The following is a 234,562-nucleotide window of genomic DNA, read 5'->3' on the forward strand; positions in this document are numbered from 1 at the left end:
AAAATCGATACATCGAGTTCTTTAATTTTTGCCCTCTGTATTTAGGGATGCAATGGGGCAAAAAGCTAACTCAACTCTGTTGCATGAGGGGATTACTCCGAAAGCTACCCCTTTGGGGGAGACATTTGAGCACTAAAAATACACAACACACTTTAGTGGGATAGGTTTACTTTTTTTTTAACAAAGTATGGTCCAAATCTCAATGAAAATGGAGAATGAAAGAAAATATATATAATTTTTTTTTTCTTTTCATATTTGAACTTAAAATTCTATTTAAATTAAAATTGACTTGGATATCAGAATAGAACTTTTAAATATTATATGAAATTTGAGATAAATCTAATGAAAAAAATTGTCAAAGGACATTAACTATTTGTATCACTAATTTCATGGTGTATGATCTAAAATTGCAGCCAAAGTTATTTGAAACCAAACTTCTCTGTAAGAGAATGAATATGGAATCCACTCGAGTGATACTTGAGGTAGATCGAATGTTTACTGAGACGTGTATAACTTGTGGAGACAACTGGAGCTTTTATGTTCTACTTTAATGGTAAACCAAAATGGTCTAAGACATTTTTAGTAACCAAAATTTACAAGATAATCCAATGATATATAGGCCATTGAAGTAGTAATTATGAGGTTACTAATTGATGTTCTATATTGGGTGTTTCTCGGTGTATTTTGTAAAATTTCTTGAATCGTCTTTTTTTTTCTTTTCATATTTATGAATAAGGAGATACACCCATTTTCCTAATTTTTTTTTTCTTGAAGGTTATATATTATATGATAGCATTTATTATTTGCTTATTTACATTCTTGTTAATCTACATTCAATTCGAGGGAAAAAAAAGATAAATTCACCAACTTGTTTACAATACAATCATACTTAAGATAACCTGCAATTAGGAAATTGGACACATAACTATTTCTATAGAAATTAAAATATGATTGATTTGGTAATTTTGGAAAATTTATAATTGTTATAGTAATCATCTTTATTCTTACTTTTTATTTTACACCAAATTATTAAATATCGTTAGAAAGTAAGAATAATAAAATAATATATATATAACAAAACATAATGGTGGACTCCACTACCTTTATCCCCCTATATAAAGAAAGTTTGAGATTTAACATCCGTACAAATCTCAACGATAACTTTTAATTCTATTATCTTCCTTTTTCTAATCTATTCAAAGAATGTCTTTTCAATTTTTTCCTCTTTCCTCTCCTATCTCTCTTTCTAAGAAGAATCGTGCCTGGATTGAATCTCAATAAAAAAAACAATTATGGTGCCTACACACTTTCATGTCAAAATGTGTGATATGAGGTATAATCTTGAAGTCACTTCGATATTAATCTTTTAAGAATACCCTTTCAACTTTATCATCTTTTGTTTACTATTTTTTTTTTTTTATAATATCCTTTTAACTTTATTATCAGAACACATAATATATGAAGTGGGCCCGACTCTCGTGAGTTCTGGCTTTCTTCACATTTCCAGTCTGAGGTCACTCCAACACGTATGTCTTGATGAAAAGGGGTAAAGTTTGATGGTTTATTTTGTGGGCCCAACACACACAAGATTCTTTCCTTATTTAGCTTTAGTCACTTGCTTCTTTTATTGTAACACATAGAAGTAGTATAACATTCCACCATCTTCTAACGTTTGGGTTGGGTGCACTTTAGGTGGGGCATCCACAAGGTTGGCTCATGAGTGGGTCCGGACCCATGAACCGTGGCTTCAGGATTATGACACAAGCCTCCCGTTACCGGTCATATTATATGGCCGTTGGGCCACTTTTTTAATTTTCAAATTGTTGATACACCTCAACACTAACGCGGAAAGCAGATCCTGTTAATTAGTTATTAAAGCCCGAAATAGTAGTTGTTGAGATTCAATTAGAAAACTACTTTAACGCCATTTTAGGGGAATCAAAATAATTTTTTTTTAGTAGAAAAATATATAAAAGTCACAATATAAAATGACAAATTTGTCCGGTTCAAGTTCAACTGTTGATTTAAAAAAAACTGAACAGATGGGTTATAGTAAATTCTGGACATTATTATTATTATCTACTTGAGAATGCAAATCGCAAATATTAAGATTAACAATTCAACTCTACAGGAATTACATCATGGAAGGATCAATTGGTATCACTCATAATGTGATACATGTCACCCAAGGAGGGATTTACAATGAGGGCATTTGTCCCCCACAAAAAATTTCAAAACCTATGAAATAATGAATTATTACGACAGATAAAAAGATTCGTCACTATTGCCCCCACACGGGAAAAATCCTGACTCCCCCCCTAATGTCACCTCAAGAAATCAAATATGAGGTTGGGATTCTTGCAATTATCTTCAAAATCCAATAAGGGAGGAGTATGATGTCGGCACTCGAGCTTGTTCATTTCTTAGCCAGGAATATAAGTCCGAATAAGTAGTTATCTAGGAACATCGCTATTGACCATTACAAAGTATTGCCACCACTCATGTATAAGTAATAGTTAGATATGTGAGCAACAAAATGCCAGAATCATAAGAATTTGGGTGATGGTCACGGGAGTTATAGTCCGAAAAGCTGATAAAGTAAGAAACAAAAGTAACTCGAAAGAGTAAGAAAGATAGAGAACCTTAATTGTTATTTAACTTTGAGTACTATGGACATTGGAGTATTTTTGCTTGAATATTCTAAAACATTCTAAGAATTCAGATCAACCCGAAGAAAAGTAAATCAAAGCATCAACTCAAATCCCAAGGCACAATAAGTTTTTTTTCCTCTATATATATCTTTTTAAATTCTTACACTGAATCTCTAGCAAAATTAACTGCTGCACTACTTTGTTGGCTTCAATGCAAATCATGTTTTATAAAACTAAATTATTGATAAATAATTGTTGTAGGACCCATGATTGAGGAAATCAATTGATTTACTAACCTACTTGTTATGTTTGCATCAATGTAATAATTTGTGATACATAACAAAATATTACATTCTTTCCCTTGTTTTTTTTGGATGGAAAAGTTTTGTTTTTTAAATAATAACCATCCTTAGGGTTTGCTGGTAGTACAAAAATTTACAATAATTTGTGACCCATGAAGAGCAACTAAGCAAAAATTCAACACAAAAAATATGACTTGGGGGAGGGGTAAAAATCCCGATATCCTTTAGCCCTTCTTCCACAATCTCCCAACTAATAGTTCCCTCATGATGGTTTCCTATGAAACTCTCTAATAATCAAGTGTGTTGTAGTTTTAGTAAAGTAAGAGTACGAGTCTAAAAAATTACGTATCTTTACCTTAATTTGATCCTTATTTATAGATTTTCTTTCTTCAAAACTTTCTAAATCTGAGGTTATCCCCTAACTTTATAGTCTCCTTTTGAACCACAACTTTCTTCTTTCAAGAGATGTGGAGTTAACCAACGCCATATCAGCAATTATATTTTTTTAAATATTTTTCTTATGTGTGAAAGATCTCACCCTTGATTTCTATATACAATTACTTGATAGCCTAAACAATTAAGTACGCTCAGGATTGTTGATTTGGACATGTTGAAAGTCAAGGTGATTCTCTATCGAGAAGTCTGACGATATAATCTTATCTATACAAATATATTTTATCCTTTCCTTATAATGATAATTTCTGAAGAGACAATCAAAGTCAAAAAATAAAATAAAAAAATTGTGTGATCATTTTCGATGGTATGTGGTAGAGGGTAAGTTCTTCATTTCAACTTGTGAAAATTAAAATTCAAAGAATAATGTTGAAGTGACCTCAAGATTCTATCTCATATTGAACATCCTGAAGTGAAAGTGTGTAAGGATCATAGATACTTTCATCGATTTATAAGTCAAAAAGCATCTATGATTCCTAGACACTTTCACGTTACAATCTTGAGGTCACTCCAGCATAACTCAAATTCAAATGTTAGCCAAACAAGAACATGGTAATTGGGTGTTTTGAGGGATATTTTGGTCCTTATAAGTTTTACATGAATGACTTAAGAGTCTTGTTGGGGTGACGTAAGATTTATTGTGATTCTCACAATTCTTATGTGGAGGGGGGCACATAACCATAGATGATTTTTACTCGCATCATGAGGAAATACATCTACGGTGGGCTTAATTATTTAGTTTTTAAATCTTACTTTTCCTTAATGCTGGTGGAAAAGACACTCTTGTGGGCCAATAAGAAAATATCTCAAATGAATCGTGGGGTAAAACCGTAAAAGAACTTTCATTGACATGAGTAAGGAAACGCCCATCCTCTCTTCCTCCCAATCCCTTGTTTAAACCTCGAACCACTTCTTTTACATCCAACGGCCCAGATTAGATAATGAAACGCGTCCACAAACCTCTATATATCACCATCATTTGCTCACTGCACCACCTCAGCTTATAAGCTCTCTGCCTTCATCTGTCTCTCTTCCTCAACTTCTCGATCGATTTTTTGAATCTCGAAAAAATGGCGATTGTTACTCGCTCTCTGAAGGTTTTACTAATCTTGATCGGTGTTTTATCGATGGCGATGATTCTGAAGCTATCTGTTCCAGTGATTTTGGAGTTTATAGATTCTGAAGTTCCAGTGATTTGGAGTTCTCTGCAATCTTGGCTTACGCCACCATATCTCTATGTTGTTATCAACGGTATCATCATCACCATCGCTGCATCTTCAAGGTTTCAACAGAAACTTGACAAGAATCAGCCAGATTCGATGGCTCTCGGGAAGATTTCTGGTGACGTATTGTCAGATTTCGACGTCTCCACTTCGGGATACAAAGATGAAGTAGTGTTGAAGAATCCTGTAGACAAACTTTCGGAGTTCGAGGTTTTGGATCCGCAAGTGTACGGACAGTTGGAGACTATGGATTCGCAGGTGAAGACGATGCTGGTGGCATCAGAGGACGTTGAGGATGATTTTGTGATCTCTAAGTCGTCTTCGACGCTGATTCGAAGGGATTCTATGGAGAATTCGTTTTTAGATGAGAAACCTCTGGTTTCTGCTAGGTTTGGTAGCCGGAAAATCGTTAAAGCGACACCTGAAGGTAGTATTACATTCTCTCCTCCACCTTGTGTTCTGTTTTTTCATGCTTCTAACATGCGCAGGAATCTCGTAGCGCATGTTAGTAAAAAGTTTTTATTTATTTATGTGTAAAATTTGATTTTCCTTTAGTTTATGATGCATCGATAGTTCCTTATCCGTTAAATTCGGGAAATTTCCTCGCGAGAAAATCATAATATCGTCGTAACTACCACTAAATTGTGTCAGTCTGCAACTGACACGTAACCGAAATTCACGATTGGTATCGACTTGTCGCCTTTCCAAAACTGTTCATGCGAAAGACTGAAACAATTGAAAAGGACTTCTGATTTTTTCTCATCTTTAAAAAAAAAAAAAAAATCCCCAAAAGTTTTCACGAAAGGTGTAGAATGCCCCTGGCCTTTTTCCTAAAGATACCTCTGATGTGCACTTATGGAGGATGAAGAAGTTGGATGATTTCTTTAAAAGCTCAAGGGTAGAATAGTAATTCAAATATTTAATTTAATATTTTTATTTGTGTATAATTATTCAGCTGGCAAGGCATTGGGGGTTTCGAAACCGAAACGACACGATACGCTGGAGAGCACATGGAAGACGATAACGGACGGTCGAGCAATCCCACTAGCAAGACACCTGAAAAAATCTGACACGTGGGATACGCACGGTCGCCACCACAACAACGATGGAACTCAAGAACCATCCCCTCTTCAGAAGATGAAGAAGATGAAGAAAGCAGATACGTTCAAGGACATCAACAACTCGTACTCGTCTGTGACATCGTCTCCAGGTTCAGGTAAGCTTCTAAAAGAGGCGTCTCCGAGTCAGGACGAGTTGAATCGTCGAGTGGAAGAGTTCATAAAGAAATTCAACGAAGATATGAGGTTGCAAAGGCAAGAGTCCTTGAACCAATACAAGGAGATGGTTAACCGTGGAACTTATTAGGGGATACTTTTTTTTTTTTTTCAAAAAAAAAAAAAAACTTCATAATATTAACAATTAGGAGGTGTTAGACCGGGTTTTTTATTTTTTGGGTGGGCTGGGGTTGGGGGGTGGAGTTCTATAATATATGGTCTTAAATTTTAAATTACGCGTACATAAAGGATGTGTAAAGAAATTTGATTGATAAATCAAGGTGTGTTGCTTGTTTTGTTCTTTTGTAAAGTAGCGGATTCAGATGATGTATTGAACTTGAACACTTGGGCGCATTTTAAGACATAAAGTACCTTCGATTAAGATTTTGAGTAATTTAGATATAACTCCTGAGTATTTTGTCAATATTTGAGAAACACCCAGCACTTTTAAACTGGTGATGAACCTCCTTGACCATGCTCTTCAAAAAAGAGAAAAATAAAATGATGAACATGCCCACATCTCAACATAATAGAATTAAGCAGCAGTGGTGTTTTTGCCATGTTATCCCCTCCTGACTCCAGAGAGGACAACATGTCCAGCATATCCTCTTTCTTTTCTATGGAATGTTCGTGGACTTCCTCTGTAAGGCCAACCCAAAAGTGGCCCAGAGTTTAGAACGGTCGACATTGGTTGACACTTGCAAAATCAAATCAGCACACTTGGCGTAATGGGTGGAGCCCATTTTTCTAATACAGCTTGACTGGTATGGTTAAACTTAGTCAAGATAACCGGCAAGACTTGTTGTCTCTACTCTCTAGACCTAAATTTAGCTACCATCCACACAACCCTTGACAGAACGCAAAAATATATATATTTCATTTTGTTTTAAGATCATTACGGACCACAATTATAGTTTTGCAACTCGAAAACTCAACTCGACAACCGTCCCATTCGCTAAGTCAGCAACTCACGAGTTATCATGGATAACTAAAAAAAAAACATATTAAATTAAATATTCATTTTTTAATATTTATATTTGTTTTCAAAAAAACGTTGTATACTCAATCAACTAGATACACTTTCAAGTTGATTTATGAGTTAGTTAGTGTCATTGAGTTTCATGGCCGAGTTACCTTGAAATCTAAATTGAGTCACCACGGTCAACTTTTGAGTCAAAATTGACGATTTGTAAAACTTTGACCTCATCTAGACGGCATTATGCAACCTAGATGTTTCCATGAGTGCTCTTTTGCTTGACGGTCCAATAGTCATTTGACATATGGCACTAATGACACAAATAATAAGAGAGGAATTTTTTTTATCCTACTCAAGGTGGAAAATGGAAACTTCCATCACCTTATGTCATTCAAAAACATGATCCAATGTCATATGATTGTAGTGGATGAAGTTTTACTAGTTCTAAAAAATATGAAAAAATTATTTTATTTTTCATCATTGAATTTTAACTTTAAGTTTGGGTACTTAGTATCTCTTCATTTTCAATTCCATGGATCAAGCTTGAAAAATATTTTTTTTAATATGAGTTTTCCATAAAATATAAAAGTTTGTGGTGTTAGATTGACAATGTGATCATCCAAGTGAGTTGGATGACCCGTTTTAAGATTTTAGATCTTAAAATTAAAATTTGTGGGCAGAAGGAAAATTTCCTCTCAATTACTAATGTCATTTGTGTGATTTGAACTCAATACCTTATTTTCTCTTGAGTGTGGTGGGTGCATGATTTTTCTATTTTTAGTGAAATTTTTGTTAACATAATATTTTCCTTATTTGTGATAGTTGAAAAATCAAAGATTCTTTGATTTTCTTTCTCTTGAGAATTGTAGAGATAACTCTCTAAATATTTATTCCCTCAATGTCAATTAAGACTCAGACGTCTCCCTTTTTAATTTATTGAATCGTTGGGTTTTTTTGTACCGTTTGGACTTTAACTCTTATAAAAGAGAAGTGTATCATATAATTTTGTACGTAAAAACACATATTGCAAACAGAAACTTTTAATCTTCCTCTCTTATGTTCTTTTAATTCTCACTGCTCGTACACCGATTGATTCGATCAAATTTGTAGAAGGTTTGTTATTTACAAATATGTGGTTAATAAATTTGTCACTGTTGAATCTTATAAATCAATCGTCTGAGATTGACTACACTATAGATATCATCTTAAGTGGACGATATTGATTTTAAGAACATCAACTTCTTCATATTTCGATCATTCAAATCGATAAATTTATTCAAATTATTTTTATTATCTGATTTAATATAACATTTCTCTGATTCAGATCGTTTACATTATGTTTACCAAATTGTGCCACATGTCAAATGACTGTTGGGCTGTAAACAAAAAATCATTCATGATTCCATCCCTCTTTAACAAGTAACAACTAAATTGGTGACTAGTGATGGATCATGGATCGCATTCATTACTCATAGTGGGCATGTTGTAATTGGGATTGTATGACACGTAGTGGCACGTATGCTGATTGCTAATCTGTTCAATTAAGGGGCAGTGGCTTTTGATCTTATCAACATGGTTACCTATGCATTGTCCCTTACTGCTTCAATGATCTTGTCCATTTTAATGTTTATAAAAGAAAAGAAAAAAAATGAAGGCCTAACAGGTGTTAAATTTTGGAAGTTTAAAACTGTCCCAACATTTAAATTTAATCTAAATCATTATTGACGTCATTCTTGTTAAATGGAATAGATTACCCATCCCACGATATGAACTACGTTAATTAATTTTTTAAAATTATAAAAATATCATTTTTATTATTTTATATAGGAAAACATTATGTTTGGATTGAGAGAAATGGAGATAAGAGAAAATAAATAAGTTTCTCTCCATTTTTTTTGTTTGAATTATTAAATGGGAGAGAGAAAAGAAAAGAATTTGAAAAAAGATGAGAAAAAAAAAAGATGAGTTTTCTTTCTCTCAAAAAATAAAGAGAAATAGATAGAAATCATTTAAAAATATTTTATAATTCCAACTCTGCCCCTAAATCTCTTTTAAGAAATTTAAAATTTTCAAAAGTATCCCAAGTTCTCTCCGTCAATCCAAACATGATGGAAAGTTTCTCTTCTCTTTTCTTAATGAATTTATGTTCTCTCCACTTCTCTCAATCCATACAATCTTAGTAAAAATGTAACATTAAAAAAAGAGTCCTGCTAAAGTAACATTAAGATTGTACATCGCATTGCACTTTCTTGATGTGCAAGTTTGTTGAAATCATAGATATTTTTTCACTCATACATCCATGAAAAACATCTATGGCTCCTACATACATTCACGTTAGGAAGGTGTGAGTTTATCTCCATATTTTTTTGTTTGGATTATTAAGTGGGGAGAGAAAAGAAAAAAATTTGAAAAAAGATGAGAGAGAAAAAGGTGAGTTTTCTTTCTCTCAAAAAATAAAGAGAAATAGAGAGAAATCATTTTAAAATATTTTATAATTTCAACTTTGCCCCTAAATCTCTTTTAAGAAATTTAAAATTTTCAAAATTGTCTCAAGTTCTCTCCGTCAATCCAAACATGGTGGAGAGTTTCTTTTCTCTTCTCTTCTCTTGAATTTCTCTTCTCTTCTCTTCTCTTAATGAATTTCTCTTCTCTCCACTTCTCTCAATCTATACAATCTTAGTAAAAATTTAACATTAAAAAAAAAGTCATGTTGAAGTAACATTAAGATTGTACATCGCATTGCACTTTCTTGATGTGCAAGTTTGTTGAAATCATAGATATTTTTTCACTCATACATCCATGAAAAACATCTATGACTCCTACGTACATCCACGTTAGGAAGGTGTGATGTGAGGTACAATCTTGAGGTCACTTCAGTATTACTATTTAAAAAAAAATCTTATAAAAAAATTAAATGACATAAAATTAGATTTTATATTAAAATTTTTTGAATTAATTGTAAAAATTTAAATCATGTATAAATCCTAATGTTTTTATACAAGCACATTTGCACATGCCGCCTACTAATCTGTATAAAGGAAAAAAAAAGTTAGATAAATTTAGCAACACATGTAGAAGTTTCAACCCATCATTTAAATGAAATCCGACTTTACAGTGTGTTTTAAAAACTCATTTGAGACGAATGAATCAGGCGAGACGACTAGTTTTGAAAAGTGCTTAGACAATATAATCATATTGACACATCGAAGACCGAAAATTACACATCCAATATTTTGAAGATGAGGGTATTTAGATCATTTTCAAACCAATAAAAAAAAAAGACCAAGTTGACATACTAATATCATTAAATTGAAAATATGGGGATGTATCTCAAATATTAACCAAAATATCAGGACCTATGTCTAAATCACAATGCTTTTACACTGTAATACTTTAAAGACTAATATGATTAAATGATGTGCTAAACGTACACGGCTCACGTGGAAAGTGCACAAAACCGTAGATCTTTTTTCTTATATATCCTGAAGTAAAAGATTTGTGATTCTATACACTTACCACGTCAGTGGCATACAGACCGCATATGTTTTAGTACGTCATTTTATCATGACTACTTTAAATACCCTTGTCCCCACACTCTTACTAGAGGTGCATAATCGATATTTCATCTTATTATCTTTTTTGACCATTAAATTACAAAAAGCAACTTATCTTTACAATTATACAACGAGAGAAGGCGGAGTTGAAGTGATTTGACACCAAAATTTGAGTGGTTATAAATCCCTTCCCCGCCTTAACATTTAAATTTAATATAATTAGGATTATTTTAGTCAAAACCTAAGAAATTGCAATCCAACAATTCTAAAATCATTTTAATTAGTTAATTTTTAAATTATAAAAATATCTTTTTATTATGTAATCTTCAAAACCACCCTTTAGTAAATATTTTAAATTACAAATAAATATGCATTTGCACACTTCACAATTATAATTTATTAAAACCACAATTTCACCAATTTTGTAAATTGCTTGGAATGTGTATTATCCCAGTAAATAAGATCATTTCATAATCCTCCTTTATTATTTCTATAAAAATAAAAATTTCTAATTTAGCTTTTATCTATCCTCCTGATAATACTTAATTATAAATATTTAAATATAAATTTAATTTAAATCAAATTAAACTGTATGACTCGTCCAGAACAGAAAAAATAAACAAGTAAGATCAAAGCTTAAAATCTTTCTAAAAGAAAAGAACAATGTGTGGGTATGTGTGTGCGTGTGAGAGAGAGAGAGAGAAGAAGAAGAAGAAGAATCAAATGGGGTGGGTGTAGAGAAAACATAATAAAATAATTTCAATTAGGTACGTATAGAGAGAAATGCCAATTTTTAAGTGTGTACAACGAGGAAGTGGGCACACTGGCCATCTTAGGTGCGTAGAAATAGTGACTTTTTTCTGAAGGCGACTAGTACACAAAATTACACATAATATATGTTTAATTAGTCAAATTGGTTTATGATTAATAAGAAATCAATATCACATTTTCTTAAAAAATATTTACTTATAAACATCCAAGATCTGATTAACACTGTACATATTAAAAAATAAAACTATAATAATATGTAGAAATAGTACTTAATAATTTGTTCATTTATACATTTTTACACATTAATGTGGATGCATTTAGTATAATATTATTATTCTTATTTCCATGTATATTATAATTGTTTTTGTTGTCGAACTAGTGTTATTTTCACACTCCACATATTTTTCTTATCATAATTTAACATTTCTTGACTTAGTCTAATCTCTCCTGAATGTATTTTAATGTCTAGTTTAACATTCCATACATTTTCTGTGGAAATTCCCTTGATACTCTACTCATTCTCCTAATATTTTATTATTTCTATGAAAATTATATTAAATTTTACATTTATTGATTTTTTTTAGTGACCAAACTAAAAAATGAAATAGGATTGCTGATAATAAAGAAAAACAAGGAAAGACAATAAAATTTGAGAGATATTATTGAAGAGAAAAAACAATAATAAAGTTAAAGGGCATTCTTGAAAGAGTCGCGTTGAAGTGACGTCAAGATTGTATCTCATATCTCACTTTTTTAAGGTGGAAGTATGTAAGGAACCATAGATTCTTTTCACTCGTATTTCAATGAAAAGCATTTATGATTCCTACATACTTTTACATTGGGAAAGTGAGGTTTGAGTTGTAATCTGGGGTCACTTCAATATTCTTTTTCTTGATAAGAAGTAGAAGACAAAAAACAATAAAGTTAGGGGTATTTTTGAGAGTTGGGAGAAGAGAAAAAGATAAAAAATTATTTTTTATTTTTTTCTTTTCTTTACGAGGGATAAAGATTAAGACAATAGGAAGGGATAACTATTGTTTTTTATTATGAGAGTTGCATTGGGACCCCAACTTTTACTGATTACATCCCAAATTTTAAAATTATTTAGAGAGTTACCATTGGTACACCAACTTTTACTTACCACATCCCAATTATAAATATAAAAAAAGAGTGAATGGTTGAGAATAAATAAAAGTTGGGGTGCCAATGGAAGCTCTCTCATTTTTTTTTTTTTTACTAGATTTATATTTTTGGGGATTTAGTATTTTATATGAACTTAATCATGATCGTCAACAACAATTGAAATTATTTAAATGAGTGTTATAGTGTTTTGTACATTGAGATTATAATTTGAGCCAAACCTTTGTAATGTTTGAAGAACGTGTTTTAATCTGAAATTGGGATTTGATAAATAATTTAAGGAATTGGGGTAAAATAAGTAAAAGTTGGGGTGCCAATAACAACTCTTATTATTTATTACATCCCAATCAAAAATTAAAACAAACTCTTCAAACATTACAAAGATTATGCTAAAATTATAATCTCAACATTACAAAACATTATAATACTTATTCAAACAATTCTAGTATTTGTTTACTATTTTTATTATGCTCATATAAAATCTTAAATCCTAAAAAATAGAAATCTAGCAACAAAAAAAAAAAAAATGAAATTATAGGGATATTAATGAAAAGGGGTAGAATGGTATACACAATAAAGTTGGATGATATTATTGGAAAGGGGTAGAAGAGAAAATGCTATAAATAAATAAAAAATCATCGAGATACGTGTGAGATTAAATCTGGACCTTTATTTGTGGAGGATAAACATTGGGGGAAAACACGACGATTGTCTTCCCTCTTTTCCAACTATTTGTTTAGGGGATTAAAATACAAAGGTTATCTTCCATCAATGTTTATTCCTCATAAGAGCAATTCAAATTCAATCTCATAAGCATCTTGAAGAATGATGTCTGCTTTATTACATTTTCTCTCCTCCATTTCTAAGAGTACTCATTCAACCTTATTGTCTTTTATTTTTCATCATTTTCAATAATACACCATATAAAAAAGAGATTCTGATTCAATCCCATATGTATCTCGAGGAATAATTTGTTTTATTTCATTTTCTCTCCTCCCTTTTCAAGGGTACCCTTCATCTTTTTTACCTTTTCTCGTATCCCCCCTTCCTAATAATACCTTACCAATCTTATTGCCTTTACTCTTATACATATTTTTCAATAATACCCCTGTAAATTTATTATATTTTCTTTTTTATTCCTTAATCATAAGACTTAAAATGGGTCGGATTAAGTTCAAATCTAATTATATCCATATTCTAAACCAAATTCGCATCGAAATCCAACTCTGATCCTATTTGATAAATCACATCCTAGTCATTTTAATTTCATTTAATCCAGATTCAGATCCAACCTAACCAAAGTGCTTAATTCAAGTTTGATTGGGTCAGATAATTCTAAAGAGTTCAAATTTTTTTTTTCTATACTTGTTTGTCAATTGCTATGCTATTCTATTTTACCATTATAATCATTTTATTTTTTAAGAATTTATTTTCATATTAAAATAATAGAAAATGATATTTTGAAAAAATCTAAAAATATAATTTTGAAAGCAATGTATAATTTAGATCTAAGCGGTTATATGAATGGATCCGTATCAAAATCGGATCCAACTTAGGTCACAAGACATCAATTCGTATCTGAATCATTTTTTATTTGTATGTACTCCAAAGATCTCTGCTAAATTCGAGTTATGGATCACTCGGATTTCAAATAAATCCAACCCATTTTATGCCTACTTAACCTGAAAGAGGATGTGGCTATTTGTCACAGTCGTGCTCTTTTGAAACGTGGTTGTGTGACGCAAGGAGTGCTAATCCACTAGCAAGTTTGTAAAAATGATCATAAACCACAAATGTAGCAAGCAAATTAAATAACAAAACAACACAAAACAAAATTCGAAGGCAACTTTGTTGATATAATATTGATTACACAAGATAACACATTACAAAAGTAAATAGATGTGTTTCTATGCAACTGATGATCCTATGACACGTGGGACTTCCACGTACCTTGACGCAAGGACTCGAGTCAACGTGGGTGTAGGTCAGGGATTGGAAAGCACTAGACACCCTTCTTACAAAGAGCACGCTAAGTCTTTCCTAGGTTTCCAAAAAGAAACATCAAAAGTAGAAATCGGTCATACTCCCTTATTATTAAAATGTCATAATAGATATGCCCTGGCACGAGACTGATATGGTTTCACAGTGAGCCTTACATAATGTTACATGAGTGTTCCCGGATGACTCCGAGGCGAGCTGCACCTAAACTCTAAGTGTCAGAGTACATGGCCATTACGATATCGTAGGCTTGTAACTGTAGGGACGAGCAAACAAGTGTACGTATATATGTACCAAATGGAGTGAAATCTCAAAAAATTACCCTTCTATCTCTGTCTGTATATCTATCTCATACCGAGTTGCCGTGTGCGTACGCATACTGATCTCACGCAACCTATTTCCCACTCTGTTCTGTACAGTTTCTTCTTCTCTTTTCTTTCCTGCAACGGCCTCTGAACACTCAAAAGCTTCGTTTTCTTGATCTCTGTAAGTTCCCCACCTCACTCTTTCTTTCTGTCATTTTCTTTTTGATAATCTATATCTTTCTATTTTACAATGAGATCGAGACTTGTGAGTTTTTGAAGAAATTAGGGTTCTATATGGTTGTATATTGTTCATCTGAAATTAGGGATTTTTTTTTTTTTCAATATATATCTATAATCATACATAAACCTATTTATATAATTCCAAAGTTTGGATTTTTATGGGTTTTGTTTTTTATACCACCAATTAAAATTTTGATCTTTTTTTCTTCTTCTTACTGTTGTTCTCTTTGGTTAATTGTGTGCTCTTTTCTATTAATTTGAATGTCAATTATCTTGTTTTCTGAGATTTCTGCTTGATTCTTTTTCTTTTTGATAATTTTTAATCTTCTTTCTCTGATTATTCTTCAGTAATGAAGGCCCTTTGTGCGCGTGTCCCGTTCTCTTCTCCATTTGACCCCAGAAACAACAAATAGTAGTTTTTGAAAAGAAAAAAAAAATAGAAAGAAGAAATTAAAACCCTAATTGATTGGGAATCTATCCATAACTTACTCCAATGGAGGTGAATCCCTGGAGCGACAAACGTGAGCGAGAGATGTATGACAACTTCGCCAACCTCCACGCCATAATCAAAGCAACCGAGAAGCTCAAGAAGGCCTATGTTCGTGACATTATTTCTTCGGCTGAGTATGAGCCTGATTGCCTTAACCTCATTGCCCAATTCAAGACCTTGAGTTCTACCCTCAAAGACACTATCCCAAACATCAAACAATTCATAGACACTTACAAGATGGATTGCCTCATTGCCCTTAACCGCCTCGTAACTTCTGGTGTTCCCGCAACTTTTGAGCATTGGTTGGCTTCGGCTGAACCCACTACAATGTCTGCAGCAATTGTTGCCGAATGTGTGCAGCATTTCATTACTGCTATGGACACATTGAAGCTAAACATGGTTGTGGTTGATCAGGTCCATCCGGTGCTTGCCGACTTGTTAGCATCTCTCAACAAGCTTAACATATTGTTATTGGAATTTGAGGGAAGGATAAAGATGGAGGAGTGGATCGTGATGTTGTCTAAGATGGGGGCTGCGGACGAGCTTACAGAGCAGCAACCGAGGCAGCTTCACTTTGACCTTGAGTCATCGTATAACTTGTTCATGTCTGTCTTGCCCAATGCTGGCACGTGATCGATTTGAATGATCTTGTAAGTTGTAATAAATCAACTATAATTCATCTTTCTTGGTTTATTTGGTATTATATGTGGTATTTTCTAGGTGAACCTTTGTTGAATTTAGAAAGATATAATCGATTTTTGTAACAAATTATGGATATTTCAGCGAAGTGTCCAGATTGTGGTATCTGAAGTCTAAACCAATAGTTTGTTTCTGATCGTGAGGAATGTATTTTATGTATCATGTTTTGGAATGGGTCTTCATGCCTGTTCGATTATGTTTGTGCCCTCATAATGGATTATGGGAAATTGGCAATGGGCAACCCATGGGTGTAACGAATTTAGCTTGTTTATAGCTGCATGTACTGCTTTGTTTTTCACAGGATTTTTTTTAGGGTTGTTTTGAAGCATGTGTGTGTGTGTGAATCTTTTTATTCAATTTTCACCGATATGTAACAGTAATTAATTTCAGGAGAGCACTCCTTAGATAAGAAAAAGAAGTAGAATACTTAAACAATGAAGAGTTGTTTGCGAAGTACTGAATTTCCATGTACAAAAGAGTTGCGATCCAGAATGGTGTCTACATGGCACAATTTGGTTGGAGAATAAACACATTGGGCTGCATTAACGGCTTGTTTAAGAGCCCGGGGTGTTTTAATCTCCAACTAAAGTATGCCATGTAGACACCGTATTGGATCCTGAGTCTTTTGCAAATCCTTCCATTATTCATGTAGTCTTTTTGATAAGGGGGTTTGAAATTGTTCTTATTTGCTGCTAATGTGAAAAGTAAAGTAAAAATTGGCGAGGATACGTTTATTAGGTGCATTTGGAATGCAGGGGCCCCTATTCAATGAGATCATAGAATAATTTTCTTCTTTGGATTAGGCTTTTGCAATGGTTCAATCATTTGGAGAGGCTACAGGTTTTCATGAGACACTGAAGATGGTATTAAGCATTCAAAATCTTTGTTCATTCCACAAAAGCCATCTATAAATTGTTGCAGACTAATGCACCTACTTGGATGATTCAATACTAGTGCATTGGTAGTAAAATTCTTTTACTTGAATCAGTTTCTGTTGTTCTTTTTTGTAAATCCAATGAAACCTCTTGAGTCATGGACATTGTACTGTAATGGAGAATCTTAATTATCTATAAAAATGTTAAAAAAGAAAGGATGGTAATTAGAGGTTATCTAACATCTATTCACAAGGTATTTTGTTTGCAGATTGTCTGTATATATACATATATATATATATATAAAATTATAAACAATATTCATTTATCACTTTGTAATTAAGCAAATGTAGTTTAAGAATCCATTTTATAGACTACAGCAATTACTTGCAGTAAATTTGAATTCCGGTGTTTTAGAATTTAAAAAAAGAAAAGAAAAAGAAGGAACAAATTCCTTATGTTTGATTGCATGGAAAGTCACTTTCCATGGAATTTGAAATCCATGGGAAATTAGTTGTGGAAAATAAGTAGGGTTGGAAAATTAAATTCCGTTGTTTGATTTCACTTGGATAAAATCATGGAAAAAATATGAGAAAAAAGAAGAAGAGGAAAAGGAGGAAGAAGATGAGAGGAGGGGGAGAGGAAGAAGAAGATGACGAGGAAGAGGGAGGGGGGGAGGATGTGGTGATGGTGGCGACGAAGGTGGCGGCGGCAACAGCGACGGTGGCGGTGGCAACGATGGCAGCGACGGAGGTAAGTGAGGAAGATGGGGGGAGAACGTGGTGGTGGTGGTGGCAGAGGAGGTGAGGGATGGAGAAAAAGGAGAAAAAGAAGAAAAGAGAGAGAAGGTGGTCGGAGACGAAGCCAACGACGACGACGATGACAATGACGGCGAGATTAGTATAATGGTGGTGGTGGTGATAGGGAAGAATTGATGATGGAAAATATGGGTGCATTTCATTTTCCTACCCATATGGGTGGGAAAGTGAAATCCATGATTTAGTGGACTTTTTGAATGGGGTGGAAAATGAATTTCCATTTCCATGTGCAATCAAACACTTGAAAAATGTCATTTTTCATGGAATTTGATTTTCCACCCTATTTTCTATGTGCAATCAAACATACCTAATTGTGTGGTGAGACATCAGTAGCACCTCTCTTCTTCTAATAGATAAGCAAACTTTAAATCAAGGGTTTTAAAGATTTTAAGCACCAATTTTTTGTTTTAGGAACTCTCAGAATTTGCTCACCGGAGGGGAGAGAGAGTCCAAATTTTATTTTATTTTTTATGGATTAAAGATTTTATTTCAGTGGAGAAAAGGAAAGAAAGCAAAGGAAGAAGAGAAAAAAAAAACGTTTTTCACGCTTTTAGCACTCGAAAGTGTTATTCCGATCCAAATTATCCTTTGGTAGCCTGTTGAAAAGCACTTCTAACTTCTGCGGGCAGCTGAAAATGACCAGAAAAGAGAAGTACCTTAGAGATTTAGACCACTTACTACGTTGCAGGAATACGACAGAACTTAAAATATATGTAATTTTCAAAAAATAATACTTGTATGAGTTTTGAGTAATGATTGAAGTAACCCCACAATGCTTCTAAAATATTAAGTAAATGGCAAAAACATCTTACCAATATGTCTGAAGAGGTTATTTTCTAAAAAGCACCGATTTCCAAACGATAATTTTGCAACTATGGTTCCACTGCTTCGGCAATTCTTGGAAGCAGAAGCCCATGGTGAACCGAAACAGGCTCGAAGAATAAGGAGTCTGGGATGCAAGTTTGTTTAAAGGAGAGGTACCCAATGGCTCTGCTATTATTTCTGCTTCACCTCTGTACATTTTGGAATGTTGAATACAATCTCATTTCTTCTTTAATTTCACACCATAATGTACAACAATGTATAACTTAGTCTCTTTGACAACTACATGTGACATTGCAGGTGAACTGGTTATTGCTTGGATGTACAAAACGTGAGAAAACTCTATCAATTTCTCCTTTTTTATGTAAGCCAATCTCTCAAACTCTCAGTTCTTTTAGCATCAATTTATGCAACAACTCGTCCAAGTTTGTTGCACACAACTCACCACCGACAAAGAAAAACAAATCTTCCTATCTTCCTAGAAGAAAAAGAGAGAGAAAATTGATATGGGGCATTTCCCTTAACCTCACCTTTTTTCTGCCTAATGAAGAGGCCTAAAGGATACCAAGATTGGTACGACGAGGACAATAACAATGCCAGCACCAAGACAAATGGCGATACACGTCCACTTCCTCGAACTCTTCTGGTATTCTCTGGAGGCTTGAAGCTGATCAGTCCCTCGTCGAACAAATGAATTAGCATGCGCAACATGGCTTTCAATGTCGTTGAGTTGTTGGCCTTGTGCCTCCACCAATGCAGCCATGTCTAAGAACACCTGATGGAGCTCAATCAGATTCTTCTCAATCTCCTTCACCGAATCATAGCGTTCTTGAATTTCCGATATAGTATCCAAGATCTGTCCCCTACCTTGCTCTTGAATTGCCTTCTGTAGGAATGTTTCACTCTCCCCGCTTGATATCATATTCTCGATCGTTTGTTCGTCCGCCTTCTCCCCTGTGATAGTGAAGTACCTACGTTCAACCGTCTCCTTATACTCCGTCGTCATCTTGTCTCGCAATCCTTGGAAATCATCCATCATATCCTTGAGCTTCTTTCCCAACCCACCTACCACCGATGTCCTCGTACGATCAGCAGAGCTTCCAGGCCCACACCCAGGAAGATTCCGATGGGCAACATTGGAACGCTCAAGCGCCTCGAGCTTCCCCTTGATGATTTTCACCCTTTTCAATACCTGTTCGACATCAGTGTCCATCCGAGTTCGTAGCTCTTTCATGGTCTTTGCATTGTGGACGGTCTTGCTCTCCTCATTAGAGTCTTGTAATTTTCTGTAGAGTCTCTCGACACCGATCATGTCCTCCTTGACTTTTTCCACATCCTCAAAGAATCTGTCGAGGTTTACACTCTCCTTTCCGGCCTCTCCACTGGCTTCAATGTCGTCGAGGTGGGCCTGCCGCTTCAGGTCCGTGTACTTCTTGAATGAACTCGAGAAAAGATCGTTCATCCTGATCAACTAGCTCTATAAATTTTTTTTTTTTTTTCAATAGTCTTTATTTATGAGTTTGTGTGTATTAGAACTCAAAATGCAGTTAAATAAAAATACTACTCTCTATCCTCCTTGCACCCTTTTCTTTCTCCTCTTGTTATGTTTCCTGGTGAAGGGTAGGAAAGAGAGGAGGAGAAGAAAAAAAATTTAGACAAAAAGAGAAAAAAAAGCTTTCAACAACAAACAATGTTCTGTTGGCGGGGGACTTATTAGAGGCTTCAAGTCAATAAAAGATGAGGACCAACCAAATTATTTCTCAAATGATTAGGAGGGGAATTTTGGTTTGACTTGGTCTTCCATTACTCAAATCCCAACTATAATAACTACCTTAGCAACGGTTCTCAACTATAAATATATTGAGAGCTGCAATTGGCGCCCCAACTTTTACTTATTACACCCCAATTAAAAATAAAGAAAATAAGTAAAAAAGTTGGCTTGCTAATAGAAGTTCTCTCATTTTTTTTTTTTGTCTTCTTTTACTAGATTTTTTGGGTTTAAGATTTTATATGAGCCCAATGATAATTGTAAAATGTTTTGTAATGTTGAGATAATAATTTTAGCCCAACTTTTGTAATGTTTGAATGGTGTGTAATCTTTAATTGGTTGTGATAAATAATTTAAGAAATTGGGGATGTTATAAGTAAAATTTTGGGTGTCAATAGAAGCTTTCATATTTAAACATAATCCAGGAAGTAAAATAGTTGAAAGTTGAAACTATAGTTTTAAAACTAGTCGAGTCTACCAAAACTCAGCCGAGTCAAGTCAATTACATTAGATTTCAAGGTGACTTGGCCCCAAAACTAAGTTGGCACCAACTCACCAGGTCAACTAGGAAAATTATCAAGTTAACTCATCAGCTCGAACGAGTCAACTCAAAATGAACCTAGTTGGGTCAGAAAATGGATCAAGTTTCGGATTATATTTAATAATTTTGTGGAGAACAAAAAACAAGTATTGTTTATTTTATAAAATAATAAAAAGTAAAATCTGTTTTTAAATATTTATATAAATATAAATTTAATATATTTGTTTTGCTGTTTTGGTGATCGAGGCCGAGCTTGATCGTTTATCAAGCTCAACTCTAATCTATCTATATATCACTAATTAAATTATTATTATAAAGATTTACCTTGAGTAGGATTAATATGTATCTTCCAACATCAAGCTTTTCATATTAAAGGGAACAACCTATTCGTATTCCAAACATGAGTATCTTTAAACTAAACACAGTCAAATTTTTACTAATTTACTAACAAAAACTACTGAGAAGTGTGAATTTTGACCACTGAGGCCATTAACGACTCCCAAAAAAACTATGGGATGATAACTATTTTTGTTGGTTGTGATGCTTAGTTCCCGAACTTAGATGTTGGATGGAACATCAGAGATCAAACTTATCATGTAATTTTTTTTATAGACTGAGATCTTTAGCAGTAGTAGTAGTATTAGTAGTAGATGATGTTTGGAAAGAAATTCCAGAAACTCACCTTTGAGCAAGATCTGTCTACTCAAATCCGTTATTGCTCGCCCTAGGTCACAGGACACACCTGAGAATCCTTTTGAGAGATCAAGGTAAGAAAGATTGGTCTCCTGATATAAATTTTGGAAACTTGTTGCCAGAGAAGTAGTTTCTTGATAAAAGAAAATGTCCCACACAAACTAGACGATATTTTCTGCTTAAGCGCCATTTGTATTTGTTGGGTTTCCCTCATTCCTCATCAGGGTGGGTGGGTCCCACATTTGTTGTTAACCAACGTCTCTTTGCATTAGTGATGGTTGGTGAGAATTGAATGCTCACCTCTCTCTCCCTTTTCACTCTCCTACGTTATTCAGTAAGTAAAGGTCTTTGAATTTTATTTTTTTTCTTCAAAAATACACTACACAAGAAGAGTTAAAAAGATGTCGTAATTTCCAAGTTGGGTTCCTTAAAGATATGTCGCCTACAAATTAAAAGGTATATTACCAGAGCTTGTATGGATGTATTGCATAGATTCAAGAGATTCGTTGGCATCCCAAAAAGTGATCTTTTAAAAGCATTTATATTCTTACTAAAAACAAGTGTTTTCTTGTTCTTGTCGTTGGTATTCTCTAACTTGGATTAGAGAGAACTTTTGAAATCCCTTCATTTATATGATAAAAATTTTGTTCACTCCTAGAAATTGTAGCACTCCGTGTCTGATTTATTTGAAATGGGGCCCATGAATCACTCTTTTAAGCTTTCAAGTCTATATATACAAATGTGTAGAGAATACTCGTGTACCTGCATAAGTTGGGGTGACTCCTAGGATACTTGGGGTAAGGCTGACTTAAGCTAGATCGTAGGGATTAGCTTGAGTGCCTCACGGGCACTCGGTGACAAGGTGCTAGGTCCATGACACAGGTCAGGTCTAGTGCTTCGCATATTGCAATGCAACTTCAATGTCATGGGTTCATATCCAACACATCTAGAATGATCAAATAAAATAAAAAACCTTTCCATAAGCCAGTTATCTGTGTGGTGATAAATATTTTCAAGAAGAAAGGATCAGGGATTTGGAGATTTACTCCACTAGCAAGTCTTACCTCTAGAATAAAGCCGATAAGAAATATATTCTCAATCAACAAAGTTAATAAAAAAATTTCTCAACCACAAGTGCATCGAAAAAACTACCTTAAATCTTCATCTCTCACTGGAACAAAAGAAAAGGTATTATGAGACATACATCCTCCAACTCTTCTACGAGGGGCAGCAAGATCAGCATCGAAAAAAATATATAAGCTTCTTACCCGCTGCCCACTCTCTGTTGTAGACAGGGTGTGATATAGTTACATCATATTAATCAGCAAAAAAATATATAACAAAAATTAAAATAATGTCTTACCCATATTCTCCAACTCCTATCTCTTTCCTTTATGTACAAGGCCGGTCTGCTTACATGGTGGGGCAGTGATTAGTGCGAGAGAAATGATTTGGTCGAATGTACATAGAAGCCGCCATCAATATCATCATGACATCATGATGTTTAATGTTACATCGAAACAATAAGGGCAGGAGATCTATCCAGTTGTGGATGTGGAAGCCGGCACTGACGTAGACAAGATGATAGGGTGGTCCATGCTACCATCGATATGACCATTGCCATGTGGAATACCACTGTTGAGCTTCTCTCCTCCTGAAGCACCTCCACCTTCACTTGTCACTATCTGATTGGTGAGCTGATCTCTGTTGCTGACCGAACTGACCAGCCCCTGCTGCTTCAGATACATGTCAGTGGCCTCAGGAAGTAGCCTCATCATGCCACCGGAATCTGACACCGGTGATTGTTCATCCTCCCGCTCCGGCTGGATGTTGAGGTCAATCTGGCCTTTAAATGGTGACAAAGAAGGTTTCATCTTTTTAGGATCATCGTCTGAGCGTTCATTGATGACAGTTTTCTGTTTTGAATCAGGGTCGCTGGTGTTATTATTCATAGGTGGATAATCTTCTTGCTCTGGATCATCAGGAAGCTGGAGCAGCTGCAGCTTCTTCCGGGCAGATTCTGCTTCTTTCTCCGACTGACGCTTCTCACGCCGCAGCATAAGAGTGCGGAAGCGGCGCTTTACTGTTGAGCAGACATTGCATATGCAGGTATCCTTGTGCTTGGGTCCTTTCCCACTCGGGGGTTGGATGCAGACAATGCATGTGCAGCCGGCACGATGGCGAGGATGCCTTGTGGTGGCTTGGGCTGAAGGAGGGAGAGCCTCACCTTCTCCTAAGATGGCAAGGTTGGCAAGAGTATCGAGCCCTGCCGATGCTTCATCAGCATCACTCTCCTTTTTTACAGCCTTGGTTTTCTTTGAAGCACCTGACAAGGCGCACACACCCACAGCAATAAAAACCATTATTTTAGTGTTCTTTTAATGCTGCAGACAACCCCAATGATGATATAATAAAGAACAACTCTGATTATCCATGAAGTACTTCAGTGCATATATGGGTTGGTAGCAAATTAGAGAAAGGAAAAAAAAAACGAAAAAGAAAGATCCAAGTCATGTTTCAAGTAGTCCATACCAGTACTACTAGATAAGAGAATATCTTTAAGCTGTTCCGTGGTTACTTCCTGGGCTGATGAACACGAAGACCTAGTAGCACAAAGAGAGACAAAAATATCAAAAAAACTAAAACTCCCATGACACATGCACTCTGTCATGGACAGTAAGACTGGAAGTACATAAGAAACCTGGGGGAGAAAACAAGAATCTACATCCACAAAGTTGTTAAATAGTAGTAGTCACGTCCATAAAAGGTGGACCCCATGTTGCATGGATAGGGATAATGGGGTTAAGAGTGTATGGAGTTTGGATTCAGATTCGTGGACTCATTATATTTAAATTAGTTTAGAACAAAAAATAATTATTTTACATATGACCAAGGATAATAATAGATTAGGTGATGGAAGTAACTACCATCACATACTATATAGTCTAGTGTGATATTTTTCTGCAATAAAAATATCAATTAGAAAGGGTAGAACTCATCATGTACTATGAATGCAGGTAATATCTTGCAAAAAAGAAAGAAAAATTTGCAGTATTCTTCAAGATCCAAGAGTCTATTGAGTGTTAGAATCCAACAAGATTCTGGCATTGGTGTTACCGTTTTAGAAAAATCCGTGCAACCAGAGTGGACCAAACATCCATTAGTTTATAAGCCTGAATAGTGTGACTCATGGTGAATTTCTAAAATACTCAAACCATTACAAGAATGGTCCACAGCAAGGGAAAAAAATGATTCTTTGGGACCTTTTTTTCCTCTTTAATTGGTATGAATGCATGTACATATGTTGAACGCTTGCTAGAGAGGGCAACTTTTCATAGATAACAGAGAGTGCACCATCCCTCTTGAAGCTAAGAGACTGTTATCATGGATCATTTTTATATGGAATAGTAAGAAGAGAAATACAAGGAAATAAGTACTGAAAACCATTTAGCCCAAAAAATGAGGTATTGCAACATTCAAACAGGCTTCAAAAGCAGAGAGAGCATTACTGATTGTGGCACAAGCACAAACTCATGTTCTTCTGTCAAAGTTCGATGCCAATTATACCTTTTTGGATCCCATGAGTTATTGGAACAGGTCCACCTTGAGGGAAGAAGTGTATCAATAGGCAGTTTGCGCCACTTAGAACAGTCTTCACACTGAGCCCATTGAATGTTTACACTGGCACAAATGAAAAACAATATTGGCACTCACTTTGCAAATATATATGCACGTCCAACCAATATGACCAATCCATGTCCAAAACAATACAGCAAGACTCTACCAGCACTTCAATCTGGTTAATGACAGAAAAAATCGCACTGCACAAACTTGAGTGTCATAGTCAAACAATGTTGAAATGGAGAGCAAGCAAAATACGAAGGTTTTTGAGATGCCAAGTTAATAAAGGAAGTATCCATTCAAAATTTGGAGAATACCCTTTGATCTAGCATTTACCCCATGAGTTGTACTAAAACATTTGGGGATATTTCACCTAGATATCAACTAAAAGTAACCACCATTGATAGATGTGATTGATGTCAAGAAATACCGATCCTGAACGCATTAGTACATATAAAACCTCGTACTTCTAACAAATAGGTGAAATATTAGCTCTAGAGCATTTATAAAGTTGTAGTTACGATAACTATGAGTAGTGTCTTTTTATTTCACCCAAACAAATTATGCAATTCACATGGTAGAACAAGTAGGTCACTATAACAAGTGCATATATCTCACTGAAAAAAATGGTCTGTAAAGATATAAATTTAAAGCATGGGGAATCATAGAAATTGTTCAGTATGGAGAACCTAACCCACATTGAAACACACACCTAAAAATTCAAGAAGAAACTGCCACTGACAAAAAAATTGATCGAAGTTGTGAAATACAAGAGATTTACCCCACATTATTGATAGCGGAAATTGTAGGGTTCCCAAGTATTGGTGCTTCCTGTCAGAGAAAATAAAGTCAAGAGATCCAAGTCAGGCACATTCTTTGCTATACTGCAGATTCTTTCATTAAGGGTGAGGAAGAAACAAGAGTTAGCATCTACCAATGGATCATGGTATTATTCAAAAGATTAGGCAACAAAAGTAAATGTCTAAAAATACAAACTGAACATATGACATACACAAACCAATTCTAAAAGAGCAAGAAGTAGACCAAAAAAGTGTGGATTGAGGCAGTGCGAGCAGTATAGTTCTATTTGACAAAGGTACAAAATCTTGTCTCAAGACAATGTTTCAGTCAGGAGACAACCTGGAACTATCTCAACCGAAACATTCTGAGACATTCTGAAACATCCCTGAAACTTTCAATGTTTTGAGGTCAATGCTTCATTCCATTCTTGGACGACACTAGGACGAAACTTTGAACCACGCTTTCTATATACAACATTGGTGATCCCAAGACCGGATACAGGAGGGTTAGGTTGCAGCTGGTGTAAAACCTTCGCCATCTCTGAGCATGAACCTTGATCCTTCATTTCATTCAACCCATGATGATATCAGAAGATTGAATGAAGATTAAACTAATAGTAAAACAACCGATTATGAAAACGGTCTGACCCTGGATTTTAGCATTCACACAGTATTTTTTTTTCTAAGTAGCATTCATACAGTATTCATGTAGCCCACATGTTATAACAGACTTGCTGAGCAGAAAACAGTGAAATTCTATTATTTGAGGGAAAATTAACATAAGCATACATGGTGCCACCCTTTCACCTTTTTCTGTCTTTTGTTTTCATATCGATGTTATTTTATTATTTTCTTGTGTATGGGTGTAAGTGTGGGTGGGGAGGTAGGCTGATTTCGAATGCATCCCCAACATGACACCCACTTCAATAATTTTAGCTCAATAAAGATTGTATTGGTAGATATATCAAACAGAACTACCACACTAAGAAGAGAACACACTGTTTTTTAGAAGGACCTCTCAAGTTTTGAAGCAAGCAAAATGGTTGATGTTTGGAAATATGTACTGTTTGTCTGTTCCTACAACTAACAATCAAACAGATATACTGTTTATCTGTTCCTTTCTTTTCTGAAGGATGTATAGTTATAAACTCAGAAAGAAATAGTAAAACACATCATAAAATAATAAATAAATCATAAACAGCTTCTTCTTTTTTTTCAAAAACTGAACTAGCATAAACTGGCATACCTCATATTCCTCAAATTCATGGCCTTCAATTATCACAACACTGGGAACACTGTTAAGAGGTGGGCGGAGAAGCCCTTGAGCTTCATCCCATGTAAGCTTGAGCTTGGTTTGATCATCCTTTTCTATCTGCAGGCGTTTACTTTTTGAACGAAGGATGCTGCTTTTCCTCTTATTAGATAGGAGGTAAGAGTCACCCCCTGTCACTTCTTTTGCAATATAACCTGATTTATCAACTTTAGACCAAGTAACTGCTGGATCTGCTGAATTAACCTGATTGATTGATGAACAACTGGTTGATTATGCACTGCCCCTTAAAAGAATGATTAAGAATTGAAATAGGTGCAGAAGGTTTAGATTTTTTTATTATTAACCTCTGCATTTCTGGAGGCAGCCTTCCCAGCCTTGAGTGTTTGCTTATCCTGTCAACAGAAAAATGTTAAGTAAAAACAATAGAAATTTTAGGTTTGTTAAAAAAGCTTCCATTCTTTCACATTGTTTAATGCATAAACAACAGAAGTAACAAATTCTGGCAATTCATCTTCAACCCCACAACGATTATGCAGAAAGGAGTAAAATGGCTAGAATTTACAAACAAATGTACATAAATATGAGCTAAGACAGTAAATTTTCACTGAACTTGTCACACTTCAGGTGCTACGATGTTCTTAACAAGAAACGGAGATCTCCAATGAAAAATGATTATGCAGTTGAATTGCAAAAAAATTTGGGGGATAAAGATCATTGCATCAGCACCCCAATCTACATATAATTCAAAATTATGGACCGTGATCACATATGAGAAGAGCCATCTACCATCTCTTAGGCTAGCTATTGAGAAACAAAGAGAATGATCTATTTGTAACACCCCAGATTTTTAAACTCATATCTCGAGGAAATTCGTAGGTCAACAAATAGAAGAATTTTTTTGAAGTTGAAATTTTTCGAAACCGATTACACCATTAGATCGCAAAAATCAGAGTTCGGGACATAGAATTTTTAATTAAAACAAAACAAATTGAATAATGACCGTTACATCCTTTTAACACTATAAATATTAAAACTCACAAAAATTTCAGAATTAATCCTCTATTTCTCATATTCTCTTCTTCTAAAATAAAACCCTAGAGAAACCTTAGTCTCCCTCCATCATCAACATAGGTTTTCATCTACTTAGAGGACTTGTTAGGCTTCGACATAGAAGAGAAAATCGTTCAGTTCATCGCAAGCTTCGAAGGGAATCAAAGAACTAGAATTTCCAACCACATCCGATACGGAACCTTCGACCCAACTCAATTTTCTGTGATCTTCGAATATTTCTCGGCATAAATTTAAGAAAATCGAGAATGAGCAAAATGGAGAAGAAGGAATCGGATTTCATTAGCAGATTCCAACATTGATTAAATGCAGATTCTCATGACACATCTATTTATATATACGTAGTAAATAAAAATTAAATATATAGCATGGTTATGTGTTTCTTATATACTTACCAATGAATAATGTCATATATGAATGTTTGGTAGATTTTGGTGATAAATCCTTGGTTGTCGTGATAATGTTTATGTTGAAACTACATGAAATGTTCTTTTAGAAGATGAATGTGAAATTGCATAATCATGGACACGCTTTGGAATGATGAATTGAGCAAGTCAGGACTTAAGTCTTTGGGTGAAAGACCCTCAAGGAAGGTTCCGCATTTTGGAACAGAGAGTTTGACCAAGCTGATGAAAAAATCGATGATGATAGTTATGGCCAAGCCGATGGGAAAATTGGTCATCATTGCATGCATTGATTGTTTTGAAATGACTTGATTACCTTAGAATAACATGATCATATATTTCTTTTTATTTGTACGTATGTATGCATAGATGTTGGTGTAGTGTTGACTTTCATGCAAGCTTTAGTTTATCGACTCTGTCATAAAAACTTTTCAGATAATGAGCATTGAGATTGGAGTTGGGCGATGTAGAATCATCAACGAGGATAGTTTATTTTATTCAGTTAGTTGTTTAGTCTATTTAGGATTCAAATTTAGAACAATTTTATTTTATTTTACTCTATTTAATTTTAATGTAATAAGTTCCCAACAAGTATTACTACACTTGACGTTTTGATTGGATTCTAGGATGATACTTTCTATATTGATAAGAATTAATTTCTATTTATTGTAATTCTTTTTTTTTTTTAGATATTTAATTGATATGATTCAATGGTTCTTATTTCTTCTCATACCCTTAAATTAGGATCTTGAACCAGGTCATAGATCAGATCAAGGTTCGAAATTTTTAGGGTGAGACACTATCCACAACAGAAATCCTCAGCAAAAGTAGGTATGGTATACCTTTTTTGGAAACATGGAGACCTAGTAATCTAGTATTACATAATCTTAAACCTGTATCTCATGCACGAGCGAAGTAGGTAAACCTTTTTTTTTCTGTGTTTGAAGATGTTATGGAGCTTTTTCTTCAAAATATATGAGTTCCCAGCATTGTGTTTGTTTTTAGGTATCCAGATCACAAAATAACAATAGCAACTATGGCATGATAAACAACTATGGCAGATACTTATTAAGCATTTATGGCTGTAACATTGAATGGCAGCAAGAAGAATTTGCATACACCCTAGGTGAAGATGGTATTCGAATTCATACACACCCTGCATACAATCTAAAAATAAAATTAGGGAACTTGATTACTTTCTTATGCCAAACCTGATCAGAGGGTGGAACACTTGAAGCCTTTCTGAATCCCATGACCAGCTTTCCTTCCGGATCTATCCGACTAAATGTCACTGAAGAAACACCAGTTAACTCTCAATCTCAGGAAAAAGAATAGGCAGTTATCCATGAGATAACCACAGAAAGTGGAGATTGGGCTCAAAATGGAAAGCACAAATGCATGAAATGAGTGCATAGAAGAAATCAAATTAATTGGATAACATTTTCGGGTTGGTCAAAGATAAGAGGAAGAAAAAAGTTATGCTAGCAAAAGTAGATCTTTCAACAAAATGTAGAAATTAAGGACAAAAAAATTTGAAACTCAGCACTGGAACCTTGCCTGTAACATAACTCAAAGATGAGAGGATGTAGAACAGAAGCAATATGAAGGTCAGGTGTCTACAGGCACTATGTCGTGGAAGTCACTTGTACTTCCCCGGCCGTAGTTGTCTATCATGAACTTATCTCCAGTCAAGGTATGTCCATAATATTTAGTTTATGCAGAAGAGATTACACCACCAACCATGTTCCAAAGCTCATTTCTATAGGAAAATGTTAAAACAGATGATGACACTACCCTATGTGCTACGATGAGTGTCGGATTGTGTCAGTATGTCTGTGTCCTACAAAATTCGTATATAACATGCGAGCCTATAAAATAGGCCCCTAAGAATAACCATAGGTCATTTCCTAAAATGAACTCCAGCACAGCAAATAAATGACATGCGTACCAATACCTGAACAGATAAAACTCATCCACCAATAATAAAAAAATAAAAAGTGACCGGTAATCCCTCAACACTCTTTCCCACAGAAGTAGGTAAATTACCTGTATCACCTGCTTGCAATTGCATTGAATGAATGCAAGGTGTGACACCCTCTAAAACATACATTCTGCTGTTATTATTGGGCCAGAAGCGAAATTGAAATACCCACTCATTGCCTTTTGCATCCTGAACTTTTAGAGGTAATCCTTCTGGCTGAGAAATTGTAGGGAAATAAGCCTGTTTCATGATAAGTGCACATTAATGCAATAACAATTCCATCTAGACCAAAGAATATGTAGCATTTGAAGTTAGTATCTTCATCCAACTAGAGAAGAATATTCATGATGTAAACATATAGAAACAAGAAATAGATAGAAACAAGCCCAATACCATACAAAGCAGCATATACCACCAAACAGTTAATAAGATATTTTGATTCAAGTATCCTTCCTTTTATGTAGTTATACTGTAGAGAGCTGAATGTGGAACAGTCAAGAAACAACACGTTCATATAACGAGTGTGATCAACAAGGATGTTGAGAATGATGAGTGATAATATGTGAAAGGCAAATAAGAAATGAGCACAATTGCTATGGCGAGGAGTGCTCTAATGCTATTTAAAGGTTCTAAGAAGAAAAGACGCAAACCAGCATTGATAAAGGTGGTAAGAAAATATTTAAGACATGCCTTGATAGAAGATGGATGTCCAAATAGAGTTGAATGCCCAAACAGAATTCATGTTTCCAACCCAACATTCAGAACAAGACAGAGACGATGATGAAGTACCCAAATATCAGGAAAAACCAATGGGTTTACAAAATATAGCATATGATGCTAAAAAGCAACTAACCAAAGCAATATGGCATGAGAACATTCATAATTGAAACACAATGCTTGAACAGACATATTGCTCCTTATTGAACAAGAAAAAGAGCCATGAAATATTAAATAAGATAGGACCAACCAAAACAGTAACAAAGAAACAATATGGGAAGATGATCTATATTTCCTTTTGAGCTTAGCAAGCACATCTAAAAATTATATGTTCAGTACCTCAAAGAGTTGGGTGGGTGGGGGGGGGGGGGGGGGGGGGGGGGGGTGCTCACAAAAGTCACAATCCAACCTCAAGACAGGTTTTCATATTATGCCCAAACAACCAAGAAATATCGCTTGTAATGTGGTAACCTTACAAACACAAGAAAAACGAATAAACAAGTCAGAAAAAATTGTAAGAGCTCACCTCTGCACATTTTTTTGGCAGCACTAAACGTCCTATCCTGCCAGCATCACTAGCGCTTAACATCTTCTCAAACAAAGGTGTGATGACAGAATTTGAGCTTATATATGTCAAGGCTTATAACACTCAAAATTAGAATTAAAATGAGATCAAAGAAATACAAAGCAGTCCTAGCTTAGCCTACAAAGATCTTCTTTCATTTTTTTTTTTTATTTTTGAAAGGTACAAAGATCAAAATAGAACAAACTTAATGAAATAGTAAAACGATAAAGTAATCTAAATTCAGAACTACTAATTGCTTTAATTATTATAAAAATGAGTATTCTAATAAATATCTACACTAGTAAATTCCAAAATGTAAGAGATCCAAATAAATAATAATAATGGATACTTTCCAGAGATTTGTTGTAGCTCTTGATCAGTTATCTTAGGCCAATATCGTGAAAGTAACTGATTTCGTCCTCGGGCATCCCCTCGAGGTCTTCCATTGCGTATTTGAGTTTCAGCAGATGTTTCCACTCCACTGTGCTGCCTAGCATAGAATTGCTTGGCCAATGCAGGTGGAGGGGTTTGTAGATGTGACTGAGTTCCAGAAACAAAATGCGGAGTTGATGAATCATCTTTTGAAGTCGATGAATTTGGATGGACCTCATAGGTCATTCCCGAAACAGAAGAGTTCAAGCCAGGTTCCACAATCACTCCTTTTCTTGTATCTAGTGGATCATTGTCTGCTATAAGGTGGGGTGTACTTTGCAAGACATCTAGATTCCCTTCCTCCCTATGGAACATTTGAAATGCAGTCACTGTGTCCACACCAGCATTCCCATTTGCCAGTCTATCTAAAGCAGCAGGGTTGAGAGTGGTAGATATCACTCTTTCAGACGGATCAACAAGATTCTTACTTTCACTGTCGACTTCACAGGGCCTCCGTGGATGGGACTCAGCATGAGCTGAAGCGGTATTCCTCAAATTGATGAGTGGGTGCCGCCATTGTCCGGCAACTGCACTTGGTCCAGCATTCAAATTCCAGTTTTTCACTGAGAGGTCCTTAAGTCTCTCAGGTACAGGCAAAAACAAAGAGGATGGCCGTATCTGGTTTGAAGCCTGGAAACAATATACAGAGAGAGTGGTTAGCATATAAACTGGACAGCTGTCTGTTTTTGATAGGCTACGTTGGAAAGCATTCTGTCATGTGACCAAAGGGAGAACTATAAATTTAGGAGAGAGTTGAAGCCGCATGGAGTAACTATCTCAAGCAAAAAAACAAAAAATTGTGTTAATGAAGCTTTATGAACTGATGGAAGTTCAGTTGAATATATCATGAGCTCTAATCCTATTTTAGTAAATCAAATAATATTGGTAATTACTAGATTTGATATTTACTATTTTATCTAATAGGATTGTGTAGTGTTTGATTAGGATTCTTAGAGATTCGACTGAGGATGTAATTAATTACGATATCTTGACTTTCCTATCTTATCTCTGGGATGTGGATTATAAATAAGGGTTTAGGAATTTAGGTAGGGGTAAGAAGTGTGATCAGTCCCCTTTGAAATAGTTATATCAATAAAATAACTTGGTGATTGTAATTTTAAGTTTTAAATTTTTAGGTTCGTAGCAGAATCCTGCAAAATTAGCTGAGAATTTTTACCAAGTTCCAGAAATCAAACCCTAATTTGGTCCAAATAAAGAGTGAATCCTTCTTGTTTGAGCATTTGCATGGTCTTTTATCCATATTTTGTTCTAGGTTCAGACACGATTTTTCCCAATTGAACACAAGTATTTCCAGTTGGAATGTAGAGCAAATGGGACGAGGAAAATTGAAGAAAGACCAATTTTTGTACATTTATTACTAAATATAATGGTTCCAAGAGACAATAAGCCTCCTCTTCCTTTCCATGGTCCAATAGACTTGAAAGAGCACCAATGTCCATTATGTAGTCCTAATAGTCACTTTCATCTGGACCTCTATTCATTGCCCCCACTATATATAATGTTTGAAAGTTATGAGCATCTATCTCTTCATGGCCCCCCAACCAATTATAACCTCATCGCCAGAATCATTGGTCTATCTAAAAACTCAACTATCTATGCTGTTAGACCGTTAAGGTGAATGATAGAAGACAACAAAAGAGAATAATGACTCAGAGGTAACTTGGTGAAGGGTATAAGAAGACACAACAGAAAGCACTATTTTGGAATAGTAGTACTTTTGACTTTGACTCAACAAAAAAAGGCTGATGAAACTTGTGGGACAAGAAAAAAAATAAGAATCCTAATTGAGTAGATGATGACTTGTGAGACACTAAAAGGATGGTAGATTATAAAACAAAACCCAAATAAAAGAGAATAAGTGATTTTTGGGGAAACAACCACTTAAGAGAATTTGTAGTGAACACGTGGCAACAAAGTATTCAAATGGATGTTTTAAGAAGAAAAAAAATGAAATGACTCTAGTGGTAATAGTAAACTCAAACAAAAATTAAAGACACCAATAAATCATGAGAGACATACTTGAAGAAACTGAAAAATAATGATAACAAGTGATGGTGGCATAGTATGAAATACAAATGAAACCAAAATAAAATAATAGAATGATATGACTCCAAGAAATGACATAAAAATAAAATAAATGACTCAAATACACTCTCTCTCTCTCTCTCTCTCTCTTTAAGATTAAGTGTTTGAATAAGAAACAAACTAACAAAATAAATTAAAGGTGGTAATAAACACAAATAATTAAGTTGGTTGACTAGCAATGATAAACATAATAAAAGAATTGATTGTTACCTAGAGGTTGGGTAAGACAAGAACTGGTGACACATTAGGATGTTGGGTTGACTCAAAAAGTATTGTACAACAAAGTCAGGTGTTGTCCATTGGCTCTGATACCAAAGGGGGATAATATAAACTTAGGAAATGAACCATGCATGCTTCCTTTACAAGGTATGCTCCTTCTTTGTGAGGAAGAACTTCATTATCTTAACTATCAAAGTACTGCGGACAACAATAATACACTTTAGCTCTACCAGGATATTCGAGCTTCTAATCCTAACAAACAACTTAGTTCTTTAATGGAAAAGGATTACACTAAACATGCAAAGAGTCCTACACTGGGACATGATCCCATCTCTCACCTCAATTGTCTAACGGAGCAATCTCGAAATAGCGAGACCCTATCCCGTCAAGATCTTTAGGCTCAAATCAATAATGTCAAAGAACGAATGAAGATTCTCGATGTTTCCCTACCAACTCCAATTCACTTCAGATCTCTTAGCTCATGGAATATTCGGCTCACCTTGCGGTTAAGGGCATAACTTTGAGAATGTCTTAGATTTTATCGACATCGGTTCAAATTTAAGTTGTATAAGGAAAGATCTCATTCCTATACCATTATGGAGGAAATACGGAGAAAGAGTATATGAGCCCAAAAGATGTCTCACTTTGCATCAAAGAAGTACACATTTGCAGCCAACAAATTTTTCTTACATTAGATTTCATACTTCTAGACTGATTGGAGTACAATCTCTTGTTAGGTATACCATTCATAGCAAAGATACGTCCGCTCATGGGGTTTCTCCAAGAAACTCCCACCTAACTTCTAATAGTTAACAACTAAATCTCATACAAGATCCTAACAATCAAATCTAAGTCTTAACAAAGGAAGCATGCATCGTTCATCTCCCAAATTTATATTAGTCCCATTTGGTATCAGAGTCACTTAACAACACCAGACTTTATTGCATAATATCTTTTGAGTCAACCCAACATCTTAGTAAGTAACTCAGTCCTTGTCCAACCCAACCCATTCCATTATTGGATTTATTAATACTAGTCAACCAACCCAATTATTTATGTTTATCACCACCTTTAAGCCATTTTGTTAGTTTGTGTCTTTTTCAAACACCAAATCTCAAGGGGAGAGGAGTGTATTTGAGTCATTTATTTTATTTTTTGTCATTTTTGGTGTCATATCATTTATTATTTTATTTTGATATCATTTATATCATATACTATTCCACCACTACTTGCTATCATTATTTTTCATTTTCTTCAAATATGTCTCATTTGTACTTTAAGTATGTCCCTTATGAGTCATTTGTGTCTTTAGTCTTTGTTGAAGTATACCATACCACCCATTATAATCATTTCATTTTTTTCTTGAAAATCTATTAAAGCAATTTGTTGTCATATGTCCATTACAAATTCTTTTAAGTGCTTATTTCCGTCAAAATTATTTATTCGCGTCTTGTTTCATGACCTACTATTCTTTTAGTCTCCCACAAGTCAATATTTACTCAATTAAAATTCATATTCTTTTCTCATCCTACAAGTTTCATCAACCATTTTTGTTTTTGTTAAGTCATAGTCAAAAGTAATATTATTCCAAAATAATGCTTTATTCATATCAGATTTGGTATTCGACCAGCCCCTCATGGACAATCAACATTCACATTCCATAATCACCCCTGAGATGTCATGTGGATCCACAATGAAATGTGCAATTATTTCTCGTGTTTGACTAAGATATAGCTTGGCAGAATACTTCAACATTTCTTTCTTCCTTTTTATAGGTACACAGTCACCCCTGTTTCATTTGCTTAATCATGCCACAATGTGTGAACAAAGCTCATGGAATATAACAGTATCAGCCCTGCATGGATAATCAGCATTCACATCCCACAATCACCCCTAAGATGCCAAGAGGATCCAATATGATGTGTGAAATTATTTATCATGTTTGGCTAAGATATATCTTGGCAGAATACTTCAACATTTCTTTCTTCCTTTTTACAGGTACACAGCCGCCTCTGTTTCATATACTTGATCATGCCACAGAGTGTGAACAAACTTCACAGAATACAGCATCATTGCCAAAATGCCCCATTGGCTGTCCCAAACTGCTCCACAGCTTGGCTAACCATTTCTACTCTTGCTTGGAGCTTAGCGTCAATGGAAGAAATAATGTCCCAAAACTTGGTGTAATAGACCTCAAGTATGATGTACCCAAATAGTGACATTCAGTTTACTAGCTTCTTAAATTCTCTGCCCTAGTATCCCCATGTACACTTATTAACAAATAGCTTGATTGGTTTTGCAGATGCTAACTTTGACAACTCTTGCTACACTTAATTTCACTATGCATGTACTGGAACTGAAAGGACAGCCCATACATTATCAATAACCCATCTTTCAGTCTAATAAAAAACAAGGATCACCAATGATTATTCTGAATAAAAAGATCATAAAAAAGCATAGTACATAATGGAACCCAAATAACCCAAAGAGATGTTTGGATTCACTTCTCAAAGAGGTTAAATGGGAGAATGGGAATAAAAAGATGAAAAGATATGGTCAGAAACAAACAAGTCCCTTACCATACTGATATTTTTTCTAGCACATGCTATGCAATCGACTCCTCCAGTATCCAATAGGACAAGTGCATGAATTGAAACAATACATCCACAGTGCAACCTCTGCAAAGAGAGAAGGAACATTAGAAAATTCAGAGCATGGATGCCTGTAAAAATCCAAAAATAAAATTTGGGGGACAGAAATGATACATTGAATAAATATCTTCAATCAACAGTAAGTTTATGCATCTATGAACAAATTGACAGAGAAATGCTTTAAATAAATCACACATTTTCTGCTCACCTTTCCACAAGACTCACAACTCCTCCAACCAGCAGCATCTGAGTGAAATGTATCACAAAATCTCCCTTCCTCAAATGCAGAACTAGTATCACATTTTAAAGGAACTACTGAGATGAATTAGAAAATAAACAATATGTATCTTTAGTTGTCCCAGCAACATAGAATAAACAGCACAGCATAGAGTAAACAACACAAGAGAACATGTTTTTGGCCACCAAAATAAGCAAATGACTTTGTTGGGATAGATTTCGGATGCCACTGATTCCTCAAGATTACCCCCAATAAACAACCCTTCTCGTGTGGAAGCAATCATACACACACGCACTCACGAAAGCACACACACAAATCAATCAAACAAAGGGAGAAGAAAAGTACAGAACAATAAGGAGAGAAAGATACAAGATATGTTTACAGGGTTCATTGCGAATCCGGTAACTACATTCCTATGCTCCGGAGAGCCAATTCACTATCGTTATGAGTACTACAATCACAAGAAGAAGAGTAGAGAACAAGAGGGACAAAAGATGGAAGATTTGTTGATGGGGTTCATCGCTTATCCAGCCACCACATTCCCAGGCTTTTTTTTTTTTTTTTTTGATAAATAAAATTGATTTCATTTGGCGGCCGAGAAGACCGGCAAAGGAAACAAAACAAGGAAGGAAAAAGAGAGAAGGTCAAGGGGATTCAAGACAACAAATTTGATACCACCAAACTAGAAAATCTTCAAAGAAGACCCCTTAAAACTCCTTACACCAAAAAAATAGAAGACCTCTAACACCGATAGAATAATGCTGTCCCCCGCCTCGGACACACCTTCAAAAACCCGTCTATTACGTTCCCTCCAAAGCCCTCAGCAAACGGCGAAAGGGATAACGCTCCACAAAAGTCTCTTTGAGTAACTAAATGAGTGTTTGCAATCTTTTTGTTTATCATACATGGCACTTGCCCCCCCCCCCCCCCCCCCCCCTCTCTTTTTTTTCATTTTTCCCCTTGACCTCCTTTAATAGCTAAAAAGCCTATCAATCCCCATAAAGAAAGACACAAATCCCTCGTCCTAGAAATCTAACCACTAAATAAATATGGTAATTCCCCTATCAATTAGGGGGCTTAGGATAGGATTATTTTCAATCATATCCAGATATGATCCAAATCATGTTGATTGCCTTAGGATCTACATTTGTACGTGTCCAATATGCCCTAAAGACTCATTTTTTATGCCACATGTTTGATACAATGTTTTTCCCATATAATTAACCTCCTCTAGGGGTGGATATTAGGGTAATCAAAACCACATTCAAGAATAAGGATTTTCTTACAACCATTGACCATATAAAGAAAGCAAATTTGGAAGGAGCTTTTGGATCCCAAATTGCAATATCAGGAAAGAAGATTTGAGGAAGAGTTTGAAAAGCTTTGAAGAAAGACTGCAAAGAAAACACTTCATCCTGAGACACATTGCGTATCCTTTGGTCTTCTTCCATTGGATCAATGCAAGTGAGGGATAATCAATTAATGGGATTAATAATTTGATCAACCTCCCAATCATTAAAGTTTTTCTAGAATACAAGTTGGGTTCATTGCAAATCCAGGGCCTAGGCTCTGAAGAGAAGATTTACTATCTTTCCAAGTGTTACAATTTTTTTTCTTTATCAAACATGGCCCTTAGGTCTATCCCCCTCCCATGCACACAAACATTCCTCATTTAAGAGGTCTCCTCAAACAGCTAAAAACCTACTCGCACCAAAAGAAAGAAGTATATCCTCCCATTCTAAAAACACAACTTCCCAATAAATATGGTAACTCCCCTATTAATTAGGCGATTTTTTTCCTTCTTAGGGTAGGATTATTTTTCAAATCATCCAAATCATGTTGATCAACACCTTAGGATCTACAATGGATGAATCTTGAAATGTGTGTCGATCGTTACATTGAGAAATTTGTCAAATCTTCCCCAAGATTCATCAACAAGATACTCATTTTTTTGGAGCCAAATGTCTGATACAATTTTTTGCTCATACAAACTTTATTCCAAAATAGAGTTATTTGTGAATCTCTTGCTCTCCCTCCCTTCCTCTCTATTGGGGTTTTTTGAGATAGGACTGTAATTTTAATTAACTTACCAAAACAGACCATAAATAGGTCAAATGGAACCACATGAACTGGATCATCATCCCCAATAGGCTAACCTCAAATGAGGTAATAGTTAAAATGGGAGACTTGGTGCTTCTAGCAGGTTCTAAATAAGTGGGAGGTCAGAATACAACATGAATATGGACTAAAGAATCTGCTCATGTTCCTCATTTCTGGTGAAAACTGAGTCATAAAAGAAACACACAATCATCGACTAACATCGTTTGTTGTGATTCTCATCTATTTCTCAACTTAGACCATGATAGTTAATCACGACGAATATAAAGAACTGAAGCATTGAAACCAACTAGTTTAAGTTCTAAACGCATAACAGGTTCAAGTTAATCAATAGATGCCAACCACTAATTTTCGAAGGGCCTATTCTTCAAGTGAAACAACTACAGAGAAGAACAGAGTGACCAAGGCAATTCTTCGAGGACCAACTATTTCCAATAGAAAGAGTTGAAAAACATAATTTCACGAACACAGTCTGCACTCCACAGGAACCTATCCTTCTACAAAAAAATCTGGATTAGGAGACAAACGAAGATTTTTTTTTCTCAAAATCCTTCTTATAAACCACACTGACGCTTCAAACAAACCTAATAAGCAACAAATAGAACTTAAAACAGCAAACAAATTAACTGAATTAACATAAATCGAATTCTAAAATCTCCTGAACACGAATTAGAAGCACATAAAATCCAATTCACTAAGCTCCAAACACTATCAACCACAATAGATTACAATACAGATTCAAAGTTTCAGATAAGCTCAAACCATTCGAAGAAAAAAAAAAGAAATAAGAGGAACTACTAACCCGCATCGGTCGCATAGTTCAGCGAAATCTCCAGTTCGAAGCCACCATCCTCTCTTCCACCGCTCTGATTTTGTAGCTTTGCAGATTGGATTGAAGCAGATCTTTGTCTGTGAAGACATCGAAGCTCTGAACACGACTACCAAACGAAGAACCAAAGAGAAACCCTAGAGAGATTCTAGAAGAGGAGGAGAGAAGGGACGTTGGAGGTGCCGTGATCTGTAATCATGAAAGAGAGAGAGAGAGAGATAAACGCCTATAAGCAACGACGTGGTGTGCCTTATTTTTGGCGTCGTCGTTGCTCTCTCTCCTGCGGGGTGGAGTTCGATGCGAACTATGATATAAACATTGATACGAAGCATGCAATAACCTCCACGTCACTCTACTACGTCACTACAAGTTTAACTTTGCTGCTCTGCTGAACGTAAAAATTGATGTTACACCTGGCAACAGATCTCATAAAATATTGTTTATCAAAAAATATTTTTCTTATTAACTTAATAAGATTTTAAGACTTACCAATACATAAACATCAACAATCCAACATTTCATCCTTCTAAATTTTATTGAAAAACACATATCTAAATATATATATATAATAATTTCTTTTAAACTTGATCCAAGATTTTTTAAAATAATTTCTTTTACCAAACTTTCATCTCTCTCGAATTTAAAATTAAAATTTAAAGAAAATTACTTCTTCTTCTTTTTTTTAATGAATTCATAAAATTTCTCCTCTACAATCCTGAAGTGAATCATATATTTAGATGTTATAAGGTGAGTCCTAGAATTTTTAATAAGGGTGAAATCCTTATTTAGTAAAATTTGTTAAGCTCAATTATAATAATCCCATTCACACAAACAAAAAACGCTTTCATGGATGATTTCTGCTAGTTAAATTTGCTTTTTTTTCATAATTGATTTCTTAAATTTGGTATTTTTGATAGTCAAATCTAATATTTTAAAATCTATGTACTTAAAGATATAAAGTATTTTTTAAATATGACATCAAACTTTAAATTCTTTAAAACAACGAATTCTCTCTCCTAGTTAAACGGTGATTTTGCGCGCTTTCAACGAGTGTAATATACGAGGCAAAGCATCAAAGACTGTCTCAAACTTGGCATTGTTTTCTCGTTTCTCACGCACTCTCGTTTCTCTCTCTAATCCCAAGTGCCGCCGTCCTTGAAATGGACGTAAAATTGAATTTTTTATCTACTCACTTATTAATGTTGTATATTAGAAATGCCTCCTTATACTCTTCTTTAAAAATAGAATCATTCACATTGAAATTCGTTATTACCTTAAAAAGAGTCAAATTAAATTAATGGTAAAATAATCAAATTGACCCATACAAAAATAAAATCCTCACCCATTGACAAGTCTTTTTTTTTGTTCGATAGGAAATTACAAAGAAAATTCATTACAACACGATAAAATCCTATCAAATATTATCTGAACGGATTCTATTAAATTTACTTAAATAAACTTGATAGAAACCCACTAAGTGAGACATTGTAGGAATCAATCGAATCTTTTGAACTGATTCAGTAGAAATCTATCAAATTTCTACGGGAGAATTTTGTATTGACTCATCAAATAAAGCTTCATTTATTTTTATTTTTTTAGTTGTTGAGATTTATCAAGAACTCCTAAACTAATAATTATGGTTTTCATGGTCATTTATAATCTTTGTTGCAAGTTGTAAAGATATTACCACTTATATCATGAAATTCTCGGTAAAACCTTCTTTAATGAAAAAATAATAAGTTGGTACAAGGTTGTTGCAAAAAGAATTTCATAATTTTATCATGGCGTCAAGAATAAATGGGGTAAGTAAAACACCACTAACCTTGACATTATAGAAGATGGGGAATGCTAATGTCCAAGACTACATGGGGACGTTAGCATTGCCCAACACTTTTTTTTTAGTAATAGTTTTCTTCGTTTTATCTTTTAGTGAAAAAGATTAGGACATGTTAGTCTTTTACACAATAAATACATTTATTATGTTAGCATTGATTGTTAAAAAGAGATATTTATTACTACAAAAAAGATATATTTATTAGTTTTTTACACAATAAATACATTTAGTACTAGGGCTGTCAACGGATAGCTATCCGATCGGATACTGCTATATCCGAATTTGAATCCGAAAAAAAAAATACTATCCGAATTTGAATTCGAATCCGATCGGATATCCTAACAAACATTCGAATTCGAATTCGAAAAATATATCGGATATCCGATAATATTCGATCCGATCGGAGTTTGTATAGTCGAAATCCACAGATTTCATCTGAAAACTCCGGCGGGTTCAGATCGTAGAGAGAGAGAGAGAGAGAGAGAGAGAGAGAGAGAGAGAGAGAATATATACCTGGATGCTCGCCGGTCGGAGTAGACATGTCGGAGTTCGCATATTTGAAGTGAAACCCATCACGCCGATTGATTAGATCGGAGAGAGAGAGAGAGAGAGAGAATACCTGATGCTCGCCGGCCCGAAAAAACCGTAGTCACGGAGTTCGATCGAAACGGAAACCCACCATTAACGTCCTCTGTTGTTTGGGTTGAAGGTGGGTTCGTTTGAGAAGATAAAGATGTGAAAACAGGTTTTGTTATATGACACGAATATATAACACCATATATTTGTAGATATAAAGTTTTGTTATAAAACAGAAATACATAATATATGTATTATTTTCGGAGCGGATATTATCGAATCGGATATCGCAATATCCGAATTCGTATCCGAAACTCATTCGAATGTAAAAATGGCATCCGAATCCGATATCCGATATCCGAAAATTTCGGATAATATCCGATTTTTCGAATTCGAATTCGGATTCGGATTTCGGCTATCCATTGACACCCCTATTTAGTACTACAAAAAGAGATATTTAATTCAGAATACTTAAATACTCATGGTATTTATTATATAAACAAACATTTAGTGTGTAAAAGACCAATACACCCTGTCTTTTTCATTAAAAGACAAAATAAGGATGGTTATTATTGAAAAAAAAATGTTGAATAATGCTAACGTCCCCATGAAGTGTTGGACGTTAGCATTCCCCATAGAAGATAAATAAAGTTCCAATTAAAAAATTATCCAGTAAGGTCAACTCTATAAAGGGACGATGTACTTGCATCCATTAGTTTTGCTCACTATGTTTACTTATAAAATTTTGTTACTAGTATACCAAACAAATACTTTCCAAAAATATTATTAAAATCTTAGCCCATATTAAAAAATCATTTTTGGCTCACAACCTTAAAAAATGCATGCCGACTAGCCTAAAAAAGATAAATTCAATACAAAAAAAAAAAAAAAAAAAATTCATGTTAAAGACACACCAATTCTAAGTAAGAGCGCCCATACTATATACCAATGTTTTTATCTTATATGAGTTAATAGTTTTATAATGGACTGATTTTTGGCGAGGATGATCTCCTCACAAACTTTTGACCCCATCAAAATAAGTTGAAGAATCGTGGATTATTCATTTTTTGTGAATCACTATTGATTTTTAAAGAATCAATAATTTCAAATAGTATTTCAATATACATTGAGGTCCACAATATACAAATATTGAGCAAAATGTGGATATATATTTAAAGAGTTCAGCTAAACTTACCAAGTGAGTAAGGATATCACCCCTTATTAGGGGGATTTATGGTCACCTAGTGGCATCATAAAATATGATTCGATGCTTCAGGATTGTAAATGACAAAATTCTATGAACTTAAAAAAAAAAATCAAAATTTTTTTTTTCACCATTGAATTTTAATTGTAGGAGTTAGGTGAAAGTTCAGTAGTGTCCATTTTCAAAACATTGGATTGAGCTCAAAAGAAATTAAGTTTTGAATAAATATAGGGGGCGTTCAAGAGTCATATTCAAAACCAAACATCATGCTAAACATTTTTTAATATATGGGTTAGAAGTTCTAGAATGGACTGATTTTTTATGCAAATAATCTTTACAGTGAAGAGATCACTCACCAAAAACTATCCCATTTCGAAACTTCTAACCATGGTTTACAAGTTGAAGAATCGTGGATGGTCCAATTTTTGTAAAATGGCCCTTGAACCTGACCCTATATATATTTTATCTAAGTTTTTCAATGAAACTTAGAGTTAGAGGGTTGTGTTGTTGGATTGTTGATATAGTAATTCATTTGAGCAAAACGCTTGTCGTGTTAGGAAGGAAGGTGTTCATTATTTAAACAAAAGAGATTTACCTGGTAGACCTATTTATTGTAATTTTATTACAAAATTTCCCTTATTTTATGAAGTTTGTTAACCTTATTTTATGAGTCACGCTACTATGACTAACTTAGTAAGATTTCAAATATTATTAAGGGTTAAACTTGATCATAGGTGTTGAAAATGGATGGCTATTGAACTATCAAATTTAAAATTATAATTCATCGACAAAATTAATCTAGTTTTTCGAATTTGTTATTCTTTCAAATTCTTATAATTCTATCATTTATAAACCATATGAATCATGTTTTTATGCCACAAATTGATGGAATTAGAATCCACTCCTAGGTATGTTAAGTATCAAATTAATCGCATAAATTTAAATTTTATGACATAGATCCCACTTTGGGCCCGCTCGATAACAAACTTGATAAAGTGAGGTTTGGTGGGTAACAAACTTCATAAAGTTAGGTTTTCTTGGAGTTGTGAAAACTCCAAGGGAGTTTTTGTAATAAAAATACAACACTGGGGTCTGTCAGGTAAATCTCTCTTTAAATAACCCTTTATTTATAATTGAAAAGACTTGAATGTGGGGGTAAATAAAGATAACTAAATTTCTAAGGGGTCTTCTTAACGTGTGTGGGCCTGCACACGTTAAAGTGCAATAAATACCCTTTGAAAATTGAATTTTATACCGAAAATGACCTTTAAAAAATAGATATTGTTAACGTGTGCCCTTATTAAATACACTTTGAAAATTGGATTTTGTGCCGAAAATACCTTTAATTTTTTTAAAATCAAAATACCCTCAGATTCCAATTTTCACACATGTATTTATTGCACTTGACACGTTAACAAAATCCATAAGAATATTTAAATAAGCAGAGCTGTCGTCTTTAAGTCCATTAGATGGTCAAATCACGGAAATCTCTAGGAAAATATAACGGTCTCTACCTAAGGATGACGGTCCACCGAGATGATGATGTCATTTAAAAGAAAAATGAAACAGTCGTCCATATCAGGTCAACTTCATGTAGTTACGTAGCGGCCCTTTCTTTTGTTTCCTGACTTTCTCACGCAGATCACACACGCTTTCTTCTGTTTTTAGCTGTTTCCCCATTCGTTACTCAAAGTTGGGTTGGTCGGTAATGATAAAACCTTAACTGTTAAGTATAAAACACCCACAAAAAATAAATAAATAAGAGAAGGTGATTTAGAGTTTTAGACAAACACACCTTGACCTAGGACGACTTCAAAAGATTAATAGAAAAGGACCTCAATACCCTTGCTTTCATTGAGAAATAAAACTTGATTTTGTTTTTCTCGTAATAAATCTGCAATCTTCAAGTTTTTGGACTTTTATGATAAATTATTTTTGACATATTCAAGTTCATCTATGATCACTTGCCATAATTCCTTGATATTTTTTACTTTGGCAAGCTTCATATAAGTTGAGGCCTAAGGCTAAAACTCTGAAGAGAGACCCTTTTAATATTTTAATCCAAATAATATTAATTAGTTATCTACATAATAAAAAATTATTTTTCTTAATTTTTAATATGCAAATTATATTTAATAAATAACAAGGATAATTCACTTAAAAACATGAAAAAATCAAATGAATTTTGTAGACACCTCAATTTAAATGGGTCCCTCTCGAAAATGACTCAAAAAAAGTATATTTTTGTTAAAAAACCATCAACTAGCTTAAGAACTCAAATTTTCAAAATTAGATCATTTTTTATTCAAATCAAAAGTCTTAGGACTTCCAATAGCTCAATGGCTCACCATAGGACTAATTCAATATTTACACCCTACCACCTTCTCAAACCCTCACCACTCTAATCCTGAACTTACCATCAAATCTCGAATTCATTTTAAGCCTACCAATCCTCGATCACCTTAAGTTTCAATTTTGGCCTCATCTTAAAACAAACTTAACCCTAGCCATTACCTCAACCTAATTTAACCCTAAGTCAATTTTAATGTAACCCAACTTGGAAACCACAACCTAATCTAAGCCCAACATACAAAAACTCATTTTAATCAAACATACTCAAATCCAAATCCATGTTCCTATCCATACCGATATTCATGATCGTAATCAATCAAAGTCTAAGCAAGCCTTGATCATCAAAGGGGACACTTGTCACCACCACCACTCAACTCTCAAATTCTTCTACCCAACCTTGTCATCATCCTCAAAAAGCAAACTAACACACACCCATGTCATAACATAACCCCAATACTTGAACTCTCCCTTTCAAGTCATCTTTCTCAATCTCTCATCTCAAACCCTCCATAAATCTAAGCTCTAATCAACTCATCAATATACCCTTTATTCACTCCCTCTTTCACTCTCTTCTTAAAAGACAAAAAAAATGAATTTACATAAATATTTTCATCAAAGACTAAAAAATAAACAAATAATAAGAAGAATGACAAGTTTAATCTTCAAGGTGGGTATAGGAAATAAGTTCCCCCTCTCTCCTTTCTTCATCCCTTAATCTTCCCCTTTCACTTCTTCAATTTTTAGTTTTTTGGAGATCTACCCCCATAAAAATATAAGTGCTCGAGGCCTAGATGGTAATGGTGTCCCTCTCATAATGAGGTGACCCCATGATTTATACCCAAAATAAAATTCTTCTAAATTCGAAGATATTTTTCTTTTCTGTCGATTTTCTCTCTTAAAATTTATAAAAATGAAAAATGACTATTTTGAAAGGTTACCACCTATGATATAAGGAATATGATGCCTAACACTTTTTCTAACTCTTAACATAGACCCCTTACCTAGATCTTACGTAGCCTAATAACATTATCTGTACGAGAGTCACTACAAACAAAAATAAAATTTTAAAATTATTTTATGGGTGTCTCATTCACACATTTTTCTTAAAAATAGAAAGGTGATGACTCCAAATTCAAGTAGTAGAGATTTTCGGAAATGAAAATCTCATTTACAGATCCAAAATAGAATTAAAAAATGAGTTATGCTAGAGTGACCTAGAGATTATACCTCACGTTGCACTTTTCTGATGTGGAAGTGTGTAAGAACCATAGCTATTTTTTCACTCATATCTCAATGAAAAGCATTTATGGTTCCTACACACTTCCACGTCAGGAAAGTGCTATGTGAGGTACAATCTTGAGGTCACTTTAGTATTATTCTTTAAAAAACCCTTTTCACGAGCGAATAAAAAATAAATAATAAATTAATCATTTCTAGTGAGATTTAAATTAGAGATAAAGATTAATTGATATTTTAATTAATCAAAATATTAAATTTATCTTAATAAGAATGCCCTCCTTGTGCCTAGATGCTTCAAACTAAATTGAATCTTCAACTAATTTTTTTAATGTGTTTATAAAGAGAGATCACGTGTGCTAGAGAAAAAATGGAGATCATAGGGTGAGAGAGACGTGTTGAAAGAAATAAGAAATTAGATGACTATAATAAAATTATTTTATTTTATTTTTATAGACCTCTAACTAGGGGTGTCAACGGGTACCCATTTAACCAAATCGGAACTGAAAACTGAAAACCACGATTTCGATTCCCTTTTTATTGGGACCGATTAGAGCCAAGTCTAAAATAGAACCGAACTGATAAGAACAGAGCCGTTAGGTCCTACCAATGGATACCTGTGGATTCCCGGAATCGATTTATTTTGTCATTTCTTTTCATACTATAGATGATTTAAGATATTTTTTATTTCAAAATAAATGCATGTTATATAGAATTCTTCAATTTTTTATATAAATTATGGATTGGAGCTTAAAATGAGTTATCTTATAAAAACTTACTACTTTTAACTAAGATAAATTTTTATTTAAAAAAAAAAAAAATTTGTTTATTTAGTATAATAAATTACAACTAAGTTAATAATTTTGTTTGAGGAATTTTTTTATAATGATTTAAAATACTTTTCTCATTTGATTCTTGAGAATAAGAACCGATGGGGTACTCATGATTTTTGGCAGTTCCGATTCCAATTCTATCTATTTTGGAACCGGACCCGAAATCGACAAGAACTAGAATCGAATAAAAAGAATGGTTATAGTTCTAAGTTCCTTAGGAACTGAACCAGAATCGATTCATTCACACTTGTACCTCTAACATGGGTGAGATTTCTAATTTTTTTTTTCTTTTAATATACAAAAGGAGGGAGCAACCTTGAAGTTTCTACTTGGGTATGGATGGAAAATTTAGAGAGTTTGATTTTTAGAAACTACCAATTTTAACTAGATCTAAGGGTGGAAAAGGAAGGGGGGGGGGACTTTTCATCAACTTGGGACAAGGGTTTATTAAGAAATAAATATTATTTTATCAAGATTTCCACCGTAAAAATCGTAAAAATCTTAAGAATCAGGATCCAAAATAGTGTCTTGTTCCCATATAATAAGTCGCCTTATGGTTGAACCGATCTTAATTTTTACCAAAAAAATAATAATAGCTATATATATTTTTTCTTTTTTGCTTTTGCGGGCCACACATCCCATCCCACCCAGGATGTGTACATCATTAAATAGTCACATGTTTTGTGCAGGGGCATACAAATTTTCGAAAGCATGACCTAAGGAGCAATCTTAGTCAGCCTTCCCATAAATAATAGCTATGTTGTATCCTTAAAATTCATATCTTATTTGAACGTTGAAAGAGAGAATTTGATGGATGAAGATCAAAGAAAAAAAAAACAATTATGGTAAAAGTTTGAAAATGATTAATTTAGGGAGAAAAGATAAGAGGTTGAATAGGAATGCCCATAGTTCATATTCTAGTATTCTTTGAGGGGAATAAGGTCATGGAGGGTAAGTCATCAATTTGAAAATGTGGGAGCGTCTCAAATATTTTTCAAGACATTGAGGGGTATGTTTAAATTAAAAGAAAAATTATACTCTATTGATACAGGTTTCCTAGAGATCCATATCGTCCTAATAACGAGTGTCAATGGGTACCCATTTAACCCGAAATCGAAATAAAAAATCCCAGTTCCGAAACCCTTTTTATTGAAACAGATTAGAGCCAGATTTAAAATGGAATCAAATCGATAGGAACCGAAACCGTTAGGTCCTATCCAATGGGTTCCCAAAACCGGTTCATGTTGTCATTTCTTTCCATATTATAGATGGTTTAAGATATTTTTTATTTTAAGAATAAAGATATGTTATATAAAATTCATCAATTTTTCATATAAATTATCAATTGAAACTTAAAATGAGTTACTATTCTAAAAAATTATTATTTATAATAAAGAAAAATTTTTTATTTAAAAAATAATAATTAATTTGTATTTTTAGTATTTCAAAATATAATTAAATTAATAATTTTATCGATAATATATTAATTTTTTAAAATAAAATTTTTATTATAATATTTTAAAATATTTTTTTTTTCTCATTCAATTTTAGAGAATCGAAATCAATGGGCTCCCACGATTTTTGACAATTTCGATTTTGATTCCATTTATTTTGAAATCGGACCGAACCATTCTAAACATCATGGTTATGATTTAAATTCCTTAGGATCCGAACCGAAACAGACCCATAGACACCCCTAAATAACAAAGTGATTATGATGGCAAATGGGTCATGTGTCCCATCATAGAGTGACATTACCATTACACATCATGCCACGTGGTCTTTGCACGTGAATTGATTCTTGATGTATGGAATCGGTACCATACTATGAGACCTATTGCTGTCTCCGTAGTCCGTAATATCGAAGTAGTTGGGCGTACAGTAGTTGGTGAGCTTGGGAAAGATCAGGTATCCCTCTAGGATTTTGGGTCAATCAATGGGGGGTTCTTGATGATCGAGTCAAGTTGGTGTGATGTGAAGTGAGTTTTGTTTGGGAATATTGTATGGTAGCGTCACACGTTGACCTTAATTATGTATCAATCCTTCCACCGTTGATCTATGGGCCATTAAAATAAACAAACTGATTTTGATCTTGAGTCATACTTCCCAAATCACAAATGTTAAAGAGCAACTCCAATGCAAATAGCCATGAATGCTTGGTATTTTAACGTAGATAGTGATTTTGCCTATTCAAGAGGTCTTCACTCTATTGTACTAGTCAAAATAATTCTCTGAAAATTTAATTACAATAAATTATTTCACAAGTTTCATCATTTTCTATTATCACTAGGTATAGAGAGGGAAATTCACTTTTTTTTTATTATTTTTTCTCTCTCTAAAGAACCAGAGTTTGAGTGCATTGAAGTGCATTTGGAAGGTTTTGAATTTGAAAAATAACTGTTGGGAGAAGATACAAAGCCTAAGTCTTGATGTATTGGGGTGGTTCTAAATGTTTACTTTCACTTCATAGTGGTTTGAGTGATCATATTGGTCATGGAATTGAGTGATCATAAGGGTCATGGAAACCAGTCTTTCTCTATATAAATTTAGGAAGAATTCACTAAGACTATTTAGACTATTTCAATTTTTGAAATTTAGGTAAAAACCCATTTACAATTTTTGAAACTACTCTATGACATTTCGATAATACGTAATATTGCATACAATTATTTTGTGTTAGGCTGTTAGCAAAGATTACCATTATATACTTCTCTAAAATATCTTATATTTCTCTAGCACATTCATAAGCACCCCAACTATTTTAACTTGCTCAAAACCTAGTGAATTGGTTTGCAAAATGAGAATGTAGCACGTTCTTCTCACTTGATTGGATAAGTATCATTATTTTTCATCATCAACTCTCATTTCTATATGCTCTGTCTCCTTGGATCTTTCATGAATCGTGATGATCTGACTTACTCACTTGGCATACTCAATCGACACCTCTGACGTGACATGTTCAAGAATCATAGATTTGCAGTCCTCAAGATACAGAACTACATTTTTTTATGAGGAAGTGAAAGGTCCCTAGCCCAACTCGAAGTGTATGCCATGCATTCTTGATCTTGTCTAGCCAAATCATCGAGGTTTCCTTCGCCCTTACCTTACCCAATTGACCTAACCTTACTGTAAATTGTAATAATCTTATTGACAATATCATTGGACTATTCAAGTTGGATGCATAGGTCATTTGTCCTAATCCCAACTTGAGATATGTGTCATGCATCATTAGCCTAGTTGTCCCACCTCTTCACACATTTATTGTTCTCACTTGATCCAATCTACCCATTCACCTTACCTTCTTAGCCTTGGTGGCAATATTTTTTTGTCTCTTTTAGTGTATGTTAGGTATTTTTGTCGTTGTCATGTAGGCACCTCAAGTCTTCCTTGACCCCACCTTGCATGTTATCATCTACAGTAACATTTTCCTTAGTAAGATTTTAATCCTTACTAAGTATCGTTTTGCTCAAATGAATTATTAAATTGGCAATCCAACACTACAAAATTCTAGATTTCATGTAGAAATTCATATTAAAAAAATTTATTTTTGAACTTGATCCAAGTTTTTGAAATTGGATGATTACATAACTCCCAAATTTAAAATTAAAATTTCATGACAAATTTTTTTTTTTTTTGAAATTTCATTTTTTACTTTAAAGAATTTTGAGTACCCTCATGAGCATTCTTGAGTATTCTCTTGAATTTGAAAAAAGAAAGTGGTGTTAACCATGATTTGATTGAGGGGATATATAAAAATGATAACCATGATTTACTTGAGATAGGATGATGATATGATACAGTTATCATCTATTTGGAAGAACTACTTTTGTATCAATGAGGACAAATCTGAAGTTAAATAACAAAAAAATCTCTAAAAGCAATATAATAATTTATCTGGTCAAGAATCAGGATAAGCTTTTGAATGGTTTCTTACATGCCTATACTTGTAGTAGGGACACCACATGAGATCATAAAGATCTCAATAATAATAAAGAAATAAATAAAATTAATTGAATAAGAAAACAAGTGCTTATGTCAGACTTTCTGTTGAATATTAAACAAATACGCATGACGTTGGGTTTTATTTTAAAATGAATTCTTCAGTGTGCACGTATCCATGATGTGCTTGCCTCTTGGCGACACGTGCACCCTTAATTTGCGGTAGTGACAGGTTCTTCACAGATGTGGCACGTGACAACTTCGATTTACTTTCTGACAAAAACAACTGTCAGTCCAAACAAATTGACTTCTACCACGTTATTTTTTTGGACCGACAAGTTTACAAGTAATAAATTTAAAATGGAGTTCAAATATTTAATTTATATGATATTAGAATAATTTTATATTTTATATCTATATATTAATTTAAAAATATAAGATAACTTTCGATCATGTATGATTCTGTTTCTTTATCACGCCAACAGCGTAACCGACCACGTACCAAAACCGCCTGTATTCATCTCACCTCTTCTACATAATAAATAGAGTGTTGATAATAAGATACAATTTTGATGTACGCAGCTCAACAAACATTTGACATCAGTACTAGAGAGAGAACTTCTCTCTTGCTCGTTTTCCACATATTTATTTTTTTAAATTTTAAATCTTAAAAAAAATATGAGACTCACATTAATTATCATATTTATAATCATTAAAATTTAAAAAAATATATTTATATTAAAAAAAATTAATTAATTAAATAAATTCAAATTTGATCCAAGGTGTTGAAAATGAATGATCAACCAACAAGCACCCAAATTTAAAAATAAAATTCAACGATGAAAAATATATATATATATTTTTACTTCATATTTTAAAGTTCATATAATTTTTATACTCTACAACTCCATAATATTGGATCATGTTTTTTTTTTTTATTGTCACAAGGTGATTAGATAATAATTTTTATTTATTTTTAACCTTTATTATAGTAAGAGAGAGAAAAAGGCACTAGCAAAAAACTACTATCATATTATCAAAATTCAAAATAATAAAAAAAATGCTGAAGCGACTGTGCAGAGAATGTTGTCAAAGTATGCACTAAATCATTGATGCATTTTCTTGAGATACGAATGAAGAACATTTACAATTCTATACACGTTTATATATCATTAATAATAATAATAATAATAATAATAATAATAATAATAATGATAATGAGTGCTTGCACCACGCTGTTATAGTCCCTGAAAATTATCATACCCCTATGCTTTCACACTGATTACATGATTGAAGACTCATGCCCCCCTTATCGTGGTTTATTCTTACATAAACTAATGAAAAGTGACATGCTCTATTATCATTGTCATCATCATAATTATCACTCTATTGTCATCATCATTACCACTGTGCCTTCATCAACACACTACTACTACAACCATCATTATCATCACCATTGTTAACATCATCACAGTGTCATTATCATCTCATTTAAGAGGTTAAAAGATAAACTATTTTGGTAGAAAGAAAGAGTTCTTAGATCATTTTTCATTAGTCTTAAAAAAAAAAAAAAAAAAGATAAAAAAAATGCAAGGTCAAGGGTTATGTCACCAGTTTGAAAATTTAAGAAGGCATCTTAAATATGCAAAACCAAAAGATGAGGCACGCGACATTAAAAGAATGACAGGAGCGTGTGGTGCAGGTGCTAGTATTCCTCTATTAATGATAGGTTTTCTTAATGCTTACCATTCATTAGAGTTAGGAGAATGGTTCTATACGTCTCATCCCACCCCCCAACCATATCAAGTTGATTAATTGAAATCATGTAATTAAGATGAGAAAATTCATTTATCTCAATTTATAAGATATATTTTAATATATAAATGATTAAAATTCTTTTATACAACAAGGTGGATTAGAGATGATAAGGCCCTGGCCTGTTTGGTAGTCTTGTGAAACATCACAAATCGGCAAAAATGCAAAACTCATTCAAGAAAAAATTTGCATTTAAAAAAAAAAAAAATTAAGAAAAAGTTTACTGCCCTTGGTGCTCGAACAGCCAAACGATCTACATGTACATGTACTATCTTCCTCACCCATCCATCCATCTCTCTCTTTCTCTCAATCCTCTGCAACTCACGATTTCCTCTTTCTATGAAGCTACAAACCCACCCTTCTGAACCTCTCTGAAGATCAAACCCATCTCTAAAACCCCATTTTTTTTTTCTCTATTAAGCTTGAAATCCTCAAAAAAGCTTCAAACCTTAACACCCCCCCCCCCCCCTTTTCTCTCTCTCCAATACCATCAACCCCACGCCCTTTCCCTGCACTATCTCTTAAAAGAGATTTAAAACCATGGAAGGAGATCTTAATGAAGGGATAAAAGAGAGGGCCTAGAGCCAAGGTTTTAGAAGTGCTACAACTTCTTCCACCACCATCACCATTTTTAACATGAAACAAATCCCCCTCTTCTGACTTGTTTAGTCGGTAGAACAAGCTCATGGTGCCTTATTTCATTGTAGATTAGGCCACCTTAGACCCTAATCATCCATCAAACTATTAGAAAATTGATGTTCCTATTAAATACAACAGAAACTCAGTGTACTCCTAAATAGAGTAACACTGCCATTAAAAAAAGAAAGACTCGCCAAAGAAAAGAAAAAAACACTCATGTACTCCAAAATAGAGTACTCATCATACTGATATTGAAATTACAGATGGACCTGCTCTTCTTGCTAATGGATGAGATGGTTAAGAGGACTAAAACTCTAGTTATACAGAGTTTTTGCAGATTGATTTCTCAACGTTTTATTTTCGTTCTTCAAGATTTTCTCATCTGTCTTTTCACTTCTAGCTATAGCTTTCTTCATGGATTTGATCTTTCTAAGGTTTTTTGATCTCTTCATCTGTACTGCCTTGTTGATTTTTCTGTAACAGAAAAGTTTAAACAAAGAAAAGAAAGAAGAATCAATGAACATCTGAGCTTCCTTCTGTAAGCAAAAATCAATCATTTTGATTTGAATTCCATAATTTTGAATAGCTTCAAGCCCATTCAACAAATCAATTCATAAATGGATTTAAATAGGTCTTTCCCCACCAAAGATTCTTGTTTAGCCAAAAATCAACTCAAAAAATAATTCTGGAGCATCAAACAAAAATATGGGAATCAAGTTTTGCAAAAGTTAATTTATTCGATAGATAAGGTCATCGATCAAGCTCATTTTTTTACCAACAGATTTCTTAGGATGGGTCTAATGGGTGGTTAGTTCTTGTCATATCTTAAAGAATATGATAAAATTGATAGAATAATGCAATTCAGCCATATAGCATCTACCCATAATTGAGTACTATCATTCTTTCAATAAAATATAGCATATTACAAGACTTCACCCAATTTTTACAGTTCAATTTGATTTTTTGACATCTATTTAAGAGTTCTACATTTCAAATCAAATTTTAAAATGTTCATAGCTACAGAGAGAAATTCTCAGGGTTAGTTATGCTGACCTATTGAGGACACCATGAACTGGGTTTGGAGCTGTTGTCTCTGTTGTGTCCATTGCTGCAGATACAGGGAAATATTAAAAAAAAAAAAGTGTCATCACAGAGCACCAGATGGTAAAAACATATGGCTGATCATAATAAAACTCAAATGAACAGATTAGCCCTTTACAACATCTTTACTTCAGGATAGATGGAGGTCCCACTTTATACCTTAACCCTGGTTTGTAAAAATCACCTTAAACATGATTACATGAAATGAGTGGGGCCCACAATGCTCCCACTTAGGAGAGATCAATCTGGTTAAACCTGTGAATCTATGTATAATCATCCTTTGTGCCCTAATCTCTATGGTCACTAGTTGATCTACAATTCCAACAATATCTGGCTCTTCTTTCACTATAATTTTTTCTTCTCTATTTTTATTGTTTCTTTGCCAAACCCACTCATCCACCTCCTATAATCCTGAAGTGGCATTATACATTTTAGTTAAAGTGGTTGTTACACACAAAGTACTTTTTGTTTGAGGTCTGAAACTATGTAAATATTTCAATTTTATTTTAATACAAATGTCTGGAACTTGGTTTTGAATAGTGAACTATGGAAATGTGCACTTGTAAATTATCATAATTTTTTTTATATCTTCCTCTCATTCTCTCTTTTATTGGAAGTATTGCTACTTATTTGTATATTTAATTATTTAAAAATGCATTTCCAGGGGGCTAATATTTCAAGGCTTTGGCTAGTGAAATGACTTGCCTCACGGCTTAGCATTTAAAAACATTACAAAACAATGTGGTGCCAAAGATCTATTTGATCAAAGAACAAAGGACAAGTAACAGTTGTCTTCGAGTGGATGGTCCTGATGCACAAGATGTCAGCTACTATTATTGCCAGGACAATGTCGTCAAGGTCATTAAATACTCAATGACCCCACGACCCAAAAATATAAGATGACCAGATATAGATATGGTTAACAGACAGGAAATGAGATATGACAATTCATATCCAAAACTCTAGGATATGGGCATGGGTATCCAATCCAAAATGTCCATACACCATGCTTCAGTTTTCAATTTTCAAAGCCAGGTATTCTTTTATAGTTTCGATCATGCCAAATATAATACGGCAAAGATCTTTATTAGACATAACAGTTTCTTCATTCGTGTTGTAAACAAAAAATATATATGAATAACATATTGTCATAAATGCTTTAGATATAACCGAATGGAGGAACAAGGTTTGCGCAGCCAACCTCACATGTTTGGGATAAGGCTTTTAAGATGAGTCTAGTTTAGTTTTAAGTAATTTAGAAGTTGTTTAATTAGTTTTTATTTCAATTTTAGGAAATTTTTATTTTGTCTAGTTTCAAATTTGTTTAGGGTATTTTGATTGCATGGAAAGTCACTTTCCATGGAATTTGAAATCCATGGAAAATTAGTTGTGGAAAATAGGTAGGGTTGGAAAATCAAATTCCATTGTTTGATTTCACTTGGATAAAATCATGAAAAAAATATGAGAAAAAATAAGAAGAGGAGAAGGAGGATGTGGCGATGACGAGGGCGACGGTGGCGGCGACAACGACGGCGGTGGCAGTGGCTGCTACGACAACGATGGTGGAGGCGGTGGCGGCGACGACAACGACGGTGGCGACGGCGACGACGATGACGGTGGCGGCGGCAACGACGGTGGCGGCGGCGACGATGAAGGTAAGTGAGAAAAATGGGGGGAGAACTTGGTGGTGGTGGTGGCGGAGGAGGTGAGGGATGGAGAAGAAGAAAAAATAAGAAGAAGAGAGAGAGGAAGGTGGTCGGAGACGGAGCCGACGGCGACGACGATGGCGATTGTGACGACGGCGATGACGACGACGGCAAGGTTAGTATAATGGTGGTGGGTGGTGGTGGTGGTGGTGGTAGTGGTGGTGGTAGGGAATAATTTAGATGGAAAACATGGGTGGATTTCATTTTCCCACCCATATGGGTGGGAAGTGAAATCCATGATTTAGTGGACTTTTTGAATGGGGTGGAAAATGAATTCCATTTCCATGTGCAATCAAACACACTTGAAAAATGTCATTTCCCATGGAAATTGATTTTCCACCTTATTTTCCATGTGCAATCAAACATACCCTTAGTCTCTAATTTATTTTTAGGTTTCTATTTTTTTAAATTCGTTTTTATTCTTTAGGCTATAATTAGAAGTATTTCTAAGTGTCCAAATTGAGTTATAATATGTTTAGAAAATTACTATTATGTTATAGATAAATTAGGAAAGTCACTTTTTAGTAATTTTTTTTATAGGTCAAGATAATTTCATGAATCAAGAACGGAGGTCGAGTGGACCAGCCAAAAGAAAAGAAATACAAACCTACCAAAAGGCAAACAAGCCGCTGAAAAAGGACAAAGAGATTACCCCATATCTATATTACAAACCCTCTCCATCTAACTAAATAGTCTTCTAAGAAGATACCTCTAAACTCTTTAAAGACTTTTTAGTATTTTAGAAGATTTCTAAATTGTTATGATGAAGTAATCTATATAAGGATCTTCAAAAACGAAATTTAACAATTCAATACATAACAATTCATTCAATAAATTTCAAATTTAGCTATTTCTCTTGTTTCAATTTATTTCTCTGGTTTTCCCTTCTTTTCCAAGCTTGAATCTATACATCCAAACTGGTTATGTGTGTTCCATTGAACATAATCTCTCAATTCCTTTCGAATCTATTGATTCACGCAGTTCCGCTACATCATAGTCCCACCATTTGGTCGACCTACACACCTAAAATTCGCCAGATTGGTAATTTCTAGCCCTTGGATTGTCAATTTTATCAAGGGTTTCAAGCCCTAATGATTTTTACCCAAGGTCATGTTCTCTTCTAATGAAAAAAGCCCAAATCCAATGACTAGAAAACATCAATCACACTGATTTTTGGGGTGTAGGGCTGAAAAAGTTCATGAGCTACTATGTTATTTTTTTTTGTGGGGGGGGGGGGGGAATCATGAAAAATTATCCTTTTTAATAAAGTGCAAAATCAAAGTTGTTGTGAAGGGTTTGTGCAACAATATTTGCAAGTGATTGTAAAAAAGATAGACATGCAAATGTTGAAATGAACAATGTATAAGCTCCTTTTTTATAGGTCAATTGAACTTTGACTATTGTGAAGATTTTCTACTCTATACAAACAGATAAGAGGATTATCCATGGACACAATCATACAAGTTAGTCTGAGACTAGAGCCAGGTCACCATAAAATATACAGTTGTTTTACATTTTCTTTTATAAGTTATGCGTTGTTCTACTTTCCAGTCCATGAATAGTAGGATCCACTTAAAAGAATGATTGAGATGTTCTTATCAACCGTCATGTAGATAACAACCTAGTCCTTTGCAGATCTAGTTGACCTTCGGGATGGGTTGATGTCTTTAAATTGTCATGAATATATGCATTTTTGTTTGAAAGAGTTGCATGGTAGAATTGGAAATGGGACCACTATCTTCAGAGAAGAGAATAGGTAGGTCTTATCCCCACAATGAGCTCAATCATTTATCTTTGATTTCTAACTATTTTCATAATAACATTAATGATACCCATGTACCAATTGGTGCTAGAGTGTCTCAATCCCTTATTAGTGGTGACAATAACTCATTACTACAACTGGATATTGCTTGGATACTTTGACATTGCAATTTTCTCATTCCCTAGTGTACTGTTAGTTCTTTTCTTAGTTTGCAACATTTTTCTTGTTTTCCTGGTGAACAAAAGTGTAAACAATATTTGATAACAGTTGTTACTATGTAAATATACAGCAAGGTATCCTAAAGGGATTTATCTTGAGGACTTTGTGGGTAGATGGGAGTGGGCTTGTAATAGAGATAGGAGTCCTTGATTTTCTTTGTTTTCCTTTCCCTCTCTTTCTTTTGTATGGTTTGAATATGGTCACCTCAATCATGCTTTTTTACTAATTCTTTTTTCATTCATAAAAAAAAAAAAAATTTACAGCAAGGTATCAAGATATTTAACGAGATAAACATGCCCATATCCACTTTTTTATTTTCGAGAAACCAAGGAGTTGTATACTCATACCAGTGTCAATATCAGTACCAAACAATTTTAGCAAAACAAAGGAAAAAAGTGACCTATTTAAAGTTGGAACCATTTCATAGTTTTCAAACAACTTATTAAAAGAAGGGAAAATTATTAAAAAATAATATTTATTTATTTCTTAAAAAAATAACATTTTTTTAAAAAAAGGTAACAACCATGCACTAGAAGTGGATGTACGAAACCATCAAGTTGAATTGGATGTTTTTAAAAAAATAGCTAAATACCGAAAATATCCTCCCACACATGTCCAAACATACCTAGAAGTGGATGTTTTCAAAAAAAAAAAGTAAAATACCCCCATACCTACTCCTCCTACCATGGGACACCTGTTTTTATAAAGCATCCAGTTGAATTAGATGTTTTAAGAAGGATATGAAGGTTGTGCCAAAGATGAAGATGAGGGTAGGTGAAGCTAATGGTCTAGGCTTAAGATTTGGGTATGTCTTCCTAAGAAAACTAAGGTTCCTAAGGTCCTAGGGTTGGGAGAAGAAGAGTGTGTGCAAGTGGGGGTGGGGGGGTCAAAACTCTCCAAAAGGCTCAAGCAACTAGACACTAGAGCCAAGGTCTCTATCTAAAGAATTTTGGAAGTAATAGATAGTTTTCAGTTAACCAAGGTGTTTCTTCGACTAGCCTATGGCTCTAACGGATAGTTTAAACCACTTTTTCGGTTAACCGAAGCTCCAAAGAATCAATTTGGACTGCCCTTGGGAAACCAACCAAAGTTCTATTTGGTTAGCCGAGACATTTGAGACAAATTTGTATTGTCTTTGGAATTGAAACCAATGAACCTTCGGTTAGCCGAACATAATGAAAATTTATCGACTTAAATACATGAACCATGATAAACTAACTCAAAAAAAAAAGATACTCAACTGACATGGTCACTCGGATGGGTAGTCAAAGGATCACTCGGATGAGTGAAAACCTTAAAGTTCATAAGTCTGAGTAATCGAAGGATCAAAGGTTGATCATCCATTCAAGTCGTTTGCCTAGGGTTGATCTTGCCCATCTCGCTCAATATAAGGTTGAAAGTCCATTCCAGTCACTAAATTTACTATTGTTCTCACATTCCAAGGCTTGATAATTCCCATTTTGCTCGATCTAAGGTTCATCATCCATTGCAGTCGCTTGATCTATGGTTGACCTCGTGTTCTAGGGCTTGATCCAAGGTGAACAAGCTAATATCTAATTTTGATGTGTATAAAAAAATGGTTCATCACATCTTTATTTTAACACCTATTTACAATATTTAAGTATATATATATTACACATCTCGCACTTGCATAGACTCTTCTTCTTCAACCCTAAGACCTTAGGAACCCTAGTTTGCTTAGGAAAACCTACCCAAATTCTAAGTCTAGACCATTAGCTTCACCTACCTTCATCTTCATCCTTGGCACAACCTTCATATCCTTCTTAAAACATCCAATTTAACTAGATATTTTTATGAAAACAGGTTGTCCAACATGGTTGGGATAGGTATAGGGGTATTTTAGAGATTTTACTCCTTTTTTTAAACATCCACTTCTAATGCATGGTTGGACATGTATGGAGGACATTTTTGATATTTAGCTATTTTTTTCTTAAAACATCCAATTCAACCAGATGGTTTCGTAAACATTAACTTCTAGTGCATGGCTGTTACATTTTTTTTAAAATGTTAAAAATCGTTATTTTTTAATAAATTATTATTATTTTTTAATAATTTTCCCTAAAAAGATCCTATTTTTTAGAACAACCTATTAAACCCTAATACTCTCATAAGGCAATCCAACAATAATTATTTAATCAAGACCCACACACACAAAAAAAAAAAAAACCCAAGCCCTAATATTCTATTGTATCTTTTTTTTTGGTGTAAGGTGTTTATCAAATTTAGGGTGTCTTCTTTGGGGACTTTGTCACTCGGTGGGAGTGGGTTTGTTCCATTGCCTTTCCATAGTTGCTTGTATCTTTAGTTGGTCTTCTTAACCACTTTTTCAATAAATTTTGTTACTGATCAAAAAAATAAAAACATGTAACCCTAAGTATGAATAGCTCCTGCCTCCTTCAAAAAACCCATGTATTAAAGAGCTCAAATATACAAACTTTTAACAAACCTTTACATATTCCTAATGGCATCTTAAAATGGGTTGAGGTCATGGTTTTGAATCTTGTTTGAGACTGAGATGTCTCGGGCGAGCCATCTTGGTCTCGTTTGTGAACGATCCGGATTTCCAGTGTTATACAAACATCACAATAAATCGTTAGACAAACACAATATCTCGGACGAGATGAATCATTCTATATGAAAGATAACTGGATAAACACAAAGAGTCCAACTAGCCTTACTAAGTTAGTAAGGATTTCATCATCACTAAGGATCTTTGGGCTCACCTTGCAGCATCCAAAAAATGATCTGATTGTAGAGGACAAAATTTTATGAACTTTGAAAGGAAAAAAAGAGAGTAAATTTTCAGAGTTGAATATCTAAGTTTGGGATTTATGCAGAAGTTCGATAGCCATTCATTCTCAAAACCCAAGATCAAGCTGAAAAGAATTGTTTTTTGGATCTGAGTTTTTCAATGAAACTTAGCGGACTGTGGTGTTGGATTGCTGATGTGGTTATCCATTTAAGAAAAACAACCCTTAACGAGGCTTAAAATCTTACTAAGTTAGTAAGGAAAATGTTTCTCAAACACAGAAAATGTTTCTCAAACACAAAACGTACTCAACACTTTCTTCTCCATTTTTTTCTAGATCTAGATTCGTTTAAAATCTTGATTCCTACTTAGAAAACAAAACATACAGCAATCTATTGGTCAAGGAATGTTCTCAATTACAAATCAATGGCGAAAAGTCCTTGAGTTCCTTAGATTTAACTTGAAGAAAACCTTCAAATGATTTTCCTTTTTCAGATTTTTTTTTTCAAATTAAAGAGCATTAGACAAATGAATTTTCAAAAAAAAAAAAAAAATTTGAGATTGTGAAGAGTTTAGAGTTCTTTTCTTGTTGGTTGAGGAACATTCTCAATTTCAAATCAATAAGTTGTTACTTGTTCAAGGTTTTTTTTTTTCTGAAAAATAAAAAATAAAAATCGATTGTCTCATTGTAGATTGGGATGATTCATCCGAGACAAGATGACTCGTCCGAGACAACTTGGTCTTGTCCATGAATGAGATGAGACGAATTACCGAGATATGAAACCATGGTTGAGGGCGCTATTCAACCCACTAAATTGTGAAACACGGACATGAGTCATCACCATCCTCTCTTGAATTTCCACTAAGTCTAGTGCAATCTCAAAACCCTCCTCAATAACAAATTGAGCTTTAGAAATAATTGGCATCAAATTTGCAACTCCAAAAGCCTAAACGAGTTAAATTTTTTGATGCATTCATGCTAAAATTCTGATCTTGTCTTTAAACCTAGACATGAAACAACTAGCCAAAATGGCTCAGTTAATCAAAAAGTCTTATTTGGAAAGTCGTTGAAATTGAATATCAAATTCTAACAAAGACCAACGCTAAATCCTTTATTTGATCATCTAACTCTCTTAAAACCTTTAGACTTATCCATCTTTGTAAATCCATCAAGTTGGATCCTCTTCTCCAAACTTTGCGTCATTGTTCTAGTTTTCGTTCACGATTAAGCAAGACCAGTAAAGATTGTAAACTAGTGGAAGCTTTTCTAGATTCAAACCCTAGAGGGAGAATCTAATTTCAAGGAAGGGTGAATGATGCAGACTAATTATTAGCACATGTGGTTGGTCATTGTGTTAGTTTTCTCGAGATTATATTACAAATCAACTGGAACAAAAAAAAAATTTAATTCAAATAGGCAGAACGAGACAATCAAACCTTGAGGAAGGTCTCCCTCGGTCTGTGCAGAGATTTCCATTGCAGTGGCAGCGTTCCTCTTCTTCTTGTTTCTGTTCTTCGCCATGGTATCGCGAGTTGCTTTCAAGCTCGAAAACTAGTTAGGGTTTTTTTTTTTTTTTTCCTTCTTTCAAACTCGAAGAAGACTACAGGGGTTTTCTTGGTTAAATAGGGTAATTTAGAAATACACCCCTCGGTTTATAGTAAATATTTTAGATATCCATGTTTGAAACTAATGATACCCTTGACCACATCTTCTCATAGAGATTAGACACTTTGACTTAAATGCCCTCATCTTCAACTTCAGAGCCAATATTATCTTCTTCAAGACTTGAACAGCTAAGATACCCTCATCCTCATCATCTTTGAACACATTTCAACAGGTCCACACCAAATGGAATTTTAAAATTCGAGAGTTACATCACTTGTACCGGTTTATATACGTATTTTACGTAACTTTTCTTAAATCAAAGTATGTTTCTTTGAATCACTTCTCTAACAAGTGAAATCCATTAGAAAACACTTTTTCCGTTTAAAATATGATATGGGGCACTTCACAGTTTACACATTGTTATAGAAGTGATTTAAAAATCGCCTCTTTCTTTCTTTTTCTTTTATTTTTTTTTACTTTTTCCCAAAAAAAAATTCAATATTTTCTTTCCCTTTTAAATGTGGGATTTGATGCGTAATAAAATTTTATAAAATTTTGTAATTCATAAATGTAAAAAATATACGATCTGATGATAATAATTTTGATTTAATGACTTTACATTAGATATATATGTTATCATTTATTTTCCTAATTTTTTTCCTAGTTTTTTTTCCTAGTTTTTTTTCTCATTTTTAACATTTTTTACAAAGTTTTCCCTTGCCGATTAAAACCCAACTTTTAATCGTAAAGCAACTCCAACTTTATGACTATTTATGGGGGCACTTTACACATTGATTAAGAAAATGACATCTTTACCCTCCAAACCAAAACCCATAATTTGCCAAGACTGTTATCTCTAAACGGGGGAGGCCTTGGCACTTTTTCAAGAATGACAGAGAAGAAAGAAAGGAACAATGTTGATTTTCATGGGCTCAGACCCATAGCTCATTTGTTTCGACACATTGCAAAGCAACTCTGAGGTGTTGGGTTCAAGGCCACCTTACCCATCCAAATGTTGATTTCCAAGGAAGGATAAAGAAGACTGGAGCCCATGTCCCAATAAGTTGATTTTCTGCACAGTTACATCATGCTACCAATGTTTTCGAACATTGAGGAGTGAAGCGATGCGCTTGATTGGCTAGTGTCTCAAGACGTTAGACGTAGGTCTCACATACAATTTATTTTATTTTTTTAATTTTATATAGATAACATAATATATAAATAATTGATATTGACAAATAAAAGGTTAATCTTTTTCTACCAATTAAATTTTTTGTGCTGCAAGTGATTAAGCTTATTTTTAATGAGAGCAGTAACTCAGTGCAAACGGAAACTGAGCACGGGTCAATGGTAGCATCACCCAAAGACTTTACCAACCATGTTGGTTGGCACCATTGGAAAAACATTAGACACCACATATTTTCAAATTTTAAGTTTCCAAACCCACATAATCGAAAGGAAGTTTATATCAACAAGAAAGGACGTTTTATATTGAATAATTGAAAATTTCTTAGTAAATAATTATTGTATATTTGTTGCGAAAATATAGCAGAAAATATTATATTTTAACATTTTTCTTGGCATAGTTAACAGTGCGTGCCAACAACAACAATAACAACAACAAAGAAAGAAAAGAAGAGGCAGAAAACATAAAACACAGTTAATATAATATTTTAAAATGAAAATGGATTTAGTAGTATTTAAAGAGGAGAAACCAAACCATGGAACAAGCGTTCAAATAAATATGAGAAGGAAAATATATAAATATGTATATACATGGTACAGTTCTAAGAAAAGAAAACATTCCGTAAATTCGCATCTCACCAGTAACCTTACTTGGGTGTTCCCAAGGACAAATTTCCGATCCCATTAACGGGCAAGCTTGCAGTGAGAAAGATCAAACGTCCATCTGAAAATCAATGAACATTGCACATCTGCAACAGAGGATTAGAGTAGTCGACATACTTATTCCACAACGGCTTATACTTTTCCATCCCAATCTTCAACCATGGCTTTGAGTTCCCATTGAAATGCAAGACAGCTCCCTCATCTATAACCTGAGCATCAACATTAGTGTATCCCAATCCCAAGACATGCCACGTAGGATTCAACGGCTCTGTCAACCCATAGAAAGTCAGCAATCCAGGTGGCAGAGTCCCAAGCTTCCACAATGTCCTGTCAACGTTCCTTTCTTGCCAGTAGTGGTAGATGCCGGTAACATTCCTTCTTCTCCACTCAACCAAATCAAAAATATTCATCCCAAATGCCCACCCACACGCATCCGGATCAAAATGTGCACGGATTAAGGGGTGCGAGTAGTTCAAGTATTTGTGGTATCTGTGGAATGTTTCCATGCAAGTCTCGATAGCTCCATTCACGTTTCCATTCAGATCGATGGAGAACAGTGGTGACAGATCCTTCTGAACTACAACATCATCATCAAGAAATACGACCTTGTTCAATGCAGGGAAAACTTCTGGAATATAGAACCGAAGGTGATTAAGCATAGACAGATATTTTGGATTTCGGAACTTAATTGGAGTCCGGCCATTATCACTGTTGCCGGAGAAGTAATAATTCTGAGTCTCGGAATCTTGGAGCTGCTTAAGAACGGGTACATAAGAAGCATTGAGCCAGCTAAAGTCTTCAAACTTCTGAACCTCAACCATCACTCCTCGGAAACTATTCATAGAGAACCACGCCTTCATTGGTGCGTAGTTGACTTCATCGGTTACTAGGTGGAAAACAACCAAATCTGGATTATTGGAGTTCAAAGCAGTTGAGTTGACCACAACTGAAGTGGCAAGGATGTTGTCGGAGAAAACACAGAAATGGTAGAGATTGTTGTCTTTGAGTTTATGTGCAATTCGCTTCCCTTCAGTGAGTTTCCTCTGAATATTCGAATTTTTAAACCATTCGACTGTTAGCCTAACACCGAGGCAATATAGGCTTTTCGGGATTTCCTCGGCAGCTATTTGCCCGTACTTTGAGCTCTTTTCACTTACAGAATTTGCTTGTTCTTCAAGAGATTGGATCTTGACCTTCAGCTTCATTATCGTGGTGGCACTATCGTATTGGAGTTGTTGGGCTTGGTAGAGTAAAAGTGCCATATCACGAATTGCAGTTTCGGATTCTCGGGCTGTCAATGGAGCTCGCCTGATAGCAGCATTCGAGAGAAGGATCTGTGAGTTACGAATCTGGGCACTCATTTCCCACGCAAATTGGGGGTTGTTGCTTTCTTTTGCTATCACAACGAAGGATTTCGCGAGGGAAATTTGATCACCCAATTGTCTTGTGATCGAGTGTGGGCTCAGCATTTCTTCAGTAATGTTAAGGCCTTCCATTATTCGGTTGTGCCTGTAAGGTCTCTGTAGAATATCATGAAAAAATCATGTTTTCTTAGTGGTGCATATGGTTGACCAGAAAACAACATTAACATACTACAGAAGTAAAACAAACAAATATTTATGTCCATTTGCTTTGAGTACGTAGCTTTAACACCTCAATGGAAGCACAGATTAAACCCCAGTTCATAGAAGCGTCTGCTTCTTATGATAGTTCTAGATTTAACAACTTTACAAGACAAACCACTCTCTCCTTAGTTGCAAAATGTAGCATGCTTTCCACTTTTATGCAGTTGTCAGACATGCTTGATCAGTGAATACTTAACCAAGAAACAGCAGAATTTGCTGACTTCTTCCTTAATTGGGCAATTATCATGTCAGACCACCCCATTCTTTCCCAGCCCCAACCCAGCCAAGGCAACTCTGTCAAAGAAACTTAATTAAAACCATGTTTTAATAACTTGATATTCAACTAGGACTTGATAAAGGGCATACTTGATTTGAGTCAATAAGGTTTCTCAAAGAAAACAGTACAAGAAAATCTAATGGGATACTTCAACATCATTGAGCAGAGAGAGAGCTTGTCATGCCTCAATGTTGTCTCTAAAGTGACTTTTCCCAAGGTTATAACTTTAAAATACAAAAAGTTTCATCCAACTTCGTTTGGAGATTCACACTATGGGCAGCAGTTGATCTTCTAATTACTGAAATTGCAAGATATAATTGTGCCGACATCTTAGCTGTTAACCTCCTTCATTCTCTTTCCAATATAAACACCCCACACGTCCGCCATGACAGGGAGATTAAGCTGTGACAAATGCAGCCTGCATATGGTTTTGGCAGCTATGAAAAATCCAGTGGTGACCTAAAAACCGGTATGGGAAATGGTGATGTGACCTAATTCCGCAAAATCTAGGACACATGAGGGATGTACATTGCCTAGAACAATTGTTTCATGCATCACCCCTCCAAGGTTGCTAGCACTCTCTCACCTAGAAACCGGTATGGGAAATGGTGATGTGACTTTATTTCCCAAGAGCTAGGGCACATGGGGGATGTACTTTGTCTAGAACAATTGTTTCGCATCACTCCTCCAAGTTGCTAGCACTCTCTCTCCCATAGGTACAATGTTTGAATCAATAGAGAACCTTTTCTCTTGTATGAATCCATATTATGACATTCCGAATTCCTTCCCAATACCTCCCAAGTAAAATCCCGAAATAGATCCCAAATTGACGGGTTAGTGTGAGCTTATCCAAAAGACCATATCATAAACAAGAAACTCCTTTTTAACTATAGGACCAAGTCCCAAGAATGATTGATCCATGTTTATATCTTTTGATAGGTAAGCAGGTGAAGGCAGGGTTTTGATCCCAGGTTTGTTGTATAACCAATCATGAACTTTACCACCTCAGAGGTCACACCTTCATGAACCATGTTTATCCCATTGATGAATACAACAATGTTTTGCTTCCTAAATACTAAACACTAGCAAATGATATATTTTGATACCGTTTTGAATCTTCAATACATACACGACCTATAACAAGCTATTTCTCACGATCATCTCCATTAACCTCCAAATACCCTTACCAAACCCAAGTTTTTGTTGGTGAAAGTGAAGATCTCATATCAACAACATAAATTCTTTCATTCTTTTTTCTTGTTGGATTCTCTTTCCGTCCTCGCATCTTGTCAAAAATGAATCTGAAGCATTACCACTTTACCACCATAAAATTATGAAATTTTGCTACCAGAGACAAAATTTTCCTTCTCTAACCATAATTCACAGACTATTATGAAATTTGGTCATCATTTGATACTAAAAGCCTCTAACTCAGAAACACAAACTAAACACTTAAGTAACCAAACATCTCTATATTATCCCAATTTGGATCTACCATCTAAATTCTCAAATCAAAGCAATTTTTTTCATGATAGATGAAAATATCAACTTTAAAATAAAATAAAAATAAAAATAAAAAAAGAAACCAAATCTAAAACAACAATGAAATTGACTAAAAATAACAAAGAGTTCTTACCTGAGGCATTGCTGGTCTTGATATCGGCTTCTTTTCTCGGCTAAAAACCACAATAAACAGCAAAATCACCAAACCACATAATGTCAACCACCACACATTAGTGGAAAACCTCCTTCTCACTGGTCGTCGAAAATCCACAGCTCTTCGCCTCATTTTTCCTTCGAAGTAAACTAAATCGAATCGAATTTATAAAGAAACACGCTCCGAATACTTCTCACTCCAATTGTTTCAAAATCAAAAACTGAGATCAAATAGAGAGATTGTTGTTGTCTTGTGAGATCTCAAGATCGGTAGGATTGAAGGCGGAGCAGATATGGAAAGTCGGATGGAGATCTGAAACAAATGAGCTTTCTGTCCGAATTTCTGCAATGATGAATGGGGGTTTTCGGATCCATCTCTCTGGTTTCTTTAATGTTCTTGCAGAGGAGCTGTTATGTTAATGGAAAATTGGAGAAAGATCTGCCATTTTTGATGGTTCAGAATTTCATATAGCTCGAATGATGAAGGAACAGAGCTGCTGGATTGACCTTTATTTAGCGTCGCTCTATTTTCACACACCAAAATGGCTAATGGTACCCACTTGCTTGAGATAGACACCTTAATTTAAAAATATCTAATTGTACACACCTAGAGGAGGATTTTAGAAATTGATTCTTGCTTATGATCAGATTCTAAATTTCGATTGATCGTCAGATTCAGATTTTATAACTAATTCTTTTATAATCAGTACTGTGAATCACTAAAAATCAGAAACGATGGTCTCCCTATTTCTCACATTTTTTAAGGCTCGTTTGATAACGTTGTCAATTTTTGTTGTTGGATTCTACGACTGAAAACAATTGTAAAAAATTGGAACTCTGAAAAATGTGTTTGATAGGGCTTGTAAAAGTGTTGTGTTGTTTACAAAAATTTGATATTTGCTATTTAATATAGGTGTTGGATTCTATAGTATTTTTGTAAAATAATCCGAATGCCCTTAATGTTTAATAATGCACCTAAAAGGCATCAAATTAAGCAAAATGATCCCGACAAATATATAATTAATTAAAATATGTTAAATTAATAATTTTTTATTAAAAAATAATTAAATAACGTTAATTTAAATCGATTTTATAAATATTATAATTCTACCGAAATTTATGCAATATTTCTTTTAAAAATTTGACTTATGGACATTTACCTGATAAAGAAAAAATCTACATAATTTACATAACACATCCATATTGTATCCCATATAGTACAATTGATTCCAACATCATTTAAACATAATAATCATGATCAATAAAATTATGTTGAAATACTTACAAATCGTTTGAAGTGAATGATTAAATTGATTTGCAAGTATTATTTACTGTTGATTGTATCGTATTATCAATAAGAATATTGTTCCTTGTTCTTGAATGGTAACATATTGTTCTATCTTTAGTAGACCTCGTTCATCTAAAATAGTACACAAATTGATAAAAAAAATGTGTCTTTCCATTTTAAATAGTTGGTGACACATCACAAGATTGTTATTGAGTGTATCTCGCACAAAATCAATCCCCATGTACCAATCGTTATTATGCAGCTCCCTACATAAAAAGTTATCATAATAAAAGATGAAACCCATTCCCACCCTCATCATGGTTAAATTTAACATGTTTGGATCGAGGGAATTTGTTTCCTCGACTGAATCGATAGTATCATTAGTATCACCATTTGAATTCATGTAACATATATTTGAATCAATATTAAATCAAATATTGTACAACATATTTCATCAATCCACCACACATAATAGAAAACATATATAATAATATCAGTCCAACATAAAAAAGCATAGATAATAATATTCATCCAACGTAAAAATCATAGATAATGCAAAGCCTAATGAAACCATAGTATATTACACCCTATAGGTGCCAAACAAACTCAAAAGTTATATAGATACTTACGACGAATTATAAAAAATCTGCCCACCTAGAAAATCCACCATCTCACCATCCGACCACTCATGTTGAATAACTATTGATTTTAGCCCACATAAAACCTCCTTAAATTATCTGCTCTTCCTCAACATCTTCAACGCAAAGCGATGGAGACCACCATTAGGGGTGGTACATCGGTGAGTTCGTCCAAGAGGTCAATACAATATTGAATATTGGATATTTTAATTGGTTTATTTGTGGCAGACGTCTGTATGTGAACCAAATCAACTAGCCTATCTAGCGTCTGACAAAATCGAATATCAATAGTCATCTTCTGTTTATGAGCTTGTGGCTCTGTAGTAACTCCACTTGTATGACTAACAGATCCAATGGGTGTGGGTGCAGTAGGTGTAACATCATCCCCAATCTCGTCAACATCATCAGGAGTCAAATCTTCATCTTGGGGCTGGGTCTTGAGGAGATAATCTAGACCATCCTCACGAAATCTTGACGTACTTTTAGGTGACATGGTATTAATTGTAGGTGACCACATTCGACCACCATTAGCATATGTGCCTCCAAAGATGAAATCCAATTTCGTCACATACTTCAAAGAAACAAACTCAAATGATAATTGTTATTTCATGGACGGTTGAACGAAGATAAGTTACGCCTTATAGTAATTCTATCATGTTCATATTAATTCTTATTATTTCAATCTTCATTTTTTTATTTTTTTATTATCATTCATCAACTCTTTTTAAAATCTTCAATTTGCACATTTCTTTTAATTGAGAAAGTCTTGCACTACTTAAAAGTGTTGAGCATTTTGCTTAGTCATTATTCTTTCATTTGCAAGGACTTTCAATATTTTGCATGGTACCCCCGTTAAAAAAGCTAAATGCCTACAAAATACTTACATTTGAAAAGTTTTATTGCATAAATAGGCCATAGTGTTTCTTCATACTACATTGGTGGACCCAAATAGGCTTGAAGTTGATAAAAGGAGTACTAGGGCATATTGGCAATCATTGTAAACTCAATCTCTAATAATTTGATCTAATACTAACAGATGGTTGGGTGCATCACAATACACACCTTATTACTTTGCTTAGTACTTAATAGTCTAACATTTTCTCTTAAACTCGTGGTTTGCTTAAAGTATAATGTCCAAGAGCAGGATAGTCGAAGAAGAGTTGTCAATGCCAATTACATACTAGTGTAGTATGATGAAAATATGCGCTCCCAATGAGGTAAATTTAGCATAACAATTGCCCCCCTCCCCTCCCCTCCCCAAAAAAATAAAAATAAATAAATAACACGATGAATCATACACCCAATTGTGTAGAAGAGTAGGAGGAGTAAGTGCATCAACTCAAATGTTCCTCAATGAGACATAATCAGTTTATGCTAGATTGAAACTTGTTGAACTTTAATTGAAAATATAAGTGGACCTTTACGAGCCATGATGAGCTTGATATTTTCATCACAAAAGGATTGGAGTGCTTTTTCATTTTATTTTTTATTTTTGTTATTTGATCAAAATAACTTGATCTTAATGATTCAAAGTTTTTCTAGGCTAAGAAGAGCTATGGAATGCATAACAACTTTTTTTTCCACGAGGGTAGGAATTAAATTTGGTATTCGACCAACTATCAGTTGGGTTGAACTCAATTACTTGGTCTGATGGATTAAACTTTAGAAATTAGGTTTGTGCCATAATTTGAATGATGTGATGGGCAAGACCATTTGGTGAAATACACCAAATCAAATATCTATAAGAGTATTTCAAAATAGAATGTTTGGATTTTTAGTATACCATGGAGGCAAAAAAGATAATAAAGTGTAGTTGAAGAAGACTAAAAATAAATAAAAAATAAAAAGGGAAATTACTTAAAGGACCTGGTAGATGGATTTCTTTCTAATTAGTCCTTGAGTTTTGGGCGGTTGCTTGATAACCTCATCTTAGGTTATAATATTTTTTAAAATACCTAAACTACATTTTTTCATCTTCACATTCTTGGGTTTTCCCAAATATTTAGATGTATTTTTATTTTTCTATTTTGACGATTTAAAATAAAAAATGAAGAACGAAATTGAGATTCAAAAAAAAAAAAAAAATTGATAAGCTCACTACTTTTTATTTAGTATTGGATTCAATATTTTTGTTGTCGAGCTTACCAGTTTTATTTATTGTCGAGTTCACCAATTTTTATTCTTGAGTTTGATTTTTTTTTTTTTTTAAATGTCGAATTCAACAATAAAAATGTTGAACCCAAAAATAAAAAGTGGTGAGCTTGACACTGGTAAAACTCACTTGTTTTTCATTTTTCGAGTTTTTTCGACTAAAATACATGGAAAATCAACTAAAAACTTGACATAACAACTTGTGTAGACAATTCAAACTAAAAGAACCATCCTTGATCGATTTTCATCCAAAAACGAAGTAAAAAAAAATCCTAACTCTCTGTAGACACTCCAATTTAAATGGGCTCAACTTGAAAAGGGCTAAAAAAAATCGTATGTTTATAAAAAAAAAATATTAATGGGTTTAGGGGCCTAAATATTCAAAAGAAATGTTTATTTTATTTCAAATAATGGCCTCTGGCCTATTTGCTTGGCCCATGAGCTAAAATAGACCACCTCCCGCCATAAACTTACATCCTCACCACCTCACTTCTCAACCCAATTCAATCATACCTAATTAAATCTAACTCAACTTCTAAGGGACCTAAAACCCAACCCAAAACCATTATCCTAAACCCAAGTCTCAACCTAAGCCCAATAATCACAACCAATCACCAATGATCATCAAAATGGGACACATGTCATCATCTCGACTCACGCCCATGTCATAACCTACCCCCATCATTCTCTCCAAATCCCTTATCATAAGTCACTCATATACCCCTTCTTCCTAATTAACTCACCTAACACACACCCATATACCTTTGGGACACATATTACCATCTCCTCCACCCTCCCAAAAATATTAACAACCACCAGCTTACATTTTAATCAAAATCCACTCTATTCAACTCACGTAACACTTAACCCAAATGGGTTGAAATATCCAACTCATTTGGATTATAAGCAACCCACTTACATTTCTTTTCACAAATACCCTTTTCTTAGCTCTAAATTTCACACACCCTATTCATAAACCTCATGTCATTCCACCATTTTTACTCCATTCTACCCTTAAAAGTCATCCCCAAAATCCTATCCCTCTCAACAAAATCTCCCCCAAACCTTGAAATTTCTATCAAATGTCAACCCCCCAAGACTTGAACCCTCCATCAAGTTTTATAATTCTCTCAACCCTCTCTCAATTCTCTTTCTCACAAACCTCATACTTACATCCATTAACCACTAAAACCTCTACTCTACAAGGATATCAAGACCAATATCAAGTAGTTCATCTCGAAGGTGAAAAAGAATACACAAAGGAAATAAAGTCAAGAAAGGTGGAGTAAGAACTAAAGAAAAAAAAAGTAATTCCCCACTCTAACATTCCCTTCTTTTATTTCTCCCTTTCAACCTTTTTTATTATTCGATTTTCCATTTTTTTTTTAAATAACCTTATGATGTGATGCAAACCCTCATTTATTTTCAATAGATTAGGCTTCGACTCGGTCGAAAAGGTAATGGTTGAAAAATAAAAAATATGTCTTCTAAAAATTCCTACACTAATGCACCCATCACAAAAATATTTTCAAGACTATGTCATTGGGTCTCTTTCTTATGAAAGTGGGCCCTTGACCAAAGAATCTACACTGTTTTCAAATGTATTAAAAGATATGAATTATGATAGGGTTTTTTTTTTAATAAGGAAGCCCTCATTTGGTCAAATATAAATTAAAGTCCCTCACACTTGAGGGCACAAACCGAGTTTTTTTTTTTCGAGTTTTTCACTTTTCAAAAATTGTTCAAATTTGATGTTACCACCAATGGTGGATGGAATAGAGTGCCTAACACCTTCCTCGTTCCCTAATATGGACTCCCTTACCTAGATCTAGGATGAAACAATAGCCTTTATCCGTACGAAAGTTATTACAAACAAAATGATCCTTTAAAATTATTTTTTGGGTGTCTATTCACACATTTTTCTAAAAAAGAATGGTGGCAACTCCATATCCAAGTAGTAGAGAGCTTTGAATTTGAAAATATCATGTCTACACTCTCTACATACATCTTCAAAATATTTGAAAAACCCTTGAAAATGATTTTTTCTTATTTCTCAGATCTTTTTCATTGGAATGGAATTTTTGAAACTCAATTAGGATGCCAGAAATCCAATTTTTTTAGACACAAATGGTGAGTTCAAATGGTAAGGGTAGTTTTGACATTATGATTGTAAGAGATGTGTGGAGTGGGGTTCATGGACTGATTAGAATAAAAGTTTTATAAAATGGACTATTAAGACAAGCTCTAAAACTTACTAAGTAGAAAAAAATCCCTCCGCTAAGGTCTTTTAAGTAATTTTCCCTAAAACCAAGAGCAATTCAATTTTGAAAAGCTCTGTTTAAAGCTAGTCACAGGTAAATAGCAATGCCAATTCTAAAGACGCCTATTGTGGGTAAAATGATTTAGATATCCATGGACGAGATTAACATCAACAACTTCCTGAATTTGATTACTGTAGAATGCATTGGAACCAATGAAGAAGAATGCACATAAATTGAACAAGACATCCCTACAATAGGCCCAACCATAACTATCATAGGAGATTTCCAATAGAAATAATTTCTTATGAGGAATTGGGGCGTTAGACAATAAGCAAAGTCTCCAACTATTATCTAAACCCTTTCAAAAATAGTGATAAATGAGGAGGAATTGATCCCTGAAAAGAGACTAGAGTCTTAACAATGATAATTAAGAGATGTTGTGCGTAACCCTTTTTTTATACGAGTTGTTAGTGAAAGGTTTTATTAAAAATTTGATAGGAAAGTAAAACTAATAACAACATAAGAGTCGTGGATAAACCCATGTTAAAGGAAAAAAATCTTCATTGGACTTGATCCAAGGTGCTAAAAATGAATGACTTCCAAACTCCCAAACCTATATAATAAAACACAACGATTGTCTTCACCCAATGTTTATCCGTTATAAATAATGACCTAGATTCAATATGGCATGCATCTTAGGGATCAATATCTCATCCATTTTCAATAATACCCCTTCAACTTTATTGTATTTTCTCGTCTACCCCCTTTCTAATTATACCCCTCCAACTTTATTCTCTTTCTTCTTATTCCCATATTTTTAATAATACCCCCCAACTTTATTGTATAACTAGGAGTGCAACTTGGTTCAGTTTGAGGTCAAATTGGAACCAAACCAACATAGGTCGATTCCACTAAATAAGAACCATAATCAAACCAAACCAATCCAAACCGAATTAAAGTCAGTTTGGTTTGGTTTGGTTCAAAAGTCATTAGTTTATTCATAAAAGATCACTAATCTATGTCCTAACTCCAAAAATAATTCATAATAATAATTATATATATTGCATTGGGGTTTGGTTCTCGGTTTGATTCGGTTTTATACAAGCTGGATCTGAGAATCAAACCAAGTTGATTGGTTCTCCATTTTCGTAACCTGGAACTGAACTACAATTTGTTCCAAATTGAACCAAACCACCCAAAAACTATCGGTTTGAACCGAACCAAGTTGCACCCCTAACCTAAACCCTTTTAACTATCTTTGAGTAATACTCTTGCAACTTTATTGTTTCTCCACTTTTTTACCCTCTTAACTCTAAAGAGGACTAACGTGTTGTAGCTCGTAGACATGGGGAAACTCTAGTTTAAAATAAAAATCAATGGTGAAAAATAAATTTTCTGTTTTCTATTTATTTATTTTTTTTTTTTTGTTTTTGTTTTTAAGTTCTTAGAAATTTGTCCTATATACATCCATGTGGCATCGAATCATAGTTTTGAATGCCTGAGTTGACACGAACAAGAAACTTTCCTAAATAATAAGGAAGATGTAAGTAAGGAAAACATCTTTTTACATATAAAATATATCAAATACTAACCAAAGAAATTGCTCCAATAAGATATAAACTTAATATCAAAATATTTGATCTAATCCTAAAAAATGATTGGGTGCATCACAATACATCTTATTACATTACTACATAACTAATATTTTAACATATAAAATATAAATAAAATACATATATTTTGACAAACTAAATAATATATTTTTCTTACCTTTTTCATATTTTGTGGGATTCAGACATAGTCGATCCGAGATAGATTATCAAATTGGATTCTAATTCTCATCAAAACCCATATCTTAGACCCAGATCAAAATTCATTGGATTGTCACAATGAGATCTAAACTCTATCTCTAGAGATTTGATTTAATCTAAAAGATGATTGGATGATCACAATAAACCTTATTATCAAAATCCATATCTTAGATTTTTTGGATCATGAAAACCGTTTTTGGATGATCCGATCCATTAACAGCCTATAAAAACGTGGGACCTTTTCCCTCAATCACCGTTCACCATATTCTATAGATCAGCTACGAGCGAAAGAGGGGAAAATAAAAGCCAAAACGCGTTCATTTTCTTTACAAAAGCCATTCAATTGGACGGTGGACGGTTAAGATCATCTGTGGTTGATGGTCGATCATGGAGGCCTGTAGAACAATGGAACAGTTCCAGATCAAGCACCATATATAAGCAAGGAGTGTGATGGTAGGAAATTTAGTACTCAAAACTGCGTCTCGTTAACTTCTCACTCAGACAAAAGAAGTTATTAGGCTTCGATCAAAAGAGGTCACTCGTCCATGGTTTGCTCAATCAAAAGAGGCTCCTCATTGTCTCTAGGGTTTTTGATCCAGGAAGAACTAGGGTTTCTCGAACCAGGGTTTAAGGTTTCAGATAGATAGATCTAATCCCAGTAAAATCAGAAATCACAATTGCTAAAAGGTAATTTCTTTCCATGTTTCCTCCTTTTTTCTTCAGTTTTTGTTCTCGATTCATCCTTTCTCGACAAAAGACTCTCAATTTCTCTTTTTTCTGTTTTTTTTTTTAAAGTTTGTAATTGTTTCGATCAAGCTGCATGTTTTCGTGATTTTTTTGGGGCGAATTTTGATTCATCGATGACCACGACTGCTATGATTCTTAACATTTATTTGACGAAACTACCCTTCTAAGTCTTGCTTGATAAGAGTTCGATGTTTTCTTAGATTGTAGCGTACTTCTAACAGGGGAAAAAATATCATCCCCATCAGATAATTTCATCTGTGAAATCTCGAGAAAAGTGTATAATGGCAAATGGTTATAATCGAATCAACTTGATTTTTTTTTTGGTCAAAGAGCTCTCTTGCACGACTACTCACTACCACGCTAGCAAGCTCAAAGACTATTGACCCTTTGTACGATGTAGACTGGATCACTAGATACCAGTAAAAAGAAGGAATTAAATCGCGTTCCAAGGGTATTTTTGTCCACCCATAGTATTAAAATAGTATTGGAGTCTCGGATGAATCAAAAAGAGGGGGTGGAAAAAAAAAAAACAGTTCCTGTGTTTTCTTCCTCTATAATAACCGGTAGAGTAATTTAGTCGAGCTGTCATAGAGTGGCACAATTTCTCCATTATTATTTTTATGAATTATTTCTTTTTTATTTTATTTTATTTTCCTTAAGGTTTTTTTTTTATCTTTCATTTTTTTCATTAATTTTAAGGTTTCTTGTTAATTAGTCAATTATAAATAATGTAAATATGAAAAACTGATTTGGCTCGAATCAGATGAAGGCGGGTTTGGGTATGTGGTCATGTTGAAAATTGATTTAAATTCTTTGTTTGAGATGTCAACATGGGTATTAGAAGCCGAACATTGGCATTTACTTCAATTTTATTTCAATATGATGTAACCAGGAAGTGAGGATTGGCTTCACTAATAAATTCTCTTATTAGACCAAGGAGTGAAAATTTTTCTCTATGCAAGCAAACAATTTACCACCATATTCAAGTGGGTTTAAGAAGTTGAAGTCTTACGGTGCAAACAACGTCAATGATGGCAGAGACATTATCAGTTCTTTACATGATTCGGTTCTCCATCAGATCCTTGGTTGCTTAGACATGAAATATGTGGTACAAACCAGCATTTTGTCAAGAAGATGGAGAAATCTATGGAAGTCTCTTCCCTATTTAGACTTCAAACACATGTTGTTTTATGCACCCACGGTGATACAAGACGAGAGTAAGAATGGGTTTATGGATTTCGTAGAGTGGGTATTGCATCACCGTGATGGTGCTAAGATATGTACATTTCGTATCTCATGTGGCTGGTACTGCGATGCTCTTCGTGTCAGTAATTGGATCTTAGTTGCAATACATCATGGGCTTGAAGAGCTCTGTCTCAACATCTCTCTCACACAGACCCTTGAGTTACCTCAATGTCTCTTCACTTGTATATCATTGAGGGTCTTGAAGTTGGAAACTGATCGGAAACAGCTCACACTCAGAATTCCCGATAAAATTACTTTACCTAGACTCAAAACTCTGCATCTTATTAAAGTTTTTATGGATGAGAAATGGACCGAGAAACTCTTCTCTAGCTGCCCTGTCTTGGAAAATTTGATCATAGAGAATTGCCAACTTAAACATATAAAGATCCTCAATATTTCTTCCCTTCAACTCAAGGAATTGGCAATAAAACCTTCTGGGCGTCATGGTGGTTTGGATGATTGTAAAGTTGAGATATCTGCTCCGAACCTCAGATCATTCTCGTGTAGTGATTGCATAACTAGAGACTATTCGGTAGAGACCATATCTGCTCTAGTTAAAGCAGAAGTTGATTTGAGTATAGAAGAAGAGTATGAAATTGAAGAGTTGGAGCTTATTGATGAGAGGAAGAAAGAGTATGCTCAGCGAATGATAAGATGTCTTAACGGGCTTAAAAATGCAAAAGCTTTAACATTATCAGCTTGTTTTCTTGAGGTATGGTTTCTCTTTCTTTTGTTGAAAAATTAACATTAATGCTGATGAATGTTATCAAATTTTCTATTTTGTATCCTTTTATGTGTCCAGATCCTCTCAGAAGTTCCCAAGGCATTATATCATCTAGCCACTCCATTTAGTAATCTAAATCGTTTGAAGCTCGAGACATGGCTTTACAGAGACTGCATCCGTGCAATTACATACTTACTTCAGAACTCACCTAATATATATCTTCTTATGTTGGAAATAACCGAGGTACAAGCACACTTAGTATTTTTCTTTTTAATTCATTTTATTTCATTGACAGCTAAACTGCTTACACCAAGTCATTTTGTCTAACATTCTATTCTGTTGGTTTTCTAGAAAAACTGTTTATCGTATCAAAGTTACCGTTATTGGGATGAGGTAGTCATCAAGCACTTAGTGTTTTAAGCTATTACTTCTTTTTTTTTCCGGTGTTATAAAAGCCAAATTTTAGTAGTTAAATTAATATTCATCATTTCTGGTTATAATATGCTAGGCAATGTTTGATTCAGTGATCGAGGGAGAAGATTGGGTAGAAGAGTTGCCATTTCAATGCACATTACATCACCTAAAGTTTGTTGAGATTCAGCATCTCCTTGGATGTACTAATGAACTGAAGTTTCTGCAATTTTTATTGAAAAATGCAACAGTCCTACAGGAAATGCGCATCGTCACTTCAAAGAAACACTCAAACAGAACAAAGGAGAGGTTGGAAAAATTAAAGGAGAAGCTACAAACATTTCCGCGAGCCTCTCCAGATGTTAAAATAATATTCTCATAGGACTCAATTGCATTTTATGTTTGAACTTATGACAGCGTGTATCTACCCCAATGAGAGGTCGATGGTTCGTGCGGGTTTTGTTAGTGAAGTTGAATGAAATCACCTAATTCTAAAGGGTTAGTTTTGTCAGGCACTGCAAGCATTGCTCCATGTTCCAGTAAGTTCAGCTGATCAACCACCTTGACTATTGAAAAATATACATACATGAAAAATTCAATATTGGTATTTGTTATTAACCATTGATTGCACCATTAGAGTTCTTTTCTTATGCCCTTGCATTTGTTCGATTTGTGTTCAAGACTTTGTTGAGTCGGGCTAACCTGAAACATGTAATTTGTTGACCTATGTGCCTTAAGTTGCAGACCTATCCGCTGTGACTGGTCTGCTTCATGGTTTAAAGTTTAAACCTATGTTGGTTGGTCAGTTTGTGTCTGTTGAAGGAGCTCGATTTGTAGAGGCAGAAAAGTTTGGTTGGTTTGTAAGTGAAGTATTTAAGCAAGTTACAAGTGATCAAGTATGATCTAAGTTTCGCAGGAGCAAAATGTATGTAAAATGATTTACATTACAAACAGAAAAGCATATAAGCAATCATTAAAAATATAGTATATTAAAATAATAAAATAATAAAATGAAATTAAAATAGAAGCACTGAAAAAAGTGTATACCTATGACAGTGTGCACCCACTCCATGGAACAATCAGACACGATGCTTTCAAGTGCTCTAACTTTCTGATTCTAAATTTCCATTCAAATTGTCATATTTTTCATTTTTCTGGAGTCCGTGTGGTTGGATTGGACCCATAGTATCCAACGAACAACCGCTGTGATTGGACAGGGGATACAACTAATTTCGTTGTACGATATGCACTCAATTTTCCGGGAAAATTACTTAAAGACCCTTGTGAAGGGATTTCTTTTAAATAGTCCTTAAGTTTTCAAAATTCTAGAAAAATTATTTAAAAGACCCTTATGGAGGGATTTTTTTAAAAATAATCCCTAAATTGTCAGCTGTTGCATCGTTGGACATGTAGTAAACTTTTTCTTTCTAAATGGGCCTTAAACCTCATCTCCCACATGTATCATGATTTCATCCAAAAACGGAATTTTGGACATTTCAATCGAGTTTTGAAACTCTATTCGATTAGAAATAATTTAAGAAAAAAGAAGTCATTTTCAAACATTTTGAAGATGGGAAATGTTCAGCACCCTAAGTTTTACCACACACTTTAACAAACGTTTTTTGTCCTACATGGGTTAGAAGTTTTGGAATGGGCTGATTTTTGGTGAGGATGATCTCTATGATTAGAAGATCATCCTCCCCAAAAATCAGCCCATTCTGAAATGTGTAGCCCCATGTTTACACATTGAAAAATCGTGGACCGTCCATTTTTTGTAAATCATTTTTCATGGGGTTAGAAGTTTTGGAATGAGCTGATTTTTGGTGAGGATGATCTCCTCACTATAGAGATCATCCTCACAAAAAATCAGCCCATTCCAAAACTTCTAACCCATGTAAGACAAAACACGTTTGTTAAAGTGTGTGATAAAGCTTAGGGTGCTGAACGGGACCCTTTGAAGATATATATAAAAATTTAGGATTTTTTCATTTTTTTTTTCCCTTAGTTTTTGGATGAAAATCGATTAATAATAGTTCTTTTAGGTTGAAATCATTTAAACAAGTTGTTATCTCAAGTTTTTAGTCGAAAAAAAATTCAAAATTGAAAATTGGTGAATTTTACCAGTGTCGAGTTGATCACTTTTTATTTTTAAAAGCGGTGAACTCGACAATAATTAAAAAAGCGTTGAGTTCGATGATAAATAAAAAGTGGTGAACTCGACACTAAATTAAAAAGCGTTGACAAAAAAAAAAATCATGAACTCAATAGTACGAGGGACCATTAAGAAAAAAAAAAGTATTAAATGTCCTGTCGAGTTAACACGCAAAATTTATGGATTATTTAGAAATAAACCCTTCTGCAAGTGTCCTTTAAGTAATTTCTCCAAAATTTTCTCATTGTGGTATGATTTAAAAGTTGATTTTTCACATTTCGTCTCATCCATGCTCAATATCGAGTTGTCTTGGATGAGTCATCTTGTCTTGTTCAACAATGAGACAATGATTTTAAATCATTTAAAAAATCTAGAAAAATCTGATTTTTTTTTTTGAAATGGATGAGAGAAAGAAAAATATTACTTGATTTAAAGTAAGATGAAGCAAACCCTCTATGATTTTGTCTTCATTTAGAGGAGAGAGGTGAAATTTTATTACTAAATTTCTTTGTTCTTTAGTTCACTTGATTGAAAAGAATAGAAAAAATCGATTTGTAAGTGAAATATTAGGATTTACCGATGAAAACAAACGATATCTTACAAGATTCTACAAAATCCAAATACTTTGTCCGTCCTTCTCGTTGCTAGGCGATACCGAGACGATTCAAGCGATACGTCCCAGTCGCAGATGAGTTTTAAAATTGTGCAATGTGGTGACATTCGGAGTTTGGACCATGGTTTTAAAATTAGGTCTTGCGTCTTATCTCATTTCGACATTGAGACAATGGTTTTTAACCATTTAAAAAAGTTGAAAAATTTGATGAAGGTTTTCATCCCATTTGGATCTAAAACCTTTGTTCTCTGGTTCACTTGATTGAGTAGAGGGGTACAACTCAATTTGTGGGTGAAAATGACAAGGTTTCAATCAAGAAAACTGGTAAAACTTGTTCGTCTCAGTTATCTCGAAAGAGATTTTTTATATCTCATCTCAGACGTCTTGTTCATCTCGCGAGATTCTGCCGATAAAAACTAAAAAATGATTGTCTGTCTCATCCATGCCAGATACCGAGTTAATTCGGGCGACACGTCTCGGTGTCGAACGAGTTTTGAAACCATAGGTTGGACCCAATCCTAAGAAAAAGAAAAGACTTCGAAGCAAAACGGTCAATTAAAAAAATGAAGCAATCCACTCTGTATCACGACACGTATGCCCTAGTTCTTAATTATCAGCGTAGTGGCACACGTGTTGAGAAGAGAAGGGTTTCTTCAAATTTTCAGAAGCCTTGCGTCCGCTTCAAAGTCCGACTCATCTGTGACAGTCAGGAGGGAGAGAGTAAAAGCGGGAAGAACTAAGAAGGGCTCTCGTGAGTTCAAAAAATAAAATAAAAATGGGTGAAGAAACATCAGAAGAAGAAGAGAAACAATCTACTCTGGACAACGAAGAAAATGCCGAAACCACTGCTACTGTTGAAGATGGTAGGTGTTCGTGGCCTGTGATTAGGTTCGATGTTCCTCCCAATAGGACCTACCACTTTTATCACCAGTTCAGGAGCAGCTCAAACCCTAACAATTTTCTCAAAGGTGTCAAATGGTATTAATCTTTTAAATCTCTCTCTCTCTCGCTCTCTTTTAATAATGAAATTCTGATTCTTCTTCGACCACTTACGTTGATTTTCTTGTTGTAGGTCTCCAGATGGTTCGTGTTTTCTTACTAATTCTGAGGATAACACCCTTCGCGTATTTGATTTGTAAGTTCTTCGAAGTTACGAATTTGTTTCCATTTATTTGACTTTGTGGCTTTGTTTGTAAATTTTCATTGTAACCTTCAATCTCCATTAATTGCAAAAGAAGAAAAATACCAGACTAGAGGACAGTAGGACACTAGTTCGTGTAGTTTTAATTTAATTTAATTTAATTTTTTTTACAATGGGGTTTTGCTACAAACATTTCCGCAAACCGATGAAGATGGTCTGTCTCTTGTACATCCAAAGCTCTTCAAAGCCCGTTCCAAACCACTTCTCAGAAGTGAACAACTACGGAGGACTTCACCTTTCTCTTTTAAAGAATGGCCTTTACAATGCCCTATGCCGATGCCCACTTTCATTCTTTTGCCACAAGACTTCCTAGGTATATGATGGAATTATTATACTATAGTATAGTAAATAAGCTGTTTTCAATGGGCTTAGCCAATCTCTTCCTGTTAAAAGCAGTGGAATATTCTCATGATATTTATAAAATTTTATACTTATCAAAATATATATATATATGTATGTATATATTCCCATGATATAGTCGCTCAGTCATTTGTGCATTCCTTTCTTGATTCCAGGATATCAGAAATAATATCCAGAAAGAGTAGCCGGAACCGATGCTACACCAAAGCATGGGGTTTTTCTTTCTCAATTGATTTTGAATTAAATGACTGGGAAACTTCCTTTCATCGGTGAAATGATGGAATCCATAAAAATTATTCAACAAGCTTTGGAAGGAATTCCAGGGGGGCCCTATGAAAATTTAGAAGTCCGACGCTTCGATAGAGCAAGGGATTCCGAATGGAATGATTTTGAATACCGATTCATTAGTAAAAAAACCTCGCCCGCTTTTGAATTATCGAAACAAGAACTTTACGTGAGAGTGGAAGCCCCAAAAGGGGAATTGGGAATTTTTATGATAGGAGATCAGAGTGTTTTTCCCTGGAGATGGAAAATTCTTTTTTCCTTTCCGCAGGGACCAAGAGATTGGATCTCGCCATAATGAGAATGCTTGCTATAAACAACTTGCTTCTTGGACACGGTGATGTAGGACATCTACAATTCTAGTTAGAGTCTTAGTAGGATTTCTAGTTCTAGTAGGATTTCAATTTCATAATCATGTCAGGAATACAATTTCTTGTTAGTTTCTAATTTGTTTTAAAATTCGTTTTTATTATTTAGACTCTAATTAGAAGTTCTTAGAAGTATCCAAATTGAGTTGCAATTGGATTAGAAAGTTGCTATTATATTATAGATAAATTAGGAATGCTAATTTTTAGTATTTTAGTAGGATTCTAAGTTGTTATGATGGAGTTATCTATATAAAGAGCTCCAAATCCGAAAATTGAAAGTGATAAATGTATAATTTCGGAATTTTTTCAAAAGGTTTCAGACCTTTTCCTTTTGTGGATTCCAGTAATCCTACCGGCTGAAGATGGTGATCTTCTTCCTTGTTCATAATCGTGATTAACTTCACGCTCTGCTACATCACACTGCCCCTCCGAAGAGTACGATGTTTGGCTTGTTGCTTTCCCATACACAAAAAGCGTTGAAAAAGCGATTCCCACTGTTTCGGAATCTTACTCTTCATAGGTGGTGCTACTAAAAGTTGGGGAAGCCTCTTAATGTGCAACCTTACTTTGCTCAGCTAGTGCTACTCTTTCTTTTGGCCGGATCTCGTAAAGAAAGGAAGGCTCATGAATGACCAATCCCTGGAGAAAGACTATGATTCTGCTTCTGTCTGATCGTACTAGGCCATTAAAGTCTCACTACTTACTATGTTATTGTATCCCCAATGAAATCCCATGCATTGAGATAGCAGGTTGGATCATCATCAAACACAGGAATGGGTGCTCACTCAATCAATGGAATGTTTGCTTTTAGATCTCTTCCAGTGCTTATCAAATAAAAATATCAGGTTGAGGTCGAGACAAGGGATCAACCTGTGGACATGTTGCGCTGAACCTCTCCTCTCTTCCTACCGCTAGGAGTGAAATACATTGCGTGGCTGCCTGATCATGACGTAGTCCGAGATAGAAGATTGAGAAAAGCAGGGCAAGTGGGAGATGTTCCACGAGCTACTTGTTTGAAGTCTTTTTCCATATTTAGGTAAGAGAAAGACAGGAGAGGCTTTCGAAACATGGGTGTTTGATTGATGGAATGCTTGCTGTCAGCATTTGTTACTGAACATCTTGCTTGAAGCTCTATTCCCATGTCGGTGTGAGCTCTTCGCTTTTAGCTCTCTTCAGATTTTATTAGCAAGATGAAAGATATGTCCTGCAAAACATATTCCTCCCCTTACGAACAAGAATAGAGCTTCGAGCACTCACTTTAACAAGAGGGAGATTAGGGCTTACACCTATAGTTTGTCTGACAAAGTTGGTCCTCGAACCTATCTTTATACTCTCATTGGACCTTCAAATGCCAATCTTGCACTTGACTTTAAATATGCACTCGAATTCGAACGTACTGTCTCAGAAATCATGCATTGGCCTTATTGAAGGAATGTGATAACTGCATTTTCTATGGAAGGAGCATTTCATTCATGACGTTATCATGAGTATTCTCAGATTCATGTTCTTTTGGTGCAAGCAATTTGAAGACTTTTTAATTTTTTTTTTTTTTTTTTTTTTAAAGTTTTTATTTTCAGTTGGGAGCTTATTTGTAGCAAGGGATCTTAGGTTTGGGGCTTGGGTTCTGTTATATGTGCTAATAGACTCACTTATTTTCTCTGTTCTGTTCTCTTTCTTGTGTGGGGGTAGGTCTTCTAAACTTCCTTTATTCTTGGTTTGATAATACCTCCTTTCTCTCTCTCTTTGTGTGTGTGTGTATTTGTGTGCGTGTCTATTTGTTTGATGCACTGTTCGAGATTTATGACATGACTTCAATCCTAGATTCTTATTCATTATTTTATTTTGATCAGACAACATAATGTTGGTGTCACTCATGCGGATTATTGTTTTTCGGCTGCTGATGAAGGTATATTTGATACTTATACAGTAACTCATTAGAAATGAGCGCGATATGGGTTGTAAATATGTTGTGGCTCTATTGAACCATTTTCAAATTCACAATAAACTGGAGAAAATTTGAAATGGAGCAGGTTTTGTGTCAAATAGTTTTGGAGCCACTGAAAAAGATAATATTCCATTTTTGATAGTAAGCACTTAGGGTATGTTTGATTGCACATGGAAAACAGGGTGGAAAATCAATTTCCATGGAAAATGACATTTTTCAAGTGTTTGATTGCACATGGAAATGGAAATTCATTTTCCACCTCATTCAAAAAGTCTACTAAATCATGGATTTCACTTTCCCACTCACATGGGTGGAAAAATGAAATCCACCTATATTTTCCATCCTCAATTCTTCCCTACCACCACCACCACCACCACCACCACCACCACCATTACACTAACCTCGCCGTCGTCGTCATTGCCATCGCCGTCACCGTCACCGTCGCTGTCGGCTCCGGCTCCGTCTCCGACCACCTTCTCTCTCTCTCTCTCTCTCTTCTTTTTCTTCTTCTCCATCCCTCACCTCCTCTGCCACCACCACCACCACCACCACCACCACCACCACGTTTTCCCCCCATCTTTCTCACTTACCTCCGTCGCCGCCGCCACCACCTTCGCCGTCACCGTCACCACATCCTCCCCCTTTCCTCTTCCTCGTCATCTTCTTCTTCCTCTCCCCCTCCTCTCATCTTCTTCTTTTTTCTCATATTTTTTCCATGATTTTATCCAAGTGAAATCAAACAATGGAATTTGATTTTCCAACCCTACCTATTTTCCACTACTAATTTTCCATGGATTTCAAATTCCATGGAAAGTGACTTTCCATGCAATCAAACATACCCTTAGAAAATTTCTGATCATACAAAGGATAAAATCAGTTAAGAGTTGATTCAGAGCGAATATCCAAACTTTATGATTGAAGTGAATATTTTTTTTATTAAATGAAGTGAAAATAGGGAAGGTTTTGTTTTTTCTTTTTCTGATCCCATTTGTTTCTTTAACTGCAGATCCATATGTAGCAAACCTCATTGTGAGGGAGGGAGAGTCAGTGTATGACTATTGTTGGTACCCATACATGTCAGCTTCAGGTGAATCTGTGATTTTGTTTGGATGAGAAGGCAATAGGTTTATATAATTCATCTGTTGCACCTATGTTGTGGAGTTGGTTAGTGACTGAGTTTTATTTTGTTTTTCATTTCAAATGATTTGCATTTCAGATCCAACTACCTGTGTATTTGCCAGTACCACCCGTGACCATCCTGTTCATCTTTGGGATGCCACTTCCGGTCAGGTGCTGAAGGATTACATAAATACTTGCTTTATAAATGTTTCGAGACATAATGCAACATCTGGCAAACTTTAAGGACGGTCTAACAATGGCATCACGATACTTGGGATGCACATGAGAGGGAGTGGGGATGCCATTGCATGGGTATCGCGTGAGAGATATCTCAGAAATTGTCACAATCTGATGATTGTCGCCAGCCATTCTGTTTCATTCTTTTGGGTTATTGTTCACTTTGTAGGGCTCATTGACCCCTTGAAGTTTGACCAACTCATGAAAAATCAGCCTGTCAATGATTTCTAGCTGTTGGATATGAGCATTTTCACTATGAACCTGGACCATGTGTAACAAAACATTAGGGTTTCAACTCTTTTGAAAAAAGTGTTCAATTGCCAATTACCATCAGCCTGGCTAATTTTTGGCATGTAGGTCCACAAAGGCGGATCAAACATTCATGGATCAGTGTTCCCAAAAGAGTATGCTACACGACACCTATAGTTTGGGGGGTTATGGCAGGCAGCATTGTCCAAAAAAATAATATAGCCTAGAAACATTCATGGATCAGTGGGCCCAGAAGAGAGTGCCACATGGCACCTTTTGTTTGTGGGGTCATGAATCATGACAGCATTGTCCAAGAAAATGATGATAGCCTTGAAAAAAGGCAGTTGATCACATTGGTTATATTCAATCTACTGTGTCAAGTTTTGGCATAGTTGATCTACATATCTTGAATGGTGTTCCTGTCAATATACAATATATCATCTGTATTCCATGAACTTTTTATTTCTTATATCTAACATGTTCCATCCCCTTCATGCACCCACATGTGCAGTTAGATCATTGTTCTTAGGTTTAGTCAGCGTCTGCCTTAGATGTTATCAAATGCATGTTATGGTTTGTGGTTGTTAGTGGTTTATGTATCACCTTATTGGTTTCATCACTGAATATTTCTATTCATTACAGCTGCGTTGCACCTACCGAGCCTATGACGCCATGGATGAAATCACTGCCGCATTTTCAGTTGCTTTCAATCCTGCTGGAACTAAGTAATTAAATCCACCTGAATGTTTCAACTGTTTTCTCATGTTGCTATTGTATCTTTGTGTAAAGAAAATATCATTTTTTAGGCAAAGAAAATATCATTTTTTAAATATGATGAGAATGAATAAACATAAATCGTTTAGATACCATAACAGGTTCTAAATTTTTGTCTCATAAATTTAATCTATTTTCAATCTAAAACAGTAAGACATGACCAATCTTAAAGAAGTTTTTTTTTAAAATAAATAAATATGATGAGCATGAGAAAATAAATAGTTCGTATAAGAAATTTAATTTCTTTTCATTCTAAAACATGGTTAGTCTTAAAAGAAATTTCTACTATTTGTTTGTTGTTGTTGATAAGTATAAAGATATATTAAAATAGCTTTGTCTCGCTCATACCCAAACATCTAGTACAAAGTAAGCTTGTCTCACTGCTTGCTTGAGTAAAAGTTTGAAGATTGCTTTCCTTCCAACTAGCTAGTTACTGCTTTCCTGTCTTTCTCGCAATTCTAGGGCTTTTATTTTCCATACCTTGCTAAAGTGAGTACGACTGTCAAGTAAGAGCAGTTCTACCACAAAAAAAACTATCCACCACTAAGGGAATTCCATCTAAAGACGAAATCCTCAAAAGAAACCCCCAATAAATCATTATTAAGAGTCAACCAAAAATAGAGCAAGTTCAAAATCTCCAAGAACACAGTTTCAGGCAAACCTTGCTTCCCTTGGAAGACTGTTGTTTCTCTTAACACAAAGTCCCCAAACAATGGTGGAAGGGAGAATAGTAAAAAGATGTCTGTTTTTAAGAGAAAATATATTGAAAGCCCAACCCTCCAAAAGAGAAAAGAAAGTAAGAGGTAAGAGGTAAGAGTTAAGACCCAATCCACGTGAGAACAAGTTAGAAAGTGCATCCAAATGCCTTGGGAAAGTGGGCAATGGATCAAAGTAATATTAATAGATTCCCCATCTATCATACACAGGGGACACAAATTAGGAGTAATCTAACCTCGTAGGCTCAAATTATCCAAGGTGGAAGCTAGCCACACAAAGAATGATACTTTAGAAGGAACAAGAGCAGACCAAACGATGGATTCAGTAAAAGAGTGATCAAACTCGGGTAACATGGACTTGTAAAATTAGCGGACTGAGAATCTCTTGTCCTTTGCTTTGAACCATTCTCTCTTATCTTGACCGTTCTCCCTCAATTAGATAGAATTCAAAAGATCAAGAAGAGATCTATTATTTTGTAGATCCCGATGCTTCATTACCATAATTTAATCTACTTACTTTGGGATAGAAGAAAATATTAGATTTGATCCCCTATTTTGGGGTAGGTTGAAACACGGTCACATCCGTGGTTAGGATATTTGTTGAGGTGTGTCTATAATTGATATTATTTGATACATGTTCAACAAGACAAAGAACCTAAACTTCTTCCGTCCTTGTACATAGGTTAGTACTTATGTTGGCATGTGTGTAGTACTTTTGTGTAGGCTACCCATATACTTATATTTACGGAGCAAACTAGTATCAACACAATACTTTGCCCATACGGATACTTAATATGACATGTATACTTGTAGGGCACTGTCCAATTGCAATGTATTTTATTAGACTTTGTAATGGTTCAAGTACAATTATGCTACCATTTGCTGCCTGGACGATTTGACTAGAACCCATAAATCAGTTTTGAATATCTAAAAATTTAATGTTTCCTTTTTTATTATAATTTTATATTTGTTATGTTGTTGACACTCTCGAGATTCTGCAAATTATATTAAACTTTTCATGGTTGAAATGCTAAAAAGTAATACACAACTTTATTTATCAAAATAGAAAAGAAAAGTAGTGCTCTCAGTATCACTATAGTTTAATGGAATGGTATCAAACTATTGAATGGCTTACAAAACCCATGTCCTGGGTTTTTGAAATGGCGAAAGCCATATTCCCACATTGTATCCTCTGCTAATGAGTGCATTCAAAAGCATTAAACCTTGTCCTAGGCCAAAGGGGTCCCTTTAGGCAAGGCAATAACTATCTGAAGCCTAAGCAAAGAATAAGCAGTATCTTTCATAAAGATATAATAGACATAATTTAGCAAAAGAGGTTTTGATTATTTATTTTCTTTAAACTTTTGGAAGGAATACAACCTAAAATTTTATTGAGAGACTTTGGACATTGAATCGAACTTGTAAACCTTTTTTAACTTGCTAAGCTGAAGTGCTAAATCAAGATGTCTACTATCAAAATAAAAAAAAGGTTTAGCAAATGAAAAAGGCTAGGGTCATCACAGACATCTACTGAAAAAACAGATAAAGAAAATTATGATGATAATGCTGTTCTTTCTTTTAGGAAGGTAAATAATGCTCTTCACTGTCACAAAAAGAAGAAAAAAAAAACAATAGTGATGATAAAAAAAAAAAAAAAAAACAGATAGATAGCTGGGTGTCCAATACATCTTTCATACTACAAATCCCACAGCAGTCTCTGGCTTCTTTTTAAGAAATTCTCTTAAACCATTTTATGATAAAGCAGTTGAAAAAGACATAAAGATCAATACTGTGCAAAGATTTTCAGGCAGCAAAATAAAAAAGCATTAAACAGTATTGTTTCAATCTATGTGTTGTTATTTATGACTTTCTGTTATCATTCAGCCATCTCTTCATTTCTCCAAATCCATCATCACACTTGTTCAGTCACTCAGGGTTCATAGTTTCATGTAAAATAGGATGAGTTGCCCTATTTGCTTCGGTGGAACATCGTGTTATTCTTTTCCGAGTAGGCTTAAATCATTTTTGTTCGTAGGTTATTTGCCGGATATAACAAATCTCTAAGAATATTTGACATACATCGCCCTGGTCGAGATTTCGAACAACATTCGACACTTCAAGGCAATAAAGAAGGGCAGTCAGGTATTTATTTGCAAATTGTTCACTTAGGTGCTGTGCAGAGCTTTGATTGTCATTGTCATCATCAACAATGCCATATGCTTTATTCCACCTTTTGTGCAGATCTTTGATGAATTACATGTATTGTTCATCGTATGAACTGTTGTTTCTAGAGTGTAATATGGCACCAATTTTTTTTCCATACAAGATACTAGTTTTTCTAAAGATTGGGTTGTTTTTACCCTGAAAAACATGAAATCTGGAAAGCTCAACTACTATGGATAGAAAAAATAAAAATAAATAAATAGGAAGGAAAATAATTTCAGTATATACCGGGTTCCTACTCTGAAATATATCATTAGAACAGTCTTGCATTTGTAGATGCAAGACCCATTTGCAGATAATGGTTTTTGATGTCTAATATTTGGGATCCTCTAGCTTCAGTTGAGATTCAAGAGTAAGAATATATCTTCCTTGTGTACTAAACATCTAGTGATTCATAAGAGAACAAGTGTAGCTCTTTACATTGCTTATTGTTTGCTAAATCGTTAATCTAACAAGTGGTAATTATTTTTATACATTAACTTGGGCTGTTTAGCATGATGCTTAATGATGAGTCGTTAACCCCCTGAAAGGGCTGTGGGGAAGCATCTTTAACATAGAGACCAAGGAACCCATGCAATACTTGCGATTTTCATTTAATTGGGGAAATAAGTTCTATTTCTCCTTAAGGGGGAGTAGAAATCTTGAATTTAACCGCCCATTGGTTCTCTTAAAGAGAAAAATCACCATCTTAGTGCTCATAGGATGTAGTTACCAGTACCAAAGGGTTGTGAGTAAGCTTCTGCGGGTATCATCACTAGACTTGGCATTTTGTAGATGTTAGACTTGGAAGTCAATTTTATGCAATCAGTATGGGTACCTCTGGACGTGCTTCACTGGATTTTAAAATTATTGAATCCTCGTCTGTGGAAGGCATCTTGTACTGGAGGCACGGTCGTTTGTATTTATCATCCTACATCGCTGATGTCTGGGCCAGATTATACATCAACTGATGTTTCAAATTGTGGTGCTATACATTTTTTATAGTGATAGTCTCAACATGTGGATACAAAAGACACAGTTGGATTTACTGTATTTCAGTGTCAAAGTAAAGTATTGTGCTGTGGTATTTAGAGCATGTGAATTGACATGGGAGTTGGGCTCCTAGGTGGAATCAATTGTGAAATTTCTTTTTTACAGTAAAGTGATCTTTCATCTCTCTTGAAATCTGTCCATCAAGTTGACTAATATTGAGGTGGATTCTTCGTAACTGAGAATCATTCCTCCTTTCATTATGTTTCATTTTAATTCCATTCGTCAACAAACATTTTTTTTAAGAAGGTTTTAACAAGAAATTAGCCAAACTTTGTGGGCCGGTAGAAGGGTCAATATGCTCGTACCATAATTTACCTTCCTTTTGTGTTACTCTGAGCTCTCTTCTACCCCCCCCAAATCAATGTCAACCTCTAACTGGGTTTCTATTGAATCAATAAAGATTGCTTTCACGGGTTAGTCTGAAGGGGTTATCATTTCATTTGCTTGTGAGAATTCTCCTTTTTTTCTTTTCTTTTCTAGACCTGCATTCTGAAGCATATCCTATTGAAAAGATGGTATCAGATTGGCTGATGGTCCAAATTTAATAATTAATTGAAGCTTGTTTTTATCAGTTAACAGAAAGTTTATTGGAAGGCAAAGAAAAAAATACAAAGAAAATAACTATGACCAGAGAGGATCTCAGTAGAACCTTGATAGGTTACAAACTTTTATTTTCATAAGATCCGCTACAGTGCTCTGATAACAAAAGAACTTCAATTAGATCCATATAACTGAGCGAATGAGCTTAGAAAGCATTGGGGTCTCAGTAGAACCTTGATAGGTTATAAATTTTTATTTTCATAAGATCCGCTACAGTGCTCCGATAACAAAAGAACTTCAATTAGATCCATATAACTGAGTGAATGAGCTTAGAAAGCACTGGGGTTTCGAACACTATGAATTCATAACTGAGTGAATGAGCTTAGAAAGTACTGGGGTTTCGAACACTATGAATTCATATATTTGGGCTTGGATAATGGTTTGAAGTTTGATTAGATTCCTGGTTACCAATTTCGTATCTGCAACAATACACCGCATATCACCACTGTTTACGAGATTATTTTCATTATTTTATATGATCTGTCAGTGAGAGTAAACATCTTCCTTCTTAGAGCTCATGTATGTGTAAGAGTTGCAATTGAGACCTCTTCTTATCATGTTAGACAATGAACATTTTAAAATCTGTTTCCAGTTTCCCATCAATGAATGTGAATGCGAACAGCTTGCTATAGAATCACAGATTCGTTGTTGATCTTTCTCATATGAAGTTCACTTATTTTCCTTCTACAATAGTCTACGTGAATTACCTAATAACCATGTGCTTGTTTATTGATTGGTTCCAGGTATCATATCTTCTATTGCCTTTTGTCCTACACATTCAGGGATGCTTGCTACAGGTTCTTATAGTCAGACTACTGCAATCTATAGTGAAGATAATATGGAGCTTTTATATCTCTTGCATGGCCAAGAAGGTGGGATTACTCATGTAAGTTTGTAATGTGTTGTGATTCTGATATCTGTATCAAGTGGTGAATTTTTCAGGTAAAACTTGCCTTTTGACCTTTATTCGCAGGTTCAATTCTCTAGAGATGGGAACTATTTATATACTGGAGGCCGAAAGGTAACTTTTAATACCCATTCCTCTTTTATGTCCTGTGTAGATTTTGGGACTTTCCAAACCTGAAGCCTAAGAAGATTTGATGAACATTATAGAATAACATCTGGGTTCATACTGATTATTTAGAAGCTGTCTATGACCATCTGAATCAAACACTGTTATAAAATTTTGTTTTTGTTTGTTTATTCCTTGTAATACATTTTTTATTTATTTATTTTTGATCATCATCAAAGCTTCGGCTAGTCGAATTCTGTTCCTCCATGCCACTGTACAGAGTCACATCTCTTGTTATTGAAAGTCTATTCATATCCACTTTCACCATCTGAATCCAATTCTTTTGGCTCTTCCTCTTGCTCTTTTAGAACTGTCAACTTAATATTTCTTCTAACTGGGGGATGTAGCTTTCAAGAAGACCGAACGACAAATTTTTTATGCTAGAACATACCGCATTTCTAATGAAGGTGGTTGCATGACCACCAAATACCAAGATTGATTTCTCTTGAAGGATCTCAGACAATAATTTGAAGGATTTTAAACAATTCCTTGGGATCGGGAAGTATGAATTTACTATAGGGCAGTGAAGGTTCAACTTTAGGGTTTTGTCCACTGCATTGGACGTCTGTGACTACTGTCACCTGGTTGTTGGGTACAGGTATGATTCCAAGTGTCAGACTTAGTTGACCCCCAAATCTTAGGGTACTTGACATGGCTATACATATTTTTTTGATCGATACATGGCTATAAATATTTAATACCATCATATTCTATATTACTACAATTCTACAATATTTTTTATTATTTTCTCTTATTATTAGTGAATTTCTATTTCTTTTTATATGTTGTCTAATTATAAAATATTTGGGTACAATGAATCCTTATGTGATACATATCCATCACTGTACCTAATACCTATCCATACATGGGGATACTCGGGTGTTTTCTAGGCTATGGGTAATGGTGACATTCTTTTGGTGCAAGGTCTTGAAGGAGTTTAGGGGCATGTCCTTTGAAGACTTTGTGGTTAGATGGGACCAAGTTTGTAACATCGAGAATATTTTACTTTAGAGTCTCTTGTATTGTTTCTTTTCGTCGGTCTTCTCGACTGCCTTAATGAAATGACTTTTACCGATAAAAAAAAAAGGCTATGGGTATTATCCAACCTTGTTTTTGACATGGCAATATCATGTACTACTATATAATTGTGATATTCTTGGTTGTAGACTGGACCATTTTATCCATGTAGACTCTTATTAGTTGCATTTTGTTGGACATCAGTTTTAATTTCTTATTATCAATTGTTCTTTGTTTTTCATATCTGATGAATTGTGGGTTTTTGTGCATCTTTTGTCTCGTATGTTCGGTTGACACAATGTTTGAATTCCTTGAAGGATCCCTATATTCTGTGCTGGGACATACGCAATACCATGAGCATCGTGTACAAGTGAGTAGAATTCTCTTGTTTGACATGTAAAAAAAAATCCTGTTTTTACCGGACATCATCCTCTGAGGAATAAATTTAGTGAAAAAAAGAAGTTAGTATTTAAAGATATTTATCTATTGCTTCGCTTCAAAGTTTCTTTGAATATTAGCAACTGCATTCTTGTGGCAACTTTGATAAATATTTTGTTCTTCAGCCTACGAATGTGCTTAGATATATGATATAGCGAAAAAAAGTCATAAGGATGATGATTAACTGCAGATTTTTTAAACTTTTGACAATGATGCATGTGAATGGGATAGAATACAAGTGAAACATAGAATATGGTGGACGATGAAATAATAAATGAGATGTTCTGATTGCAAGGATCTAGTGAAGAGTTCATTATTAACATTTATAATAATCAAAGGAATTTTAGTCACTGCAGGGTTGTATTTTATCGCAAGGATTACTCTTCGAATAACTTTCTCCAGCCTGAGGAATATTTTCTTGTTTCAGTTTACAGGAATGTGGAGGTGTAGATTGAATCTTCTCCTAAAGCTGCATTTGCACCATTTTTTGTTTTCTTCACTAGTGGATGCTTTTTTTAATAAAAGATAAGACCTATGGTCTAACAGACTAACTTGTAATTCTACAGATTGAAAATCAAATGAAGTAGCTATTTTTATGGGTGAAAGATCATTCCTGGAAACATTCCTTTTGAAAACACTGATCATGTTCTTCATTCCTCTAAGTTGGTATTCAAGTTGGCAATGTAGTGCCAATCTATTATATCTATGTTGTGATCTAATACATGATTCCCATCTCATTAATATCTGCACCACCTGCAAGAAACCTTGATCACCCAAAATGAGTTGGTTAGTTTACAAATTGTACCATAATTTAACTCACTGAATATTTATTGAACTGAAGACGATCACAGGCATCTTCTGAATGATCTTCTGTTTACAACATTGTTTGAACATTTTTGTAGCAACAATTGTTTCCTTGCATGTTCAATTATATCCTGTTAATTTTCAGGGCCGTGGCTTTATAGTTTACTCTTTGGATGATGCAAGTTTGATTTTAGCAAAGCAGAATTAAGTTGGTCCAAAGTCCAAACAACTTTTAAATGTCTGCCATTTTTTATTTATTTTTTTCATTTGGGGTCCTGGAATTAGGTTATACAGATCATCAGAGTATACAAACCAGCGGATATTATTTGATATTGAACCTTGTGGTCGACATCTTGGTACAGGCGGGCAGGTATTTTTAATCCTAATTGCCTTTGTTGTATGTTGGGTATCATGTCATAACAAAATCTAAACTCTGGCACATTCTTTACCAGGATGGTCAAGTTCACATTTATGACCTTCAAACTGGGCAGTGGGCTGCAAGCTTTCGAGCTGCATCTGGTATGATTGTTTTGTTTTGTTTTTCTTTTTAATCAGAAACATAAAAACATTCAATGTTTTAATTGGCTTTATAGCCTTCCTACTAACTTGTTCATTTGTCTTTTGTATAGATACTGTGAATGGTTTCTCTTTCCATCCATTTTTGCCGATGTCAGCTTCGTCTTCTGGGCACCGGAGATTTGCCACACCTGATGGTTCTGACGAGGAGTTAAGCCTGACTGGTATATCATTAATACCTTATATTCTTACTAATTACAATAACCTCTCAAGTCATCACCGGTGTTTATTCCAAGACATGTCTTTGCATCTCAAAAAATCTAGGGAAATTGCTGAAAAGGATAATTTATCGAAAGCAGCCCACCTAGTGTAGTGGGCTGAAAACATGGTAACTAAGGATTGCCTCCACAAATAATTGGCATCATGTCCTTTTCCCCCTTAAATCCAGCTTTTGGTTCTTACTTTCCCCTTTTTATTTAAACAATTTTAATAACAAAACATGGGTTGAGATCCAAATCTTTGGGATAAGGCTTCGTTGTTTTTTGAAAAATAGAACATCATTTAAGAAATTAGATACACCAGAAGTACAAACAAAACCCATATTACAAAATTGTGTACAAAACAACAATGAATTTTTCGATACAAATTAATTTGGTTTTTTTTACAAAATCCCATGCTTTACCTTTTGACAATCAGTTATGTCTGACAAAAATATTACTGAGTCATTTGTGTGATGGAAATTCTTAGTTGCTATGTTTTCTTACTAATGATTTCCGAATTCCTGTTACAGAGCTTTGTCATGTAGCCCACTCTATTTCTTTCATGCCACACGTGACCAACTTTCTTAAAAAAAATGAAAACCATTGAGTAATTGAACGATGGATCAAATGTATGACTTTGCATGATTATGTTTGTATCCATAAACTACTTTCTACGATAATTTAGTTTGTTTCCTTCTGCTCTAAGTAGGTGAGGAGAACTGTGTTTGTGTATGGAGCTTCTGTTATGCGTCAATGGCAGAGAATGCTTCTGACATCAACTTGGGAGATCCGAACACTCAAATTGAAGGTGAAGACATTCAACAGGATTCTTGATTCATATAAACCACTTTGCCAAGCTGCATTATGTATATATTGTTCCATTTTTATTATAAGCTTCCTTTAGGAAGATTGTGATGGGAAATATTTCTATATCCAAGACCCGATTTGCGATTCCTGTTGCAAATCTTTAACGGCATCTCTCATCTCTCCACTTACCGTGGATTGTGATTTTCAAGTTGGTCTTAGACCAGATGTCGAACACATTTATGGCACTTTATTTTACATCTTGTCAAATACTGTCATGGGCATTAGTATGGGCTTACCTAAAGAGAAATTGAGATATATGGTTCTAAGTCTTGGCCTGTCATCATCTTCTCCTTACTGCCTTATGCAATCAGTTTCTTGGATTTCTGATCTTGGCCCTTGAATCACAAAGCTTACAAATTATCAGTTTCCAATTGGATCTAGAAATTGTTTTCCAAATCAATTGGATCGGATCCTTATTGGATCCAAAAATCTGTATACATACCCAAAGCTAACTGATTGGATCAGAAATTGGGTTGACCTGATCCATTTGACAATCCTAATTTACAAAGTTTGTATACACGTGTGATAAAAAGACACATTTAAAGGGAACTGCAGATTCCGGTCAAACAAATCTCAGCAGTGTGAATTTCACAGCCGCGTTCACGCAGGAGATTGAGGAACGTCAATCTATGGTCAAAGCCTTCTAAGTTTTGACTGTCGGCCATCGTTATTGACTGACTTTTAAAGTAAGGACAGGGAACAATATCACGCCAGATGCAAAATCAAACCAAAAGAAAAAAAAACTTACAAAAATTGCAAAATTAATAGTGGGTCTCATTACACCCACTTTTTTGGTCTTAGTAGTCTGCCTGAAAGAGCTAAATTAAAAGAATTTTTTTATTCATCAAATTATCAAATTGATGATCCGAACAACAAATATATATATATATATATAATATATATATATATATTATATATATATATTATATATATATATATATATATATATATATATATATATATGGGTCACGTTATTACGACCCCCTTTTGGACCCCCTTTGCGACACACCTTTTTGTCTTATATGGGCAAAAATGTTTGGAATGGGCTGATTTTTTGTGAGGATGATCTCTATGGTGAGGGAATCATCCTGGCAAAAAATCATCCCATTCCAAAACTTCTAACCCCATCAAAATTGATTTACAAAAATTGGACGGTCTATAATTTTTCAACAAAAATCGGACGGTCTAGAAGTTTTGGAATGGGATGATTTTTTGCCAGGATGATCCCCTCACCATAGAGATCATCCTCACAAAAAATCAGCCCATTCCAAACATTTTTGCCCATATAAGACAAAAAGGTGTGTCGCAAAGGGGGTCCAAAAGGGGGTCGTAATAACGTGACCCTATATATATATATATATATATATATTTACACGTATATATGTCAAATTTTCTATTTGATAGTAAGTAGTTGAAAATTCTCGGTGTGACTGCGTAGAATCTTAACGAATTTGCTTATATTGACTCATGTTGGCCTATTAAAGGAAGATTTATTTATTAAATCATGATAATCTGATTATCCCATGTGGCAAACTCAATCGACTAACCTGACATGATAAATTTGGTAATCGTAGATCTGCGCTCCTTGGGATATATGACTGCACTTTCCCATAAAAAAATGTATCTTGAGGGAATCATGTATCCTGAGAAGTGCAGATCTATGGTTCTTCGAACTTGTCACGTCAAGAAATTGATTGAATTTGTCACGTGGGGTAGTCAGATTATCACGACTTATTTATTATTATTATTATTTTAACCATGTTGTTAATTCAAGCAACCCTTTGACCAATTATTAGTTAAAATAGTTAGAAAAAGTGACCTTACTTTTAAATCTTGTACAAGTATCGTACAAAATCCCTGTTAGTGCATTTGTAGATGTTGCAAGGAAGAAAAAGAGAATGGTGATCCAAGAAGGAGATGGTGTGACTTGTGAGATCGAAATCCTTGTATGAAAAATCCTCGTTTAAATTGTGTGAGAATGTGCTACCAATTAATTTTGATTTATGAAGGAGGAATGATTTCTTTAATGAATAAGAACAGGTGGATTCATTAGTGTTGAGAGAATTCAATATTTCTAGGTGGTGCATATGGTAAGTTGGTGTACTAAGATTAAAAGATAAACACCTCTAGAACGTTTCAAATTAGAAATTGAATAAAATGTAAAAGAAAAAAAAATTGCGTTTAATAACAAATTATTCAATCATAATATATATATTTTACGAAAAATGCTAATGTTCAAGAGCTCATGAGAATATTAATATTTTCTAATACTTTTGTCCATTTTAATTTTTAGTTATTTTTTACATAATAAATGTATTTATTATATTTTTAATAAATATATTTATTATGTTGATATTAATTGTAAACAAAATATTTAAATCTAAAGACTTAAATATCTTTAACATTTATCATGTAAATAAATATTTATTACGTAAAAGATCAAGATGCTCATACTTTTTTTACTAAAAGACAAAATTAACAGGGGTATTTTTGAACAATGAAAGTGTTAAAGAATGCTACATCCCCATAAGGTCATGGATGTTAGCATTTCTCTTTTTTTTATTTGTGCGACTATATTATTTATTTTTGTCAAAAATGAAAGATTTACATATGATAGGCTAATAATTTGTTACTTATTAAGTAAGATCAATGCAACTTATTAAGCCAAAATTAACTCTATTTCCAAAAATGCTCAAAATCTTAAACATTTTTTTATGGAGGACTGAAAGAACTTTGTTGGTTATTGTCAATCAGAATTTTTAGTTAATAAAAAATATATCCTAATTTGGATTTGGAGATTAATCATTTAATAGTAGGTGGTTAATTCGTTTGTATATTTCAAAGAGTTTTAGATATTTCATTACTTATCAAGATTAATAGTGAAAGAAAAAAAGAAAATAATTTACTTCTAAAAATGTATATTTTTAAATTATTTATAAGGAGATGGATAAACAATACTCACCTTTCCTCTTATAATAGTATAGATATAGATGTAGATAACTTCATATCTCCAACTTTCCATAAATGACAAAGATAGGGTAAATCAATAGGGGGTGGCATTGGATACCATCGAGATTAGCAATCTTTATCTAGTACTGCAAGGAATAGGTTTACAACCAGCCTAGTCTTGGAATCCAACCATACAAAATAAAAAAACGCCTGATTATGATTTAAAATCACCAATCATTGTTGAATTTTGATGTTGGCCAAATGACAGACTTTAAACGTGGCACAAAAAGAGATGTGGACCAGGGGATACAAGGAAACTTCAGTTGTACAGGAACCATTCCCGATGGCTCAATCCTCTAAAGCACGAGGCGTGCTGCTTTATGCTACTGACTTGGCCTACCAAGGCTGAATCGAAACCTAATGTTAATCGACACGTGTCTTCTTAACGTTCATTTCTCCTAGTAGGCACCACGTGTATACATTTTATTGCTTGCCACATGGCATAGACTCATTGGCTAAACAAGGATCCAGAACTCTCGCGGCGCAGACACGGCGACACATATGGTTGTAGAACTGAGGTGGACAACCGAGATCTTTCGAGGAGAACGCGTAGAAATTTCAATTTACTTTTTAAAAAAAAAAAAAAAAAAGTGGGAAAGCTTAGGACTTTGGACGGTTTTATTTTTAACAGAAGAGGTTAGAATGTTGGATAGGTGAGGTGGTTCTGTTTTTCGGGCTTATCGGCACACCGTGTGAGAGAATTTTACGGGGTTTGTGGGCTGGAGTGGACTTACGTGTTTATCTCAACTTCGACAACAAACAAATATTAGGGTTTATTCGTTTGTTCATAGAGAATTTCCCGTGTTTATCAGGTTTGATTGAACAAATCTCTTTTCTTCCTTCTTCTTCTTATTGTTTTTAGAATTTTAGAATTTAGATTAGATATGTTCTGAAGAAATGGAGATGAAACCAGGTGGATTTTCAATTATTTTGGTAAATTTCGGATTTTCTTTCTTTGATTTGATTTAAATCTTCGATTTTAGCATCTCTATTGTTTGCTATAAGATTTCGTTCGTTTTGTATCTGTTCTGTCGATCATATCAGGCTTTTCTATTCGATTTTCTTGAAAAGTACGAAATTATTGTGGATCTTTTGATATTTTGGAATGTTTTGGCGTTTAGAATTCTCTTATTTGAGTGTTAAAGCTTAAAAAATGAGATCTTATCTTCAATTGATCTGATACTGTTGTTCCGTGAATTTCTCCATTAGTTTCGAAGGTTTAACTAGTTAAAATTTCAGTTTAGATTTTTTTATTTAAATTTGATTTTGTTGATTGGATTTGTTGGAATTCTTCGTGTTTTTGCAGAGCAGAGAAGTTCCAACAACAATACAAGAATGGCGTTAAGGAAGAACTTCAATTCTGGATTGAAGCGTAATAGGTTAAACTCTTCGAGCATCGACGGATCAGATGAAAGATTTGAGTTTGTTTACTGTACACGAGCGATAAGAAGGAAAAGAGTTGCAGTTGCAAACCAAATGGAAGAATCACAACTTAACTCTCCTTCCACAACACCATCAAAGAAACAATTATATTCAAGTTTGATCTTAGAAGAATCACAACTTAATTCTCCACCCACAACACCATCAAAGAAACGATTAGATTCAAGTTTGATCTTAGAAAATCCGAATCTCGAGGCCTTACCTCAAGACATTCTGGTAAAATAAACAATCCACACAGTTAATAATACTCTGCAATTCTGGAATCAACAATAAATGATGAATTCGTGTGGATTTTTGCAGTTTAGGATATTACGCTGTGTAGATCACGATGATCTGAAACAGCTTTTCCACGTATCAAAGACGATCAGAGAAGCTGTAAGTTCATTTATTGTGTAAATTCTTGTAAAACTTTTAATGTCCACATCTTTTAATTTTAATTTTGTTTTCATAACAGACTCTGATTGCAAGGCAACAACATTTTGCATTTAGCACTCCAACTTCGAAAAGTGCTGTTTTAAGACCTTTTAGTGATTTAGAAGATGGAAGAATGATTGATAATGATGCACCGAATGCTCCGAAACAGCGGAGATGGTATTGCAAGGCTCGAATTAGTCAAAAGAATCTTGTGGACATTGCTGTTGCATTGTTCCATTCTCCGAAAGAAAAAGAATGGAGAGATGACGAAGCGGAGATTTGAGCTTTTGTGGATTCTGAAGCTCTGCTTGTGTTGTTGTATTAGTAGTAGTAATTGTCTTTGGTGCTCAAATTCATTGGGGGTGAGTGATGTGTTTTATTCTTCAATTCTTTTAGTTGGAGTTGGGGACTGACGGTTTAAATGTTTCCAAACATTGAGACAGTCGTGTTTGAAGGGCACTCGCTTTCCACCATTTGATAAAGAGTAGTGCTGGGTGACACAAATTCGTGACGACAAAAACTCGTGGTGACGTGCACATTACCATAGATGCTTTTCTACGAGATACGAGTAAAAAACATCTACGGTTATGTGCGCACCACCACATCATATTTTTTTTATCACCTTTGTGCCTTGTCCTTTGATAAATGGTAGAATGTGAAGTTAGTGATTTTTTTGAAAATTCCTCACCCTATTTTGGGGTAATTCGCTTGTCACTTGTTTAATTCTTTGTCTTTGTTTTTCTCTTATGGTGAGGAGTGTGTTAAGACTTGGGGGGAGAAAAATGATGCAATTTGGCATTTTCCTTGGATGAGCTGAGCTGACACTCATTTAGTGAATATTTTTTCTTCTTTTTTTTTTTAGATTTTACATAATCTCGAATCAATTAATCACATGAACCCGCAAGTTTATTAAGGGTATCCCGGGCATCTCAATTTACAAAACCATCCTCAGGCTTTGGAGTATGTGAAATCTTCTCAATTTACAAAACCATCCTCAGGCTTTGGAGTATGTGAAATCTTGGATTAAATTTTTTGTGACCAAAATATCTCTCATCATGGGTGGTCCTAGTGGGGAAAATCTGTTGATGGGTGATTATGTTGTTGATTTCCTTTGGGTTTTCGGCATGTCCATTAGATTATTTTTATTTATTTTTAAGTGTTAAGAGTAGGTTCACCTCTGTAAGAAGTGAAAATGTTCAGAATTTCCTTTTGATCAGGTAGAAATTATTCTAAGATCATTGCTTTGTGATGTGAGAGTAGAGAATGTACTATTTAAAAAAAAGTTCCCCCTCCGCCGAGGTACTAAAAGTAATTTTTCCTTTTTTAATAAAAAAATGTCACATTTTATTGATATTGCAGCCAATATGCATTAACCTTAGAAATAAAGACTTTACTTTCACATTTTCTCAAGAATAAAGTAAAGGGTCCGACAAGCCTTACTACCATAAAAAAAACTTCGAGATTCGTGACAAATCTTGAGGCCTTTCTGACAGTAGTCTTAGCAACGCCTTTTTCCTCATTGTGCCGGTAAGGAAAGGATTTCTCTATGTAAAGTAAAAAGAAAAAGTACTTTACATTCACATTTTCTCATGAATAAAATTTTATTGCACGTGTGCTACGGCTACTTAGTCTAATAATAAAATATTGTATAAATTTATGGCGTGATTTAGACATCCCCTTTGGCGAATGATGAGACACCGTGTGTTTTGAAACCGTGACATGCCTCCCTCGACCTCAGTCTTCCTAATAGATTAACGGGAAAGACACAGATTTCCTCATGTTCGACCTTTAGTCAAAAACACTTCTTTCTCTTCTCTAAACCAATCATCTTCTATTCAACCTTTAGTCAAAAACACTTCTTTCACTTCTCTAAACCAATCATCTTCTAGTTATTCAATCACTATGTTTTTTTTTTTTTTTTTTTATATATATTCCACTCGAGCTTCACTTCAGACCTGTTATTTGACACTATGTAAAAAATCTTAAGGGTGTACGTGGAATTGGGAGTTGGAATTGGTGGATTTTATTGCAATTCCTAAAATAAACTTTCACATTTGATTGTTTGTGAAAATTCAGTTAAGGAATTGTACACAATTCCAACTATGGTGTTTGGACAACCAACACCCAACTTGTACATTGGAGTTGATAAAATAATTTATTTTTGAATAAATAATCTAGATTTTAACCACTAGTTTAAAATTACATTATAGTATGTCAGTCAACTCAGCTATGAATTAAATTTAAGAGAGTAACTCATGTACAGGGACGGAGCCAGAATTTCTATGGTTAGTTGTATAGTTGAAGAAGTTGAAGACGAATGATTTTAGAGAGAAATTCAGAAATTTTTAATTAGAAGTTGAAGAAAATGATATTTATATCATTTCCAATTAATGCCAACCTGCAATGTCATCATCAGCCAAAAAAAAAAAAAAAAAAAAATATTCAGTGGGAGAAGGGGAGGGATATAATTAGTTAAAAATACAGGGGTGTCAAAGTTCAGCGGCGGCAACTTGGGTAGCCATCCAATTCAAATTTTCCTTCATAGATAAAATAAAAAAAACTAGATTACCACCTAGGAGATCTGTATACCAAACGTTAATATTTGTATAGCCATGAGTGACACCTACACTTCGCACGCAGAATCATGTCAAGGTAACCCTATTTATTTATTTTTCCTTTGGTTTATATGCTAATCTTTTTGTCTCAGGGTCCTATTAAGTTTTGTGGAAATTTTGGATTTCATATCCCTGAATAAAATTGTGATTATTAATTTTTTTTTGTTCTTTTTATGCTTGTAGCAAACCCGAATATGTCATATACAAGCTGAAGTAGATGGGGAAGATATTCGAGAAAGACATCCTCCATATTTGCCATCAATTTGAAGGCTATAGATGCGGACAATTGTGGAAAGATAACTCTTGCTGATCTCATGGAAAATCATCACTGATTTATCTCATGATAAGGAACATAGAAGGAAAAGAAACAGTATCCATATAGTATCTAGTAAGAACTATTATAAATTCAGAAGAAAACCATTAAATGGAATTTCAAATTGTGATAATAAAAAACCGAACAGAGACCACAATTACCCAATTCATTAAAAGCACAAATATTCATAGCTTTTCGTGGATTTTAAGCAAAACCATCTCAAATCCGTAAGTAAAACTGAACATAAACAAGTTTCAAGGTAAATCCACAAGAGAGAACCAATATCCACCAACAATCCAAGTAAAGAATCTAACAAAAAAGAAATTAAAAAACAAGTGAAAAAAAATACATAGCACTCAATGGAAACAAAACATTATAACCTAAACCCATCTCAAATCCATAACTAAAACATAAAATAAACAAGTTTCTACCAAACCCCATGAGAGAAAACAAATATCTACCAACAACCCAAGTTCAGATTCTAACAAAAATTTGAAAAACAGGCCAAAAAATTCATTATCCACCAAAGATGAGAGACAATGTAAAAAAGGTATCAAAGATGGATTTGAAAACGTACCAAGATTGATTTCTATGCAGGGAAAGTTCGATAAAAAATACATTTTTGAGATGAACCTCCAAAATCCTTTCGAACAGCAATCAACCTGTGAGATGAGCTCTTATGGATTACAAACCCCTAGAACTGAAGAGCTGGAGAGCTGGGTAGAATGAACTCGTAACTTATTTTTTGTTTAATTTCACAACATTAAATATTATGTTCCGTTTATATTATGATGACATTTTTATTTGTCAAATTTGATAATTAAAACTATATTCTGTATTTCTGAAAATAAATTGAATTTTTTTAAACACCACTAGAACCAAATTGACTATATGAACTCAAGTTGGACCAGTGCAGCTGCGCAGGTCAATTTTGAAACTCATAGGCACCTCTACAAACAAGGGAAGTTTCATTTGGGCCCAAGACTAGATCATAGATCAGATCATTAGCATGCACTCTATTGTGATTGAGCGAGATATTAGCAACAACTACAAAGCCTTATCCCAAAGATTTGGGGTCAGCTAAACAAATCCTCTTCTTCTACTCCATTCAATCCAAAGCCAAGTCTTCTATGCAGAAAGATCATAAATAAGGTTATCCATCTAATATATAACTAGCAAACACAAAACAACATTCATGTGGCAGCATCTCTAGTGCAGAATTGACAATTTCAAGCATCATCTATGAAATATATAAGAAGTTCTCCAAGTTTGAACAGGTTCTAATTCAAAGGCTCATAACCAGAACACATTATTATTTACTAGTAGTAGTAGTAGCAGCAGCATGTCGTAAGCACAGCACCACCAATCCTCAACATAAGCAAAATAAAGGGCCAGGGACTCCCCTGAAGCTAAACAATAGTAGTAGTAAACTCACCATAGGCTACTGTACTTAAAACTAACTTATTGCGATCTTTATGCATCTACTAGGTCTTGATCCAATCGATACCCATGTATCCAGAAGAAATTACAAGCAAGCTTTGTTATATCCTCTTCAAGCCAAAAGAAGAAAGCTTGTGAACTTATCCAGCAGATCCATCATGTGAAATGACAATTGTGTGCTCCTCTGTTTCACAAAGTTAAAGAAAGAGCATTAAAAAACTAAAAAAAAACTACCTGTTAGAAGCCATTTAACAAGAAAAAAAAAATTTAGTTGTAATTTCAAATTAAATACCTTAGTTAATTCTTCGTGAAAGAGCTTGTGTAGCAACTCCAGAGCAGCGCCGAGCGCAGCCCTGATCATTGCTGGTGCAGGCTTCAAGCCCCACCTCCTGCACCAGCTCTTGAATATGGCTGATTGATTGCTATTCAGAATCTTCATAAACTTCTTCTTCAGAATTTTCATCAAACGACCTCATATCAACCTGGTAACGTAGGATACCCCCAATGCCACCAAACCCTCTGCAGAACTGGGAACCCTCTTGGGATTTATTGGTGACAAACTCAAGATTGCAGCCAAACTTGCAGTACTCATTGGCAAACCACTCGAGCAGTGACATTTTCTCTTGAACTTCCAAATCTCCTGAGGTGGCAGGATCCCGGAAGTTGCTTTGATTGGTTTCTTGATCTTTGTTCAGGTGTTTTATTATTGTTTCACTCGTAACACTGTTCTTCAACACATACTTGTTAATATCAAGATTTTCCCACACAATGAGAGTCTCCACGGCACCCATTTCAAGTGCCTTCAACGTGTCATCCACACCGAAGACATACTTCCCCGTGTCCTGGCTGATTTCCTCAAAGTATTTCCCAATTAAGCGTTTCTCTTGGACGAACTTCACATTGGATAAAATATCCGAGGAAAGCTCGATAGCCTGATTGAAACCACTTTCACCTCCATAAGAAATGTCAACTACATTCAGTAACTTGGCCTGGAGACGAGGATCAAACATATCAGATTGGCTCAACTCTGTCTTGAAGTCGGCAGACCCAGCAAGGATTAACCCTGACACATTGGGCTGGCTAGTGTTAGGGTTGATGTAAAATTGTGTAGCGAGCTCAGCTGTCTTCCTTACATAGTTATGACGCTTCTCCATTCGAAGTCGAGCAAACCGAAGAGCCGACTGTCCACCTCTTCCATGTTTCTTTGGGAGATCAACACTGAACTTATGGAGGACTTCACGTGTGTTACCGCTTAATGTCCCAAACAGTGTTCCATTCCCATCCATTATTATAAAGCCAAACTTGGAATCAGATTCCAAAAGTTCATTCAGAGCCTCTGTGTGGAACTTGTTATCACAAAGGTATAATGAGGCATTTATGGGCTTGAAGGGCTCAAAGTCGATAGTAACCTTCTTTTCTTTCCCATCTTCGGTCACAATGGTTCCAGTGTATAGCACCAACCCATTGGTAGGAACCTTATTGTAAAGCTTCAGCCTCTGTTGAGCAGATGTAATGGCCCCCAACACCGACTGACGATTAACCCTACTTTTGATGTTTGAAGCGGTGCCGAATTCATCACCCAACATCTTAGTGACCCGAGCAACCTGATCACGTGGAGGCATGATCAGAGAAATCATGCTAGTTCCATTGCCTCTAGCAGCTTCAAGACCTTTGATCAATTTTTTGATCTTCCATATCTCTATGTTTTTATCAGTTTCGTGCCCATCTGCCATTGCAAGAGAAGTGATAGCAAGCACAAGGAGAAAAGTAATCCACCAACCTACAACAAAACGTATAAAATTAATCCACATTATGCATGTTAAAAGCCTTGAACTTCAAATGAGAATAAGTTGGCAAAATATAAACAAAACAGAGATACATTAAAATATATCACAAGATCACAAAGACAACCTAGAATCACCATTTGATGCAAAATATCAAGCCTATGTAACTGTGACAACCTCTGACCAGAATATATTATTTTAGATAAAAAAGAAAAAAAAAAACATAGAATTTACAACTATTATCGTCATCCTCAATGAATTTTACAAAGGTTACTAGGGAAAGCAAAAGACTTCAAAAAAAAAAAAAAAAATCCCTAACGGAATTATCAAAAGTAGTTAAATACATCTGCTGATTTATTTGCCTCTCCAAGTGTGTTAGCTTTACCATTCTTCAATATCAGCCCAAGATATACTATCCCTTGTGCTCTCCAAATTGACTTGTGGGAATCATTGAGAACAACATTTGTTGAATCCATATAACTTTAAAAAAGAGTACTTAAATCGATTGAACCTCATACTTTCGACAAAAAGCAACAATGGGGAGCTTATTTACACTCTAATCAATCCTCCATCTTCATCACAAAAACAGACCCATCCTTGCTCAAAAGGAAATAGATGGAGCAACCAAACTTCCCCACTTCAATATATTATTTTGGTAATAAACAATAAAATCAACATTATTTTGGTACTTTTCCCAACAATGTTTCAAGAACAATGAAACATCTTTGATTGTTTTAAAACCATTATTTTTCAAGAATAACAAACACAAGCCAAATTAATTAATTAATTAACATATTAAAGTAAAGTACAAACACCAAAACAGAGAAGAACTAGCAAACAAAAATATATCGAAACAACTACTTTTTTTTTTATTAACAATAATTAGAAACTATGTGACAAGGACAAGGCACTTTTAGGATTTTGTTGTATCAGACACTAATATACACAGGCACACCCAACACATAAAATAGAGACTCACTAATTTTAATGGTTTTCTACAAAAATGAAAGGAAAAAAGGGTTAGTGTAATCAATCCTCCATGTACTAATTTAGTAAGATGTTAAACAAGACCATGGTTCAATATTAGACATCTACTTTTATTAATTTATGGTCTTTATACATACTTCCTTTTACTTCTCATATATTTCTTTCTCTATTTTATTTAGAAAACACTTCTGAATTAAATATATCATAAACATTATATTACAATACATGTGTACATAGTGTCTCAAAGAAATGCTTCTACAACTCGTATCCATCTTGACCATAAGAACACATGCCCATGTCTTTGGTACATATCTTAGAAACTATAATAAGCCAATGCCAAACACTTCCTTCTTTCCAAATTTTACCTGTCCCAAATCTACAATATCCATGAGCATATAAAATCATCCAAATAAACAACACAACCACAATAAGCTAAAAGCAAGAGAAACTTAAGAAATCGGGGAAGTTGTGGTCCTATATTCCTTTTAGTTAATTAATAATTTAGAATTCGTAGGTTGGTTGTAGGTTCAGCTAATTAATTGGTTTGTTTAGGGTTTATTTGGAATACAAATAATATAACTACATATTTTAATAGAAATAGAAAATTAATAATTTAGCTTTGCCTTACGAGGTAGATCTGCCTCAAAGTGGCCTTGGTAGTCCCGTTTCCCTTCGAATGAATCTGTTTTATTATATTATATTATATTCGACCTTTGCAAATAATCCAATAAAAAAAAAAAACTCAAATTAATATTCACTGCATGACACCTCATCTCATGGAACCCTACAAACGAAACAATCAACCATTTAAATAACAAAAAAAAAAAAAAAAAAACCCTAAAAACGCAGCAGAACGAACAATATTGTATTTTTCAACATCAACATCGACCCGAAAAGTATAATCCCTCTCAGAAAATTTATAGGAACTCATGAATTAAAAACAATATTGAAACGATTTACAAGCAAAATCCACACTTCCAGAATCCAGATTCGATCTGAAGCGGATGCAAAAAATAAAAATTATGAATCTAAAAAATAAGAGATAACCCTAAACCCATTACAGGAGAATAATAAGAAACTTAATTTATAGATTGAGATTGAGAGATTATATAAGTATAAAATAAATCTAGGGTTTAATTACAAAATTGAAATGTAGAGTTGAAAGAAATGGAAAACAAACCTCGAAATTTTGGAGAGATCGTGGTTCTTTTCATTCAAGTACTAGGGTTTATATCTGTAAGAGTCTGAGAAAGTCTTTTATAGAGGAATGTTACGTGAACAACCATCTTACCTTCTTTTCTATTAATAGGTGAGACATCCTCCACGATGTGAAGTAGTTTAATTAAAATAGGAAGGAAGCATTGAATCTTTTTTTAGGTTAAGCGGCAGAAGTGGCAGATTGTACATGGAACGTTGGTAGCTTAATAGTTTGGAGTTGGACCATGGTTTTTAAACGCGTCTCCTCACGTCTCGTTAGATATTTGAGATGATGAAAAAATTCTTATTAAAAAATAAAATAAAAAAAATATATAATTAAAATAAAATTATAATATATTTATCAAAATAAATAAATTAAATATTTATATTATTATATATATTTTATTTTCATTGTTACATATGTTTCATCTTCTTTATCCGATTTCGTTTTAAATCGAATAAAGAAGAGGAAATTTTCTCCTAAAATCTTATCTTTTCATTCACTTGATTGAAAAGATGAAAAAAAATCAATTTGGATGAAAGAATATAAGATTGAGAATATTTAACTCAGACGAAATTTTGAAAATCTCGTCCGATTTATATTGTTTGTCTTGCGATTTATTTATTAATATTAGGTATCATTTCTCTCGAACGAGATTTTACAAAATCTCGTTCGAGATGTCTTGTTTATCTCACGATACGTGGACGTCTCAAATAAATTTGTGAGTTGATCTTATTCAATCTCGATACCGAATTAACTCGAACAATACGTCCCAGTCTCAACGATTTTTAAAATCATGGTTTGGACTTGAAGAATTAATTCTTAATTAATTGGAGATTAAGTTGAAATGGGTGACTTGGATTTTTATTATTTAGGATAAATTATATTTTGACCCTTTGTAATTTATTATAATTTCATATTAACCCCCTAGTATTTTAACAATTGCACTTACCTCCCCTTTCACATACAGTGTAGAAATTCAGACACTATTTTACCTTCTCATTTTATTTATATTTTTATAATAAAAATTTGAAAATTAAAATTATAAAAATGTTCCTGTCTAAACATTCACAAATCATTAGGGAATTCATTTTTTTTACAAAGATTTTTTTGTTTATTAAAAAGAATAACATTTTAAAAAGAGAAAAATAGTCTTTATAAAAAAAAGAAAAAAAAATTCAATTTCTTACTGTTTGATTGACGGCAAGTAGATGGAAAGGGGTATAAAAACCCATTAGATAATTATAGGAGAGGTAAGTGCAATTGTCAAAAAGTTAGGGGGTCAAAATAGAATTATACCAAACTATAAGAGGTGAATTTTCGCAGGTAATTTTAACTAATAATAATTCCACATGTAAAGAATTTGAGAAACTAAAGACGTTTTCAAAGTATATAGTTAAAAGGGCGGTTTGCTATAATATTGTTTTTTTTTTAAATACAAAAATACCCTTCTTCTAATACTTACCCATGTCTCTCACCTCTCTCTCTCTTTCAAAGACTTCTCTTTCGTGCTGTAGTCACAAACAAAACTCTTCTTCTCTTCTCTCTCTTATAGTCGACAAATCATACACAGTTAAAATATTGTCTCTTTCTCTTACACAACACGTAGCTCTTCGCTTTGGGACAAAGCTTTGACTATGATTATTGTTTGAAGAAGACTATTCAAAGGGGGAGGAACAACTGGATTTTGAGAGCGAGGAATGAAGATTAAAGCATGCATTTATATTGCTATAAATTAAAGGGTTTTAATGATTTTGTAACATGTGATACATGATAGTCAAAAGATCGAAACATTGCTCTTAAACCCATGGTTATCAGATTCCTGCATAATATACATATAATTTGTGAATTTGCCAACAATGTTCCAACTTTATCAACTCCAAGTATTAGAGATCTCAAAAATTAAGATTCCAATTATTCTCGTGGAGGGGAGGTGGCCAAATGGCAATCAAATGCAGTTGGATCAGGAATAAACCATGATAACTAAATCCACACATTACAATTATAAATCAAAATGAGATTACAAATATTGGTCCTAAGCCATTCATGATTGTGTATATTTAAATAGTCAAGCATAATTTAAAACTAAGGGTATGTTTAATAACATTTCTCTAGTCTGAAGTTTGAAGTCTAATTTTTATTTTCTGAAATCTGGTTATGGAAAAGTTGTTTGTTTGTTATTTTGAAGAGCTTCTGGTTATAAACAAAATTTTAAAATATAATGGTCATATTGACAATATTATCCTTTTGTAATTCTAATAAATTGCTAATCGAAAAACATAACATGTTATGGATAATGAAATCATCCACACATTTAATTTCGATTTCTAATAAATTGAACACCACAAAAGTATTATTTTCAAATTAAATTCATACTTGAGAAATTATATTCCAATAAGGTAATATTCAAATAATAAATAATCATGCATTTTTTAATTGATTTGCAATCTGATTACGTAAAGTGGTTATATCATGTGCTTGCGATGAGAATATTTTATTATAACATGATGAATCTTCTAACGGTTCGGAGTCTATTAAAGAATTGCTCGTTTCGTCGACATCAACTTCATATTGTCGAAATAACTTACTTACCTATGGTTAAAAATATAAACGACATTCAAAAATAGTTTTTGATATGCAAGCACTACCAAATTGGATTGAAATGTGAGCTACCTAATCACCTCTTCATCATCCATGGAAAATATAATTCTGAGCTATTCCTAGAATAGATACTAGTATTCTATGATTTTAAAAATCGTCAAAGATCAAGATGATTACCCTAATAATCTCAATCGTTTTTTCTTGAAACACCAAAATTAACAAAACCTAAACCCCATACACTCAAAAAATCCTAGAGATTTTTAAATTATAAGCATATAATCGAAATTACATATATAAAATTTATGATGTTAAAAGAAAAAAAGATGTTCATTAATGGATGAAAATGGAAGATCAAAGATAGAAAGAGATCTTACTGTGTTAATTTCAGAATGAAAAATATAGGATTTTTGAACGTGAAACAAGAGAAAGGAGAGAGACCTGGATAACATTGTTATAGAAGAAAGATATGTAGAAGAGAAATGTGAAGTATAACATTTAAAAATAAGGCTTTTATGATTTGTATAAAGAAGGGATAAGTGATAGAAATTAGTGTTTTTAGAAGGGTATTTTAGGAATAAAAAATAAATTCAAAATTCGTAAGTTTCATCTAGCGTCTCCCATCGCTAAACCAAAACTTTTGAATTTTGGTTTTTAATTTTGAAATTTGAATCGAAACAAACGATAATAGCGTTTCTAAAGTCTGAATTTTAAAGGTGCACCACCTCCATTCAGACTTCAAAAGTGTTACCAAACACATACTAATACTCTTTTTAACATACACACACACACACACACATATAGAGACGAGATGGAATGAGAAGATTTTGGGTATCGTGGGTAAACCTCATTATGAGATGAAGAGGTGATTTCGAAGAGAAAGAGGAGATCAAGGTTAGGATTTTTCGAAGGTTCTATCAAGTGAGAGGGAGAGGAAATTTCGAAGAACTAGGTTCCGTCATAGGTGAAAGAGAAGGATGAAAGATGGAAGTTCCGTTTGTTTTTTTCTTTGTAGGTGAGATGGAAGCTTTGTTCATTTTTTCCGATTGAGTGACAAAAAAAGATGAGACTTGAGAAAGAAGAAAACTAATTCATGTGAGAGAGACTCACTTGTAAGTTGTAAGGGTGATCTATTAATAAAACAGGTTCTAATTGAAATTTATAAGTCTCTAAGTTTGAACAGATTCTAAATCAAAGGCTAACAATTAGAATACATTATTATTTACTACCAGTAGTAGTAGTAGTACCATATCATAAGTAATAAATTTTTAGAAGAGTAACTCATTTTAAGCTCCAATAGACAATTTATATGAAAAATTGAAGAATTTTATATAACATGCATTTATTTTGAAATTAAAAAAATACCTTAAATCATTTATAGCATGGAAAGAAATGATAAAATAAATTTGTTTCAGGTACTTGCGAGTATCCATTGGATAGAACCTGATGGTTCCGATTCCTATTGATTTAGTTACATTTTAGACTCTACTCTAATCGATTCCAATAAAAGGAAACTGAAATCAAGGTTTTTGATTCTGATTCGATTTAATGGGTACCCATTGACCCTAATGTGGAGATCCAAAGTATTGGATTACTCTCAAGTTGAAAATGATGAAAACATGATTAGAACCCAATCATTTACACTTGATATCGAAGAGAAAAGCTTCAAAGGAGTTGGGGTTTCATCTTCCTTTCGTTTCAACAACAAAAAATAGTAAAGAAGAAGAGGAAAATTATAATAAAATAAATAAATAAATAAAAAAGTAACAATTTTATGAAAATTATCAAAATAAACCTATTTCGGCCCTTAAAGGGCTGAAATATTTTTTTTATTTAATTTTTTATAAAAGAAGAAGTCAACAATTGTGACTGTTAGTTTTTTTTAACTTTTTATTTTTTAATTTTTTCCCTGTACATTTAGGAACTGTCTAAAACCGTTCCTAACTAATTATTTTTTTTTATTTTTATTTTTTAATTTTACAATTTTTTTTGGGTATGATTTCCCCTTTGTTTAACCACGCGCTTGACCCACACGTAGACGACAAACTGATGGGATAAAATTTACATTTTGACCGTTGATCTCGCAATCTAATCCAACGACCCTTTTTGAGTTGTCACTATTTATTGATTGAGTTAAAACTAATTTTCTTTAATGAAAACTTGTCTTGATCCCTTTCATCAGTGATGAGTAGTGTGCAACAAATCGATCCTTTTTATTATATGATGTGATTTTATAATAAAATCATTTCGAACCTTATTCATAAGATAATGGAGTCGTAACTCATAACATCACAACCCTATTTTAAATTACAAAAAAACTTTTATAATATATTAACGTATAAAGTTTGGTATAAGATTAGCTTATCTTACCGATTTGAAAATTTTGCAATAATTTTTTAAATAATTATAAAAAAATTTAATCACACGTAACCCTTATTTTTATAGTGCACATGCGTTGACATAAATGGACATGCCACCTACCAATTCACTTAATAAAAAGACTAAACTGGGAGATGATATGTATAGGCTTTAGTTGATCAAATGGTGGAAGTATGACACGTGTACATTTGTTGGTGCCCATAATCAAATTATAGGCACGTGGAAATGTTAGTAGTACCAACTATCATTAATAATGCTGAAACCACATACAACCAATCAAGGATCCACATTTCAGTTAAAAATTAGTTATTACATTGAAATTAAAACCAAGACGCATTTGAGTCCTTTTGCGGTAATAAATGTCCTTTTGAATCAATAATCAACAGTCGAAATGTAAATTTTATCTTGTCATTTTGTCGTCTACGTGTGATTAACCAAATCGGGGGAAAAAAAATTTAATAAAAAAATATTTTGTAAAAATTAAAATAATTTTTGACTTAAGAATGATTTTTGACAATTCCTAAATATAATAAAAAAATAAAAAAAAATAACGACCCCAATTGTTGATTTTTTTTTTTTATAAAAAAATAAATAAACAAATATTTCAACTCTTAAAGGATTGAAAATTTTAATTTTACAATAATAAAAAAATTCAATCTTTTAAGAGTCGAAATTTTTAATTTTTTAATTAAAAAAATTTTAACCCTTAAAAGATCGAAATAAGTTCATTTTGATCATTTTCACAAAATTATTATTTTTTTGAGAATTATTATTATTATTTAATTATTTTTTGATAATTTCTTTAGAAGAAGATTAATGAGATAATTAATCAATGAAACCCTTAAGTAAGGGTGTTTTTGTTATTTTATATATTTGAGGGTATTTTGGATTTTTAACGATCTTGGTGGCCCTAATTTATCCTATTTCGCAAGCGGTTAATACAAATTTACCTTTTTTAAAAATAAAAATGCAACCCTTAGTTTTGTCGGATAAATATCTCAACTATTAATATAGTCTGCCAAAGTGTGCCACGTGGTTACACGAAGGCTCATGTGACGGCTCTACCATTTGATTGGAACCGACTCGCATCCGTTAATTTATACGTGCTAATCTCCCAAGACGAAGGAGAACAGACACGTGTCTTGTTGTTTCAGAGGCTCTCTCAAACATAAAATAAGTTTGCTCTGTCTCGCAAGTTCTAACGAGAGAAGGTCTGAAATCTCTGCGAATCTTCTCTGGTTTGTAGTCAGATCTGAATCGCAAAGTTACTAGTGAAGATGCGAGTTTTTTCCTTCTACGTGAGAGCTTCTCGAGCTTTCCAAGACTATCCTTCACTTTCCAAGCTTATTGTTCTCTTCACTGTCAGGTCCATTGTTAATCTTCTCTGTTTCAATTTATCTATACTTCCTTGATTTTTTTTCGTGTTGATGAATAGTAGTTTGAGTTAATTTAGATGGAAAATGTTTATTTTTCATTATAATTACATTTGTTGACTTCTTCTTGTTGTTTAATATAAATGTGTGTTTTTGATTAATGGAATCCGATAGTATTGGTTCCAACATTCGGTGTGAAAATGCACTACAACGCGATTTTGTTTCAAATTGATGAAATCTATTGATTAGAATTGCTAGAGATGTAGAATTTCTAACTTTAATTTCGATCTATAAGTTAAGCTTCTGAGGATGTAGAGTTAATAGGAAACATTCTAACTTGTAGTTGAGTTCCCTAATCAGATCTGATGTGCTCAAGATGAATTCGATCCGATGAACATAACAATCCAGTCTATTTCATTATTTTGGATGATTACAGATGGATTGTGTAGAACTGAAGTCTATTGATTGGTTGGTTACGTTCATCTGATTAGGTCGTCTTCAGAGATATCCTTGATGGTTCTCAGCTTCTCGTGACTTATGTATATGCAAGAAGCAGGGAGGATACGGCCTCGCTTCAACTTTTATATTTCTACTAATCTTAGTTTTTCATGGCTTTATGTTCCGTATTCAGTCTTTTCATTTTTGTTAATGATGCATAATTTAATTTTTGAAAATGGTATGATTTACAATCAGATGTTAGGAATGATCATATGTGACTTAGAAAGAGAAGGAGCCTATTTATTGCATTGCTATTAATATTGTTTCCTGTTACGGTTCTTGGCTCTTTAAGTAGGAATATGATGAACGCAAATTAGAACACGTGGGGATGGGCTATGTTGCATTGACATATGAGTGTTATAACATGCATCAAGTGTGGTGAAGCCAAAAAAATTGGAATCTCGATTCAGCGATATATTGGAATTGTTAGTGTTCTTATTTCATGTTAGAAGATTAGGGTTAAGGAGAAGAGAAATGAGTAGGTCACTCCCAATAGGGTTCGGACTCTCTTTTATATTAAAAAAATGTGGTTGGTCATGTGGGCTTAAGTATTGGGTCCACACAACATTAAATAAGTACTCTAATTGGAATATTCTAGATGAAATGTTGAATTCATCTTGAAATTATTTCCCGGGTGCTTATAGGTGAATCTTGAAAATGGAAAGACATTCTTTCATTTTCTTCTTTTTTTGTTTGGTCATTTATTTGTAACAAATCTAGATGTACTATCTGCCACCCCTCACTACGTGCCTGCTTTACATGTGTCTGATTAGAATATATTTTGAGTGTGTAATAGTTTGATGTATCTTGTCATTCATTTTCTCATGTCTATCTCCTTCTCCAATTTGCACTCATTCTGTTGGTTATTGCAGTAGTGGGGGTCTTGTGGCATATTCTGAATCAAACTCATACCATGATCTGAATACTGCTGATTCTTCTGAAGTAGATATAAAAAAAAAGAGGGTGGTGGTGCTTGGAACTGGGTGGGCTGGCACAACTTTCTTGAGAAATGTGGACAGTTCCAAGTATGATATTCAGGTGGTCTCACCTCGTAATTATTTTGCATTTACTCCTTTACTACCAAGTGTCACATGTGGGACAGTGGAAGCACGCAGCATTGTTGAACCAATTCGAAAAATTGTTATGAAGGTAATTAAAAGGAGTTGCATCAATACAAGTGATATAATTATAGTCCATTAAAACATTATCTATCTTTTTCTTATTCATTCGATGTAATTTTATCTGTTTAGCCTATTTTCTTTATTCTTCAAAAATAGAAAGTTTTCCGTTTGAGAAATGTTTTAGTCTGGGGTTCTGGGTACTTGATATGAAATTGATGGAGAAAACTTTAAGGCAATGTATGGAAACTTAGAAAAAAACTTAGAGAATACTGAATTTACTGACTGAAGTTTTCTACTGAGGAAATAGAAAAACTATAAATAAAAGAAAATCCGTTTAATGAGTCATAGTACAACACTGCTTTGTTTCGTTGGACTTCTGTTTGATTTGTTTTTTGATAGTTATTATAGTTACTGAGGTGATTCCTTGGTTCTTCTGTGGCAGAAAAGTGGACAGATTGAATATTGGGAAGCCGAATGTGTCAAGATTGATGCAAAAAACAAGAAAGTTCACTGTCGGTCGACCCAAGGTGTGAACTTAGAAGGGAAAGAAGAGTTTATAGTTGACTATGAGTACTTGGTGATAGCCTTGGGAGGCCGTGTCAATACATTCAACACACCTGGTGTCGAGGAACATTGCAATTTTTTGAAGGTAATTTCCTTTGTTAACTTGCACTTACATGCTCTTACAGCATCTTGTCATAGATAGTCTATAGGTGGGTTTCTACATGATCATATGGGAAACAGCACTTGGCATCCATGTTTGGGCAAGTGTTGTTGATAGGATTTTTTTTTTCCTTTCATGTTTGGGCAAGTGTTTGTTCTATTGTTTCTTCAATCAAGAAAAGAACTTCACTTCTTCATGTAGGAAGTAGAGGATGCTCAGAATATCCGTAGGAGTGTGATTGACTGCTTCGAAAGGGCCAGCCTCCCCAACCTGAATGAGGAAGAGAGGAAGAGAAATCTCCATTTTGTTGTTGTTGGTGGTGGGCCAAGTGGTGTGGAGTTTGCTGCGGAACTTCATGACTTTATTAGTGAAGATTTAGTGAAACTTTATTCTTCCGTTAAAGATTTAGTGAAAATAACACTTCTTGAGGCAGGAGATCATATTTTGAACATGTAAGGAAGAATTTGATATTTCTAATTTGTTCTTTGTTTCTTAGTAGTGATTCTTTTTGGAATGATTATTCATTAAAAAAAAAAAAAATTCTTTTTGGAATGACATGTAATCTCATAGAGCCTATTATACATCATATTTGTTGCGAGATTCATTTTTGTATTTAAAAAATCAGGCATTGATCTGCGTGGATTTCTGATACTTTATTTTTATTTTTTTATTAATGATTCTTGATGTTCACTTGATATATGTTGGAGAATTGCAGAGCCTTACATACTTTGCTAAAATCCCTAATATAAATTGCAGTTCCAAAAGAATCCTTACCTTAGCAATGATGAATCCCCTTTTAAAAGACACAAGCTTTGTGAACATTCTTATGCCTTCAGTTAGAACATATACAGCCGTGAATCTTTGTGCCCAAAGTACAAGGAGAGAAAGAAGAGGACAAAAATGCGTTTTCAGTTTTGAGCTACTTCTTTATTTTTCAACTTGTTCTCATGCTTTTAGAGCTGTTTTTTGCAGGTTTGACAAAAGAATCACTGCTTTTGCTGAAGATAAATTTCGGAGAGATGGTATCAACCTGAAAACTGGTTCCATGGTTATAGAAGTAACTGATAAAGCCATTTCTACAAAAGAAAGATCTAGTGGAGAAATTTTTTCTATACCATATGGAATGGTTGTTTGGTCAACTGGTATTGGGACCCGCCCTGTCATAATGGATTTCATGCAGCAAATTGGTCAGGTCATTTGATCTAGGCCTTTCCACTTGTCTTATTTTCCCTTTTCTAATCTGATTTTAACTCAAGTCTGAAAATTGGGGCCATTTTTTATCACTAGTTATAATTTAGGTTTTTCCTTTTTATGTATGTGGAGATGTATCTTTTTATTGGTGGGGGGTTGTTATAGTTTCTATAGTTGAATTGAATAACATTTTTTTTTTGTGAGGATAGACTAATAGGCGTGTTTTAGCAACTGACGAATGGCTGCGAGTTGAGGGATGTGATAACGTATATGCACTTGGTGATTGTGCCACAATTAATCAACGTAAAGTTATGGTATGTGCAGCCATAAGTTGTTTTTTTTTCCTTTCAGTTATGTACTCAAGAAATGGAGTACTTGTTGGATTTCTGTGAACTTGTTTTGTGTACCATTCACTTTTTTTAGTTTGTTATCTCTATTGTTTAATAGCTGTTAATAATCTATTTGAAGCATTCCTTGCATTAAACTTTTTTGCATCTTCTATTGATTGCATGTCATAATCATATTTCATAGACTCAGAAGAGTAACAGATATAGAGCTACTATATCTCCCTCTGAGAACTTGAATCTGTAATTTGATTAGTGTTGACATAAAGCTCATGGGCTTAGACCCATAGCTCAGTTGGTTTGACACATGCAAAGCAACTCTGAGGTCATGGGTTCAAGTCCAGCTTACCCATAAAAAAAATAAATCTCATAACTTTTAAAGAATTAATCAACAATCACCTTGATAACAACTTCTGTGATCTCTTTTGTTGGTCAGGAGGAGCTCTTTAAAGGATAGACAGATGAGTGAACTACTTTATCTATGCAAAATGAAACTTCATAAACCTTTTTTTTTGGTGCAAAATAACCTATCTTCCAACCACAGTTTATTTAATCTATTATGCTAATTATATTTTTATATTTTTATTTCTGAAATGTTCTTAGGAAGATATCTCGGTGATATTTAGTAAGGCAGACAAGGACAATTCTGGCACTCTAACTGTTAAAGAATTCCAAGATGTTATTAACGACATCTGTGAGAGGTACCCTCAAATGGAGATTTACTTGAAGAATAATCAGATGAAAAATATTGTAGATCTTTTGAAGAATGCCAAAGGAAATGATTACAAAGAGTCCATTGAATTGAATATCGAGGAGTTCAAATCAGCACTTTCCCAAGTGGACTCACAGATGAAGAATCTACCTGCAACAGCTCAGGTTATTTTCATACAACTCGCATGTTAAGATTTGTTTTTCTAGTGGTGAAACTTGAACTTATACCTTAACATCACTACACATTACCTTTCTTATGTTTTGTTGCTATGTCAGGTAGCTGCGCAACAAGGAAAGTACCTCGCGAGGTGTTTTAATCGTATGGAAGAGTGTGAAAAGAATCCAGAAGGACCACTCAGGTTCAGAGGGGAGGGACACCATCGATTTCATCCCTTTAGGTACAAGTTTAACATTCCTCGTTTGTTTTTACCCTTAAGTAGCGATATGTTAGGCCACATCCACCAGTGATCTATGATTTCTATGAACTTTTTAAAAGTCATAATATATGATCAAATGCTTTGATATTACAAGAAAATGTCATATCCCGACCGTATTGGCCCTGTATCCTTACCATATCTGTTATAGTTGATGAATTTCGATATTCAGTTTTGGAACTGTGGCCCACGATCTTATTCTCGTTTAAATGAAAGTGAAAGCTGTGAAGTTAATACATTACCATTTTGTCTAATTAGATATCATGTCGGTGGATAGTAGATACATATGTTGTAATGTTAACTACTTCAAGATTTTGAAATACAAAGTGGTTTTAGCTATTTTGGTTATAAAGTGGTATACTCTTAGCTTTTATCTATTTTAATGTTATCAAATACAAAAGTAACATTTTACTTGTTTAACTATATCGGGTATATCCAACACACAAGTGCTGAGTGTTCAACTTATTCTTTAAAACATTTAGTCCCACATCGACTATGAGAAAGATTAGCTATGTCTTTATATACTATCTTGCTTGACTTGTGTGGTAAGGTTAGAAAAGATAGGAGGCCCACGTGTGCATAGGAGCCCAACAGGAAAACCCAAGGTTCCAATTGGAATTTGGATCCGTTGATCCGAAAACCTTAATGCGTGTGCACACAAGGGGGGGTGTAAATCCTCGCTTTCTAGCCTCGTGTTTGTGCGCGGGATTGGCTCATTTTTGCAATTAGAACGTTTTAATCTAGCCATTAATCTTCTTTTAATTAATGGGGTGGTCAAACCCTTGGTCTATTAAAACGAATTTTTTCTAACCCAATAGACAGAGAGAAACTTTCTGCCCTAAAGGAGCAATCTGAGCTATTCAACTTTCTCAGCCATTGTGAGTGCACGCTTGGTTTGGGATTCCGATTGTTGTACCTTGGAGGGTATTCCACTACTCCAATTGGGGCGCGATATACTCTTAAGGGCGGTGATTTATCATGCCTCAATCGTTCTTGCAATTGATTTTCTGTCTTGCTAGTTGCATCAACACTTTTCCAACAACATATTTTAGTCGGGTCACGATAATATGATTCCCCCCTCTGACACCCACCCCCATAACAGAACAGTAGATCATTTGCCTCAAGATACACAAGAAAAAGATTTATGCGTATCCCGAGGCAAATGATCTACAGTTCTGTGATGGGGGGTGTGTATCAGAGGGCGTGTTAGAAAATCATTACACATTTTAGTACTATGAGCAAGTGGTATAGTTTGTTAACCCATATCAATTTTAGTGGCAGTATGTTTATACTTCGTCCATTATATTTTTGCTTAGTATTTCTTTACAGGGATACATTATTGTTTGAAGTTCGATTTGAATTTATGTATGCTACCACTATGTACTTTTTCATTGATGACCCATGGTTCATAATAGCTGTGCGAGTTGGTGACCCTATTGAACCCAGAACACTGCATTTTTTGCGGTAGTGTTTTGGATAAATGCTTAAGATATTTTCCCCAAATGCTCATATATAAACAAAACACAATTGTTTATCATTCTGATATATTTTTTTCATTCATTTAAAGGTACAAGCATTTGGGGCAGTTTGCTCCATTGGGGGGAGAGCAAGCAGCAGCACAGCTTCCAGGCGATTGGGTTTCAATTGGTCACAGCTCACAGTGGCTCTGGTATTCTGTATATGCAAGGTAACATTTTGATTCTGGTCTTTATAAGCATTAGAGCATACGTGTTTATATTAGTAGATGATCACTCTTATTGCTTTCTTTCTACATCCAGCAAGCAAGTCAGCTGGCACACAAGGGTATTAGTGATGATGGACTGGACAAAGCGATTTATTTTTGGGAGGGACTCGAGTCGCATTTGAGGCAAGTGGGGGCTTTTGTAAACAATCTGAGATTATAGGTCTGAGTTATGATCATACCTCTTATGTCTGTATGCTTACCCTTTTTTTCTTTTCTTTTTAATTGCATAATGCATGATCAATGTAGATGTTTTATTTTTTTATTTATTTCTTAATTAGATTTATTTGATTCTTCATTTATCTTTTAAGTGATTTTATGGGTGGGGGTTGCCGGTTGCATGGTTCTAGCACATGCCACATCAGGAGAGTATTTTGAGTATGCCGCGTGGGGGAGTCAGAAAATCATTAATGATGAAATTTATGTTTCCATTTTGCTTTGTGAGTAACAAAAGCATATGTTGGGACCTTTGTCAAGGAAGTAACGTTACTCAGCAAGTTTCAAAGGTGTTTGGGTACAAGGTTGGATCCAGGTGGTTGGCTCAAAACAAGCCACGTTTGATAGATCGGAGGTTGAAAGTAAAGGGAGTTGGGATACCCCTGTTAACATTCTCCTGACCTAGGTCTTTTCTTAGTTCTTAGAAATTAATAAAAAAAATAATCTAAAATCCCTTTTCTCACCTCCCTCTCCCACAACCGCATTTTATTTTTCACCATTATACATCTAATCTAGTCTAGGTCATGAACTCTAAAAAGTTTAATTGTCATTTGGGCCAATGCTGTCCAGGGCTCCAGGTTCTGTATGATGGCTTGGAACATAATGTAACTTTTTGTGTCATTTGGACAAATCATGTGCCTCAAGTGAGGGCCTTGGTCGTATGCGGTCCTTTGGTTCATATAACCTTACATATAAATTATATAGAGATTTATGTATAAAGAGTACACCAAAGATAATGGTTGGGATAATGCACATATCCCATGAATTTTTCTTGTATCTCTAGAATGCATCTTGACCATTAGGGTATGTGTTATAATGGTCAAGATTGTGATTTCATACACGAGTCTCCTTTTATGAGGCCTGGTCCGCCCGGATCCCTACTTTCTACATATAAGACTATAGTAGGGGCATTTGCAAACGCACATGGATTATAAGGAGATTTGTTTATTTTTTATTTTTTGTAATTTAAATATTAGTTAAGAATGATAAAGATAATAAAAGAAAATAGGGAATTAGCGATAAATAAAATGCTGACTGATAATAAAAGAACCGACACCATGTATAAAACATGAGAGGTCTGTACATGGTTTTGACATGGCAAGTGCATAGAACCACAGATCTTTTTTTTATGGATAAACAAGGAAAAATATATATGATTTTGTGCACTTGCTACATCAATCATGTACGTTTTAGCACGTCATTTTGTCATTAGCTTATATAAAAATTACAAAAAGATCATGATAAATTGATTAAAAAAAACACTCAAAATTTACTCAATTGGTTTTGTGTATCACGAGGAATTCTATGATTCTTTGCACATGTCACATCAATTGAGTGAATTTTGAGTGTCTTTTTTTTAAGTTAGTTTATCACGACTCTTCTACCGTATATATGCTTGCACGTGGTGCACACATGCACAATTCTTTATCTCACATACATACTCTCTCTCTCTCTCTCCCAAAAGCAGGCTCTTTCTATTTTTTTCCTGTTGGGATAACTTTCTCATTCATTTACAGTATATCAACATGACATGTTATAAGTGTACCATTTATCTTCAAAGCCGAAGGCATTCTGTTCCTTTTCTTCCATCTTTATAGAACTTTCCTTCTTCCCTACTCAATGTTTTTTCTCCCTTGCTTCATCACACAATCTACCTTTTCCCTACCTCACCTTTAAATCTTTTTCCACCTTTTTTATGAACATTGGACCACATAAACTTGAAAAAATCGACACCACATTTCTTCGTTAAACGAGGATTATAGCAAGCTAAAAACAAGTACTAAAGTTAAAAAAGGATGAGAGAGTCTAATTAAAGTCACATGATCCTATAAATCCTGTGGCCCCAGGTTTATCAGACATAAAAAATGCAACAATTGATTGGTTAAATGGTATGTGGTGGTCCCCAGTAGATCAATGCCATGTGCCAATCCAATCATAGAATCTCTGTTTGATGGAAAAAAAAACTCTTGATGGAGTCATTTGACAAGCACGCATGCCCACGAGGCCCTACAAAAAGAAAATTCCGAGCATAAGACGTCAAAATCCTCAATTAACAAGCTTTTTAAGAAAAAAAATAAAATGTCACTACACTACATATAGTCAAGAACAAACCATATTACTAAAACTTTGGTTTATGGAATCATGAGGATCATTAACACGTGTTGCTCAACTAATATGGAACTTTTTAAAGATTAATGATGAAATTATACCACCCTTTTGATTTCTTCAGTGGCCCCTTTGCTTTAGTTAATGATGGAAATGGGAAGGTTAGATAAGGGTCCAACTTAACCCTGTTTAAAAAAAAAAAATTCAAATATTTCCTTAAAGCTTGTCCACTATTCTATGTGCATGGTAAATACCCTTTATGGTTTCTTTTGGTTTGTTTTGACATGGGTGGCTTTTGGCTTTTGGCTTTTGGCTTTTGCTGCTCATTACACAATCTACGCTTAATAAAGGTTTGGAAAGAGAACACTTTTCTTTCTCTCGAGTGAAGATTTTTCTCCCTTACTCAACAAAAGTGACCCCAATCTCAAGGCATCCAACGAAAAGGGTTCACATGGGAGTGGTACTGTGTCATCTCCCTGCATCTTCACATGGGATGGTACAATGTCATCTCCTTATTATGACTCTTGAAAAGAAATCTTTTTCCCTTCTTTTTTTTCTTAACAACCCATTTGGGTTTGGGTTTGAATTTGGATTTGGATTTGGAGAGTGGAGAGCTCTTGTGGACTTTAAAGACATTCTGGTGTGAAATTATCCTTCAGGAGAGTTTTGGATTTTGCTTCCTGGCAAATCAAAAATATAAAACGATCAGAATGTTAAGTTGCCTAGATCAACTTTTTTGCTTCCAAAGTTTGTGTATGATGTGATGGAACTTAAATTTGGGGTATTTTTAGATGAAAATACCCTTGTTATTATTTTATTAGTGATTAAAATACCTACTCAATGTTATCTGATATATATAAATCTGAAAATACCCTTGTTATTATTTTATTAGTGATTAAAATACCTACTCAATGTTATCTGATATATATAAAGGGCCGGACTATTGGTACCCACTTTTTTGCTTGTAACACCCACTTTCTCATTTTACCCACTGTTCTTGTGGGTTTATGCGACAAATAGTTATGTACTAGTGTTGAGTTTAGTCCCACATTAGATGCTTATTGTCTTGTCTCTCTCTTTATAAGATCTTGGGCCTCTTCACTCATTGTCAATTGATTTTGAGTTGGAACTCCAAATTTATCATGGTATCAAAGCGGGTCTTTCTTTTTTTTATATCACCCATTTCATATTCCATGTGTTTTGCCCCAGTCCGACTCACATGTGCCCCCCTATTGCCTTGTCTCTCTCCTTATAAGTTCTTGGGCCTCTCCACTCATTACCAATTGATTTTGAATTGAATCCCAAATTTATCGACTAGTTTGACCCATCGATTTTTTTAAAACTTAATAGTAAACTAATGAACCTTGCAACAATTTTTAGTAATTACATACCGAATATTTTCAAAAAGGTTCGGTAATAACATATTGAATGTTTTTCACTTGGGATCTTGTGCAAGAAACTGTTTGATATGTAACTATCGATCTAAAAACAATAAATTCAATAGAAATATATTAAAAAAATATACCATCATACGGTAAGTACATACTGAAAAGTTCTTTACATGGAGATCCCATGCGAAAAAATGTGTTTGATATGTACCTATCGAAATAGTGCTGATAAGTTCGATCCTGACTTACTGAAAGTAGTGGGAATTTCATATCTTGAGAACGTGCCAAACATGTTCTTGATGGGTTGGAAACTAAAAGCTACCCTCAAATTCTACCTAAATGTAACCATAGTGGGTCCTTCATTGAACCCAAAATCTTAAATGAGTTCGTGTGTGAGAGAGATTATAAATTTTCCTTAAAATGAGATTTACATTTTTCTTGGAACACTCAAAACAGTAGAAATTTCTTTTTTAAGGAAATATTTTTTGAGGAATGTTTCCAAATAGTTTCTTATAAATTCATTTATTAGTCATCAGAAGAAATAAATCTCCACCTCTTCCCTTCCATCCCTTATCACAAGATTCACAACCCTTCCCTTCTCACCATCCATCCCATAAATGAAATATCTCTCTCTGACCAAACTACCCTTTATCCTCACAGTGACCAAACAAACTTTACCACCGAAACATTAACCCCTCAACCGTTATTTTGTCCTCTCAAAGGTCAATGCAGTAAATGTCAACTAAATTCCAATTCAGTTTCATATACAGAGTTGCAGACATGAAAGATAAGTAGCAAGCGTAGGTTACTATGCTTTGATATCATCAGTTTGATTCCTCTCATCTTCCATAATTCCATTACTCAAAAGGAATTTTCTTGTAAATTTGGCACCAATTGTCCGACCCAATTCGTGGAAATATGAGTTTACGTTTGAATCGATGAAAAAAGATATGGGTGAAGAGAAGCTAGGTAAAGAAGAAGAATATCAAAACTTGCTGACGTTACTCACCGAAGAATCCAATCTTCTTCGATCGATTGAGCTTATATCTTCGGTAATATCTCTGTCTTATTCGATCAAAGTTTTTCAAGTAAAATGGCTTTTAATCCGAAACAAGCTTGAGGAGTTGAATTCAGGACTTATAGCAGCCAAGAATGGCCATTTGGGAGAGAATTTAGCCTTGGCAGACTTAATTCCAGCTATATTAGTGACGGTTAGTGACTGTTATGATCTTGCACGTCGTTGTGTCGACCTTTCCTTTGGTGGGAAGCTTCATATGCAGAGCAACCTCGATATAGTCTTAGTGAAGATCGAGGTTCATCTCACAAGTCTAACAGAAATTTACAATGCTGGAATTCTAACTCGCTGTTCTGCGATCGTGGTGTTGAAGCCTAATGTTGGAGCTACTCGGGATGATATGAAATTCTATGTCAGGGATTTGTCAACAAGGCTGAAGATTGGAGGGTCAGAAATGAAAAAGCAAGCCTTGGTGGCCTTGAATGAGATTGTAATGGAAGATGAAAAATATGTGAGTATGGTTGTTGAGAATGGCAAAATTATTGCACTTTTGGTCAATTTTCTTGAATTTGAAGAGATGGGTATTCAAGAAGAGTCTGTGAAAGTGATTTTGGCGATTGCGGGAATCGATTCTTATAAAGGAGTTCTTGTTGGGGCTGGGATTATTGCAGCCTTGATACGGGTGTTGGAGTCTGGAAGTGAATTAGGGAAAGAAAGAGCGGCGAGGTCTCTGCAGAAACTGACAGAGAATTCGGAAAATGTTTGGTCGATTTCTGCTCATGGAGGAGTAACGACTTTATTAAAGATCTGCACTAGTGGTGATGACAAAAGAGAGTCAATTGGTCCGGTTTGTGGGGTTCTAAAGAATCTAGCAGGAGTGGAAGAGATCAAGAGATTCATGGTTGAAGAAGGCATAATCTCAGCCTTCATCAAGCTTTTGAGATCGAAAGACGAAGCCTTGCAAATGAAAGCCATGGAGTTCCTTGAAATCATGGCTTCGGGGGATGAACCTATTTGTCAAATGATCATTAAAGAAGGGGGGATTCAACCACTTGTTTGTGTATTGGATCCACAATTGTTGTTCTCATCAAAAGCCCAACAAATGGCACTTGGAGCAATTGAGAGCTTTTGTTTCTCCTCCTCGAGTTCTCTAAACATCCTGATGGGTTACGGGTTTCTTGAGCAACTCTTGTTCTTTATTCGTAAAGGTGAAGTTTCACTTCAAGAATTGGCAGTGAAGGCAGCATTTCGACTCTGTGGAGCATTGGATGAGGCGAAGAAAGCAATGGGGGATATAGGGTTTATGCCAGAGCTCTTGAGATTGCTTGATTCGAAATCTTTTGAAGTTCGTGAAATGGCAGCCAAGACACTCTCTAGCATGATTTGGGTCCCGAGGAATAGGAGGATATTCTTGAAGGAAGATCGTAATGTCAATAGAATTCTTCAATTGCTTGACCCAGATGAGGGAAAATCAGGTAACAAGATGCTTTTGCTCTCCACCTTAATGTCGTTAACTAGTTGCAATGGGGGTCGAAGAAAGATTGTGAATTCTAGTTATCTGAAAAACTTAGAAAGACTTGCGGAAGCTGATGTTATGGATGCAAAGAGAATCATCAAAAAGTTATCCGCAAATAGATTTCAAAGCATATTTAACGAAATATGGTACAAATGAATGTATTTTTCTTTTAATGTGTAAGTGTTGAAATAATAAATAGAATGTATCTCGATTCGCTGCCATTGCTTGGTGAGCAAAACAGTTGAAACACTAGATTAAGACCTGGTTTAGGATACTATTATGTTTTCTCTTGCATGGAAATATGCAGAGTAGAAAGGGTTCCATCTCATACGTTAGCAGTTTGGGCATAATGGGAACCTTTTTAGTTTTATTTTTACTGTTATCGTTTCTTTTGTACATGAAACCTGCAAGTCAGGAAGAGTTGAACCTCGTGCCTTGGTGCCTCGACCTTTCACAGTTCTCGTCTTCTCTTTTATCTTTTTCTCACATTCACAACGTTGTCCGTGTTGATTTCTGTTTTAATTAGAAGAACATGTGGACCACGGAAACCCATCCTGACAGGTTGGCTGGTTCTATGAATGAGACATGGAACCCCATTTGTTCTCCATCCCTCTCCTTCATTCACTTATCAATTGCAGTCCCTCCCCCCCACCCACCCACACCTCCCCCACTACTCTCACCTACCCACCCACCCACACACACCCCATTATGTCTCATACACATTGTTTTGTAGATTAGCTTGATTGACTGATGGATTGAGTTTCTTAAGTGAAGTTTCAAATAGAGTTAGTTGGGCCACCAAATGACCATGCCACAGTAGTCAAAAATACCAAGTCAGTGAGAACAAAAACTTCCACCTTGAACGTCAAGCCTCATCATCGAGGCCTTATCCCAAACCATCCTCCCTTCATTTGGGTTTGTGGCTAGCAAAGTAGTATAAAAGAAACACTGTACAGGTGGAAGTTTGGATCTTTAATCACCTACTAAAACAAAATGTAACCAAAAGAAGAGTCTTGTGTGCTAGAATTAGCCATTTGATCTGGGTGTTCTATGCTCACAAAAAAGATATGTCCAATACTCTTATTAAAGAGCCCGATGGATCAAATTGGTTGGGGTTCATCAAATTAAAGCGTTTTTTCCCTCTAAAAGCTAACAAGTGCCTATCATTGACAATTGGGACCGCTGGCACATGCACACATAGCGAAAGAAAGGCGATCAACGTAGAATTACTTTTCACAACTAAGAAAATCAATGTTATCAAGAGAAATGAACAGAAGTCTAATTATCCTTTATCATTGAAGACCATAGCCATTAAACTACATTTAGGTGGCAAGAGAAGGATTATCCAAAAAATGATAATGAGAAACTAACTACCCATTTGAATAGGAAAGCACACCAAAGCGCTTACCGAATTCCAAACATTACAATTGGTGTTAAAAACCAAAAAAAATAAAAATGATTCCAATCACTCATCTTCTTCAAAGCTCAAAGCCTGACAAACTGAACTCCCCACACCCCTTTTATGGCCGATGAAATGTGTTTTTCTTCCAATTGATTCAAACACTCTCTTAGCTGGTCCCGAATCCCGGGGAGTCTCATTAGTATGTCGAACAGTCCTAATCCTAGGAAGCAAATCAGCCAAGTTTGAAACAGACGGCAATGGATTATCCTCCAAATTCTCGTGAATTACTATCTCACTTGGAATTTCCCACCTCTTTTTTCCTCTGCTTTCAGTTACCCAATTCAGGTTGCATTCCTGCAGAAACCCATTTGATTTTCCAACCAAAGAAGTGTGTTTCTTATCACACCTCGTAATGTCCTCCTTTTCATTTTCGGGTAACGACCTCTTACGATGTTCTATGGATCTATGGTTTCCAGTAATCTGGGCAGGAGACTGATTGTAACGACTCGCTACAATCCTTCCATTTCTAACTGGTTTTTTAATGGAAACAGATTTTTCTCCTTCTTTGAAGAGTTTCTTTGGTTGAATGACACTTGATAGAACTCCATTGACCTTCTTTAAGGATTTCTTTGATCCAATAGTTGTGAATCCTTGTTTCGAAGATTGAATCTTTGAAAGGGGTAGCCGTGATTTGGGGCTTAGACTCAAACATCTTCCTCCCCTTTGCTTTGTGACCTTATCTTCATTGATTTCAGGAAGTTTCCAAAAGCAAGACTTTTGACGATTCTGTGTCAATTGAATGGGGGTTGTGGTGCTTTCAGGCTTTACTGTTGGTTGAGATCTGACACCCGCGATGATTTCCGACGGACCCAAACTGACTCCTCTGCGGCAGAACTTTGTGCTTGAATTTTCCACAGGAGTTTCTTCCATCTTTTTCTGGGCAATTGAATTCTTTGATCTCTGTCTTTGCTCCATGATTTTATTTAAATTCTTCTCTTCCTTTTCAAGACGAAGAGCCTTTAATTTCGATGCCAACTGACTGATCTCCATCTCGATCTCTTTGATTTCCAAATCAATCTTCCTGTCATCACCAACAATTTCGCTTCCATTCTCGGAAACAGTCGGAGAGGAGGGGCAAAGAAGACCCTGTTTGAAGAGGAGCTTTAATGGCTTATCTTTCAAGTTTGCAGTTGCGCCATTCGGATTCAGTGGCTTGATGGGTATGGGAGATTTAACAGAAACAGATGATTTACAGAAGACAGGACTCTGATTTTCTTTGCCAGACTGCGAATCGAGGGTTTCAGACCGATTGGCGAAGACGGGTTGCAAAGAACACCAAGAATCTTTAGTGAGTGATGAGTCTCCATTATCAAAAGCTGCATTGTTCCATACTTGAAGATCTGAAGCGTTAATGGCGTCTGGGTATTGGAGTAAACTCATGTTCTCGTAATGGTAAAAGGAGATTCTTGAAGAAAAGATGTTGAAGATCAAACTTCTATTGGTTTTGTGGAGAAGAGACGAGAAAGAGAGAAGATGAATTAGTTCTTTGTTTTTTGGGGATTTCTTGAAGATGGTAAGAGGGAACGAATGGAGAGATACTTGAGGGAGTTTTTGAGTAATTTGGATTTTTCGACCGTTAGCAAAAAAGTAGACGTTGGGGGTTCGCCGTTTCCCGCTCGTTGGATGCAAAACAGTTCCTCCAGATGTATTTTGAAGCTTAATCAAGAGATCTTATATCGCCACTCCAACATATTTTTATAGCACACAGTTTGATGAAAGTGTATATTCTACATTAAACAAGGACATTGAAAAAAAATTATTTAATACAACCTAATATAAGGGTTTTTGTTGTTGTTAAATATCCCCTAATTTTTGGATGAGTACTTAATAAATCAATGGGAAGTGCTGGAGTAACATTGAAATGTACATTATGGGGGACATTTTTGACATGAATGTTTGTCAGAATCATAGATGCTATTCATTGAGATACGAGTGATATCTCGATGAAAGCATCTATGGTTTTGACAACCATCCACATTAGAAATATCTCCCATGATGTACATTTTAATGTTACTTCAACATTTTGCTAAATCAATAGTAAACTTTTTTCAGTTAAATGCCCTTACTTAAAAAAAAGAAAAAAATGTAAACTACTTAAATATCCTTGAATAATACTGAAGTGACCTTAGATTGAAACCTTTTATCGTACTTCTTAATGTGAAAGTGCATGGGAACCTTAGATGCTTTTCGTCGAGATACGAGTGAAAAACATATATCATATCCACTTTCACGTTCAGAATTATGATATGAGGTTCAAGCTTGACGTCACTTTTGCACGTCTCAATATCCTTTGAATATACAAAGTTAATTTACTTTTCCACGATTGATTCTCTTAACTTATCTAAGATTTTAATAAAGAGTATTTTTTCCCTAAAAGTTTATCATATTCCCCCTAATGTTCACAAAATTCAAAATGAATTGCTAAGCAACAATTACTTTGTTGTGGATGAAAAACTCCAATGCTTGTATAGATTTTCTTTTTAGTCCATTGTTGTACTTTCACATCAATTAATTAATGGTCTTAAGTAAACAATCAAAAGATTTAAAAATCTTATCTTCTCTAGTGTTTACAACAAACAATATTTATCCCAAAGGTTTGGTGTCATTTAACCGAATCATGTTCCTTCAATCCACTTTGCTTAGAGTGAAATCTTTTGTCATTAAAAATAAGTTCATGTAATTGTGTGTCCTTTTATTCTCTCCATTGTTGTCTTTGATCCTCTTTCCTAGCAATGGTATTGGTACTTCTCATCGCATGGCAATGCCTGTGAAAACACTTTGAATTTCAAATCTCTTAAAGTTTTAGTTTAAATAATAGAGATTATACTTTTGCCTTAGAAAGTTATCAAATGTAAGTCTTGGGGGTCCTTGGTTGTAGCTCATGTCACTTGACTATATTAATTGTGAGTTGGTGACACATGTTAGAATAAAATTTTCTTTTTTCGTAAGTAAAATGTCAGGTACCGTACACCTTCATCTAGCATATAATACTGGTGCGGACTCTTGTCTGTAAGGTATCAAGTTGCATGAATTCAACAAATTATGGCACGTGAGAGAAGGGGTTAATTTATTTATGTTTTGAAAACATGTCATCAACTTTGTACTTGGAACTCCATGTGTTTCATCCACTTTTAAGATGCAATCGTTTGATTTGTGTTTGTTTATATGAATGAACATGTCTACGTACCTTAGGATTCATAAAATTGGTTTCACTAGTTTTTTTTTTTTTTTCTTTAAAATAAAAAAATAAAAAATAAAATTCAAATAAAAACTATAGAATTAGTTGAGGCTTGTGTTAAACACAATGTCTTTAAGACAAATTTCTTCCCTCTACTGGTGCCAACGGTTTTGTAAATAAGTGTCTCATAGGATATAATGATCTCAATCGTATAAAGGTAGCACTTCAATCTATATGCCTAATGAATCAAATACTTTTGCTTTTGTACATTCATAAAATGCACACAAAAATCAAGAATGCAAGGGAAAATTGAATGAATAAAACCAAGGTCAAAATGACCTATTTAAAGAAAATGAAGAGACATGGAATCTCTTGGAAAAAAATCCAGTGAAAAGAGATGGTGTCTCTAAGAGACAACTGAAAGAATAGAGAGGTGTCTTTTAAAGACAACTAATTTGGATGGATAGATACCAAGAAAAAACACGATAGGAATTTAGGGGTGAGTCCCTTGCGAGGCTAGCAAAATGAGGCCTTTTGCTCACAGCCATGCGAAGCCAAATGGTGTGTGTATTGTATGTGAGCACACACACTAAAGTTTTCTGGATCATGGGGTACAAATTCTTTTTGAGTCCATGGGCCCTTGTGTAGGTATGGGCTTACCCATGTTTCTCTCATATCTACTTAAGTGATAAGAGAAGTTTCGTATAAGAAGTAGAAGTCTTTCTTCTACCTTTTCGATGTGAGACTAAATAAAATTCATCACATTACATACAAATTTTCATATTCAAGTAGGGGCCTATTTGAATCAATTTTTCACTCACTCATTAACGATTATAGGCAACTAAATACACAACATTATCCTTCTCAATGGAGAGAATAGATTTCCATGTGCTCTCATCCTAAAACATGTTTGGATCCTACATAAATTTAAGCTCAAAGAGACCCAAATGAACATGATTAAAAATGTGATTTTACATCACATTTTCCAATACGAACTTGTATGTAAACATTGTCTAACGTACTTGGTGTAATTTTTCCAAACTCCCACAATATTTTATTGGAAAGTGATGGACTGCTTGCGAATATTGCATTCAACATTGAGTTGAACTGTCCAACCATTGATTTTTAACTTGTATCTCAAAGAAAACAAATCTATGGTGATCTGTGCATTGCCACATCAACTCAATGTTGAACGTAGTGTCCAGTGCAAATAGTGTTGCACAACTCTATTTTATTGTCTCGATCAATTTTCTGAATCTTCCTATTGCACTTTTAAAACTTTCAATGTAAATATTTGTTGCAAGAACTTTCCTAGCTTCAACTTCATTAACCAAACGGTTAAGATAAGAGAAAAAAACACAGATTTCATGTAAGAATAATGATGAATGTACACAGTCGTGATACGCGACTGACGTGGCAAGGGCACAAAATTGCACATCTTTTCCCTGTGTGTCCTGATGAAAATGATCTATGATTATGTGCATTTGCCAGGTCAACCATATACCAAGACCACATGCATTAATCACGACTCTTCATGTACTTCCTACAGATCAGTATTATCTTTCTAGGGATTGGTACTACTTTTTAAGGAGTTATTTTTCTGGGAAATATCAAGAATAATCTCAACCGTCAGTTCGAAGGTCAGCGTCAACGGTAGATTGAAGCTAAATATTTTCCTTCTTGGCCAATGGTGGTGGTTAAGATCTTGCCATCATTGAGGCTCTTGGATTGTGGGCCATCACAGATTGGATCTGATCATGAACTCATGATTCTTAACCTAAGCCTTTAGTTTAGGGGTGGACCCCTATCGACAGCAAATCCAACCAAACCAACAAGCAAAGTGTCACCGACAGGTCCGTGTCGGTAACGGCACCTCCCAACCATACAACACCTAACAACGTGCACCGCTAACCAATTGAGTATATTATTTTTGATACATTCAATGAGACTGCAAAGTTATATACTCCACTCCCCATAAAATGCCACGTGCAAACAGATCGATGAAAGCCCATAAAAGACTTTTAAGATGTTAGGTTCGAACATTTTTAGCCGTAGTAAGGCTACATGGGGTGGGCCCATGATCCATCGATCAGGCTATTTTTGTTATGTAGATCACGATCCGACAAAATAAGGTTCCACATGGCATTTTTTACTGGAAGAAGGCTTTCTCTAATCCTTAAACCGACAGAAGAACAGAAATATATAAAAAAGCTTATAATAGCTGTGTTCTCCGTCTACTACGCCACCTTTCTCTACACACCAGCCACCACCCAAAACCCCAAAAAACAAATCTTTTCCTTTCCTCTCCTCCCACAATCTCTCATTAATTATCTGACGCCTTTTCCCCTGATCTGACCCACCACCGTAATTCCTTACCGACGGGATGGCGCCCCGTCTCTTCTCATGCTTCGGACGAGGCTCCTCATCTTCTTCATCAAGAAAGGACCAATCGTCTTCAGAGAACGCAACAGCAGACCAAGCATCAGAAGAGCAGAGAAGGGGCGGAGCCGTGGTGGTGGAAGTATTCTCTTCACAGGGATGTGCCACGTCATCAGAGGCGGAGTTGTTGATCTCGAGGTTGGGAAGGGGAGACTTTGAGCTGGATGTACCCGTGATCGTATTGGACTTCCACGTGGACTATTGGGATTATAAAGGTTGGAAGGATCCGTTGGGGTCGAGCATGTGGACCGTGAGACAGAAGGCTTACGTGGAAGCGTTGAATCTTGACACGATGTTTACGCCACAAGTGGTGGTTCAGGGTAAGGTCCAGTGCGTGGGAACCGATCAAGATTCTTTGCTCTCTAACATCAAATCTGCTGTTCGATATCCTGCTCCAACATTACAGGTATGTAACAAACGATCCGAAAAATAAAATAAATCCAAGGAACAGCTGAGATGGGAACAGAAATTTATCTTACTATCTCAACCGTTCGTCTCCAACGATGTTCCAACATGGAAACGAATATCTGAAAAAGGACTTTTTTAGCCTCAACCAACAGTTGAGGCTTTCCATCAAATAAACGGTTGAGATAAGATTATAAATTTCTTAGAATCCCAAGCATCTCAACCGTCTGTTTGATTGAGTTAGTTGATGTTCTGGTAATCCAAGAAGAATGAATCACTAGGAAATCTGTGGATGTTTCCTATCTCAGCTTTACGTTTTACGCTGAGGCTCAAACCTTGTTTGAGGTTAGAAAATCCGTTATTTCGTAAACGTGCGTTGGCTCTATTGCCACACCAGCTTTTGCTAACCACTCCCACTCAAAAAAAAAAAAAAAAAAAAAAAAATCTTGGTGCGGTAAGCGAAGCTCTCTAAAATAACTTAGAAGATGGCATAAAGGGCTTATTTGTAATTTAAAGTATTGATTAAACAGTTTCTGAAGATTACAAGATTATATATTTGAAAATGATATTTGTGTGGATCATTTTAAATGTAAAGCTACGGGCATTTGTGAGATCCAAATTTTTTTGCGTGGATGAACCTCCACTCCGCCTTCTCTCGTTATAATAATACATTGAAATATATCATCATAAAAGTATTTTATTATTACAAATGAAACCCCCTCTCACTCACGCCTCCATCACAGAATCGTAGATCTATGGTTCTGTGGGGGCGTCAGAAAATCATTATACTATTATAAATTACTTTACATATTTATCAATAAGGTACATTCAATGTACCTTGTTAACTGTTACATGTTATTCTCAATAATTAGATCTATAAACATTAATCAAGAAAAATCCTTTTTTTTTATAGTTATTTTTTAAGACTACATGGATATGTGCTAAATTTGCATAGTTTATTTATTTTATAATTTTTTTAATTATATAAATTTTATAAAGGAGGAGTAAATCTGATCATCAAAGTCTAGAGTAATAGATTCAAGGTTTGATGAGTTTTCTTGTAAAGGCTTGATATGACGAGTGAGGAGTGTTGGAAATACTTTGTCTCATTTTTGTTGAAATTTCAATACATGTTTTTCTATTATCTTCAAATATTTCAAATAAAGAGCAGAAAAATGTATATAGGATTTGGTGATAAACTGATAATGATAATGTTCAAAATATAGGGTGAAAAAGAATTGTTTAAGAGGGTATGAGAGTGGGTTAGTTGTGAGCTCGAAGCTTTGAAGTCGGTGACAACTAAGTATGATACGAATTAGGTGGGTATGGCCCTGCCATGGATCCGGCAAAGGAAGATGTTGACAAACTAACAACAAAATAAAATAGCTATTTTTTAAAATGAAATTTGAATGATTTAGACATACCCTTTGAGGTATCGGTGAATGAATATTTGAGATAAGAGTTGCGCTGGAGTGACCTCAAGATAGTACCTCATAACGCACATCTTGACATGAAATTGTGTAGGAACCATAGATACTTTTTGACTTGTATCTTGATGAAAATCATCTGTGCTTCCTACACAATTTCATGTGAGAATGTGTGATATGAGGTGCAATCTTGAGGTCACTTCAGCATTATTCTTTGAGATACCTTGCATTCAAGGAGACGATCCAAATGCCCTCATCTTCAACTTATAAACAAAGGCACTTGATCTTCTCCCCAAGAATCATTCAGTTTATTCGGCCTCGTCTTCAATGTTAAATTCCCATCTCTTGCAGCATTCAAATGTCAAGAGTATGATAGAACTTTCGGGAAGTAGAAAATGCTAGAATTTTTAGATTAAAAATATAAAGTAAAGGCATTAGGTCATCTTAGATTAGTCTTTTTAGTGTAGACTGGTATCAACATTTTTGAAAACATGGTGATACTTCAAATATTCACCAAAACCTTGGAGGGATAAAAGGTAGGAACTTTATAGTATAAGAAGAAACATAAATTTTGTGTTGTAGGACAAGGTCAACAAACAGGCTAATGTTGTCACGGGTAAGTTAAGCTTGGTTTTAGGGAAGAGTGATTTCTACCGAAACAACAAAATTTAAATTGGATTTGAAGAAAGGGTGTGAAGTCCAAATCCAACTTTGCTTACCAATAAAGAGTTTGGTAAGCTAAGCTAGATTAGGCAATGGTGACTCTTACCAAAATTTCTAAGTTATTGAAACGTAATTAGGGGTCACTTCCCATATTTTGAGCTTCTATAAAACATTTTAGGATTTTGAATTTAGGTTTGGTAAAGAGTCGGTTTTCAGTTTTCTTGAATTTGTATATTTGTGAGAATCTGACAAATGTCATATTTTCAATTAGTGAATAAAATACCTGTATTTAGGATATTAATTAAATCAATCTCTGATCATTCTACATTGTCATTCTCAAAACAGGCAACGTTCCAAAGGCCATCACCAGACTCCTTACAAGTATCCCTAACAGGAGCTCTAAGGACAAAGGTGGATGGTCGTGGTGCCAACGTAATGGTGGCACTATACGAGAATGGAATAGTAACCGACTGCCCGATGGGTGAGAACAAAGGTCGTGTTCTCTCGAACGATTTTGCCGTCCGAAAACTCGAGAAGCTCTGCACAGTTAAAGACATCTCTGCAAAGAAAACGATCAATGGAACAGTAAATTTCACACTGTGGGAAGGTTTCAATAGCAGCAAGTGTGGTGTCGCCGTCTTTGTTCAAAACAGTTCTTTCCACATTTTCAGCTCGCAGAATTTCCAATTGCCGGAAAATATTTGAGAAACTTGGTTTTTGTCTGATCCATTTCTGTACAGAGTTGTGCTTTGGGATTATGGGTGTCTGTGTTGCTGCTTTTGCTTGCCTGTATTTTTTCAAATTTGTTTTTATAAGATTTTTAGGAGAGGAAGGGAGATTAATCCCTTTTCAGATTTGCTTTGTATTTCTATTTGGATGTGGGAATGAGGAGATTAACACATTATGTTCTTATTTATATATTTTTAAATTTTCTTGACATTTACACTTTCTCCTATCCATGGTAGATTGTATCTCAAGGTGGTGGTTTTCAAAAATTCAAATTAATAGGAGTTTATCTTAAGGTGATAGTTTTTGAAATTTCAAATGAAAGGAGTTTTAAAGCAAGCCGTAGTGCGTCAGTAGTAAGTTCCAAGCCCCTAGAGCATCATGGGGGACGAAGATTGAAGAACCATGAATGCCAAACCTGATTGCCAGTATGAAGGGGTAAAGAGAGAAAACATATGAAAGACACAAGGATTCACGTGGTTCTCTAGTGTGCCTACCTCCATGAATTAAAACAAATTTTCTTCACTAAAAAATTAAAAGAAAATTGTAAACAAAAATACATAATGTTTTAATCTCAAACTTAAGCCCTAAAATCGTTGTACACCTTTCTCTCTTTCTCTCTCAAATCCTAGAATAAGAAAACCTTCGAAAATTTACAACACTAGAGACCTTTATCTAAAAACTTAGGAGTTACTAAACCCGTTCGGCCGCCCAAAAAATAGAAAAAAGGGACAATTATCAAAAAAATACAAAAAAAAAAGTATTTATCAAAACAAATCCAATTTTTAAAATATTTCAAAAAAGATACAAAACCGGTCTTTCAAAGACCGGTTTTTCTCTCTCCTCAAATTTTCTCAACACATTCTCTCTCCTCTAATATTTAAAAAAAATGATTTTTTTTTTAAAACCGGTCTTTCAAAGACCGGTTTTTCTCTCTATTCATTCATTTCTCTCACTCTTTTCTCTCTCCTTAAAAAAATGAATTTTTTTTTTTTAAAGTTTTTTTCTCTCTTCATTCATTTCTCTCACTCTTTTCTCTCTTCTTAAAAAAAATGAATTTTTTTTTTAAAATTTTTTTCTCTCTCTTCATTCATTTCTCTTACTCCTTTCTCTCTCCTATTATTTAAAAAAAAAAACGAATCTATTTTAAAATTTTTTATTTTTTTAAATAATAGGAGAAAGAAAGGGGTGAGAAAATGAATGAAGAGAGAGAAAATTTAAAAAAAAATTAGTTTTTTTTTTTAAATAATAGGAGAGAGAAAGGGGTGAGAGAAATGAATGAAGAGAGAGAGAGAATTTTAAAAAAAAAATTCATTTTTTTTTAAAGAGAGAGAAATGAATGAAGAGAGAGAAAAACCGGTCTTTGAAAGACCGGTTTTAAAAAAAAATTTAATTTTTTTTTTAAATATTAGAGAAGAGAGAATGTGTTGAGAAAAATTGAGGAGAGAGAAAAACTGGTCTTTGAAAGACCGATTTTGTTTTTTTTTTGAAATATTTTAAAAATTGAATTAGTTTTGATAAATATTTTTTTTTTTGTTGTATTTTTTTGATAATTGTCCCTAGAAAAAATCCAAAAGAAAATATTATATAATTCTCATTTTTGTAACAATAAGAAATTACTTAGAGACCATTGGTTTGCACAACCATAATCCAAAAACGCTATGGTTAGAGATCATAGGGGTAGGAAGTAGATTTTAGAGAACATAGAGTTGTGATCCCTAATTTTTCTACGGTAACTTGATGATCCATTTATTTAACTTTTCCTTCTTAATGACTCTTGATACCCTTTCAATTGGTGAGACGATTATTCAAATTGTTCAATTTGACAATTCAAATCATTGATATCAACCTTTGATCCAATCGTCAAGATCAACCTTTTACAACCCTCCAGATCAAATATTGTAAATTGTTAATCTTGACATTTGAACATGAATCATCGTCAACATATAAGTTGTCGATATGGAATATTTAAATGATTGATCTCAACATTCAAAATTGTTAATAATAACAATTTGATTTCTTCATTTTATCGGGTTGAAGGGGTATTATATAAAGAAAGATATTACCAACTTTTAACTCCGAGGGGTTGGCTCAATGGAAATTTCAGACTGATAAGTGGTTAATGCCCATTGGTCATGAGTTTGATACCCAATATGAGTATTAATTTCTCGAGGATCACCCGCAATGGCGCACCCTCATTTACTTGGTGCGTGTTATGTGTAGACGTTGCACATACCACAAGACTAGTCCTTGGACAAGCCATGGTCTATGAACATGATAAAGCCCAAATATGTGTTAAGAAAATAGGTGCAATTGAAAAAAAAAAAATGAATCGAAAAACAATCACAAGACAAGATGCAATCACATAAAGAGACACAAATTTTGCATCATTCCCTAAAGATTAAGGTACGTCTGCAGGTCACATCAATTTCACTATTAAGAGAAAATTAATAGTTACAAATTACACTCTTTTACCAAAAATGAGAAATATAAATATACCAAAAAAAATTTACTATGATTTTATATAATATTAACTTGATTGACATGAAGGCATGGCTTGATTTGCAATATCTCATTATTGATTAGTGTTATCAAGCTCCACAAACCACAACAATACAGCCTGATCCCTCCATAAGGGTACCAGGTTTAAAAAAATATAAATAACTTTTTTTACTAACTTAATTGTTAAGATACTATCTTAAAGAGCCTTGATAATATGACTCCTTAGGTGGTATACTCAAATGACTCCATGACATTGACAAGTTTAGGAACCGTAGATTTGTATGTCTCGGGATACATTTGTTTCTAGGGAAGTGCAATCATGTATCCTGAGGCATTCAGATCTATAGTACCCAAACTTTTCATGTAATGGAGTCATTTGAGTATGCCACCTGGCGATTCATATTATCACGACTCTATCACAAAACTTGCATTTAGAAATGGACTTTTCTAGCTTTGATCAACTCAGGGTGGACGTTCTCCATCAACACGACCGTTATCATTTGAGGGAAAACACAGATATCCTAGAGACCAGTTTTTATTTTCCATAAATTCACACTTTTTCTTAGGGATACAATGGTCTTGACGGTAGAAAGGTCCTTTTACTTCGTACTGACATATGGATTCGCGCATGTTTCTTCTTAGTGGACCAGTTCAGTTGCCTGATTGATGATTCTATTTTGCATGTATGCCACGTGTACATAGCTCATTTACTGCCACTTGTATATCTCGAATAGCTCACTTACTAGGCATTCGTGTAAGTGTAATCTCGTCGCCATTGGAGGAGCCCACGTGAACTCTAATGGGAGCCCATGTGCCCAAATGTGGGAATTATAATCGAATTTAAAGTATTTTACATTTCGATCATTTACGTACTTTTTAATTCTTAATTTTAAGCAATCGCTCAATTCTCAAAACGCGTGCTAAGATTAAGAAAAAAAAAAAAAAAAGAAAGATTTTATTACAGAAAATAAAAACTATTCAAGAACTTTACATTCAAGAAATATAAAGAAAAAAACAAATCACCAAAACCAAATTACCAATTTTTACATTTTACATCCAGAAGATTTGATCTCTAGTTTAGTTTAGTTTAGCTAGCTATGTCCCCAGCAACTGAGGTACATAACCTTGTGAAGGGAGTCTTCAACCTGTACTTTACGCTTCTCTTCTCCACAACTACTAGTAATACCGCTCGCGAGAAGAAACTCAAAATTGGAGCGTAGTAAGCCGAAGAAAGGCTTGAATCCATCTGAATTGCCCACAGAAGAGAACAATTTGTTCTTGCTTTGAAGATATCTCACAAAAGAGTTCCATTCGAAGCCCTCATCTGTGTGGCCTTGAACTACAGCAACGCTTGCTGCCATCCACACTCTGCCCAGATAACAACTCATTTTGGTGGTGGAGGTTCTCAGATCCTAACCTCTCGATGCTATTTATAGTTCTCTTTAGCTAGTTTTATGTTTCTTATGTACTCGTTAGTAAGAGTAACATGAGGGAGGGGGCCTTTATAATTTAGTATGAGGAGGAAGTTGGCAAGTCTGTTTTAAAATTTTAAAACTAAACTCTACAGGGTAATTACTGTTTGCAATGTCGCTGGACACAAATTCATCCAGCACAAATAAATTTGTGCCACATGTTTCCAAAATCCTGCGAACCTAGGGTTGTGGACTGGCCTGAATTCAACTAAGGCTCAACCCAATTGATGGGCGAGTGTGGGCCAAGTTATGTAAAAGATGAGTTGAGCTTGGATTAAAATCTCATCCCTATTTCAAATTCGTGATGGGGATGGGACAATTTAACTCAACTTGAACCAAATGTTATATATTAATATATAAATATTTTTAATTTTTAATAATATCTTTTTACATATATTTTTATCATCTAAGGATTTTTTTGTTGTCGACTGTTCTTTCTATTTATGTCTATTTCTATATATATTTATGAGTGATTTTTTTTATTTTCTTCTTACAACACAATATTCTCTTGACACATGACACAAATGCTGTAAGTAATAAGAGAGAATTTCTCTCTTCAACCCTAAGTGAGAAAAAGAAAATTTCCTACTTTGATCACCTTGTGACACTAAAAAAACATGATCCAATGACATGGGATTATAGATCACAAAATTCTATGAATTTTAAAAAAAATTATATTTTTCATTAATTTGGGCACTGGGTAATTGTCCATTTTCAACATTTTAGATCAAATTTGAAAAACCTTTTTTTTTTTTCAATATTTTTTTAATATGATTTTTTTCATAAAATCTTGTGTTATTAGATTGCCAAAATTGTAATTCATGTGGGCTGAAAGATCCTTTTTAAGATTTGAAATCTCAACAAATAAAATTTGTGGGTAGGTGAGAGAATTTTCTCTCTATGCCCACTTCATATGTGCCACATGTCAAATGACGATTGTGCTGTGAGCAAAAATTCACTTATATAATGTACACTTTTTATTTTTTTATTTTTAAGAAGAAGAGTCATTTTTCAGGAGAGAAAAAAAATAATAAATCAAGAAAAATCAAAACTCATATGGTCACAACTTACGACTACATGCAAAAATTTTATTCACTCTTTTTATTTATTTATTTTTCTCTACGCATTCTTCCTTTCCATTATTTTTCTACTCTTGTAGAATCTACAATCAACAATTGGATGTTACTGATGTGGGATTTGATTTAATATTTATTTGTCTAAATATTCTTTTAAGGATAGATTTGAAAGTTATATGCAATTTTATTTACTTGTGATTTTGTATCTGATGTTATATTTCTATCTTAAGATATAAAACTCATTAGTTGAGCAAAAGGAAATTAGAATTGTTCAACGAGCCCAATCCACCCAAAATTAATTCAAGTTAGTTCAAACTCAACCCGATTTTAGAATCTCAGGCTCGGATTAAACTTGGGCTAATGAGTTTCAGTTCCAGTTGAGTTGAACTCGGCTTGTGTGTTCTATCAAATGGGTTGAGCATGGGTTTCCACTCCAATCCGCCCAGGTTCTGTTGCAGTCCTAAAGTTGGCTCTGCTTCTTTCTCTCTTTTTTTTGTTTTTTTTTTTCTTTTTGACGCAAAAACGTCCAACGACATGACACTGTAGAATAATCCTAAACCGCTCTTACGTGGTTTTAGCCTTTAAGGTTTAGGATGCCTCGGCGTGGCGACATGGCAAAAAGGCCAAAAGCAGTGTCCTTATCGATAATAGCCAGAAGAGAAGAGTTCTATTAAATCTCAATTTCAATTTCTCCGAAGTATAAGAGAAGTATCCCTTGTTCGATACTCAACATCCAAACTAAAGGATGTCAATGGGTTACTCCACCTATCCGACATGCATTAGTGCTCATCATCATTGAGAATGAGGAGGCTTTATAATTTTAGGGTCCCGTTTAGCAACAAATATTTTGGCAAAACATTTTTCAAAACATGAGTTAAAGGTTTAGGAATGGGTTGATTTTTGGTGAGGATGATCTCTACGGTGAGGAGATCATCATCACCAAAAATCCGCCCATTCCAAAACTTCTAGTCCCAGTTTACACGTTGAAAAATTGTGGACCGTCCATTTTTTGTAAATCATTTTTGATGGAGTTAGAAGTTTCGGAATGGGCTGATTTTTGGTGATGATGATCTCCTCACCGTAGAGATCATCCTCACCAAAAATCAGCCCATTCCAAAACCTCTAACCCATGTTTTGAAAAATATTTTGCCAAAATGTTTGTCAAAATGTTTGTTTCTGAACATTTCCCATAATTTTAATATTATTTTACACAAATATCCAAATATGTTTTCTATTCACTCTAAATCTCAACTACAATCAAAGACTCCTAATTTCTAATTTGTTATTTATTTTTATTTTTTTAAATTTAATTTGTTCAACTTTGTATTTTCTTTTATAACGGTTGTGTCCAAACTTATGTCCAACTAGGAGGATCAAAAGAGCCAAGGCATATAGGCCCCTCCCCCTAACACATGCAATGCCTGCACATCACATGCATCGGATAATTGTTCAACATTATTGATATTAGTTATCAAATTTGGAATCACAAGTTAATTTTAATTTATTTAAACAAAATTATATAATTTATCTAAATGTTTTATTTTAATTTAAATTATAGGTACCTATAAATGGATATGAATTGAAATCGATTCGTCAAACAACTTTTGACCACGGGATCTGGGAACCATAATCTCCAAATTCCTTAATGTACACTCGAAGAATTATTAGGATCATTCCAACGACTTATAGATTAGGCCTTAGAATATAAAATAACAATAAAAACACCTAATTAGCATGTGACATGATGAATAAATAAATCACGACATCACACAACATGAAATCAACATTTAAGATACAGTTTTTAGAAAACTTGAAAATGGACAAATATCATAATTTCTAAGTATGTTATGGGAAAGATGACATGTGATACTGTGAATATTTAAAACAAAATTGTATAAATCACTATGATCATGATAAAGTATGAAAATAAAAAATTTATGATCACAAGAAAAAAGAAAATTTCTCGTTTGATCATTGAATTATAATTGCAGGTTAAAGAAAAAGTTCAAGATCAAAATAATAAATCAGGCAATTGGACAATATTTATCACCCACATAATTCATGTACAATAAACCTATTTGATTATTTCGAGAGGCCACATAGGATGGGTAGATCCTGATAGTGGCAAATCGCAGTAGTGCACAAGGTTGTCATTTGACATCAGAGAGTTTCTATTAACACTTCAACTTTTACTTATAACACACCAACATTATGTATAAAACAAGGATTGGTGTGATACAAGTAAAAGATGGTGTGCCAATAGAAACTCTCTAAAATAAGCAAACCAGACAACTGGCCCACAATAAATCAGCAATGGGCCCCTCTTGGTTTGTCGCGTTCATAGTATATGGACGATATCTTCTTGCTTTGTATATCTCGTGGTAAAATGAAAAAGACGACAGCATATATATATGATATGACCCAAGAAAGGTTCATGTAGAATAATATTTGAGAGACACATGGCGGCCTCATCTGAAAGTAAGACTGTCACGTGATGGGGAATGGGAGCCCAATAGATCATTATTCACACTGTCTGTTTCATTATTGTCCTTTTCATAATAAAAATATTATTGTTTACAATTCTGTCGTACGTGCTAAGTATATGACACGTTAGCGGATAAGGATATAACAAATGACTCGGGTGAATAAAAATAGAATAATTCCCCTGTGACCAACTCCCCCACTTATCTATGTATATAATAATAATTTTTTCCTTTGATACACGACTCCACATGTTTATGGAGATGTGCAATTGCATATCCTTGGAAAAAAATCTACCATTCTATGCATAACCATGTGGGGGAGAGTTTGGGGTGAGGGGTAGAAAATCTCTCATAAAAATGTCCATTGTTTTATGAGTTGATTTTCTAACTCTCGCCCTCCTTCGGGGTAGTTCTATAACTCAATCGATTTGAGAGATTACAAAACAACTTTGAAGTCATGGGTTCTATTAAAAAAAAAATAAAAGAAGGGTTACATTCTATCTTTCTTTACCTTCCACTCCTTCCTTCACCCGTAACTAAATTAATGACACTTATTTGACTTTTACAAATTTTCGGGCCAGATGAGCAAACATACTTTTTCTACGAGCGTTATCCTTGAGTCCTAATACTGACTAACAGAAAGATGGATTTTCTTTCAAGTCGTCCGTGGCGAATGATTGAGTACTCTAATAACTAGTGGACTTACACAGGGAGCTGTACTAATAGCTAGTTTACTAGTGAGGGTGACTATACTTGCATAGCTAGACTAAGGAATAGATACAAGATTGGAAAAAAGCAAGCATATGATCAGATCTATTTACGAGATAGGGGTTCAGCTAAACATCTTTTTCCAAGTGATTGTTTGCTTACATACCAACATCGTTTTGACACATGTGGCACTGATGATATAAGCAATAATAAAAGAATTTTTCTCTTTCTTGAATTTGGTAAAAAATCGAAATTTCCTTATAAGATCATCTTATCACATTCCAAAATATGGTTCAATACAGAAGTGTTGTAGAGGATGAAATTTTATAAATTTCAAAAACATAAAAAGTTATTTTTCACCATTGTATCTTTATTTTAAATTTGGGTGCTTGGTAGCCATTCATTTTCAACATCATTGATCAAGTTTAATTTTTTATTTTTTATTTACCATGAGGTTTTTCATAAAATCTAGAAGGTTGTGGTGTTCGATTGCTAATATGATAATCCATGTGAATCCCATAATACTTTTTAAGATTTGAAATATAAAAATAAAGATTTCTGGGTAGTGGATATCCGAGTAGGAGAGATAAATTTTCTTCTTATTGTTTAGGTCATCAATGTCACATGTCAAAACGGTGTTGGTATGTGAGCAAACAATCACTCATCTTTTTTCCTCTGTGTTGGGTCAGATTGAATGGCAGCTCTGAACAACATGATATTTTGATTGATAGAGAGAGTATAGCTCTATAAGAACAAGGGTATTTTCTCTTATTTTTTTTCTTTTTACTCGAAACCTGTCCCTCAAAAACAGTGAAATCTCTTTACCTACATGCTCTAATGTTCGTGATCAAGCATATCCATAGATCAAGTAGTAAACTTAAAAAAGAGGTTTAAAACTATCTTTATAATTGCGATATCAAGCGTGGAACTTGATCTCGGAGTCTGAAGGACCTTTTGAACTAATCACTTGTACTTTGTTTGTGCTCTAGATTGGGTTTGAAAAAAAAAGAAGCAATTTTTGGCATTAGATCTTGAGTTAAAAAATGAACAGTCATTGAACTCCTAAATTTAAAATTTAAATCCAATAAAGAAAAATTTTCTTTTTTCAATTCTGTTTTTTTTTTTTTTTTTGAGTTCATAAAATTTATTCTCTACATACATGCTGCATCTGATGGTGTATTTGGATACCACATTGACAATTGATCCATAGAGATAGATGGTCATTCGAATATGAAATATCTAACCCCATCTCTATTTGAAAAAACAATGATATGAAAATTTTGATGATTTCAAATAAAGTTAAAAAATCTCTTCTTCTTTTTAGTCGAACTTTCCCTTACAATTTTTTGTCATATACGAAATTGGTAACTTTGATTCAGAAGATTGGATTATCCATAAGATTCACAATGAAATCTCAAGGAGCATCCAATTGCCTAACCATGGGTTATATTCTAATCGAGACTGCAATATTATTTCAAATTAGCAAAAAAAATAAAAATAAAAAAACTACCTGAAGCTTGATCAAGACCGGTTGACTAGATCAAGTTGACATGAATCTACATAGCAACACTAGGTATAAAACAGATCTTGATTTTATATACTCAATTTAATCTTTCTTAACATGAAAAATGGTCAAATTTACGGTTTAAAACTGGGAGAAACATGTGATGCTTGTCATAATGTAAAACATAGTTCTAGATAAAATTAAATTAAAAACATGGTTCAGCCGACCTCAAATCTTTAAGATAAAGCTTAGATGATTGGCGTGCTGGCCTGAAGCCATAACATATATCTTAATTGTACCCTATGTCCAACAGCATAAACACCAAACTTACAAATCTAAGATCCTTTATGACTTGAAAGCATACGAATTTCAATTCCACTTATTTACATCTAAGTCCATAAGAACTCCGTTAGTATCAAACTGCACTAAAAACATATAAATAAGATTTTTTTTTTCTCTGGAATTCGAACTCTCTAAGGAGAATCCTCAATTGGGTCCCCAAGAACTCAAGTAAACTACCATCCTTAGCGACTCCTCCGCAACCTTACGCTCATGATCAGCACCGTTGATATCGTTCGTCTTCAAGTCATCTACAGCTCCCTGAAGGAGTCTAACTTGGGATGATGATCCGATAGCCATGCATTTCCATCTAAAAATTGAAGAATTGAATTTGATCACCTGATCTTTGAGTCCAATAGCAGTTCCCAAGGATATGGCTATGCAAGCTTTACTAAAAAGCCTCATTTTCTCTTAAGAAAGCTATACAAAAAGAGAGAATATTCTCAATCTTACAATGGGTAGTGGAGATCCATTCACCATTGAGAAAACTGATTTATATAGACTTCGAGAAAGTTTGTGTTGGCTTTGCCAAATAGATATTTTAATTTTTTTTAATTGTTTTTCCTTGTCAAACCACTAGCAAAAATCCAAGGATTCTTCACATAGGTCCAAGATGAGAAAGGATAAGATAGTGTTTTCTATGCCTTTAGTTTTCTCTTTTTAAGGGATGTATATTTATATAATACAAATGTATCATTTTTAATAGGGGTGCAACTTGATTCGGTTTAGTTCAATTTGAGGTCAAATTGGAACCGAACCAACATAGGTCAGTTCCACAAAATGAGAACTAGAACTAAACCAAATTCCATTAGAATCAAGCCAACCCAAACCAAATTCAAGTCAGTTTGGTTCTACGGGTTGCCAATATTCTATAAATTATAAGTAATATTTTTTAACGAAAAAATAAATATATATTAAACATAAAATTTTATATAATAAATCACTAATCTTTCCATAAAAAGTCAGTAGTTCATTCATAAAAAATTACTAATCTATGTATTAACTCCTAAAATAATTCATAATAATTATTTTATACATATATATTTATTTATTGCATAGGGGTTCGATTCTCGGTTTGGTTCGATTCTATACAAGCTTGATCCGAGGACCAAACCAAATTGATCGGTTCTTCATTTTTGTAACCTGGAACCGAACTACAACTTATTCCAAATCGAATCAAACCACTCTAAAACCATCAATTTGATTCGGTTCTCGGTTTGACTGAACCGAGTTGCACCCCTAATTTTTATGTTTAATAAAAGGGTCTTTATTCAATGTTCCTCTTCCTTTTGTTGCCCTGTCTTTTTCCAACTTTTCCTTTGGTACTTATGGGTCGCCCTCATTTTCACAACTTGCGATCTTTGGATTGGGCTCCTCTCAATAAAATCCCAATCCAATCCACTATGTGTACAGTTTAGTGCTCTTATTGATTGGGTGGTTGAGAATAAAAGAATATTGAAAATTCCCCCCAACAACCCTAAAAGATGCCACTTGCTATAAATTATGTTGGTGAATTGAAGGATCGTCATTTTTACCATTGAGTGAAAAAGGATTTTCCTCAAGGAAGATTCATTGGTATTAGGGAAAAAACATGCAAAACTTTATTGAACTAAAAATCAATGCAAACTTGATGAAGTTTCATGAAGCAGAATTGTAAGGGTTTTAGGAGCGTAACGGTTAAAACGTAGCGGAGATCTAAAATTAGAGTTATGTCGTGTTTATCGTTTGTTTGCTGGAGATTAGAAAGTCCAAACACTCGTCACATTGATGTTATTAGAGCAGTCACGATGTTTTTACGCCTTAAATCCTAGGGTCCTTCATAGAAATCTAGAAACTCACAAAATTTAGAGAGGAGTCCTAGTGTCCGTAAATATAGAATGAGCCCACATGGATGCCCAATTAATCAACAAGAACTTTACAACTTAATGACTTATCGTAGGTGTACCGAGTAGGACTAAGATGAAGGTTATAAATCAAAATCAATCTGATCAGCTACACATTTTTGAACTGTCTATTTGTCAGGGGGCTATTTCTGATCCAAATATAGACCCCAATTAATCAAAGAGTTGATTGGCCACATGGCATTGTTTGGTTGATAGTTCCATTGTACTTGACGGACAACAAGTTCATTGTATATGAGCTCCACAAGAAATTGGAGTAGATTTGAGTAGGCCATAACCACTGCAATTAGAGTATATTATATAATGTAGTTGTCTTTCTTTAAGAGTGAAATGAAGAATAAGATAAAGAAAGATGGAGAAAAACCTTTCCATTGGCTTCCATCCTACACCACTTGAAAAGATTAGGAGACAAGATCTCAATGTTTTATTCTTTACATGATTATGAACTACTTTTGGATTATTAAATCGATGTTACTGTAAGAATGGAAGATTAAATTAAGGTGGCATATTGATCTCTATCCACATCTTATTATTTAGGAGATAAGATTAACTTATGCAATGCGATTCTCTTTCAAGCCAGTTCTCATGCCAAGTGGTTCATATGCATAAATATTCATTTTCATGCTATCAATTAGAATATCTAGTAGGTATGATGATAATTGGTACACTAAAGGTGCATCCTTTCCTAGGGGCGGAGCCAGGATTTTTTTGTAGTGGGGGTAAATTATAGTTAATGGTACAATGGAAGAGGTTGAAGATGAATGGTTTTGGGGAGAAATTTAGAGGCTTTGCTTTTTTTGGTTGGATGATGAAGAAAAGGATATTTAAGTCATTTTCAATTAGTCTATGAGAGAAGGCCCGATCAAGAGGCAATGTAATCTTAAAAAAATTGGAGGGGGTGGGGAGCAAAAATTGGAGGGAGGTGATAGGGGTGGGGGCAAATGGGGCATGTAATTAGTTGATAATACAGGATATCTCAAAGTTATGTGGGGGTAATTGCCTCCAATATCTCCTTACTAGCTCCACTCTTGAACCTTTCCGATCCTCTCGTACTAGGGAAAGGTTCTATTAATGCACCCAAACTAGATATGGAGTTAATTGTCTCACGATATTAAGAGGACCTTTTCCTAGCATAAGAGGATTGGAAACGACCTTTCTCTAAAATTAAAACCAATAGTTCATTTTAGTCCACATTGGAGAAATAAAGATCTTACCTCTACTTTATGTATATGAAAATTCAACCATTCTTACCATAGAGAATTCCAAATTTGAAGAATCTTTTCAAGATGGAAAACTCCATGTAGACAACAACCATGATAAATCTCTAGTTGTATCTTACCTATAGAGGCAAATTCGAGTCTTATCTCAAGTTACTCTGCTCTGCTTCATCTAGAGTTAGGCAACAAAGATGGGGCTCATCGAATGATTTTCTGCAGAGCTGGCCGTCAAGTAAAATATAGTGTTGTACTTATTTTTGATCCGCCTCGACTCTCTTGAATCTGATAGGCGCTGCCCTGACTAGAGATATGATCGGATCCATCCAACTCGAATCTCTTGGTGACACTACTAGGTTGACCTGCTCAGGCTCCTCAATAGCTAGTCTCTCCTGGAACCCGAGTAGAAGTTCTCTCATATCCTACCTTGTTAACATGGAAACTATGAAAGCTAAGGCATCTGCGTGTTTGTTGTCTAACCGGGATATGTGTTCTACCATTATCTCCCATTCCAATATTCTGATCTTCTCAAGGTAAAGGTACATCCTGGAATTTCTGGTTTCAAACTTACCATTGACATGGTTAACTACAAGCTAAGAATCACTGTGAATAGTAGTATCTCTTTCCACAAGGTCGTGCAACGTACCCAAACCGAACAACATTGTTTCATACTCTGCTTTGTTGTTAGAAGTCCTGAACCCTAGCCTTCCTGTTTTCTCAATTCTTGCATTCTCCGGGGTGAGTACCACCACCCAAATCTCTTATCCTTCTGAGTTCGAAGACCCATCTACAATGACTTTCCATTGTTTCAATTTGTAAAGGTAAAATCTCGAATGCCTTTGATTCCTTGAGATTTACCTTTAACAATCAATCTTTATTGTTCTTAATGCACACAAACAATTAAAAATCACAAAGAAAAATAATCAAAGAAAAGGGAAAAGGGAGAGAAGAAAAACATAAGATTTGTTCGTGGGGTTCATCCCAAAATCGGACTACATCCCTAGGCTTTGAAGAGTCATTTCACTACTCTTGAAGCCAATACAAGATCTATAAAAACTACCCTCCTCTTCCTTCTTTCATCTTCTAAAGAGCTCCTTTTTTTATATAGTAGCTCTCCTAATATAGATACAAAAGATGAAACAAAACCCTAATGGAATGTATCAATCTCTCCCCTAGTCAAGGGATTTTCAACCAATTATTTAAATCTTTCATTATTCAAAAATAGTGATTCCCCAAGAGACTTTCTATTTGTAGATAAGATTACATTTTTAACAAAATAAAATCTAATTCAAAATATACCAATCTGACATCTCAAGATACACATTAAATCTATCATGTGATCGATCGTCAATATTCACTTTATTTACGCCACATGTCCTATACCACTTTTTACCTACACATTACCCATGGCTGTTGTCAACAGGGAGTTGCCATCTTAAGAAGATTCTTGAAATTCGGAATTCTCTATACTTGTTCCAAGTGTGAGAGGTAGGAATTTACCCAAGCAATGGCAAAGCCAATGGTGTGATTGCACAGTGGGCACTTTTTCATTGTATCCTGAATGGGGACAAAATCTATTTGAAAGAAATCGCAATTATTCAAGCCATAAAAGTCTAGTATTTCTTCTTCCATTATGGCATGGTTTTTTGTTTTTTTTTTAAATTGATTAGTTGCAGATCACTAGTTGGTTGCACCCCCAACTTACAAAAATACCCCTTTTTACTTCTTTTTTTAATAATCTCAATCTTAACCTCCTAATTGCACTTCATCAGAGTAACCTGCAATTTTTTATAGTGTAAAGGGCCTTTAGAAACACCTACTACCTTTGCAACTATTTTAAAAGATGATTGACCAATACTGATGAGATACATTTCTAAGCATAAGGGAAAGTACAAGTAAAGAAACTCGAAAAAAAAAAATAGTGCAATCATACAAATGGAGTGCAAAGGGAAAATTTTAAGTTCCCGAGTACAATTGGTAATGGATGATCTGCAACTACTCACTCCATTTTTGTAGTGCACCTTTTTTTAGTATCAAACACCCCTCTCTCCCCCCCATCTAACCATGTGTAGTGCCCTGTCTTCAATTTTTCAAAATGGACAAAACAAACAAAAATACCCCAAGCACCTTCCTGCTAGGTTTATTGCATCTTCCCCCATAATCACTCACTTTGACAACCATTTTACACCATCACCACCCCCTTGAGTTGGATCAGTTCAAAATCTTCTGTATTGGCATGCTTTTCAAATCTGCTCTCAGTTCCTTACTCCCAACTTTCTGGTCTCTCATATTCTTTTGAAAGGTCAGAAATGTAAGATGTCAACAGAGCAGGATTGTGGGAGGGCGAGAAAGAGAGAACAATAGGTGGGAGTGGTCAAGAAGACACAAACAAATTGTATAAGAAACTTAGAGCCATGGAGAAAAAACCTTGAATTAAATATATAAGGATATTATATATTCTTCATTGTATTGTTTCTATAGCTTTTTGTGATCAGTGTTGGGTCTACATCTTGGCATGTTACAGATGCAGAAAAATGAATGTGAAACCAATTGTAATGAAGCCCATGAACATCCGTAAGCAAAAAAATTATTTCCACAACTCTAAAACACTCCAATATCAAACAAATAATCGAAGTGGGTGTCTTGCTTTCCCATAGAAAACGATTATATTTCAAAAACAAAATCCATTATCTAAAAACAGGTGGATGTAAGGCCGAATTCAAGCACCTTAAACTCCATTAGTTTCATCTTACATTCTATGAAACCTCATACACATTATTGTTTCGTGGTCGAACCTTCACATGTACCCCCTTCACTATAAAACCCTACAATTAAAAAAGGGGGGAGAAAATAATACATTTTTCTTCCCCAATATCTCTGAAAATCTTCCATTGACAACAAAAAAACACTTACAAGTTACAACAGCAGCAAACTGCACCTTTACACTGAATCGACCTCTTCTACCTGTTGCCGAGCCAGGTATCTTTCCCTTCGTTCTTTCTAGATAGAAGAGACAACAAAAAAGGTACAATGTAAGACGGATTCATTAGCAAATCACCAATCAAACAATAAGAAAAGTTTCAACAAAATAAATGAGTGCCAACAAGCTTTACCCATTCATCAATCACAAGTCCTTCCCCAACAATTTGTGAACCAGTGTGTTCTGAAGGTTTCTTACTTTCCTCAAGTGCAGCCTCAGCCTCAGCCAACTGGCGCTTCAGTTTTTCATAGCCTTGCAATAGCAAACCAATATGTATGTCATGGACGCAATTTTTTGTTTATGCATATTTGCATATGTATGTATGAATGTATGTATGTGTGTATGTGATTAAGTAATAATTGATGCTAGGATACTTACTGGGCTAGGGTGATCCACATCTAAGAATACAACTCGCAAAATCTGCTCAACTGCTACTCGATCTTTTTGTTCATCGAACTGTGTTCAAAAAGGGAGGGGTGAAGAATTGCATCTTCATTCATTAATAACTCAAGAAAAGCACTTCTCTACCTAATCATCAAGGAAAAAAATACAACTTGCCCAACCATTAGAAAAACCGACAGGTACATTCGACTCCTACAATTTGGTTTAAATCCCATACTTAATGAAGATATAGCTTAAATTGTATCCAAAGAACATGGCATGTAAATTATAAAAGTTGCTTAACTAGAATTTCCCAATAATGTCACAACTGTTAAAGCTCCGACTCATACCATTGCCTTCAGAAAAAAACTGATATTTTTTTTTGGCCTGATTAAAACACTAAATCCAAATTCTTCTCTTTTAGTCTGATGAAGTGGTAATGCCAGAAGGTGAAAAATCAGGGTAGTAGGAGGTGATAAGATCATCAAACATCCAATAAAAAATTACATCAAACATCTGCCCACTGAACTATACATATATTTGTTACTTACTAGTTACTAAAAACCTTGACCTTAAGCAATATCTAAAATTCAAAATACATAAGAAGGTACAAAACAGACGGCTTTAATAGTGGATTCGACAAAATCAATAGTAACATCAGAGTCAAAGTTGGTGGGGAAAAGAGATTGAGATTGAGGGACCTCAAAATAGAAGTTGCACAAAGCCAATCTTCATTCAAATCCATAATTGGTCTAGATGATCAACACATAATGCCCATACTTCAAGTCTTCTGAATAATTTTAATAAAGAAGTAAAATTTTATTTTCTGATTGGTAAGCTGGGGTTTAAACTTGAAGGGGACCACCCTTTTAATAAAGAAGTAAATCTCAATAATTGTGAAAGCTCAAGATCCACCGTAAGATTTGATTCAATCGAAAACTTTCAAGATGTTAAACTCCATTTTGGTTCTTGCAAAATTGCATATAACAACCTAACCATCAACCAGATACTACATGACAATGACAGTGGATAAAATTAGTTTGAATTGTTCATAAAAATTGAAAGTGTTCTAACAGAAGATTTGTGGTGAAAAATTTACATACCACCAAACATAAGTAGACATGAATATGAGTGCATGAGTCACAACTCACCAGCTGAGGTACATAGTCCATTCCTCCTTTCACCTTTAGACTCACTATCTTAAATTTGACCTTACTCTTCTGATCTATTTGTTTCTCATTGTCCTCAGGGTGCTCGATGAACTTGAAGACTAGCATTTCAAACCAAAATCAAAAAAGACAACCACTTAACAAAAAAAGAAAAGATGAAGACAAGAATAGGGGAATCATTTTTGTTCAAATTGGGTTTTTTTTTTTTTAATTATTCATACAAAAGGGAATATAACAATCCTGACTAGAAGCAAGAACATGTAAGAAAGGGCACAAAACAATTACCAGTAGCAATAATACTTTCACCAGGGGCAAGTATACCACCTGGAGGACACATGAAACAGCTCTTCGGTGCAGTTGTTTGGAACTAAACCAACATGAACAAATTCATCGTTAGATAGAGCAATCATATAGTGGCAGAAGTAACAAACAACACCAAATTAACTAAAGTTAAACATAACTTTATACATTAAACTGCTTTAGGGTCTACCATCAAGGTTTAAAATATCAATTCAATGTTTCGGTTAATGACAAAACCGATACATTTCCAAAACATTCAATGTTTCAGAGTCGATGTTTCGTATCAGCCAGACAAATTCCAATACGTATTGACTGATACATTCTGATTTTTTAAAGTTTAAACCATGTCTACCATTGACTAACGAGAGAACAAAATTCCATTATCTATTAAGGATGTACAGTTGAAATCATAAAAAAAGGCATTTTTGCACCAAAATTTAATAAAATTCTCTTTGTACCTTAAAAGCAACATGAGACCTGCTAGTGTTTTTAATCCTTACAGCACTTCTCACTTGTTTACCAGGTTCATCTTCAACAGAAACAAGTACAAATAAATAAAGTTAAAAGCTTAACAAAAACTAAATCAGAAAGTAAACCAACCATCCATTATGATTTATGACTCAGAAACCACATTCCAACACAAATGAAACAGTAGTTCAAATTCATTAAAACATGAGAAAAGGAAAACAACCCAGATCAATAATCAACAAATGAAGCAAACCCAGTTCTGAAAAAGGTGATTTACCAAAACATCCGCTGAAAATTGAAATGTAAGAACCTGCTTGTTGTGTGGCCCATTGACCTACACGTTTTATGTTTTTGACTTCCACAAGGATTTTATCATTATAGAAGCATCAATAATTAAGGATATATGCCAATATATATTAGAAATAGAAATAATTCTTTCAGTCTTTGAAGGAAACCTTGATAAATAGGAATCCTACTAAAAGATGATCTCTAGGTCCTCCATTCCCATCTATTTAAGTGCACCGGCACCCCATAATAGACATACACAAAAAATGTGAAAAACAACTAAGAGAATAGGGTTTTGAATTGTCTTGATCTCCATAAATCACTAAAGCCCTGGGCAAACCATATAGAGAGGGGGAGAGAAGCTGAGTATGGAAATTAGAGGACGTGGAGCAAGGCTCATATGATTTGGGGATTTACGCATATTGGATCACAAGCACGTGGATTGGGAAAGACACACCTCCAGCATATTGATTCATCGATTTAACTTATAGCACAAGGTAAGTACCTCTAACCTTTAAACTTTAGGAGCATGAATGGGTTTCTTGAATCAATATGTATATATATATATAATTCTTGATCTTGGAAAATTATAGACTAATAGTAATGTGAGATTCATTATGATTAAAACTCACATGAAAAATAACCAAAACAGCACCCTACCGTCTTCAAAATTAAATATTTTCTTTAAAGTGTGTGTGTGTGTTGGGGAGGGGGGGGGGGGGGGGGGGGGGGGGGGGGGGGGGGGGGGGTTGTTCACTGTTTTATTAAACAGAACTTTTTTTTCCAACTGTTTGACTGAAAAACAGGGAAATGCTGTCTTATAGAATAGGAATTTTTCTTTTTTTTACCGTTTTGATAAAATATTTTAATTCTGAATATGGTAAATTACTGTTTTCGGAATTAAATGAACCAAAGCACAATTCACCAAATTGACTAAATCAACATACCCATTAAAATTTAAAAAAAAAAAAAAAACAAACAAACAAAACAAAGACTAGACGTACGTACAGGGAAAGTAGAGCTTGTAGGCCGGATCAAGACGAAGTCTACGGCGAATTGGAATTAGAGATCTTGCCACAGATGAAACCTTGTTTGAAGAATGAGGATTCGATCCCTCCAAATGTTGCTGGTTTTGGCTCTGTTGGTGAAGATTCTGTGACGAAGAAGATGAGGAGAAAGCATTTCCAGATTGCCAACATGGCATTTGACAGAGACTCCAAACCTTCTGGGAAGGCGTTTTGTCTTCAACGATAGCCATCTTTGCCCGAATCTGAGACTCACTTCACTTGTAACACTATCAAACCATCAAAAAGCTCGATGACTAGATTTCAAGCAAATAAAGGAAGAATTTTCAGAAAGATAATGAGATTTCTCAGACATTTTACTCTCTCTCTCTCTCTCTCACTGTCTATAATGCTGTATTCTTCATCGTTTAGCTGTAATTTGATTGGGGAAATGGGCGGTGACAACTTTTCTGTGTGGGAGGTGAGACGAGTCCGATCTTTAAGGATTTCACACTTCACACTTCACACCTCACTTGTCGGAGTCATCCGTAGATTTTTTGCTCAACTTGGAGACAAATTTCTTCCATTTTACCGTGTTTTACGGGATTGTTGACGAGACAACGAGAGGGAATGAAATCGTGAATAACGCGGCGTTACCGTTTTTCCCGTGTCAAAGGTTACTTGGTGTGTCCCTATAAAATCAAGAATAGTGATAACCTGACTCTTCCACGTGACATATTCAAAATACTTTTCGTGACAAGTGATATAATCATAAATCCTTTTGTCTTGGCATACACATCTGCACATCCCCATAGATATATGCAATTGTGTATTTCAAGAAAAAAATGCCACTTCAAGATAGCATTTTGAGTATGTCATGTGAAGAGTTTGAAAATCATTACCATAAAGTCAATTCTAAAAAGAGAATTTTCGAAAGAGTAATAATTTTTTTGACTCCACCCATGTGGCATACACCCCTATACTCTCTCCACATGATTGTGTATGGAACCCATAGATATTTCCTCAAGATACACATACCCATAAAAATATGCAATTGTGTATCTTGAAATAAAAAAAACCTATGATTCTATACATGGTCATGTGGGAAAGTATGGGGTCAAAAGGGAAGGAAAGGGAAGGGGGGGAGATAAGAAAATCTAAGGCTTAAAATGGGTCAAGTTTGGATCAAATATGCGTCTATCCATATCTAGATTTTTAATTCGGGTCCAAATCCGGATCCTATTAATTCAAATCATATCTGATTGTTTTTTTTACTTTCATTAAACCTATATTCGAATCTGATTTAATCGAATTAATTGATCCAGGTCAAGTAATTTCAAATCATTACAAAGTAATTTATAAAAAAATGTGATTTTAACTAAAGACCTCTCTCTCTTTTGAAAAAAAACTTTGACCACCACACCTAATACTCATTGTTAATTAATGATAGATTAAAAAATATAAAAATATAATATACAACATACAAAATAATCTATCATTTGAATATAGGGATGGTTCCGTATCCAACTCAGGTTAGGGACATCAACTCATATCCGATCCATATTTTAATTCGGATATACTTGAAGAAATCAAATCCGTTAAAAAAAAATTAGGAACACACGGATTTTGGATAATTCCAACTCTTTCCGAAAGCTTTTACAAAAATTCCGATTCCAATACCTAATGCCCAAAAAGTATTTTTCAAGAAATTGTGATCTCGCTAATAAAAATGACTATCTAGCTAGTAAAAACATGTTTTGGGAATTAAAATGAACAGTGTACTAGATTCGAAATTTCGTCATATTTAACACACAAACCAATAATTTATCCTTCCAAAAACCTATTTTGAAGTCAATTAAGCAAAGAAAATTGCTATTAGCACTCCAATTTGTATTTATCACACCCCAATTAAAAATAGAGGGATATACCGGGCAGACTTATCTGATGCAATTTTATAACAAAAACTCTCTTATTTTATCAAGTTTGGTACTCAACAAACCTTACTTAATGAATTAGGCTAGCACAATTAATGTTACTTGGAAAATCAAAATTAATGTTATTCTCGTCAAACACGCAAGATAATGTATGGTCCTTGATTAAAAGTTTGCATCCCTTAATAGTGACTAGTTGTGCAACTCATCTCTTCATTGTCCCATCCATCTATCATCATTCTTCCTCTTTTTCCATTTAAATGTTCACATCTTCATATTCAAAGAATCCTTTGTTATGTATGTCAGACGATTGAGTTGCTTGGAATACCCCGAATTGTAGACCATTAGTTGAAATCTAGACCAAATTATGTTGTGGGTGTCCATAAGCTAGAGTATGATGCTTTCTTAGCAAATGCTCACCTACGTTATCAATTGAATCCAAGTGGATTCAGGGAGATAAGATGAGTTATGGGTTCTTCCCTCGAACTCCTCAAGTGGTATTTCGCAGTGTAAATTAAATGAGTCTAAAATAGATTCAAGATCAGGGTGGTGGGTTAGGAAGCGTAGCGATCACTTATGAATGAAGATAAGCATCTACTCCATCAATCACTTTTTAAGACTCTTAATTGATTAAAACACCATTGACTTGCTTCCCTTTGATGAAAACCCTAACTCCCTAAGTTCAAAGTTAAGGTATTATTCTAACCTCTATCGATTTATTAGTTTGGACGGATGGAATGGGAAGGTCTAACTTATAGGATTAGTCATGATTTGATGAATGTGGTGAACCTCTCTCAAAAATGGTTAGTTATCCCAGAGCTATAACAGTGAGCTACTCAAACCTCGACTCAATGCAACTTTTATCCTCAATGACCTATAAACTTTTAGTGATCATCATTCTATGGTATAGAGACAACCTTGCCTTTAATTGTAAATGTTATGGTATTCCAATCTTAGAATTTTTATCTTCTATTTATGTGAACCTTCAAAACCTCAAGACATAAGATAGATTTTTTGAAGTAGGTGATATTACAATTTTATATAGAAAAACCAAGAAAATTCTAAAAAGATTTAGGTGAGTTACAAGATAGATTGAAGATGAGGTTTAATAGATTAAAAATAATTAAGTTGATAATTTTGGGAAGAAAAAAAAAATTAATGTACCATTTGGTTCTCATATGTTTTTTTTTTTTTTGTTTTTTTGGAAATTGAGATATCTGAGTCTCTTAGAGTACCTGACTAATCCTTTGGATGCGTGCTATCCCTCCCACCATTCACACCTAAGTAATTTATGGGATAAATCTCCAAATGTGGCTCCTAAGGGGTGATTCGAACTCAAGACCTCGACTTCATGAGGTGTGGTCTTGGGTCTTGATTATTAGGTTCACATATTTGTATAACAAACTTTCATCATTATCTGATGAAGATATAACTATGATGGAGACGGGAGACACAAACATGATTCAATTAGATGTTGTGCAGTACAACATTTAAAGCACCGCTACCACAACAACAACAACAAAATAGGGATTTTTTTTCAAAATGTGTGCAATTTATGTCCAAATTCTGGTTTCCATACATTGTTCAGTTTAATTTCCAAAACATACATTTCAAGTGAATTCATCACTTTTATAATTAATGAATTCACTGTTATATCTATGAATTCGAAGATATTAAAAGTGATGAACTCATGTATTTGTAGGTTATAAAAATGATGAATACATGTTTTGAAAATTAAAATATAATGAACTCGGAATTTAGGCACATAGATTCACCCAAAAAATATAATGGGATGAATGACAATTTTAATATCTACAAATTCATAGATATACCAATGACTTTATTAATTATAAAAGTGAGGTATTCACTTGAAATCTATGTTTTGGGGATTAAAATGAACAAAGTACCTAAACCGGAATTTGGATAAGAATTGGGCACGATTAGTGGGTTTTTTTTTATTTTGTGTTTTTTTTTTTTTTTTTTGAGGGCGTTTGTTCTCACAATATAATAAGAGAACTTCTATTAACACACCCAAATTTTCTTATAACGCACCAATCCTTTTGAAATGTCCAATACAGTGTTCATTTTAATTCCGAAACCATGTTTTTACCACCAAGATTGTCACATTTTTACCAATAAGATCGCCAGCGAACGCATTCTGGAAACACATTTTGAGAATTAAAATGAACAGTGTACCAGAATCAGAATTCTTGCAAAAGTTGCCCACGTCTTCGGAAAAATCCCTAGAGAGGGTTAAAACTTTTGATAAAATTAGATTGTGTATTATAAGTAAAAGTTGGTGTGTTAATAGAATCTATAAAAATAAAAAATAAAAAAGACAAATTTCATCACTGTGTCGAGACTCGAGATTTTAATTGTAAAATATTCTATGAATATCGATTTTTAGCGCAAAACCTCAAACACATTACAATGATTTGAAGGGAAAAAAAAGAAAAAAGAAAAAAGAAAAAAAAAATATTAATTGGGTCCCCAACAGATCAAGTGCACGAGTTTCTCTGCTTTCTCCTCTTCTCGTCTCCTTTTGTCCTCACCGTTTGTTTTCTTCGACGGATACAAGACGCCTGAAAACCGCCTAACTTGGTTAGACTTTCCCGATTCCTTCATCGTATTTTTTTGCAGAGATTTGAAAGTAGACTCGAATTTGCAGACACGTGCTTTACTGCTCATTTCTGCTTGTTTCGAAGAATTAAAAAAACTGAGAGAAATTGAAGAGTGGTAAGGAAGCTTTGAAGGCGTAGTGGTTTTCTTTAGCTTAAAAAGGTTAGGTTAAGCAAGTTCGCTAAGGTCATCATATATATAGAGATTAGAGAAAGAGAGGAGGAGAGAAAGTTTAAAAAACACGGTTTTTGGAGTTTCCAGAAAAGTGGTTGGTTTTGGTAAAACCGGGGAAACTAATAAAACGCACTCAGATTCCGCTCCTAAATAGGTGGGCTAGACCATGGTTTTGTTTTGTTTTGGTTTTAAGTGTCCCACAGAACTACCCTTGATCAATTAATCAGATTAACGCGTGTGCATTACTCATTTTACAAAACTACCCTTATTCAGATACACTATCATAAATTTTAATTGAGCTATATTGAAAAGAGTTAAAGAGTACCCTGACTAAGTTAGACAGATTTGCTGTTGCCATTTTTATGTCTCAAACTATTGAACAATGGAATGATGCCACGTGTATTAAAAAACATTATCGAGAGATATTTTGGAGATTAACTGTTTGGAATTCACTTTTTTTCAATACACATGGCAATATGCCATTCACCACTTTATCACTAAAACATATCTTTATTTTACCTCACATGAATTACCACATTAGCAATCTTACACCACAAACCATCTAAATTTCATGTAATACTTAGATTAAATATTAAGGAATAAAACTAGATCTAAGGTGTTGAAAATGAACAGTCACAGAACTCCTAAATTTTAAATTAAAATTTAACAATAAATAATAACTCTTTTAACTTTTTCAAAATTCTTAGAATTTTTTCCTATGCATCTAAGCGGTATCAAATCTTGTTTTTAAATGCCACATAGTAAAGCAGTCAAAAAAAAAAAAAAAAAAAAAACTAAACTTTCCTTACTAACTTATTAAGAAAAGTGTTTTTCTATTGAAAAAAGCATACGTAATAATCTTTTTTTGCCGGCCATAAAAAAGTATGTGATTTTTTATATTATTTCAATAAGAAATGCTTCAATGACTTCCTACATCACTACCTCCAACACTGCACTGACGTGGTTGTATGCACATAACCATAAATGTATTTCCTCAATATACGAGTAATATATAATTGAGGAGAAATGATGGTTCATTATACACATAATAACAATTGGAGTAGGGGAAGTAAATAATCAAGTATCCTCCAAGGAAGATCACATACATCATTTCAACCCGATTACTAGAAATTTTTAGTAGGAAGGTCCCATTTTTCTTGTAGTGAAATGAGGATATAACCAAACAATACATGTTCTAACCCTTGTTAGCAATCTCTCATTTAATTCTTGAAAAATTCAAGAGTTTTTCATTTTTTTCAATAGAAGTATTATTCTCTAAATTATTGAATTCTTCTGAATAATTCATGGATTTAAGTTTGAAAAGAATAATACACGACCTTTACGAATTTTTATAAAACTTGGTCGAAAAAAAATGCTTCTATAATTTGTTGTGTGTTACAAAGTGTAAATTAGTAAGTTGTGACATATAATACAAGTCGACTTTTAAGCGATCGTACTTCAAAATTTTGGAGGAGTCCACATTTTTACGAGACAAATGTCATTTTTATCTTTAAAAAAATAGCGACACGACCTTCTCCATTTATTTAAGATTACACCTTAATTTTTCAAATTGATGATTTGTCCCTTGATTTTAGTCTTTTTCTTTTTAAATCAAAATGGAACAATAACCTCAATGTCCTCATTATCACCACCATCATTATTATCATAACCGTCAGTATTAACATTACTATCATGTGGCCAAATTTTTAGTTTTCAAATTTTTGAAATAAAACGGATAATTCACACATGAAGCATATGCCACATATTTTCCATTTATCGAATTTTTGGCCGAATTTTTACAATCCAAAATCAAATATAACTCCAATTTTTCACTAACCGAATTTTTGCCTTATTCCAAATCGCTAACATGGGTTCTAACAATTAGGTATAACATAGATAACGTTGTTAAATACTGAAAAAGAACTTTTATAAAATTTCAAACGAATCACATGCTATTATTTTTATGCAAATAATATACAATAAATTTTTTGTAAAAATTACATAAATGTGAGTGATGAAAGCAAGCGTATGCAATTCTCATTCTGATACATTTCATTACTACAATTTTTTTTATTTATTATTAACTTAATTATCAAAATATGATCATATGATGAATAAGGCAAAAGATTCATAGTTGGAATTTACCACTAAACTAAGAAAAAGGAGATTTAAACTAGAAGAATACTTGTACCCAGATGATATAGAAATAAGTCGTTAATAAAAAGGGTAACTTCTCAAATAATTACAAAAAAATAATCAATTTTTTTTGAAAGTACTGTTAATGTTGACAATTTGATAATATTTTATCAACATTATGTGGTAGTTGTGTCAATACATGTAACACTCTCGTCATTTTTGAAAACTTCGATAATTATTTGAAAATTTATTCTAACAAAAAATAATTAAATAAAAATGATTAAAAGAAATCAAGCATATTGCCTTTTAAGTCCACAAAGATGGGAAGGGAACATGACGTTGGTAAGGCTTTCGAGTCATAGGGCATCTCGTTTGGCATTTTTAGTACATCTGTATTAGAATTTTGCAGTAGACTTCCATGACCTGGTTTTTCAAGTATGACGGTCGTAAGTTTGACACCTTAACCACGCGGAGTTGGACTCTTGATCCTTAGCCACCAAAGCTTTGTCAAACAAAATTCACTACTACAAAGCAAGAGAATTAATATTTTAATAATAAAATTACATGAAAAACAAATATCTAATTCGATTAAATATTCTTCTTTCACTGAATTGAATATGATCCATGCCAATTGGTTGGCTAAAGTTAGCATTTTAGGATAAGTCCCTTACAAGGAGGGGCGAAGCCTGGATGTTGTCTTCTTGGGGCAAAATTTTGACGTGTGGTATTATTGATATAATTTTTTTTTTAAATTACTATTAATTCTTTCAAATTTTAAAAATATTTTGTGAGGGGGGCAAATTTTGTTGATGATATTAATTTATTTAATTTACAAGTAACTCCTTCAAAGTTTACAAATTTTTGTGGGGGCAAAGTCCTTTAAAGATATGAAGAAATTTAAATTTTTGTATGACTTCTTTAAAGTTTATAAAATTCTTAGGGGCAAAGTTAAAATTTCTGTGGGGGAAAAGTCTTTAAAGATCTTAAAAATATTTAAATTGTAAGTTGAAAAAGTTATCAAAATGAACAACTTTTCAAACTTATTTATTAAAACGGAGCACTATAAATCTTATTTATCAAAATAATACTTTACCATTTTGATAAATATTTTATTTTATCAAAACGGAAAAAATAATAATTTTCATATTTTTGTTGAAAAGAACCTTCTGACATTAAATCAAAATGTAAAAATACATTGTCAGAAAGAATCTTCTAATATTATATAAAATACATTTTGATTTCATATTAGAATGATCTTTTTAACACTATATAAAATACATTTTAATCTCATGTTAATTCCGATAAAAAGATTATTTTCGATAAAAAAAAATGAAAATTACTATTTTTACCGTTTTGATAAATTAAAATATTTACCAAAATAGTAAATTATCATTTTGGTAAATAATATGTATAATGCTTCGTTTTAATAAATAATCAATATGTCGTGCATGTTTTGGTAAATTTACTTTTTAAGTTTCTCCATCAAAGTTTAAGAAATTCTGCCCATACTTAAAAGGAGTCGAGCAACTGATTTTACCACATGATAAAAGAAAAAACAAAATTCGAATAACCATAAATCATGAATGAGTTTAATGTTTGATTTGTTGTTTCAATATAAATCATTCCAACACTTTAAGTCGTGGAATCGTCCATACAATCTATTCTATTACTAAAATACCACCGTTATATAAACATTATACTATCAACTGGTGGCGCAGTAGAAAACTGGCCAATTTAATTTTTTATTTTTATTATTTTTAATTTTAGAGTGTGTGTGTGTGTGTTAGTGTTATATAGTTAGGGAGTGAGTAGATGAGGACAAACACCAAAACTTCCGTTTCAGAGGATGATGCTAGAATCAAACATTTTTGGGGACTGATGTGATATACTCTAAAAATAATTTAATTACTTCGATGTGCAAGTGAGTCAATGGTTGGTAATTAGTAGATGAAGGGGATTTTCAACACACGTCAGCAATTTATGTCCTACACTACAAGCCAAATCTCGGCAAATCGGGAAAACCACTAGCTTCTTAATAACACTTCTTACATGGACAGCTTATGCCCCTCTACGCTCTACAGTTTCACTTAAAGTTTTATAAGAAGATGAGGTGCAAAATGGTCAATTCATCTATCATTCAGCCCCGTCTTGTCGATTTCAATCGTTGGCGTTGCAAAAGAAGAAAAGCAATCTCTTACAGCTTGTTTTCTACTTTTTCATTTTTTTATGGAGTATGGACACCCGAAAACATGTGCTGCTTTGCAAAACCACTAGCGAAACCGCCTCCTGGTTTTTAAATGTTTTCTTCCTGTTTACTTGATCACTCTATGTAAGATCTCCTCCTCCATCTCAATTTCTTCATCCAAATTTGAAACAAAGAAGAAATCTATTTCTCATTTTTCTAACAAAAAATAAAAAAGATGAGTTCGACAAGAAGAGCTTGGATTGTGGCAGCAAGTGTTGGAGTCGTAGAAGCATTAAAGGATCAAGGAGGGTTGTGTAGATGGAATTACACTCTTCGATCGCTACAACAACATGCCAAGAATAATCTCAGATCCTATTATGAGGCAAGGAGACTATCACCTCCTCCTTCTTCTTATTCTATGATACCAAAGAAGAGCGAAAAGAAGATTAATCAGTCGGAAGAATCTCTCAGGAAAGTTATGTATTTGAGTTGTTGGGGTCCCAATTGAGAGGAGAGCTAACACTGGAAGACAGTTTATTTTGGATTTTGGTTTGGACTTGGAGATCATTAGATGTCAAATTTTAAATGTTCCTAAAACTGTAAATTACGATTGAGATTGTTTAGTATTGCATTTGATGCTACAGAGAATTCCCAAATTTTGGTTCTATGATTTTAAAATGTTTTAAATGCACAAATGTTGATTCAACCGGAAATTTCTAAAATTGGTCAGAGTCAGACCGTGGGTTCGACCTCGGTTCAATTTGGCTGGACCGATATTAAAAAGTTTTAAAATAATCAATCATTATTTATTTTAATTAAATATATAGTTAAAACAAAAACAAAAAAAACAAAAAACCAATTGTTCACTAACCGAATGGATTTTTTAACAAGGAAAATCTAGTTGGACCACCGTTGGTTCCAAAACAGTGTTTTAAAATTTGGATTGAACCGGTGGTTCAATGGGATTTTATAATAAATTCAGTTATATTAACGAATCATCTGTTGATAGATATTATTTAACAACGAATTAAATATTGATCCAACCAATTTGATATATATTTGAGCCGCTGATCATCAATTTGTTAAAATGTTATGTGTTGGTCGATCTGGATAACTTCTGCATTTTATAAGCTACTACATGTTTTTCTGAAGGGCTGTGAGAATATGTACACCATTATATCATGAATAAATTCCAACTTTATGAAATAATGATTTTAAGTCATACAAATATAAAATCATACCATAAGTGTATTGGAATTTGGAAGGTTGAATTTGAAAAATCTTTTAATATTCAATTAATTTTAATTATATGATAAATCAATTTATTAATCATTGGGTAATTCAATCCCATGTTTACCTTATGTTTTATGTTTTAAGTTTAGTTGATAGTTTTGATTTTGTCTTGAGTAATTTTAGTCCTACATTGAGTAGGAAAAGAATTGATTTGCAATTCTTAAATAATTGTGTTTCTAATAATTTTAAAGTGTATAGAAGTAGTGGATGGGGTCACGTGCGCACACGGAAGCCTAAGAGAAAAATCTAAAATTCCAATTAGAATTTAGATCCTTCAATTCGAAAATCTTAATGTATGTGCGCACGTACGACGTCCGCACAGGGGAGTGCAAAATCTCGGATTAGATTTGTGACTATTGTTCTAAACAATCACTTTCTCTTTAATTATATTCAATGCTTAGTTGATTTAAAACACACTTGATTTATCTGATATTTTAATTATAATCAATGCATCTTAATTCTTCGTTATGAGAGCACACACTATCGTCAAGTTCGAAATTACGTTTCAATTTAGAGTATCCTTTTGAATACGTGGGTTGTTGAATCCTGTAAAACGAACGTCTACAAACTGTGGTACAGTAACAGGGGCGAATTTCATTTTAGGATAATACTTTGTGTACGTCTCAACCATATTTTTTATGTAATAATTTTTCTTTTTATATTTAATTTAAAAATCAGGATTTATTTAAACTTCTTTTCTTTCTGCCTATAAGAAATCAAAACTTAAGTAAAAACAAAGTGAAAGTAATGATGTATAATTCACTTTATTGCTAGAATACCACATTTTTTTTTAAGTTAAGTAACTTTGAAGAACACCTAAGGTTTCATTAAAAAATTTCCTTAATAAGAGAGTAACATAAATGTGAAATGCCCTTGTCAACCTTTGCTAAAAGCCCTTATGCACGCCCCCTCTCCCTAAAATAATAATAATAATCTTTGACTTATATTAGGAAAAGCTATCCTCTTAACGAGTAAAGATTCTCTCTTCTTCAAGTCTCAAAAATCGAGCATAATATAGGTTTTTAGGGGGATGTTAAAGGCAATAGGGTTTTTGGAAGAAAAGTTGGGGATTTTTTCCAAGAGGTTGTTGATTGAATACAAGCTTACGAAGTTAATAGATTATTTTTTTTTTATTTTTTATTTTTTGAAATCTTAGAGGTTGAATTCAAATGGGTTTTGGGGATAAATCAAGGTTTTTTTTTTCTTTTCTTTTAAATTTTTTTAAAGATGAGGGTGCTTGATCATTCTAAAAGTCTCTTGCAAAACTGAAGTCAATGGAAATGCAAGAGGTATCTCAAAAAAAAAAAAAAAATGGTCAAAAACATTGATTTCAATTTGGTTCTGGATCATTGAGACAATACTTTCGTAGATCTCCAAGCCTCTATAGCTGAATCAGACCTCTTGAAGGGGTTCTCATGCTTAATTCAGATGGTTCTATGGGTGGGAAGAGACCATTAAGGGTACCATCTATACAGAATGGCTACATGTATGGAAGTGAAGTCAGTTATGCAGCATGAGCTCAGAGCGCTGGAGAAAGGTCTTAGAGTTGCCATAACAGCTAACATAAAAATGATTTGAATTGGAATCGAATCTAAGTTTTCAATACATTAAAGGAAATTGTGAAACTCCATGGAAGAGATGAACATTGATTTCTGCTACAGAGAAGGCAACTATTTGGCATGGCCTAGAAGAGATGCAAAACCGAGTTTTAAAACCATGATGCCAATGGGCATGCCTATGAAAGATTGTAAGCTCTGTGGCCTTTTTCTGGTAGGGGGTCTGTCTAACCCCTGATTAACTTTAAAAAAAGAGAAAAAAAAAATGTTAAAATATTAATAGAGCAAAAAATTGGGAATCTGTATCATCAAATGCAATACTATAATCTAAATCATAATTTACAGTTGTGGTAACATTCAAAATTTGACATCAAATGCAAACGAAACTGTTTTGTTGATGTAAAGATGTTAAGTGGGACTTGGAGTTTTCCTTGTTTGCCAAAGTTCCAACAATAGAATTCGCCGATCTTCTAGTGTTAGTTCTCAATTGGGACCCCAACAACTCAAATACATAACTTTCCTGAGAGACTCTTCCGATTGATTAATCTTCTTCTTGTTCTTCTTTGCTACCATAGAATAAGAAGAAGGAGGAGATGAGAGTCTCCTTGCTTCATAATAGGATCTGAGATTGTTCTTGGCATGTTGTTTCAACGATCGAAGAGTGTAATTCCATCTACACAATCCTCCTTGATCCTTCAATGCTTCCACGACTCCAACGCTTGCTGCCACAATCCAAGCTCTGCTGGTCGAACTCATCTTTCTTGTGTCTGATTGTTTTGATTAATATTTGATTAGAAAAATATGAAATAGATTTCTTCTTTGTTTCGAATCCGGATGAAGAAATTGAGATGAAGGAAGAGATCTTATATAGAGTGATGAAGTAAAACAGGAAGAAATCATATAAAAACCAGGTGCCGGTTTCGCTACTTGTTTGGTAAAACAACAACAGCTTTCGAATCAGACAAAAAGATGGAAATCGACAAGAAATGAATTATATGTGAAATGACAATTTTGCTCCTCAACTCTAATAACATTGTACCTCAGCACTTCAATCATTAAGGGGCAATCGCAGTCCATGTAGGTAGTGGTATTAAGAAAGTGGCCATTGGTTTGATGCTCCTGGTTTACATGGTAAAATATCATGCTTTTTCACATCCTATCCTAAACGTACAAGTAGAAAATTATTAAAAATGGAAGGAAATAATTGCAATGCACTGGATCCCAACTAAATAGGATCTCAATTCAATTTTTCAAATATTTTCCTATGACTTTAAACATAACTAAATATCTCTCTCTTCACCCCTATCAAAAAATAAAAATTAAAAAAATCATCCTCTTCTACATAAATGACAGTCCAAAAGATAACGTTACGTTTAAAACACTTTTCAAATGGCTTATCGTCAAAGAATTTCTCAATAAATTCTTTTAAAACCTAAAAATAGTGATTTGATGGTGTTGAAAGTAATGGGGTCAGACATATACTCGAATAAACTAATCCAATACTAATACACTAATCAACACCATAACCACAATCAAATCTCGTAGCAATTGGTCTCTCCTAAAATCTCCTCTTTAAATCCAATTAAATACAATTTTTTTAACCAATTTTTAAGCTTATCTTAGTCATTATTGATTTTGATGGGTAAGAGAAGCGATAAATACAACCTCAAACCTGCATTGCAATATGTTATCCGTACTATAGGATCAAGCCCCTTATGAATCCATTCTTTCATCTAAGATTTTACTTCATTTACTAAATAAAAGAATAATTTTTAATCAAATCTAAATATGATCCATTAGAAATTTCTCAAAAAAAAAAAAAAAAAGGATTGTGAGGAAGAAATCAGTGAGAGAGAAACTTTAAAACTTGGAAAGAATATCATTTTTTTTTAAATTTAATTTCTAATTGTAGTTTTGAGTAGAAACTCAAAAAAAAGAAACATAGATAAATAGTACCTCAAAATCTCATACTAATTTCAGAAGAAAAAAAAAAAACATAGATAAATAATTCCTCAAAATAATATAGATATTATTTAACAACGAATTAAATATTGATCCAACCAATTTGATCGATATTTGATCTGATCATCGATCTGTGTTGGTTGTTTATAACAGTTAACATTGTCATGTGTAGGTTATTGATTTAGAGGCATTAAAATGTTTTGTGCTGGTTGATTTGGATAACTTCTGCATTTTATAAGCTAAGACATATTTTCAGAAGGGCTGTGAAAATATGTACACCATTATGTCATGAATATATTCCAACTTTATGAAATAATGATTTTAAGTCATACAAATATAAAATCATACCATAAGCGAAAGTGATAATGGATAATTCACTTTAATGCTATAAAACCACATTATTATTATTATTATTTTAAATTAAGTAACTTTGAAAAACACCAAAGATTTCACTAAAAAATTTCCTTAAAAAGAGAGTAACATAAATGTGAAATGCCCTTGTCAACCTTTGCTAAAATCCCTTATGCTCTTCCCCTCTCCCTAAAATAACAATAATAATAATCTTTAACTTCTAATAGGAATAGTTATACTCTTAACAATTCAAAGATTCTCTCTTCTTCAAGTCTCAAAAATCTAGCATAATATAGGTTTTTAGGGGGATGTTAAAGGCAATAGGGTTTTTCGAAGAAAAGTTGGGGACTTTCTCTTAGAGGTAGGTTGAATACAAGCTTAAGAAGCTAATAGATTAAAAAAAAATTTGTTTTATCTTAGAGGTTGAATTCAAATGGGTTTTGGGAATAAATCAAGGTTTTTTTTTTTTTTTTTCTTTTCTTTCTAAATTTGTTTAAGATGAGGGTGTTTGATTATTTCTAAAAGTCTCTTGCCAAGCTGAAGACAAGGGAAATGCAAGAGGTATCTTTAAAAAAAAATGGTCAAAAACATTGATTTCAAATGGGTTCTGGAACATTGAGCCAGAGTACTTTTCATAGAACTCCAAGCCTCTATAGCTGAATCAGACCTCCTGAAGGAGTTCTCATGCTTAATTCTGATGGTTCTATGAACATTGATTTCTGCTACAGAGAAGGCAACTATACTGCAGATTTCTTCCATTAACTCTACAGGTAGAGTGGACTTAATTTTTTATGTATTTCCTAGTGCGCGTCCGAGATGACTCAATATCTGGCATATATTCTGTAGGGGGTCTGTCTAAGTCTAGAAAAAAAAATGTTAAAAATATTAATAGAGCAAAAATTGGGAATCTATATCATCAAATGCAATACTATAATCTAAAACATAATTTACAATTGTAGTAACATTCAAAATTTGACATCAAATGAATCTCTCCAAACGAAACTGTTTTGTTGATGTAAAGAGGTTAAGTGGGACTCGGAGTTTTCCTTGTTTGCCAAAGTTCCAACAATAGAATTCGCCGATCTTCTAGTGTTAGTTCTCAATTGGGACCCCAACAACTCAAATACATAACTTTCCTGAGAGACTCTTCCGATTGATTAATCTTCTTCTCGTTCTTCTTTGCTATCATAGAATAAGTAGGAGGAGGTGAGAGTCTCCTTGCTTCATAATAGGATCTGAGATTGTTCTTGGCATGTTGTTTCAACGATCGAAGAGTGTAATTCCATCTACACAATCCTCCTTGATCCTTCAATGCTTCCACGACTCCCACGCTTGCTGCCACAATCCAAGCTCTGCTGGTCGAACTCATCTTTCTTCTTCTGTCTGCTTGTTTTGATTAATATTTGATTAGAAAAATAAGAAATAGATTTCTTCTTTGTTTCGAATTTGGATGAAGAAATTGAGATGGAGGATGAGATCTTATATAGAGTGATGAAGTAAAACAGGAAGAAATCATATAAAAATCAGGAAGCGGTTTCGCTAGTTGTTTGGTAAAGCAGCAACAGTTTTCGAATCAGACAAAAAGATGCAAATCGACATGAAGGCTTGAAATGATTTATATGTGAAATGACCATATTGCTCCTCAACTCCGATAACATTGTATCTCAGCACTCAATCATTAAGGGGCAATAGCAGTCCATGTAGGTAGTGGTATAAAGAAAGTGGCCATTGGTTTGGTGCTCATGGTTTACACGAAAAAAATCTCATACTCTATCATATCCTAAATCTGCAAGAGGGAAATTATTAAAAATGAAAGAAAATAATTCTAATGCATGGACCTAGAAACCTGAAATACCCTCAAGTCCAAGATCACTTTTGATTGGATCCCAACCAAATGGGAATTCTTAAACATAACTAAATATCTCTCCCTTCACCCCTATTTATGAAAAAAAAAAAAAAAAAACATCCTCCTCTTCATAGAATACAAGTTCAAAATATAATGTCATGTTCAAAACACTCACCAAAAGGCTTATCACCAAAGAATTTCTCAATAAACTCTTCCAAAACTTAAAAATAGTGGTTTGATGGTGTTGAAACAAATGAGGTTAGATATATGCTCGAATAAATTAATCTAATACTGATACACTAATTAACACCATAACCACAGTCAAATCTCATAGCAAATGAGTATCTCCTCTTTAAATCTAATTAAATACAAATTTTTTTTATCAGTTTTTAAGTTTGTCCCAGCCATTATTGATTTTTGTTGGGTAAGAGAAGCGAGAAATACAACCTCAAACCTCCATTGCAATATGTTATCCGTGCTATAGGATCAAGCCCCTTACGAACCCAATCTTTCATCTAAGGTTTTGCTTCATTTACTAAATAGAAGAAAAATGTTTAGTCAAATCTAAACAGGACCCATTAGAAATTTCTCAAAAAAAAAAAAGGATTGTGAGGTAGAAATCAATGAGAGAGAAACTTTAAAACTTGGAAATAATCTCATTTTTTTTTTTTAAAATTTTAATTTCTAATCGTAGGTTTGAGTAGAAACTCAAAAAGACGAAACATAGACAAATAATTCCTCAAAAAGAAGAAAACTTATGTATAACAAAGCAAAAAATTGCAGAAGGAGAAACTAGGCAAATACCTACACAGGACAGAGAGAGGGTAAGAAGACGACTAGGGATTCATATAGGTGTTCTAGATTTTTTAATTATAATTTAAGTATTTTAATTAAAAGAGGGTATTTTGGGTACTTCATTAACAAAAGTTAGACGGAAGTTACATAAAGTCTCTAGTAGAAAAACGTTTCTAAAAGAGAGTCTTTAAACTCCATGTTTTATAACAACAGGCATGTTGTATTTTAATAAAAAGTTATTTTAAGAGTAATTTTCACATATGTATTTAAGAAATGCAGCGAAATTTATGTTCTACATTACAGGCTTAATCTCAGTAAATCGTTAAAACCACTAGCTTCAATACCAATGGGCTACTTTCGTGATAACAGTTTTTTCACGGAGAGCTCATTCCCCTCTACATTCTAAACTTTCACATGAAGTTTTATAAGAAGATAAGGTGCAAAATGGTCAATTATCAATAAGTCTGCCCTTGTTGTCGATTCCAATCGTGGTCGTTGTAAGAGAAGAAAAGCAAACTCTTTCAACCAGTTTTCTACTCTATTGTATTTTTATTTTTATATGGAGTATGGACACTAAAAAACATGTCCTGTTTTCAGGGGCAGAGCTAGTAAGGAGCTGGTGGGAGCAATTGCTTTACAGAACTTTGAGACACCCCTATATTTTCAACTAATTACATGTCCCATTTGTCCCCACTCCCTCATCTCTCTCGCCATTTTCCCCCACACCCTCACCTCCTTCCAATTTTTGCTCTCATCGAACTTTGAGACACCCCTATATTTTCAACTAATTACATGTCCTATTTGTCCCCATTCCCTCACCTCCCTCCAATTTTTGACCCGATAAAACTTTGAGACAACTCTATATTTTCAATTAATTACATGCCCCATTTGTCCCCACTCCCTCACCTCTTCAATTTTTTGTTGATGACAATGCCTCTTGACTGGGACTTCCTAAATATTAATTGAAAATGACCTAAATATCATTTTCTTTAACTTCTAATTAAAAATCTCTTAATTTCTCTTTAAAACCAATCAACTTCAGTATACAACTAGCTATAGTTTGCCCTTACTAAAGGAAAATCCTAGTTCCTCCCCTGACTGCTTTACACTCTTTGATCGCTACAATAAAATGCCAAGAATAATCTCAAATCCTATTATGAGGTAAGGAGACTCTCACCTCCTCCTTATTCTGTGGTAGCAAAGAAGGGCGAGAAAAAACTTAATCAATCGGAAGAGTCGCTCAAGAAAGTTATGTATTTGAGTTGTTGGGATCGAGGAGAGCCAACACTGGAAGACAGTTTATTTTGGATTTTGGTTTGGAGAGATCATTAGATGTCAAATTTTGAATGTTCCTAAAATTGTAAATTACAATTGAAGGGGATTTTTAGGGGCTGATGCGATATACTCTCAAAATAATTTAATTACTTTGATTTTCATTTGCAAGTGAGTCAATGGTTAGTAATTAGTAGATGAAGGGGATTTTCAACACAAATCATAATACCAACTCTAAGAAAGTTTAATCAACTTGGCAAGTTAACACTTTATTTAAGTGGATTTAATTACTTGGAGCAATGCAATTCTCAATGTTCACTAAAGGCGCTACAAATAAATGTTTAAATAAAGATAACAATGTTGCCAACCAAGTTCTCCCCATATAAAAAATACAACCATGGAGTGGTGAGAGGTATACATAAAAAAAAAAACTATATAACCACATCATATATATTTTTTCTAGAACACAATACCAATAAAATGAAAAATGGTGTTTGGTTGTGAAACTTTTCTTTTTCAATTTAATTTTCAATTAAGGTGAGATAAGTTCTTCCAATCCCACAATGGATTGGTTAGACACAAAAATTAATGTTGGAGTGACCTCAGTGGGGGATGCACGAGGGAAATTTTGATGTGGTGGCGTGTGCATGCCTGTAAATGCATTTTCTCCTAGATATTAGTAAGAGGCATCCTCCACGTCAAGGTGTCCCCCGTGTGTCCCACGCTGAGATCGCTTCAGTACACTTACAAAAATGAAATGAGAGGTTATTGATGTGAAAAATAAGACAACAAAGATTTATGTAGTTTGATAGTGTGCCTACATCCACAAATCATAAAAGTTATAATCACTATTCTCTTAGGTTTTATAATCATACATATCTTTATTTATAAATTTAGGAGTTGTTAAAACGTGTTGTTGAGATCGCCCCCCCCCCCCCCCTCTCTTGAAAAGATATAAAGCTTTCTTTTCAAACCCCTAAAAAAAATTACACCCCTTATGGGGGCGTTGTCCCCTGCACCCCAGCAACTCTGTTTAGCCCAGCAAAATGCAAGACAGATATCTCATGTAGAACAATGATCATAACAACTGTTTCCTTTTACAAAAAAAATTTAAATATATTTTTCTTATGTATGTGTATATACTTACTTTGAAGTGTTATACATAATGTAATTAATTACTCAAAATAAGGGTTGGCCATATATGTAAGTGCAGCCGCAAAATTTATGTCCTACACTCAGCCCAAATCTCGGCAAATTTTGAAAACCACTAGCTTCACAATGCCCATGGATTACTTTCTTGATAACACTTCTTATATGGACAGCTCATGCCTCTCTACGCTCTAAACTTTCACATAAAGTTTTATAAGAAGATGAGGTGCAAAATGGTCAATTCATCTATCATTCAGCCCTTCTCGTCGATTTCAATCGTAGTCGTTGTAAGAGAAGTAAAGCAATCTCTTTCAGCTAGTTTTCTACTAAATTCATTTTTATTTGGAGTATGGACACCCAAAAACATGTGTTCCTGTGCAAAACCACTAGCGAAACCGCCTCCTGGTTTTTAAATGTTTTCTTCCTGTTTACTTCATCACTCTATAATATCTCTATATAAGATCTCCTCCTCCATCTCAATTTCTTCATCCAAATTTGAAACAAAGAAGAAATCTATTTCTCATTTTTCTAACCAAAAATCAAAAAGATGAGTTCGACAAGAAGAGCTTGGATTGTGGCAGCAAGCATTGGAGTCGTAGAAGCATTAAAGGATCAAGGAGGGTTGTGTAGATGGAATTACACTCTTCGATCACTACAACAACATGCCAAGAACAATCTCAGATCCTATTATGAGGCAAGGAGACTATCAATCGGAAGAGTCTCTCAGGAAAGTTATGTATTTGAGTTGTTGGGGTCCCAATTGAGAGGAGAGCTAACACTGGAAGACAGTTTATTTTGGATTTTGGTTTGGAGTTGGAGAGATCATTAGATGTCAAATTTTAAATGTTCCTAAAACTGTAAATTACGATTAAGATTATTTCGTATTGCATTTGATGCTACAGAATATTCCCAATTTTTGGTTCTATGATTTTAACAATGTTTTATATGCACAAATGTTGATTCAACCGGAAATTTCTCAAATTAGTCAGAGTCAGACCGTGGGTTCGACCTTGGTTCAATTTGGCTGGACCGATATAAAAAAGTTTTAAAATATATGTACTTTTATCCTAATAAATCATCATTTATTTTAATTAAGTATAATAAAAAAAAAAAAACCAATTGTTCACTAATTGAATGGATTTTTTAACAAGGAAAATCTAGTTGGACCACCGTTGGTTCCAAAACAATGTTTTAAAAATTGGATTGAACCGGTGATTCAATGGGATTTTATACTAAAGTCAGTTCTATTAATGAATCATCTGTTGATAGATATTATTTAACAAGGAATTAAATATTTGATCCAACCAATTTGATAGATATTTCATCCGATCATCCATCTGTGTTGGTTGTTTATAACAGTTGACGATGTGGTGTGTAGATTATTGATTCAGAGGTGTTAAAATGTTTTGTGTTGGTCGATTTGGATAACTTCTGCATTTTATAAGCTAACATATGTTTTCAGAGGGCTTTGAAAATCTGTACACCATTATATCATGAATATATTCCAACTTTATGAAATAATGATTTTAAGTCATACAAATATAAAATCATACCATAAGCGAAAGTAATAATATATAATTCAGTTTAATGCTATAAAACCGCAATTTTTTTTTTTTTTTTTTTATGTTGAGTAACTTTGAAGAACACCTAAGGTTTCACAAAAAATGTCCTTAATAAGAGAGTAACATAAACGTGTGCCTTTGTCAACCTCTGCTAAAATCCCTTATGCACTCCCCCGTGTGCCTTAGAGGTTGAATTAAAATGGGTTTTGGGAATAAATCAAGGTCTTTTTTTTTTTTTTTCTTCTTTTCTTTTTAAATTTTTTTTAAGATGAGGGTGCTTGATCATTCTAAAAGTCTCTTGCAAAACTGAAGTCAATGGAAATGCAAGAGGTATCTCCAAAAAAAAAAAAAAAAATGGTCAAAAACATTGATTTCAATTTGGTTCTGGAACATTGAGACAATACTTTCATAGATCTCCAAGCCTCTATAGCTGAATCAGACCTCTTGAAGGGGTTCTCATGCTTAATTCAGATGGTTCTATGGGTGGGAATGGAGGAGGAGAAGGAGCAATCATAAGAGACCATTAAGGGTACCCTCTATGCAGAATGGCTACATGTATGGAAGCGAAGTCAGTTATGCAGCTCAGAGCGCTGGAGAAAGGTTGCCATAACAGCTAACATAAAAATGATTTGAATTAGAATCGACTCTAAGTTTTCAATATATTAAAGGAAATTGTGAAACTCCTTGGAAGAGATGAACATTGATTTCTGCTACCGAGAAGGCAACTATTTGGCATGGCCGAGACGAGACGCAAAACTGAGTTTTAAAACCATGATGCCAATGGGCATATGCCTAAGAAAGATTGTAAGCTCTGTGGCCTTTTTATGGTAGGGGGTCTGTCTAACCCCTGATTAACTTTATAAAAAAAAAAAGAGAAAAAAAAAATTTAAAATATTAATGGAGCAAAAAATTGGGAATCTGTATCATCAAATGCAATACTATAATCTAAGTCATAATTTACAGTTGTGGTAACATTCAAAATTTGACATCAAATGAATCTCTCCAAACCAAACTGTTTTGTTGATGTAAAGAGATTAAGTGGGACTTGGAGCTTTCCTTGTTTGCCAAAGATCCAACAACAGAATTCGCCGATCTTCTAGAGTTAGTTCTCAATTGGGACCCCAACAACTCAAATACATAACTTTCCTGAGAGATTCTTCCGATTGATTAATCTTCTTCTCGTTCTTCTTTGCTACCATAGAATAAGAAGAAGGAGGAGGTGAGAGTCTCCTTGCTTCATAATAGGATCTGAGATTGTTCTTGGCATGTTGTTTTAACGATCGAAGACTGTAATTCCATCTACACAATCCTCCTTGATCCTTCAATGCTTCCACGACTCCAACGCTTGCTGCCACAATCCAAGCTCTGCTGGTCGAACTCATCTTTCTTGTGTCTAATTGTTTTGATTAATATTTGATGAGAAAAATAAGAAAAAGATTTCTTCTTTGTTTCGAATTTGGATGAAGAAATTGAGATGAAGGAAGAGATCTTATATAGAGTGATGAAGTAAAACAGGAAGAAATCATATAAAAACCAGGAGCCGGTTTCGCTACTTGTTTGGTAAAGCAGCAACAGCTTTCGAATCAGACAAAAAGATGGAAATCGACAAGAAATGAATTATATGTGAAATGACCATTTTGCTCCTCAACTCTAATAACATTGTGCCTCAGCACTTCAATCATTAAGGGGCAATAGCAGTCCATGTAGGTAGTGGTATAAAGAAAGTGGCCATTGGTTTGGTGCTCATGGTTTAACCTGTAAAATATCATGCTTTATCGCATCCTAAACTTACAATTGGGAGATTATTAAAAATGGAAAAAAGTAATTGTAATGTATGGACTTAAATGCGATCTCAATTAAAATTTTCAAATATTTTCCTATTACTTTAAACATAATTAAATATCTCTCTCTTCACCCCTTCGAGAAAAAAAAATCATCCTCCTCTTCATAAATGACAGTTCAAAAGATAACACCATGTTCAAAACACTCTCTTAAAGGCTTATGGCTAGAGAATTTCTCAATAAACTCTTCAAAAACCTAAAAATAGTGTTTTGATGGTGTTGAAAGAAATGAGATCAAATGCATGCCCGAACAAACTAATCCAATATTGTTACACTAATTAACACCCTAACCACAGTCAAATCTCATAGCAAATGGGTCTCTCCTGAAATCTCCCCTTTAAATTCAACTAAATATAATTTTTTTACCAGTTTTTAAGTTTATCGCAGTCATTATTGATTTTTGGTGGGTAAGAGAAACAAGAAATACAACCTCAAACCGGCATTACAATATGTTATCCGTGCTATAAGATCAAGCCCCTTATGAATCCATTCTTTCATCTAAGGTTTTGCTTCATTTACTAAATAAAAGAACAATATTTAATCAAATTTAAGCAAGACCCATTAGAAATTTCTCAATAAAAAAAAAAAAAAAAAGAGGATTGTGAGATAGATATCAGTGATAAAGAAACTTTAAAACTTGGAAAGAATCTCATTTTTTTTTTAATTTTAATTTCTAATCATAGTTTTGAGTAGAAACTCAAAAAGACGAAACATAGACAAATAGTTCCTCAAAATCTCATACTCATTTTAGAAAGAAAAAATGATGAAAATTTATGAAATTCAAAAAGAAAACTTAATGTATTACAGAGCAAAAAATTGCATAAGGAGAAACTTGGCAAATACCTGCACAGGACAAAGAGAGGTTAAGAAGAAGACTAGGGATTCATTTAGGTGTTTTAATTTAAAAAGGGTATTTTTGGTACTTTATTAACAAAAGTCAGCTGGAAGTTACATAAAATCTCTAGTAGAAAAATGTTTCTATAAGAATCTTTAAAAGGCCATATTTTATAACAAGAGACCTGTCATATTTCAATAAAAGTGATTTTAAGACTAATTTTCCCATATCTAAATAAGTGCCGCAACGAAATTTATGTCCATTACAGGCCAAAACTCGGCAAATCATGAAAACCACTAACTTCAATACCAATGGGCTACATTCGTGATAACAATTTTTTCATGGAGAGCTTATACTCCTCACGCTCTACACTTTTACATAAAGTTTTATAAGAAGATAAAGTGCAAAATGGTCAATTCATCAATAATTCAGCCCTTCTTATCGATTCAATCGTGGTTGTTGTAAGGAAGAAAAGCAATCTCTTTCAACTCGTTTTCTACTCTATTGTAATTTTATTTTTATATGAAGTGTGGACACCCGAAAACATGTGCTGCTTTACACTCTTCGATCACTACAACAACATGCCAAGAACAATCTCATATCCTATTAAGAGGCAAGGAGACTCTCACCTCCTTCTTCTTATTCTATGGTACCAAAGAAGAGCTAGAAGAATATTAATCAATCGGAAGAGTCGCTCAGGAAAGTTATGTATTTGAGTTGTTGGGGTCCCAATTGAGAGGAGAGCCAATACTAGAAGACAATTTATTTTTGATTTTGGTTTGGAGAGATCATTAGATGTCAAATTTTGAATGTTCCTAAAACTGTAAATTACAATTGAGATTATTTAATTAGTATAGCATTTGATGCTACAGAAAATTCCCAATTTTTGGTTCTATGATTTTAAATGCAGAAATGTTGATTCAACCAAAAATTTCTCAAATTTGTCAGATCGTGGGTCGGAGGATCTCAGTTCAATTTGGCTGGACCCATATATTTTTACTAAAAAACGTTTTAAAATATATTTTTACTTTTTTCACGTAAAATGTTATTTTCAGTAGAAAAAAAATATGAAAATTATTATTTTTATCATTTTGATAAATTAAAATATTTACCAATGCGGTAAATTACCATTTTGGTAAATAATATTTATAGTGCTCCATTTTAATAAATCATTGATATGTTATGCATGTTTTGTTAAATTTACCTTTTAAACTTCTCCTTCAATGTTTTAGGGGGGGGGGGGGGGGGGGGGGGATTGCCCCCACTCCCACTATAAATCCACCATGAGCACTTGATTTTACCACATGATAAAAGAAAAAAAAAAATTTGAAAGACCATAAATTGTGGATGAGTTTAATGTTTGATTTGTTGCTTCAATATAATACCACCGTTATATAAACATTATACTATCAACTAGTGGCACACTAGATACTTGGCCAATTTAATTCTTTATTATTTTTATTTTTGGAGGGTGGGTAGGTGAGTAAGTAGATGCGAGGACAAACAACAAAACTTCCATTTCAAAGGATGATACTAGAATCAAACATTTTTGGGGACTGATGCGATATACTCTAAAAATAATTTAATTACTTCGATTTTCATATGCAAGTGAGTCCATGGTTAGTAATTAGTAGATGAAGGGGATTTTCAACACAAGTCACGATACCAACTCTTAGAAAGTTTAATCAACTTGGCAAGTTAACACTTTATTTAAGTGGATTTAATTACTTGGAGCAATGCAATTCTCAATGTTCACTAAAGACGCTACAAATAAATGTTTAAATAAAAATAACAATATTGCCAACGAAGGTCTCCCCATATAAAAAATACAACCATGGAGTGGTGAGAGGTAAAAAAAAAATTATATAACCACAACATATATATTTTTTCTAGAACAAAATAACCAATAAAATGAAAAATGGCGTTTGGTTGTGAAACTTTTCTTATTCAATTTAATTTTCAATTAAGGTGAGAGCATTTCTTTCAATTCCACAATGGATTGGTTACACACAAAAATTAATGTTGGAGTGACCTTAGTGAGAGATGCACGGGGGAAATCTTGACGCGGTAATGTGTGCATGCCTGTAAATGCATTTTCTCCAAGATATTAATAAGACAAATCCCCGATGTCAAGGTGTCCCCCTGTGTGCCCCACGCTGAGGTCACTCAAGTGCATTTACAAAAATGAAATGAGAGGTTATTAATGTGAAAAACAAAACAACAAAGATTTACGTGGTTTAATAAAACCCCTCCTAAAAAGATAGAAAATCTATAAGAAAATATTACACAATCTTTCTTTTCAAACCCCTAAAAAAATTATATTCCTGATGGGGGCGTTGCCCCTTACACCCCTGCAACTCTGCTTAGTGCAGCAAAATGCAACACATCTCATATACAACAATGATCATAACAACCATTTCCTTTTTCAAAACATTTTAAATATATTTTTCTTATGTATGTGTATATACTTAGTTTGTTGTGTTATACATAATGTAATTAATTACTTAGAATAAGGGTTGGCCATATATATTAAGTGCTGCAGCAAAATTTATGTCCTACACTAAGCCCAAATCTCGGCAAATTTTGAAAACCACTAGCTTCACAATACCAAAGGGCTACTTTCTTGATAACACTTCTTATATGAACAGCTCTACGCTCTAAACTTTCACATAAAGTTTTATAAGAAGATGAAGTGCAAAATGGTCAATTCATCTATCATTCAGCCCTGCTTGTCGATTTCAATCGTGGGCGTTGCAAAAGAAGAAAAGCAATCTCTTACAGCTTGTTTTCTACATTTTCATTTTTTTTATGGAGTATGGACACCCGAAAACATGTGCTGCTTTGCAAAACCACTAGCGAAACCGCCTCCTGCTTTTTATATGTTTTCTTCCTGTTTACTTCATCACTCTATAATATATCTACATAAGATCTCCTCCTCCATCTCAATTTCTTCATCCAAATTTGAAACAAAGAAGAAATCTATTTCTCATTTTTCTAACCAAAAATCAAAAAGATGAGTTCGACAAGAAGAGCTTGGATTGTAGCAGCAAGCGCTGGAGTCGTAGAAGCAGTAAAGGATCAAGGAGGGTTGTGTAGATGGAATTACACTCTTCGATCACTACAACAACATGCCAAGAACAATCTCAGATCCTATTATGAGGCAAGGAAACTGTCACTTCCTCCTTCTTCTTATTCTATGATACCAAAGAAGAGCGACAAGAAGATTAATCAATCGGAAGAGTCGCTCAGGAAAGTTATGTATTTGAGTTGTTGGGGTCCCAATTGAGAGGAGAGCTAACACAGGGGGACAGTTTATTTTGGATTTTGGTTTGGAGAGATCGTTAGATGTCAAATTTTAAATGTTCCTAAAACTGTAAATTACGATTGAGATTATTTAGTATTGGATTTGATGCTACAGAGATTCCCAAATTTTGGTTCTATGATTTTAACATGTTTTAAAAGCACAAATGTTGACAAATGTTGATTCAACTGGAAATTTCTCAAATTAGTCAGAGTCTGACCGTGGGTTCGACCTCGGTTCAATTTGGCTGGACCGATATTAAAAAGTTTTAAAATATATATACTTTTATCCTAATTAATCATCATTTATTTTAATTAAGTATAATTAAAAATTAAAAAAAACAATTGTTCACTAACAAGGAAAATCTAGTTGGCCCACTGTTGGTTCCAAAACAGTGTTTTAAAAATTGGATTATAATAAATTCAGTTCCTATTAAGGAATCATCTGTTGATAGATATTATTTAACAAGGAATTGAATATCGATCCAACCAATTTGATAGATATCTGATCCGATCATCGATCTGTTTGGTTGTTTATAGCAGTTAACAATGTCGTGTGTAGCGTATTGATTCAGAGGTGTTAAAATGTCATATGTTGATCAATTTGGATAACTTCTGCATTTTATAAGTTAAGACATGTTTTCAGAAGGGCTTTGAAAATATGTACACCATTATATCATGAATATATTCCAACTTTATGAACTAATGATTTTAAGTCATACAAACTATAAAATCATACTATAAGTGAAAGTAATAATGCTATAAAACCGAATTATTATTTTTTTAAAGTTAAGTAACTTTGAAGAACACCTAAGGTTTCACTAAAAAATGCACTTAATAAAAGAGTAACATGATAACTACTCCCTTTTTCTCCATCTTCATTTTTCATTGTTATTTTAAATCTATTTTTGAGGTATATGTATATTACTCTATTAAAAAAAAAAGGGTCAGGATTCACATACACATAAAGTTACTCATAAAACTACAATGTGGTTTGTCCTATATGGGTAAAAAGGTTCGGAATGAGCTGATTTTATTTTGTGAGGATGATCTGTATGGTGAGGAGATCATCCTCATCAAAAATCAGCTCATTCTAAAATTTCTAGTCCTATGTTTACAAGTTGAAGATTTTGGGCAGTCCATTTTTTGTAAACCACTTTTGAAGGAGTTAAAAGTTTTGGAATAGGTTGCTTTTTTGCAATGATGATCCCCTCACCATAAAAATCATCATCACAAAAAATTAGAACATTTTAAATCTTTTTGCCTATATAAGACAAAACACGTTGTAGCATTATGAGTAACTTTATGTGTCAGCAGATCCTAACCAAGAAATCATCCTAAAAAATTCTAAACATTGTGCCAAACATGTTTCAAAACATGAGTTAAAAGTTTGAAATGGGCTAATTTTTTGTTAGGATGATCTCTATAATTAAAAGATCATTCTCACCAAAAATCAGTTCATTCTGAAATTTCTAACCCTAATTTACTAGTTGAAGAATCGTAGATCGTCTGATTTTGTAAATCACTTTTAATAGGGTTAGAAGTTTTATAACGAGCTGATTTTTTGTGAGGTTGATCTCCTCATCACAAAGATCAACCTCTCAAAAAATCAACCAATTCTAAAACTTCTAACAAATATTTTGAAAAATATTTAGCATAAAGTTTAGCTCTCTTTAGGGTCCTGTTCGGCACCCTACACTTTACCCTATGCTTTCCCTACATGTTTTGTCTTACATGGGTTAGAAGTTTTGGAATAAGCTGAACCATGGAGATCATCCTTACTAAAAATCAGCTTATTTCAAAACTTCTAACTCTATCAAAAATGATTTACAAAAAATGAACGATCCACGATTTTTCAACTTATAAACTTGGGATTAAAATTTTTAGAATAAATTGATTTTGGGTGAGGAGGATCTTCTAATCGTAGAGATCATCCTCACCAAAAATCAACTCATTCTAAAACTTCTAACTCATGTAAGACAAAACACATAAGATAAAGTATAGGGTAAAGCGTAGGGTGCCCACCATTTCCCATATATATATAAGCGCTCCAATGAAATTTATATCCCACATTACTGGCCAAATCTTGACTAATCGAGAAAACCACTAGCTTCAATAACAACGGGCTACTTTCTAATAGTTTTTTCTCACGAAGAGCTCACGTTTTAAACTTTCACATAAAGTTTTACGAGTAGATAGGGTGCAAAATAGTCAATTCATCAATAATTCAGCCTTTCTTGTCGATTTCAATTGTGGTCGTCGTAAGAGAAGAAAAGCAATCTCTTTCAACTCGTTTTCTACTCTATTGTATTTTATTTTTATATGGAGTACCCAAAAACATGTGCTGCTTTGCAAAACCACTAGCGAAACCGCCTCCTGGTTTTTAAATGATTTTTTCCTGTTTACTTCATCACTCTGTAATATCTCTATATAAGATCTCCTCCTACATCTCAATTTCTTCATCCAAATTTGAAACAAAGAAGAAATCTATTTCTCATTTTTCTAACCAAAAATCAAAAAGATGAGTTCGACAAGAAGAGCTTGGATTGTGGCAGCAAGCGTTGGTGTCGTAGAAGCATTAAAGGATCAAGGAGGGTTGTGTAGATGGAATTACAGTCTTCGATCGTTAAAACAACATGCCAAGAACAACCTCAGATCCTATTATGAAGCAAGGAGACTCTCACCTCCTCCTTCTTCTTATTCTATGGTATCAAAGCAGAGAGAGAAGAAGATTAATCAGTCGGAAGAATCTCTCAGGAAAGTTATGTATTTGAGTTGTTGGGGTCCCAATTGAGAGGAGATCTAACACTGGAAGACAGTTTATTTTGGATTTTGGTTTGGACTTGGAGAGATCATTAGATGTCAAATTTTAAATGTTCCTAAAACTGTAAATTACGATTAAGATTATTTAGTATTGCATTTGATGCTACAGAATATTCCCAATTTTTGGTTCTATGATTTTAACATTGTTTTAAATGTACAAATGTTGATTCAACCGGAAATTTCTCAAATTAGTCAGAGTCAGACCGTGGGTTCGACCTCGGTTCACTTTGGCTGGACCGATGTTAAAAAGTTTTAAAATATGTATAATTTTATCCTAATTAATCATCATTTATTTTAATTAAGTATAATTAAAAAAAGAAGTGTTCACTAACTGAATGGATTTTTTAACAAGCAAGATCTAGACCACCGTTGGTTCCAAAACAGTGTTTTAAAAATTGGATTGAACAGTTGGTTTAATGGGATTTTATGATAAATTCAGTTCTATTAATGAGTCATTTGTTTATTTAACAAGGAATTAAATATTGATCCAACCAATTTGATAGTTATTTGATCCAATCATCGCTCTGTTTGGTTGTTTATAACAGTAAACGATGTAGTGTGTACCTTATTGATTCAGAGGTGTTAAAATGTCATGTGTTGGTCGATTTGGATAACTTCTGCATTTTATAAGCTAAGACATGTTTTCTGAAGTAAAATATGTACACCATTATATCATGACTATATTCCAACTTTATGAAATAATGATTTTAAGTCATACCAATATAAAATCATACCATAAGTGAAAGTAATAATGTATAATTCACTTTAATGCTATATAACCGCATTATATATTTTTTTTAAAGTTAAGTAACTTTGAAGAACACCTAAGCTTTCACTAAAAAATGTCCTTAATAAGAGAGTAACATATATGTGAAATGCCCCTGTCAACCTTCGCCAAAATCCCTTATGCACTTCCCCTCTCCCTAAACTAATAATAATAATAATCTTTAACTTCTACTAGAAAAAGTTATACTCTCAACAATTCAAAGATTCTCTATTCTTCAAGTCTCAAAAATTGAGCATAATATAGGTTTTTAGGGGGATGTTAAAGGCAATAGGGTTTTTGGAAGAAAAGTTGGGGATTTTTTTCCTAGAGATTGGTTGAATACAAGCTTAAGAAGCTAATAGATTAAAACTTTTTTTTAATCTTAGAGGTTGAATTCCAATGGGTTTTGGGAATAAATCAAGGTTTTTTTTTTTTCCTGTTATTTTTAAAAATTTTAAGATGAGGGTGTTTGATCATTATAAAAGTCTCTTGCAAAACTGAAGTCTAGGGAAATGCAAGAGGCATCTCAACAAAAAAAAAAAAAAAAATGGTCAAAAACATTGATTTCAAATGGGTTCTGGAACATTGAAACAGAATAATTTCATAGAACTCCAAGCCTCTATAGCTGAATCAGACCTCCTGAAGGGGTTCTCATGCTTAATTCAGATGGTTCTATGAGTGGGAATAGAGGAGGAGAAGGAGCAATCATAAGAGACCATGAAGGGTACCCCCTATGCAGAATGGCTACATGTATGGAAGTGAAGTCAGTTATGCAGCATGAGCTCGGAGTGCTGGAGAAAGGTCTTGGAGTTGCCATAACAGCTAACATAAAAAAGATTTGAATTAGAATCGACTCTAAGTTGTCCAATGCATTAAAGGAAATTGTGAAACTCCTTGGAAGAGACGAACATTGATTTCTGTTATAGAGAAAGCAACTAAGCTGCAGATTTCTTTCGTTCACTAGTTAGGTAGAGTGGACTTAATTTTTGATGTGTTTCCTAGTGAGCGTCCGTGATGACTCAATATCTGTCGTAAACCATGATGCCAATGGGCATGCCTATGAAAGATTGTAAGTTGTTTGGCCAAAGTTCAAAAAAAGAAAAAAAAGAAAAAATTGTTAAAATATTAATAGAGCAAAAGTTGGGAATCTGTATCATCTAATGTAATACTATAATCTAAATCATAATTTACAGTTGTGGTAACATTCAAAATTTGACATCAAATGAATCTCTTCAAACGAAACTGTTTTGTTGATGTAAAGAGGCTAAGTGGGACTTGGAGCTTTCCTTGTTTGCCAAAGTTCCAACAACAGAATTCGCCGATCTTCTAGTGTTAGTTCTCAATTGGGACCCCAACAACTCAAATACATTACTTTCCTGAGAGACTCTTCCGATTGATTAATCTTCTTCTCGTTCTTCTTTGCTACCAGAGAATAAGAAGAAGGAGGAGGTGAGAGTCTCTTTGCTTCATAATAGGATCTGAGATTGTTCTTGGCATGTTGTTTTAACGATCGAAGAGTGTAATTCCATCTACACAATCCTCCTTGATCCTTCAATGCTTCCACTACTCCAACGCTTGCTGCCACAATCCAAGCTCTGCTTGTCGAACTCATCTTTCTTCTGTCTGCTTGTTTTGATTAATATTTGATTAGAAAAATAAGAAAAAGATTTCTTCTATGTTTCGAATTTGGATGAAGAAATCGTGATGGAGGAAGAGATCTTATATAGAGTGATGAAGTAAAACAGGAAGAAATCACATAAAAATCAGGAGCCGGTTTCGCTAGTTGTTTGGGAAAGCAGCAACAGCTTTCTAATCAGACAAAAAGATGGAAATCGACGCTTGAAATGAATAAATATGTGAAATGACCATTTTGCTCCTCAACTCTGATAACATTGTACCTTAGCGCTTCAATTATTAAGGGCGCAATAGCAGTCCATGTCGGTAGTGGTATAAAGAAAGTGGCCATTGGTTTTGTGCTCATGGTTTATTCGGTAAAATCTCATATTCTGTCACATCCTAAACCTGCAAATAGGAAATTATTAAAAATGATAGAAAATAATTACAATGTATGGACTTAGAAACATAAAACACTCTTGAGTTGACCACCACTTTTGACTCGATACCAACTAAATTGGACCTCAACTCAATCTTTCAAATATTTTCTCATGATTTTAAATATAATTGAATATCTCACTCTCCACCCCTATCAGAAAGAAAAAAAAAAAAAAAAAAAAATCATTCTCCTCTTCATAGAATGACAGTCTAAAAGATGACACCATATTCAAAACACTCTTCAAAAGGTTTATCATCAGAGAATTTTTCAATAAACTCTTCCTACACCTAAAAATAGCGATTTGATGGTGTTTTGAAAGAAATGGGGTCGGGCATATACTCGAACAAATTAATCCAATACTGATACATTAATCAACACCATAATCACAGTCAAATCTCATAGCAAATGGGTCTCTTTTAAGATCTCCTCTTTAAATCCAACTAAATACAATTTTTTTAATTTATCCTTGACATTATTGATTTTTGATGGGTAAGAGAAGAGCGAAATACAACCTCAAACCTGCATTGCAATATGTAAGACCCAATAAAAATTTCTCAAAAAAAAAAAAAAGAATAGTGAGGTAGAAATTAATGAGAGAGAAATTTTAAAACTTGGAAAGAATCTCATTTTTTTTCTTTTTTTAATTTTTAATTGTAGTTTTGAGTAGAAATTCAAAAAGAAGAAACATAGACAAACAGTTCATCAAAATCTTATACTAATTTCAAAAGAAAAAAAAATAAAAATGAAAATCCATAAAATTCAAGAAGAAAATTTATGTATTACAAAGCAAAAAATTGCAAAAGGAGAAATTTGACAAATACTTACACAGGACAGAGAGAGAGAGTAAGAAGACGACTAAGAATTCATTTAGGTGTTTTAGGTTTTTTAATTCTAATTTAGGTGTTTTAATTAAAAACAATGTATTTTTGATACTTTATTAATGAAAATTAGACGAAAGTTACATAAAGTTTATGGTAGAAAAATGTTTCTAAAAGAGAATCTTTAAAAATCCATATTTTATACCAAGAGACCTGTCGTATTTTAATAAAAGATTTTTTAAGAAAAAAAATTCCCATATGTATATAAGGGCTGCAGCGAAATTTATGTCCTACATTGCAGGCCAAATCTCGGCAAATCATGAAAACCACTAGCTTCAATACCAATGGGGCCACTCTCGTGACAACAGTTTTTTCACAGAGAGCTTATGCCCCTCACGCTCTAAACTTTTATAAGATGATAAGGTGCAAAATGGTCAATTCATCAATAATGTCAGCCCTTCTTGTCGATTTCAATCGTGGTTGTTGTAAGCGAAGAAAAGCAATCTTTTTCAACTCGTTTTCTACTCTATTTTATTTTTATTTTTATTATAGGGAGCATGGACACCCGAAAACATGTGCTGCTTTACCAAACCACTAGCGAAACCACCTCCTGGTTTTTAAATGATTTTTTCCTGTTTACTTCGTCATTCCGTAATATCTCTATATAAGATCTCCTCCTCCATCTCAATTTCTTCATCCAAATTTGAAACAAAAAATAAATCTATTTCTCATTTTTCTAAGCAAATATTAATTAAAAAGATGAGTTCGACAAGAAGAGCTTGGATTGTGGCAGCAAGCGTTGGAGTCGTGGAAGCATTGAAGGATCAAGGAGGGTTGTGTAGATGGAATTACACTCTTCGATCGCTACAACAACATGCCAAGAACAATATCAGATCCTATTACGAGGCAAGGAGACTCTCACCTGCTCCTTCTTCTTATTCTATGGTACCAAAGAAGAGCGAGAAGAAGATTAATCAATCAGAAGAGTCGCTCAGGAAAGTTATGTATTTGAGTTGTTGGGGTCCCAATTGAGAGGATAGCCAACACTGGAAGACAGTTTATTTTGGATTTTGGTTTGGAGAGATCATTAGATGTCAAATTTTGAATTTTCCTAAAACTGTAAATTACAATTGAGATTATTTAGTATTGCATTTGATGCTACAGAAAATTCCCAATTTTTGGTTCTATAATTTTAAATGCAGAAATGTTGATTCAACCGGAAATTTCTCAAATTTGTCAGACCGTGGGTTGGACCTTGGTTCAATTTGGCTGGACCCGTATAGTATTACTAACACATTGTAAAATATGTGTACTTTTATTCTAATTAATTATCATTTATTTTAATTAAGTATAAAATTAAGGGAAAAAATCAATTGTTAACTAACTGAATGGATTTTTTAATAAGGAAAATCTAGCTGGACCACCGTTGGTTCTAAAACAGTGTTTTAAAAATTGGATTAAATAGGATTTTATAATAAGTTCAGTTCCATTAATGAGTCATCTGTTCGATAGATAATATTTAACAAGAAGTTAAATATTGATCCATCCAATTTGATAGATATTTGATCCGGTGGGTTTGGTACCCAAAACATTGTTTATGACAGTAAATGATGTCATGTGTAGCTTATTGATTCAGAGGTGTTAAAAAGTTACGTGTTGCTCGATTTGGATAACTTTTGCATTTTATAATTAAGACATGTTTTCAGAAGGGTTGTGAAAATATGTACACCATTCTATCATAAATATATTCCAACTTAATCAAATGATGATTATAAGTCATATAACCATAAAATCGTACCACAAGTGAAACTATTATTCACTTTAATGCTATAAAACAGCATTATTTTCTAAGGTTTAAGCAATTTTGAAGAACTCCCAAAAAATTGTCCTTAATAAGAGAGTAGCATAAATGAGCTAATACAAAATGATTGAAATGCCCTTGTCAACCTTTGCCAAAATCCCTTATGCACTCCTCCTTTGCTTAAATAATAGTAATAAGAGTTGTGCTGAAGTGACCTCAAGCTGGAACCTCATATCGTACTTTTTGAGGTGAAAGTGTATGGGAAACATACATGGTTTTCATCGATATATTATTCTAATAATATTTTACTTCTACTAAGAAAAGTTATACTCTCAACAATTCAAAGATTCTCTCTTCCTCAAAACTCAAGAATAATGTAGGTTTTTTTTGGGGTGGGGGTGTTGAATGCAATTGGGGTTTTGGACGAAAAATTGTAGATTTTCTCCAAGAGGTTGGTTGAATACTTGTTTAAGAATCTAATAAATTAAAACTATTTTCATCATATTTGCACACACGCACTAAGGTTTTTCAGATAAATGGGTTCAAATTCATTTTAGAACCCATGAGCTCTCAAATGCGTGTGGACTTTATCCATATTTTTCTAACACTTATTACACTATGTGAAAGTTTCCATATAAGAGTTACATTCTTTAGTTGTTCTTATCCGATGTGATATTAAAAAATTTACACTACAATTTTGAAAAACAAACTACTTAACTCTTACTTTTACTTTTTCACTTTATTTTTACTTTTGTTTTTTTTTTTTTTTTTTTTTTTCCTTCTATTTCCATTCAAACATTAGGATAAATCCCACATTAATCCAACACTTTCCTTACTAACTTATGAAGAAAAGTGTTTTTTTTTTTTTTTTAAAGCATCTAAGACAATGTGATTTTTTATATTATTTCAATGAGAAATGCCTCAATGACTTCCTACATCACCACCTCCACACTGCACTGATGTGGTTGTACGCACATAACCATAAATGTGTTTTCTCAAGATACGAGTGTTGCATAATTGAGAAAAAATAATGGGTCATTATACACATAATAACAATTGGAGTAGGGGAAGTAAATAATCAAATATCCTCCAAGGAAGATAACATACATCATTTCAAAGTTGGGAAAGTGAACTTTCAATCGCACAATCATTGGGATTTCCCCGATTAGTAGAAATTTTAAGTAGGAAGGTCCCATTTTTCACGTAGTGAAATGAGGATATAACCAAATAATACATGTTCTAACCCTTGTTAGCAACCTCTTGTTTACTTCCTGAAAATTTCACAAAATTTTCATTTTTTTCAATGAAAGTATTGTCCTCCGAATTATTGAATTATTTTGAATAATTCACAGATTTAAGTTTGAAAAGAATAAAACGCGACTTAATGCTACTATAACTTGTTGTATGTTGCAAAGTGTAAAATAATAAATTGTGACATGTAACACAAATCGACCTTGAAGTGGCTGTACTTAAAAAATTTGGAGGAATCCACATTTTTACGTGATAAATGTCATTTTTATCTTTAAAAAAAATAATGACACGATCCTCTACATTTATTTGAGATTATACCTTAATTTTTCAAATTGATGATTTGTCCTTGACTTTGGTCTTCTTTCAAAAATCAATGGAACAGTAACCTCAATGTCCTCATTATCACCACCATCATTATTACCATCACCATCACTGTCATATGGTCGAATTTCTGATTTTCAAAATTTTGAAATGAAATGGATAATACACGCATGAAGCATATGTTGCATATTTTCCATTTATCAAATTTTTGGCCGAGCAATTCAAATCAAATAGAACTCGAATTTTTTACAAATTGAATTTTTGCCGTATTCCAAATTGCTAACTAGGGTTCTAACAATTAGATATAACAAAGATAACATTGTTAAATACTGCAAAAAATCTTTTATAAAACCTCAAACAAATCACATGCTATGATTTTTATTCAAATAATATACAATCAATTTTTTGTAAAAATTACATAAATGTGAGTGATAAAAGCAAGTGTATGCAATTCATTCTGATACATTTCGTTACTGCAATTATTTTTTATTAACTTAATTATCAAAATATGATCATATGATGAATAAGGCAAAAGATTCATAGCTGGAATTTACCATTAAACTAGGATAAAGGAGATTTAAACTAGAAGAATACTTGTATGGACATAATAGAAATAAGTCATTAATAAGAAAGGGTAAACTCTCAAATAATTACAAACAACAAAAAAAAAATCGATTTTTTTGAAGTGTTGTTAATGTTGATAATTTGATAACATTTTATCAACATTATTATGTGATAGTTGTGTGTTGCACTCTCACTACTTTTAGATTTTTTTGAAGTGTTGTTAATGTTGATAATTTGATAACATTTTATCAACATTATTATGTGATAGTTGTGTGTTGCACTCTCACTACTTTTAAAAACTTCAGTAATTATTTGCAAATTTACGATTAAATCAAATGGGTAAAAAAGAAAGCATATTGCTTTTAGGTCCACAACGATGGGAAGGGAATATGACATTGGTAAGGCTTTCGAGTCAAAGGGCACCTCGTTTTGGCATTTTTGGTACATCTATATTATAATTTTGAAGTAGACTTCCGTGACCTGGTTTTTCAAGTATGATGGTCGTAAGTTTGACACCTTAACCATGCGGACTTGGACTCTTGATCCTTAGCCACCAATGCCTTGTCAAACAAATTGAACTACTAAAAAGCAAGAGAATTAATATTTTAATTATAAGATTACTAGAAATGCATAAGTCTAATTCGATAAAATATTCTTCTTTCACTGAATTGAATATGATCCATGCCAATTGATTGGCTAAAGTTAGCATTTTAGCATAAGTCCCTTACAAGGAGGGGCGATTTTGTCTTCGTGTGGGCAAAATTTTGATGTGCGGCATTGTAGATATAAAAAATTCTAAATTACTATTAATTCCTTCCAAATTTAAAAATATTTTGTAAGGGGGCAAATTCGTTGATGATATTAATTTTTTTTTTAATTTATAAGTAACTCCTTCAAATTACAAAATTTTGTGGGAGAAAGTCCTTTAAAAGTATGAAGAAATTTAAATTTATGTATGACTCCTTCAAAGTTTATAAAATTCTTGGGGGCAAAGTTAAAAATTCTGGGGGGGGGGGGGGGGGATCCTAAAAACATTTAAATTTTAAGTTGAAAATTTTATCAAAATGGGCACTATACATCTTATTTATCAAAATAATACTTTACCATTTTGGTAAATATTTTATTTTATCAAAATGAAAAAAAAAAAATTCATATTTTTATTGTTGAAATTATCTTTTTTTCGAAAGGAACCTTCTGACGTTAAATCAAAATGTATAAAATACAATGTCAGAAAGAGCCTTTTGACATTGTATAAAATACATTCTAATTTGATATTAGAAAAATCATTTTAATATTATATAAAATACATTTTAATCTCATGTCAATTTCAATAAAAAAATTATTTTTAATAGAAAAAATATGAAAATTACTAATTTTTCCGTTTTGATAAATTAAAATATTTACCAAAACGGTAAGTTATTATTTTGGTAAATAATATGTATAGTGCTCCATGTTGATAAATAATCGATATGTCGAGCATATTTTGGTAAATTTTCCTTTCAAGTTTCTCCTTCAAAGTTTCAGAATTTTTGTGAGGGGCAATTGCCCCAACTATAAATCCGCCCTACTTAAAAGGAGTGGAGCACCTCATTTTTTCATATGATGACCATAAATCACAGATGAGTTTAATGTTTGATTTGTCGTTTCAATATAAGTATTGTATGGTAAAAATCATTCCACCACTTTAACTCGTGGAATCGTCCGTACAATCTATTCTATTAATATAATACCACCATTATATAAACATTATACTATCAACTGGTGGCACACTAGAAAATTGGCCAATTTAATTCATCATTATTATTTGGGGGACTTTCATTTCAAAGGATGATAGTAGAACCAAACATTTTAGGGGACTGATGCGATATACTCTAAAAATAATTTAATTATTTTAATTTTCGAGAAAATTATGAAAAAAATCTATAAAAAAAATATTTATAAAAAAGAATCTAATTTTTAAAAAATTAGAAAAAAGATAAAAATCCGGTCATTGAAAGACCGATTTCTTCTCTCTTTTCACTTCTCTCTCCTCTACATTTAAAAAAAAAATCGATTTGTTTTAAATACCGATCATTGAAAGACCAACTTCTTCTCTCTCTTCACTTCTCTCTCCTCTACATTTAAAAAAAATCAATTTTTTTTAAAATATCGATTATTGAAAAATCGGTTTCTTCTCTCTCTTCACTTTTCTCTCCTCTACATTTATAAAAAAAGGGGAAAATTATGGTAAAAAAAAATTATAATGATTATGATTCTGATATTCATAAGAATCAAACTGGAACCAATCCATTGACACCCCTAATGTTCACGAAGTTGGTCACTTTTATATATTATTTATTTAATCTCTTTTTCATCCCTTTTTCTTATTCTACAAAATATGCCATCGCTTTTTAAAGTAAACAATAAATGATGAGATGATAGTTAAATTTTCCCAAGTCCCAAACCTTCATACATAACGGTACAAGCTAGGCTATTTGCACCCACCATTTGTACTCATTGCATTCACTTATGACTACAGTCACAAAAATTGGTGAATTTAAAATTTTTTTTAAAAAAAAAAAGGAAAAATTATAAAAAATCCAAAAAAAATATATATAAAAAAGAATCTAATTTTTAAAAAATTAGAAAAAAATAAAAATCCGGTCATTGAAAAACCGATTTCTTCTCTCTCTTCACTTTTCTCTCCTCTACATTTAAAAAAAAATCGATTTTTTTTTTAAATACCGGTCATTGAAAGACCGATTTCTTCTCTCTCCTCTACATTTAAAAAAAAAGGAAAATTATGAAAAAAAAAATCCAAAAAAAATAAATTATAATGATTATGATTATGATATTCATAAGAATCAAATCAAAACTGATCCATTGACACCCCTAATGTTCACGAAGTTGGTCACTTTTATATATTATTTATTTAATCTTTTTTTCATCCCTTTTTCTTATTCTACAAAATATGCCGTCGCTTTTTAAAGTTAACAATAAACGATGAGATGGTAGTTAAACTCTCCCAAGTCCCAACCCTTCATACATAACGGTACAAGCTAGGCTATTTGCACCCACCATCTGTGCTCGTTGCAGTCACTTATAACCATAATCACAAAAATTGGTGAACTTAAAAAAAAAAAAAAATCACATATAAAATGCGATTTGCAATTTCTCTCTTTTTTTAAACATGGGATTTCATAAATGTAGAAATATGGGATTTGATGATGATAACTTGACTTTAAGAATTTTTATTAGATATATATTTTTTCATAATTTTGATTAGACATATTAATCTTGAATGTAGAGGAGAGAGAAGAAACTGGTCTTTCAATGACCGGATTTTTATCTTTTTTCTAGTTTTTCAAAAATTAGATTTTTTTTTTATAATTTTTTTTTTTTTTGGGGGATTTTTTCATAATTTTCCCTTAATTTTCAGATGCAAGTGAGTCAATGGTTGGTAATTAGTAGATGAGAGGGGGGGGGGGGGGGGGGGCGGGGGGGGAGGGGGGGAGGGACTTTCGTTTCAAAGGATGATAGGGGACTAAAGCGATATACTCTAAAAATAATTTAATTACTTTAATTTTCGTATGCAAGTGAGTCAATGGTTGGTAATTAGTAGATGAAGGGGATTTTCAACACAAGTCATGATACCAACCCTTAAAATGTTTAATCAACCTAGCAAGTTGACACTTTTTTTAAGTGGATCTAATTACTTGGAACAACGCAATTCTCAATGTTCACCAGAGATGCCACAAATAAATGTTTTAATACGATAACAATGTCCAATCAAGGTCTCACCTAGGACTGTCAACCAATGCTTATCGGTTCGGATACAAAAATATTTAAATATGAATTAGCATTTTTTATATGATATCTGAATCCGACAAATGTTCTAAAACTTTATCCGAATTCAAATCCAATTATTTTATTGGATATCGGATAATATCCGATTAGAATTTGAATAATTTATATATATATATATATATAGGGAAATGTTCAGCACCCTAAGTTTTACCACATACTTTAACAAACGTTTTTTGTCCTACATGGGTTAGAAGTATTGGAATGAGCTGATTTTTGGTGAGGATGATCTCTATGATTAGAAGATCATCCTCCCCAAAAATCAGCCCATTCCGAAATGTTTAGCCCCATGTTTACACGTTGAAAAATCGTGGACCGTCAACTTTTTATAAATCAATTTTGATGGGGTTAGAAGTTTTGGAATGAGCTGATTTTTGGTGAGGATGATCTCCTCACCATAGAGATCATCCTCACAAAAAATCAGCTCATTCCGAAACTTCTAACCCATGTAAGACAAAACGCGTTTGTTAAAGTGTGTGGTAAAACTAAGGGTGGCGAACGGGACCATATATATATAACAAAAATTTTCCTTATCCAACTGATTTTTCATTATTTAAAAAAAACTTATTATATATTATATTATTTATATAATAAATTAATCAAATAAAATAATATATATCATATATCATTTCGATTAAGATAATATCATATTCGAAATATTAATATCTGAATCCGTATTCAATAAGGATTCGAATATACAAAACTATATGAATTCGAATCCGTTATCCGTAATTTTTGGATAATATCTTATTTTTTTATTTTGATTTCGAATCGGATTTGAATTTTCGACTATCCATTGACACCCCTAGTCTCCCCACATAAAAAATACAGCTACAAAGTAGTGAGAGGTATACATCTAAAAAATTATATAACCACATCATATATATTTTTTCTAGAATACAATGATCGGTAAAATTAAAAATGACGTTTGGTTGTGAAACTTTTCTTAATCAATTTAATTTTCAATTAAGGTGAGAGATGTTCTTCCAATCCCACAACAAATTGGTTATAAAAAATAATAAAAAAAAAATTAATGCAGAAGTGACTTCAGTGGGGGACACACAAGAGAAATGTTGACGTGGTGGCGCACTCATGCCTGTAGATGTATTTTCTCTAAGATACTAGGAAAACACATCCACCACATCAATGTGTCCCCGTGTGTCCCACATTGAGGTCACTCCAACACGATTCTTACAAATATGGAATAGGAGGTTGTTGGTGTGAAAAACAAAACAACAAAGACGACAAAAATTACACAAAATAATAGAATTTACGTGGTTTGATAGTATGCATACATCCACAAATCAGAACAATAACAATGACTATTTTTTCTTAAATTTTATAGTCTTAGAGATATTTATTTGGAAACTCAGGAGTTGCTAAAACATGTATTTGCCCACAAAATAGAACATTCATTATAAAATATTACACAATTTATCTTTTCATGCCCCTGAAAAATTTGTACTCTTAATGGGAATGTTGTCCCCTGCACCCCCCCAACAACTCTACATAACGCGACAAAATGCAAGTAATCTCCTATACAACAATGATGGTAACAATTGCTTCATTTTTCACTTTTTTAAAATATATTTTTCTTATTAGTTTGTTGTGTCATTCATAATGTAATTAATTACTCTATTAAAAATAAGAGTTGGCCATATATTAAGTGCTGCAGCAAAATTTATGTCCACACTACAGCCCACATCTCGGCAAATCGTGAAAACCACTAGCTTCTCAATACCGATGGGCTACTTTCTTGATAACACTTCTTACATGGACAGACTCTAAGTTTTATAAGAAGGTGAGGTGCAAAATGGTCAATTCATCTATCATTCAGCCCCTCTTGTCGATTTCAATCGTGGTCTTTGTAAGAAAAGAAAAGCAATCTCTTTCAACCCGTTTTCTACTCTATTTTATTTTTATTTTTATTACAGGGAGAATGGACACATGAAAATATGTGCTGCTTTACCAAACCACTAGCGAAACCGCCACCTGGTTTTTAAATGATTTTGTCTGTTTACTTCATCACTCTGTAATATCTCTATATAAGATCTCCTCCTCCATCTCAATTTCTTCATCCAAATTCGAAACAAAGAAGAAATCTATTTCTTATTTTTCTAAGCAAATATTAATCAAAAAGATGAGTTCGACAAGAAGAGCTTGGATTGTAGCAGCAAGCGTTGGAGTTGTAGAAGCATTAAAGGATCAAGGAGGGTTGTGTAGATGGAATTACACTCTTCGATCACTACAACAACATGCCAAGAACAATCTCAGATCCTATTATGAGGCAAGGAGACTATCAATCGGAAGAGTCTCTCAGGATAGTTATGTATTTGAGTTGTTGGGGTCCCAATTGAGAGGAGAGCTAACACTGCAAGACAGTTTATTTTGGATTTTGGTTTGGACTTGAAGAGATCATTAGATGTCAAATTTTAAGTGTTCCTAAAACTGTAAATTACGATTAAGATTATTTCGTATTGCATTTGATGCTACAGAATATTCCCAATTTTTGGTTCTATGATTTTAACAATGTTTTATATGCACAAATGTTGATTCAACCGGAAATTTCTCAAAATAGTCAGACCGTGGGTTCGACCTCGGTTCAATTAGGCTGGACCGATATTAAAAAGTTTTTAAATATATATACTTTTATCCTAATTAATCATCATTTATTTAAAAAAAAAAAAAATTGTTCACTAACTGATTGGATATTTTAAGAAGGAAAATCTAGTTGGACCACCGTTGGTTCCAAAACAGTGTTTTAAAATTGGATTGAACCGGTGTTTCAATGGGATTTTATAATTCTATTAACAAATCGTCTGTTGATAGAGATTATTTAACAAAGAATTAAATATTGATCCAACCAATTTGATTCGATCATCATCGATCTGTGTTGGCTGTTTATAGCAGTTAATGTTGTCGTATGTAGGTTATTAAATCAGAGGCATTAAAATGTTATGTGCTGGTCGATTTGGATAACTTCTGCATTTTATAAGCTAAGACATGTTTTCGGAAGGGCAATGAAAATATGTACACCACCATTATATCATGAATGTATTCCAACTCTATGAAATAATGATTTCAAGTCATACAAATATAAAATCGTACCATATGTGAAAGTAATGATGTATGATTCAATATTTAATTCGTTGTTTAATAATATCTATCAGCAGATGATTCGTTAATAGAACTGAATTTATTATAATCCAATTTTTAAAACACTGTTTTGGAACCCACGGTGGTACAACTAGATTTTCCTTGTTAAAAAATCCATTCGATTAGTGAACAGTCTTTTTTTTCTTTTATTTATTAAAATTATACTTAATTAAAATAAACGAATGATTAATTAAGATAAAAGTATACATATTTCAGAACTTTTTAATATCGGTCCAGTCAAATTGAACCGAGGTCGAACTCACAGTTTGATTAATTTGAGAAATTTCCGGTTGAATCAACATTTGTGCATTTAAAACAAGGGAAATGTTCAACACCTTAAGCTTTACCCTACACTTTAACAAATGTATTTTGTCCTACATGGGTTAGAAGTTTTGGAATGGGCTGATTTTTGATGAGGATGATCTTCTAATCATAGAAGATCATTCTCACAAAAAATCAGTCCATTCTAAAATTTTTAGCCCCATGTTTACAAATTGAAAAATTATGGACCGTCCATTTTTTGTAAGTCATTTTTTATGGGGTTAGAAGTTTTGGAATTAGCTGATTTTTGGTGAGGATGATCTCCTCAATGAAACTGTTTTGTTGATGTAAAGAGGCTAAGTAGGACTTGGAGTTTTCCTTGTTTGCCAAAGTTCCAACTATAGAATTCGACGATCTTCTAGTGTTAGTTCTCAATTGGGACCCCAACAACTCAAATACATAACTTTCCTGAGAGACTCTTCCGATTGATTAAATCTTCTTCTCGTTCTTCTTTGATATCATAGAATAAGGAGGAGGTGATAGTCTCCTTGCTTCATAATAGGATCTGAGATTGTTCTTGGCATGTTGTTTTAACGATCGAAGAGTGTAATTCCATCTACACAATCCTCCTTGATCGTTCAATGCTTCCACGACTCCAACGCTTGCTGCTACAATCCAAGCTCTTCTGGTTGAACTCATCTTTCTTTCTTCTGTCTGCTTGTTTTGATTAATATTTGATTAGAAAAATAAGAAATAGATTTCTTCTTTGTTTCGAATTTAGATGAAGAAATTGAGATGGAGGATGAGATCTTATATAGAGTGATGAATTAAAACAGGAAAAAATCATATAAAAACCAGAAGCCGGTTTCGCTACTTGGTAAAGCAGCAAAAGCTTTCTAATCAGACAAAAAAATGGAAATCGACGCTTGAAATGAATAATATGTGAAATGACCATTTTGCTCCTCAACTCTGATAACATTGTGTACCTCAGCACTTCAATCATTCAGGGTGCAATAGCAGTCCATGTAGGTAGTGGTATAAAGAGAGTGGCCATTGGTTTGGTGCTCATGGTTTAAATCTACAAACCTAATTCAAATGTAAATAACATTAAAATAAGATAGTTCTATCTTAACTAAATTTTTGAAACACAAAAAATACCAAAAATGGTATATTTTTAACTCAAATCAACTCTCAATAAAATAAAAATATAAAAAATTCAAAATGCTTTTTTAGGATACACATAGATATATGCGTTCCCTTAAATTTCACATGTACACGATCAGGATTGTGACTTAACATATGAGTTCCCTTTTCAAGTGTTTGCTGATCTGAATACTACAAATAAAAGTTTAAATGAAGATAACAATGTTGTCAATCAAGGTCTCCCCATATACAAAAATAGTACCATAGAGTGGTGAGAAGTATACATCTAAAAAATTATATAACTACATCGTATATATTTTTTCCAATAGCATAATGACCAATAATTAAATTAAACAGGGTGTTTCGTTGTGAAACTTTTCTTATTCAATTTAATTTCAATTCAGGTGAGAAAAGTTCTACCTACCACACAAGGGACTAGTTACAAAAATGGAATGGAAAGTTATCAATATGAAAAATAAATCAACAAAAACGATAAAAATTACACAAAACACAAAGATTTGCATGGTTCAATAGTGTGCCTAAGCCCACTGACCGGAACAAGAAGAATTATTATTCTCTGAAATTTTACAATCCTAAAAATCTCTATTTATAAAGTTCCTTCTTCATATCCCTAAAAATTTGAGTTCCCAACGAGATTGTTGCCCCAACAACTCTGTCTAGTACAACAGAATACAAGACATCTCATATACAATAATGATCATGATTATAATAATTTCTTCCTTTTTCTTCGTCTTCATTTCTCATTGTTGTTTTAAAATCTATTTTTTAGGTATATGTATATTACTCTATTTAAAAAAAGGTCAGGATCCACATACACATAAAGCTACACACATGTTTTGTCATATATGGGCAAAAATGTTCGGAATGGGTTGATTTTTTGTGAGGATGATCTATATGGTGAAGAGATCATCCTCACCACAAATCAACCCATTCTAAGACTTCTACCCCATGTTTACAAGTTGAAGAACTTTTGACTGTCCATTTTTTGTAAATCACTTTTGATAGAGTTAGAAGTTTTAGAATAAGCTAATTTTTTGCAAGGATGATCCCCTCACCATAGAGATCATCTTTACAAAAAATTAGCCCATTTTGAACCTTTTTGCTCATATAAGACAAAACATGTTGTAACTTTATTAGTAGCTTTATATGTCTAGTGATCCTGACCCAAAAAAAAAAAAAAAAAAAAAGTTAATATGACCATATATATATAGGGTAGCGTTCTTTTGACAAAATCCTAGACAACATTTTAGACAAAGCATTTTGTCTTATATGACTTAAAATTTTAGAAATGAGCTGATTTTTTATGAGGATTTTCTCTATGATGAGAAAATCATCATCACAAAAAATCAGCAAATTTTAAAATTTCTAAAACTAGTTTATAAGTTGAAGAATCGTGAATTGTCATTTTTTTACCGTTAGTTTGTAATCACATTTCATAGGGTTAGAAGTTTTAGAATTGATTATTTTTTGTGATGATGATTTATTCACTATAAAGATCATCCTCATAAAAATTCAGCTCATTCTGAAAAATTTTAGTCATATAAGACAAAACTTTATCTAGAATGTTGTTTATGATTTTGTTAAAATAACCTGACCCACACACACACACACACACACACACACACACACACACACACATATATATATATATATATATATATATATATATATTATATATATATATATATATATATTGGGAAATGTTCAACGCCCTAAGCTTTACCCTACACTTTAACAAACGTGTTTTGTCCTACATGGGTTAGAAGTTTTGGAATAGGCTGATTTTTAGTGAGGATGATCTCTATGGTGAGGAGATCATCATCACCAAAAATCAGCTCATTCCAAAACTTCTAACCCCATAAAAAATGGTTTACAAGAGAGCCAAACATTTTTTTCAAAATAAGGGTTAGAAGTTTTAGAATGAGTTGAGTTTTTATAAGGATGATCTCTATAGTGAAAAAATCAGCTTATTTCGAAATTTCGAAGCCTAATTTACAAGTTGAAGAATTGTGGATCATTCGATTTTTGTAAATCAATTTTGATGAGATTAGAAGTTTCAGAATGGACTGATTTTTTATGAGGGTGATCTTCTCATCATAGAAATCATCCTCACAAAAAATTAGCCCATTTTTAAATTTCTAACCTATGCAATGAAAAAATATTTGGCACAATATTTGACTCTCTTTTGAACCTCCTAACGCCAACCACTATATATTTATATACACAACCCTCCTTGATTCTTTAATGCTTCTACTACTCCGACGCTTACTGTCAAGCTCTGCTTGTCGAACCCATCTTTTTTATTAACAGATTTCTTCTTTGTTTCAAATTTCGATAGGGAAACTAAGATGGAGGAGGAGATCTTATATAGAGTGACGAAGTAAACAGTAAGAAATCATTTAAAAACCAGGCGGCGGTCTCAGCTAGTTTTTTTTGGTAAAGCAGGAACAGATTTCGAATCAAACAAAAAATGGAAATCGACAAGAGGGCTTGAAATGAATGATATGTGAAATGACCATTTTGCTCCTCAACTCTGACAATATTGTACCTCTGCACCTCAAACATTTAGCGGAAATAGCAGTCCGTATAGGTAGTGGTACAAAGAAAGTGGCCATTGGTTTGGTGCTCATGGTTTACGTGATAAAAAAATAAAAGATCATCAAACTTATTTGAATATGTAAATGACATTAAAATAAGATATTTCTTACCAAACTAGATTTTTGAACCCCAAAAATGACTGAAAGTGTAAAAATGGTAAATTTTTAACTCAAATTGACTCTCAATAAAACAACTATTTTTTTCAAAATGCCTTTTTAGAGTGCACACAGATATATGCTTTGTCATTTTAATTTTTGATTGAGATGTGGAACGAGTTCTTATGTAACCTTTCTTGCATCATATTGCCCATGTATATTTTGTGCCAATTCAATCAATGATGATCAACTACGATGGTAATTAGAAAATAACCAACTTCTGTTTTTTCTCAATCAATATCATTCCACTACTAGAGCTCTACTCACCTCAATAAAAATAAAAAAGAATGAATATCTTTCATGATAAGGAAGACATGGAAAACAAGTATGTTTATTTTAAAGATAGAATGTTCCACAAACCAAACATCATATTAATTTAATTTGTGTTTAAAAAGAATTAGAGTATTTTAAATTGTTTATTATAATAGGGTTTACAATGATACACAAGTATATCTTACAAAGATATAATGATAAATTTTATATTATATTAAGATTAGATTAGATCAAGTAGAATTTACTTGTTGGAAGATTTCTTTCATTATTTCTTATGCGAATCATATTAAGATTTTTGTAATTACATAATCAAATCAGTTAATACAATTTTATTCCTCCATAAGGTATGAGAGCCATGGTTGTTTTCTATCTTCAAATATGTCTGGTCATGCTCATGATTCATGCCCCCAAGGTTTTTGCAATCTATCATGGTTGATGTAATCTCTATAAATACTTTAGTGGGATTCATGTAATGATCATTCAAGAATTCTTAATAAATCATTTCTTCTATCTGAATAAAAATTAAATTAAATTAATTAAAATTCAAGGACTAAATAAAACATAAGAGAGATCCTATAGATTATTATTTTTTCAGTGGGGGACTCTGCGCGGATAATCATTTCCTAGTGAAGCATCAAGGAATTCCATTTGCCTCATTTTAATCTAAAAGAATTCATAGGATCTTAATGATTTTCCATTACAAAGTTGGACACCCTTGCTAGGTAGGAGCATTTCTTAAATTTTTCCTTCTTTAATTTCTGGCATGATCTTATAATTTAGAATATAAGGTAAAAAGGGTAAAAATCATGTGTTTGTAAATTTCTTCATTATCATTAAAACCTTATCTTGGAGATTTAAGTTCAAATAAAAGAATAGTATCTCTTTATTCCACTCTTTTTAGAGTCACATCTACTTATTTAATCTTTTATAATTTTTCAAAGTGAGGTCTTAGGCTAGAACCAATTTTTAGGGATTTTCAAGTTTCAAATCCAATGGCAAGAAATCAAGTTCGTGATATTTTCACATAGAATCGTGATAATCTGACTATCCCATGTGACAACTTCAATCGACTATCCTGTCCTGATAAGTTTGTGAATGGTAGATCTGCACTTCTCGGGATACATGGCTGCATTCCTCTTTTTTAAAAAATGTATCTCGAGGAGCATAGATTTACAATTCCCATACTTATCAGGTAAGGTAGTCGATTGAGTGTGCCACGTGGGAAAGTCAGATTATCACGACTCTTCGACAAATGAGTCATGAGTGGTCCAAGCAGTCTCGCAGTCATGGACCCATGGGGGTTAGAAGAATCATGCCACGTAGTTTTTGCTTTAAATGACATCAAAATTTTGAAGCTCTATGAAACAGCAACAAAAATTGCAAACTTGTAGTACACTGAAAATAAGAAAACTGGTTTCCAAAACCGCAGCAAAACGGCCTCTGGTTTTCGCAACCTCTCAAAGCTTATCTCTCACTCTCTTTATAAGATGTGTTCATCCCATCCTTGTCATCAAAACACACAGAAGAGCAAACCCGACCTTCTTCACTTGCTTTCGAAATCAGAAACATTAGTAATAGTAGTAGAAGAAGAAGAAAGATGTGTTCGAGTAAAAGAGGTTGGATAGTGGCGGTGAGTATTGGAGCAGTGGAAGCGTTGAAAGATCAGGGGTACTGTAGATGGAATAATACTATTCGATCGCTACATCAACAAACAAAGAACAATCTTAGATCCTTCTCTCAAGCTAAGAGATTGTCTTCTTCAATTTTGACAAGCCCTCACACTAGAGATGAAGATGAGAAGTTGAGGCAAACTGAAGAATCACTCAGAAAAGTTATGTATTTGAGCTGTTGGGGTCCCTACTAAAATTTAATTAATTAATTACTTATATAGGGAAATGGGAAAGTCCCTTGTTAAAATATAATATTTTCATCCTTTAAATGTATTTCCCATTTAATTATTGGAGCTTTCGATTGTTGGGGTCTAAGTTAAAACTCGGTTTCGTGTCTTGTCTTGTCCATACCTGATACCAAGTTGTTTCAAACGAGTTTTTCCATACGTTTGAGTCGTCTCATTCAAAATTATCGAAAAATGAACGTAAAACATTAAATCTCATTCTAAAAATTAACTTGTGTGACTGTCTCGCTGAGAAAACTTGGGCCATGCGTCTTGGTCTCCGACGAATTTTGAAACCAGCTAACCCCTAACTGAAATTCACTTTCTTTGTTTCTCTTTTTTCCTTTTACTTTTTTAGAGGGAAATGGTAGAAAGGTAATTACCAATGCACCATAAATTTGATGAAATTGGAACACATCATTGGGAATGAGACTCATCTCAATATTAAAATTTAAGATACGTTATACTTTGATCCCTCTAGTTTAGTATAATTCTATACTGACCCATAATTATTCTTATAATTACATTTACCTTCCCTATTAAAGATGGGTTAACATTTCTATACATAAATTTATACTAGAGTCGTGATAAAATGACAGGTTTTATCACGTGCTAACATGTATGTGGTCTATACATAATTGACATGACAAGTGCACAGAATCATAGATCTTTTTCTTTGGGATATCCAAGGAAGATCTACACGTCAATTGCATGCAGGTCATGTATGTGTCAACGCACCATCTTATAATTAGTTTTTATACTAAATCAAAGTGGGTCAAAGTGTGTCAACACATCGTCTTATCATTAGTCTTTATACTAAATCAAAGTGGGTAAAAGTGTAAATTGCTCTTAAATTTATAAATTTGTTTTAGATCAGCAAACCATTAATTTTAAGACGTAGGCTAATCCGATTGAGAGCAACTCCAACGCAAATAAGAATAATGATTTGGTATAATTGGTAGGCATTTTATTATAGAGAATCATTTTGCATGTTCAAGGGATTTGTGATGAGTAGGTTTTATACCTACGAATTAACCACTTTTAAATATAATATTTTGTTAATTTTAGAGTCTTTTAGTTGTTTTTATTTAAGTTTAGTTAATTTTATACTTTTTATGTGTTTATATGTTTTTATTTGATTTTTATGCTTATTTTACAGATTATGAACAATATGGAACATTGGGATAGGTGCATATGTTTAGGAGAAATTCTGACTCCAAATTGGTTCACTCTCGGAAGAAAAAAGCAAAGCATACAAACTAAAAAGTCTTCAAGCCGCAGCTTGATAGAAAACGAGACCGCGGCGGGAATTCAAGAATGGCATAACAGAAATATAGAAATACAAGCCGCGGCATGATATATTGGGAGACCATGGCCTGCTTACGTTTTTAGCTTTACACGTTAATTGTGGTGACCGAATTAGAGACGGATTTTGGGATTCTTAAACCCTAATGACTCCATATCTATAAATAGGAAAGTTTAACCCTTATTTGGGGACAGAAGTTTTGGGATTTTTCTTGGAGGCACAAGATCGAGAAGGAGGACGAGAGCTGGAGATTCGACTTTTGAGTTTTATCTTTCTAAACTTTATCTCTTCTCTTGATATTTGTAATCTTTAAAAATAGTTGAATACTTTTGTGATTTTGTTTTCTTTTCAAGGATGAATTAATTTCTATTCTAGGGTTATAATGGAACCCATTCATGATATTTGATTAGTTTTATTTCTTTCTTCTCTGATTCCACATGTGATTGTTTATTATATCCTATGTTTAATGCGATTTAATTAACTGGCCATTGATTGAATTGATTCGGTGAACCTTAATAATATCGACAGAGTTATTTTGTGTTCATGACCTAGATAGAGTAACATATGCTAATTTGAGATAGACATATACTCAAGTTGCATGTGCATCCCTTATGAGAGCTTATTCTTAATGAATTCTTCTTGATTTAATTCTCATAAACATATAGGGAGTTAGTTTAGAAGGGTATTTTTACATGACCATCGACAGAGGCTTGTAGAGAATTTAGTGTTCTTGGGTGACAATTATAGTGGATTAATTTATCATAGAAGGGAAGATAATCTAATTAAGTGGATTGTTTGGGGGAATTATAAACCTAGATTTCATCACTCATTGATTTTAATTTACAAATTTATTTTCTTCGTTACTTTTCTTGTTTAGTCTTAAATCCTATTTTTATTTTTCTTCTTTAGAAAATTAGATTGAGATAAATTGGTAATTAATAATAGATTGGTATTTAGTCTCCGTGGGAACGATACTTTCTTATCACTTTATTACTTGTTTCGATACGTATACTTGCGTGCGTAAATTTAGACAACAATTTGCACTCAATTGTATTAGTTAAAATGACTTCTTACAAATTCGACTATAGTAAAATGTCCTACAACTATCATCGTTTTTTATCATCAATAGATAGAGAGAGAATCTCACTATTTTCATTTGCCTCTTCCACTTTCTCTCTCTCTCCAAAATGCATTAAAGTAGAAAGGCCCAACTCGAATGTGTTGAAATGCTTTTGGAGAGCTCTTACTATGTAAAATGACAATTGAGAGAGGATATAGAGCTCGAGTGCATTGGAGTTGCTTGAAGTGGGTCCACATGGATTACCACATTGACAATTTAACATGAAAAAAATACTTCCCTTACTAAGTGAAAAGTTTCTTAACTGCATCACCTTGTGGCGTCCAAAAACATGATCTGATGCTATAGGGTTGTAGTGGACAAAATTTTTAGAATTTTGAAAGAAAAAGAAAAGAAGTTATTTTTCACCATTGAATTTTAATAACTGGGGAGTGACCATCTATTTTTTAAACTTTTGATCAGACCCAAAAATGATATATATAAATCTGGTTTTCTCCATGAAATCTAGAGGGCTGTGATGATGAATAGTAAATGTACATAGTGATCCATGTGGGCGCTGAACCTCAGTAAGATTTGCTATCTTACTATAGTAAGGCTTGCCTAACTCATCCTACACCACGGTCCTCTCGATTTCATGAAAAAAATCAATTTTTTTAAAATAAATAAATTGGACTATGTTCAAGGTGTTGAGAATTGATGGTCACCGAACTCTAAAAATTTAAAATTCAAATTCAACAGTGAAGAATAATATATATATATTTTTTTAATTTACAAATTCTTAACATTTTATCCTCTACAATCCCGTGGCGTCATATCATGTTTTATTTATTTATGCCACAAGATGATGTAGTTAGGAAATCTTCCAATCTAACATAGTAAGGAAAGTGCTTTTTCTAAACATAATACATATTTACGGCCGAATTTCTTATGAGAGTTGTTGCTTTCTTTCGATATGTCCTTCCCATGTTTTAGATTTTACTCTTATCAGTTGTTGAAATGTGTTTTATAGATGAATCGATTCAAATTCAGTCGATTCAAGTTAAGTGGATGAGATTTTAGTGTGGACCGAGACTAGTCGAACTTTAAAACCATGAGCAAAACCTATATATGAAACACAATTTTACATTCAATTTAGGTGAAATGGGCTTCTAGTATGTACAAAGCCATTAGATGACATTCTTAATAATCATACATATGGAAACATATATAAATCAAGGAGATATGATTTGATCTGATCTGATCTGATCTAGGATGGACCCCAGTAGCTCAAATACATAACTGTTCTAAGTGATTCCTCCGCCTGTTTTAGTTTCTGATTGCAATTTGTTGCCGGCTTGAAGGTGTTGGAATCAATGGCAGTCGAGCAGGATCGATTCATCTGTTTCCAAGAAGAACAACTTGCATCTTTTAGAGACTTGATGGTGGTGTCTCTCTTAGTAGCTTGGTCTTTGATCCCCTGCATGGTGCGTGTATGCTAGCTTGGTAGAACACTCAATCTCATCTCCCCATGAAAGACACAACATGGACAAGTAGACCTCTTTAATTAGTTAGTTTTTGGGTTAGTGGGATGGCAAGGAAACAAGGGTGTTTCATTCTTATATAAAGAAGTGATAGGTGAAGGCAAAGGTTGTATGTTATGGAAAGCCACTGTCAAAAGATAACGGTTAGGAACAGAAAACGTTACTTTCTCTTCTTTTAAGTTTTTTAATTTGTATACTTTTATTTCAAAATTTTAAAATAAATTTCTATTTTTTTTATTATTATATTACCTCTAGACTGCAAGTGCAATGTAAATTTTTTAAATCATAAAATTTTAAATATAAAAATATAAGATGCATCGATCACACATCAAAATCCAAAATAAAAATTCCAGTTGAATAAAAAACAAAATCATAAATTAGAAATTGAAAAAAAGAAATCGAAAATCCAAATAATCGTTTTGTTCTAAATACCTCCATATTCTCCTGAATAAGATTTGATAATCTATTTAAGTCAGTGATTCAAAAGCTTGCTTTCCTTGATCTTGATTCAGGTAGAAATTATTATACAAGTTGAGTTGGAAAGATAGGAGTTCCCACAGGTATCGGTATCATATAATTATTTAACTTAAGCACTGTATGAGTAGACCTAAAAAACCTCTTGTTACGGTTTCTTCAATTTCTTAATAAAGAGAAATAAGACCAATAGTTGTTTGAATGTATATATTTTTTGGCTTATTGTGGTTATCCCCACCCTTCAGGTGAGACTAATCCCACGATTGCATACATTGCCCTTTTGAAAAGTGCTATGTGCAACTGGTTGAGTTAAGGGTCAATCGGACACCTGAGGGTGGCCCCAAGGATTTTTTTATGGGATTGTTTGAATGTATATACAAAAGATTTCCTTTTTGACACTCTTGGCACCCATAAATCTCACGATAGTTACCCAAAGATTCATATTGAACTTCAATAGGAATTTCTCTTGATGCAATGACGCATTGATCTAGTCTCACTAAATATGAAATCAAAGGAAAGAAATCCTGATTTATTAATAGTTGTCTTCTTTATGAGTATAATTGATCGACAAAGAAACACTAATAATTCTTTCCTAAAAGATTTGGTAGATTGCGATCTGAACCTAAATGAGAGATTATTGAACTCTTTAATTAAAAGCTCTATTTGTAAAGGCATTTTAAATTAAATTAGATTTACTAAGCCTAGGATACCCCCAAATAAGATGCAAAAACACTTTTGTGGTTCCAAAAAGTCGTTTAATGTGAATTTTGATAAATAAAACCCACATATAATCATAAATTATTATTCAATTTGATTACAAAGGACAATAGTTGACAGTTGCTCCCCGTCGTAACGGTGAAGTTAGATATTAAGGGTTAGGTGTTTGATGGAGATTTGATCCACCATTAGTGGAGAATACATCTTTGGGTTCGACATCTTTATTATGTTGGATCATATCTTAATGGCATCTCTTTTAAGTTTCAAGTGGGAGATCTTTATCATGTTGGTATTATTAATGAGTCAATGCTACAATGACCTCGTGATTGGACCTCATATCACACATCTTGACGTGAAAGTGAATAGTAATCATAGATGCTTTTCACTTGTATCTCGATGAAAAACATCTAAGGTTCCCATACACTTTCACGTCAGGTGTCCGGTGTGAGGTCTAATCTTCAGGTCACTTCAGCATCATTCATTGTTATATCTTAATCTTATTATGCTTAGATCTGTTGGTATTGGATCAAAGAGCATCTATCCACGTGGGTGGATGCATATAATCACTAAAAGTAATATTTCTTCCCGATTATTATATTTGATTATATATTAAAAAATTTAGTGATTTAAAAATACTCTTCCACGTTTTGACGAGTATTTGAGATATGGACATGGCACCTTGATCCATCTCTTCTCTTATGGTTAATTACAAAAGACCTAAGCACTCTCATTAACTTAAAATTTTCTTCTCAAAACAAGTCAATTTTCAACCTCTACTATTAGTTACGTTTAATCTATTGAACCGAATATTCAAGCCATCACCTTCAATCTTGTCTTAGTCCCTTGTAGAAACTAGAAAGCCCTTGATATTTTTATAGAAAATTTCATCATCTTTTACTTCAAAAATCTTATCATCTGTTCGGAATTTGAAAATTAATGTAGATAAAATCTTAACGTTGAAGATAACACTATTATTCCTTTTTTTCTTTTCAAAGGTAGAAAGAGTCTTAAGGTTGAAGATGAGCGCATTCAGGCCAGTTTCACTTAGTATATTAGAGAAGGCCAAGGTCAAAGGGTGCATGCCATCAATTGAAAACACATGGGTATCCCAAATATTCGGGAAAATTTAGAAGGCATGTCAGATATGCCTTTTAATTAATAGATAATGCTGAAACTTTTAATAATTATGATGCTTTACATTTTTTTTTATGGCTAATTATTAGTTACAGACTAATACACTAATACCCATCATGTGTGACAAGGCAAACCCTTGGACTCCTATGGTGCGCGTAATGTGTTAGATATCACTCGGTTGTAGGTATGGGTGCAATTTGGTTCGATTCAAACCAAGAATCAAATTAAACCGATAACTTTGGGGTGATTTGGTTCAGTTTAGAACAAGTTGTGATTCGGTTTCGAGTTACAAAAATAAAAAATTGGTCAATTTGATTCGATTTTCGAATCAAGCTTGTATAAAACTGAACCAAACCCTTATGAAATAAATAAATATATATGAATATAATAATAATTATTATGAATTATTTTAAGAGTTAAGACATGGATTAATGATTTTTTATTGATAAACTAATGACTTTTTATGGATAGATTAATGATTTATTGTATAAAATTTTATATTTATTTTTCATTAAAAAAATATGGGAAAATATCAAAAAAAATATATATATATTTACAAAAACCAATCCAATTTTAAAATTTTTGGAAAAAGATATAAAAATTAAAATTTTTATAATAATAAAAAATTAAGGGTAAAAGAGAAGTGAAGGGAGAGAAAAACCTATTTAAAAAAAAATTCATTTTTTTTAAATAATAGAAGAGAGAAAGAAATGAGAGAAATGAATGAAGAGAGAAAAATCTATTTAAAAAATTTATTTATTTTTAAATAATAGAGTAGAAAGAAGGGTGAGAGAAATGAATGAAGAGAGAGAAAAACCTATTTAAATATATATATATATATTATATCTATATATATATATTAATAATAGAGGAGAGAGAAAGGGGTGAGAGAAATGAATGAAGAGAGAGAAAAATCGATCTTTCAAAGACTGATTTTTAAAAAAAATTCATTTTTTTAAATAATAGAGGAGAGAGAAAGTGTTGAGTGAGATTGAAGAAGAGAAAAATCGGTCTTTGAAAGATCGATTTTGTATCTTTTTTCGAAATTTTTAAAAATTGGATTGGTTTTTGTAAATAAATTATTTTTTTTGGATTTTTTTGATAATTTTCCCAAAAAATATTATTTACAATTTATAGAATATTGGCAATCCATAGAATCGAACCGAACCAACTTTAGTTTGGTTCAGGTTGGTTTGGTTCCAATGGAATTTGGTTTGGTTCTGATTTCTTATTTAGTAGAACCGACGTAAGTCAGTTTGGTTCTAATTTGACCTCAAACCGAACCGAATTGCACCCCAAGCTGTAGGTAAAACTACCAATGGGCTGGATTTTCCCCTGGCCCACAGTGGATCGGGTATGTTGTATTATTAACGCCGTTTTGTCGTTGGGCGGGGTTAGGCTTGATTCTTGATTAGACTTGGGTCCATCTGGCAGTCTGACACAACCTGTAAATAGGCCCAAATAGTTTGGTGTGGGTTTGGAGTCACCTCTAGAGAGTTGAGTACAATTGAAGTCTTTTTGAGACATTCTCTTTCCACACTTTAGTGTTGTTCAACCATTATTTACTGTTAGAATCAGTGTTTGATAAAATAAAACAAGAAAAGTCATAATCACTCACACATTAAGGCTGCAAATACACTTGGGTTTGATAGAAACTCAGTGTTTGGGCCATGTTTGATTGTAACAAAGCTTAAGCTAGCTCCAAGATGAGTTGTTGGACTAGAAAAAATCTTATAGAATTAGTATGGACCGGGCTAAGGCCTAGTTTTCTAACATTCATTTTGGACCTTGTCCATACTAGGGACCATCCTATATTACTCATGTTTTTGTATATGTTGAAGGTTTTAAAATGACGAAGAAAATTGAAAAGAAAATAAATGGAGGAATATATAAAAAAAGAAGATCTAATTAATTGAAATCATTGTATTTTTTGTCGGGAGACCCCAAATAATTAGGGATAAGACATGGACAATGATGATGATGAACAATACCAGTACGTACATCAATCCACTTGAGCATTTAACCTCGTGGACTATTCCGCCAATCATATATTGTAAAATTTCATTCTATGATACCTACATTGAGTCAAATATTTTAAATAAAGAAAACGTTTAAAATATTAAAAGCCACCAATATATTTTGTTTGGGCTCGGTTACAGCCGGGTATTCATGTAGACAACGGACAGGGCCTGAATATGGGCTTTACCCAATCCATAGACTATGATCTTGTCTAAGGAGTAGTCCCCGGGCATGTGCAACGCCCGCACATCACGAGTACTAGGAAAGTGAGGGTACGTCCTCATGGGTGGTCCTAGAGGAATTAATGCTCATACTAGGTATCAAACTCATGAACTATGGAGATTAACTTGTTATCAGTCCGGAATTCCCATTGAGCCAATCCCTTGGGGTTAAATAAATTGTTCCATTGCGATGGACATGTACTCTTAAACGGACCTTACTTTAATTGAACAATTTAACACCTTCATTTGTTAACAACAAATCCTCCTATAATGTGGTCAGGATCATCACAATGGGAATTACCATCTGTAATAACTCCCGATATATTATTATTCATTGTTTGGGATCCATATAATCATATGATCCAATGGTCAAAATTTATCTTAGAGATAAATAATGTATTTTTAGGGATTGGTCTTTTATCTCGATCAATTAGTCATTTTTACCTTGTTAACCCCAATGGAGTTAGAAATATGAATTCTGAATGTATCTGAGGTTAATATCGTCTTTTTAACTTAGTAGTTTCTAGTCACCTTCTTCGAGGAACAAACCAAAGCCCAGCGGGCCAGTACGTAAAGATGAGATTCTTCATGAAAGAGAAAGTAAAGCCACTAAACAGCAAAAGTCGTGATTATACAAAAAAGTGTTTAAGAGAGAGACCGTAATCTCAAGGCACCAGCACTATGATTACACTTTTCAAGTTCAATTACCAAAGACCAAAACCCTCTCTCTCTCACACACACACACACACACACACAATTATAATGTAAAATCATGAAAGAGTTGGGATTAAATAAAGAAAACTAGAAAAGCTAAAAAAGTTTTGAAGGCTTAAAGTCACTCATTTATTGAAAAACAAAAGATACGCAATGCTACCGTTATATCATAATATAAATAAATAAATACAATCTGTCAATTTATTGTGCCAAACCACCTTTCGATAACTTGGAGTTATGGTTTTATAATTTGTCAAAAATTAAGATGATTCCGATAAATCACCTCGGTCTTGAATGTAATAGAGTGATACAGCTACTAGTTTACCAATCACATTGACTTGTTCGTGTAAATAATCATGAACTATAAATCTGAAATATCGCCTGGAATCCCATCATAAAAAGTAAAAAATGAAAAATAAAAACTCTAATGTGGTATGCTTGACATTTTCTTTGAGAACAAAAATTAATATTATTATTTAGAGTTGTGATGGAGTAATATTGTGGGGGATCATGATAAAAAACATCTATAGTTATGATACACATCCACGTTAGAAATATCTTCTACAATGTTACTTCAGCATTATCCTATTATTTATTCTAAAATATTAAAAAAATAATTTTTAATTGACTCATTCAAATCAACTTGTGAATCACTGACTTGGCTTGACTCTTTGGACATCCGCATTTAGTTTTTCATATTTAAAAACTATGGTTTCAAGTATACAAATACAATGGGGCCTAGATATCTCTAATTAGGCTGGTTTTGGAAAACATATGTATGTCCACTAGATGAGTGGGCCTGATTTAGTATTTCACGTGGCATTTATAGTCTGGAGTGTGATATCATTTCCCACTAAATAAAGAGAGAACCCATGTCGAACCTAATATTACATTACAAAGATAATGCCCAATTACCAAAGAAGAAAAGAAACAATATCACCTCTTCAAAAGCTTTAATTATAAAACAAAGACATTGAGATTTGCAAGCTTTTGGAGAACTTTTTGGTGGAATAATTGTACATGATTGCCATCACCTTATAATTGTTTATTTATTTATTTATAAAACATGATACTTCTCTTCACTCATAATTCCTCATTATTTTATAATCTGAAGGACAGCACCATATGACTTTTATTAAAAGTATCAAACAGTGTCTATGTCTTTATTTGTTATTATCTTACTTTTATTTTCTTGTTTGTTTCTTATCGGGTGTCCCTACTTACCGACTCTGATCTCTTGTCCTTCTCAAAAATGAGGAATATGGAGACCAAAATAAACAAAAAATTGCATTGGCTTGTGGTGGGGACCTCTTCCATGTGAAGGGTCAAACCTGTAACTCTCTCTCTTGCCATTTGTTTCTTGAATCTTACACACGTGGAATACTCAATAACACCTGTGATGTGACAGATTCAGAAATCATATATATATATATATATATATATATATATATATGGTCCCGTTCGCCACCATTAGTTTTACCACACACTTTAACAAACGCGTTTTGTCTTACATGGGTTAGAAGTTTCGGAATGAGCTGATTTTTGGTGAGGATGATCTCTATGGTGAGGAGATCATCCTCACCAAAAATCAGCTCATTCCAAAACTTCTAACCCCATCAAAATTGATTTACAAAAAATGGACGGTCCACGATTTTTCAACGTGTAAACATGGGGCTAAACATTTCGGAATGGGCTGATTTTTGGGGAGGATGATCTTCTAATCATAGAGATCATCCTCACCAAAAATCAGCTCATTCCAAAACTTCTAACCCATGTAGGACAAAAAACGTTTGTTAAAGTGTGTGGTAAAACTTAGGGTGCTGAACATTTCCCATATATATATATATATATATATATGGGAAATGTTCAGCACCCTAAGTTTTACCACACACTTTAACAAACGTTTTTTGTCCTACATGGGTTAGAAGTTTTGGAATGAGCTGATTTTTGGTGAGGATGATCTCTATGATTAGAAGATCATCCTCCCCAAAAATCAGCCCATTCCGAAATGTTTAGCCCCATGTTTACACGTTGAAAAATCGTGGACCGTCTATTTTTTGTAAATCAATTTTGATGGGGTTAGAAGTTTTGGAATGAGCTGATTTTTGGTGAGGATGATCTCCTCACCATAGAGATCATCCTCACCAAAAATCAGCTCATTCTGAAACTTCTAACCCATGTAAGACAAAACGCGTTTGTTAAAGTGTGTGGTAAAACTAAGGGTGGCGAACGGGACCCTATATATATATATATAATATATATGGGAAATGTTCAGCACCCTAAGTTTTACCACACACTTTAACAAACGTTTTTTGTCCTACATGGGTTAGAAGTTTTGGAATGGGCTGATTTTTGGTGAGGATGATCTCTATGATTAGAAGATCATCCTCCCCAAAAATCAGCCCATTCCGAAATGTTTAGCCCCATGTTTACAAGTTGAAAAATCGTGGACCGTCCATTTTTTGTAAATCATTTTTTATGGGATTAGAAGTTTTGGAATGAGCTGATTTTTGGTGAGGATGATCTCCTCACCATAGAGATCATCCTCACCAAAAATCAGCTCATTCCGAAACTTCTAACCCATGTAGGACAAAACGCGTTTGTTAAAGTGTGTGGTAAAGCTTAGGGTGCCGAACGGGACCCTATATATATATGGGAAATGTTCAGCAACAAACATTTTGACAAACATTTTGGCAAAACATTTTTCAAAACATGGGTTAGAGGTTTTGGAATGGGCTGATTTTTGGTGAGGATGATCTCTATGGTGAGGAGATCATCTTCACCAAAAATCAGCCCATTCCAAAACTTCAAACCCCATCAAAAATGGTTTACAAAAAATGGACGGTCCACGATTTTTCAACTTGTAAACTGGGGCTAGAAGTTTTGGAATAGGCTGATTTTTGGTGAAGATGATCTCCTCACCATAGAGATCATCCTCACCAAAAATCAGCCCATTCCAAAACCTCTAACCCATGTTTTGCCAAAATGTTTGTCAAAATGTTTGTTGCTGAACGGGACCCTATATATATATATATATATAGGGAAATGTTCAGCAACAAACATTTTGGCAAAACATTTTTCAAAACTTGGGTTAGAGGTTTTGGAATGGGCTGATTTTTGGTGAGGATGATCTCTTCAGTGAGAAGATCATCATCACCAAAAATCAGCCCATTCCAAAACTTCTAACCCATCAAAAGTGGTTTACAAAAAATGGACGGTCCACAATTTTTCAACTTGTTAACATGGGGCTAGAAGTTTTGGACTGGGCTGATTTTTGGTGAGGATGATCTCCTCACCGTAGAGATCATCCTCACCAAAAATCAGCCAATTCCAAAACCTCTAACCCAAATTTTGAAAATGTTTTGCCAAAATGTTTGTTGCTGAAAGGGACCCATATATATATATATATATATATATATATATATATATATATATATATATATATGCCTCGAGATACACAATTACACAGGGACAGAGTTAGTAAACAATTGATGGGAGCAATTGCCTCTACAAAATTTTGAGACATCCCTATATTTTCAATTAATTACATGCCCCATTTGTCCTCACTCCCTCATCTCTTTTCCTATTTACCCTCACACCCTCCCCTCCTTTCAATCATAGTTTGCAGCACAAATAATTTTTCCACCATTCAAGTTCTTCAATTATACAACTAATCATAATTTGCCCCCACTACAAGAAAATCCTGACTCCGCCTCTACAATTGCACTTCCCCATAAAAAAAAGTATATCCTGAGGAAATTGTGTATTCCAAAGAGTACAAATCTATAGTTCCCAAACATGTCATGTCAAGGGTGTCGATTAAGTATGCCATGTGTGTAAATCATATTATCACAACTCTTGTTTCTTATTTGAGTAAAAAAAGTTGCTTTTGCTAGAACACATTGTAGACACCTCAATTTGAACGGGCCACTACTCGAAAGAGTCCAAAAATATAGATTTTCCAAATAAATGGGCCAACGGGCCTCAAGAGCCCAAGCTATTGAAAAGTGACATTTCGATCGAACCAAGGCCCCTAAGACCTCCTAATGGTTTGGGAGGCCCGTTAAGAGGACTCGGCCAACCCTCCGTTTTCCCAATGTTCACCACTCCGCTTCCAAAATCAAAAACGCCAAATTTTCGATAAAGTTCACCAACGGACCTAAAAAGCCCGATTTGCCAACACGTGGCATTTCAATCAATTCAATAATTCCTAAAATTCCTAAAAAGATAAAAAATGTAAAATGAGACTTGGGACCATCTCCACCTTCCTTACCCCTTACCGCTCCGCTCCTAATTCGAAGAAATTCTAAGCCCGCTTAAGCCCCATAAACCCTCAATACTCACAAATTACATTTCTCACTTTATCCCCTAACTTAAATCCAATCCCACACCACCTAAAACCTAAAACATACCTACCCTCAAAAATTCAATCCAAAACAAACCCTACCCAATCCAATAACCTAAAACCATTCCATAACCTAAGCCCAATACACTAAAAAGCTCACAAACCTTTATCCATATCCAATTCACATCCAACCCATAATCCTAATCCACAAACCACTACCCACATCAATCAATCATCATCTTGATAATCAAGGTGGGACACATGTTACCACCCCAACTCATTTTCCTCATACTCAACCTATCGTATCACCTTTTCTCTAAATACATCAACCCACACCCTCCCCTAACCTACCATCATAATTTCCTAACCCCTATTCTCTCAAATCAAACACATCAACCCACACATCCCCCTAACCTATCATCATCATACCTTCCCCTAATCTACCATCATCATTTCCTATAAACACATCTCTACAATCTAAACCTACACCCATCCTCTCAAATCAAATACTCATCCTCTCCCATCAACCTATCTCAATTCTTCATCTCCATCCATTTTGACACATGACATAATCTCTCACACCCTCCCAAAATATTATCAACCACCCTCTTACACAACCCTTCTTTTAATTAAAATTTCATCCCTCAACTAACTTCACCAATTAATTACTCTCTTACACAATCTCATCCTCTCAACCACTCTCATTTATTTATTCCATCTAATACTCAACAAAAAATGGGTTGAAAGATCAAACCCATTGGATTGTAAAACAACCCATTTACTCTTCTTACACAAATGCCCTTCAATCATCTCTAATTTACCCCCACCTTTCTCTTAAACCCCACACCATTCTACCACTTCTTTTCATTTCACTCCATTATATCTCTAAAATAACCCCTCAACATCTATAAATACCCTTCTCCTCTTCCCAAAAAAAGGCCCCCAACTCTCACTACCAAAATTCTCCTCCCAAATCTCACAAAAAAAAAAATATATTACATTCCACTTAATTCTCTCATCATCTCTTTTCTACTCCTTCAATTACACAAAAAAAAAACATTTTCCTAAACTACTACGGACCTTAAAAGACATTGAAGAAGAAAAAGAAAAGAAAGATTGAAGCTTCAAGATGGGTGCAACAAAAATACCCCCTCCCCCATCTCTCTCTCTCTACCTTCTCCTCCTCCCTCTTCTATTATCCCCTCCTCTCTTTGTTTTATTTTAAATGGACTAAGGATGAATAGTCCTCAAGGCAAAGATTTATAAGGATCATCCCCTTCAATGGGATGATCCTATAAACAAGTCAAAAATAAATTCTTACTTAGGGTACACATTATCAACACATGGCACTTCGTTTTTATTTTTATATTTTCAATCAAAATGACCGAGTTGAGTTGAGGTTACCGCCACTTGGCAAGGAGAAAAAGGTGTCTAACACCTTCCCTTTTCTCCAACCGAGCCGCTTACCTCGAATCTCAAGATTTGATTCCTACCTTATCCATCGAGAGTCATTAAACGTCAAAACGGTAATTTTTCAAAAATTACACATCGGGTGACCATTCACACCCACTTACAAAAATGAATGGTGGCGACTCCAATCCTTAATAGATGTGACCGTCGTAATGACGAAATCCACGTATCTACACACACGACCCCTCATCTGTAACTTTATACATAAGGACCTAATCACACATAGAGCATGTTCATCGAAACAGTCAATATAGAAAATTTCAAAATCCTAACATATCCTTTCGACTTAACTCATTTTTTTTCTAGTTTACTCACTGTTGAGTTAGGTTACCCTCAGTAACTTAGTAAAATTTTAAAATTTATGCAGATCTTAAGCTCACATTGTAGCATCCAAAAACATGATGTCACAATGATGTAGATGCCAAAATCTTAAGAATTTTGAAAAAAAATAATATTTTTCATGATTGAATTTGAATTTTAATTTTAAAATTTCAATAATCGTCCATTTTCAACACCTTAGATGAAGTTCAAAACAGATTTTGTTATTTATTTTTGTTCTTGAATCTATGTTTTTTTTTTTTCTGTGAAATTTAGAAAGTTGTAGTGTTGAATTGCCAATGTGATAATATATAGTCAAAAAACAAATGATATACAATTTCGTAATCCTAAAACTAAGCCCGCTACAATAAGTGCTTCAATCCAATGTCTAATAATCACTAATCAGAGTTGTATTTAGAATGGAGATGGATTTGCCAGCTGGGGTGAAAATAGTCAGATAAGATCCAACAGCTAGGAGCACAGGATCAGCATTCTTGCTGTATTAGTCAATCAGTCAAGTTTCTCCTCTTTGGTGGTGAGTGAGTGGGGTAGGAGGAAATCAGAGTCAACAAATGGCAGAAGATTCTGTTTCGTTGTGAGGCCGCTTTCTTTTACGACCTTTACTTCTCATTCTCAGTTATCAAGTAAATTTTTTTTGACAGACATCCCTTTCGACTAAAGTCTTGAATTATAAAGCGCACTCTGTGCACGTTATCAAGATGCGTGGCACACATGCATAGATCCTTTAGACTCAACAACTTGGTCCGACACTCTTAAGTCACCATGTTATTACATCTTAACAGTCCGAGTTTGCATTTAATTAGTCCAAAAAGCTACTAAATGGACAGCTAGATGCCACGTGCCATCATATACAAAACACATAACCTAACCTTTATAATACCCCCCACGTTTTCTTATGTGCTTTCCTTGGGGCCAATTTTAATTTCTAAAATGATATATATGTGGTAATTTATTCTTCATTCAACAGCTTAGAAAAGCTTAACAAATCCTTACTCCTCTTCAATTATTATAATTAGGACTTTTCTAGCCATAACAAACGGATGAGATCACTCCATCAAACTTACCGTTAGGATAAGAGAAAACCACAGATTTTATACAAATCAATGCTAATTAGTGTACTTCTTCCAAGGGATACACGCTTACATGGGAACAGGGGCAGATTTATAGTTGGGGCAATTAATCACACAAGAATTTCTAGATCTTTGAAAGACCTTCTTAAAAAAAAAATTAAAAAAAGATTTTTAGAGATATTGCCCCGATAGAATTTTGTAAACTTTGAAGGAGTTATTTATAAATAAATAAAATTTAAGATCATCAAGGAATTTTCACTCTCACAAAATGTTTTTAAATTTTGAAGGAATTAATAGTAATTTAGAATTTCCTATATCAATAATGTCTCATGTTAGAAATTTGCCCCCATGAAGACAAAATCTTGGTTCTGCCCTTGCATGGGAACCTCTAGTATCCCAGCCATTAGTTTGACGGAGAGGGGATTGAAGTCTAAAACTTTTCACTAAATCAATTCCTTGGATCGTCCTATTAAAGTTTAGTGTTGAAATTTGAAATTTAAAATGATTACTATAAAAAAAAGATTTTATACATCACTTTTTTTTTTTAATAATAAATAACATAAATTTTTAAATCTAAAGTGGAGGAATCACGCAAAAAAATTTGGGATTTTAGACATCAATTTATGTTTGATATTTAAATATTGATTTTAGAGAAATCGGTATCTAAAAACCATATTTTACACATATCTTTTCATCCGAAGAATAGACATCACTTTTTCTTATAAACATCATTTAAAAAATAATGTCTAAAGTCTTTTTTCTAATAGTATGATCATGTGATGAGCAAGTAATGATGTAAACAACAATTACTCATTAAAAGAAAAGAGATTGAAGTTTAAAGAAGATTTTCACTTACAATTATTACCAAGTCAAGAAAAGTTCCTACTCACCTAGAGTCCAAGAGCTAATATTCCAACCTAATGTTTGATATGTATCAATGATTATCAAAATAAAGTAGATATACCATGGAAAATTCAAAATTAGAATTACAATATTACAAAATCCTAGATTAACTTGAACTTACTTCTTTTACTTGCAATACTTTTATGGTCACTACCATCTAAATAATCCCAAAATAAAGTCAATTACAAATTTAATAGATTTCCCAACTGATTTTGTTGAGTTGATAATGGATTGGGCCGTGCTTTGAGCCCATGAGCTTTTTATTTTTTATTTTTTATCCATCTAGGGTAAGGTTTCCAGTGTTGACAATTTGCTGCTAGTCACCTGTAATTATTTTCATTTCCACTATCGATTGTTGAGGAGTCAGAAGGCAGGCTGTGCCTCCTTAAGAGGTTTCGTTTCTTCGAAACAAGAGAGTACGTCGTCACGTGGATGATTTGCACAGTAAAGGCAGCCAATATTCTGAACCTCTAAGAGGGACAATTAGAGGGGGTGAAAAAATAAGCCACAAAAACAAACAATGAGAGAGAGACGATGAAAAGGTTAAAAAAAAAAGGCACAAGCAGACAAACCTTCGGACAGCCTTTCCCATCAGATGAACCATTTAGCGACTGTGCCAGTGTCTCTCTCTCTCTCTCTCTTTTCAAACTTTTCCATTTGGATTCCGTTTTCTTTTCTTCTTTTTTATCTGTTTCACTCTCACACACTCTCTTGTTTAACAACGAATATCTCCCGGTCCCTCCATTTCTTTCTTTCTTTATTTATTTTTTAATATTTTTGTTTTTCTGAAATTTTGTAGTTCTAATAGGAACTTTAATTTGTGGACTAGAACAACCATGGACACAAAGTAGTGTCCAACAAATATTTGAGATTAATTTTTTTTTCCTAGAGATCTGGTTTTATGAATGGCTTACTCTCAGCCGTTCGTTGGACACTAAATTATTCATCTAGTTATACCTTCAGTTTTTCATGACCAATCAGTCTTACCTGGACTACAAAAGCCCTCTCTCTCTTTTTCTCTCGTCTACTTATTCTTGTTCATTAGAGGTTCTAATGTTTTAGAACCAGCTTCTTTGACTGAGAACTGAGTTACAGAAGGAAGGAATATCTCTTGAATCAACTCCTCTACTTCTTTAACGTAAAAGAAAAACAACACTACGTTGCGGAATCTGGGAAAGATTTCTGCCAAAAGTAGATTCTACTGAATCAGCCTTGCTTCTTCCCCCCACGAGTTCCCAGTAATTTCCCTCATCATCTTCTTTCTTTCTTTCTTTCTTCGTTGATTTCTATAAAAGTTGCCCCAAGAAGAACTCTCTCTCTAGTTTCTGAAAAAAGCAAAGAAATAGTGCTTGAATCAGAAAAACAGATTCCTCTCTCTCTCTCTCCCCCAGTGTCTTTCTCACTCACTGTAGATTGTAACAGAATCTGTTTTGAGTGAGAAGTCGATTTCAACAACAAACAATGAAACTCGCTATAATCATCTTCTTTCTGAAACTTCTCTTTGTTCTCTCAGTTTCGTTTACTCCATCTCTTTCCGGAATTACGTCGGAATCTGACGACAGTCACCAACAACCTTTGAATCCAGGCAACTACACCACTCCGAACACAGTCCCAGCTTTTCCAGTTCAAACCGAAGCCCAAACCTGTCATCTTGATCTATCTGACGAACTTTTCGGTGGAGTCGGCGAGGCATGCGGAAGCAACCTCGACCGCAGCCGATGCTGTCCGGTCCTAGCTGCGTGGCTATTCGCCGCGCATGCTAGGTCAGCTCTTGAGGTTCCAGCGTCAGCGCCTATGTCATCAGATCTTCCAATGATGCCTGACGATTCTCAGAAGTGTGTCAACTCACTTCAGAGCTCGCTTCAAAGTCGAAACATTCACATTCCGCAACCAAACACGACTTGCGATGCGATACTCTGTTTCTGTGGAATTCGACTTCATCAGATCAGTTCTCTGAGTTGCCCTGCAGCATTCAACCTCTCGGCATATCGGAACGCGACTCCGACAGCCGCCGTTAAGAATTTAGAGCGGAATTGCCGTAATTCGTCGTATTCTGGTTGCACAAAGTGTCTCGGAGCCCTGGAGAAGGTTAGTTTTCCGACGAATTATTCTGTAACGTTTGTCTCGTTTTTATTTATTTCTTTTATTTTTTATTTTTACTTTATTTGTTATTTTCTATTTTTCTATGACTATTTCCTCTAATTTCTGCTGGATTGACGGAAATCTTCTGTACTTCAAAAGTTTTCTCAAATTTATTTATTTTTTATGTCTAAGGACGCTGCTTTGTTTCCGAATTTCTTCTCAAATTATTTAAAATTTTAAATCCATGGCAGATGGGAATAAACAATGAGAAATAAGGTGAAGGGTATTTTTGTCAGTCATTTGGGTATTTTTTTTTTCTTTTAAATCCTTTTTCAGTTCGATTGGATAATTTTTAGTGGAAGGGATATTTTCGTAATTTAAAGTAATTACTCACGGGTGTGGAGATTCGTGAAAAATATAGCGTACAGATTTTTTTTTTTTTTTTTTTTAATATTAAATAATTTTCCCTTTGTTTTAAGATTCGTTTTGCTATTTTGCGCTGATGCATGTGACGGTGCCACTTAACAATTTTTTTGTTTGAAACGTAAAGTGACGATAATGCCCTTGCTATCATAATATACAGTTGAAAGGAGGGAATAACGTAACGGAAGAAGGGAGTGACAGGGCAAAGAAGATGTTCAGCAGAGACTGTCAGCTGATGGGACTGACGTGGCTTCTCGCAAGAAACAAAACGGCGTACATCCCAACTGTGTCAGCAGTGCTACGAGCCATCATGTACAGTGCGCACCCTCCACACGAGTCCAAGTGCAGTCCCGATCAAGAAAACATGCCCTTGGCACTCGATTCGCTCCAATTCGAAAAGTTAGATTCCTCTTTTGCCCTTCCTCTTCTCCCTATTTTTATATTTTCATTTCTACCCCTTACTATCATCATCTTTTTCTTATTCTGAGATTTACCTACCCCTACCCCTGCCCCTTGCCTCACATGCAGCTAAAAAAACAAATGGACAATCATGTCATTTTTTTTGTCTTTTTCTACCCCCACACTGTAAATAACGGGTCGTTTCAGGTTTTGTTTGACGTCTATTGTGATTAGTTTCTTTGTTTTCTATGGTTAAAAGTACTCTCAAATCTCAAATGTATCATGACCTTTTGTGTCGATGACGATTCTGTCCCTTGGGACATTATGGAATTACATTGGAAGGTTTATCCGGAAATACTAATTTGGTTTGAGGCTTGAGGGTATTTTAAGATATAAGTGTAAGATTATACAGACTAGATCCTTTAGTCTCCATTAACGAGAAGTTAGAATCTGTTTGGTTTCTAAAAACTGACACGAATCTCAACTTGGATTTGTGTTTTTAAGTTTAAAACACCTTTTTTTTAATCATCTCGAGAAATTAAACCAATACGAAGGAGTTCCCAAGAGCAAAGGATGTTGGTCGCAGTAGCGGAAAATGAGGGAATATATAAATAGAAACGAAAAATACAAACAAGAGTTGATCACGTGTTGAACCATTGGGGGAGGGAAATCTGGTTGAATGTTTCTCGTGACTTCCATCTTTGGATGCTCTTTGTTATTATCATTTTGTTTAATTTAGAGGCATTCCTAAGAAATCGAATATTTTAGATATTTTCAAGCTGATGACATACCTCCATTGAACCTGGGTCTTCTATGAGAGGCTAACACAAAAATGATATTAAACCCTTTGAATTTTCTTCCCCAAAACCCTCGTCTGCAACCTCTCTCAAATGTTAAAGATGAGGGCGTTGAGGTTACTCTATCAATTTCTCATTCAGGTTACTCCATAAGATCAAAAATTCAAAAAGTGGGTATAAAACACGTGCTGGCCAAAACCAGGAGGGGTATGCCCCCTAAATTAAAAGAACACGAGATAGATCTAGAATTCTTTAAATTTAGAGAGATTTAATGATAGAAAAGAAAATAAGTAAATCGAAAGTGCAGTAATTCATAAGGTTTTCCCACCATCACAGATCCCAAACGGCAAAGTATTAACCATGACATTAAACCTGCACTGCCAACACAAGTTACCTTATAAATGTAGAGGTAATGAGAGTAAATCAACAAAGTCACGCGTTGTGAAAGCACGTCCCTTATAACAAACAAATGGTGCACATTATTGTTATTCCAGAATCCCCAAAAAACCATAAGAAAAGGCCTCTATCGAGCACTACCCAGGTCTATTTGTCATTAGATTGTACAAAGGTTCAGATTATCCAAGAGCTTGATCTGAGCCTCTTAAGCCAATAAAATTAGTAAGAAATTTTTTGTAGTACAAACTATTTGTAAATTAGGAAAAAACCAAAAACTTGTTTACAGGAATAATGA

At 33.8% G+C, this 234,562-nt stretch overlaps 23 protein-coding genes and 3 pseudogenes across 28 annotated transcripts; 14 read left to right on the forward strand and 12 right to left on the reverse strand.

Moving 5' to 3' along the window:
* The first annotated feature begins 4,382 nt into the window (after positions 1–4,382).
* On the forward strand, positions 4,383–6,239 carry LOC147411380 (uncharacterized). The gene is made up of 2 exons (XM_086447955.1): positions 4,383–5,056; positions 5,585–6,239. Exons 1-2 carry the CDS (start codon positions 4,477–4,479, stop codon positions 5,992–5,994), a joined length of 990 nt encoding a protein of 329 aa, XP_086304081.1. The 5' UTR covers positions 4,383–4,476; the 3' UTR covers positions 5,995–6,239.
* Positions 6,240–14,667: 8,428 nt separating this feature from the next.
* Positions 14,668–16,374, forward strand: LOC147411381 (vacuolar protein sorting-associated protein 28 homolog 1 pseudogene; annotated as a pseudogene). The gene is made up of 2 exons (XR_015179988.1): positions 14,668–14,828; positions 15,236–16,374. The product of XR_015179988.1 is annotated as a vacuolar protein sorting-associated protein 28 homolog 1 pseudogene (transcript).
* A 2,420-nt stretch (positions 16,375–18,794) lies between these two features.
* LOC147411382 (syntaxin-124-like) lies at positions 18,795–21,733 on the reverse strand. The gene is made up of 2 exons (XM_086447976.1): positions 21,580–21,733; positions 18,795–20,051 (listed from the first exon to the last, which is right to left on the reverse strand). The coding sequence occupies exon 2, from the start codon at positions 20,048–20,050 to the stop codon at positions 19,130–19,132; it is 921 nt and encodes a 306-aa protein (XP_086304102.1). The 5' UTR covers position 20,051; positions 21,580–21,733; the 3' UTR covers positions 18,795–19,129.
* A 992-nt stretch (positions 21,734–22,725) lies between these two features.
* LOC147411383 (B3 domain-containing protein Os07g0563300-like) lies at positions 22,726–41,118 on the reverse strand. Its single transcript, XM_086447965.1, has 13 exons — positions 40,586–41,118; positions 37,636–37,717; positions 37,356–37,454; positions 32,369–33,081; positions 31,981–32,077; positions 30,803–30,977; positions 29,968–30,047; positions 27,629–27,676; positions 27,258–27,527; positions 25,993–26,042; positions 25,158–25,271; positions 24,123–24,193; positions 22,726–23,916 (listed from the first exon to the last, which is right to left on the reverse strand). The coding sequence occupies exons 1-13, from the start codon at positions 40,702–40,704 to the stop codon at positions 23,129–23,131; spliced, it is 2,706 nt and encodes a 901-aa protein (XP_086304091.1). The 5' UTR covers positions 40,705–41,118; the 3' UTR covers positions 22,726–23,128.
* Positions 41,119–54,926: 13,808 nt separating this feature from the next.
* Positions 54,927–64,196, reverse strand: LOC147411384 (uncharacterized). The gene is made up of 3 exons (XM_086447996.1): positions 64,036–64,196; positions 56,094–56,148; positions 54,927–55,514 (listed from the first exon to the last, which is right to left on the reverse strand). The coding sequence occupies exons 1-3, from the start codon at positions 64,118–64,120 to the stop codon at positions 55,355–55,357; spliced, it is 300 nt and encodes a 99-aa protein (XP_086304122.1). The 5' UTR covers positions 64,121–64,196; the 3' UTR covers positions 54,927–55,354.
* Positions 64,197–65,910: 1,714 nt separating this feature from the next.
* Positions 65,911–70,133, reverse strand: LOC147411385 (putative galacturonosyltransferase 10). Its single transcript, XM_086448009.1, has 2 exons — positions 69,591–70,133; positions 65,911–67,572 (listed from the first exon to the last, which is right to left on the reverse strand). Exons 1-2 carry the CDS (start codon positions 69,741–69,743, stop codon positions 66,121–66,123), a joined length of 1,605 nt encoding a protein of 534 aa, XP_086304135.1. The 5' UTR covers positions 69,744–70,133; the 3' UTR covers positions 65,911–66,120.
* Positions 70,134–78,011: 7,878 nt separating this feature from the next.
* Positions 78,012–81,767, forward strand: LOC147411386 (F-box/LRR-repeat protein At3g58900-like). Of its 2 annotated transcripts, none has more exons than XM_086448020.1 (5): positions 78,012–78,446; positions 79,399–80,463; positions 80,554–80,718; positions 80,827–80,868; positions 80,984–81,767. In XM_086448020.1, exons 2-5 carry the CDS (start codon positions 79,462–79,464, stop codon positions 81,266–81,268), a joined length of 1,494 nt encoding a protein of 497 aa, XP_086304146.1. In that variant the 5' UTR covers positions 78,012–78,446; positions 79,399–79,461; the 3' UTR covers positions 81,269–81,767. The 2 variants fall into 2 exon arrangements, with proteins under 2 accessions (XP_086304146.1, XP_086304153.1); XM_086448027.1 differs by having other exon boundaries at positions 81,000–81,190.
* A 2,560-nt stretch (positions 81,768–84,327) lies between these two features.
* Positions 84,328–99,921, forward strand: LOC147411387 (Transducin/WD40 repeat-like superfamily protein). The gene is made up of 14 exons (XM_086448038.1): positions 84,328–84,629; positions 84,724–84,786; positions 87,713–87,768; positions 88,814–88,894; positions 89,024–89,097; positions 90,055–90,137; positions 92,938–93,044; positions 95,501–95,643; positions 95,731–95,778; positions 97,164–97,216; positions 98,374–98,458; positions 98,541–98,607; positions 98,718–98,828; positions 99,574–99,921. Exons 1-14 carry the CDS (start codon positions 84,427–84,429, stop codon positions 99,696–99,698), a joined length of 1,299 nt encoding a protein of 432 aa, XP_086304164.1. The 5' UTR covers positions 84,328–84,426; the 3' UTR covers positions 99,699–99,921.
* A 3,386-nt stretch (positions 99,922–103,307) lies between these two features.
* LOC147411388 (F-box protein At4g05010-like) lies at positions 103,308–105,308 on the forward strand. 3 transcript variants are annotated; one of them, XM_086448069.1, is made up of 4 exons: positions 103,308–103,653; positions 104,047–104,396; positions 104,481–104,555; positions 104,635–105,308. In XM_086448069.1, the coding sequence occupies exons 1-4, from the start codon at positions 103,638–103,640 to the stop codon at positions 104,875–104,877; spliced, it is 684 nt and encodes a 227-aa protein (XP_086304195.1). In that variant the 5' UTR covers positions 103,308–103,637; the 3' UTR covers positions 104,878–105,308. The 3 variants fall into 3 exon arrangements, with proteins under 3 accessions (XP_086304195.1, XP_086304202.1, XP_086304211.1); XM_086448076.1 differs by having other exon boundaries at positions 103,311–103,673; XM_086448085.1 differs by having other exon boundaries at positions 103,311–103,552.
* Positions 105,309–108,742: 3,434 nt separating this feature from the next.
* Positions 108,743–113,065, reverse strand: LOC147411389 (eukaryotic peptide chain release factor subunit 1-3-like). Of its 2 annotated transcripts, none has more exons than XM_086448048.1 (3): positions 112,914–113,065; positions 109,255–110,742; positions 108,743–109,146 (listed from the first exon to the last, which is right to left on the reverse strand). In XM_086448048.1, the coding sequence occupies exons 1-2, from the start codon at positions 112,945–112,947 to the stop codon at positions 109,385–109,387; spliced, it is 1,392 nt and encodes a 463-aa protein (XP_086304174.1). In that variant the 5' UTR covers positions 112,948–113,065; the 3' UTR covers positions 108,743–109,146; positions 109,255–109,384. The 2 variants fall into 2 exon arrangements, with proteins under 2 accessions (XP_086304174.1, XP_086304184.1); XM_086448058.1 differs by lacking the exon at positions 112,914–113,065 and adding an exon at positions 112,362–112,493.
* A 5,958-nt stretch (positions 113,066–119,023) lies between these two features.
* LOC147411390 (external alternative NAD(P)H-ubiquinone oxidoreductase B2, mitochondrial-like) lies at positions 119,024–126,271 on the forward strand. Its single transcript, XM_086448092.1, has 10 exons — positions 119,024–119,274; positions 120,652–120,928; positions 121,343–121,549; positions 121,766–122,016; positions 122,537–122,756; positions 122,965–123,069; positions 123,703–123,975; positions 124,087–124,208; positions 125,812–125,931; positions 126,023–126,271. The coding sequence occupies exons 1-10, from the start codon at positions 119,186–119,188 to the stop codon at positions 126,108–126,110; spliced, it is 1,752 nt and encodes a 583-aa protein (XP_086304218.1). The 5' UTR covers positions 119,024–119,185; the 3' UTR covers positions 126,111–126,271.
* A 3,759-nt stretch (positions 126,272–130,030) lies between these two features.
* On the forward strand, positions 130,031–132,447 carry LOC147411391 (uncharacterized). The gene has a single exon (XM_086448102.1). It carries the CDS (start codon positions 130,634–130,636, stop codon positions 132,380–132,382), a length of 1,749 nt encoding a protein of 582 aa, XP_086304228.1. The 5' UTR covers positions 130,031–130,633; the 3' UTR covers positions 132,383–132,447.
* A 1,244-nt stretch (positions 132,448–133,691) lies between these two features.
* LOC147411392 (uncharacterized) lies at positions 133,692–135,068 on the reverse strand. The gene has a single exon (XM_086432041.1). It carries the CDS (start codon positions 135,066–135,068, stop codon positions 133,692–133,694), a length of 1,377 nt encoding a protein of 458 aa, XP_086288167.1.
* A 4,007-nt stretch (positions 135,069–139,075) lies between these two features.
* Positions 139,076–142,739, forward strand: LOC147411393 (uncharacterized). Its single transcript, XM_086448112.1, has 2 exons — positions 139,076–139,711; positions 142,146–142,739. Exons 1-2 carry the CDS (start codon positions 139,250–139,252, stop codon positions 142,503–142,505), a joined length of 822 nt encoding a protein of 273 aa, XP_086304238.1. The 5' UTR covers positions 139,076–139,249; the 3' UTR covers positions 142,506–142,739.
* A 14,697-nt stretch (positions 142,740–157,436) lies between these two features.
* Positions 157,437–162,944, reverse strand: LOC147411394 (vesicle-associated protein 4-1-like). The gene is made up of 7 exons (XM_086448121.1): positions 162,317–162,944; positions 161,014–161,084; positions 160,541–160,622; positions 160,238–160,356; positions 159,080–159,161; positions 158,839–158,957; positions 157,437–158,725 (listed from the first exon to the last, which is right to left on the reverse strand). The coding sequence occupies exons 1-7, from the start codon at positions 162,564–162,566 to the stop codon at positions 158,666–158,668; spliced, it is 783 nt and encodes a 260-aa protein (XP_086304247.1). The 5' UTR covers positions 162,567–162,944; the 3' UTR covers positions 157,437–158,665.
* Positions 162,945–171,490: 8,546 nt separating this feature from the next.
* LOC147411395 (uncharacterized) lies at positions 171,491–172,024 on the forward strand. Its single transcript, XM_086448133.1, has one exon. The coding sequence runs from the start codon at positions 171,593–171,595 to the stop codon at positions 171,863–171,865; it is 273 nt and encodes a 90-aa protein (XP_086304259.1). The 5' UTR covers positions 171,491–171,592; the 3' UTR covers positions 171,866–172,024.
* Positions 172,025–174,507: 2,483 nt separating this feature from the next.
* On the reverse strand, positions 174,508–175,060 carry LOC147411396 (uncharacterized). Its single transcript, XM_086448144.1, has one exon. The coding sequence runs from the start codon at positions 174,960–174,962 to the stop codon at positions 174,690–174,692; it is 273 nt and encodes a 90-aa protein (XP_086304270.1). The 5' UTR covers positions 174,963–175,060; the 3' UTR covers positions 174,508–174,689.
* A 2,348-nt stretch (positions 175,061–177,408) lies between these two features.
* LOC147411397 (uncharacterized) lies at positions 177,409–178,080 on the reverse strand. The gene has a single exon (XM_086448157.1). The coding sequence runs from the start codon at positions 177,886–177,888 to the stop codon at positions 177,619–177,621; it is 270 nt and encodes an 89-aa protein (XP_086304283.1). The 5' UTR covers positions 177,889–178,080; the 3' UTR covers positions 177,409–177,618.
* Positions 178,081–184,043: 5,963 nt separating this feature from the next.
* On the reverse strand, positions 184,044–184,691 carry LOC147411398 (uncharacterized). Its single transcript, XM_086448168.1, has one exon. The coding sequence runs from the start codon at positions 184,523–184,525 to the stop codon at positions 184,253–184,255; it is 273 nt and encodes a 90-aa protein (XP_086304294.1). The 5' UTR covers positions 184,526–184,691; the 3' UTR covers positions 184,044–184,252.
* Positions 184,692–191,551: 6,860 nt separating this feature from the next.
* Positions 191,552–192,053, forward strand: LOC147411399 (uncharacterized). The gene has a single exon (XM_086448178.1). The coding sequence runs from the start codon at positions 191,641–191,643 to the stop codon at positions 191,911–191,913; it is 273 nt and encodes a 90-aa protein (XP_086304304.1). The 5' UTR covers positions 191,552–191,640; the 3' UTR covers positions 191,914–192,053.
* Positions 192,054–193,859: 1,806 nt separating this feature from the next.
* On the reverse strand, positions 193,860–194,458 carry LOC147411400 (uncharacterized). The gene has a single exon (XM_086448189.1). The coding sequence runs from the start codon at positions 194,318–194,320 to the stop codon at positions 194,048–194,050; it is 273 nt and encodes a 90-aa protein (XP_086304315.1). The 5' UTR covers positions 194,321–194,458; the 3' UTR covers positions 193,860–194,047.
* Positions 194,459–196,172: 1,714 nt separating this feature from the next.
* LOC147411401 (uncharacterized) lies at positions 196,173–196,754 on the forward strand. The gene has a single exon (XM_086451749.1). It carries the CDS (start codon positions 196,201–196,203, stop codon positions 196,609–196,611), a length of 411 nt encoding a protein of 136 aa, XP_086307875.1. The 5' UTR covers positions 196,173–196,200; the 3' UTR covers positions 196,612–196,754.
* Positions 196,755–205,263: 8,509 nt separating this feature from the next.
* Positions 205,264–205,865, forward strand: LOC147411402 (uncharacterized; annotated as a pseudogene).
* Positions 205,866–205,974: 109 nt separating this feature from the next.
* On the reverse strand, positions 205,975–207,570 carry LOC147411403 (uncharacterized; annotated as a pseudogene).
* A 4,890-nt stretch (positions 207,571–212,460) lies between these two features.
* Positions 212,461–212,958, forward strand: LOC147411404 (uncharacterized). The gene has a single exon (XM_086448220.1). The coding sequence runs from the start codon at positions 212,564–212,566 to the stop codon at positions 212,828–212,830; it is 267 nt and encodes an 88-aa protein (XP_086304346.1). The 5' UTR covers positions 212,461–212,563; the 3' UTR covers positions 212,831–212,958.
* A 17,959-nt stretch (positions 212,959–230,917) lies between these two features.
* LOC147411405 (putative GPI-anchored protein At4g28100) lies at positions 230,918–233,429 on the forward strand. Its single transcript, XM_086448306.1, has 2 exons — positions 230,918–232,258; positions 232,836–233,429. Exons 1-2 carry the CDS (start codon positions 231,632–231,634, stop codon positions 233,160–233,162), a joined length of 954 nt encoding a protein of 317 aa, XP_086304432.1. The 5' UTR covers positions 230,918–231,631; the 3' UTR covers positions 233,163–233,429.
* The last annotated feature ends 1,133 nt before the right edge of the window (positions 233,430–234,562 follow it).

This window comes from Akebia trifoliata, chromosome 1 (genome assembly GCF_017979445.1).
Source record: "Akebia trifoliata isolate Shusen 1 chromosome 1, ASM1797944v1, whole genome shotgun sequence".
NCBI lineage: Eukaryota > Viridiplantae > Streptophyta > Magnoliopsida > Ranunculales > Lardizabalaceae > Akebia > Akebia trifoliata.

What these genes read in the sequence shown, in the direction of transcription:
- LOC147411380 (XM_086447955.1), top strand. Translation starts at nt 4,477, where the DNA reads ATGGCGATTGTTACTCGCTCTCTGAAGGTTTTACTAATCTTGATCGGT. An exon ending in CGTTAAAGCGACACCTGAAG is followed by an intron (nt 5,057 to 5,584) that starts GTAGTATTACAT and finishes ATAATTATTCAG; the next exon opens with CTGGCAAGGCATTGGGGGTT.
- LOC147411382 (XM_086447976.1), bottom strand. Translation starts at nt 20,050, where the DNA reads ATGAACGATCTTTTCTCGAGTTCATTCAAGAAGTACACGGACCTGAAG.
- LOC147411383 (XM_086447965.1), bottom strand. Translation starts at nt 40,704, where the DNA reads ATGTCTTCACAGACAAAGATCTGCTTCAATCCAATCTGCAAAGCTACA. An exon ending in GTGTTCCACCCTCTGATCAG is followed by an intron (nt 27,677 to 29,967) that starts GTTTGGCATAAG and finishes TTCTGTTGACAG; the next exon opens with GATAAGCAAACACTCAAGGC. An exon ending in ATGAATTTGAGGAATATGAG is followed by an intron (nt 26,043 to 27,257) that starts GTATGCCAGTTT and finishes TTTCTCTGACAG; the next exon opens with GAAGCACCAATACTTGGGAA.
- LOC147411384 (XM_086447996.1), bottom strand. Translation starts at nt 64,120, where the DNA reads ATGGCGAAGAACAGAAACAAGAAGAAGAGGAACGCTGCCACTGCAATG. An exon ending in CGAGGGAGACCTTCCTCAAG is followed by an intron (nt 56,149 to 64,035) that starts GTTTGATTGTCT and finishes CTGTATCTGCAG; the next exon opens with CAATGGACACAACAGAGACA. An exon ending in GTTCATGGTGTCCTCAATAG is followed by an intron (nt 55,515 to 56,093) that starts GTCAGCATAACT and finishes TTTCTGTTACAG; the next exon opens with AAAAATCAACAAGGCAGTAC.
- LOC147411385 (XM_086448009.1), bottom strand. Translation starts at nt 69,743, where the DNA reads ATGAGGCGAAGAGCTGTGGATTTTCGACGACCAGTGAGAAGGAGGTTT. An exon ending in CAAGACCAGCAATGCCTCAG is followed by an intron (nt 67,573 to 69,590) that starts GTAAGAACTCTT and finishes GATATTCTACAG; the next exon opens with AGACCTTACAGGCACAACCG.
- LOC147411386 (XM_086448020.1), top strand. Translation starts at nt 79,462, where the DNA reads ATGCAAGCAAACAATTTACCACCATATTCAAGTGGGTTTAAGAAGTTG. An exon ending in TTATGTTGGAAATAACCGAG is followed by an intron (nt 80,719 to 80,826) that starts GTACAAGCACAC and finishes TTGGTTTTCTAG; the next exon opens with AAAAACTGTTTATCGTATCA. An exon ending in GTTACCGTTATTGGGATGAG is followed by an intron (nt 80,869 to 80,983) that starts GTAGTCATCAAG and finishes ATAATATGCTAG; the next exon opens with GCAATGTTTGATTCAGTGAT.
- LOC147411387 (XM_086448038.1), top strand. Translation starts at nt 84,427, where the DNA reads ATGGGTGAAGAAACATCAGAAGAAGAAGAGAAACAATCTACTCTGGAC. An exon ending in GGGATGCCACTTCCGGTCAG is followed by an intron (nt 89,098 to 90,054) that starts GTGCTGAAGGAT and finishes TATTCATTACAG; the next exon opens with CTGCGTTGCACCTACCGAGC. An exon ending in CAATAAAGAAGGGCAGTCAG is followed by an intron (nt 93,045 to 95,500) that starts GTATTTATTTGC and finishes GATTGGTTCCAG; the next exon opens with GTATCATATCTTCTATTGCC.
- LOC147411388 (XM_086448069.1), top strand. An exon ending in CCTTACCTCAAGACATTCTG is followed by an intron (nt 104,397 to 104,480) that starts GTAAAATAAACA and finishes GGATTTTTGCAG; the next exon opens with TTTAGGATATTACGCTGTGT. An exon ending in CAAAGACGATCAGAGAAGCT is followed by an intron (nt 104,556 to 104,634) that starts GTAAGTTCATTT and finishes TTTTCATAACAG; the next exon opens with ACTCTGATTGCAAGGCAACA.
- LOC147411389 (XM_086448048.1), bottom strand. Translation starts at nt 112,947, where the DNA reads ATGAAAAGAACCACGATCTCTCCAAAATTTCGAG. An exon ending in GATCTCTCCAAAATTTCGAG is followed by an intron (nt 110,743 to 112,913) that starts GTTTGTTTTCCA and finishes GTTTTGTTGTAG; the next exon opens with GTTGGTGGATTACTTTTCTC.
- LOC147411390 (XM_086448092.1), top strand. Translation starts at nt 119,186, where the DNA reads ATGCGAGTTTTTTCCTTCTACGTGAGAGCTTCTCGAGCTTTCCAAGAC. An exon ending in TCATGCAGCAAATTGGTCAG is followed by an intron (nt 122,757 to 122,964) that starts GTCATTTGATCT and finishes TTGTGAGGATAG; the next exon opens with ACTAATAGGCGTGTTTTAGC. An exon ending in CATCGATTTCATCCCTTTAG is followed by an intron (nt 124,209 to 125,811) that starts GTACAAGTTTAA and finishes ATTCATTTAAAG; the next exon opens with GTACAAGCATTTGGGGCAGT.
- LOC147411391 (XM_086448102.1), top strand. Translation starts at nt 130,634, where the DNA reads ATGAAAAAAGATATGGGTGAAGAGAAGCTAGGTAAAGAAGAAGAATAT.
- LOC147411392 (XM_086432041.1), bottom strand. Translation starts at nt 135,068, where the DNA reads ATGAGTTTACTCCAATACCCAGACGCCATTAACGCTTCAGATCTTCAA.
- LOC147411393 (XM_086448112.1), top strand. Translation starts at nt 139,250, where the DNA reads ATGGCGCCCCGTCTCTTCTCATGCTTCGGACGAGGCTCCTCATCTTCT. An exon ending in ATCCTGCTCCAACATTACAG is followed by an intron (nt 139,712 to 142,145) that starts GTATGTAACAAA and finishes TTCTCAAAACAG; the next exon opens with GCAACGTTCCAAAGGCCATC.
- LOC147411394 (XM_086448121.1), bottom strand. Translation starts at nt 162,566, where the DNA reads ATGGCTATCGTTGAAGACAAAACGCCTTCCCAGAAGGTTTGGAGTCTC. An exon ending in TGAAAGTATTATTGCTACTG is followed by an intron (nt 160,357 to 160,540) that starts GTAATTGTTTTG and finishes TTGAAATGCTAG; the next exon opens with TCTTCAAGTTCATCGAGCAC. An exon ending in TGGACTATGTACCTCAGCTG is followed by an intron (nt 159,162 to 160,237) that starts GTGAGTTGTGAC and finishes TTTTGAACACAG; the next exon opens with TTCGATGAACAAAAAGATCG.
- LOC147411395 (XM_086448133.1), top strand. Translation starts at nt 171,593, where the DNA reads ATGAGTTCGACAAGAAGAGCTTGGATTGTGGCAGCAAGTGTTGGAGTC.
- LOC147411396 (XM_086448144.1), bottom strand. Translation starts at nt 174,962, where the DNA reads ATGAGTTCGACCAGCAGAGCTTGGATTGTGGCAGCAAGCGTTGGAGTC.
- LOC147411397 (XM_086448157.1), bottom strand. Translation starts at nt 177,888, where the DNA reads ATGAGTTCGACCAGCAGAGCTTGGATTGTGGCAGCAAGCGTGGGAGTC.
- LOC147411398 (XM_086448168.1), bottom strand. Translation starts at nt 184,525, where the DNA reads ATGAGTTCGACCAGCAGAGCTTGGATTGTGGCAGCAAGCGTTGGAGTC.
- LOC147411399 (XM_086448178.1), top strand. Translation starts at nt 191,641, where the DNA reads ATGAGTTCGACAAGAAGAGCTTGGATTGTGGCAGCAAGCGTTGGTGTC.
- LOC147411400 (XM_086448189.1), bottom strand. Translation starts at nt 194,320, where the DNA reads ATGAGTTCGACAAGCAGAGCTTGGATTGTGGCAGCAAGCGTTGGAGTA.
- LOC147411401 (XM_086451749.1), top strand. Translation starts at nt 196,201, where the DNA reads ATGATTTTTTCCTGTTTACTTCGTCATTCCGTAATATCTCTATATAAG.
- LOC147411404 (XM_086448220.1), top strand. Translation starts at nt 212,564, where the DNA reads ATGTGTTCGAGTAAAAGAGGTTGGATAGTGGCGGTGAGTATTGGAGCA.
- LOC147411405 (XM_086448306.1), top strand. Translation starts at nt 231,632, where the DNA reads ATGAAACTCGCTATAATCATCTTCTTTCTGAAACTTCTCTTTGTTCTC. An exon ending in GTCTCGGAGCCCTGGAGAAG is followed by an intron (nt 232,259 to 232,835) that starts GTTAGTTTTCCG and finishes CATAATATACAG; the next exon opens with TTGAAAGGAGGGAATAACGT.